We start from the raw sequence: 288,358 nt of genomic DNA, 5'->3' as shown, positions 1-288,358 counted from the left end.
CTTTTCTAAAAATGATGTAATTCTTACAAGCTGGAGAATTTGTCCTAAACAGACTTTTCAAAGTGCCTTACAGAGTGAATATTATTTATGAGTTTACTTATTTTATTAAATTCAGATATCATGTAGACCAACAGGTTAATTTAAGACTCTGTTGTTAATATAAATTAAGACAGTTTGTTCTTTTCATTTGTGAGGTGATAATTTCTGATGTATCTATTGATAGTACAAAGACTTGCATACTGGTATAATGTGTAACATACGATAATTATATACATCACATCGTTAAGTACCAGTGATACCCAGGACTTACCTTAATTCGGTATTCAGTGAGGTGTGATTATCATTAAAACAAACACATCAATACCTCTGTAGAGGAAGGCCATGTAAATCCTAGTATTACGTGTTTTATATACGACCTGCCTACATGTGGACACAGCTATGTGTAACGTCATTGAAGTCAGCCGTACAAATATATATGGTGTATCTGTGGTAGGTGGCGCCCCGATCAGATAGTAACTAACTTCTGTCAATCATATCAGATATTGTTCGTGTAGTTTACAATACAGCTATACAAGTCCCCATTATACCGTGACAGACCGCACTATACAGCCAAACACAATCATTTAATTACACAATTGAATTGTATACATATAAATCACTCCGTATATGGGCAATTGTTTATAGTTTGTGCGTATTAAATTTACTACGTGATTACGTTTTGGTGACGTCAGTAAAAGAATGCAAACCGCTTAAGACACGTGCCTTTAAAGGATAAGATAAGGAGGGATGTGACAACCCGCCCGAGGAGATTTCTGACATGGTGTTCAGAGTAAGAATGTTCTCGTCGCGCGACCTACATTTAATGGCGGGTGTCGTAAATAGAGCGTTCTGTGAAAAAAAGGGTAGGCGTGCTAACGACAGTCCAGAACTTGGTGTCAATGTTGATTCAATTATTAATTATTATATTGAGTAAATCAGGCTGACGTAAACATTTTGAGTAAACTCTTTTAGGGTGAAAACAGGGTCGGATCTTTGGGGAGGTCCCCGTGTTCCGGAACCTCCCTTCCTATTCCAAACACCTCCGTTATTTAATTTCTTTTAACGAGTAATCGTGCCTTAAGACATGTTTAATCATGGGTAAATCCAGTGAGGAAATGACGGAGTATAAATGTATGTATGCGGGTGGTATGTGTAGGTGAGCGCGTTGGTGAACAGATCAAGGAAGGGAAAGAGTTGTAATTTGTTGTTATTTTTCAGAGTTACATACGAAAAGTGGCTTTAAACACTCCATTCTAATATGTATTCATTAATGAATCAGGACTGCTAGCAACATCTTAAACGGTGACAAAAGTGCTTCATATGGTTTTATTCTTTGCGCCTGAGAAGAAATGAAAATATAAGGGGGCTCGCACTGGAAAATATATCTATAGTGTATTTTGAATTGACAGTATGTAGATGGTTTAGGGCTAGAGTGTTCTCAAATATCTTTAAGTGAGTCTCTTAATGAATTAAAAAGTGTTTTTAAGATCGCAGGACTTAACATCTATACCGATAAGAAAAATATTATATGGTTTGGTAGTAAAAGGTACGACAAGGAAACATTTTTAACCAGAATTAAACTTACATTGGGGAAGAACTAGATTCACATTTTGGGAATTTACTTTTCTGTTGACTTTACTGTAATCTCTAAATTGAATTATGATAAAAAAATAGTAAAACTGAAATCTCTAATTGATGCTTGGAAAAAGCGGAATTTTACTCCTATTGGTAAGATAAAAGTAATGAAATCTTTGTTGATATCTCAGCTCAACTACTTGTTTATTACTTTACCGAACCCTTCAGAGAGATATTTCATCTAATTATCTTATTTCTTATTTTCTTTGGAATGAAGGGTCACACGAGATAAAATGAGGTGTTGTCTCTTAAACTTGGGTCCGTAAGTTTTTTTAAGTCAGACGGAAAATGGACTGTGCTCCTGAACACTATCATAGATCAGAAGAAGTTGCAAAACTGTTGTAATTTATTCATTTATGTAGTTCCATATGTTCTAATAAATTCCGGAAAGATGTGTTTCATGGCTGGGAAAAATAACAAATCGTCACTCTTTATGAATCATTTGATAAATCATGATTCTACAGGGGTATTTTGAAAACTCCTCTCTTGTACAATAATGATATACAAGTTGGTAATAAATTAATGTTTACCAACACTGGTTTAATGCAAATATATTAACATAGAATAACTTGATTAAAGTTCCTGTAAATCTAATATTTTATACACGTCAAGAATCTCTTAATCTATATAGCGTTACCACAAACGACGGAAAGAACGTTTTTGGAGAAATTTGAATTTCTGATGATGAAAGCATCTCAAACTTTTATACCGCTTTTTTGGGATTGTTTTTTTTTCAGAAATGAAAAAAGGTTCAAAAGACTTCTACAGATATCTCATTACACCAGCACCAGCGCCTGCAGGTTTTAGCAAACGGAAAGCGTCTTTTTTCATTGATTTATTGAAATGGAATGTTGAGATTTTTGAAATTGCCTTTAAAATCTCAAAAAGTTGAAATGGCTTCAGGTAAGAATAATATACCATATTTCCTGGCTACAAACAATTTTCTTTTATTGAAATAGAAATTTCATTCAAATCACAATATATACTGTCTAATAATGAACCAGAGACATTAATTCACCGCTTATGGGAATGTAAAGAAGTACAAGGGTTTTTACAGGAATTTGACAATTTTTTGATATTCTGTTTATTACATTCTCGTTCAATAAAGTATAATTTCTATTTGGAATCATGTCAACATATGCCAGTTCAGTTAATAATGAGATCTTAATTCTAATAAAACATTACATTTATCACACTAAATGTTTCTACAAAGCTATACATCTTGATACTCTTGTTAAAGTTATTAAGGGTCATTATATTTTTCAAAAGTTTTCAAACATTAAAATGAAGAAAAGAAAAAAAAATCGACAATTTTGACATGGATAGGAGAAAATGGAAACCATTAATAGACATGTAAATCTATACATTTTTGTGTTCAATCTTTTTATATTGCAATTATATATCTTTGTGTTCTTGTATGTAAATCTTTCTACCTTTTTCAGACACAGCAGTTTTACTGTAAACCATGTCGCGAGTTTATCTTTCGGTTGTCGATAATATGTACGAAGATCGAGATATCTGGAACATATATTTAGCTTTCTTATTTCTTTACACTCAGCATTATTGTAATATATATATATATATATATATATATGTATATATTTATTTATTTAATATCCCTTTGCATCTCATTTATCAGGGTTTTTTTTCTATAGACCCGTACATTATTCACACATGTGAATGTCACATATTTGGAATATTTTTCTTTCCGGAACACCTCTAACTTTACCGCTTCGATGCTTATTGGTAACCAGACGATATGGTTCTTTGCTGGCGTGATAAAAAAACATTGCATTGATGATCTCATCAACGTACTATGATTGTACAATATCCTATTTTTATACAGTTTTCTATTTACCTTTGTTAGCCAAGTAACCAAAATGAAGAGTTCGAGTGTCTGGGCCGTCCAAGCAAAACAATCCGTCATCCGGCCTAGGACCTGTCGGGATCGGTATGAAATCTATGAAGTGCTCCCCTACAGACTGTACACGGACTGAAGCAATTGTAAGGTGTGCATCCGGACTCTGTAACACCAGATCGTATGTGGATAACGGATTTCCAAATATTGCATGTAGTTGAAATGTTTTCACACTACTTGCTGTAACATTCACTACATTTGGAATATCTGCGAGTAAGTTGACCTTGTTTGAAGTATTCTGAAATAAACGAAAGTTGAAGTCAATAAACATTATATGTTATGGAGGCAGATGTGCATTTAGGATATACAATGTAGATATTCGATAGAGGTAGATAGGTATGTTACCTACAACGTCTTCTGCTTCATCTGACGACACCCGCCATGTAAGCATTGGTCAATCCAAGTAAGTAAGTAACGTCAATTTTTTAATGACATTTGAACAACTGAACCAACAGACAAACTAATGAACATCAATCACGTTCAGCTTTATATCACACAAACAATTTGTTTTCAATGTTGATCACTTTGATCTTCAATTAACCTTAATAAACATGTCTTATAGGGGATAGGGATTGTTTCATGCACAATATATTCGTCCGAATTATTATGTTATAGGAATTGACACTCTATGGAACTCCAGATTTGTTACGATAATTCATGTCGTTGTTAAGGGCGGGATTACCTAAATAAACAACCACTACTTTTGTCTAACACACAGCAGCAACATATAAAACATAAGGTGTTATCTCGACATTTAAAGACTTACGTGAATAGTTCTTAACACAAACGTTGGTAGCAATTCCATAGTTTCGTTATCTGAGATGAAAGCTATATTGACCATGCTTGTGTCACCATCAGAGACTCCTTGTATGTCCAACATCAGATACTCTACAGCTAACTTCACTAGACAGTAGGCACATGGATTTCCAGTCTGATTAATATCGCAGTTCATGTCTCCAAATATGTACACCGCATTAGTAACAACGCGGACCAACTTAAAAAGGACAAGAAATGGATGAACGACTAACATAAGAGCAAAAAACAAGAAAATACCAACATGTCAACATAATCATAATCCAAACTCAAATTCAATAAAACTAGGGCAAACTATGAACAAAAGAATGATTTACACGGAAACTCCTGAAAAGTAGAAAGCAGTAAGCGTCTTCAGCTTCACTGACGACATCTGCCATGTAATCCTTGGTATTAAACTTACATTGAATAATCTTACTGGACAATAGTATTCTTGGTTTGGCATATAAATGTACATGTTATTGATTAGGTGAATGAGATCCAATAATGTCTAAGATGTGACGTGTCCACCTCTAATAACGATAAGTATCATGATATATGATGATGAATATCGACCCAATCTGTAGCGAGAATGATACTGAAATGTGGACACGATGATCTTGTACTTTATAATCTCAACATGAAATGTCAACAAAGGATAGATCTATCTGGATACCATTGTAAAAGTGAAAGGAAAATAAGACCAGGTGTTTCTGAACTACAGCCAAAGAATGAATTTAACTGTATCATACAGCTGTTTCGTCTTTCCGTGTCTAGTCAGTGATGTTAAGGACCTAAATCTTAAACTTAAAAACATAAACGTAGCAGCTGACAGAGGAAAATTAGAAATGACTGAAAGTCAAAATCTTGACAGGGGTTGGGGATGCGGATTGAAGAAGAGAGGTGCACTAGTCTCATGATTTAAAAAGGGGCGGGGAAGAGAAAGAGGAAATTAATCTGTTATTAAAGGGTCATCAATTTATACAGCTGTACCAAAGGGTACAAATCAAACCAGTTGTCCCGCTCAGTAATACGTAAATGTAATACTGCTGTCGTTTAGGTTAGTTTTTTTCAGACTCCATGCCCTTTCAATCGCTGTGGTCAAATGATGCCAACTTTATAGTAGTATACTGGCAACGTCCCAACCGGGGTAGTCCCGCCATTCTATGTAGCTAGACGACGTTAAGAAAGAAATACGATAGAGAATTAAACCTTCACATGGAACTAAAACTGATAACTTTAGTTCCATTTTGGTGAGAATCTTGTACTGAAAATATTATGTCATTCTGTGCTTAATATATATTTCACTGCCCTTTGAATCTGAATTATCACCTATATTAACATGAAAATGTCATTTGATATTTGTCTAACCTTGTTGTGTTTGCAATGGATTCCTACTGGCAGTAATGAGTAAAGGTTAGGATGCTGAAAGTTTTTTTTTCAAATTTCATAAATACATGGATTTTATTTTTGGGCCGAACGCTGGAAGATTATAAAAGTCTTCTCCGAAATTCTAATGGTCAAGGTAAATGGTATTTTATGATGCTTTTTGTCATGTTTTTTGTCTGTTTTCGTTCATTCCAGTCGGTCTGAAAGATTCTTTTAATATTATTTGATATTATCACCAGATACTCTATATTTCAGAATTTAAATCCGACTATTTTCCTCATTATCTTGACAAATGACTCCGATAATTTAATCAAGTGCAGAACTTGATGGTATTGTAAAATGGACCATGAATTGTCTCATATAAATGCGTTAGGATTTTCTTTACGCAAAGTACAAATATAGATATTTGAAGTCAATTTGTAGTCACAAACCGCCTAAGTGATATATTATGATTACAAAGTTCGCGAAACAGCAAAGTTTTAAATTAACGTCATTTCAACAGTATTCATAATTAGACAAAAAACAAAAAGCATATTCTGGCATTTCAATAGATCCTTGACAAAACATGCACAAAAGAAAGTTACCCCTGAAAACAACATGTGTTCCAGAAAGGTAAACATCTTTTCCTTCATTGACAACACCCTAATGTAAATCTGGGTTCTCTTTACTAGTATTATTTGGATCATAGTTACTTACCTCCCCTGAGTGTTTTTCAGGTTTATGCTTTCTTTCTGTCAAATTTAACGCGCAATCTTGGAATGTCAGGTTTGCTTTTGATATTATTACAGACAGGTCGGCCGGTACAGTGAAAGTGATTGATGCCGTCCTCGTCAGTCCCCTTGGAATGTACAACTCCTGCACCAGAGTTTTTTTTATTTCCCCTGGATAGATGTCGCTGTCTCCGTCTTCGGTACATAAAATATATCGCTGACAATTTGATACACCTTTGGTCACACATCTTTCCGAGTTGAAACCTTGAGACCCTATGAGCAAGCAGAATACATTTCATAAAACAGTGAGGATCTTCGGGTTGCGGTAAACCTTCATCTGGAATACATTATATATATATAAATATACATGTATATACATTATACATTACCGTATGTTTATAATAAACATACACGGCATTTTACCTAGTGGTTTGAATTTCTCAAGTGGAGTTTGCGGACGGTACGACCTTACTGGAGGAGAAGGTTGCTAGGCCGCCATCTTGGATTTCTGGTGATGGATTATGGAAAAAAATCCATCTTTGTCGCCAATACGAAGCACAGAAATATATGAAGGAATGAACAGCTATTGGAACTCACAATTACTTCTGTCTCACTTCAGTACGATTGCATCATACTTGACATCATTCTATTGCCAGAATGTGACCTAGTTGAATGTATAATAGATATGAAAGAATACTAGTATTAATCCTCATCAATCCTGATAAAAATATAAATTTGTAAGTGAATAGTTAAATAGTCATATTTAGTAATAAACTGTAAAAATGATGTTTTTCTTTGCAACATACTAACAATACACACGAAAACACGCCATACAAGTCATATACCGTTGTAACAAAGGATATATACACTCTACCTTAGTCAAAAGCATCATCAAAACCGAACCATCAGTCGAATTACATACTCTACCACAGCTAACAACATCAGACATCGTCAAAACCAACCCGTCAGTCGAATAACATACTCTACCAGAGCCCAAAACAATGACGTCTTCAGAACCAACCTGTCATTCAAAATAAACAAAAACGATGAAAAAATAAACAAACAAAAAAGGTGACGTGACATACTCCAATAATGACAGAACGTTACTGAAGGGTCTTTGGATGGGGCGGCTAACGCCGCCATTTCGTAGCGGAGGAAATACGGGTTTGTTTTATAGTTTTTATTAGATTTATCGTCCTCATTACAACTAGGGTCATATGATGACAGGTGTCTAGAGGGACACCACCAGCCAGGGTAAGATGAGGACAGGTATCAAGAGGGACACCAGAAGCAACGGTCATATAAGGACAGGTATCAAATGGACACAAACATCCAGGGAGAAATCAAACAGCCATATGAAGACAGATTTATTTTTCTGGTAACAAAGCGCTGTTTCATATCCTCAAATACTCGAAAGAGTAATGACAAACGAGTAATCACAAATTAGCCCGGGTGTCAAACGTGTAATCACAAATTAGCCCGGGTGTCAAACGCGTAATCACAAATTAGCCCGGGTGTCAAACGAGTTATTACAAATTAGCCCGGGTGTACAAACGAGTATTCACAAATTATGTAACAAAATGGATAGTAAAAGTACATTTTGGGTCAGGAATTAAAGTACAAATGGTATCTCAGGGAGCAATAACAACAGGTGTCATAAGTCAGGCACTGGACCAGGCTTAACGACCTGTGAGTGGCAGGTAGTGATGCACGCCTGATAACGGGAGAGGTGTGCACCTCAGTGTTGAAACACCGTGGCAGAATATCGCCGGTACGCGTGATAAGGACAGATAGATGCTCTCTTTTGTATGCCTCGCGCTGGTGAACGTATTTGTAAGTAAACAAGATAAGAACCAATGTATAAGGTAGATCAAAGATGGGAAGTTAATAACGGGTACTCTACTCGCACGTGCCTTCATAATTAGATGCTCCGTGGACTGGGTTATTGTTGTCCAATAGGGACTAGGCTGAAATTAAGTATTTGGGTATTATTTATACTAAGACAAAAGCCAGAAGAAGAGAATCTGGGATCGAGCAGCTAAAGGGAGTTGGGAGTCGGACGTGGAGACGGGCAGAGTCCTGTATGGGACCTGCTCCGCGATGGAGCGGGCCCTGGCCAAGTTGGCCCAAGGATATTTGTATGGAACTCTTTGATATGGACGGATATCCTATAGAACCTGAGGATGCTTCTGTATGTTGATTAGGAACTATCTTTTTGTAATGGATATCAACGCGAAGTACTAACTATGGAAAACCACTATACGACGAAATTAATTTAGGCCAACCCAAGTAAACACCGTGTTTAGTCATTGTGTTACAATTCATCTGATTGTCAAACGAGTAATTGGGTCAGCAAGGATTAATATCTGCTTATTAATAATTCTCACCAAGTTTAATCTATTTCCATTCGTAATACTCAAAATGTAATTTTCCTATATAAACTATAGTAACGTTTACCCCTACCAACGGGAAAATGTGAGACCCTGAGCTCACGAAATTTATAATTTACAGATAAATCTCAAATTGGCCACCATCTTTCCGACCTTCTAGAATACCGAAAAGTGTCATTCTTAGAATGCGTTAGTTCGAAATTTAAAAAAGACGAAAAAAATGTACTACCGAATTAACCACAACGAGAGAAGAAACGAAAGTTTTCACTTAACGAACAATACTTGAAATTATGACAAGAAAAGTAATATGCTTGTTATTACTTTCTCCGTCTATCAGGACTTAAAATATAGAGTAGGCGTTATTTTAATTTATAAGTGTTTTTAAAGAAAATTTCCTACCTGAAGCAACGTTAGTATAAATTGATAGTAAAATTCCAATCCATTGCCATTGCCAGTCGTACACTAGTGAAACTGTCTGTAGTGAATCCCTGCATCACATACATCGAAGAGGAAACCGATTATACGTCATATGGTGGAGTAACACTGCTGCTGGAGAATTAAAACAGTGTTAGTGAATAGGTGCATGACGTAATATTTCTTCGCATGAGTTAATGATAAACACGAGTTAATATTTTATGCTAAGTTCTGGATGTATGTGTGCCTGAGCTTTCGCTCAAGTTTATACGCGTGAGATGACAAATGTACACGTGCATGTGAAGTAGATACATATGCATTTACAGACACACGCACTAATTATTAAATGCCCAAGCGAGGAAGTAGTTCTACACGTAGTTGTATCAGAGACGTATGTGAATGGCTAAAAGCATTCTTTCACAGAGATACACGGGAGTGAGTATAAATATGCAAGCAATTCCGCATGCGCATCAATAAGTATGCACGTGAGGTATTAGATATACACCTGGGTATGGATGTAAGTTTCTCGCGTGAGGCAATGGATTTACCCGTAGGTTAAAGGATATATGATGAATACTAGATGAGGGGGGAGGGGGGATGGGGTTGCTTAGTTCCACCACCTCAGATTCAAAATGACGTCCTTAGCAACCCAAAACTGTAGTTTTTGCTACTGTTTTCCTGTTGTTTTTTGCTACTGATCGCTGCTGTAGTTTGCTGTTCTTCACTGTTGGTATGAGCATGCAAAAACTGAGTTTTTACTTACAAAATATTACTGTTTTACATTTTACACTGGCAAAAACATTTTTTTTTATTAAATTTCTGTCATCCAAAAAATTAACATCTATTTCTTTACTTTTGCTTAACTTTACTTTAAACAAAATGTTGGGCCTCAAAATGTTTCGTTTGAACTTTTCCGGTATTCGAAGACATTCTAATGATGGATACGTGTACCCCGAACTGTTAGAAAACTATAAAGATCCCTTATAAAAAGGGTATCATCGATGACCAATCGACTCATTGTTGCCCGCTGCATTTTTCTTGTCTAATTAGCGTGTTGGATTTTTCTTTTGTTTTTACAGTTATACCCCTTTACCTGGTTGACACAATTTTGAAGGAAACAATCTACATGATAACTGTTTTCTCTTCCTCTTTCTCTTGAGATGTTGTATTCGAATCGGGATATGAGTCCACGGTATAAACTGTTTTCTTCAAAATGTGAACAAAAGCGTCGTAGAATTGAGGTAATCCAAACGGATCGTAATACTCTCCACTTCTTTCTTCGTAATTGTATACGGCAATCCAGTGTTGACCTTGTTTCATGTCTGGATTTATTACATGACGAGGTTATTACACGCGGAAACCTGTTCCTGGAATAAACATATTTTAAAAATAAGTGATTTTATTCAAATATGATTTTTATGTCTTAAGTATTATTTTTTGAAACTGGAATCAAATTAGGCCTGTCGATTTCTTCGACGTTGTCGAATGCGGCATACACGATGACGTTGATGGTTTGGGTCAAGGGTTCACCGAAATGAATTTCCATAAACATGTTTCCTATCTTTATAAGGTGAAATGTGCCTTATTCGGAAAGAATGTGCAATCCATTGGCCATGACAGTACAAGAGAGCTAACTCAAAGCTGAGATTCTATGTTGTCAACATCAAAGTACCGAACGTACACGGATGTAAACTAATGAACGTATTAAGGAGAGTCAAAATGATTGATTCACAATTGACAGCAGACATACCTAAGGAATACACAGATATGTTTGAAGGGATTGGATGTCTGCCAGGAAAACACGGATCAAGATTGATACAACAGTCACATCAGTAATACACCACAAGGAAAATACCTATCGCGCTAAAAGAAAACCAAGTCAAAGCGCATGGAGAACATAGGAGTAATTGTCAAAGAGTCGGAATTTACCGAGTGGATCACCAGTATGGTTGTGGTAAGAAAACCAAAGAAAATTTGTATAGACCCTAAGGATCTACATCATGCGATCCTCAGAGAACATTTCCAAACGAAGACAATCGTGGAGGTTGTCGCGAACATGCCCGAAGCGAAAGTCTTCTCGAAGTTTGACGCTACTGCAGGATTTTGGCAGGTGTTATTAAACGAGCCGAGCTCCAAAATATTCACTTTTAATACTCCTTTTGGGAGATATCGATTCACACGTATGCCATTCGGGATAAAGTCAGCACCTGAAGTGTTTCAGAAGATTATAACACAGATGGTTCAAGAATTTTAAAGAGCTGGAGCGATTATGGATGATATTTTAGTCTGGGAAAAGGACTTGCATGAGCATGACTACATACTCAATCTAGTCATGGAAAAAGCAAGGTCATACAATCTTAAACTTAGTCCTGAAAAGTGTCAGTTCAGAAAACAGGAAGGTAACTATGTAGAACATATATTTTGAGTAAGAACGGTCTTAAACCGCATCCAGAGAAAGTTCGTGCAGTAGAAGCCATGAAACAACCACAGGACAAACAGCAACTTTTGGCATTCTTGGGATTCATTCAGTATTTAGCTCAGTTTGTAGCAAATATGTCAGATGTTAGTGCACCTTTGTGGAAACTGAACAAAAAAGATGTGGAATGAGAATGACCAGTAGAACAGGAAGAGATCTTTCCGAAACTTAAGCTCATGGCTACCGAGGCACCAATTCTCAGGTACTCTGATCCAAAACTACCATTAACACTATCAGTAGATGCTAGCTCCAGGGAGTTAGGCGCAGTAATCATTCAAGAGGAAAAGACCGTTGCTTATGCGTCCCGAGCTCTTACGTCATCGTAACAGAACTACGCACAAATCGAAAAGGAAGCGTTAGCCGTCGTAAGTTTCACCAATATCTCTATGGAAGTACTGTGGATGTTGAAAGTGATCATAAACCGTTGCAAGCGATATTTGCAAAGCCACTGCATCATGCACCAGTTCGGTTACAGAGACTTCTACTTAACGTTCACTACAAACCTGAGAAACTCATGTGGATTGCTGATCATTGGAGTAGATCATACTTACCAGAATCCATGGCACAACTCCTGTTATAAGTGGAATTGAACATGCTCAATCCAAAGGCTTATTTACCCATATCACCAGACATATATGTTCAGTTTCAGCGAGAAACTGCCCATGCAAGAACTTCAAGATTTAGTGCTAAGCGGTTGGCCGACCACAAAGGAAGGCATACCAGGGGAAGTACGAGGCTGTTGGAATTTCAAAAATGAAATTGCATGCATAGATGGTATACAAAGGACAAAAGCTGATAGTAAGCCAAACACTGAGACACGCAATGATGGACACAATTCACGAGTCGCATCTAGGTGTAGGTAAGTGCAAATACAGAGCACGAGAAGTGTTATATTTGCCAGGGATGTCTACCCAGAAAGAGGAAAGGGTTCTCAGTTGCTCAGTGTATGCAGATATTCAACAAATCAATCCAAAAGGAACCTATGATAAAGGTAGATTTGCAAGATCATTCGTGGGCAAAATTGGCTTCAGATATTTTTGAGTTAAACTCAAGCATCATCTACTCACTGTAGTTTACTATTCAAAATGACCAGAGGTTCAGCTGTTAGAGAGCCTCACAGCAAACAACTTGATCACATGGATGAAAGGATTGATCTCTAGATATGGACTTCCTGATGAAATAGTTACTGACAATGGGCCTCCGTTTTCAATAGGAGAATTTAAGGAGTTCATGAAAAACGACAGGAGAAACATAAACTGTACTTTGATCAGAAAGCCTGTGGAAAAGACCTCAAAGTCATGAGTCCAAGTGAAACTGTTATGATGCAAACTTAACACAATAAACGCTGGCTGAGATGGACAGTCGAGTCTAAAAATGATTGTCCAAAGTCTTATTTGGTTAAAACAGATAATAAGAAACGGTACTGGAGGAACCGGAAAATGTCGAAAGCTACTCGATCACCACTACAACCAACATCAGTAGCAGAGGCAGTTTTGAAATCAACACCTGCTTCAAGTTCTGGACCAGGTTGAGAACTCAATAATTCCAACCCAAAACCTCCGGTTCAAATGCCATCCACTCTAAGGACCCCAGAGACTGTAGTGAAGTCAGAAAGCATTGACGCACCATCAACCATTAAGGAACCAGTGCTGAGGGGTAGCAGTCGTGTCATCTCGAGATGTTGCTGTCTCAAAGACTATGTACCATAATTGTGTTGCGCACCAGTTAAAGTTAAACGCGTTTCATGTTAAAGACTTTCAGTTACATTTCTCTTAAGTGAAAAGAGTTCGAAACTTTGTTTAATATATATTTGCTCTAGTGACTAGTAAAAACACGAGTGAAGATGAACATTTATATTAGAATCAGAGAAACTTTTTTTTTAAAGAAGGGAGATGTCATATATGTAGTCATACGCGATGCCTAAACTGGCCTTTAGAGTTACCCATTTGTAATTACGTAATATCAGAGCCTCGTTTTGGGTATTAAATGTTGTTGGACTTCAGCCATCTTGTTTGTATTATACATACGTGACACCAATGATCCAAGATCTTTATACAGTTTTGCAGGGATTGCATACGTTCCGTATTGGTTATCCCATAGGTCATAATATAAGTTTCTTGAACTGACCACTGATGTTCACTCAATGCTTTAGTAATATGTTCTTTAAAAGTCTATAACGCAGGAAACAATGTCCTACATACAGAGCGTCATTCCTTCTGGCACTTCTATTGCATTATCATAAGAGGCGACAAATCTGTTTTCCCTTCAATGTCCGTCTTGAAGCTACCTTACTTTTAACCTTTTAGTTGACCGTCCACACAGTTCAGGCAGACAATGTAATGGTTTGGAAATATGTTCATTTAAGGCCTATAACGCAGGAAACAATGTCCTACATACAGAGCGCAATCCCATACAGGTATGGCGTAAATATTGTACATTCTAACATGATCATTAGAGGCGACTATCTTTGGAATTTTTTCCTTATCAGTGTCCATTAAGACACTATCCAACTTTTCACCTTTGCGTTAAACGTCGAGGCAATTTGAGAATCCGTCCATAGTCATCCTTGATGTGGCAATGTCATTCATTGATGCTTCGTACTCTTTTTAACATTTTGTTAACGCCCTTGGTCATTCAAGGACGACGGCCTCGCGGTCTCTGTAAGGCATGTGTGTGTTTTGGGAGGCGCTGGGCACTGTAATGTGACCAGCTGTGTCGACATTCTCCCGTGTGGAGGTTTTTGATATTTCAGTACGATGGCACTAAATAACTGTCCTTTAATGTCCACATAATCCACGCACTCTGTCGTCATATTACCATAGCTGTTGGCAGTGCGGGTGTACACCGAAATGAACGAATCAACATAGACAGCCCCGAACTGTATCAGCCATAATGATACAGATGCTGCGACTTGAAATCCTTCCTAACAAAAGATTCACTTAAACACCAAAGACTTAGTTAATGGAGATGTCGGGGAGAAAAGGAGAGACGAAGATGTCGGGGAGAAAAAAAGAGACGAAAATGTCGAGGAGAAAAAGGTGAGACGAAGATGTCGGGGAGAAAAAGAAGAGACGAAGATGTCGGGAAAAAAGGAGACGAAGATGTCGGGAAGAAAAGGGAGAGACGAAGATATCGGGGAGCAAAAGGAGAGACGATGATGGCGGGGAGAAAAAAAGAGAGACGAAGATGTCGGGGAGAAAAGGAGAGACGATGATATCGGGGAGAAGAAAAAAGAGAGACGAAGATGTCGGGGAGCAAAAGGAGAGGCGATGATGTCGGGGAGAAAAAGGAGAGACGATGATGTTGGGGAGAAAAAGGAGAGACGAACATGTCTGTTAGGAAAAGGAGAGACGAAGATTCTTAATATCTACATATTAATGCAATGTGATTCATTCACGCGGAGTGCAGAAACACGTCCTAGGGAAGATGTTGATTATTCATTTGAACAAATACAATTACATTTTAAATAGTTTACTCTGGTATATCGTACATTTAGATAAAACATCTCCGACGCACGGGGATGTATCTATGTAATGATTAATTCAAGAGTAATTACTTCTTCCACATTTTCAAATATCACGTTCAAGTATGCGTAACATGAATTAAACGCATACAAGTACACGACTATATAATATTCATGTCAATCTATTTGTGCTCTTTTAACTAGTAACCTCGAGCGTTACATTCTGCCATATAATCATCAATTTCAGCAAGATGGTCCGTGGATTGAAATCATATCATTTTTTCTTATATGTTTATTTCGATTTTTATATGACAAAAAATAGCTCAGATATATCAAAGAGAATATATGATACCGTCATATCAAACCCAAAATATTTTTTACCAAATAGTCGTTCGATTGGATTACCGCCCAATCAACAACCAGTGTTAATTGAAGCGGGTCTACATGCAGAACCTGGTGTTACACTCACTGGAGAGGTCCGTCCCATGCCAACCAATCATCTTGCTGCGATTTGTAAAATTCTATATTATCTGAAAGATGTTGGTCTGAATTATAGACTATGACTTACAATTTTAATCTTTTGTGATGATATAACCATTTAAAATTTTTAGCATTTGTATTTTACTTTTTGGTTTGTTTAATGTTATTTCCTTTTGGATCGCTGTGTGTTTTACCGTTTGGTGGCCTTAATGACCTTTTATGTGTTGACGTGCCGTTAAGAATGTCATAATAATAATAAGTTCTTTAGTGCAATAGCGACAAAACGAATTGGATTAACACAAAACATTTTAAATTAATCAACAGTTTCTAATCGCACAGGTTGATAATCATGTCACGTTTTTTAAAATTAGCTCAATCTATTACGATTCCTTACCACCAAGCGATACCATTCTGTATATCCTGTTCGGAATACTCAACAAGTCTATGTCATCAGATGTTTAAAGTGCTTTATTAGGTTCCTTTGATATGTACAATCCCGTTTGGTGTTATACAAAAATATCATGTTATCGTATAGTATGCAGTTCAAAACTCCTCTCGATATAATTATATTACATCCTCAATGGTGAGTTCACATAGCCTCCAGGGTTTAGTGTTTGCACTCTGCATGACAATATGAACATTGGAACAATTGTTACAAACACGTTCTATATCACAGTAGGTGATGGTCGCAGCAGAATTATGTGACACGATCTTTCAAAATTCTACATCTGAGTCGATGCTTTAGTGTTAAGACTCCACTCATATCTGTATTGTGATAATATTTGATATTTATTTATTTTGTTTATCTGTATTGTGATAATATCTGATGTTTATTTCGCCGGCTCAAAGTCAATACCTAGTGAGTCTGTTTTTTCACAATTTTTCAGGAGACACAGAACTAAATATGTGCTTCTTTTTTTCTCTAGCAGTATGATAACAGGTCTTGTATATGTGATTACTTATGAATTAGTGAAACAGTTATGGACTTAAGCATTTGTTTTATTTCTTTGCATCTGCTATATTTAAAGTTACGGGGTTTTACTTTGTTTTTTATTCTCTCAATTAATAACAGTTACAAGGATAGTGCTCCATTGTTACGATGCCATACATTTTCAAATAAAAAAAAAATAAGAAAAAAATAACTTCATTTTTGATGAAAACTTTGTAGATGTCAAACAATGCCAAACCCTATTGAATGCTTGCATCCATGGCTGACATTATGAAAAGGTTTATCAATGTTTTAAACCAATAGAAAATGTAGCTAGCAGCTAGAATCGTCCTGACCAAACCGAAATTTTACATTTAATTTCGAACTATCTTTAAACAAAAACAGCACAAGTTTTGACCCTGATGACATGTCTACTTAGTACATAAATTGGGTGGTTATCCATTTGAAGTTGTACAAGTAGAAGAACTGGACAAGAAACTACAAATCAGTTACGGTATATAGCGCAACGCAAGCACAATTTCCAATAGCAGACTCACAAAGATACCTTTTGGGTAAGCATCAGTTAGATACAAATGTTACACCTAAATACATTTAGGCAAGCATCACTTCAACAAAACGATATCGCACAATAGAAATGAATTGTCTTGATAAATTCTTTCAACAGTATGCCGCATAAACTAGAGCACACATCCAAATAAAGCCTAACCGACTAAATATCCATTGAATCACAACTAATTGTTGTGCGGTAACGCATCGTAAAATCCATTATAATCCTTTGGGATAACCTTTTTGAGTTCCTGTACGTGTCCGTATTTCATACCTTGATATTAAGTTGAGCAGTGTACAACTGACTGCTTGTTACATCAGGTACTTGACATTTTGAACGTCTTGGTAATTCACCAGAGTCCTCGTTGTACATCACCTTGTCCTCAATTTGTCCATCAGGCGTATACTTAAGCAATCTGATGTCTATGATGCAAGCTTCGCCTGCTTTCGTTCTGTGGCGAATGGAAGAATAACAACGAACGTTGAAGTATTTCATGAAGAAGTATTATTCAAGTATTAACCTTGTAAGGATTAGCCAAACGCGCTGACTTGACAGCATCCACATAGTTGGCAGGACTGTATATTGGTTTGCGGCGCAGACTCCTTTCGATGGTGCTATGAATGCTATTGCATCCCATTGGTGTATGCCCTTTCTGTGTTGTGGTTATTCTTTTTGTAACAGATAACTGAAACAATGCGTTACCTTTCTTGTTACATTCATCACTATAGATTGTTATGTGGTCCGTTTCTCCGAATTCATTCATAATGTAGTGGCATACACATGACGCAAAACTATTCGCTCCGATATCAACCTCGCCTTCAGGCTAAAAACAGCAAATTCCATTATGTGAAGCTAAATCATACATAGTGAAGTTGTGACATCTTTTGTAGTACATATCATTTGCTTTCAGGAATGGAGCTAACAATACAGCCTGTAAATTTACGCCGCAGTCCGATTACGGATTTAATGCAAAATCATAATATAATGTGTATGGAGGTGAAATTTATCACATAACAAACTTGTTATACCGCTAATAATGATAATTTGCGGTTTAATGTCAGTACCATCATAGCACTGGGATTTACGCAACGGAAGTATTTTAATGAATAATTGACCAATTAACTTCATTATACTACGGGAAATCATAGATATAACATTTTGGCTATTAATTTCAGTTATAACAGCATAGATATACTTACATATTACGGTCCTTCTTCACTTCTTCCACCGCTTCCTGGCGCAACACGGAACATGCCGAGCATCAAAATTCTAAAATCAAGATACAAGTTTTTGTCTCTCGAAATTTACATCAAATCAGATACGAGAAATTTGTCATGTGATGTAATTCAGTGTTCTGGTTTGTCAAGAGATAAGGGATAAAATGTAGTAGTGGGAAAATCATCATAGTACAAAAATCGGATTTTGAGGTTTTAATCTTGGCCGACAATTTATATCATTTATCTGTATAGTGACGTCATTTGGTATTTATTTATTTATTTTATTTAGTTATACTAATGTGGTAACGATACAGTGGTAACACTACATATCACATTGCAGGGACTTGCCGAAAAGGAGACGTAAGGTGATGACTTTAGGAAACTCAAACCTGTACACATCACTGCCATCATTCCACTGTATTAGCATTGGGCCCAGTGAACCTGCAGCGCTTCCCTGGTATATATATATATACTCAACAAAAAAAGAAAGGTTAACATGTTTTCCTGGCGAATACCTGTAAATGAATGAAAACAAAATGACGTTTGTGCAATATTAGAAAATGGTAATGTTTTACATTACAAAATCCAAGGGGGTTACCAAAATCATTCAAGCGTGAAAGTCTGAATTAGCGAAAGAGCTCCACGAGGTTTTCTGCGACTAACTTGTATCTTCGCTTGAATTTCATAAACATTCAAACTGACAACTGTTCCTTAGATCCTTAGGACTTAGAAATCACCGAATCTTGCTATCTATCAACTTTATCATTCTGCCCCGGCTGTCACAAGTACAGAGAGAAAGGGCTGTAGTCATGATCCAGGCTGGGGAGTCTCGCCGTCGAGTTGCACGGCATTTTGGTTGCAGTGTTAAGACAATTTGCCAGTTGGTAAGTCGTTTTAACCAAACTGGGTCAACATCCGATCGTCCCCGAAGCGGCCGACCCCGTAAAACGACCGCCAGGGATGACCGTCGTATACGATTGATACACTTGCGCAATCGATTCGTAACCGCAGTAGAGACTACAAGGACATTGTTTGGGCGTCGGTGTCTCCCCAAACAGTCCGCAACAGGTTGAGGGCCTACCAATTGAATGCGCGGCGTCCCTACACTGAACACAATTTGTTGCGACGTCACCGTAATAATCGGCGTAACTGGACCCGTGCTCACCGTCGTTGAGCCTTACGACAATGGAACAATGTTCTGTTTTCAGATGAGTCCAGGTTTTGTCTGCAACACGGTGACGGAAGACGCAGAGTGTGGAGGCGACGAGGGGAGCGTTTTGCGAACTGCTGCGTCGCAGAACGGGACCGCTTTGTTGGCGGAAGTGTAATGATTTGGGGTGCTATTTGTGGGGTGACTCGTACCAGACTTGTTGTGTTAAATGGCAATTTAACCGGCATTCGATATCGGGACGAAATTTTAAGACCAGTGGTTCTGCCATTCTTAAGACGCCATGGCGTTGGCGCCATTTTTCAACAGGATAACGCACCAGCGCACATCAATCGCGTCAGCAGAACTTTCTTGCAGCAGAATAACGTACATGTGTTAGATTGGCCATCTAAATCACCTGATTTGTCACCGATTGAGCATGTCTTGGACGTTATTGGGCGACGCGTGAGAGAACGTCAAAATTAGCCTTCAAACTTGCAGGAGCTGGCCCAAGCCTTGGTCGCTGAATGGAACAACATCTCTCCTCGAATTATCCGCCGGTTTACGAGTTCCATGTGACGACGCTGCAATGCTGCTTACTTCGCAAACGGTGGTCATACCCGTTACTAATGTTGTTACCTTTGAAATTGACCCCAACGTCCTTTACAGTCGAATAAAATCAACAGAACGCAAAGTTTTGTAATGAAGCATGACTGCAGTTTTATCAGAATTGATCAATAACTTTATTCGTACATGATTGGTAAGGATTTATGAAGGGGTTAATTAATTAATCACAGAATAAAGTAGAGTTACCTTTCTTTTTTTTGTTTAGTATATATACATCAACCAAATATCATGCCTGGCATTTTAGTTCATCAAAAGAATTCAAAGGTAATTATTTTCGCAAACTTTGTCAAGCCTCATCTTTGGAAGATACCAGCCAAATCTCATGCCCCTAGCTTAATTAGTTCATGAGAAGTGAGTTAAAGGTGTTTACAAATTTGACTCCAGTTACCTTGAATATAAGTCAACGTTATTTATTTCCGCAAACGTTGTCAAGTTTCATCTTAGGTACATACCGGACAACCATCATGCCTCTGAGCATATAAGTTGCTTCAGAAGACGTTGCTTAAATATGTTAACAAATTATACCCCTGTGACATTGAATACTGAATATCAGTCAAGGTTTTTTCTTCTTTTCGCAAACTTTGTCCGACTTCATCCTGGGAACATACCAACCAAATATTAAAACATTTGCTCCATCGACTATTGAGAAGAAGTTGTTTAAAAGAAAACGTTGACGACGGACAGACGTCCGTCCACAGGAGTAATTGGAAGGAGAAATATTTTGTTCTTTGACTTGTTGATTGCAATGCATAATATTTCGCAAACTTTGAAACGTCTTCCAATTTTCGTTCATTTTATTGCAAAAAAACAAATTCGCACTTAATTACCGTGATGGATTATGGGTAATAATAACCATGTCTGTCGCCAATAGGAAGCACACTTTTTTGAAGGAATGAAATGCTATTGCAATCCACAATTACTCCTGGGTGAGTTCTGCCGTCCGATCTCACTCCACTATGATTGCAGGATGCATTTTTCTAGAATCTCTGGTCCCTACAGACAACGCAGTCTACTTCAGGCTCGGTTTTAACGTACAATGCTTCATTTGGCCTCAGTGCGCACGTATTTCATTAACGACGGAAAGAACGAAATCGGTTTTCAGAACATTTGATGTTTGTGTAAACTGTTTTCATGGACAAAGTCCTTTATTTCTATCAGCTCCTGCATGGCATTATGAATATTTTATAATACTTGGGGCAATGCGAGGATTGTTTGGATAGAAAGTTGCGATGATTTCAGATTCCAATGATGTTATGGTGTTGAGAGTAGGACTGAATGATATATATCAACGAGCACTCCCGGGGCGGGGGAGACGGATTCGCTTGCATTGTCACTATTTACTTTTTCAAATGTCGGGAAGTACTGTACATCATTTATACTTCACGCGGGGTTTATGTCCGCATTGTATATTGTTGATACAATTTACATAATAAAAATAAAACTGTGAATTATGGAAAAGATATCTGTATATAATGAACATATTCTATGTTCCGAACGTAAGGCATTGTATAACAAGATGCCCATAGTTCACATTTATACTGTCATTCCCCCAACGACCATTTGATAAAAGTAATCGCATATTTTTTGCTTGGTATGACGGTATCATATATATCTTTGATGTATTAGAATTAATATATTTTTCTTTATAACAAGCGAAATGATATAAGCATTAAAAAATATGATAAATGATATAATTGCAAACCATCTTGCTAAAATCGATGATAATATTGCAAAGTGTAAAGGCAAGTTCATGATATAGTATTAATGTATTAATGTATTACATTCACGTGTGCTTGTGTACGTTTATTAAATGTTACGTATGATTGAACGTGATACCTAATAATGTGGCAGAAGTAAATAAATCACTTTGCATTAAAAGAATTCATCCCCATGCGTCCGAGATTCAAAATATTAATAAGTTACTCTCACTCTCAACAGTTCAGATAAATATTTGTTCCGTCAAAAGCGTTGCAAGTATATGAATATTTTAGGTGGAGTCAGAACGGCGTTACCACATCTCTTTGATACTGTTTCGTCAATTGTAACTGTGTTTGTCCAAATGAATAATCAGCCTCTCCCCTTGGACACGTGTTTCTATGGTCCACGCGTGCAAATCAGAGATATTGCGTTAATATGTAGATATTTAGAATCTTCGTCTCTCCCTTGTCTTCCCGACATATTTGTCTCTCCTTTTTCTCCCCGACATCATCGTCTCTCCTTTTGCTCCCCGACATCTTCGTCTCTGCTTTTTCTCCCCGACATCTTCGTCTCTGCTTTTTCTCCCCGACATCTTCGTCTCTCCTTTTTCTCCCAGACATCTTCGTCTCTCCTTTTCCTCCCCGACATCTTCGTATACAAGTATATGAAGCGTTTTGTCAGGAAGGCTTTTCAGTCCGTGTTCATTAGTTCATTTCGGTGTACACCAACACTGGCAACAGCTATGATAATATAACGACAGTGCACGTGCATGGCGTGGACATTAAAGGTGTCGTCACACTGAAATATCAAAATCTCCACACAGCAACATGTCGAGACAGTTGGTCACATTACAATGACATGGCCGATTTAAGAATCATGTTCCAGGCCGTTTTTTATTGTTAATCTCTCTGTGATAGAAAGTATTGTCCAGCGCCTTCCAAATATACACTTGCCTCACAGAGACTGAGAAGTCGTCCTTGAATGACCAAGGGCGTTTACAAAACATTAAAAAGTTGTACGAAGTACCAATGAATGACTTTGTTACATTAAGGGTGGATAGGAACGGATTCCATTGTCTTCCGCAATTGTCTCGACGTTCAACTCCAATGTGAAAAGAGCTGGATAGTGTCAAGACGGACACTGAAAAGGAAGAAAAATCAAATATAATCCTCCTATGATCATGCTAGCATGTACAATGTTAACGCCCTACTTGTACGGAATTGCTCTCTGCGTTATGGGCTTTTAATAAACATATTACTAAAGCATTGTGGGAAAACAAGTAGTCAGGCCAAGACACTTGTCAAAAATATTACAACGGACGGACCGTATGCAATCCCAGCACAATCTCACAGCTGTATACAGACCTCGGGTCATTGATAAAGACTTCGAAACAACCTGGGCTGCATTACTGATAAAAAAACACTGTATAACGGGTAATGTTCACACTTGTGACATTATAGACAATTTGGTTCGTGATCGTTTAGCCCTCTGACGATTATATACACGTAACAAATCTTCCATTCGCCCTCCGTGTTCATAGAGGAGAAAGGTTCAAACTAAATTCTTGCTAAAATTCCCGGTATGCACTTAGACTTGACAACATCTTCAAATTGCAAAAAAATTAATCCGCTGACGTTTTATTCACGCGCAGAATTGTGTGTATATCTGATGGAAACGGGAGGATTGGGGGAGTGGATGAGGGGGTTGCATGTATATATCTTTAAAATAACGGATAAATCCATCATCCAAGCTAAACCTACCTCTACACCTCATGTGCATAAATATTGCCAAACGTGAATATTCATGTGCATGCGAAACTACTTGTGCGTTTATATGCACTCGCGTGTATCTCTATAAATTCACGTGTTTATCCATGAACATACGTTTCTGATAAAACTACCGGCATTTATTAACTAATGCGTGTATCTATCAATGCATATGTCTTTACTTCACATGCACGTGTACATCTGTCACCTCACGTGTATAAACATGAGTGAACAGTAAGACACACATATATCCATTATTTAGCATAAAAGATTAACTTGTGTTTATCATCAACCCAGGCGAAGAAATATTAAGCAGTTCCCCAGCAGCAGTGTTACATCACGTTAGAATTGACACGTGATTGGTGGAACGGTCGGTTGAATGCATTTAACGTGTTATTGGTTACCTCTTCGATGTATGTTACACGTCAGGGAATCACTACAGACAGTTTCACCAGTGCACGACTGGGAGATGTTTTAAACCCATCATGGAATCCAAAAACACTATTGTTATATGGCTTCTCTGGATTGGAGTTTTACTGGCAATTTATACTAACATTGCTACAGGTAGGACATTTTCTATCAAAACAACTTTTAAATTAAATTATCATATTCTCTGTAATTGCAATCTTTCTAAACGGAGAAAAGAAACATTATCTATATTAACATTGGAAAATAATAATAATTATATCATATTTCTCAGCGTAATTTCAAAAAATATACTTTGTGTTCTCCGATTAGTGATTTTGTTCTGCTTTCGTATCGCATCAATCGGCAGACATCCTTTTTGGAACCAAGGCAATATATATTAAGAGAGAACAAACGAAAGGTCTTGCGTTAAAGGGGGTTTGTCTTGTGGACTTCTGGAAATCACCTGAACCAATTTCATTGAAATTTTGCAAACCACTTCCATTAGCAAAGGTGCACCAAATCGGAAATTCTATAGTCCACAACCGCAATGGCCTAAAATGGTTGATTTGATTAAAACTTCAAAATCTTCTTCTCAATACTCAGGTTTGGTAGAATCAAGTATTCTTCATGGATGAAAAGGCGTCAAGGTGCTTAACCGCAATTGCGGATTTCAGGAGCCCAGTGTCTCACATTCCTTCCTGGGGAGGGGATAAAGTTTATTACAGTTAATATATGAAAATTATTTTTGAACGCAACTTGTTTACTTCCTATTGGAAATGGATCAAATAGATGACAGTTTGATGATTTGCACATATTGACACTTGCTAACCCCTAAAAGCTGATGTGCAGGATCACAAAAATCAATGTGACTTTATTTTTTAGATGCAGAAAAGATAATAAGTAGATTTGGGTAATTAATGATTTATAGACTTGATGGGTATATTGGTATATTTCAGTTTGATATTGCTTAATATCAACAGTAAAGGTAATTTAAGGGTGTTTTCTCGGTGAATGCGAGGTTAGAACATGTGCTGTGTGTGCGTGTTTGTCAATGTGCTGTTCTCGTAAACCTAATGTATCCTTTTAAATTCGAAACTGATATCGCTTTTATAATATGCTACATCACAACCAGTCACATTATACTGACAACAGACTAACATGACACACCACCCGTTCACAGTATACTGACAACAGACTAACATGACACCCAACCCGGTCACAGTATACTGACAAAAGACTAACATGACACCCCATCCTGTCACAGTATACTGACAACAGACTAACATGACACCCCATCCGGTAACAGTATACTGACAAAAAACTAGCATGACACATCAAGCGGTCACAGTATACTGAAAACAGACTAACATGACAACCAACCCGTTCACAGTATACTGACAACGTACTAACAAGACACACCATCCGGTCACAGTATACTGACAACAGAATTCCATGACACCCAACCCGGTCACAGTATACTGACAACAGACAAACATGACACACAACCCGGTCACAGTATACCGAAAACAGACTAACATGACACCTCAACCGGTCACAGTATACTGACCACAGACTAGCATGAAACACCTGCCGGTTACGGTATATTGACAAAAAACATACTTAACACCCCACCCGGTCGTAGTAGCATACTGACAACGGACTAACACGAAACAAAACCCGTAAAAAGAATACTTACAACAGACTAACATGACACCCCAACTGGTCATAGTATACTGACAACAGATTAACATGACACCTCATCAGTTCAGAGTATACTGACAACAGATTAACATGACACAGCACCCGGTCACAGTATACTGACAACAGACTAACCTGACACCTCATCAGTTCACAGTATACTGACAACAGACTAACATGACACCTCATCAGTTCACAGTATACTGACAACAGACTAACATGACACCTCATCAGTTCACAGTATACTGACAACAGACTAACAAGACACCTCATCAGTTCACAGTATACTGACAACAGATTAACATGACACAGCACCCGGTCACAGTATACTGACAACAGACTAACATGACACCTCATCAGTTCACAGTATACTGACAACAGACTAACATGACACCTCATCAGTTCACAGTATACTGACAACAGACTAACAAGACACCTCATCAGTTCACAGTATACTGACAACAGACTAACATGACACCCACCCGGTCACAGTATACTGAAAACAGGCTAACATGACAGACTAGACAACAGACTCAAGACACCTCATCAGTTCACATATACTGACACCATGACACCCCCGGTCACAGTATACTGAGTTACATTATTACATTATACTGACAAGAAACTAAAATGACACACCAACCGGTCACATTATACTGACAACAAACTAACATCACACCTCAACCAGTCACAGTATACTGACAACAGACTAACATGACACCCCGACTGGTCACAGGTATACTGACAACATACTAATATGACACCCCATCCGGTCACATGTATACTAACAACAGACTAACATGACACCCCACTCGGTCACAGTATACTGACAATAGACTAACAAGACACCCGCGAACAGAATACATACAATATGCTAACATAACATCCAATGCGATCACAATATACTTAAAATAGACTAAAAAAATTGTGCTCATATGACACTGAATTATTGTGTCCCTCTCCACATTTGTCCTTATATAATTCTAGCTTTCCCTCTTGACAACCGTCTTCATATGATCTGGTTGTAGGATGTATCCCTTGATACTCGTCCGCATATGACCCTGGTTGTTGTGAGGATGAAAAATCTCATAAAAACAAAACATCCCCTATTAAATTGTGATATTCTCTTGAAGCTCTGAGGGAAGCAGGCTGTGCTTGAGAAATCCAGACCATTAGTCGTGTGTGTTTACTACAAAGATTCAGATGTATTCGAGATGGATGTTTACCATAACCCAATTTTTTTACTCTATTTAATGAAATGTATTCCGCTTGCACACAGGGTCTCAAGATTTCAACTCGGAAAGATGTGTGACCAAAGGTGTATCGAATTATCCGCAATATGTCTTATGTACCGAAGACGGAGACAGCGACATCTATCCAGGGGTAATAAAAACTCTGATTCAGGAGTTGTACATTCCAAATGGACTGACGAGGACGGCATCAATCAGTATCACTGCACCGGCCGACCGTTCTGTGATAATATCAAAAGCATACCTGGCATTCCAAGATGGCGTGTTAACGATGACAAAAACATCCCTGATGTACAAACCTGAAACAACATCAGGGAAGGTAAGTAACTTCAGAAAACCCAGATTTATATTGGGGTGTTGTCAATAAAGCAAAAGATGTTTACCTTTCTGGAACACGTGTTGTTTTCAGGGGTAACTTTCTTTTGTGCAGATTTTTCCCGGTTTGATTAAATTCTAGTTAGAAATTTTCTTCAGTCGTCTGCTATGCTCAAGTGTTTAAGTTTAACATTTAGGCTAGTATGTTACAGTTTAATTTATTGTTTGGCTCTAGTATATCAAACTCTAAATGTATATTAATATGTGATATTCACTTGTCTTTTGTACAGTCTTAGTAGATTGCACAGTGAAAATGTAGTCGTCAAGAGTAAGTCTTCTGGAACACCTGGTCTTATTTTCCTTTCACTTTTACAATGGTATCCAGATAGATCTATCCTTTGTTGACATTTCATGTTGAGATTACAAAGTACAAGATCATCGTGTCCATATTTCAGTATCATTCGCGATACAATTTGGGTCGATATTCATCATTATATATCATTATATTAATCATTCTCAGAAGTGGACACGTCACATCTTAGAAATTACTGGATCTCATTCACCGAATCATTAATATATACATGCCTAAGAAAGAATATGATCGTCCAATAAAAATATTCAATGTAAATGTATACCAAAGTTAACATGGCGGGTGTCGACGTTCAAGCAGAAGATGCTTACTTTTCCGGAACACGTGATGTCATTCTCGTTTTACTTTTCCATGAGTCTACGTATAAAAAATTATTTTGTTCATTTAATTGAATTTGAGTTCGGATTATGATTATGTTGACATGTTGATATTTTTTGCTGTTTTCTCTAATGCTAATCACTCATCAGTTTCTTCTCCTTTTAAAGTCAGTCAGCGTTGTTACTAATGCGGTGTACATATTTGGAGACATGAACTGCGATATTAATCCGTGTGCCTACTGTCTAGTGAAGTTAGCTGTAGAGTATCTGATGTTCGACATACAAGGAGTCTCTGATGGTGACACAAGCATGGTCAATATAGCTTTCATCTCAGATAACGAAACTATGGAAGTGCTACCAACGTTTGTGTTGAGAACTATTCACGTAAGTCTTAAACATGTCGAGATAACACCTTAAGTTGCTGCTGTGTATTAGACGAAATTAGTGGTGGCTTATTTAGGGATTTCCGCTCTAAACAACGACAGGAATTATGGTAACAAATCCGGTGTCCCAGAGAGTATATCCTGAATATAATAATAATGATAATTCAGATGAAGACATTGTGCATGAGACAATCCCTATCCATGTTAAGACATGCATATTTAGGTTATCTGAAAGTCAAAGTTACCAACATCGGAAACAAATTCTTTGTGTGATATAAAGCTGAACGTGTTTGATGCTCGTTAGTTTGCCTGTTGGGTCCACTGTTGTATACTTTATTCTCATCTGAGAACATGACATGAAGCAGAAGACGTTTTAGGTAAAGAATATTTATCTCAACAATATACCAGTCTACCTCCATTGAATATCTTTACCCTAAAATACGTTTGTAGAATTACACTATTTAATCTAGGAAATATATATCGCCAGAACATAAAATGTTTATTGACTTCAACTTTCGTCTATTTCAGAATACTACAAACAACGTCAACTTACTCACAGATATTCCAGATTTGGTGGATTTTACAGCAGGTAGTGTAAAATCATTTTCTCTAGATGCAATGTTTAGAAATCCGTTATCCACATACGATCTGGTGTTACAGAGTCCGGATGCACACCTCAGAATTGCTTCAGTTCGTGTACAGTCTGTAGGGGAGCACTTCATAGATTTCATACCGATCAAGACAGGTCCTAGTCCGGATGACGGATTGTTTTGCTTGGACGGCCCAGACACTCGAACTCTTCATTTTGGTTACTTGCCTAACAAAGGTAAATAGAAAACTGTATAAAACTAGGATACTGTACAATCATAGTACGTTGATGAGATCATCAATGCCATGTTTTTTATCACGCCAGCAAAGAACCATATCGTCTGGTTACCAATAAGCATCGAAGCGGTAAAGTTAGAGGTGTTCCGAAAATCAAAATATTCCAGATATGTAGCATGCTATACGACTTGGTATGCTTTGTCATGTGTATCCTCCTTGGTCGATAGACGGAGGGTTAACACGATGATGAATTTACCCAACTATTTACGGAGGGTTAACATGATATTGAATTTACCCAGCTATTTACGGAGGGTTAACATGATATTGAATTTACCCAGCTATTTACGGAGGGTTAACATGATATTGAATTTACCCAGCTATTTACGAAGGGTTAACATGATATTGAATTTACGCAGCTATTTACGAAGGGTTAATATGATAAGGAATTTACCCAACTATTTACGGAGGGTTACCATGATATTGAATTTACCCAGCTATTTACGGAGGGTTAACATGATATTGAATTTACCGAGCTATTTACGGAGGGTTAACATGATATTGAATTTACCCAGCTATTTACGGAGGGTTAACATGATATTGAATTTACCGAGCTATTTACGGAGGGTTAATATGATATTGAATTTACCCAACTATTTACGGAGAGTTAACATGATATTGAATTTACCCAGCTATTTACGGAGGGTTAACATGATATTGAATTTACCCAGCTATTTATGGAGGGTTAATATGATATTGAATTTACCCAGCTATTTAAGGTGGGTTAACATGATAAGGAATTTACCCAGCTGCGTACGGAGAGTTAACAAAGTAATGCATTTCAGTCCGAGTTGATTTTTTATATATAATCGTGTTGTTTAGAAATCGTGAGCTGAATTTCAGTCAAGGTTGAAACTTTGTTTCTAATCGTGATATGAATTTCATTTAGGGTTGATATTTTTATTTGTAATCGTGAGATTAATTTCAGTCAGGGTTTATATTTTTGTTTATAATTGTGAGATTAATTTCATTCATGGGTGATACTTTCGTTTCAGGAGCTTACGGACCTACTACCATATCTGCTGATACTGTAACAATGGAAGTTATCCTGGTGATGACTGATCAGGCGACTCCAGGCCAAATGTACTCTCTTGATGTAAGATTGGAAGTGGATTTTCTGGTAACAAACTTCACTACAAAATATTTCAAGGCTACCGAACTAATACCTGTAAGTATACAAGGTTTTATCTTTCGTTTTATCACATATTAATGTTAATGATTTTTAAAAAAATTATGGTAATAGTCACCTTCCTATCAAAATTTGATAGGAAGGTGACTGATAGGAAGGTGACTGATTACCATAATTCGATAAAATATAAACAATCATTTATAACGTACAAAGGTTTCACAGAAACTACGATGTCTGATGATGACAGGTGATGGAGTAACTCCAAAAATATTCTTGAATCCGGACTTGATACCTTCAAATAAACACAACTGCAAAATCGTTCCGGGTTTAACGTTCTATGTGAAATAAACAATTGAAACGCATGATAGGGACAACTGATGAACGGTAAGTATACGGAACGCAGTTTGAGTATGAATTTGGTATATTTGCTCTCTTGAGTTACCTTTATAGTCAGGGTTAACTGTACGAATAATGTTACTCTGCTTCTTTACAGACGGGTTTGAATGGTCTATAGTGACCTTTATAGACAGGTTTGACTGAATGATAACTATATATCTGATTCCTCGACTAGTCTTTGCAGACAGGTTTGACTGTATGATAACTATGTCTCTGCTTCCTCGACTGGTCTTTACAGACGGGTTTGAGTGTATTGAACCTATATCTGTGCGCTCATATAGTGACCTTTATAGACAGGTTTGACTGAATGATAACTATATATCTGATTCCTCGACTAGTCTTTGTAGACAGGTTTGACTGTATGATTACTGTTTTCAGCTTACGGATATACTCGTTAGGACGACTCAGAAGTCTCCGTCATTACCTAAAAGTGGATCAGGAAGTGTGACGTTGATTTGGGAGGTTCCGCCGTTTACATCCGGGTTATACAAACTGAACACATCAATACGGCAGTATGCTGGACCAGGAAGTGGCGGAATGATGGTCACGCAGATAGAATCTACAGTGGTGGGATCAAATCTACCATGTATTTTTCCATTTGCATGTATTAAAGGTGATCATCAATGTGGTTTCAATATCTCAAACATACCCTACACTACAGGAAAAGAAGTGGCAAACAGATTTGGTGTAACATTGGCCGTTGTTGTGCTCCCTGACATCGCGGAAGCAAATTCAATCCATGAAATGAATGTGACTTTGACCTTCCCAGGTAAAAGTTCATCACAATCATTTCAATTCTTCTTCAACGTTACGGACCAAGAAATATTCGAGGTAAGCAATATACTATTACCAAAAAGTTTTTATGGTTATTTCAAAAGCTTGAAGAAACGATACACACGATACACGATATAGATTTCATTATAATTTTCTCTAATTTCTCTAGTATTTATATCTTCAAGATTAGGAAAATTCCCACTTTCAATTAACAACTTGAGTGATAGGATTGCGCAGTCGTAGCACACTCACTTTTCACCTAGGCGACGTGAAAAGGTATGGGGTCACCCGCCTGACCACGTAGGTTTTCCCCGGGTAGTCCGGTTTCCTTCTACAGCAAAACCCCTCGTGCGCCTCCATCCGGGACACCAAGAGTGATTAACAGAAGCTTAATGCATGTTTCTTTCTTAGTTGGTGAAAAAAGTTTATATTTAAATAACAACAAAGATGCGGCAGTCAGGTTTCCAAAAGTCACGGACTACACAGAGGTAGAAGCGTACAACGTTTAACAATAAATGTGTTACTCTATAGGGCGATGGGAATATCGTTAAAAAATAACCATCGTACACCCAACAATGTGTATTATACAAAACCGTATTTACTATAGCTATATCTGTTATGAATGCAGATTTTAATGAAATGAACAAGACGGTTTGAGCCTTTGATCATCACCGACGTTACATAGTATTTTCTTGGAATAGGGCAGAGTAAATATCCAAGATGATGACAGCATGTCAACCATACTCTTAACCCCAAAGTTAATAGAACGAGGTCAAAATATGAACAACAGAAAGATTTTTTAAAAGTACATGAAGAAAAGCCATCGACGGCACCCGCCATATACATAGTTAGAAGAACTCTTTTACTCGTATGTACTTGTAACGTGTAGGGGGTGTTCGTACCGAGTTATTTCCCGGAATCACTGTATTTGAGTACACAGTATATAAACATTGTATCTATAACCTAGCATAACACCTTAAGTACAAATATATACAAATATGAGCGAGCTTATCCGAGCTCAGAGTTACGCCTAATAACCTTTAAATATACAAAGTTACCCTACAGTATATATTACCAACAAATGAGCTGCCTAGCTTACACAACAATTTAACATTACCTGTTGTAAATGTCTTGACTATTTGTCTATATATACTATGAACACAAGATTTGACATACCGGGTATAAGGAATTTAGTAACTTACATACAGAAATATACAATGAGCAGTAATCCTCACCACTCACTGCGCTATTTACAATGAGATGTACAACACGCTCAGTTGCCCACTGTACCTACCTACATACAGCCATATTTAACGTAAACAATGAGCAGGCGACTGACAACTGTACAAAGGGGCGCAACTCTAACTGTCATACCAACTCACACTACTCAACGAACCTACATTGCTATCACGCCCGCGGTGTCACTGCACAATGGACGAGCAAAATCCCAGTGATCAGGTGAGTTTCCGTGTGTATGTATATAACCAGCGTAGCAATTAGTCGTGACGCGTGTAACAGAGATACTGGCCGAGTACAAGGCACTATTTCAGCCCTATCCCTCAGCACTGCTCATCTGCACAACTATCTTCGTACACGATCTCCAAACGCTATACAAAACACACCTACCGTATCAAATACCGCTGGCTAATTAGTTCCGTCAGCTTCTACGGTCAGAACAAGAGTCAGAAATACGGTGTTTGGCCCCCTTTTATACTGTAAAATATGGCGGGAAACAACCGGAAACAAACACTTCAATTGTCTTAGTCACCTAACCGCTTTAACTATATGACCATAAACAATTCAATTATTCAAGTATCTATTTGACACCGAACACGGAAGTAAATCGTAATCGTAGGTAGCCTTTACGTTACATACTGTCATGTTTGACTGGATTATTTTCACGCATTATCTAACGCTAGTATGATGCTTCTTCACTTTATAGATACCCGATTGTATTAAACTCATGGAAGCATGTCCGTCCGTAACAGCCAGCACTAAACTATATCTAAAAATGCACACTGAGTCTGATAAATCTTACGGCCGTATGCTAGTGGAGATGCCAATGCCCACAGAATCTGCCGGGCAGGCCTTCATGTTGTGTTCCTTTGGAGAAATAATAGAGGGACGTGGTGTGTCTTCTCGAAGGAACACAATAATTACAAGGTAGGAAAAGCGTAACTAATTCAATTCCTAATTCATAAAAAACTAACTACAGAAGGATCTCTAGGGTGCGATTGTAGACACTCCTCACAACAGACCCTTTTCCAGAATTTTCAATATGCTTGTAATACCCTACAGTAAGTTATAATATCAGGTGTTGATACATGGAATGATATTCTACAGCGGTCCCATGCTATAGTATTGAGACGTAATGCAGCAGTGATTTCCGAGAAAACATTTTTTAAAAAATTTTATCCTTTCCCTTCAACTGTATTACAGGTGAGATCAAGAATTTAAAAAGAATCACTCAAAATACATTTCAGAGCATTTTACTATTCTCTTTACTATTTCAGGCGAGATGACGGAATGATCGGGAAAGTACATGACGAATTTACTACTTTGATTGACTCCTCCGTGCATAATGGAAAAGTTAATTCTCACCATGTCAAGCTGGTTATGATTGTGACTTATATTAACGACAGTTTACATATCAATAATTCTCCGCTGCATTTTGAAGCCAGTATCGTCAGTAACAACGTAACAGTATGGAGAGGGAAAATACCAATACATCGACCAGCTATCGTAAGCATGAATTGTAATATTGTCAATGTTTTTTTTTGTTCCGACACTGGATAAAAGTCGAGAGATAGTTCTATAAAGAAAAATTAATCAATGACATAGTCCAAATGATGCTTTCCGGAAAAAAAAATCTTCACAGGATTTTCGTTGTGTTCTCTGAAATGGGACCCTTTTCAGAAATGTCTTGGTCTCTCCGTAGCGGTTGAATGAACAGTAAAAAGTGCCGTCCTTTATGATTGTTATGATTAAGTATGTTTAACGTAAACTCGCTTAAAGTATTGATTAAAACCGCGACAATTGGAAAGTAATTCATTAATCGATCTGTAACACTCTATGAAAAAGTTTGAAAGTTTTTTGCTCTGGTGATGTGTTTTGAAATCTTCGAAACTTATGCAAAAGCACCAAGTTCGTTTGTTACTCTCCTTCTTTTACCGGTCCAGAATAGGGTTACAGATAGAAATCCATTTTCTCTTATCTTTAATGTGTTTGTGATGTGTAATTTGTGAATAACAGATATTTTTTATGCTTTTAAATAAATTTCCAACAAATTTCCTCTTGCATTCCGAAGTAATCGAGTGGCACTGACGTAGTAATAATGACCTAGAAAACGTGATAACGCTGTTTTTAGTGCATCACCAGATGGTTGACTGATCAATCACATTTCGTGTGTCGTCCGCCCATCTGTCCTTAAATTATTCGTATTGTCATTTTTTATGAGAAGACAAGAAAGATCATTTTCAAATTTCATATGTTGGTTCCTAGTAGTGAATTATCCCAAAATGGGACGGATACGAAAAACAAAATGGCCGATAGGTGGCCATCTTCAGTATTTTCTATGAAAATCTGTGATCTCTATTTCTTGAGAAGGACGAGACGGATATTTCCCAGAATTCCTAGATCGGTTCCCTTTGGTTCATAGTCGTGCATTGTCTCATTTCGGGACAGATCTGAAAACAAATGGACAAAGGGTGGCCACCTTTGATATTGTCAATAAAAAAATGGTATCGCTATTTCATGGGAAGTGTTGACTGGATCTTTTCAAAATTTGACATAGAGGTCCCCTTCGATCCTGAGTTATGCATGGTGTGATTAATCCTGGAATTTTTTTTCTGTAATATGAAGGTTCGTTAGTTTTGTCATTTGATTTCAGGACTAACAATAATATCAAACTGGCCGATAGGCAACCAACTTGGATTTGAAAGTATCAAATTATCATCATTTCGCTAATAGGAAAGAGCGGAAAGTTGCACAAAACAAAGATCTTTTGTGATCTCTTATTGGTTTACAAGCTCAAATTTTTATCCAATCAACAAATAAGCAATTTATTTTAAAAATTAAAATTGATACCATTCCCACTTCTTGGTCTTTTTCTCTTTATATTATCAGGGTCCCCATGATAATCGTTTTTGATATATACTGTTAGAAATCAAGAACAGAAACTGAATTTTATTAAATTAAGGGAGGACATCCACATTATACGGTGCAAAGAAACCCATAGGTACTCGGGCATTGTGGGGACGGGCGTTATGCTGCTGGTAAAACTGTAGTTGCGGCTGTTCAGCAAACAAGGGAACGACGTAAGGTTGAGAACATTATCCCTGTACACCACTCCTGTATCACGTTGACGGAAGACGTGAAGAGGTGTTCGATGGTGGTAACTGATGGCTTCCCATACCGCCACACCGCCGCCACCCTATATGTTTGCCTGTATGACGCACCAATCGGCGTAACGTTCGTTACGTCAACGCCTCACACGCAATCGGCAATCAGCATGGGAAAGATGGAATTGAGACTCGTCTGAGATGAGAAATCGTCGCCAATCAACCAGAAGTTATCATTAATGATTCATTGCCCATTAAAGACGTTGCTGTCGATGACGAGTGGTGAGAATAGGTCTTACATAAGGACGTCAGCAGTTAATGTCATGTTCACGTAGGCGACGCCAGACGGTCCCGAGAGACACTGGTCGTCTTCTACCTCTGATTGCAGTTGCTGTTCTGGTTCCGGTTACGAAGGTGAGTTTCCCGGATGTAGCGATCATCGGACTGAGTTGTCGCTCTTGGTCTCCCCGTTCGGGAACGATCAGAAACAGAACTCTATGTTGGAAGCGTCCAACAAAATAGTGCTAACATGACATTCCAAGCGCCTGTCTATAACAGTGACAGAGGTACACGCCTGCAAACTTCCAAGAGCCATTCCTCTCTGCAATTGTGTTAATCGTGGCATCATGTTTCGCTACCTTCGCTGAATGAATGTTTTTGTGACTCACCACTTTACAAAGGACACGTCTCTTTGAAAACTCACCAGTATTGGCAACACCCGTGATTGCACGTGCAGAATTCACGATTTTACTTATTGGGCATGTGTCGGTGAGAACAGTGTCGGGAGGGAACAAAAAAAAAAAAAAACGTCATTTCATCATTAGCACTCACAACTTTATATTATTGATATTAAAAATTTTCACGTGAAAATGTACGATTTCTACGGAGTCCAGTATATTTTGTCTTCGTTTCATCGATTTAGTCAGTGTAAATATTGTTGTTTTAATTTTGAGATTTTCATTTCAGGAGTATTATCCCGATTTTATAGTTCTGACAGAAATCACAAAAGCTGCTGACGTCAATCCCAGCAACCTTGCGTACCTCTACAGTCAAAATGGTTCTTACTACCATCGCGAGGCAGTAGTGGTAAGTTACTCATTCAGTTTTCAGGTACGATGTTGTACCTCTTACTATCATCTGGAGGTCTTCGTGGTAAGTTCGTAGATTTGTTGTTGCTATATCTATAATCGGACAGCTCTAATTCCTCCTTTTGGAATATGATATTGTCTATTCACGTTGACAAAGATTTACAGTAATTGGTGAAGCAGAAGACTCTAACCTTTAAAGAACACTCTTTCCTATTCACTTTCCAATTATCTCCTTTTTCATACTTTACCCTCGTTAAATCGCATTTGAGTTTTAATTCTGTTTGATTCTGGTGACTTGTCTATATTTTATTATGTAATTCTTTTGAAAATATACAAAAAGAATAGGTCTTGCGTGGGAACAATTAAAAAACAAACAAAAATATTAAAATATGAGAATACTGCCAACAAGATATGTATTAATGGGAATAATGAAAGTAAAAATATTTATGGCGCGGGAACATTGATATAAAAATATATATATGGAAACATCTTATCAATATCCTTGTTTATACAGTGGAATAAAGGCAGTGATGTGTACAGGCTTGAGTTTCCTAAAGTCATCGCCTATTTCTCCTTTTCGGCAAGTCCTTGCGATGTGATATGTGGCGTTACCGCTGTATGGTCACCACGTAAGTATAACTAGATAAAATCAATAAATACAATATGAACGTCACAATACAGAGAAGACACATAAACATCAAATAACGTCACAATACAGATAAATATCATAAATATACATAAAGTGACGTTACATTACGGATATGATTGGAGTCCAAACATTCAGCAGATAACATTATCATCCAAGGACATGGTTCAAATATGACAAACATAATTGAAAAGAAAGACATGATTTCTTTATATAGCATAGCTTAAAAGCATAAATGGTTTAAATATTCATCTAAAAAAAACAAAGATGAAAATTGAAAGACCAACATGAATTCTATATGAGTATTAAGCCTATAAAAGTTATATAAATTATGAATCAAAAAGACCATCATGATTACTCTGTAAAGGAATAAAAACATTAAAATTCTAAACATGTAATTCAACATATTTAACTAATTATTGCTATCAAGGAAAATGGATTTATTCCACGTCTGTATGAATTTCATTCTCTTGATAACGTTAACACATTACACTGAAGTATACCAAACGTTTATATGACTTCGAGTTATAGTATATTGTAAAACCACGAAATTCCATAGGATTTATTTTCGGTAATTTTCGGGGCATCTTTTATCCACGAATTCATATGACTACGAAAATTATTAGCAGATATGTTAAAATGTATTTTTCTACGAAGTCAGGAGTCCAAGGAAATAATAATTGTTTGAAGACCAAGGTAATAGATCCCATCGAAAATATATGACCATACAGTATACGTTTTAATCTAAATGGAAAAAATGAAAGCTCTGATCATAGAAGTACAGTTGAATATAGCGAACATAAAAACGAGTTAACTAGGAATTTAAATATACATAATATATATTTATGTTTCAGTGTTGGATTACGTTACCATTGTAAATGATGATAACAAGGTCATGTTGAGGATGTTACCATATGCCCTGGACCAGGACATAAACACGTGCTTTGATCTTCCCGTCCCAGGAGATTTCCCCTCAATGCTGTGGCTTAGGATTAAAAACATGAGTCTGTTCGGTGTGACGTCACAGAAATTTGTAGTTCATGCTATAGGTGAAGGCATAGAGTGTACACGTATTGGACAAAAAAGTATACAAGTAAGTTGTTGAGTTCGTTGCTATATTTACATTGAATTCATATGTTTAGGTGTCAATATCTGCATTACAATCCTGTCGTAATACATTTTTATTGTCGAAATTTACATTGAATTTACATCATAATAGTTTGTAGGTGTCAATACAATATCTGCATTAAATTCCTGTCGTAACACATTTTATTGTCGAAATTTACATTGAATTCACGTCGTTTAAGTCTCGAAAATTGCAAGGAATCACAGAGGAATGATCCTACACGAAGACATTCATTCTAATGACGAGAATGATCGGGAAAATAACAACTATAAGCTATGTGGGTGCGATAGAGGTTATTTTAAGTAATCTGTAAGGGTGTTTTTTTCAATTGTTGTTTTGGGGATTTTTTTATGAAAAGATGAAAAATGGCGTTTTAGCCATCGTGCTTCGTCTGTCGCCGTGCGTCGTACGTAAACTCTTTCTTTACATCCTTACTCCTCTTTCATACCTGGACGGATTTCAACCAAATTTGGTCTGATAATTGCATAAGGGTTATCATTTGTTAAATTCTAAAATTTGATTTGACCCCTAGGGGTCGAGGCATAGGGCCCCAAAGTGTGAGGTGCTGTAATAAGTTTTAAAACCGTACTCCTCATTTTGTCTAGGTGGATTTCAACAAGCTTTGACCTGATTAATCAGTTAGGGTAGGCAATTATTTCTTAAATCAGAAGTTTGTCTAATGGGACTAATGGCTTGGGCCCGAAAAGGAGATATTCAGTAATATTTTTGCTTCAAAACGCTACTCCTTCTTAATACCTCGGTAGATGTCAACCAAATGGACCTGAACCATTACAGCAGTTGGGTTATCATTCCTTAGAATTTGACCTTAGGGACCTGGGGTAGTTAGACAATGTTATGGTTCAAAATGTTATTCTTTCTTAATGCTAAAATGGATTTCAACCAAATTTGGTCTGAAATATTATTGGGAGTGGCAAATCATTTCTTCAATTCAGAAAGTTAATTCCTTGGGACAAATAGGAAACTTAGTCAAAGATTTTGCTTAAAAGTGCTACTCATCCTTAATGCTTAAATGGATTTGAATCTTATTTGGTCTAGAATATGAAATATCATCTTGGGAATTCATCAGATTTGTCAGACCATCATAGACAAATTCTGGGATAAGTCCATCCATTCATCGATTGTCGATCATGACCCTCTTATTCACAAATATCAACAGACAGGCTATCGTAGATCCACTAATTTTCGTGGAGATTTATTTCTGTTGAATTCATGAAAACTCCTCATTTACGATGTTTTGACATGGATTATAATACTAGCGAATAACATGAGCGATATTTCACCTCGAGTTACAAACGAAAATCTATAATTTAAAAAAACCGCGAAATTTCAGCCTCACGAAAATATGATTATACAGTATTCTATGATAATTCTGTGTACCCATTCAATATGAATTTCTTTCTCCCAAGACATCTGCAGCCTTTACAACAGAATGAATATTTCTGTTTGTTATTTCTGTTAAACTTGTATACCGTTGTCCTTCAGGTCGGAACCTCCAAACCCGCCGATAGTAACAACGGCAGCATCGACTCCTATGTAGAATTTTGTAAGATCGTGTCTCATAATTCTGCTGCAACCATCACCTACTGTGATATAGAATGTGTTTGTAACAATTGTTCCTATGTTGATATTGTCATGCAGAGTGCAAACACTAAACCCTGGAGGCTATGTGAACTCACCCCTGAGGATGTGATACAATCAAAACGACAGGAATCTTGAACTGCATACTATGCGATAACATATTTTTGTATAACACCAGACGGGATTGTACATATCAAAGGAACCTAATAAAGCACTTTAAACATCTGATAACATAGACTTGTTGAGTATCCCAAACAGGATATACACAATGGTATCGCTTGGTGGTAAGGAATCGTAATAGATTGAGCGAAATGAAAACACACAACAGGAAATATTCACATGAGGTATACAAACTATTGATTAATTTTGAAATGTTTTGTGTTTTAATTCAATTGTCGCTACATCGATGAAGAATTACTGGATGACTCATTCTCATAGTTCTAATGTTTTCCCTCTTGACCTCTAGTTGTAGTTGTGGACTCTATGTTTTGGAACTGACTGGGAAAAACATGATCGACAGGTAGTCATTTCGGGTTTCGACAATCATAGTTTATCACTGCGATTTCTGAGGAAATGTCTGATGAATCATTCTCGAATTTTTTGATAGCTTTCCCTTGGTCCCTATTTGTGTATAGTCCTTTTTAAAACTGATCGAAAGACCAAGTACCTGATAAGTGGACATATAAGTTGTTACAGCTCTAGTATACTTTCGGTAGAGGATTCTCAAATTTCATATTTCTATGTAGGTTCCCCTTAGATCCTAGAAGGGTGTTGCCAATTTTCATACTAATTGAAAAATACAAAATGTGTGACAGGCTGCCATTTTAAGTTATGACAATAAAAATTTGTAATTGTTATTTACTGAAAGGATCTCTCCTCACTCATATTTTAGTCCGGTTGCCAAACTAAAGTTTTTGAAAAAAAAAACTTGCAATGCGTTCCGTATAATTTTTTTTTGCTGTTTCTATTCCTCTGAATTGTGATCTTCAAGAATCTGTGTGATGCCACTCTATCATCCTTGAGCAATCCGAAGAATATGCAAATGAAGGCCGCCATTACTGAAAATATTGTTTTTGTCAATATCTCAATAATTGCACGTGGAATCAAAATAATTTTCATGTTCATACCTATGTTACTAGGGGTAAAGCATCGCATAAGGCCATTCCAGTATTGGTCACAACTATATTTTGTGCATAGAATGGACAATCAACTTTACTTGTGTTGGTGCATGTTGTCAGTGACCAAACAAGTCATAAACACTGTCACTGTCATCAACACGTCGGGTGTGCTCATTCTGGCAGTGTACTTCCCCGTGACATACACAAAACGTTGTGCATGGCATGTAAGCTTTGTAGCATCCACACATTGTTGTCGAACAGGGATTATCCGTATCACAACCACACCTTATCGCTTCCAGCACCTCCGGTGGAGCAAGACTGACGTCTGGTTGCATTGTTACTGGAGTGAACGGGTACGGGTACTTCCAAATGGCAGTTTGGATGTGCGCCTGCTTTATATTCTCTTTGAATGCCTCTTGGGATGGTGGGAGTGACTTACGCTCTGGGGCCTTTGTTACGTTTGTCTGCCCAACCTTCTTGACCAGAGCTCTCCCCGGGCCTCAGACATGTTCGAAGTGACCGAGCCTTTGACCCCGTAGCGCGCAGCCATGAATGTTGTTGCTTCTTGAATGATGTCACCCATGTCCTCAGATTGCACACCCAATTTCTGCAGAGCTATATCACACTTGAGAACTTTGATGACTGTGCTTTTTCCTATTCCGAAGCACTGACAGTGTCACAGTGTGAAAGGGTATGAGCGATTGGCCGTTGTGAAAGAAAGTGTCCATGTTCATTTGCAGTGGCCCCAATGTCTAAAGTAGTTCGTTCAGCGCCTGGTCCTGCCATTGTAAGACAACAAGTCAAGTTCAGCTACTAAATTCAATTTTATTCTCTTTCACAAAATAGATTGTACAGAGAAACATATTTACAATAATATTTACAAACAGAGTAGTGTTCCAAGTCAATATATGATATTTTGTTAATAATGCTGGTAATAAGACACAAGTGATGTCTATTGTCTAGTAAAGTACAATAGGTAGGCTAGTCATTAGGGAGGACAAATAGTGGTATTAATCATTCTTATAAAAGTATAGTTTCTTTAATGTTTTAACATCAGTAATGTTCATAAATCTATTAAACTTGGTAGTGTTAGGCCTGAACCAGAAGTATTTATCAATATATAAAACTCAGTTATTAAAGAAAAAAAGACATTGGAGTAAGTAATGAAATTCATCACCAATATCCCCTCGATCGCAATATGGACATTTCCTTTCTTCATACTCAATACCGTGCCATCTTCCGGTTTCAACAATATACTTTTGGTTAGTAGTACGAAATTTACAAAGAGTAATTATTTCTTTTTCATCTATATTATCCAAATATTATTCGAAATAACATTTTGTTTTTGTTTTGGAAATTCTATAACATATAGCTTTTGAGGAATTGTATACATCACTATTCCATTTTTACAAATACTGGTCAATAAGTCTTTATTTCACAGTGTTCTTTAACCACTTAGGATTAAATGTCAACGCATATTTAGAGTTCCATATATAGATATAAAAGTTTATACAGAATAAAACCCAATTTTGTTTCTTTACATTTGATTAACTATGATCAGTATGATATTAGTTTTTACTGAAAATTCTAGGAGATATGTACCTAATTCCCCGTATACCATGTAACAAGGAGTACTATTTTTCACTCCAAGCAATAGTGTACTGTGGTTAAGTCATCATTTTCATCAAAATCATCTTTAAAGTCAGCTGCATTTGAGGTTCGTGCAATACAATCGCTTAATAAACATACATATTTACAATTGGCTGCAAAATGTAGGTATTCATTTTCTAGCTCAAAATATGGGTCACCTGTAAAATATTTCGAGTTTTCAGGAGAAATATATACTATATCAAACAGGAAATCTTCGTTACAATTACATGTATTTCCGTTGATCTTAGACCAGCTTACATATTTACAGTCACTATCAGTCATATGCACATTATTTGCTAACACATATTTGTATGCTAGTGTTATTCCACCAGATTTAACTCTCCTAATATAAAAACGGTTTTTCATTTTAGTAACAAAACCAGGTAAGTCAATAACATTTAAATCGTCTGTGTTTGTCTCTCACAAACAAAGGTATCAAAACTATTTACAAACTCCAAAAATTCAGGGTATTGCATTTTTTTTCAAAATACCACAAACATTTAACACTAATATTTTTAATTTATTTACAGTACATGAGTCCAGTACAGTTAGGTTTGAACTGCTCGTACTATGCTATAACTTGCTTACTTGGAGTAGACCTGTCCGTATCGCTGTCCGAGGAGTTTATATATAATTGTCTCTAACTAGTAGGGTCTTCTTTTCAATTTCAATTTCAACAAATTTTATTGACAAATGTCAAAAGGAATTGGACATCAGGCATTGCCTATTTAAGTCCTCTCCTTCAGGTGACAACCTGTGGTAAGCAAACAAACAAACACACACACACACACACACACAAACACACACACACATATATATATATATATATTTTTTTGTTGAAAAAAAGACATGAGGGGAAGTAACTCCTTATCATAAACAAACTAATTCAGGATTATATTAGGAAGTAACCCAATGTTATGACTATTGAGTTTGAGCATTAATCAAGATGAACACGTATGAGTTAGTTTCATATTCTTAATTTTGGCTTGAGGAGTTAAAATATTTGTTGAAATTAGATTTTTCTCCCAGCAGATAAGGCCACACAAAGTCACTATGCACAACACTGGCCAACATTGTTTGGGTTTAAAACCCAATTTCAACAAATAAATGTACATAGTTTGATAGTAAGGTTACAACAAGTGTTATTCATAATATGAAAATTGCTTATTTAAATAAGGAGTTACTTCATATAGTTACATAAGTCATAGTAGCCATCTAGCTGCCCAGACTAAACTTACATTGTATCTAATTCTAGTATAGGAGGGAAAATGTAAGAGATAAGTAATACTAATACATCAAGTATGTGTAGTATTGCTATAGTAGTAGTCAACCTGGGGGTTTAATTGATAAATAGTAATTTCTAAAAGTACATATAGGATGTTTACAATACCGCATTCAATTAGAAAATTCTTCGTTGTGGAAATAAAGTCATGCATCATTAGAATGGTTGTAAATTAGGCATCGAAAAATGGGAATCTTTTAGAACGTGAAATAAAATCTGAAACATGAGATAGGATGACTTTATTTTGTATATCATTACAAAGAACACAACCATGTAATAAGACCTTTTCACATAAATGATTATGGGTGTCATGATTCAAGTTCTGCCGAAGGGTCTGTTGAATATCGGTATATCTATTGCACTCAAAGAAGAAGTGTAGGGTAGTTTCATAAGACTGAGCGCACTCACACATTGGCGATTCTATTAGATAATCTTTGAAAAGATAGTTAAGATTACTAGCGTTATTTCTTAACTGGCACAGTATAATGTTTGTATCACGATAACCTAGGAATTTAAAAGCATAATTTGTTTCAGAGTCTACATATTGATTATTGTTCAATAACCTTTTCAACTGAGATGTGGAATGGATATTACTAATATCTGGGGCAAGTCTTTTAATCTCATTAAACATGCATGGAAAGAAACTTTCATAATAATTTACTGTGAGACACAATGGGGGATCAAAAATTATATTTGTACGCAAGGGATATCTGTCTTGGGTTTCACCATATATACTAAACAAAAAAAGAAAGGTAACACTACTTTATTCTGTGATTAATTAATTAACCCCTTCATAAATCCTTACCAATCATGTACGAATAAAGTAATTGATCAATTCTGATAAAACTGCTCTCATGGTTCATTATAAAACTTTGTGTTCAGTTGATTTTATTCGACTGTAAAGGACGTTGGGGTCAATTTCAAAGGTAACAACATTAGTAACGGATATGGCCACCGTTTGCGAAGTAAACAGCATTGCAGCGTCGTCGCATAGAACTCGTAAACCGGCGGATAATTCGAGGAGAGATGTTCCATTCAGCGATCAAGGCTTGGGCCAGCTCCTGCAAGTTTGACGGCTGATTTTGACGTTCTCTCACGCGTCTCCCAAGAACGTCCCAGACATGCTCAATCGGTGACAAATCATGTGATTTAGATGGCCAATCTAACACCTGTACGTTAGTCTGCTGCAAGAAAGTTCTGCGACTGGTGTGCGCTGGTGCGTTATCCTGTTGAAGAATGGCAGAACCACTGGTCTTAAAATTTCGTCCCGATATCGAATGCCGGTTAAATTGCCATTTAACACAACAAGCCTAGTACGAGTCCCCCCACTAATACCACCTCAAACCATTACACTTCCGCCGCCAAAGCGGTCCCGTTCTGCGACACAGCAGTTCGCAAAACGCTCCAGTCGTCGCCTCCACTATCTGCGCCTTCCGTCACCGTGTTGCAGACAAAACCTGGACTCATCTGAAAACAGAACATTGTTCCATTGTCGTAAGGCTCAACGACGGTGAACACGGGTCCAGTTACGCTGATTATTACGGTGACGTTGAAACAAATTGGGTCCAGTGTAGTTACGTCGCGCTTTCAATTGGTAGGCCCTCAACTTGTTGTGGACTGTTTGGGGAGACACACGACGCCCAAACAATGTCCTTGTAGTCTCTACTGCGGTTACGAATCGATTGCGCAAGTGTATCAATCGTATACGACGGTCATCCCTGGCGGTCGTTTTACGAGGTCGGCCGCTTCGGGGACGATCCGATGTTGACCCAGTTTGGTTTAAACGACTTACCAACTGGCAAATTGTCTCAACACTGCAACCAAAATGCCATGCAACTCGACGGCGAGACTCTCCAGCCTGGATAATGCCTAAAGCCCTTTCTCTCTGTACTTGTGACAGCCGGGGCATAATGATAAAGTTGATAGATAGCAAGATTAGGTGATTTCTAAGTCCTAAGGATCTAAGGAACAGTTGCCAGTTTGAATGTTTATGAAATTCAAGCGAAGATACAAGTAAGTCGCAGAAAACCTCGTGCAGCTCTTTCGCTAATACAGACTTTCACGCTTGAATACTTTGATAACCCCCTTGGATTTTGTAATGTAAAACATTACCATTTTATAATATAGCACAAACGTCATTATGTTTTCACTCATTTACAGGTATTCGCCAACGAAACATGTTAACCTTTCTTTTTTTGTTAAGTATATATGGCTGAATTATTTCACTAAAGTAGTCTGGAGTTTCATTAGTTATTAATTTATACATTAAGATAAGTTTAATTTTATATTTTGTTACTCAAAGTTTCCCATCCTCATTCCCTATATAATTTATTATGTGATGTCCCTCTACGTAAACCTGTAATTAATCTAGCAGTCTCAAGTTGTATGGATTCCAATAATTTTTTTTGAGCCAGTGTACAGTTATCCCAAACAACATTTACGTATTCAATAATTGGCCTAATGTACGAAGTATACAAGGTAGTAAGAGATTTTTTTTATCAATTTTGTTTTTCATTCACCTTAAGATTTTCACCCTTTTAAATGTTTTTCATAGATATTAGATATGTGTTGATTCCACTTGGCATCATCACTAAGAGTAAGACATAGATGTGTATGAAGTTTGTTATCAGTAATTGGTTGATTATAAAATGTAATAATTGGGTGTTTTTGTCAGATTTTCTTGAAAATACTACAGATTCAGTTTTGGAAGGATTGAATTCAGTATCCCATTTATTGGCCCACAGCATTACGTTTGTCAAGTCATGCACCAAAGAGAGGTGTATCTTTTGCAAATAATTTTATTTTACTGGAGACGCATTCAACTTTATCATTAATATATAATAAAAATAGTAATGGCCCGAGAACCGAGCCTTGTGGCTCCCCAGCTTGGACAGGGTCAAAGGTTGATGCATAACCTTCTGTCAAAACTCTCTGTTTCCTATTAGATTGAAAATGTTCAAGCCAATTTAATAGATTATCTGTAACACCATAAGATTGCAATTTATAAAGCAGTACATTATGCCAAATCCTATCGAAAGCTTTACGTATGTCACAGAATATAAATCTGATTTCTTTGATCTAGCAATTACCAATGGTATGGTAAATAGATAATAACTGATTTACAGTAGAATCTTTGGGTGTAAAGTAGGACTGATGCTTTGTAATAATTTTATATGTAGCAAGATAATTATAGAGATATTTGAAAATAATATTTTCAAGCATTTTGCTGAAACATGAAGTAATTGATATAGGTCTGTAATTAGATGTCTGATTAGCTAATCCTTTCCCTTTATAAATAGCATTAATATTAGCCAACTTCCAACAGATGGGAATAATACCTGTTTCTAAAGATTTGTGAAACAGGAGAGTGAGAGAGGGGAGAACATATGGATGTAGTCGTTTGATTATTCTAGGAATCATGTCATCTGGTCCAGCAGGTTTATTACCATTCAAAAGAAATAATTAATCCTTAACATCTTGTTGGGTAAAAACAATATTATTTATAGAGTTGGGATAATCATTGACAGTTTCAGGTAAAGGTTCAGTATTTTTCAGAAGTAGTCGAAATAGATAGAAAGTATTTATTTAAGCATTCAGCTTTGTCAAATGAATGTTGAATAAATGAGTTATTGTGATTTAGTGGGAGATAGAAGAAGTCTTATTGGTTATATTAAGAACATTTCTTGCAATTTCCCACCATTTATTAGGAGGAATAGATCTGTCGGCTAAGGATTTTTGAAGGTGTTCCATGTAAGATTTCTTTGCATCACGTATTTTACCAACAGTTTCGTTTCTTTTGTTTCTATAGGATTGCCAATGAAGAGCAGAGTTAGTAGTTTTACCTTTCCTATGAGTCCTATTTCTTTATCTTATAAGTAGTCCAATATCATTTGTCATCCATTTCTTATCATTTGGCCTAATAGTCACATACTTAAAAGGTATACATTCATCAATTAACTGTTTTATAGTGTCACATAGAATATTGTTGAAGTCATTTGAGTCATTAGTATTGATAAGGTTTGTCCAATCTTTCCCTAAAATAGATCTGTTCATCTGATCATAATCTGCATCCTGATGAATAAATATTTTCTTCTGATATATTTGTAGCTTGTAGACAGTGTACGAAATATTGAACTGTATCAGAGAATGGTCACTACATATAGGAGGAAAAACAGATGCATATCTAATTAGATTAATGTTATTAGAAAAGACAACATCAACTGATGTTGATGAGGATGGAATGATACGGGTGGGCTCAGCGATAAAACTTAAAAGATTAAATTTTGTCATAAATCTAGCAAGATGAGAATGCGGTTGGAGATTTAGCATGTTCATGTTTATATCGCCAGTAATTACTATATCTAAGTTGGCGTTTACAGCTCTTTCAATTACTGAGTCTAAATTTTCCTAATAGCTGACTGGTGATTCAGGTCTAAAGAGACAAGCTAACAGGAACTTGTGTTACTCAACATGGATTTCCACCCATATCATTTCAACATCATCACGTTCGAGATCACATTGTCTTTTAACGAATATATTGTTTTGTAATATATAAGTATCCCACCACCAGGACCTGTTTTCCTATCTAACCTATGGAGATTTCCAAAGTAATTAGGTATTATAAGATTAGTATCAGGTATATTAGATGTGAGATGGGTTTCAGTTATCATTACCATTTAACTCCGCTTCAACAATGTCAATCTTATTTCGTAGGGATCTAATATTAAGATGAGAAATTTGTAGGTTACATAAAGGGTCTGGGATTAATCCAATATCATTACACCTTACTAACAAGGTGCTAGCAACATAAAGAGAGAAGAGTAAATTTTTGACATATAGAATATGATAGAAATTACTAATTGATATAACACAAAAGTATGCTAATAATTTACCAGTATACCCCGAGTGACAATACATGTCCCGTCATGTAATATAACTATTGTTGTTTTAGCCATAATCATATAGATATATAATTCCAAAACATTCTACTGTGACGTAATAAGGATACATAATATAGCGAGTATTGAGAAAGCAGATTAATTTAGTGTCTGGGCAAGCAAAGATGAATAAAAATACAAGAAAATACATTCTATTCACGAACTGCTCGTTTACTCCGAATTTCATATTGTTTTAGTTTATTAGCATTCTTGACATTCTGGAGATCACAGTAATGAAAAAATTTCACAATAATGGCTCTTGGTGTATCGTTTCTTCTTTCCCCCTTTCCTCCAATTCTATGAACATTTGCCTAGGGTATATTATGTACGTTCTCGATTTGTAATTTCTCTTTGATAAAATCCTTGACAGTATTTTCACAGTTTTACGGGTCATACTTATCCCAAACTTTCTCATCGATTCCAGTAAAATTCAAGTTATATTTCATGCTTCTGCACTGTGCGTCACGTGCATTTGCCTGTAATTCACTGATCTTTTTTCTCGTGTCGTCCATTTCGTCGTCGGCTATTTCTAAGTCTTTCACACTTTCGTTACATTACACCCAGTTGTGTTATTAGCTGCTTTGACCCTGTCCATTGTATTGCTGTTTCTCTGTAAATCACTTTCTATCTCCATGATTTTTTGTTAACACACTAATTCTGCCTCAGAATTGTCAACCCTTCCAGATAGGCTGTTGAGTTTCTCTTTGATTTCCTCTAAATTCATTGTATTATTTTTTTAGATTACTGTCAAACGAGTATTCACTTGTATCATATTTTCCTTCATTTCAGTAACATTCTGTTCATAAGTACTTTTGTTTTGACCTTCCTGACCATCATATAAAGTTTCTCTACAGTCAGATAAGATTTCAAACACGAGCTTACCTGTGCCTTCCGCCATCTTGAGTAAATCCATTTCGGCCACCCAATATCCAAACTCTGAAATCACCAACAACACCCCCGGTTCAACATTTTCACCATATTTTCAATCACAGAACACTTCAGTATTATGTTCACTATCATTTAGCCTGAACTTGACAGGTAAAACCTGCTCGAACCCAAAAAATCAACCAAAATTTTCTCTGTCCACCCGTAACACTGCTCGATCCGGCTGCTATAGACATTGGGGCCACTGCAAATGAACATGGACACTTGTTCTCACAACTGCAAGCCGCTAATGCCCTTTCAGGCCGTGACACTGTCAGTGCTTCGGAATAGGAAAAAGCACAGTCATCAAAGTTCTCAAGAGTGATATAGCTCTGCAGAAATTGGGTGTACTATCTGAGGACATGGTTGACTTCATTCAGGAAGGTGTGGTTGTGCTACGGATAATTCCTCTTCGCCAACAATGTGTGGATGCTACAAAGCTTAGATGCCATGCACAATGTTTTGTGTATGTCACGGGGAAGTATACTGCCAGAATGAGCACACCCGACGTGTTGATGACAGTGACAATGTTTCTGACTTGTTTGGTGACTGACAACATGCATCGACACAAGTAATTGGTATGTTCTTTGAGTATTCACATACACACTAAAGTTGATTGTCCATTCTTTGCAGTTGTGATCAATACTGGAATAGCCTTTACCCCTAGTAACATAGGTATGAACACGAAAATTATTTTGATACCACGTGTAATTATTGAGATATTGACAAAAACAAGATTTTCAGTAATGGCCGCCTCAATATGTCTATTCAGCATAAAGTTATTGGTGCATTCTTTACTGAAATGACTTATTCTGATTCTTCACCCCTCAAAACATGAGGATAGAAACCAAAATGATTTCGATGCCATAAATAGTTACTGAGAAATTGATAAAAATAAATTTTCAGTAATGGCGGCCTTCATTTGCATATTCTTCGGATTGCCCAAGGATGACAGAATGGCATCATACAGATTTTGAAAGAGCACATATTAGGGATATAGAGACAGCAATAAAACTTTGTACGGACCGCGATGCACGCCTGATGGTATCTGACACCGGACTATTTCACGTGAAGATTCATTTTGATCCCTACCTGTGCCCTTTTCATTTAAGATTTTTGTCAAAAATTAATCAAAGATAAGGCTGACAGGCAACCTTATTGGATTCTGACAAAGAAAAAAATTCTTGAAAAGCACTGGAGGGAACTTCATCAAAGTTCTTACGTAGGTACCCCTAGATATGAAAAATTAAAGACAGACGACCATCTTGGATTTGACTATTGATTTCGCTATTTTTCATAAGGAAATTTCAAATTTCATTTGATCAAGAACAACGTCAAAGGAAAGAATTTTTTAAAAAGAAAAAGATCAATCCAACTTTTAAAGAAAAAATACGAATTAAACAAAAGCGGGTACGAGGATCCAGCTTGGATCTTAAGTAGCTTACAAAAGATTTCATTAAATCCCCGTTGCTTTTTTTAAAGCAAATAAGGAGGTAGTCATCGAGATCTTCCGCTCATGTTTATTTGTAAAATATATATATTTAAAGTGAGCAACATGGAAAACTGGGAAGGATTTCAGCCAATCAGGTCACAGCAGCCTCATTAAATATGCGCAGAAATTGCCGTTAATCTAGCTTGAGTTAGGGATTAAGGGAAAAGTCTACCAAGCCACTCTCATCATAATTCATTTGTTCAAAAAATAATGTGCAGAAAAAATAATTAGTGTTCCGGAAAAAAGATATCAGCCAATTAGGTCACATCAGTCTGTCAATTAGGTCACATCAGTCTCATAAAAAAAATTAATAGAATTTGCCGGTAGTTGAACCTGAACAAGGAATTAAGGTAACAAGTCTACACAGCAAGTTTTCTAAAAATCTGTCCATTCCTCCATAAGATAATATGCAATAAGTTTTCCAGTAGAGTGATTAAAGAAATCAGTAGATCAGGTCACTGCAGTCTCATTAGATTTGTGCAATAGACTAAGACAAGAAGTGTACCAACCAAGTTTCATCCAAATCCCACCAGTCCTTCAAAAGATATCATGTGGAAAGCAGCATCCGGACGGACGGAAGGACTGAAAGACGGACGGCGGAACCCATTTGAATATCCCTTCCAACTTTGTTGGGCGGGGGATAAAAATACTTGTATGTTGGGCTTTTCTTTATTATTTTCACAACTGCTTGAAGATCCTCTTCCGTTTTAGCTAGATTTCCCTTAAATGTTTTACATGTATAACATGACAATTATGCAATAAAAAGAAAGTGGTTTTTAACTAAATTAAAAACAGGGATTTTAGTTTTCGGCAATATGGAGATATATCCATATATGTAACCTCTAAAATGTCATACTCCGTTTTTTCATAAATGAATGTTATTTTCGTTTTCAATATAACACACATTTAACCTGTTTGATGTATTTTTTTATTTATTTATTTATTTATTTATTTTTTTTTTTTTTTTTGTCGCTAAGCATTTTATTTTATTTCTTTATTTTTACTGTTGATATATTGTCCGGTACATCAACAACATAAATACGTTAGCTGGATGAAGGCGTCTGTGATGGAACATTTAAAAAATTTGTTTTCGGATGATTTCTTACATTCAAATTATCCACATATTATTATTATTATTTTATTTTGTGGAATTCAGTGTATAAAGCCATTCTATTTTGTATTTTAAAGTTTTATATCAAACTTGAAAGTGATGTGCGTATAGTATCGGGAGTTACCTCCCCTATCGCGCACACTGCTACTTGTCAAGCAGGTTGATATCCTCTCATCACATTGTACAACATTCTAGAAAATGTACAGTTTTTATTCTTTCTTTAAGGTAACAAGAAAAACTAAACTTTTTGATCGACACATGAGCTTCTTTTTTGTTCGATTATATATAAAGTATCTATATTAATGTTATACAGAATATAGAGCTACCGATGTATGTGAGCTCCGCGTAATTTTCGAGCGTTCTAATGGACGTTGTCTTACATTTCTCATGTTGAATAACACAATGTTATCCTTATAAAAAAGTAAAACGGCGGAAAATGATTGTATTGCTCTCGGTAATTGGTTATAGGGCGGTAATTACCACCGTTCGCCCCCCGTTTTAATGATTTAAACTTATCTTTATTGTCAAAAAGATTTGTTAGTAAGTATTGTTAACTTATAGGAGACCTCTCTCTAAATACAGAGAATGGCAATTATACAATAACAATAGTCACTTGATTGCACAGGAGAAATATTCTATCATGTATCATACCACACACAGTTTGACTAACTATAGACTATAACCTAACGAGAGAGAGAGAGAGAGAGAGAGAGAGAGAGAGAGAGAGAGAGAGAGAGAGAGAGAGAGAGAGAGAGAGAGAGAGAGAGAGAGAGAGAGAGAGAGAGAGAGAGAGAGAGAGAGAGAGAGAGAGAGAGAGAGAGAGAGAGAGAGAGTGAATATAGACAAAGGTGACATAAATTCCTTACAGTTGATTAAGCAAATCTCTCAGTATCGCATCAAGGTTGATACGTGAAGAAATTCAACGATATCGAACACAAACCTAAGTTCATGTTCAATACCGGTCTTTCCATGCCATACTAATCAAAGTTCATGTCTCAGTTTTAGGAAATACACATGACATTAAGCCTTCAAACAACGCGACATAATGGAAAAAAGGTATTCTCCAGAGCGCAACTGAAAATTTCAGGAGTCGGTAGTTGATGAGAAATGCTCATCACAGCCAACGCACCTAACTACTTTCACTGCACCAAGCTTACACTTAATATAGACGGCTCTGTTTAAGATAAAACGTGACTGGAGTTTCCATGTCAGTTTCGTTTTAGACCAACTACTTAATACTGGCTTTAAGAATTCTTTTTTTGTCCGAAATGTTGTGAGTTCTATTCCGGTATCAGTTTCTAATATAACTGTGGGCTGTTTTTTGTTTGCATATTAAACAAAAAGCTGTGTCTGGTTCCAATTGCCGTTAAAGGAAAAACGTAATTGGAGTTCCAATTTTTTACCAAGCGGTTGGTTCTTACGTATTTCTCAAATAGATCTAGTATTTTGATCTGAGTTCCAGTGTTGGTCGTATTTCAGTTTTCAAACGAAATAAGGGTATGTATCCCGTAGTATTGTCCTGACTGTCGATGATGGGACTTGACAACCAAACTAAGTCAGGATCCTGTAGTACTGCCCTGACTGTCGATGTTGGGACTTGACAACCAAACTAAGTCAGGACCCTGTAGTACTGCCCTGACTGTCGATGATGGGACTTGACAACCAAACTAAGTCAGGACCCTGTAGTACTGCCGTGGCTGTCGGTGATCTGACTTGACAACCAAACTAAGTCAGGACGCTATAGTACTGCCCTGACTGTCGATGTTGGGACTTGACAATCAAACTAAGTCAGGACCCTGTAGTACTGCCGTGGCTGTCGGTGATCTGACTTGACAACCAAACTAAGTCAGGACCCTGTAGTACTGCCCTGGCTGTCGATGAAGGGACTTGACAACCAAACTAAGTCAGGACCCTGTAGTACTGCCCTGGCTGTCGATGATGATCACAGACATGTCCCACAGGTACAATGTAGATCATAGACATGTCCCACAGATACAATGTAGATCACAGACATGTCCCACAGGTACAATGTAGATCACAGACATGTCCCACAGGTACAATGTGGATCACAGACATGTCCCACAGGTACAATGTAGATCACAGACATGTCCCACAGGTACAATGTAGATCACAGACATGTCCTACAGGTACAATGTAGATCACAGACATGTCCTACAGGTACAATGTAGATCACAGACATGTCCCACAGGTACAATTTAGATCACTGACTTGTACTAGAGGAACAGTTTAGATCACAGACATGTCCCACAGGTACAATGTAGATCACAGACATGTCCCACAGGTACAATGTAGATCACAGACATGTCCCACAGGTACAATGTAGATCACAGACATGTCCTACAGGTACAATGTAGATCACAGACATGTCCAACAGATACAATGTAGATCACAAACATGTCCCACAGGTACAATGTAGATCAATGACTTGTACTAGAGGAACAGTTTAGATCAAAGACATGTCCCACAGGTACAATGTAGATCACAGACATGTCCCACAGGTACAATGTAGATCACAGACATGTCCCACAGGTACAATGTAGATCACAGACATGTCCCACAGGTACAATGTAGATCACAGACATGTCCCACAGGTACAATGTAGATCACAGACATGTCCTACAGGTACAATTTAGATCACAGACATGTCCTACAGATACAATGTAGATCACAGACATGTCCCACAGGTACAATTTAGCTCACTGACTTGTACTAGAGGAACAGTTTAGATCACAGACATGTCCCACAGGTACAATGTAGATCACAGACATGTCCCACAGGTACAATGTAGATCACAGACATGTCCTACAGGTACAATTTAGATCACAGACATGTCCTACAGATACAATGTAGATCACAGACATGTCCCACAGGTACAATTTAGCTCACTGACTTGTACTAGAGGAACAGTTTAGATCACAGACATGTCCCACAGGTACAATGTAGATCATAGACATGTCCCACAGATACAATGTAGATCACAGACATGTCCCACAGGTACAATGTAGATCAAAGACATGTCCTACAGGTACAATGTAGATCACAGACATGTCCCACAGGTACAATGTAGATCACAGACATGTCCCACAGGTACAATGTAGATCACAGACATGTCCCACAGGTACAATGTAGATCAAAGACATGTCCTACAGGTACAGTTTAGAGTCGCTGACTTGTACTAGAGGAACAATGTAGATCACAGACATGTCCTACAGGTACAGTTTAGAGTCACTGACTTGTACTAGAGGAACAATTTAGATCACAGACATGTCCCACAGGTACAATGTAGATCACAGACATGTCCCACAGGTACAATGTAGATCACAGACATGTCCTAAAGGTACAATGTAGATCACAGACATGTCCCACAGGTACAGTTTAGATCACTGACTTGTATTAGAGGAACAGTTTAGATCACAGACATGTCCCACAGGTACAATGTAGATCAAAGACATGTCCTACAGGTACAATGTAGATCACAGACATGTCCCACAGGTACAATTTAGATCACTGACTTGTACTAGAGGAACAGTTTAGATCACAGACATGTCCCACAGGTACAATGTAGATCACAGACATGTCCCACAGGTACAATGTAGATCACAGACATGTCCCACAGGTACAATGTAGATCACAGACATGTCCCACAGGTACAATGTAGATCACAGACATGTCCCACAGGTACAATGTAGATCACAGACATGTCCCACAGGTACAATGTAGATCACAGACATGTCCCACAGGTACAATGTAGATCACAGACATGTCCCACAGGTACAGTTTAGAGTCACAGACATGTCCCACAGGTACAATGTAGATCACAGACATGTCCCACAGGTACAGTTTAGAGTCACAGACATGTCCCACAGGTACAATGTAGATCACAGACATGTCCCACATGTACAATGTAGATCACAGACATGTCCCACAAGTACAATGTAGATCACAGACATGTCCCACAGTTTAGAGTCACCGACTTGTACTAGAGGAACAGTTTAGATCACTGATCTGTTCTTTAAGTACAACAGGCTCTCGCTTGCACAGTGTAAAATCTTTGCAGATACCAGTAAATTAATCCCTGCATAATACACAATTGTGTGCCGTTTTGATTACTATTTCCAAAGTTTGGATTTGTCATCAACAGTATTGTGGATAGCTGTTTGGGTCAGGTGACCTGAAAACGCCGGTCTTAACATAGGAATGATAGGTCTGATATTGATACATATAATTATATTTCATAAGTTACTCCAAAAATGCATCCAATATATACTGTCCTTACTCTTTGCATGAAAGAAAATCTAAATGTAACTGGACATCTGTCTCAAAGATCCATGGTAAATGATTAGATGTAAAATTGGATATCTGTCTGATGAATCAATGATAAATGTTCTGATATTAAATTGAACATCTGTCTGACGATCCATGGTAAATGTTCTGATGTTAAATTGGACATCTGTCTGACGGATCAACGTTAAATGTTCTGATGTTAAACTGGATATCTGTCTGAAGAACCAACGTTAAATGTTCTGATGTTAAATTAGATGTCTGTCTCAAAAATAAATAGTAATTGATCAAATGTAAAATCAAACATTGCTCGCAAAGGTCTTAAGGATCAATGAGAAATTATCTGATTCAAAAAAGGACATCTGTCTCAAGGATCATTAGTAAAGTGTCTTATTCAAAAATATACATATGTCAGAATGGTCAATGGAAAATGATCAGATGTAAAATTTTACATCTTTTTTATGAATCAATGTTTAATCAGATGTAACACTGGACATCTCTCTGAAGGATCAATGGCGAAATTATCTGATGTAAAGTTAGAAACCTGATTGAAAGATTGATGGTTAATGATCAGATATAAAATTGGAAATATGTTTGGAGGATCAATGGAAAAATATCTGATATAAAATTGGACATCTGTCTAATGGATTAATGGTAAAGTGTCTGATTCAAACATGGACATCTGTCTGAATGATCCATGAAAAAATATGTGATGTAATATAGAACATCTGTCTGAAGGATCAGTGGTAAATGATCAGTTTTAAAATTGAACATCTTTCTTAAGGATCAGTCTTAATTCAGATGTAACACTGGACAGCTCACTGAAAGATAAGGGAGAAAATATTGAATGTAAGACTAGAAATTTGTTTCAATGATCTATGGTTAATGATCAGATGCTAAACTGGAAATCCGTCTGATGGATCAATGAAAGTATCTGATGTAAAATTGGGAATCTGTCTGAATGAGCAATGGAAAAGTTTCTGATGTAAGGTTGAACATCTGTCTCAAGGATCAATGGTTTAGTATCTGATGTAAAATTGGACATCTGTGTATCAAATCAATGTTTAATGATCAGATGTCTTACGGATCCATGATAATTTATCTGATGTTATATTGACATCTGTTTTTAGACTTTGGGTTTGGTAATTTATGAACAGACAAGCTATGCATTGACCAGTCTGTGCATCACCTTACCATTTCAGTAAAGAAGAAAGTTGACAAGGCCATCCATTCCAGATGTTAATGTCCATCTACATTAATTTCCCATTAAGGTGTTGCAGAAAAACTTGTCATTGGCATACCCGCCAAGTTTTCAAAATTCACAGGGGGAGAAAAGTGTGTTAACGACATTTTTGACTCTGCCACAATACCTTGTGCATTGCGACATTTGTCACAACAAAAAAATAATCAAGGTCTATTTAAACAATACATCAAGATAAGTTTATATTGATAAGGTGCAAGCTTTACTGTACTATAAAAATGAAATTGGTTACTTATAACCTACTAAGCAGGATCTCTAAAATCGGGAGAATATCCCAATTTTGATCCATACGATCGGGAGGCGGGTATGGGGAGAGAAAATCGGGAAACTCCCGACTGTATCGGGAGAGGTATGCATGGGAAGATTATTTGCCTGAAAGATGTAGGGTAAATAAAATATTTTCATCATAGGATATCCGGATTGTAATAGTAACTGTTTCGTTGCAGATTTTTTTTCTGGAACAAAAATATTGGAAAATTTAAATAAATGAATAATTCCAGAGACGTATATAACACATGTGTTATATGCGTCTCTGATAATACACATTAAATAAACCAAAATAATCTGCATCACAAAACTATACAGATACTTTCATTTTAAATTTAGTTCCAAATGATAAAGTGTTATTACTTCTTTTAATTATTCAAGCCGTAAACCAAATTAAATTATGATTTTGAGAATACATTTTAAATATACAGAAAAAATATTTGTTGTTATATTGTTATCGGAAAAAGTACATACTTTTTCTTATTTGGTAAAAAAGGACACTTCAAATAAATTCAATACATATTTTGAAACTGATCAAAGAAAAAATAATGGAATTAAAATAAGTTCAAATCTCCTGCTGAAAACTCACTTCACATTATAAAGTCCATATCATATTTCACATATTTTGTTTACACTAGGAGCGTACTTCCGGTTGTGACGTCACACGTATTCCGCCATAAAAATACGAAAACGAGGGTGTGCCAAAAAGGAGGGGAAGAGGAATTAGCTCTCTGGGGTAAGTCCTAACTTTTGATTTACCGTTAAAATAAGAGGAGAAACAAAAGTATGTATAATTTTACGGTATTGTGTGTCGAAAACAAGTGCACTGTGGCTGCAAACGCCGTGTAATCAGGCTGAAATGATGTTGTTTCAGCAGCTGCAGCAAAAGTAATTACAGCTCTGTTCCCCCTTTCCGTTCTCCCGATATGGGCATCGTGATAAAGACTATGATTGTGCTGTTAATTGTGTATTTGACCTTTATAATGTACCAATGTACTCTGTAACTGGACAGAAGACTTTGGAATGATCTTTACTACCAGCCAGTCTCGTACAAACCATTTGACAATCAACAAGTACACTTTCTGTACGTGTGTGTATTATAAGAGGCTCCAAAGGGGCGTTTGTTTATGATACATATTCTACACGTGTTTTAGCAATCTTGTGTCTAACACGTTTATTTCACCAATTAAACATTTCACAAATCCACAGTCATAGCCTTGTGATATGAATATCCTGTCCTCTCATACTATTGTTTGTTGCATACGTAACAGACACACGATACCAGATAAAAATAAAGCCAGAAAGTTTGGATTGGCTAGGTCTATACGGTGCGATTAGGAGATCATATTTATTTACTTTATTGTTTTGTAAGTACTAGGCACTTGTGGTATAATTGTGTATTTAGTATGCTGTAACAGTAATTGAAAGGTTTCTGGAATAACCGAGATCAGAAATTTATTCTTAGAATTTTTTGTCATTGACATTGACTCACTTCTCTTGAAATGATCTTAATATAGAATCATGAATAAGTAAACAAATATATCACAAATGCTTGTTGAGTTCGTTGAAATTATACTGAAAGTGATTAACAAATATGTAACTAATCAGTGTGCATATATATCGAGTTTAACTGAGTCATAACAGAGTTGATTGGACTATAGGAACAAAATGCACTATTTACATTTTGCTTTTATTATATTTAATCTGAAAACCCCCTCCGGTGAAAGACTATGTAGAAAGTAGTTCCAGAATACATGACTTTTAAGTTAAATTTTTCTGTCAGAAGGTAATACATCTTGTAAATTGTGTCTGATGTTATGTTTTGATTAGTCAATGAGTTGTATGTTTGGGTCATGATTGCTTAGAGCAAATGTAACATAAGTAAGGTGACAATGCAAATTATATGTAAACTAAAAGTCATGGAGTATGATTAAATTCAAGTTGTTTGGGTAACATAGTTGTATTGGTACTTTATAAATTGTTAAGGTTTTTCTAAAATCAGAAATTTGTGCAGGATTTTTTTAGTCAATTCCAATCCAAAATTTTTTATGATCGAGTCCTTACGCTAGATATTTTTGTGGGTTCTCAGAATTTGATTGTCTCAGGAGAATCCGAATCCCAAAAATCACTGAAAAAAAACCACTTAAATTTGAAACAATTTAGATAGCTATTATTACAATAATAAGTAATTTCATTTTCATATAATGTGTATTCAGCAAATAAAAACTTTAATAAAAACGGTGACAAAGTTAATCTACATGTCGTTCATTGTTAATTTCAATCCATTTACTATTAACACTACATCATCCTTAGCTACTGTCGTCCAAAGTTTCACAGGTTACCCATTAACATAACACACTGTATCTGGAGGTTGCTCATTCTGTCAGCCTGTCGAATGCTCCAAAGATGTGCTTACAAAAACAACTGGTGGAAAACTACAGCTGCTCGGTAAAGAAACCCAACTGTTATGGATTATATTTAAAGTTGAGCTTCTGAAAGGTTCTCTGAGGTACTCAGCATCACATTGTTTAAGGGATGCATTTGTGAAGAGTTACCTCCCCCTTTTCGTTTCATCAAAGTTTATTTCAACATTACTTGAACAACCAACATAGCTACACAGGTTCCCTCCAAAAGGTAACCTCCCTTTCACATAATGATTGATTAATTTATCTGCTATTTTGAAAATTAAAATATTAGAATTCTTCTTTTGAGGAGCCATATAAGATCAAGTCTACTGATGGTGCTGGAGGTGGAAGAGGGGTGCAGAGTAGAGGGGAAAGTGTTGTTTGAGTCTCCAGAACAAAGTATTATCACTTCTGGGCCAGTAAAATCTATGGATTGTAAAATCATCATGAGAGGTACAGGGAGTTAGATAGAAGAGTAAGTGACTTGTATTTTGTCTGTATGTCAGAACTGCCTTCAGACAGCTGACCACATGTGTACCTCTAAGTCAGGCATGCTATCGTATCAGGGGTGATTGACCAGACAGTCTCTACTGGTTCTAACCAATCAAAAACTTATTGGTATCATGTACTTTAGAAACATTAAGCTTTAAGTAATCAGTGTTTAAACCTTTGTTTAAGTTTTAAATAATTAGTGTTTGTAGAGTGAGGTAACAGCAACTTTCCATGATTCATGTTTGTAAGCTATTTGCATATTGTTTGTTAAGTAACGAAGTTGTTTCCATGGCAATCTTTTTAAAATGGGACCAGAAAGTAAAAGTATTTCTAAGCAATTTTTCCTCAATGTATAATAACAAATTTTTGGTTTCCTTCCTGAGAAATGTAATCAGTATATTTCAGATAAAGTCCCAAAGTCAGAAAAAAACCTCCATTGTTTCCTAATGTAGTCTGCAGTTCTAATTCAGGGTAGACCATGAAAGGCAGTTGACCAGTGGATCTATGTACCCAGATTGTTATTGGTTGTGACTGAGTGACAGAGGTGTGATTCTTAAGGTCACCGCCAACAGCAGCTGGGACACTGAAACCCTGGAAGACACCTTTCCTGCAATTAAGGCATTGTATGTTAGTTTCTATTTTGTCAAATTTGCAAAGGTAAGTCAGTTTAATGCTTTCATACTTCCTATTCTAGTTACAACATTCCTAATTTTAGCCCTAAAATTTTGTAGTTTTAGCCCTAATTTTTTGTAACTTTAGCCCTAATTTTTTGTCAAGAAGTGCTGGACAGCCTGCACTCAGCGTAGGGATGGATTTACTTCATTTGTTAAAGATATGGGGTGGTCTTATTACCAGACATGGGCTTATTTGTGAAGAAATACAGTAAGATTTGGTGATAAGTAGAGGTGATTTCTGTTGAGGGCATTGTCCAAACCACTTCATTATGATGTGAAGTACAACACTGTCTACTTCACCACTGGAGTGAGGAGATTAAGGTTGTGGGATTTTTCAGGAATGCGGTCATGTGATGGAAGTAAAACCTGGAAAAGATAGAGAAATGATCACTGTATTGTTTGTCACTGAGCTTTAGTATCCTTCAAAAAATGTTCATATATTGTACATTACTCTGTAGTTTTATTATTGTAAATATATAATTGTTAGAGTGAAGTACATTACGTCATTATAATTCTGATGTCATAATCATGTAGTGTCATTAATTATGATATCATAATCATGTGATGTCACAACTCTGATATCATAATCATGTGATGTCACAACTCTGATATCATAATCATGTGATGTCACAACTCTGATATCATAATCATGTGATGTCACAACTCTGATATCATAATCATGTGATGTCACAACTCTGATATCATAATCATGTGATGTCTTAACTCTGATATCATAATCATGTGATATCATAACTCTGATATCATAATCATGTGAGAGGTCTTTATAGTTCTGATGTCGAATCTGTATTTGATGTCTTTATCATTATGTTGTCATATTGTGTGTGATATTATAATTTTGACTTCATCATCCTGTGATGTTAACATGATTCTGATTTCATAATAATTTGTGATGTCCATATAAACCTGGTGTCATTATCATATTTTGATATTTGGCTTATTAAAGCATTTACAGTAACATGCAATATCAATGATAACAAAAAGTTGTATAATCTTTTATCTTTTATTAAGGGAATAGAAAAGGTTTCAAGTGATAAGTTGATAAAGCTAGAAATTAGTTTTCATTTCAAGAATGACTTGATTAAAATTTAAGCAGACTATTTTTTGTGGGATGCTTGATTTCCTGTTTGTTATACTAGTGTATAATTACCTGAATACTCAATTAATTGTTTCCTTATCTCTGTACACTTACTGTGATATTATTGTAAATACTGTAACTAAATCTAGGTCACTGGTATGACCCTTTTCCTATACAATTTTCTATACAATAAACTGTAAAATTGAGGCTTTGACATGTAGTATTTGCATACTAAAGTTATGGTAACTGTTACTGAAATGAAATTATGAATAACTAAGTAGTGAAGTGTGTGGTTTCTGATTTATGTAATAACCTGGATATAATTGTACATGTCATCTATGCAGTACACCTGGTCATGGTCTGATGACCTTGAATGAATTTGTGGAGTTGTGAAATTCCTGAATAATAAAGTAAGTTAAGTATATAAATGAAAAATTATACAGTACGGTACATACCTTCAAATTTCTGTCAGAAAATTTCTATCTTATGGCTAAACATGTGGTTAGTAATAAAGCAGTGTCTAATGAACCAATAAGCAAAAAAAATTTTTTTAGAAAGTACCTGTGCACCACAAGAGTGACCAAGATTTACAGTGGCCAACGAAAGCTCTTTGGATAAGCTTGGTAGAAAGTTCAAATCTGTCTCTTGTAATGAAACATGATTTAGATTTGTCACTCAGTTGTTGTCATGCAGGTAAGTTTTGTTTATTTGGTTTTATAAGACAATGTTCTTTATTGAGAAGCTAATAAAATATTCATGTGTACTGTTGTTCATTTTTTTTTTAATTTTTGGTTAACAATGTTTTTGGATACTTACAGTAAACAAGAAACTAGAGAAAGTGAGAATAATGTTAGGGTTGATGTGACAGGTATTTAAAAAATGTGACAAGATAGTTGGGTGTCTGATTGTGTGAGTGTATATTTAACCGAAAGGGTGCAGTCACTATCCTCAGGTCAACTTACAGCTAGTTATATATTTACCTAGTAAACAATGAACAGACAGGAAACACACAAATCTGAACATATGGATTACTTTTGATATTTTCTCTCAGAATAAGGAGCTTGCGGTGCCTTCTTTAATCCATTATTGTCAAAACTGTATTTCAAAACAAAAATCTGGACTCAAATTTGAGCTTTTAAATCATATTGATTTCAATGTAAGATATTTAAACTGAATAACCTGATGATAATTGAATGTTGTCATTACAATTTATTTCATTAAAATCAGTGTAATCTAAATTTCAACTTAGGTTATCCTAATGTAGGATCAGAACTCATTAAATTAGAAAAGAAAATTCACATGATACAAATATTCAGAAATGTTATACTTTGAAAGAATCTGACCTATTGTTAAATGTAAATATATACTTGAATTCAGGACTTAATGTATACAAAGAACGGCTAGACATGAAGGATTCTAAATAATGCCTGCACAATAGAACTATTGTTTATATATACACAATGAGGATAGGGTACTCATATAGCATGTGTATATATAGGAATCATATAAATACATATTACCGTAATTATCTACATAATCATTGTTAACCTCACCTGTATATGGTGTGGAATAGATAATCATTATTGACCTCATCTGTATAAGGCGTTGGTAGATAATCAGTATTTATCTCCCCTGTATATGATTTTCAGTATATAATCATTATTTATCTCCCCTGTATATGATTTTCAATAGATAATCATTATTATCTCCCCTGTAGAAGATATTCGATAGACATGATAAGTGATATAGTCATTACTACATTTACTGTACCAGACCACAATGGATTTTTGTCTCCTCAAATCTTATATATGAAGAACATATGTATCTGATGATTATAAACTAGAGAGATGTTTGATCCTTGATTTGAACTGAGGAGATGTAAGCTAGTAGCGTATCATACCAGGACCAGGATGGTGTGACAGTTTTAGTCTTGTATCAGAGTAAGTTACATCATAGTTATTTACAATAGAAGAAAACAATGAAACTGCTTTATAAAATGCTAAAAATGAAATTTATTTTTATTAAGAAAGGTGAAAAAAATTTAGATGTGAATCTGACTGTAAATTAGACATTCTACGTCTTGTTCAATATTGCTTATTTTGGTATTGTATTTGTATGCATGGTGTTTGACATCTTAATTTGTACTTTATGGAATAATAGTTATGATGTCATATTAATAAGCTGTATGGTTTATCTGTTATAGTGTCCAGTTACTTATAAGTTAATCACACATAGTAAAGAACATAGCATTTTAAGTGTAAACATTTTTTTTTTTAATTTCTGAAAAGAATAGGAGATATACTTATTGTTTTCAGATATTTGTTTTTGATGCATAAAATAAGCAATTAGCTTCACAAACATGTCTATTTACTACAATCAAGCTGTGAATGTTTCAGTATTTGTATGTTATTTCATCAATGTATTTGGATTGATTTAGCTAACAGGTTTTTCATGTCAGTTTTACACTTAAAAGGTTGAAATAGAATGAGGAAAGTTGACGTATTGTCATTGATTAAAATTGCCAATCTAGTCTAAAACACAGCACTTTACACAACCCGTATAATTTTAAGCTCACTGTTTTTCATGAAAAACAATTGCATATAATCTGATTTGTATATTTCTTAAACTTTGGAAATTTCACTAACTTCATTATTGTAGATATCTGTCGCTACAAGATTGTGTTTTGCAGAGTAAAATCTGATGATTTGGTCGAGCTGGTTTGGTGAAATTGTGAAGAGCATTTTCTTCACAAAAACTTATCAACAATACAAAAACTGATCAACAACACAAAAAACAACAACATTTAAAAAAATTTGAAAATTTTCAACAAAAATGGTATTTCTGCAAAAATACTATTTCTCCATAACTTAAAAGGCACATGCAAATATGATTTCAAAACATCTTAATGTGTTTCATTTATCAGACAGAATAAAATAAAATTCTTGAAGATATGTTTTTTCAGATGATTTACGGTAAAGTTATATGTCACAATATGTATAGCAGCTACATTTGGTTTAACAACACCTGGAATTAATTACTACTATCTAATCAACACCAGTGATGTTGTTTACCAGTTATAATATATATATAGACCTCAGTGTAGAATTTTATCATTGACAACAGCACTGTAGTAAAATCTGGGTAAGGAATCAAGTGTGGTCCTCTTTTTGTTTGCATCTTCGAGGCACAAATTCAATACCAACAGATTAGTCATCAGTGTTAAGGATGTACTCATCTGAGCAGTAAAAAAAAATCCAGTATTAATCTTTTTTTCTTATGATGATTTTTTGAAAGGTTTGATCTTAGAAAGTAGATTAAAAGCAAAAAATCATTATGTTGCTGTACTACTTTTTCTAGCACAGACAGAAGAATATGTATAACTGGTAATTATTCATTTTCAAATGTTGTTTTTATTTTTATCCTGAATAACAGACATTCTCTGCTATTTTGGTGGCAACCTTTGTTAAAATGAATTTTTGTCTTTCATTACAAGAAAATGGTATATTACTTGGATATTGATAAAAAATAATTAGTAAAATGTTTAGTTTTCATTTGTTTTAACGAGCTTTAAACTGCATAGCAACCAAAAAATGTGACTTGTGATAATTCACGCAAAATTTAATTGAAATTTACCCAAAATTTCCAGAGTTTTACTGGAGAGAATTACGTTAGCAACCAGAAAACGTAGAAATTGTAGACACTTTAAGTTGAATCATGGCATCAAGCATGCTGCCAAAAATAGTAGTCCACGAACAAATTTGTTTTGAAACGTCATGAAAAACACGGTTTTAGTATATAAGTACAACTATAAATAACAAGTATATAAGTACAACTCTAAATAACAAAGTGTGCAAGACCAAGATGTTATGTTGGAATTCATTTTATATTGAATTATATCTTACTTCTGGTCAAAACATCAGAGGACTTACATCCTTAAGTAATAAAAATGGCAGTTTGGAACTAATGTGTTCATTATTTACCATCAGAACATCAACGTTCATAGATATGAAAGATGTGGCCAGACTTGCATTTCAAGGGGGCGGAAAGAAGACACTTTTAAGTTCAATGATTGATTTACTTCGCCTGATAAAACAATGTTTTTAGAAATAAGTTATTTATCATAATTACTATAGAGGAGATTTCATTAATTCAATCATATAGTACAGGTATATTTCAACTGACCTTGTGTTCAGTGCTAATGGTTCTTGTATCAAGACTTATGCAGTTTCACTATTTGCTTTGAATTTAGGAACAATATTCATACTCCAAAATGTAAGTTTTCCTCTCCAACCCTGGTATATGAAATAATTCTTTAAAATTATCTAATAGTGGTGCGGCATTTGTTGCCTATAGTATTCACTGTTGATGAGTTCAGGATATTTTTATCATGTTTGATATATTTTAGTGTGATTACACATGCTCTACAGTGTGTATTACAGAAATGGTTAAGAACAGGGTGTTTATATTGTTAACTTTGGTGTAATGTTTGACAGTACCAAGGAGGTACACAGACTCCCAAGTACATTAACATCAACAAGACATATCCCATTCATTAGTCTACCCACCTGTTAATAGGGAACTCCTAGGTCCAGAACAGTCAGGGAAAGGTCAATTAGGGCACGAATGGGGTCAAAAGAGGTCATTTTAGGGTGTCATCTTACAAATGTTGGCTGTAGGCCAGAGAATACTGAATAGAGTAGCCAAGTTGACCTTTGATCTTTGGACAGGTGAGGACAGGTGACCTCTAATGACCCTGAGGTCATTTTAATAAATAAAGGTCACTTGACAATAGACAAGATGTGCCTTTTTTTGGCTGCTGTGCATTGTAGCAAACAAGCTTAACACTGAGAATACAATTTTAGAAACGAAAGGGATGTTATTTAACAAAATGTATGTAAAGAGTTTATAGACATATTTAAAAAAATGTTAGTTGCCAGGCATTGTTAACATCAATATAGCAACAGCGTTACTGAGGCCAAGCAAAAGTTTGTCTGATTCCTGTGTGAATCAAAATATGGATAAGAATGTAAATTAAATTTTCAGGATGTTGACTTGCTTCTGATCTGTCACAGTGTCTGCCAAAAACTTCTAGATTTGCACAAGGAGTATTGAGTTAGTTGAGTGAACTAAGTGCTTGCCTGGGACTTACAGGCCAAACCAAAATATATCTATGGTTCAACGTTTCTCCCCAAGTTTAGTCTACGTGTAAGTCTAACGACCTTTGAACTTTTGGCCATTTATTCAAAAGAAAACACATATCTGGACCATTTAAAAATTCTTACACAGAATTTAATTGATTTTTTCAGGAGTGAAGCATTTTATCCTGATCCAATTACATTTCATGATCTGGAAATTTTTCCTCCTGTGAATAAGAATGGGGCAGACTAGTCGTATATAACATGTGCACATGAAACCTATCATTTCTATCATCTCTTAATTATGACTAATTTATTTCTTTCATTTGGCAATTTTTTCCTGAAATAATTAGATGCCAATTACCAGAACTGCTGGTTCTGGCTTGCTTTTGTGATCTACACACTTAAAGTGACATGGGTGGTCTTTTTAAAACTCCTGTAAATTTTTCTTATCAGAAACTTGAAAATTTCCTACACATTCAATCAGATAAAACAATTTTAAAAAAGGAATACTCTCAAATTATAAAAGTGTTGCATCCGATTCTTTATTGATACTAATTATTTTCAGTAACTGTATTGGCTCTTTCATACCAGTCTGTGACTGAATGGCTCAAACAATAAACATTCTGTCAGAAAATGAAACACAAGTGTGGTTACTGGTGGTAGACATATTTATATTTAAGTTATGGAATTGAGATTCTTATAGTGTTTTTCTTGGAAATGTGAAAAATTGGAAATGAAGGGTGCTAATTAAGAACCAAGTTGGTACTTTTGATGAAAACACAACAGGGTAGGTTAACAGATAATTGTTTCTTTAAAACAGTTTAAATGTCAATGTCACAAAAATTTCTTGTCCTCAAGTGGAACAACTCATTGTAAGGATAAATCCAAATTTTTGGAACATGACTCCTTAACCAATGGGTTGGCAGACTAAATAGAAGTGATTTCAGAATGCGTGAAAAGTTTGGCACCATCACTGTTGATTATTCAGTAAGTCTGTATCACTGAAGTGTTTGAATCCTATATGAGAAAACATACTGAACTTTAAGATGCTTGAGTTACTTTTGATGGTAAAATGGCAGAAAGTTACAGTAAAAGAATACCTATACAAGTGCATGATTTTTCGGGTGTGGGTGGTGTTTCTATTTATAGATACATCTTTATTAGAATTTCATCACCCACTTACTGTTGGGTGGGAGGGGCGGGAGTTGAAGATGGTCGGTAGAAGAAAAAAATACACTTCTGGTATAGCGATAATGGCATTAATACTATTTTAATCAAGATTTCTCAAAGTCATCTATTTTCATTGCCACTGAATATCATATCTTACTATTTCCTTTGGAAGCTGTTTGTAAATTTTGATTTGACCAATCACAACATGATTGGTCAATGATTTATGTCTGTGATGGTTTTCATAGACAGTCCCTGACTTGATAATTTATTTGTTGTATTCCAGTTCATTATGATACTTAGTTTTATATTATTTTCAAATAATCATTCCATTACACAGATAATTATGTCAATTAAAAGATTATATTAAGGGGAATATAGAAGTAATTTGTGTAAGCAAGAATTGTGTCCCGAGACCCAGGAAAAACTAATGACTCCATGAAAAATGGAAGTGTTTTTGTAAGTCAACCAGAAACACAAACATATGAATAAATATTTATTTTTGCCAGAACATTTACTATAAATATTTATATTGGGTCACCAGCAACTCCATGGCTCTACAGATTATAAGCTTGGTTAACACTTAGGATACTTGAGTTTAAAAAAAAAAAAGAAATAAAAAAATTTGATATACACAATAAATGTATGATATTTGATATATAAGTGAGGAAGCTGGGTATTTTTGTGGGGTCCGGAGACTAGTGACAGGAAGCAACCCTCCCAGTGCACGCCAGTGACTCACACACCAGTTATGTTCATTTGCTTAACCAACAAACAGGCATTTTACAATCAAGATTGGGGCTCAACACAGGGTATGTATGATAGTGGTTTTATTAGGTTTTAAAAGTATTACAATACACCCTTCAAAGCTTGAAAGTAGATGTAATGTAATACTACACAAAAACCTATTATCATTAGAAATCAAAGAGGTGTCAAATCTTGATGACCAAAACTGAAACTTCTGTAGATGTTTGATGTAAAATATCTCCTATGATAAAACAACATGTGGAATGTTTTTTCTTATTTGTTTTGTCTAACAAAATTGTTAGATGATACATTTGTGTGAAATTAATTTTAATTTCAATTATCATTTTAATTGGTGATTATTTGGGCAGTGACACATTTTCCCATACCCCTGCTCAGGTGAGGAGATAGATTACCTAGAAGAATGTTTTTTTTCCATTATTAGATTTACCTTGAGCATCAGATGTGTTATTTGTCCCCCCCTCCTTTTGGATCCTCAGAGAAGGATCAGTTATGTTGGGGTAGATGATGATGATTCACCCCTGTTGGAGCCTCATTAATAACATCTGGTGACATTTTGCTATATAGAATAGGAAGGAGATGAAACACTAAGTAATTATTTCCCTGTATTGAAACTTGTGTCCTGATGAGGATATGAATATGAATTTTGTCACCTATTTTGGGCTGATAATAGGTTTCCCAATATGGAACCCAAATACCCAGGTGACAAAATAATGAGTCCCCCATATGGAGCCTCAGTACTCTGGTGAGGGAATGTGATTTGGGTACTGTGGGCAACCCTATCTGGAACTCTACTACCCTGGTGAGGGGGAATTGTTATTTGGATAGATAATGAATTTCACTAAAACCAGTCCTGGTACCCTGGGGTGGGGGATAGCCTCCAGAATATCTCAGCTATTTGGATTTTATATTGCATGCTGTTTTAAAGGTAAAGGAGACACAAACAGAAATTGTGAGGTCAAGTTACCTGATTTTCATCTATTACCTGACTATTGTGAAATAAGTCAGAATTTTATGAGCATGTTACTTCTATAATTACAATTGAAGAGTGCTTTATAGACAAGTGTTATTGATGAATGAATACAGGTTTATATATATCTATAAAAGCATTCCCTTCACCTTAATTATGTCGAATAAAAATTAATTTGTAAGAATATAATAAACAATTGATGTTATTTGGGTCAAATCAGAATCAGTACTTGTATATTTTGGATACTTAAGTTTGCAAACTAGCAAACAATTCATTTGATTATTTGAATCAATTTGTTGAAATACTTATAAAGTTTCTGTTAGATTATTTTGAAATCATCTAAGGTTTATATATCTGGAATTTAAACAGTTTGCAATGAGTACCAGGTTTCATTATGTGACTGTCGGGGCACCTGTAGATTACAAGCTGTAACTATCTGTAGTAGATCTTGGTAGATTCTTCAACTCATTGATAGTAGATGTGGAAGGGGGATCTGTGTAAGTCACTTACAGTAGGAGATAGAAGAATTATGAATGGACTATATACCTATCAGTATACATGCCACTGGCAGGATGAGACAGCGGGAGACTTGGGATAAAGTTAGTAGGTTTTTGGAGGAGGAGGAATGTTTTTATCAGATATAAAACACAGATTGGGGTTTATAATGTTAGATGGTTGATGTATCTGTTAGGTGGTTGGTACATCTGTGAATTAAAATCATTTTAGAAGTTGAACAGGTTCTCAGATAATTCAGAAATACAGAGTATACTGTACTATTTAATTGTCATTTGGTAATGTAGTTAGGGTTATATCCTTGATGGGTATCATTTGGTAATGTAGTTAGGGTTATGTCCTTGATGGGTATCATTTGGTAATGTAGTTAGGGTTATATCCTTGATGGGTATCATTTGGTAATGTAGTTAGGGTTATGTCCTTGATGGGTATCATTTGGTAATGTAGTTAGGGGTTATGTCCTTGATGGGTATCATTTGGTAATGTAGTTAGGGTTATATCCTTGATTGGTACAAAGAAACACCTTCAATCTAAGACTTCAACAAGAAATATATTATGGAGTTTATTCTGTCTGTTCATCCATCTGTCGGTCTGTCCATATTTATTGATTTTCTTAGCTGATGATTTGTGTTGAAGTTTAATGTTTTATTGAGGAGTTTTTTTTAGTCATGTTCAACAAGTGTTCTTCAGATTTTTACTTACCCTATAGATATATCCACAATAAGTAAAGAATAGGTCATTTGATGTGGTCTATGATATATTCCTTCTGACTACAATAAGTAAAGAATAGGTCATTTGATGTGGTCTATGATATATTCCTTCTGACTACAATAAGTAAAGAATAGGTCATTTGATGTGGTCTATGATATATTCCTTCTGACTACAATAAGTAAAGAATAGGTCATTTGATGTGGTCTATGATATATTCCTTCTGACTACAATAAGTAAAGAATAGGTCATTTGATGTGGTCTATGATATATTCCTTCTGATTGTAAGAATAATGAAAGCGGTGATATGTTGATGTGATGTATAATATTCCTTCCAGCCATTACAAAACAAAAATGCTGATGTGTTAAATTATATTCTTATCAACTTCAAATGAAAACAACAAATCTATAATTGAAATATTGATTGTCATGGAGGCTATACACACATGATTGAAATTAACCAAGAGAAAGAGCATGTGGTACCAGCTGGTAAAATCAATTATAGCTAATTGGAGGCCTCTAAAGTTTAAACTGTTCACAAAATGGTGTGGACGGTTTTGGTGTAAACAAATTATCAGCTTTAAACTTTTAAGCAGATATTGGCGCCATATTGTGCGACATTTTGTTTTAATTATTTGTAAAATTGATGAATCAATGTTTTATTTGGTAAAATGTTCACAAATTGAAGAAATATTAAAAAATCAAACATTTCACAATGAAATTCCATTTAGTGTTTGAATTGAAATAGTATTGAAGGGGTGAATGGTGTCTAACATTGTCTATCCAGCTATATCACAAAAACTGGGTTACAAAAACCTGGCAAATCAGGACATCTCGGGTCAGATTGTTCAATTTCTAATGATTAAAAGAGAAGTAAACAAACCTCATTTGATGTCAGTCATTAGCAATAGGTTTAAATCATTATATTTGATTAGACAGTGTGTTGGAATATTCCGGGGAGGTTAGATGGCTCAAAGGTATTACACTCCTTTTACCAAGATATTTTTGGTGTTTGATTGGAGCTGATAAGTTACATATTTTGGGTCACCTGCCCGATTTTCATGGCTTCCATGGTACTTATGCTTTCTTTTCACTGATAGTGAAACTACTAGCACCTTCAGTCTTATATCCAGGCCAACAAACAAGTGATTATAATGTAAGTTTGTACGAGTACAACTTGTTTTTGCTGTTGTTTATCGGCCTGTTAACAGCCAGGGTCATTTTGCGGCAGGGCCTCCGTGTAGAAGCTGGTAGCTGCCTCTCTGAACAACATATGGGAAGTCCAACACATGTCCTCCAGTGCACAAGTTTGGTCTGTTTCCTAGCTTTCTTAGAAACACACATTGTCACCAACAGGAAGCGACCAACTAGATATCTCAGATCTTTCTTAACCTTGGGTTAAGTAGGCCTCAAGTGGTCGACTGTTTTAAGATAAAATAAATTTTATCTTCAGATTAATATCAGTGTTCAAGTAAATCAGGAGTCAAATAAGACAGATTTCAGGGTATTTGTTGATACAGTTCTCCTGTCTGGTACCTCCCATTGGTTCTATATAGTCTGTCATCACTCTATTATCCACAACTCATGTGATGTTTGTTTACTATTTTAGGGCACTGAATCAACTGATATATACATAAACACCCTGTGGAAGGCCTCTTGGATTTATTGGATGCTCGGATTGCAGCTATTGTCTTTCATAAATGTAAATAAAGCAGTATGTTCTATATTCTCTGTCTAATTTTCAGATAAACCCCATGGTGGACCCCAGTTTGACCCCCTGTAGCCCACATCTTTCATCACTACTGAGCAGACAGACTTTGTCATACACGCTCAGATGAATGGAGTGGAAATAGATAGACCTGACTATTTATAGTAACGATTCGTTTATCTGTAGTTACATGTGGTAAGATTATTGTAGGAAACTTGTAAAAAAACTTATACAGACCTACCCCCATTTACCCCAACCCCTCTATCCCATTCCTTGTTGTACTCTTACAATTCTGCTTACTCAGCAGATTTTGTATTTTATTGAAACATGGGACTGATCATGTAAAGGAGCTTCTCTTTATTGGTTAGAACTAATAACTGTTGTTTTCAATTACTTTGATGGAGGACAGGATTATAAGACTTGATCAGAACAGTAAGGTCACGTGGAGATGTATTCAGTTTTCTTTGGTAAAGTTTGGAAACCTTTGTATTTTCTAATTTTTCTTGAGTATCCAATATCTTCAGTTTTCTATATATACCAAGTCTTTGATGATTCATTTCTTGAATATTTTATTTGAAATTGACTTCAAATGTTCCACAACAACAACAAATGCTGGGATCTGAAATATCAGCTCCTGGTGGCTGTAGAGAAAGATAGATTGTTACTCATTCCTTGGCAAAGTTAGGATTTGTTTTTGTCTGCAGATTTTAACACGACTACTCTTTCATTGGGCAAAATTTAGACTACTTATTCATCATAGAAATCCAAATTGGCAGACCTCTATGACACAAGAAGATGTGGACATGGTGCTATGTTAATCAACCGTATGACAAAATTACTTAGGCTACGTGATAAGCTCCTGTGTTATTTTTAGACGATGAGGAGGAGGAGGAGGAGACTGACAAAGAAGATGAGGTGACTAATGTTACATTACAAGAAAGTTGTAATGAATAATAGGTAATAAACAATCTAATAATAGATGGCTCTACACAGATTCACTGCTGTAAGCCATGTGGTATTGTACAGAAGGGAAGTAATTCACTGGAATTATACAATCAGGATTGGTAAGTGCCAGAGACCTTTTAATTGTTCTATCTTATGGGCTCATTTTAAAATAGATGTTGTGATGGGAAATGATAAGAATGGTGTAAGCAGGTGTTCTGTTTTATAATTAAAAGAAAAAGAATTACGAAATGATTTATTTTGTTAAAGTATGATAGTATATTACCATCATACTTGTAACTGTAAAAAATGATAATGTTTTGAATTCAAAAAAAAAGGGGGAAAAATCTGATGGGTTTATTCCAGCAGACAATGCTGCTGTAATAGATGAGGATTCCTGTGAAAAATACCTGTCATTTAAGATATTAATATATATAAATATAATAATCCTTTATTTTTTGTAATGTGTTTCAAAAACGTAAAATAGCAATATCCAACTTTTTTGGCTTGGGAGCCTCAAAAGGTTGTCCACACACAGAAATAGGGCCTGACGTTACCTACAGCTTACTTAACAATATCTCTGTTGGTGTCTTTACTGTTAAATATAAGTGAAGGACCTTGCATACTGACAAAATTCTTCATGACGACAATTGTACCATAAACATTGTTATTCATTTTAAAATGTATGATTAATTAATCTGGGAGAATTTTAGTTTTATTTTAGTCTTCAAATCATCCTGTATACAATGGCAAATAACAGTTCTAGACAGTTTGTTTCAATCACAAATACGTGATGTACACAGGTACCGTCTCCTACTGGTATGCTCCATTTTTGATTCATTCTGCAGATTTTTTTTCGTCCACATATAAACGGCACTGGTATATAGTTCACGTGTCAAGGAAAAAACTTATAATCCAGAAAATACGGTACACAGATTTATAGATTTCTTAAGTCAGCGTTTGGTTGATAATAAGTATATGGTAAAAATTAGACATACTGAATCGGATGGTCATGTGACGACAGCCTCTTTCTGACAGAGCTTTCAAATCAAGCTTTATCTGTCTGTACCATAAAAAAACAGCCAGTAAGGAAAGATGTAAAGAAGATACAGTAATACCTGAGATGTTTGCTTTTGTTTGGGGAATATCACACTGTTTTTCTTGGGGAAACAGAGTTTGGCATCAAAACAGTGCTCAAAAGTAACTGCTAATAATTATGAACAGTATATATGTCATACTTACATTCTAGGAAGAGATGACACAGTGTTTTAGGGATGGAAGTATTTGGTTCACTTTTGTTTCTGATATTTCTCTGTACTGTTTTGAGATACAGAAGAGATGACAATAAAAGTCTGTGGTTTAAGGATGGAAACATGCCTGTATCTTGATTCGCCTCTTCCAAACATACTTCATCACCTGATGATGAATAAGTGTGTACAGGATGGTACCAGGATCTGTGTAGATTTCCTGTTAAAATTTACGTCCCACTCCTCACAGGAATGGTTACCATGTGGAATTTCAGATATAAATTAAGTGTATACTTGTTTTCCAACTAACGTCCTTGAAAGAAAACAGGAGCGGGTCCAGTGTCTGATTTAAAAAGTGAATCCGGGTCTTTTTCATTGATACATTAGACAGAAATGAGCACACAAATGTCTAATATATGTATAGATGCTTTCAGTGATTGTGATAGCTTTCAGGTTCTAGGAATTGAAAAATATCCGCTGGTAGGTGTATTCTGGTTTGTATCTTGTAAATATTATAGAGAAATTACAGAGAATAGATAGAGTAAAGATATAGTGTTTTGGGATGTTTACTGTGACCTAGATTTTAAATCTAAATTGAAGACATTTTAAGTCTAATTGAATTAACTATTTTTGCTGCTGTTATCACAGACATCTACGGCAGGTTTGTAAGTGTGGGATAGATACACATGTTACTTACGTGTACCTATGTTTACGTTACCAAGTCAGCATCGACATCTCACAATTTCTTTGTATATATATCCTCATAGATGCCAAACATCTTGATAATGTAGATGACCTTGATGTACCGAACTCTCTGAAGATGGAGGAACATTTAGTGTGAGATATTTTGTAGTTGTATTTAAAAAAATTGTTGTGGGTTTTGACTGGCAGTCTGTCTACCATTTTGTGTATGGTTACCTGTGTTTGGACAGTAGATGGATTTTCTAGTGGCTACAGAGATAGTAATGGAGACTTAATAAGGTTTGTGGTAATTTTATGTACCCTTGATGATATATGTATGATCCCTGACATCAGATGCTGTCTTTAACAGAGAATTGCCGCCCATTAGGTAAAGCAGTGCTGATATATATTAACATTGGTGTGGGAACGGCAGTCCATTATTCTTCAGACAAAGACATTATCTGTTGTTTCTGCCTGCAGCTGCAGGACCATGTCATTTTGTTTAGAAACGGTAATTAGATTTTTTTTTGCAGTTTTGTTTGTTTGTTTTCTGTGTTTTATAGCTGTGCACAGCCAGGGTCACACAGACTCTGGAAATTGTTTGAAATATAAAGAAAGTTATTGGAAAAGAGTAAGGATGTTAGCAGAAAGCTAGTCTCTATAACCATCCTCAAACACACCAATTAATTAGCTGTTTGTCTTGTTACAAAACATAATACATATAGAACAAAAATAGATTTTTATGTCACCTGAGATAAAGTCTCATGCTGTCCTTGTAATGTGATTGATCCCCTTTTGTCTGTGTGTCCATAAATTTGTTAGTTTTTTTTTACTGGAATACCCCTGAACTGATGTATGAAATTCGGCAGAAACCTTCAAAAATTGAAAATTAGATGGTCCCACTACCGGGGACCAGAAAATAGGGGCAAAAAGGGTCAGATTGACTGAAATTTTGAAGAACTTCTTAATACCCAAATATGGTAGAATCAAATGATCTTCATGAAAGGAAGGGTCTTAGGTGCTTTCAGAAAATTATAAATTTCAGGACCACAGGGTCTCAGATTTTCCCAGTGGAGGGGAAAATGTTTACTATAGTTTATAAAAGATCACTACATTTTTGAGTATGTTTATTTTCTATTGGAAATATTTCAGACTTGGTTAGAATTACTAGTAAGAGACGATGTTTTGATGTTATGGACATATTGATCTTGTCTGACCCCTGAGGGCTGAGGGACAGGGCCAAAAAGGGTCAAATGAACTGAATTGTTAAAAATCATCTTTTCGATAACCAAATATGGTAGAATCAAATACTTATCATGAATGGAAGTCTATATATAGGGGCTTTACCAAAATTGTAAATTTCATTACTTAATAGCAAATTAAGCAATACATTCAGATTTGGGTGACTGTTTAGACACCATGGCCTCATGTAGTGTGGAGCCTTGATATATAGATATAAACATCATTTTCGTTCCTCTGGAAGTGGAAGATGACACTGATGTAGGAGGAATGGTGAAGGTTTTAAAAAGAAAGTAAACTAATATAATTTTGGTTATGGTGTTATTGAGGTTAAAATTGGAAAGGAAACACAGCTTTAATTTGATGTGACTTGAAATTTTAAAGTAAGCTTGAGTGGAAACAAAACTACAGTTTGATTTCCTTTCACACTTGGCTTTAATGGAGACAAATGCAACACAATTCCTGGTAGATTTGGTTTGAAGTTAAAAATAGAAAGAGAAATGTCAAACTTTCAGCGATGTACAGAGATAATGTAATAGATCCCTTTGGTATGTACTTTAAAGAAGATCTGAGCAGATCTGATAATGACAAACATTATCTGTATAGGGTTACTTGTGATCAACAGGTTATTATGTTTGGAAAGGAAGGAGGAAAAATGCAAAATGATCCATTAAATTTTGAATTATTGCATTGAATTTTTTTGATGTTTGATCTAGAGGTTTTTGAATTTTTGAAAATTTTATGGAAATGTTTATGCTATTTGCCAGATGATAATGTTTTTTTAGCTAACCTGGCCTGAAGGGCCAAGTGAGCTTATGCTGTGGCGCAGGGTCCAGCATCAACTTTTTTCCTTTAAACAACTTATTCTCAATAGCCAATGAACCAAATGTTTTGATATTTGGCTGTTGTTTTCCTAGGACGAAGGCTGACACAGTTTGTAAAAAAGAAATGACCTTGACCTATATTCAAGGTCACGGGTCAAATTTGTTCAAACCTTTAATGAACTTCTTGTCATGAACTAAAAGGCCTAGAGGCATGATATTTGGTTGGTATGTTCCGTAGACAAAGCTTGACAAAGTTGCTAAAATGACCTTGTCCAATGTTTAAGGTGACCGGGATCAATTTTTTTTTTTTTAAACCTTTAAACGACTTCTTCTCATGAAGGAGAAGGTCAAGAGGCATGATATTTGGCTGGTACGTTCCTAGGATGAAGCGCGACAAAGTTTGTGAATAGAAATTACTTTGACTAATAATCAAGGTCACAGGGATCAAATTTGTTAAAACCTTTTAACGGCTTCTTTTTATAAACTAATAGGTGTAAAGGCATATTTGACTGGTATGTATATATATATACCAGATGAGTACTGCAGGCTCATTGGGCCTCTTGTTTTAATATATAGTTTGATACTGGAGAATTTGTTATGTAGGTGTATTTTGGGAGAGGGGGTGAGGGTAGAGATGGGGGAATTGCAGGTTTTTGTTTCTTTAATTTGAGGTACCAAAATTATGATCATTAGGTCAGATGATATATGGAATTAAGAATGTCATTAGTCTGCCCCAGAAAATGACCAAATATTACAATCTGAGAGTAATAGAATCTTACACGACAAGCCGTACAATACAAGCCTTCTGCTGACCAGCCAAACCCTTACAAGGCAAGCCTCTTGCTGACCAGCCAAACCCTTACATGACAAGCCTCCTGCTGACCAGCCAAACCCTTAAAATACAAGCCTTCTGCTGACCAGCTAGGCCCTTACAAGGCAAGCCTCCTGCTGACCTGCCAAACCCTTACATGACAAGCCTCCTGCTGACCAGCCAAACCCATACATGACAAGCTTCCTGCTGACTAGCCAAACTCTTACTTGCCAGCTGTCTTGCTCAGAACTCAGTATAAGATAGAGTTTTCCACCCTGACAAACCCCTTGAATCACCCTACAGCATTAGAAATTGTCATTTTCTGAATACTGTGGAGGGATCGTCGTGTGAAGGAAGAAGTAAAACTTTATCCTGAAGTGAAGGATAATATGACAGAAGTGGGAAGAGTCAAACAGGACGTCCTTAAAGTGATAGAATGTAAAGGATTTAGAACAGGAAACACTACAGCTGGGAGGCGGAAGGGACTTCACAGAGCAGTTGTAACCTCAGAATTTAGTCAATTTTAAGGATATGTACCGTATATATACATAAAATCTATCATATCAAACATTTTTGAACAAAAATGTTTTAAAAATGTGAAAATTACTGAATTGAATTACATCTTAACATTGATAAAAGAAATTGTGTTTATTTAACCCTGATACTCTATGTACACTTTTTTGAGACACTATGAAAGTCCAGTTTAAGCAGAGCTCACTGTAGGAGTATTTGGATACCAAATTTTGAGACACCATGGAAGTCCAGTTTAGACAGAGCTCACTGTATGAGTATTCGGACACCAAATTTTGAGATGCCGAAAAAACAAATCAAACATATACAGCTTACTCGGAAAGCTCACCAAGAAATTATAATAACTTTGATTATGAAATTACTTTTAATCGATATTGATGCCGAGATTTTACACCCAATTGAAATTTTTTATGCCAGTGTTTTCCAAATTAGACTATACTGATGTTGAAGATTTTACAGATGAGGGTCAGTGTTAAGGTCACAAGGATGATGTGTTGTTTAAAGTGCTTTAAGTATGTATCTCTTGTGACTGTGTAGAAGAGTCCTTGCTTTCAATGACTCTTAAAGCAGTGATATGTAATTTTGTAATGTTTTGACTGCATTTGTAACCGGGAACCGATTATCAAACAAATGAAGATTCTCTCTTTAATGTCCAAGTAAACAATTCTTCAAAATTGACACACAATATATACTACAAATATCAATTTTTTAATGGGGCTCAATATTATTTTATACCCCCCAACAAAAATATTTGTTAATACAGTATATAAGGTAATTGATTGCCAGTTTACTCACTCTGAAAGGGAAAATTTATAGCAAAAAATACAATAACGAAATTGGGATTATTTTCCAGGTGGTGGTATGAGTCTGAAGTCAGATTTGTAGAGAGTAGTAACCAATTTGATGAAGCCATTAGACTCTATAATGTATCTGCAGTAGAGGTATGTACATCTGCACTACATTTCTGTGATATTATTACTCAAAGCCATTTGCAATCCAATGGCCTTGGTCTACATTATCTTCACGGAAGGAAGAAAACCAGGGACATATTTCACTGCATGTTAATAAATTCCTTAAAGTGCAACTGGTAACATTATGTTGAGCGATATAGCTGATCCTTATAGTGCTGAAACATTGTGTGCAGACAAGGAAGTGCTGTGTATAATTACCATGTGATGTAGCTAATGAATACATGTGTCTGGGTAGGCAGATTTGTAGACTGATCACAGTCTGTTACTGTTAAACATATCAATTAATTGTGTTGTCCAATATTGGCATTTTATTCTGAATTCTCATATTGATAAATCGACTATATTCTTTTTATTATCACTTGAAATTATATGCCCAAAATATTCAATATTTATTTAAATTGATTCAGTCCTATTCTGTTTAAGTACAAAGGTTTAAAAATTTATCAGTCTAGACATTATCAGTGTATCGCTGTACTCCATTAGAGATGGAAAAGTCAACTTCACTGTGATGCTTCAGACGTCATGGTTACTCTGTTAGTGATAGAAAGATCAACTCCACTGTGATGCTTCAGACATCATGGTTACTCTGTAAGTGATAGAAAGATCAACTTCACTGTGATGCTTCAGACATCATGGTTACTCTGTTAGTGATAGAAAGATCAACTTCACTGTGATGCTTTAGACATCATGGTTACTCTGTTATAGATAGAAAGATCAACTTCACTGTGATGCTTCAGACATCATGGTTACTCTGTTATAGATAGAAAGATCAACTTCACTGTGATGCTTCAGACATCATGGTTACTCTGTTATAGATAGAAAGATCAACTTCACGGTGATGCTTCAGACATCATGGTTACTCTGTTATAGATAGAAAGATCAACTTCACTGTGATGCTTCAGACATCATGGTTACTCTGTTATAGATAGAAAGATCAACTTCACTGTGATGCTTCAGACATCATGGTTACTCTGTTATAGATAGAAAGATCAACTTCACTGTGATGCTTCAGACATCATGGTCACTCTGTTTGCAAAATTCCAAGAAAATTTTCCCAATTTTGGAAGGCACTGGCTGCTGTATAATGAAGAAATACCACTGATTGTATGAAATTTTGTACTGTATTAAATATTGATAAAGAAATTTTACGTCCATTAAACATGATATCACTTTATCAATTAACTAATAAAATATTTCCTTACCTACTGTAATTTTAAAAGCGCAAGATCATTTTCATTCAAAACGATAATGTTAATGGTAGCCACTATTAAGTTTGTGTTATCAAATATTTTGTTTGAGATTTATATACACACATTTAAGAATAGCTTCAAACATTATGATGACAATTTTGGCTTATTTACCACGACTGGTTGGTTTGATATTGATTCTGTTAGTGCTGTATTCTCCTTGCGATCTTATATAATTCGCTCTTTATTCAGAAATAGATATCTTGAATATCGCAAAATTACACTGCCTTTCGCACGCACAACAATATTTCCAGAACTAAATCGTTTTACAGTAGTGTAATTATATAAAAGTTTTTGGTAGAACTGGCTGACTTGGCAGAATGCACTCTTTTTAAACCATGGAAATGACAATGGTATCTTTAGTGATCCCTATCAGGGAATGGTTTGTGATCTGAAGTAGAAAATCCAGCCATGGCATTGTTTCCGACAATGTAGACTTTGGTCTCAACAAGACGTTTTCTCTTTCTATACGTAGAGCTATTCTTGATCTATGTCTCAGCAAAGTTTGTGTGACAGTTTTTTAGAGATGAGATGGTAGGTTATTCAAATCTCCCTGTATCCGTGTGGCCTGATGTTCATCTGTCTGTCATTCATCCTCCCTTAATCTACTCTTCTTATAACTATCTATTGAAAGCACTGGATGCTGTTTTCCCTAAATGGTCTCTAGTTGTTGTGCCATTTTTATTTTTGGACTGATCAGTAAAAAACAGAATGGCTTAAAGGCAGCCATCTTGGGTTCGACAGTTAAACAATATTACTGCTGCTACTTAAGAATAATTTTCAAATTCCATAAAATGAAGGTCAAAATTAGCGTAAAGAGGAGAAAGAAAAGATCCAACATTTAAAGAACAATTAATATTATAATTATTATTATTATTACAGTCTTAACGGCCCGTCAACATATAAAATGCCATCAGGATCATCAACTGGTAAAATCCGATCCAATAGGAGATGACATCAGATGAACTAAAAAGTAAAAGACAAATGCTAAAAATCTTAAATGGTTATATTATCACAAAAGATTAAAATGGAAAGTCATTTAAAGAACAAATAAAGACCAAAGAATGGTGGGCACCAAGATCCTACTATTGTATAATGTCCCATACTAATGTCTTCTATTAGAATATATAGAAGATGTTCCATCTTTGACCTTAGTGCAAATAATGTTTGTAGGTGCAAGTAGCAGATGTACCTTTTTATTGGAGTGATCTATGATCTGAGTCATAACACAGTTAGTAGTTTTTCAGGATTATAATCATGTTTCAGAACTGCTATTACACAGTAGTTGTGTCTGTTCTGTTCTTCATGTCGTCAGAACCAACAAATACTGTATTTCACCGCAAATAAGCCCCCCCCCCACTATTTCCAATATGCCAGGAATAGGGGGGTATTCGCAATTAAGCCCCCCCCCCCTAAAAACCAACTCGTTCCACGATAAAGCAGTACTTACATTTAATCGCCAGGTGTAATTAAGAAGGGTTTGATTTTGTAGTGTTCACAGGTGACCACTTTTTTGTTATTTAAACTGGTGATAATTAGCTAACAATCACAGCAACTGAGCTAGAGGGCCTCGCTCAAAACACGCTAAAACAACACAGTGTCACTTTGACGTGTTGAGAAGACTTTGACACGTTGAGTCCCAAGCCATATCAGTGTCATTAAATAGGGAGTAAAAATCCAACCAAGACACAAATCATCATGCCTGCTGCACGAAGACATTACACAGTAAAGGAGAAGTTGGACATTGTCAACTGGTTCCAGGACAATGGCTGAAATCTCCATCAGACAAAACGAGAATTCTCCGTCGACAGGAAACTCGTCAGACAGTGGGACAGAGACTTCGAGAAACTCCTTGGCCATGGAAAAGGAACAGACACCAAGAAGAAGAAGCTTGGAACTAACCCAGCACCCAGGTACATGAAGCTTGATGACGCCGTGTTTGACTGGTTCGTCGAGGAACGCGCTGAGAGTCAAGGCGTCTCCGGTTATCAACTGCAATCCAAAGGGAAGAGAAGTCGCCAGGGTGATGTGTGTGTGGGGACCAAACACAGATGATGTGCGTTGTTTTCTGAGCAGGTGTGTGGCCTGTAACTGTCTAGGATGTTGCGCCGTTTTCGTGAGGATGTCGGCATGGACGGCTGCGAAATCGATGAGATCCTACAGCAGGAACTTGATGCGACACGGGCCCACGGCATCTTATTTGATTCAGATGAGTCCGATGACGAGACTCTCCTATTCGGAGGATTCGGGCCGGAGGATTAGCTATTTAGTATATTTCGTTATATTGTTAATAAGATTATTGATCCTATTTTTGTCTTTGGGCTATTTTTGATGACAGATAGGCCAATTTATTGTTCCTTATGACGAAAAATCCAAGATGGCGGACATACGTATATCTCGTGAACAAGGGGGGGGGGGGGGGGGGTTGCCCGCAAATAAGTCCCCTCCCCTCTTTTGACAGTCTCTTTTGAACTGGGTGTGGGGGTTATTTGTGGTAAAATACGGTACTACATAAAAATCAGAATGGTCACTGGGGTTCACACATCCTCAACAAGGGGTTTTGAAATGATATATTTTTAGTAGATATAACTAAAAAAAAAACAAATATAACATCAAATAAATTTATTTCTCATGAAATTCACTTTCATTTGCTACTTTAAAAACTTGATTTACAAACTTTTGATAAGAAATGCAGAAAAAATGTATTGGTTGGTCTTATTGATAGACATGTATATTAAATGTATCTGTTGAAATTTTATAATATTCTAAATGAAAAGGCTGTATTTATAACTTTTGTAGTAGTCGGATACACAAGTAAGGATCACTTTGTGTCTTATGGTACAAAGTTATCATCTACTTGTGATCAAAGTGATTATGTCTATTTTGAGTGTGGTATGGTCCTTTTTATCTCTGCTAGTTTTCCTGTAGCAATTTATACTTATTGTAAAACTGCCATGTTAAAGATCAATGTAGAATTGATAAACTTTGTCACTTTTAGAAATGTTTCTGTTATAAATAAAACAGGGAGAGGAATTCGATATTTTGGATGGGATGGGCAGCATGTACAGAATAAAACGGAACAGAAAATTTTACTATAGATGAGATACAGTATTTAACAGAGTCAGCTGTACATAAATTTTGATTCCCTTTAGTAATATATCTCTCAAAAAGTTAACAATATTATACCTTCCAGTTTGGTATAGTCAGCATTTCTTTTTCTTTCTTTTTTTCCGCAATAACATTGGGGCCACAGTAGCAGAATTGTTAGAACAATGACCTACAATATTTTCCAAGTTATAAGCTGCACCAGTGTATAAACAGCATGCCTGACTCATGAGGAAAAATGATGTGACTTATAACTGGAAAATGTGGTATGTAAAAACTGAGGTGAAGATCTGAGGTGCATAGTTCGAAACTTTCCGGTGAAAAAGTAAGGAACCAAATCACAGGTCATGGAGTGTGTACTGTTTACTATATGCTCCACAGAAAAAAAAACAACACAAAAGATAAGAAGTGAAGATATCAAAGAATGAGCTAATTGCCCAACATGAATATTCCAGGTAAATGGGAAAGGCCACTCTGATTTAGATAAACTACAGATAATGATATAGAAATATGGGTTAGATTTGTGAAAGACCTGGTGTCATTTGTGACAGAATATGATAAACATATCATGTGGATATTTTAGTCTGAGTCAGTCTTTATTGATTGTATAATGACTTTGATTTTCAATATAAGATATGAAATGGTGGTTCTATTATATAATCAATATAGTGTTATAATTCTGAGTTGTCCTCTTGGTACCTCACTTATATGTAAATTTTAGCCACATTTCAGATGTGTTTTTGACAAGACTCCCCTAAAGGTCCCCCATTTTATGTAAATGTTTTTAGATGCTTCGAGAAATCCCCTCCTGAATGCCCCGTGTTGTGAATGGCCTCATATGAGTTCCACGTCAAATGTCACTAGGAAATGCCATTTCTTCTAATTGGCTAATGGTCCCATGCATAGTTTATATGACAGGGAAAAATTGGTATAAAATGTCAGTTTATAATGGTGAGTTGTTGTTGTATGTTTTCTACCATATACAATGTAATTTTACCAATTGTTCATCATCGTGGTCGGGTAGTGTTACGTAGATTTTTGTCCATTTTGAAAAAGTCAATTTAGATCAGATTCCACACATGTTTATGATATTGACACAGGAAAATTGATTACATGTAAAAAGCAGGATAAATAACATGGAAAAATTGATTGAAAAAGAAGAGAAAAAGCAAAGCAATAGTGGTGTAACTGTTGAGAAACCTGATAATGTTAATGTGATCAAAAAAGAAGTTTATTGTTTCTGTATAATCAGATGGTTCAGTGATAATTAAAGTTAGAGCTCATTATTCAAAATACGTTTGTTATTCTAGAAATTGAGTACAAATTAATTAAGTTTTAATACTTCTAAAACATTTCCACTTTATTCAAGATTTCTATGTTTTTAAGTTATCAAACATGGAATATCCATAACACTGACCTGGTTGTTTTTCTGAGTTTGAAATTTTTGTTTACTTTCCATAAATGGATTTTCCATTTTCCAAGAACAGAAATTAATCATTTGTGCAGATCATGATTTATGATGAACAAATCTAAAGTAACTTTGCCTGAGATTTCTTCAGTCACAGTGATCTGTTGTCTAGCAGTGTAGGGGACATAACTCTAACATCACTATAACACAAGACCCAGTGATCATGCTGGAGGGAAAAAAAAGAAACAAAAATTCACAGCATTTAACTTATGTCATGACATTTATATCTGAATGATTTTAACAGCAGATTCCTACTGTAACATTGACATAACACATCAGTTATCATGTAGCAAAGCCTGTTGTTGAAAATAGAAAAGATCTTAAATTTTCATGAATAGGGTAACTTGATACAGCAGTTAATTTATGTCTATATATGGAATTGTGATGGAAACACATCAATGGTGTTCACGTTTTGTGGTTTCTGAATTAAGATTTAATTATTTCATGTAAATTTGTTACATATATGCATTATTATTGTGGATAGAGTGAAAATTGATTGAAATCAGAATAAACATGCCAACCATTCTTGTGAGTAGAGATATGAGCTGTCTCCATTAGATGGCCATGTGTCAGGGAATTATCTTTATCTAAGTGATTTACACCCTAATTATACTATTATCATATCCTATGCCAGATGTTTGTATGATCAGCTGATGGAAATCAACAACTGGGATACAGATGCTGGCAAGGATCTCTTATTTGTCTGATCCCAGTACAGAAAAATTCTATACAGAGACTGGCAATGATCTCTTATTTGTCTGATCCCAGTACAGAAAAATTCTATACAGAGGCTGGCAATGATCTCTTATTTGTCTGATCCCAGTACAGAAAGGAAACCATACAGAGGCTGGCAATGATCTGTTATTTGTCAGATCCCAGTACAGAAAGGAAACCATACAGAGGCTGGCAATGATCTCTTATTTGTCTGATCCCAGTACAGAAAGGAAACCATACAGAGGCTGGCAATGATCTGTTATTTGTCTGATCCCAGTACAGAAAAATTCTATACAGAGGCTGGCAATGATCTCTTATTTGTCTGATCACAGTACAGAAAAATTCTATACAGACGCTGGCAAGGATCTCTTATTTGTCTGATACCAGTTCAGAAAGGAAACCATACAGAGGCTGGCAATGATCTCTTATTTGTCTGATCCCAGTACAGAAAATTCTATACAGAGGCTGGCAATGATCTCTTATTTGTCTGATCCCAGTACAGAAAATTCTATACAGAGGCTGGCAATGATCTCTTATTTGTCTGATCCAAGTACAGAAAATTCTATACAGAGGCTGGCAATGATCTGTTATTTGTCAGATCCCAGTACAGAAAATTATTGCCTGGATTCTCTGACATTAGTAACTATCTGATTTTATGATTTTGTATTGATATTTTGGTATTATCTGTGGTCTTCAGATGACGATATGAATTAAAAGAACACATACACATGAACACTTTTGTATTTTTTTTATTGAAAAAAAAAGACAAGAAAAACCAAAACAATCAATGATGCAATTAAAAAAAGGAAATGAAATAAGACAAAGATATTGAAAAATCAATTTTAGTGAAAACAAAATAATGTACATGTAATTCTTTCGATTCTATCTTTGTGTCTTTATTTATCATGAGCAGATGTTTCTGACAAAATGTCTACAGCTTCATATACGGCAGCAGTGTTCTATATTGAGGTCATTACATTGTGTCGTGAATGGAGAGGAGCTTGTCCTTTGACAATAACGCATCACTACTTTGATTAAGAATTTGTCTGGTAATAAGCCCACCTTCTTACTTTGAGCTACAATTTGTCTGGTATTAAGGTTGCCTCCCTACTCTGAGCTACAATTTGTTTGGTAATAAGCCCAACTCCTGACTTTGTGTCAAAATTTTTGTTTTTATGAGTCTGCCTCCCTACTTCGATTAAGAATTTGTCGGGTAATAAGCCCACCTTCCTAATTTAGGTCAGAATTTGTCTGGTAATAAGATTGCCTACCTACTTTGAGTTACAATTTGTCTAGTGATAAGCCTGCCTCCCTAATTTGAGTCAGAATTTGTATGGTAATAAGCCTGCCTCTCTAATTTGAGTCAGAATTTGTCTGTTAATAAACCTTCCTCTCTAATTTGAGTCAGAATTTGTCTGGTAATAAACCTTCCTCTCTAATTTGAGTCAGAATTTGTCTGGTAATAAACCTGCCTCTATAATTTGAGTCAGAATTTGTCTGTTAATAAACCTTCCTCTATAATTTGAGTCAGAATTTGTCTGGTAATAAACCTACCTCTCTAATTTGAGTCAGAATTTGTCTGGTAATAAACCTACCTCTCTAATTTGAGTCAGAATTTGTCTGTTAATAAACCTGCCTCTCTAATTTGTCTGGTAATAAACCTGCCTCTCTAATTTGAGTCAGAATTTGTCTGTTAATAAACCTTCCTCTATAATTTGAGTCAGAATTTGTCTGGTAATAAACCTTCCTCTCTAATTTGAGTCAGAATTTGTCTGGTAATAAACCTGCCTCTATAATTTGAGTCAGAATTTGTCTGGTAATTAACCTACCTCTCTAATTTGAGTCAGAATTTGTGTGGTAGTAAACCTGCCTCTCTAATTTGAGTCAGAATTTGTCTGTTAATAAACCTTCCTCTATAATTTGAGTCAGAATTTGTCTGGTAATAAACCTGCCTCTCTAATTTGAGTCAGAATTTGTCTGGTAGTAAACCTTTCTCCCTTGGGTGAGACTTGAGATATGAAAATTGGATATATGCAACAGGATAATACCTGGTACAAAGTATGAATGACTCTGGCTAGCTTGGATAAAAATATAAAGATTTTTTTCAATGGAGTAAATTGAACCATGGCTGAGGAGACCTACATGGTTAGGGAAGGTTACTCTGTAACTTTTCTATCATCCTGTTTTTAAACAAGTGCAGTGTATACTGCACCAGCCAAGGTTTTTTCTTATACCTGAATGGATATATCTGCCTATGCCTTCATAATATTGGCAAAGATAGTGGTTTTCTTAGAAATTGGGTAGATTATACAGAGTAATCCTCAATTTAGGGAAAAAAGCACCCTTTACCAAGAGGAACAACCTTCTTTTTGGTGTACAATTTCTAGTGGGTCACAGAAATCATTTCCTGATACAGTTTGCGACCATGTTTTCTAGCATTTTGATTGGTGTAAGTAAGGAATGATTATTGATAACTCTGATGTTGTCCGAGGTATAATGTCTATAATTTCCTTCCCTCAGTGTCCCCTAATCACTTCCTGTAATTACGAGTCAACGGAAATGTGTAATATAAGAGCCACTCACACTCCTCCTTACATCAATAGAATGACCCAAATCACTCGAGGAAGAGGCCAATATTTCAGATTAGGGGAGAAACATGAATTATTCAAATTTCGTTTTTTATTTCCCATGTTACTGAATTCCTATGATTTTCTTCTTGCAGTATATTGATATAAATTAACCCTTTATTCTTATAATGGTCATTTCAAAGAGATTTCAGATTATAATAGAAGGGGACATAGGCTAGAAATATTGAGCTTTTGCAAGCATTTCAAATAAAGTTGATGAGTTTTTCACATAAATCTAATTTTTGATAAATTTTTCAAAAAGTAGGTAATGAATCAGGGTTTTACACTGGGTATGTTATAGAGGATTTCTTCTCAGATTCAATAAGGTCCTTATGTATTGTTTGAATAGTTAAAAACCCTATGGGTACAGCTTAGGCTGTATATACAATTCATTTTGGAAAATACATATTTTTGCCATCAGTTTTTGTACAAAAAAGGGGCAACCACTTTTTAAGTATAATAAAATTGCCCCATGTAGACCCCTCTTAGTGACTCTTATAAGCTATCCTATGGTGAGCCCCTGTTTAAAAAACACTTGTTGCACTATGGAGGTTTTGGCAGAATTTGATGGGTATTTTCCTGTAACAGAATTCTACTATAGTGACTAGTATACTGCACACTATCAGTTGATTCTTGGCCTCAGCTTTAGCCGCTATCTCTATTTTAGATCTCTTCACCCTAGGTTTTAGATAGGGCCACAGGAGGGGTGGTCTCTCAAGTACAGGGGCACAAAAGGGGAAATTCATAAACAATTTGTATTGCAGCTGTATATGTCAAAATATTTGTAGATATATTCAGTTGATGGTAATTCTTATCTTTATAAATCTTATCTGCTATCCCCAGGAGGGAAACAGAGGTCACAAAGGTCAAATAACATAACAATGATTCCTTGTAGTTATATAGTTATAGTAATGCATAAGATGGGCAAAAGGGTTTGTGTTACAAATAGACATATAAACATTTTGACCTGAATCAGGCAGATTTGCAAAACAGAGGCAGAGAAGAAATGAATGAAAATTGTCGAAAAAGGCAGAATGAAAACAATTAAAATATATATTTCAAACCTTAAAATATAAATGTCAGTATATTTATTGATTTTGTGGAGCATTAATGAGTGTAAAATCCCCCTGGAACCTGTGCAGGGCTATTTTCCTGTAGTGTCCCACACTTTGGAATGTTCTCTCTCTCCTTCTCACACTTTCATTTTGAACATTTTAATAATGTGACATACTTGCATGCTTGCAATATTCATAATATGACACTCAGAATCTTATTTCATAGACATTTCCTAACTGTGTCTCTTGCCTGATCTGCTTAAGAACATTTTAAATCTCTCTTACATAAGTCATTTTGAGCATTTTATGTGTCTCTTACACATATGCATTGTGGAAACGTTGTACTATTGAATTTAGGATGTCCTCTTGGTAGGATTTTCCCACACTTGCATTGTTGCAGTCCTGGTCAGTGATCAGAGTTATATATATGCCAGCTTTCTCTACTGAGGGTTTTATCCGGAGATCAGCTATTAGCTGAGCTAATAGTGGCCTATTAGGCTTGTGTCTCATTACCATACCACAGAAAGTTCAGTTCTGTGTAATTGCATATGCATTGTATGGGATGGAGTCCCTAGCCCTTTTAGCTCAAATATCTACAGTTGTCACTGGGAACAATGAAACGTGCATACAATTTGCCGCATATAGAGAAATGTCACTCACTGTAATATAAGGCTTGCAAATTTGACAACCACCCTGCTGTTGGAAAAGTACCTATTGAAATATCATGTTATGAAATATTGGGTTGATTGCTTCTTTAGATGAAAAGAATCACTGTTTGATTTGAAATATGAAAGTTCTATTTGAAATGTCATATCTTTTAAGTGAATGAATCCTAAAAGAATTCTATCATACTGATACTTTGATGGAGGAGGGAAAGAGAGACTGATTTAAGCTAGAAAATTTCTTGTCTGTGCTTTGTAAACATTTTCATTATCTGCAAATGAAATATAGCAAAGCTGACATAATTTTATAAAAACAGTTGTACACCCAGCTGTTTCAGCAAATTTCAAAATAGCACAAGAGTAGCTGTGTGGGATTGTTAGAAAATACATATTTTGGATTTGTTTAATCTTTGTCCTTGTGTTTATATAAATAAAAAAAAAATAATAGGATATATAGAGTAATTTGTACTCTTTGTTCTATAATTAGTTTGTTAAACACTTGATCTTTCCTGCCAGATTATGAGCTCATACCAGTGTTACATATTATGCTATTTAGCATCCTTTTCATAAACACTTCAACAGATATGGATTTTTATGGCATATGGACATCGTCAGAAGTTGGCTGGAGTTACGTTAGAGCTAGAACTCAAACCATTGATTTTTATACTGGCAAACATATACCACATGTAGCTTCAATCTTCACATTTAGTGCAGGCTATTTTTGTCTGTTGCTGGATTGTCTTAATTTTATGCAATTAAGAATTATTGGACTGTTCAGTTGATGACCCAACATTTGCTATCTTCAACATTATATATCATGTTAGGTGTTAGATTTATACATTCATTAAAACTTCAATATGTGTAAATTTTAGATTTTAGTCAGATTTATCAAATTCAAAAGAAAGATATCCTGTTTAAGTGAAATAATTGTTATATGTAACTGTATATATTTTAACAGTAACCTTATTTGAACTTGTTTTTGCTGAAGATATTGTTCTGTAATATGAAAGGCTTCAGTGCTTGTGTGTCCTTTAATGTAGTAATTAATGCGATTGTTCAAAACTAATTTTGAGGTATTATTCAATTGCACAAGGTTCACAGTGTAAACAATTCTACTCAGATATTTTAGTAAAATGTTAATTAATCATTAAAAACAACAGATAACACCAGGTAGCTAAACTAATTGCCATAAAAACTATTTTAATTTTGTTTATTTTCTGTATTTGAGTATACATCTCTTCTTACACTTACATTTGTACCATTGTGTGCTACACACTCCTACCATTGTGTGCTACACGCTCATGCCGTTGTGTGCTACACACTCCAACCATTGTATGCTACACGCTCGTACCATTGTGTGCTACACACTTGTGCCATTGTGTGCCCCACACTCGAGCCATTGTGTGCTTCACACTCGTGCCATTGTGTACTCCACACTCGTGCCATTGTGTGCTCCACAATCGTGCCATTGTGTGCTACACACTCGTGCCGTTGTGTGCTCTACAGTGCCCCACACTCGTGCCGTTGTGTGCTTCACACTCGTACCATTGTATGCTACACACTCGTACCATTGTGTGCTACACACTTTCTACCATTGTATGCTACACACTCATGCCGTTGTATGCTACACACTTGTACCGTTGTGTGCTACACACTCGTGCCGTTGTGTACTCCACACTCGTGCCATTGTGTGCTACACACTCGTACCATTGTGTGCTTCACACTCCTACTATTGTGTGCTCCACACTCGTGCCATTGTGTGCTCCACACTCCTACCATTGTGTGCTACACACTCCTACCATTGTGTGCTACACACTCCTACTGTTTTGTGCTCCAAACTCCTACCATTGTATGCTACACACTTGTATCATTGTGTGCTACACACTCGTACCATTGTGTGCTACACACTTGTACCATTGTGTGCGACACACTCCAACCATTGTGTGCTCCACACTCGTACTATTGTGTGCAACACTCTCGTACCATTGTGTGCTCCACACTCGTGCCATTGTGTGCTCCACACTCGTGCCGTTGTGTGCTCCACACTCGTGCTGTTGTGTGCCCCACACTCGTGCCGTTGTGTGCTTCACACTCGTGCCGTTGTGTGCTACACACTCGTACCATTGTGTGCTACACACTTGTACCATTGTGTGCTTCACACTTCTACTATTGTGTGCTCCACACTTGTACCATTGTGTGCTCCACACTCGTACCTTTGTGTGCTACACACTCGTACCATTGTGTGCTCCACACTCCTACCATTGTGTGCTACACACTCCTACTGTTTTGTGCTCCACACTCCTACCATTGTATGCTACACACTTGTATCATTGTGTGCTACACACTCCTACCATTGTGTGCTACACACTCGTACCATTGTGTGCTCCACACTCCTACCATTGTGTGCTACACACTCCTACTGTTTTGTGCTCCACACTCCTACCATTGTATGCAACACACTTGTATCATTGTATGCTACACACTCCTACCATTGTGTGCTACACACTCGTACCATTGTGTGCTCCACACTCCTACTATTGTGTGCTACACACTCCTACCATTGTGTGCTACACACTCGTACCATTTTGTGCTACACACTTGTACCATTGTGTGCTACACACGTTTACCATTGTGTGCTCCACACTCCTACCATTGTGTGCTACACACTCGTACCATTGTATGCTCCACACTCCTACCATTGTGTGCTCCACACTCGTACCATTGTGTGCTCCACACTCGTACCATTGTGTGCTACACACTCGTACCATTGTGTGCTACACACTCGTACCACTGTGTGCTACACACTCGTACCATTGTGTGCTACAAACTCGTACCAATGTGTGCTTCACACTTGAACCATTGTGTGCTACACACTCGTACCATTGTGTGCTATACACTCCTATCATTATGTGTCATGCACTCGTACCGTTGTGTGCTACACACTTATACCATTGTGTGCTACACACTCATATCATTGTGTGCCTTGACCTCTACACTTGGTACATGTATTGGATCATACGCTACATGCAGAAAGTGCTGTGTCAGCAAAATAAAGCACTGTCCAGACCAGTACTAAAACAATAGTCTGTACATGTCAGAATGTGTATCAATAAAAAAAATATAGTTGTGTAAAGGGAAAGAATATGAGTGGGACAAGATACAGAAGATTTGAAAAGGGGAGGGAGAATGAGTGGGGCAGGATACAGGAGGTTGTGTAAAGGGGAGGGAGAATGAGGGGGCAGGATACAGGAGGTTGTGTAAAGGGGAGGGAGAATGAATGGGGCAGGATACAGGAGGTTGTGTAAAGGGGAGGGAGAATGAGGGGGCAGGATACAGGAGGTTGTGTAAAGGGGAGGGAGAATGAATGGGGCAGGATACAGGAGGTTGTGTAAAGGGGAGGGAGAATGGGGGGGGGGGGGCAGGATACAGGAGGTTGTGTAAAGAAGAAGGAATATGGATAGGGTAGGATACAGGAGGTTGTGTAAAGGAGAGGGAGAATGAGGGGGGCAGGATACAGGAGGTTGTGTAAAGGGGAGGGAGAATGAGGGGGGCAGGATACAGGAGGTTGTGTAAAGGGGAGGGAGAATGAGGGGGGGGGGGGCAGGATACAGGAGGTTGTGTAAAGGGGAGGGAGAATGAGGGGGGGGGCAGGATACAGGAGGTTGTGTAAAGAAGAAGGAATATGGATAGGGTAGGATACAGGAGGTTGTGTAAAGGGGAAGGAATATGGATAGGGTAGGATACAGGAAGTTGTGTAAAGGGGACAAAGGTTTTAAGGGAAATTCAGTATAGTTTACTTGATGCTATATCTAGTATATAACCTTTGACCTCATTCAATATAGGCTTGAAATTTTCACCAGGAAGGAGAACTAAAAAATTTTGGAGGGTCCATATATGCATCACTTGTAAAATGTACTGGCAATCTCATTAAGTGATAAAGTGGTAAGTGTATAGCTATCTACAAGAGAATTAGGATTATAATTGAATGGAGAGGAAGTGAGGTCATGTTAGAGTCATTCACTACATATGAACTTTGTGGTGTGTGGACAGATTATGTGGACTCCACACTACAATACCAAAGTCTAAAGTCACCTATTGAGTAACCACTGATTGAACTCAAAGAAATTGTTTTCAGATTTTTTCATATAGCCACAAATTATTTCCTTATCTGTCACCAAAGATCCTTATATTGGTGTTCAGTTTGACATTTACTTTCTTGACAGTAAATCCGATAAAATTATTTTCAAAATCATTCAGAATATAAATCTTAAAATACTGAAAATTTTCAAAAGTCTGTTGAAATTTGTATATGACACTTCTGTTTATTTGTTTTTGAATATAAGAAACGGAAATATAAAAATGTGTGTATTCTATATCAGGGACTCCCTCCCAGGGACCCCCACAGGGTTGATATAGGGGCCATACACTAATAGCTCATCAAAACACATGTAAAGCAAGTGTACAATTTACATGTGTGTGTGAGGGGGCGTATATATTGACTATCTTTCTCTCCTAGGAGAATGTATTACGATGAAGGATCATCAAAGCCTGGTTGTCAGAACAAACTATTAGATATTTGGCAAGGCTGTTGGTAATTATACATATATATCTGAAAGTGTTAAAAACCTGAAAGATGTGCACTAACGTTACATATCTCTAGTGACACACCCAAATATAGTGGCTAACTCAGGGTCTGGCTAGTTAGCCTAGAAATATTAACCCTTATGGAACTATGTAGGAGGGTAGGCCATTACAACCAGAAACAATAGAGGATCCTTAAGGTTCATTATGTTAGCTGGATTACAGCAGCAGGTGGTCGTTTGACCTTAATCCCAGAATATAGATGGACATGTTAAATGTATGAGTGTCCTCAAGTGTGAAGAATTCAAGCTGGACCCTGATGTAGTGAGAAGGATATAAAGATACTAAGTTTGCAGCCACTGTGTTTCCACATATGTATCAAAAATGGAGACTTTACATACTGGCTTTGTGGAAAAAGTCTGGGTCATTTACATGTGAGGACGCTACAGTTATACAGCCTATTGCTAACAAGAGTAGAGGGGCTCTAGCACTTGATGGCATTTAGGGACACAGACTAAATTGGAGTGTTTTTCAGTTTCGATAGGTCAGTAATTACACTGGTTGACAACTAGGGGCGGTTTCCTGTTAAAGTCACATTCACTAGGAAGGATTACAAGGACTCCCTTGGGACCAGACCTATGTAGCAATGTAAGGGTCCCCTAAGGACTATTGTTTTAGGGCAAAATTCTGTTGTGTGGTTCTCTGACCTTTATAGAACACACAGGCTGATAATTGATAAATCCAGGCAAATTAGTACTCGGGGAGACATTTAGGCTTTTCTGATCTCTCATGCAGACAGTTAGTGAAATCATTCAGGCATGTTGATGCTCACCACTCCAGTCGTCCAACCACCAGAGCAGTCGGAACTGGAACTCGGTGCCAATGTTATAGAGAATTTTGGACCAGAGTCATTCTGTGTAGAAATCCTGACAAAAGTGGCCGCAGATATGCAGTTCATTTCAGGGACATTTCCGTTGAAATTATCTTAATTGTGTTTGCTGACGCTGGCAATAACCACGGGTGGTATATTGTACTAGTATGTGGGACTGCGGTTAATTCAGCCAGGATACAGTTTATAAAAAATAGGATATGATCTTATTTGTGGTACTGATTGAACACTTTCTATGTGTAAATATTTTTACATCCTATTCACATTGACAAAATGATTTTTAGTCTGAACTGTTTTGAAAGCTACAGATTGTTTTCACTTTGTATTGGTTTAGAGAACATATTGATGATGACAATCGTTCCGACAAGTAAGATGATGACATTTCCTGGGAAGTCTGTAATTGATATGTTCGTATTTCTAACATTGATGAGTGAAGGTTTGACATTTTCTCTCATAGAGGGATCAGTTTCATCATTTGTTTCATCATATTGCTCGTCATCACTTCATCAGGAAGAAAGGAAGTTGTTTGAGGTATCAAATATGGGCGTCGTCAATTTCCAAATATCACCAGCTCCAGATTTGAATGAGGAAGACTTTCAAGTGACATTTACTACAAAATTGAAAGGGTTAGAAACATTGCTATCAGTACAAAGCAATATAGGAAGTGGGTGTTTGAGGGAAGCTGAGGTCTGCCATCTTGGGTCCAGTGCTTCCTTCAGAATGAGTTGTTCCTGTTATTCTGGTGAGTTAAATCCTTAGTTAAGCATGAATGGTTTTTTTTTTTTTTTTTTTGGATAAACACTTGAAAGATTTTTTTTAATTGAGTTTGATTTGAAATATGTCAATCAAATTTTCAAAACCACAGTTTGAAAACCATGAATATTTTAAGTTAAAAGATTTGCTTGGACAGTTCGGGACTGAGGGGAGGGGTGTGGCTCAGTAGAAAAATATTTGATGTAAGTGGGAAGGATCCCTTCTGAATTTGTTTGGGATGGGTGGGGCTCTTCTGAAACAGATTTGTTGGAGGGTTGGGGCTCTACTGAAATAGATTTGTTGGAGAGGGGTGGGGCTCTACTGAAATAGATTTGTTGGAGAGGGGTGGGGCTCTACTGAAATAGATTTGTTGGAAAGGGTTGGGGCTCTACTGAAATAGATTTGTTGGAGAGGGGTGGGGCTCTACTGAAATAGATTTGTTGGAGAGGGGTGGGGCTCTACTGAAATAGATTTGTTGGAGAGGGGTGGGGCTCTACTAATTATTTGTTTGGGAGGGGTGGGGCTCTTCTGAAATAGATTTGTTGGAGAGGGGTGGAGCTCTTCTGAAATATATTTGTTAGGAAGGGATTGGGCTGTTCTACTGAAATAGATTTGTTTGGGAGAGTCTCTACTGAAATAGATTTGTTTGGGAGGATCTCTACTGAAATAGATTTGTTTGGGAGAGTCTCTACTGAAATAGATTTGTTTGGGAGGGTCTCTACTGAAATAGATTTGTTTTGGAGGGTCTCTACTGAAATAGATTTGTTTGAGAGGGTCTCTACTGAAATAGATTTGTTTGGGAGGATCTCTACTGAAATAGATTTGTTTGGGAGAGTCTCTACTGAAATAGATTTGTTTTGGAGGGTCTCTACTGAAATAGATTTGTTTGAGAGGGTCTCTACTGAAATAGATTTGTTTGGGAGGATCTCTACTGAAATAGATTTGTTTGGGAGAGTCTCTACTGAAATAGATTTATTTGGGAGGGTCTCTACTGAAATAGGTTTGTTTGGGAGGGTCTCTACTGAAATAGATTTGTTTGGGAGAGTCTCTACTGAAATAGATTTGTTTTTGAGGGTCTCTACTGAAATAGATTTGTTTTTGAGGGTCTCTACTGAAATAGATTTGTTTGGGAGGGTCTCTACTGAAATAGATTTGTTTGGGAGGGTCTCTACTGAAAAAGATTTGTTTGGGAGAGTCTCTACTGAAACAGATTTGTTTGGGGGGGGGGGGGTCTCTACTGAAATAGATTTGTTTGGGAGGGTCTCTACTGAAATAGGTTTGTTTGGGAGGGTCTCTACTGAAATAGGTTTGTTTGGGAGGGTCTCTACTGAAATAGATTTGTTTGGGAGAGTCTCTGCTGAAATAGATTTGTTTTTGAGGGTCTCTACTGAAATAGATTTGTTTTTGAGGGTCTCTACTGAAATAGATTTGTTTGGGAGGGTCTCTACTGAAATAGATTTGTTTGGGAGGGTCTCTACTGAAAAAGATTTGTTTGGGAGAGTCTCTACTGAAACAGATTTGTTTGGGGGGGGGGGTCTCTACTGAAATAGATTTGTTTGGGAGGGTCTCTACTGAAATAGGTTTGTTTGGGAGGGTCTCTACTGAAATAGGTTTGTTTGGGAGGGTCTCTACTGAAATAGATTTGTTTGGGAGAGTCTCTGCTGAAATAGATTTGTTTGGGAGGGTCTCTACTGAAATAGATTTGTTTGGGAGGATCTCTACTGAAATAGATTTGTTTGGGAGGATCTCTACTGAAATAGATTTGTTTGGGAGAGTCTCTACTGAAATAGATTTGTTTGGGAGGATCTCTACTGAAATAGATTTGTTTGGGAGGATCTCTACTGAAATAGATTTGTTTGGGAGGGTCTCTACTGAAATAGATTTGTTTGGGAAGGGTGGGACTCTTCTTAAGGATTTGTTAGAGAGTGGAGGATAAAGTTCTAATGAAATTTGGTAGGGGTAATAGTGTTAATTGTTGGAGAGGGTAGGGCTTGACTGAAGTAAGTTTGTTAGGGAAAGGATGGGGCTTTGTTGAAGTAGATGTGTCCATTTCCTTAACAGATCTTCTTCAGGACAGTTGCATTCCACTCCTAAAAAGGATCAGGTGTGTCCTGTTTATATGTGATCTGTGTAACCCACTAAATCTTTTTCAGAAAAAAAGTAATAATATTATTCAATATTGAAATGTATTTACATGACTGTAAGTCCATGTCTAATGATAAGCCCTCTCATATGTGTTACATTTTGGTAGTAATGCCAAAAAATATATGTTTTATTGAGTTTAAGTTTGCTTTTCGACAGCTTAGGCATATCATGGTATAAATACGAGTCTACAGTTTATTTGCAGGCAAGTAGGGCAGATCTTGGATAGATATGAGTTAGCATTTATGTGCAGGCAGGTAGGGCAGTTCTTGGGATAAATATGACTCAGCATTTATTTGCAGGCAGGTAGGGCAGATCTTTGGATAGATATGAGTTAGCATTTATTTGCAAGCAGGTAGGGCAGTTCTTGGGATAAATGTAAGTCAGCATTATTTGCAGGCAGGTAGGGCAGATCTTTGGATAGATATGAGTTAGCATTTATTTGCAAGCAGGTAGGGCAGTTCTTGGGATAAATGTAAGTCAGCATTTATTTGCAGGCAGGTAGGGCAGATCTTTGGATAGATATGAGTTAGCATTTATTTGCAAGCAGGTAGGGCAGTTCTTGGGATAAATGTAAGTCAGCATTATTTGCAGGCAGAGAGCATATCTTGGGATAAATATGAGTCAGTGTTTATTCACAGGCTGACAGGGCAGGCCATATATTGTGATAAATATGAGTTAGCATTTATTTGCAGGCAGGTAGAACATATTATAGGATGAATCTGGTACAAAACCAGAACATTTTTAGCAAAGTTCATGAGAGCTGTTATATAAAAACATTTTTGAAATTCCTAACCTTTAATGTAAGCTGGTAAAACACCACCTGTTTCCTATCAACTCCAGGGAGTATTTCTCTTCTAACCTCAAATAGGGAGACCATCTGTCTAGTAAGTCTGAGGTTCTGGGTTCGACTCCAACGTCTTAAAAAACACAAATGCTTTACAGTTGTTACAATATTCTCAGACCAATTCAACTTTACTGGGAAGAATTAAATAAGGAATGCTATTGAATGTGCCATGATATGGAAATTAGGATTCTGGAAAATATATATTGTGAATTTGAAATAAAGATAGAATATAGATGATAATTCAGCCATATTACTTTGTGACTTGGTGTCTTAGAGATAATTATGTGTACATTAAAGAACTCCTGAACTCTGTTATTTTTTAAAATTTATTTACATATATAAGTGTGTTTGTTGACCAGCTAGACATTAAATTGATCCAATCAAACTGAATCAGGAAACATCCAACTTCAGTAAAAGTATAGAGCATGTTTTCTGCATTGAAAAGAAAACAAACAGGTCAGGATATGGAAAAAAAACCAGTAGGATATGAAGAAAACAAACAGGTCAGGATATGAAGAAAACAGGTCCGGATATGAAGAAAACAAACAGGTCAGGATATGAAGAAAACAAACAGGTCAGGATATGCAGTAAACAGGTCAGGATATGCAGTAAACAGGTCAGGATATGAAGAAAACAAAAAGGTCAGGATATGCAGTAAACAGGTCCGGATATGAAGAAAACAAAAAGGTCAGGATATGAAGAAAACAGGTCCGGATATGAAGAAAACAAACAGGTCAGGATATGAAGAAAACAGGTCCGGATATGAAGAAAACAAACAGGTCAGGATATGAAGAAAACAAACAGGTCAGGATATGAAGAAAATAAACAGGTCAGGATATGAGTACATCATTATGTAATGGCTGCCTATGTCTTACGTTTGTTTTTGAAGTGCCACGCATATACCTGTATTACAAACTCTGATATGGTTACTTGTACAAAATAGAAAGTCGAAGCTGTTTTCTGGTCGTAAAAATATGTTGTAAAACAATGTTATATGTTATGCTATCAATAATTCAAGTAGTGTTGCTGACTCCTCCCTGGACAATCTGTGTTAAAAACATTCTAACTCAATTTACAAATTCTGCCTGAGAGCAAAAGACACCAAACCTCCCAGCACATGTGACGCATTGCATTAAATTCGTCCGATTCCATTTGGTGGAAAGCCTTTGTGGGAGAGTAACAGTTTTGTACTGTTTGTAACCACTATGACAATTTGCCTTAAAATCTTTTAATGCATTTAGGGAATTTGCTTTACTAGATATGGTCTGTTTCGTTGGCTTTACTAGATATGGTCTGTTTCGTTGGCTGTGTATTTGACTACAATACTTGTGATGCTTTGTGTTATCATGCCTAGGTACCTACTTATCATAAGGCTTGGCCACTGACCTGTTTGTTTGTGGTCTAATTGATGGCAACATCACCCACAAAGTATATTGTTTTAAGGTGTTTTTTTTTTCTTTTTAGTTATTGACTTGTTTTTATTGGTTGTACAGAGTTATGCCCCTTTTATTATTTGATATATAAAACATTATTTTCTGTTTATGAAACAGTTATTTAAAAAAAAGAACAAAACATCTGTTATAGATTTTACAATTTGTCATCTGATACGATAGTTAAACAGGGTTAAAAGCCTGCATAAATACAAATATCTGTGTAACTGATGAGCCACCAAATGATAGGGGTTGGTTGTGTGGTAGCCAGATGGTCCAAAGACCAGTTGACTCAATTTAGGCCTTCAGGGAGTTGAGAATAATTGGAGAAAAATGAGGCACTTATTCTTGTAATGACCAAATCCCTTTGTTACATTTCAGTAAAGGTCTGTAGAGGAGGTTAATACTAAATCAATACTTGGACAGTAAAGTTCTGTAGAGAAGTTAAATACTTTATCAATACTCAGTAAAGGTCTAGAGGAGGTTAATACTTTATCAATACTCAGTAAAGGTCTGTAGAGGAGGTTAATACTTTATCAATACTCAGTAAAGGTCTGTAGAGGAGGTTAATACTTTATTAATACTCAGTAAAGGTCTGTAGAGAAGGTTAATACTTTATCAATACTCAGTAAAGGTCTGTAGAGAAGGTTAATACTTTATCAATACTCAGTAAAGGTCTGTAGAGGAGGTTAATACTTTATCAATACTCAGTAAAGGTCTGTAGAGGAGGTTAATACTTTATCAATACTCAGTAAAGGTCTGTAGAGGAGGTTAATACTTTATCAATACTCAGTAAAGGTCTGTAGAGAAGGTTAATACTTTATCAATACTCAGTAAAGGTCTGTAGAGGAGGTTAATACTTTATCAATACTCAGTAAAGGTCTGTAGAGGAGGTTAATACTTTATCAATACTCAGTAAAGGTCTGTAGAGAAGTTAATACTTTATCAATACTTAAAGGTCTGTAGAGAAGGTTAATACTTTATCAATACTCAGTAAAGGTCTGTAGAGGAGGTTAATACTTTATCAATACTCAGTAAAGGTCTGTAGAGAAGGTTAATACTTTATCAATACTCAGTAAAGGTCTGTAGAGAAGGTTAATACTTTATCAATACTCAGTAAAGGTCTGTAGAGGAGGTTAATACTTTATCAATACTCAGTAAAGGTCTGTAGAGGAGGTTAATACTTTATCAATACTCAGTAAAGGTCTGTAGAGGAGGTTAATACTTTATCAATACTCAGTAAAGGCCTGAAGAGGAGGTTAATACTTTATTAATACTCAGTAAAGGTCTGTAGAGAAGGTTAATACTTTATCAATACTCAGTAAAGGTCTGTAGAGGAGGTTAATACTTTATCAATACTCAGTAAAGGTCTAGAGAAGGTTAATACTTTATCAATACTCAGTAAAGGTCTGTAGAGGAGGTTAATACTTTATCAATACTAACTCACTAAAGGTCTGTAGAGGAGGTTAATACTTTATCAATACTCAGTAAAGGTCTGTAGAGAAGGTTAATACTTTATCAATACTCAGTAAAGGTCTAGAGGAGGTTAATACTTTATCAATACTCAGTAAAGGTCTGTAGAGAAGGTTAATACTTTATCAATACTCACTAAAGGTCTGTAGAGGAGGTTAATACTTTATCAATACTCAGTAAAGGTCGATAGAGAAGGTTAATACTTTATTAATACTCAGTAAAGGTCTGTAGAGGAGGTTAATACTTTATCAATACTCTCACTAAAGTAAAGGTCTTTATCAATACTCAGTAGAAGGTTAATACTTTATCAATACTCAGTAAAGGTCTGTAGAGGAGGTTAATACTTTATCAATACTAACTCACTAAAGGTCTGTAGAGGAGGTTAATACTTTATCAATACTCAGTAAAGGTCTGTAGAGGAGGTTAATACTTTATCAATACTAACTCACTAAAGGTCTGTAGAGGAGGTTAATACTTTATCAATACTAACTCACTAAAGGTCTGTAGAAATGTTTAATACTTTATCAATACTTAAGGAGTAAAGGCATTAAGTTTGATCATTTTACAGAGTTTTTTTGCTTTTGTCATTTTAAATCATGCCATCACATTATTATCTGATATTTTGACCAGAAGTCAGGTTTTTCGAGACATTGCTGATATATTCTCACCTCTAACCATTAATAAAGATATCTAGGTTAGTTCAGTGTACACATGTAAATTGTAAATGTCACATTCCTGTTTATATCACATGTTCTTATAACAAATGAAACATTATGTTAAGCAGTTTTCGTAGTATAAAGATGATGTTTCTTAAAAAGGATTAGATAATTGAAAGTTTATATATGGAAGTTTGATCAGATGTATAACTTACTGAACAGGTCTGACAGAAAAAGTACAATTTAGAAGTGATATTTTTGTAAAATATTTTCATACATAATCAATGGTAGTGCGTAAGATATATGATGGTTTATGTAATATTAAGAGAAAATACAGGGGAAACATCCTACACCTTTACAACAGGGCCTAGTTACCATAGTAAACATCCTACACCTTTACAACAGGGCCTAGTTACCATAGTAAACATCCTACACTTTACAACAGGGCCTAGTTACTATAGTTAACATCCTACACCTTTACAACAGGGTCTAGTTACTAAAGTAAACATCCTTCACCTTTACAACAGGGCCTAGTCACCATAGTAAACATCATACACTTTTACAACAGGGCCTAGTTACCATAGTAAACATCATACACTTTTACAACAGGGCCTAGTTACCATAGTAAACATCCTACACCTTTACAACAGGGCCTAGTTACCATAGTAAACATCCTACACTTTACAACAGGGCCTAGTTACTATTGTTAACATCCTACACCTTTACAACAGGGTCTAGTTACTAAAGTAAACATCCTTCACCTTTACAACAGGGCCTAGTTACCATAGTAAACATCATATACTTTTACAACAGGGCCTAGTTACCATAGTAAACATCATACACTTTTACAACAGGGCCTAGTTACCATAGTAAACATCCTTCACCTTTACAACAGGGCCTAGTTACTATAGTTAACATCCTACACCTTTACAACAGGGCCTAGTTACTATAGTAAACATCCTTCACCTTTACAACAGGGCCTAGTTACTATAGTTAACATCCTACACCTTTACAACAGGGCCTAGTTACCATAGTAAACATCATACACTTTTACAACAGGGCCTAGTTACCATAGTAAACATCCTACACCTTTACAACAGGGCCTAGTTACTATAGTAAACATCCTTCACCTTTACAACAGGGCCTAGTTACTATAGTTAACATCCTTCACTTTTACAACAGGGCCTAGTTACTATAGTAAACATCCTACACCTTTACAACAGGGCCTAGTTACCATAGTAAACATCCTACACTTTACAACAGGGCCTAGTTACTATTGTTAACATCCTACACCTTTACAACAGGGTCTAGTTACTAAAGTAAACATCCTTCACCTTTACAACAGGGCCTAGTTACCATAGTAAACATCATATACTTTTACAACAGGGCCTAGTTACCATAGTAAACATCATACACTTTTACAACAGGGCCTAGTTACCATAGTAAACATCCTTCACCTTTACAACAGGGCCTAGTTACTATAGTTAACATCCTACACCTTTACAACAGGGCCTAGTTACTATAGTAAACATCCTTCACCTTTACAACAGGGCCTAGTTACTATAGTAAACATCCTTCACCTTTACAACAGGGCCTAATTACTATAGTTAACATCCTACACCTTTACAACAGGGCCTAGTTACTATAGTAAACATCCTTCACCTTTACAACAGGGCCTAGTTACTATAGTTAACATCCTACACCTTTACAACAGGGCCTAGTTACCATAGTAAACATCATACACTTTTACAACAGGGCCTAGTTACCATAGTAAACATCCTACACCTTTACAACAGGGCCTAGTTACTATAGTAAACATCCTTCACCTTTACAACAGGGCCTAGTTACTATAGTTAACATCCTTCACTTTTACAACAGGGCCTAGTTACTATAGTAAACATCCTTCACCGTTACAACAGGGCCTAGTTACTATAGTAAACATCCTACACCTTTACAACAGGGCCTAGTTACTATAGTAAACATCCTTCACCGTTACAACAGGGCCTAGTTACCATAGTTAACATCCTACCCATAAATAACAAGGTTTTATTGCCATAATATTTCTAATATTTCATTATATTGTCACATGTTTGACGTGTTTGATGCTTACTACTGCAATAGATAACGATATCATATATGTGCAATTTAAGAGGATTTTTTTATCCATTGCAACGAAATCTTGCTTTTTTCTTCCTTTTACAAAATTGATTTCTGGGGAGTATATATGAGATGTTATTATTTAGATTGTTGGGATTTAGATTTCATACTTTAGAATGTACAAAATATCCTTACAATATTGTACATGTTTTACAATCATTTTTTATGTGACTTTTTTTATATTATTCCACTTATTATAACATCTCTCTCAGAAACCAAAGATTGTTAGATTTTTGTGACATGACCTATCACAATCTGTAAAGCTTCCTTAAAGGAAACACAGTCATTTCCATAAGTGGGAGAGTGTGAAACTGAAAAAAGATTGAGGCAGTGAGGAAATTTTTTTTATAATTTTCTTAAAAAGTATACTTACAAATGTATTAAAATTTCTCATTGTAACGGACATTGAAAGCAAATGATTGAAAATATCAAATATAATTAAAGGGTTGTAATATATTCTTATGGCTATGAATTCATTTCAGTTTTTTTTATTTATATTTTACTTTTTTTTAACAATTGGAACTAAAAGGGTGAAATTTAATAAAGAGTGAAAAATGTGAAAAAGTTTATTAGAAATGGTCATGACAGAGAAGAGACCAAGTAACTTGACTTCCAGACGTCTCTCGTCGTTGTAAAAATGTCAGAACTGTATAGAGACATGACATTGAAGCAATGAATTTTGATTACCAAATCATAATGATGGATGCTGTCCTCTTCTACAAGTATAATACCAGTAAATTAGGCAAAGCACAGCGGAAAGAGAAATAGCCTCACACCCCTGAATACCATAATGGAGTGGCTGAGATCAATGAAAGATAGTGCCAATTCTAATTATATAGGGGTGGGAACTGAGTTGAATGTCAGTATGGAAGAAAAATGCTGGTGATTCTCACGGGATACGAATGTTTGTATCCATGTCCCGGGATCAACGAACATTTCTTAATCGGGTCCATTTTGCCACCGATTTATGATAGAGCAATCAAAAATGATTTTCTCCTTCACTGCGGAGCCGCTCTGTGCCATTCAGCTTGGACAGCGTTGCTCAATTTCTTGGTATCATGATAAACTCCACAAGAAATGTGGATATTGGATTTTTTTCAGCAGAAAAGACATCTACGTGCCAGGCCATTTCAAAAACATTTAGGATTCGTGAACACTACCATCTCACGAGACGAGGCCGTAGAATTTCTATCATTGATTCAGTAAAGATGATTTCTATCAAATTTCATTATACATATAATGTATATTCTCCTGACTTCCCTGTCAGTAGATCATACAAATACACTGCCAGGACAAGTGTACTAATGTAGTAATCTTGAGGTTTTAAAAACCTTGCATGTAAAAAAAAACATACCCTTAACATGGATTGAAAGTCTATGAATTATGCAGTATTTAACAGTCATATTTTTCCTGTTCAGTTCATATATCAGTGTGTACATTTAATCTTTCTTACGTATGGTATATGTAGCTGTTCAACAAACCAATTTTTTCCTGCTGACTTGCAATTTCAAACCTGAAGCATCAAGATTTACAGTTCTGTGTAGTTTTCCATTGTTTTAAGTCCTATTAACAGCCAGTGTCATGGAAGGACATGGCAGGTTTGGGTGGTGGAGGAATGCCAGAGATGTGTTGTGTGTTCAATCCCCAAGAAAAACCATTAACCCACTGCCAATACCTGGCGACTGTCCCATTAAGGCCTCGAACCCACGACGCAGAGGTGGAGGGCTAGTGATAGAGCTGGTCAGACCCCTTAAGCACTCGGTCACCATGGGGCCTCACAGATCTGAAATAATCATCATATTGATCATTAATGTAACATAAAAACATTTCCTTGCATATTCAGAATTTTTCTCCAATAAAATATTATATGTAGGGGATATCTTTGAATCTTGGCCATGTACCTGTCCAAGTCAGTTGGAAGCTTTTTCAGTTGATGTTTTTTTTTTAAATTTTAGAAATATATTTCATATTCAATGAAATAATGTGATTACTTTTAGGATTTTTGTGTCAAATGCAGCATGAATATTACTTGTCATCAGTAATTCTTGTGTCAGTGTATGGAGACTTTGATGAAGATCCTGTCTGCAAAATTTGTAAATTTAGTGATCTGTTTTCTCTCGATGTATAAATCAGGTAAACAATCTCTATAAAATTTAATACACAAAGTTATACAATATTTGTAAATTGCATATTTGCTTGAAAATTCAAAACCACAGAAATTTTCCTGATATGGACTTAAAATAGCTAAAGCACAAAAAATGCATATCAAAATTAGTAAAACTTTTTTGAAATAATTTTCAGTTAAGTAAACCATTAAAAGTTTTGAAAATTGATTCTTCTGTAAAATTGTGTATGAATATGCAATATTTAGCTAAGGGAAAAAGACTTGTAAAGACTGTAAATAAAACATAATTGAGTATGTTCCTGAGCATTGACACCAATGTAAGTTTGTAGGTATTTTTTTTTTTTTTTTAGGATATTTACGTTAGAAGATAATTTCATTGTAGCAAAGAAGCAAGTTTGATATGTTATGTGTATCTTGTGCTCGGATTGATGGTGTGAAGACCATTATGTTGAATATTTTCTAATTATGTGTATAGAAATATTGTGTATGGTAGAGTGATGTCCAGCAGAGTATTTACTACAGAATCGCATGTACTCGGACATAATGTTCCCAACCATTATTGATTCATATAATGTTTATACAGGAAAAACAGACGAGTAGGAAATCGATGATGTTCTTAACAAATTTTGTTTTACATACAATAAAGATTTTGTATAAAGAGATATTCAGAAAGGATTTGTTATTGAAGATTTTGATCATGCAATTTTAGCATTATTGGAGCCGATCAGTTTTTTTTCTCCTTAACGAGTAGAAGTGAGCTACGGTGTTGCTTTCCCATTGCTGTTGGAGTGTCTGGGTTGAAATGTGCTTAACTGAAGGTGTCAGAATTTCTGGGTAAAATGTGCGTAAGTTCTCTGTCAGTTCTAGGTATGTTATTCTCTTAGTCAATTAATTTTTTCCAACAAATTTAGTGTGCATTTAATGATTTCAAAAAGGGTATGATTGTATATTAGAAAACTTAATTACTTTTCACTAAAGGGATTTTTTTTCTCAATTCATTGTGGTTCGTGGCTAAATAAGTTAAGAAGTTTAAAAGAAAAATCTCCATTTCTGTCGCCTGACTTAATTGTTCATTTTCCAATTAGTCCTTTTAGTAAAAGTGCCAGTAACATTTGACCTCGTGTTATCTGAAGACTCTTGGGAAATCACATCAGAAAACATGGCCTTATATGGAAGATTAACATTGGGCTTTAAAAGAAAGTCTCTAGGGACAGTTGTCTAGCTTCTGTGTTTTGTGTGACATATATTACATATATCGCAATATATACCATCATAGGAAATATCCCATAATACCATGTTGTGAAAATATCTTATAATACCATATTAGGAATATATCACATAATACCATATTTGGTAACTATCACAGAAAACCATCACATAACGCTTTAATAAAAAAATATCACATGATACTATATTAGGTAAATTTTAGGTAATATATCATGGGCAAGTATCACATTATACCATATTTGGAAATATCACACAATACCATATTAGGAAATATCATACAATATGCATTGAGGACACAATACTGATCACAACATACTTTATTATGTTAATGTGCTCTTTTAGCTACATCAATAATAACTTAGATTATGCTGGATCATATCGTTGTAGAAAACTATTACACATTAATGAAGTGTTAAATTGATAGTAAAATCCTAGTGTTTGAAATTCAGTACAAATGCCAACTGGATAAGTTCACCAGTATAACTAGAGACGATTGACACACTATATACGGAAAACAAGGGTACAATACTTCTGTGATGTAAATGCCAGCAGTATGAGTCTCATGCATAAATAAAAAGTGGGAGGGTTGGTTTGGAGATGGAAGACTGTATCGAAGGGCTGCTGGCTGCCACTAGAGTCCTCTTCACGGATGATGGATCACAATATGCTTGGAAGGGGAATTATTTCATTACTACATCAAGGCCTGTCCTAAATGCCACTAATTTACCAGTATTTATTTCAATAACTCGAGCTAAATTGATCACGATTAGGCTTATGATCTGTAATTTCACTCTCATTGTTTTCAAAGCATTTATAAAATGGCTAGAGGACTGCCATTAAATAGCAGTGATATTGGTACTTGCCATATGAAGCTGAAACTAGAGATCAAACATTCAATGTTTAGGATCAGATGAGGGAGAAACACTCTGTATTTCATGTTTATATAAGTAGATTTTTATTTTTTTAAATATATATGATTTTTGGTGGTAGAATATTTTGTAGTTATTAAGGTACGATTTTTTGTATTATTCAACATTTACACAAATTTTGCGATTAATTTTATTTTCAATGGTTTACATTTTCATGGTGTTTTTCCAAATTTTGATATATTTAAAGTTGTTGAACCATACGTCCATGAATTATTCTAAAGACATTCAATGTTGAAATATTGTTGAAAATGAATGTTTCTTTTGAAAACAAGTTGAAATTTATTGAAAATATTGTTGATTTTTATGTTTTATGTTTAAACATTCAATTTTATGGAGGATATTTCCTATTTATTTAGCAAAGACTTTCATCAAATTTTCCTCAACTATATGTGGAAATCATGATTGATATGTAAATATTTATTCGTAAATTGAAATAATTTGAAAAAAAAGAAAGAAAGAAAACACTGAAACATGACGCAAGGCCATATTTATTTGGAAAAACTAATTGAAACAACTGTACAGTATGTTAGCATGAGAAAAGTTTATTTGTTAATATATATGTTGAGAGACTTGGAAATAAAACATCTATTAAACCTGTAGACAGATTTAATGGCGGAATGGTTTAATGTAGACCACAGGAAGTTCTGTATTATCACCATCAAATATCACAGCTAATAGTCTAACAGTATTTTTATGACAATTTAAAAATCACAACTCACTATAGCAAGACTTCCACTGAAGCAGACAGTGTTAAAATGATGCAATGCAATTGTTTGGAATATTCTGCCTATAACTATCTCTATTTGTAATTCTCTGTAAGGTCCACGATCATAATCTTCCTAGCTGAGTAGCCTAGTCTCATTTCCTTCGTCATCAAATGGTATGGAGACCACTTTACCATTCAGAAAAAGGCCGCACATCAAAAGACGGAATGGAGAAATATGACAATAATCAAATGAAAGAAAACCCATGGGGACTATGTTGAACGATGCATCATAAGGGACTGCTTTGTCGCAGCAGTAGGATTATAGTTATGGAAATTAGACGTTTACTATGATCGGAAATCTGGGAATTTCGAGTTTTGGTCTTCCTTCACATTCAGTGAAACTGGAAGTCTTCTCCCCATGGGATTTGTGTGTTGTCCATTGTTTCGTCCGATCACCAACCTACAATGAAAGATTCTGTTGGCGTGGCAACCATACAGTGTCCCAGTTCCAAATCTTAACAATAATGTGGCTGATATTTTTTTTTTTCTCAATACATTTTTCCTTTCTTTTTTCTTTTTAGTAAGTTGCTTGCATGCCCTGGTAAAATTTTCAAGGTTTTGTATACGTAAATTTTGATTTTGAATAAAATTGATCTTGATTTGCTGTCCAGATATTGTGACATCGTTTACTTGTTACCTTGTAAAAAATGATTATGAAATTATGCAACCAAATTAAAGAAGATCTACAAGTCATTCAATCCATACTTAATTTTACAATCAAACGAAGTCATATTTAATATACAATCTAGCATTCTTATGCTGTGTTAGAACCACAATAACCAATTGGACTTTTCACTTTGTCAATTTCATACGCATTCCATGTCCGACTCTAAGTCCACAACATCCATATTCATACATTCATATAAAAAAAGTCTAGGATTTGGCCATCGACAATCAGATAAAACCGACTCTGGTTTTTGTTGGAATGGCGGACAGGATTTATCGGGATTGTGAAATGGCCGACATGGATAGTATTTCATGAATAATTTCGTAAAAGAATCTGATGAATTTCTTGTTTGGGATGATTTTTTGTAGAGCTCTGTAAACATGACTCTGGATGTACAGTAAATTGATGGTATCTTGGCTTATTTGACAAATGTTAATTTTTTCTAACTTGGTTCGAACAAAATTATTCTTGTTTTCTCACAAATGATAAGAATAAGCAAACAGGCTTTAAAGGTTAAACATTACATAAAAAAATATCAAAATTGTTGATAAGTCAGATAGACAGTGCTAATCTTTACTGCAATTTTTTACTGTTTTCTTTAAAACTTTTAAGAAAAATGATGTTAAGGTTTGGATGAAACAGAAATCTTTGGAAGGCTTTACCACAGAATTTCAGAAATTTTTTACTTTTACTACAAAAACCCAGATATCTTTTACTGTTTACAACAGAAATTTGAAAATCTTGTAAACCATTTAACACATAAATTAACATGCAAATTCTTTAAACCTGATTTAACGCAGAAATCAAGAAATCTTACAACAGAAACCCGGAAATATTTTCAACCATTTATCATAGGAATTCATCAATAAATTGAAGCAATTTGCCTAAAACACAATGGCACATAATAGATGTTATATGTCTGTACTACATAGCTGGTATGACAGATGGCTAGCTGTTGGTAATGAGATGCAGTTTCGATCTTTTCCTGAAAGTCTAAATGCCTACAGAACATGAAACATTTGTTGAAAGCTGAAATTGCAGGGTGTCTGTGGGTTCTTTTTGTGGCCTTATTTGTATTTAATTTCATGTGTGATTTTCTGGATTGTGTGTCCTGCTAAGGACAGTTGACAATGAATGGTCCTGTACCCTACTTATCGTTCCTTAAGTCTTTTAGAGAACTCAAAGCTTGGTGTTTTCTGTCCATTTGCAGCAAAAATATAACTATTATCATTATTCTTTCAAAGTTGGATTTGCAAAGTTAAACTGCAATTGATTTGTTAGGTTGAGATGAAGAGGAATATATATGGTAATACCTTTTAATTGATTCCCTCCTGAACATTATGATGGATTCGATGTAGAATCATGTATTTATATAATATATATGTAAATAAACTCATTCATAAACAGGACAAATAAGGTCAGGTCTGGTTTTCAGGACAGGCAGTTTCAGCGTAGTGTATACATGTTTCGGGATTTCAAAGGGCTTAGACACAATTTGATTGGATGGAATATTCAGGCAAACTCCAGGAATGAGGGTGGAAACTTCAGTTTGTAAAGGGGACAAGTCAATGTTGCAAGTCTTTGTTAGCATGGTTGCTATAGTTACAAACAAATCTTTAGTAGTGATTATTTTTTGAAATATATATATTCTAAGAATTGGTGGAAAAGTCAGAGGTACAGTTGCCTTTGTGTATAGTACATCAGTCCTGAGTCTAGTCTGAGTTTAGTCTATACATAAATGTATGACCTTTGGGTGCTAGGCGATTCTCAAAAGTAGAGACTACAAATAGTGGATTGGTGAGTTTGATTGGATGGCTGATAGTACATATGTTCTGAAAGCAGTTTGATGATCACATGTGAAATGCTCATAAATATTCACATTTTGGGAATTGTAGAAAAGCTTTAGATATTGCCATCAACAACGGAAATATTTTTTAGTGGTTGGAAAATTACTGAAAAATATCAGATAAACTTTTTGTAAATAACTGATTTTGCTCTGAAAACTCTTGACCTTTAAGTACTGAAAATAAACGTAATTATGTGAATATTTATATGTATGGGTTAATACATTTCCTTATGACATCTGTTACACAAGTTTTCTATGTGAACTTCAAAGCTAACCAATCAGGACTGTACAGATTTTAACTCTCTGTTTGGACGGATGCAGTTTCACGCATTTAACTGGATAAAATGTCACTTTTCTTAAATATCTACTGAATACTGCTGTTTTTCTGCTTGACATTTTTAACATGTCTGAAAAATCAAGATGCTATTTTTTTGTGACTTTTAGTAAAAACTGAAAAATCAACCTACCTTTTTTAGATGTGGCTATTATAGCATATCTTAAATTTCTCTGCCATTTTTCTGCACTACTGAAGTAATTTCAACATTTTATCAGTTTAATATGACAGTGGATCAAACATCACTTTTTTTGTGACCAAAGTTGATATATGACATATAAAATGAATGGAGCAGAATTCTGAAGTACAAGAATGCTAATTATCTCAGCCCTAGTGCTTTTTTTGCTGTGCTCCAAAGCTACAGAACAGTACTTGGTAACATATCCAGTGGTTGATGGTGAGAACACGATAGCCAGAGCATTGATTGTCACTGTGTAGTGAAGCTAATGGTGACACTAGTGCGGGACACTGGGAATAATAGGCCAGCATGTGTTCTCCGCCCCAACACCGCTATGTGCCGAGGTAAATATTTCTGGAATTGTGTACATTTTTTTTGTGTGTGATTTAATGTAGTGTATTTTTTGTGTGGGACAGAATGCCTGTATTCATGTTTTAACTATATGTTATGTAGTTTGTTATGGTAGGAAATAATGGTGTTTCATGTGGAGATGGGATGTTTATAAACAAAATTTATTGACTGGTTAGGATGGGGATGTTGTGTAGAGTCTGGAATTTTCACATTTTCAGGGACATGTTCTTAAAAGCATTTTTGTATAATGTATAAACTCTTTCTAAATTTTCCATTAGGTGTCTTTCTTTTTAGCACAGTTATGATTCATAAAGGAGTTTTCAGGTTTGATTATAAGTTGATATCATTTAAAAAATCACAGTTGCCAGTTTGTCTTAAAATTTTCATTCTTGTTGGATTCTCCAGGTTTGTGTAATATTAGCCAGAGTCATAAAATGTGTTCAGTGTTACACTGTTTAAGTTATGTATGCACATCATTTTATACCTCTTTAAGTCTGCAATTCACCGTATGGTCCCATACCTCTTTAATTTTCAGTGTTCTGTAAAATGGTTTACAATCTTAAGTCTCCACGTCACAGTAAGGTAGAATACATCTGCAAGTCCTTAATGTGTCATGGTAAGGTAGCATACATCCTTAAGTCCTTGATGTGTCTCAGTAAGGTAGCATACATCCTTAAGTCCTTGATGTGTCACAGTAAGGTAGCATACATCCTTAAGTCCTTGATGTGTCTTAGTAAGATAGCATACAGGTAGCATACTATTGAATTATAGGATTGGATCTGTTGATGAGGGTTCCAACAGGTTAGATGCAGGTTTGAAGCATTTTTTCAGTTTAATTTATTGGAGTGAAAAAAAAACGATACAACAATCTGTTGTCAAATTGTCCATAAGTGTGACTGATAAGGGAAATTAATATGAAAAGTCGAGGATATCATAATTAGGGTGTATTCAATTGGTAGATTTGTAAAACCTGAATATCTAGACCTTGTTACAAGTGCGAAAGAACAATTATTTAAAATTAGCTTTCTAATTTTGAATAAACATTTAATTTCGTAATTTCATATTTTCCTGTTTAGATGATCAATATAAGTCTGAATGCCACTGGAAAAAATGAGAGAGGAAGAAGGCGAGTTTGTTTTTAGGATTTAAGGACAGATTGTATCTTATTGTCTTAAATCTACAACTCTTCATTGATATCGTAGAGAAATACTTGCACGTGTTATGGGGTGGTGTACTAAAACAACCTCTCAGGTCGTAATGTTGTGTTACTCAACCAATCATTAGCTGGCATTCTATGGCCACTAAAAACAAACCTTACATCTAACTGGATTATCGTTGTTTCTACAAACGTAATTATGACGGAAAATCTAGCTGTAACATCTTCAGCTAAATATATTTGTATTGATTTTCACATGTGTGTCCTTTGCATTCAGAGGCACTCAATTTTCGAGTGCATTTCACGATCTTTTAAGTGTGCATGTGTCGCGACAGAGAAACAATTCATCAACGCCTGGCGTTTCATTTGTCAGTCTTTGAAAACATGTTTGAGAGAAAATTAGAAATTAGTGAAAAAAACATTGAAAAAAGTGTTTGATATTGACAGGAGATTTTCATTAAATAATGGAAATTTCATTGTCATTTGAGAGAAATTGAAAAAGAAAAAATAAGATATATCTCTGTTCTGAGATAATTCCAATCTAAAAAGACTAAGGACGTTTAAAAAAGTCCTCTATGTATAGAGTAAAAAAGAAATAGTTAATAAGTGTGATAAATATAGAATAATTATGATATATTTTTGAAAGATATGATAAATATTGAATTAATAAAATAAACAGGGAATGAATAAGATAAAAAATGATAAATAGTGAATAAATACCATGAATAGTTAATAAGTATGATAAATAGTGAAAAAATAAGAGAAATAGTGAATGAATATGATAAATTGTAAATAAGTATGATAAATATGATAAATAGTGAATAAATATGATAGATTGTAAATAAGTATGATAAATATGATAAATAGTGAATAAATATGATAAATTGTAAATAAGTATGATAAATATGATAAATATGATAAATATAAATTGTAAATAAGTATGATAAATATGATAAATAGTGAATAAATATGATTGATAAATAGTGAATAAATATGATAAATTATAAATGAATATGATAAATATGATAAATAGTGAATAAATATGATAAATTGTAAATGAATATGATAAATAGTGAATATATATGATGAATTGTAAATGAATATGATAAATTATAAATGAATATGATAAATACTTAAATAAATATGATAAATTGTAAATGAATATGATAAATAGTGAATATATATGATAAATTGTAAATGAATATGATAAATACTTAATAGACATGATAAATTGTAAATAGGTATGATGAATAATGAATAAGTAAAGCAAACAAAAAAAGTTTAAAAACTATACTTTAACTTTAACTTTTGAAACTTTAACTTTATATAGAAATGCTGTGATATTATGTCTGAAAAGATGCTTTTCTAGTCTATTAATATAAACAAATGATAATTAATCATTTTCTGATAATTTATAAAGAGGTCAGTCACAAATAGAGGTCACTACCAGGAACCAAATTCTGACATCCCCTCAGAGTTATATTTTTAAGTATATTTTCAGGCATGAAGTTGACAAGGCAACATTATCATTAGACAGTAATTACCAGGAAAGCACAGCATTGATTGACTGAAAATGACATCAGTTAAAGATAAACAGTCCTTGCTGTTATGAGACGATAACAAATTAAACATGCCCTGAAAAACCTGCCCAATCTGTTCATCACTTTAAAAGCCATCACACTAAAATGGAGCTTTAGTCTCTGTGGATATTTGGTGAGGGCTGAGCAAAATTTCCTAAAGGAAAAATGCTTTTCAAGATTACTTCAACTCTGTCACCTTTAAATTCACTGAATTCATTTCTATTGTTCATGTTTTAAACAAAGATAGCTAGTTAAAATCAATCACTCATTTTCAAATGGAAAAAAAAAAACATTGATGCTATGTGATAATTTTGGTTTTTTTTTCCTTTGTGATGTTAGCAATATTTTCATAACCAAAATGATTATAGTTAATGCTGATTAAAATGATATCAAAAAGATAAAAAATAAGATCTGACAAGAGAATTTGGGAGAAGAATGACCTTTTGGCCGTGAATGACTTTGTGTTATGAAATAATTATTGGGTATTTCTTTCGCTTAATTACCCCTATTTTCCCCACTTTTTTCTCCTCTTTTCCCGTGTGAGCACCACAGAACATCAGACATGGTATATCTCTTCATTTGGGAAAGAGATTCTTTCCCCATGTATGTGAGAAAGAGAATCTTTTTCTGTGTAAGCCCCTCAGGTTATGTGACATTATATATCTGTTGATGTGGGAAAGAGAATATTTTCCTATATAAGCCACAGCCCACATAGCTTTGGACATAGTACATCTGTTTGTGTGGAGAAGATAATCTTTTTCAGTATAAGCCCCACAGACTATGGGACATTGTACATCTGTTGGTTTGGAGAAGATAATCTTTTTCAGTGTAAGCCCAACAGACTATGGGACATTGTACATCTGTTGGTTTGGAGAAGATAATCTTTTTCAGTGTAAGCCCAACAGACTATGGGACATTGTACATCTGTTGGTGTGAGGAAGATAATCTTTTTCAGTGTAAGCCCCACAGACTATGGGACATTGTACATCTGTTGGTGTGAGGAAGATAATCTTTTTCAGTGTAAGCCCCACAGACTATGGGACATTGTACATCTGTTGGTTTGGAGAAGATAATCTTTTTCAGTGTAAGCCCCACAGACTATGGGACATTGTACATCTGTTGGTTTGGAGAAGATAATCTTTTTCAGTGTAAGCCCCACAGACTATGGGACATTGTACATCTGTTGGTGTAGGAAAGAGAGTAGAAGGATCAATTGAAACTGTTGTCACTAAATACTGATATTATTTAGTGACAGGATTTTGATAGCCATATTCCTGATTGAATTACCAGTACTATCTTGGTCAATAAAGTCAATTATTATGTACACTATAATTATAAGGATTGGTTTTAATTCAGCAAATATGAAAGAAGAGCTGGAGAAATCTTGACTAGGCATACAGTACTATAAAGTTGATGTAGAAATCTCGACACAGACAGAACTAGGTATACAGTACTACAGAGTTGATGTAGAAATCTCGACACAGACAGAACTAGGTATACAGTACTACAGAGCTGATGTAGAAATCTCGACACAGACAGAACTAGGTATACAGTACTACAGAGCTGATGTAGAAATCTCGACACGGACAGAACTAGGTATACTGTACTATAGAGCTGATGTAAAAATCTCGACACAGACAGAACTAGGTATACAGTACTACAGAGTTGATGTAGAAATCTCGACACGGACAGAACTAGGTATACAGTACTACAGAGCTGATGTAGAAATTTCGACACGGAGAGAACTAGGTATACTGTACTATAGAGCTGATGTAGAAATCTCGACACGAACAGAACTAGGTATACAGTACTACAGAGCTGATGTAGAAATCTCGACACGGACAGAACTAGGTATACAGTACTACAGAGCTGATGTAGAAATCTCGACACGGACAGAACTAGGTATACAGTACTACAGAGCTGATGTAGAAATCTCGACACGGACAGAACTAGGTATACAGTACTACAGAGCTGATGTAGAAATCTCGACACGGACAGAACTAGGTATACTGTACTGCACAGCTGATGTAGAAATCAACAGTACTTCAGAGGTGATGAAAAATGTTCAAAAAACAATTACAGGGCAAGTCCTGTTTCTGTCCTGAAGCTGAAAGCTGTACACTAAAAGTACACTGATTATCTTGTATTGCCTCGAGCGTATTGAGTTCAGTTCAAAGGATTGTAGAAAAGACTTGTAAATAAAACCACTTTCTATATGAATTTACTTACCGTAATAATAATAGTAAATTCGAAAGAAATGTCCAAATTCCATCAGCATGGCTGTGTCAAACTTTACATGGTGGATGTCATCAACAAAGCAAGAGACACCATGGAATTATTGCCCTTGTACTTTTTCTGGTCTACATTTAAATCTTTCTGTTGGTCATATTTTCACCCAAGTTTCATCAAATTTGAGTTTTAATTAAGATTCTGTTGATAAGTCAGTATTGTCTTTCCTCTAGTATTTAGGTTTGCTAAGCAAGGGCTGCTGGCAGATAAAAGTGTTGATTTATTAAGAAGGGACTTTGTTAGGTTAATTAAATAGTGACCACAATCAATGTCAACATGTGGAGGATTAGCACTAAAACATACCAGTTTGATACTCCTCAGGTTTGATATCAAACACAGCATTAGTGCAGTAGTTAATGATAGTTTTTAGAAATTCTATCCTGATGGATCACAGTCAGTCCAGTGTTATTGATGACAACATCCCTTGATTACATTCTTTTCCTTCTCCAGTTCTGATGGATGTCCAAGTTTCAAATTGATTTCCTCAAAGCAACGGCTGAAGTTAGTGGTCAGTTGTGACATAATCGACGGAGATAATGTGATTCTGCATACAGAAGACATCATATACATAGAATGATAAAATAATTCTGATGAAAATGGAACCTTAGGTCTTGTTGTAAATATTGCTATAAATAACCACATCACAGACATTGCTAGGAATACAACAAATGGTAGTGCTACTGTTCAGCTTGTGTTTTACAATGGTTCATTATTTCAGCAATTTTTCAAAAATATTGATGCGAAAAAGATTATTTTTGGGTGAAGTTGCAGAACGAAAATTGTTTTTTTGTTTTTTACAAATTTTTATTTAAAATATATCACTTTTCACAATTTTTATTTATCCTCAAAGGCAGTGAAAATGAAAATCCCTCAAAAATAGCCACATGTATAGCCAAATATGGGATGGTTACATTCTCTGGATGAATTCAAGTGTGGATTTGATATCATGGCCTCAATTAGAATGGATACAGTGTTTGGATTTAAAATTAATTTTTTTATTTATTTAAACGAAATACTCCCATTTTCATTACATTGTTTCCCTGTCTCCTGAAAACATTGCAGCATATTAGTTCAATGAAAACTTAAAACTTAAATTTTATTTTCAAATTGCAATCTCAGCAAAACTCAAATTTCTATTTCTTCTGAAACGACAAAAAATGTTTCAGTAGCAGAATTGATATTTGTAGTGATTTGATTTTCTCTGTGTGGTGTCTATAAACAAAATCTTTATTACAGGAAAAAAAGAGATTTCTAATATTTGTTTTGTATGTGGGAAGAATTTCTGATCTGTATTGTTATCAATAACAAACATTGATTTTCTTATTTAGACTACAGGGAAAAATTCAATGATTTTATATTTCAATAATATTCAGTCGTTTTGGTGTGGAGTATTCTTAATGGTTTATTGGGTGGAAAAAAGGGGTGAGATATGATCTCCTCGTAGTTTGGTAGGTAACAACCAACTAGTGAGGGGCTGCCAACTTGTTTGGTGATGGGATCTCACCCTGGGTAGATACGTGAGGGACTGGCACCTTTCAGTGGTTAGGGTATCTCACCCTGGGTAGACACATATGGGGCTGTCACCTTTCTGTGGTTAGGGTATCTCACCCTGGGTAGACACGTGTGGGACTGGCACCTTGCTTATTGAGGAGATCTCACCCTGGTTAGAAAATCAGAGGCATGCATAGTCTATAATAAGATTTCATCCAGAACGGAAAAGTAAATGGCTGGCACCCGTCCTGGTTAGGGGATCATGACCTCATTAAAAGGTGTCGGTGAGGGCCTGAAAAGTAGTGAACTCTCAAAAATTGTCTCCCAAAGTATGGTAAGTTGAAGATATCATGTAAAAAGTGTGGTTTCCCATTTATTTTTTTTTATAAAACCTTTAGCTCCTGATAATAGTGTCATTCCTAGGACAGATCCTTAGTGCCTCTAAATTACAGAGTATATATATGTTTAGAAATGTCATCTTGGAAAATCATGTTTTTTTTAATTATATTTTGTAGGCGTGCCACCAACAGAGACAAGAGCAGGAGAGAAAAACAGAAATCTACGATCAAGAGAACAACAAAACAAAGGAAGAGGAAAGAGATTACAAACAGACACGACATTTAAAACAGAACAAGGCGGGTCAATCAATCAGAAATGGCTACCCTATCGCTGAAGATCAGCGTGGTGGGCAACGATGTCGTCAAGACGATGCAGTTTGAACCCTCAACTCTTGTATACGACGCCTGTAAGATCATTCGAGATAAACTCGTGGAAATACAACAAGGAAACAGTAAGTCGTACATTTCATGATACATTAACGTGACAAATGATTTGGTAGAGGTGTAATGCATGTTAATCAGGAATTTTGTGTCAGTAATGGAGCGTTCACACATAGCAACACCTGAATGAAAAAGATGCATAAAGTGTCTTTAAACTTTCAGAAAAAATTAATGAACTAATGGTTATTAGTTGTTTACAGTATCTTAAGGGGAGGTAACTCTAAAGCAACAGAAAAGTATTCTTATATCATGCAGGTACATTAGCTAAGTAGCATGTACCTTTAATTACTACATGCTTGTAGTATGTAACATTTTACTGTACTGCATTCGGTTGGCATTCTTCTTGTCAATATTTAAATTAGCTCCAGACTTATAGGTTTGTTTTATAAATTGGAAAACACTCCAATATAATTGAATTCATTGGGTATTTATGATGTTTGAGATGTCACAAATGTGTGCTTCCATATCCTTCTTAACCTCTTGAGACGCCACAATAAACATGCCTCCTTGGCTGCAGATGAAATGTTTATCTAACAGAAAATAAGTATCAAACATTGATTAATGATGATAATCTTCACAAGTTCCAAGCATATTCATTTATTAGAGTGAAAAATTACTCAGAAATCGACTGTTATGCCAGGTTGTTTACCCAGACAACTGTCAGTCTACCAAACGATTGCGTCATATCTCGATGAAGATATTCATCAAAATGAAAAAAAATCAAATTATTACATACAATAAATCTCCGCAAATTGATATCAACATACCGACATTAAGCACCACTCTGGTCATCCTTTTATCGAAAAGAGCACTACAAACTTGTACATGGATGTAGGCATCATGTGTAAAGGACCAACCCAGAAGTCACTCATGTGCCGACTGAGAAACAATATAAAACTATAAAAAGTCATTGGTTTGTAAATTAAAGCTGTCATCTTCCTGGAATGTTCCAAGGTATCAAAGTTAATGGTTATGATGTCATGAAAAAATTATGACTTAGCAGTTGAGATATTTCACTTTATAGTGGTATGAATACCACCTTCTCATATTAGGGTTACAAAGTATAAATGGCACTACAATGTTCAATATTACACACTGTGAGTGTAAGTCCTTACCACATTCCCAAGTGTAACAAATGATGTAATATTTACCATATTCCCAATAGGTCTATCATGGATCTGATGAAAATTAACTATCACTTTTATGTTTGTACACACTTCCAATTGTCTCATAGGGACTGAAAATTTTGAATGGAAACAAGAAATGAATACAATTAGCCCCTATATAAGAGATCATTTTGTTGGTATGGAGAACTAATTTGACCCCTGATAGCAATAGATTTTGGATCCATTGTTTGCGCCAGAGGTACCTAGGTCCTTAAAGTTCAGGGACTGACACTCGGTGTCAGTTACACGGATTTCTGTTGGTAGGGATGGATATGAGATGTATCAGCTAGTGACAAGATAGTCAATATATCAATATTTTACACTTCTCACTCTGACTGGACTCAAGTGTTTAATTTGTCCTTCTGTCCATCTCTTCATCCCCCTGTCAATTAATTCTACCCTGTAGTAACCATGTGCATTTTCGTGTTGTAAACATGCTGCAGATATATGACACAATTTTGTGTTGTAAACGTGCTGAAGATATATGGCACAATTTTGTGTTGTAAGCATGCTGCAGATATATGGCACAATTTTGTGTTGTAAACGTGCTGAAGATATATGGCACAATTTTGTGTTGTAAGCATGCTGCAGATATATGGCACAATTTTGTGTTGTAAGCATGCTGCAGATATATGGCACAATTTTGTGTTGTAAGCATGCTGCAGATATATGGCACAATTTTGTGTTGTAAGATATATGGCATGCTGCAGATATATGGCACAATTTTGTGTTGTAAGCATGCTGCAGATATATGACACAATTTTGTGTTTTAAGCATGCTGCAGATATATGACACAATTTTGTGTTGTAAGCATGCTGCAGATATATGACACAATTTTGTGTTGTAAGCATGCTGCAGATATATGGCGCAATTTTGTGTTCTAAGCATGCTGCAGATATATGGCACAATTTTGTGTTGTAAATGTGCTGAAGATATATGGCACAATTTTGTGTTGTAAACGTGCTGAAGATATATGGCACAATTTTGTGTTGTAAACATGCTGAAGATATATGGCACAATTTTGTGTTGTAAGCATGCTGCAGATATATGGCACAATTTTGTGTTGTAAGCATGCTGCAGATATATGACACAATTTTGTGTTTTAAGCATGCTGCAGATATATGACACAATTTTGTGTTGTAAGCATGCTGCAGATATATGGCGCAATTTTGTGTTTTAAGCATGCTGCAGATATATGGCACAATTTTGTGTTGTAAATGTGCTGAAGATATATGGCACAATTTTGTGTTGTAAACGTGCTGAAGATATATGGCACAATTTTGTGTTGTAAACATGCTGCAGATATATGGCACAATTTTGTGTTGTAAACGTGCTGAAGATATATGGCACAATTTTGTGTTGTAAGCATGCTGCAGATATATGGCACAATTTTGTGTTGTAAACGTGCTAAAGATATATGGCACAATTTTGTGTTGTAAGCATGCTGCAGATATATGGCACAATTTTGTGTTGTAAACGTGCTGAAGATATATGGCACAATTTTGTGTTGTAAGCGTGCTGCAGATATATGGCACAATTTTGTGTTGTAAACGTGCTGCAGATATATGGCACAATTTTGTGTTGTAAACGTGCTGCAGATATATGGCACAATTTTGTGTTGTAAACATGCTGCAGATATATGGCACAATTTTGTGTTGTAAACATGCTGCAGATATATGGCACAGTTTTGTGTTGTAAACATGCTGCAGATATATGGCACAATTTTGTGTTGTAAGCATGCTGCAGATATATGGCACAATTTTGTGTTGTAAGCATGCTGCAGATATATGGCACAATTTTGTGTTGTAAACGTGCTGAAGATATATGGCACAATTTTGTGTTGTAAGCGTGCTGCAGATATATGGCACAATTTTGTGTTGTAAACGTGCTGCAGATATATGGCACAATTTTGTGTTGTAAACGTGCTGCAGATATATGGCACAATTTTGTGTTGTAAACGTGCTGCAGATATATGGCACAATTTTGTGTTGTAAACATGCTGCAGATATATGGCACAATTTTGTGTTGTAAACATGCTGCAGATTCATACGGGATGTGTTTCTGTCATGGGTATGAAATCCTATTATAGAGTGCTGTAACATACAATGATGGGTTTGAAAGTCGTCTCTGGTAAATCCCCTTTAATTTGTCAACCCTTTGATTTCAGAGAGAGGCTCCATATTGTAATGCACTGATTTCAAATGAGTAAATTATCAGTCAAACTTCTGTTGTATTTTTAAATAAAAATATAAAATAGCATGATGAGGTTTTAAGGTAAAAATTTGTGAGAGACGGTTTCAACCTTCAGTAAATCACCATTCACAAGTTAATGTGACTTTCATATTTGAGTGCAAAGTGTGATTTAAAAACATTTCATTTATATCATCTTTGATCACCATCGTAAAGTAACCGGAATTTATAGAATGAATATACTGCTGAGGTATCAGAGACGTCCATATTTTGCTCCTTTGTGGGTGTGTCTGAGAGTGTCAGAAGGGCCTGCTTTGTTCCAGGCAAGTTTAGTGTAGTCATATTGTCCAAAGGAGTACCAGAAAGGCAGTGATATTCAGAGCTCAAAAATTCATAGGTTCTCTGTGTTATAAATCACTTTGAACTTTCATGTCAATGAGAGTCTTTGCTTTCCCGTTTCTGTTTTCCATTTTACTGTTCAGTTTACCGCAAATGTCACATAGCCGACTTCTATCGGTCGTCATCGATTTGACATTATCAAAACTATGAGAAAATAGTTTTATAATTGACTAAATGGTTGTAATATGACAAATCTCTAATGGGACAGATATCAGCCAATCAAACACTAGATCTACTGATGCAGAAGGGCGGGCTTAGTGGCCTATACTGGCCGATCTGGTATGCAGACGGGTTTTCTGTTTCGTTTTGACATTTTTGTGTAAAGGTCACAATAGCTTGACAACCAATTTAGGAAATTATGATTGTTTATCTCGAGACCAGTAGCAATGGCCGCCATATTTTGCTGGTTATAATTTCTTTTTCCCTTTTTTAGAATTTTTTTTTTCAGCCATTTATGACTGACTTGACAATGACTTGACATGTTTTAAATTTTAACTTAATTTCATTTATTCCTATTTCCGAAATTTTATGCAAATTTTGTCCAAAACAGAAATCTATAACAAGTGCTAATGACACAAAGCTGAAAAGTGTTGGTTTGTTGATAACAAGTTTAACTTTCACTTCAGTATGTCATCATTGTTTAGCAGCCACCAGGGGATGGCCATTATCCCCATCTATGTCTTGGTCTCTGTGCAGCATAACTCAGGGGTGGAGGGTGGGGAGAGGGGGGACCTTCGGGTCAGGGAAGGCAGTCATCATTGTCACAATGCACTCTGCTAAGACAGATATGCCACTCTGGATAAATATCAGCAACTTTCAACTGACTAGGTATGGAAGAATTTCTTTCATATTTCTGCACGCAAAAAATCAGACTGGAAACCAAGAGGTTCACACCCAAGTGGAATGTCAAACAGAAAATCTAGAGATTCAGACCCATGCAGACCGTCAGACAGGACACCGTGAGTTTTCTGGTTCAGACCCATGCAGACCATCAGATAGGCCACCTAGAGTTTGCTGGTTCAGACCCATGCAGACCGTCAGACAGGCCACCTAGAGTTTTCTGGTTCAGACCCATGCAGACCATCAGATAGGCCACCTAGAGTTTTCTGGTTCAGACCCATGCAGACCATCAGATAGGCCACCTAGAGTTTTCTGGTTCAGACCCTTGCAGACCATCAGACAGGATACCTAGAGTTTTCTGCTTCAGACCCTTGCAGACCATCAGATAGGCCACCTAGGGTTTTCTGGTTCAGACCCTTGCAGACCATCAGATAGGCCACCTAGGGTTTTCTGGTTCAGACCCTTGCAGACCGTCAGACAGGATACCTAGAGTTTTCTGGTTCAGACCCTTGCAGACCATCAGATAGGCCACCTAGAGTTTTCTGGTTCAGACCCATGCAGACCGTCAGATAGGCCATCTAGAGTTTTCTGGTTCAGACCCATGCAGACCATCAGATAGGCCACCTAGAGTTTTGGTTCAGACCCATGCAGACCATCAGATAGGCCACCTAGAGTTTTCTGGTTCAGACCCTTGCAGACCATCAGATAGGCCACCTAGGGTTTTCTGGTTCAGACCCTTGCAGACCATCAGATAGGCCACCTAGGGTTTTCTGGTTCAGACCCTTGCAGACCATCCGATAGGCCACCTAAGGTTTTCTGGTTCAGACCCTTGCAGACCGTCAGACAGGATACCTAGAGTTTTCTGGTTCAGACCCTTGCAGAGTGTTGAACAGAAAATCTAGAAAATCTGGTTCAGACTCCTGCAGAAGTATTGAAAAAATAGTTAAGTGTGTTACAGTTCTTGATTTTAGAAAGTCAGGAGAATTAATGTTTCTGTGTCTGATCAGCTGTCTAGTGAATGAAACAATAAAATTTAGTGTTGATCTGATACAGAAATGTAATTGTACCTCAACTATATTCACTGTTTCTCTTAACATGGCTTTATGTATTTTGTTTTCATCTGTCTGTCATCCTGTCTGAAGTAACATATAAAAATAGTTCTATTTGTCTCACTTCATTTCTGTATGAACCTCACAACTGTTTTCTGTTTTGTTTTCATCATAAAAATTTAAGGAAATGGATGGAAATGGATCATTCTTTATGTGTATGTTGGTATTTGTCTTTCAATGCAAACTTGGAAGAGAATCTATTTATAGACCTGAAGAAAATGGATGAATCTGATTTATCAGTGCCGAAATGAGAACCTTTGTTGTAGCCACTTCTAGTGAGTTAGGTAACCAAATGATGATCATAATGAAAATATAGCAATTGGTTTTTGTGGTAATTTGTTCAGAATTAATAGAAAACAGCAAAATCTAACTGAAACAATCCATAAATATTTAATGCTAAAATGACAACAATTTAATTTCGTCTGTGAATTTTAATCAATCTTAAAAAAAACTTCCCTCTGGTAATTTCCCTGGCTTCCAAACAACTCTGATTTATTACTGACATGTCTTTCGTAGAAATCAATGTTTGTTTATTTAGAAATATGACATGAATATTAAACTTTTTATGGAGTTATGAGTTTGTATTTACATTGATAGAGTTAAAGTCCCTTTAGTGACCAGTTCTCATCATCACTGGCTAGGACAGGGTACTCTCTCCTTTCTATAATGCAGAGTTAATTTGTGATGGTGAACAGATCTCATCATCACTGACCTGGAAGGGGTACACTGATTTTGTTACAATGTAGAGTAGATGTGTGGTGGTAAACAGATCTTTCCATTACTGGCTTAGATGGGATTAGCTGACTATAAATGTAGAGTAAATGTACAGTGGTGAACATGAGATCTTACCATCGCTGACAGGGTCAGATTATGCTAAATTTAGTCTTAGAGTAAATTTGGAATGAAGATGAGAACTCATTACCACTGGCTGGGATGGGTACTCTGACTTTGTTATAGGGTAGGTTTGTAATGGAGGATAGGTCTCATTACCACTGGCTGGGATGGGTACTCTGACTTTGTTATAGGGTAGGTTTGTAATGGAGGATAGGTCTCATTATCACTGGCTGGGAGGGGTACTCTGACTTTGTTATAGGGTAGGTTTGTAATGGAGGATAGGTCTCATTACCACTGGATGGGATGGGTACTCTGACTTTGTTGTAGAGTAGATTTATTCAGACACATGGCTAACATGAACAGTCAACCCTCAGCAGTTTTAATTTGTGAATGATTTCTTGACTTCATTTATTGTTTTAGGCGTTTTACCACACAACCAGTAAAATCTGTTACACACAGTAAATGTTTTACCACAGAACCAGTAAAATCTGTTACACACAGCAAATGTTTTACCACACAACCAGTAAAATCTGTTACACACAGTAAATGTTTTACTACAGAACCAGTAAAATCTGTTACACACAGTAAATGTTTTACTACAGAACCAGTAAAATCTGTTACACACAGTAAATGTTTTACCACACAACCAGTAAATCTGTTACACACAGCAAATGTTTTACCACACAACCAGTAAAATCTGTTACACACAGCAAATGTTTTACCACACAACCAGTAAAATCTGTTACACACAGTAAATGTTTTACCACACAACCAGTAAAATCTGTTACACACAGCAAATGTTTTACCACACAACCAGTAAAATCTGTTACACACAGCAAATGTTTTACCACACAACCAGTAAAATCTGTTACACACAGTAAATGTTTTACCACAGAACCAGTAAAATCTGTTACACACAGCAAATGTTTTACCACACAACCAGTAAAATCTGTTACACACAGTAAATGTTTTACCACAGAACCAGTAAAATCTGTTACACACAGCAAATGTTTTACTACAGAACCAGTAAAATCTGTTACACACTGCAAATGTTTTACCACACAACCAGTAAAATCTGTTACACACTGCAAATGTTTTACCACACAACCAGTAAAATCTGGCATACAGCAAATTATCTGGATGGCCACAAGTCAACTGTGTCTAACATTACAAATCCTGGCTCTTTTTAAAATCTGACACAACAAGATTGAGTCAATATTTTTGATGACGTTGCAGATTTTTTAACCATGAATAATTTGTGTAATGGCCAGGCATAAGTTTAAGACCATGATGTGATTTATCCTCTGATATTGACATGTTAACCAGCAGCTAAGATGTAGACTCAGAATTTTTGTTTGGGAGATGTATAATTACTTTAAATCATGAATATTCATGAGTGGTCATGCATAATTTGTACAGCTTACCAACAATGTTTCCTGACTGATGGGTAATGGAGACATGAAAACTTTGTCGTTTTGTTGGAAAATCAACGTAATGATAAACAGGATGAAAATAGAGTTGCTGTGACGACGGATTTGAGGATCATCATGTTGATTCTAAATAATGTGAAGGATTGTCTTTTATTGGGGTTTAAATATTCAATTTTTACTAAAATTCTGAAGCAAAAGTGCCTAGTTTTTGCTGAAGTCATGAAAGGATATTTTAATATTTTTTTATAGTATAGTCTAGTTAACAATTTCAATGATTTTACCCTCAAAAATCACAAAAGTTCAAACATTGTCATTGATGAACATCAGTGAAACAAAATCTAGTGATAAGAGGTCACAGAGATGAAATACCAGTACACACCTTAATGATAGATAAATGAGAGTAATAATATTGTTAACGTGACAAAAGTAAAGAAAACAGATGATTGTCTATGAGACTCCATGTAATGATAGAAAGACAATCATGGGGACAGAAAACCTGTATACACCTTTGCAGTAGATAAAAATGGAAATCATAGTAATAATTACTGCTCACATGAAGAAAAAGTCATCTATCTGAACACTGTTGTTGTGAGGGAGGCAGCACCTAGTGATAGGAAAAGTCAGGGAGACGGAAAACCTGTAACCGACCACAACAGAACTGTTGACTGCAAAGCTTGATTAGTGTTGTAGTGTAAGGCAGCGACACCTGTAGCTGTAACAGCTTATTACCTGTTATTAATGATATAAGGGACAAACGGCTTATTACCTGTTATTAATGATATAAGGGACAAACAGCTTACTACCTGTTCTCAATGATATAAGGGACAAACAGCTTATAACCGGTTATTAATGACATAAGGGACAAACAGCTTACTACCGGTTCTTAATGATATAAGGGACAAACAGCTTACTACCTGTTCTTAATAATATAAGGGACAAACAGCTTACTACCTGTTATTAAGGATATAAGGGACAAACAGCTTACTACCTGTTCTTAATGATATAAGGGACAAACAGCTTACTACCTATTCTTAATGATATAAGTGACAAACAGCTTATTACCTGTTATTAATGATATAAGGGACAAACAGCTTACTACCTGTTATTAATGATATAAGGGACAAACAGCTTACTACCTGTTATTAATGATATAAGGGACAAACAGTTTACTACCTGTTATTAATGATATAAGGGACAAACAGTTTACTACCTGTTCTTAATGATATAAGGGACAAACAGCTTATTACCTGTTATTAATGATATAAGGGACAAACAGCTTACTACCTGTTATTAAGGATATAAGGGACATCTTTTACTGCTAAAAATCATATTGATGACATAAATGTATTACCTAAAAAAACAGGTTAATTATGTGATAAAAAAACTATTCCCCAAATCTGAAAAAGTATGGGGATCATCCGCCCTCTTACAGAGGTTTTTATCGGGTACTCGCATTCCGCCCAAAATATTACTTCCTTCACCAACATCCATCCTGGCCAAAAAGAGTGATTATTTTAAGTTTGAATAACTTGCTTTACAATTTGTAGTAAAATTAATTTAATTGGAATTAACAGATTATTTAAGTAATAATTATTGATGGTGGTGGCATTAAGAGATCAGATGAGATAAAAAGAACGGACATTTTTAGACATTTTCACAGTCATGTAGTCTCAGATTTTAATGCAAGTCTCTCTCTATCTTAAAGAAATTTCAAACTTAAAAAAAAAAAGAGTTGCATCATCTCTATGATTGACAAAAGTTTACTGCCGTTGGACAGTGTAGAACTGAGAGGAACATACCCCAAGTGACTACACCATTACATGTATAAAGGTAAAAGTTTGATAATTTCAACACATGGTATCAAATACATATGAATTATGGATGAGACAGCAGAGTAAGAGGACCAAAACCATTGTACATTAAAGTGCTTTACTGGAAAAAATAAATATTGAATGAATTCTGGTAGCGAGGAAGTACGCTGAGAAATATTGTACACATTGGTATTACAAAGTCTGGAAACTGTGTTAGTATTGATGTGAACAATAAACTATATTCTACCCTGTATTGATGGGCCTTTAGTCACTTCGTATTGTGTAATAAGACCATCCCATGAGACGGCCATCTTGGAAGTGTTTAACTTCAGGGGAGATGCATGAAGGAAATGTTGATTATAGGAGAGTGTGTCTGTAATAGCGTTTGGAATGTCAGGTTTTTGCTTGTCATTAAGTTGGTCCATTTTATAACAAAGATAATCCAGGGACAAAAATCATCCTTCCTGTTCCGTTCCTTATTTAATGTTTAACCCTAAATCACAGTGGTAGAGCTATCAAAAACTTGTAGGATGAGATTAACACATAGATACTACAACCAAATATTTGTTGTGAATTTGAACCTGGATTAAGGGTTAAGCATCGAAAGGTTTTACAACAGCAGCTACTCATTTGACTGGCCCACAGTACCTGTAAAACACATGATCTGTTAATCTTAGTTATAATTAACCATTATCACTTCAGTTCAGTTCTTTGATGTAATATCAGTTATTACTTCATTTCAGTTATCACTTCAGTTCAGTTCCTTGATGTAATATCAGTTATCACTTCATTTCAGTTATCACTTCAATTCAGTTCCTTGATGTAATGTCAGTAATCACTTCAGTTCAGTTCCTTGATGTAAAGTCAATTATCACTTCAGTTCAGTTCCTTGATGTAATGTCAATTATCACTTCAGTTCAGTTCCTTGATGTAATGTCAATTTTTGTGATTACGATGACAAAGTTGTTGATTTTTAAATATAATGTTTATCTTTTACAGCTGGAGACTATGGATTGTTCCTTAAGGATGACGACCCCAAGAAAGGGGTGTGGCTAGAGTCAGGACGAGCATTAGATTACTACTTACTGAGAAATGGGGTAGGTTATCTCCCTTTTTATACTGCACTTTATGGTTCATTTGCAGGAAGATTTATTAGTTACCTCCCTCAAAATAATGATCCAGTATTTATAAAGCTAATTATATTGAGAAACTTGAGAAGAAAAAAATAATTTCAATTACTTATCTCCCTTTCACAGAACTTCCTTACCACGATATTACTTCAACATTGATCGTTTCGAATACATTTGTGATGTAATCAATAATACGTTAGGTTTCCTCCCTTGGAAAAGAGTTCCTGAGGTTAAAATTTTATATACTGAGGTTGTCTCCCTTGTTATAATGTTCCTGAGGTTTAGATTTCCTTGTAGTATTGTTTCTGAGGATAAGATTTGATATAACGAGGTTGTTTCCCTTGTTATAATGTTCCTGAGTTTTACAAGGAAAATATTTCGACCTCCTAAATTTGTAACTAATTAACAACTAAGTAACAGTTCCATTTTCTTGTACCTGTTGAATTACAATATGTAACAAGGTCTCTTTGTTTTATTTCTAATTAAAAATTTCATTCTAAACTGATAAAGCAATTAAAGGTATTGTTATTAATTGGATTTTTCAATATTTCAAAATTTAAAAATGATTTTTCTTAGAGTATGCACATAGTTCTTGTCCTAATGTGTCCTGATAAACGTCTAGCACTGTACAGGCTTTGTCGCCTGACAATGCATTAATACTGAAATAAGATATCCAATGGCTTGATAGAGACATATGATCTCGACAAGAAGAATGTGTTTAAGGTTTTAAGAGGGTTAGTGTTATCAGGTTTTCTTGATATAGAAACTGACACCGCTGTATCCTTACGTCTTGCAGGGCTAGGAAAAGGACACCGTTAATGTTGGTGTCTGACCATGTCACTGCTACAAGTGGTGTTAGAGTGGCAGTTAAATACATCAGTCTAAGGGTTACCATGTCATATACCAATGGCTACATAGAGCATTTTTCTTAAAAAAAATCCTTAAGATAGAAGAGACTTCAGCTCTATCATTGCTAAGTGCTCTATAAGCTTATTAAGTGCAAAGAATGAAAATTCAAAACTAGTTTCCCACTCATGAAAATATGTATGTTAAATATGATTTTTTCTGATAATTTCACTGAATTTCATGATTTCCCCTGTGAATGGTACTGACTAGATCATCACTGTTAACTTGTATGTTATCAGATATTGAGTTTGTTTTATAAAAAAAAACTTCCTTGAACATACTTGAACATAGAGGAAGTATATTCACTACAAAATCCTGAATCGTATGCAGAAGGAGACCTTTAATCCAAAGAATCATAGACCTTTGTTTCATGTGACCTTTTGACCTTTGACACTAGGAAATGGAGATCTTGTAATAAGATCATGCAGCTGGAGTGCATTTTTGATGAGACACTTTCTGATCATTCCTCAGAGTCCTTACACTGAAGTGTCTAGGGACTGGCTCAACCTGATCTTATTTTACTTTCTTCATCTTTCCTTCTTCCTTCTTTAGTGTGGATATTTTAGACCCTATTTTCCTTGCTGTCCTTGATTCTCGTAAAATAAATGTATTTCCCCGCTATCTATGTTAGTGGTGTAGGTTTCAGAAAGACAAGGGTGTGGGCAATGCTAAACCAGTATGTGTTCACTTCCTGTGAATCAGAAAAAGCTCTTCACATGAAGGAGGTACAAATAGTCCTTTTAATGAGAAGCACTTTGAATATAAACATTTTTTTTAAATTGACGCTTAAGAAACATTTTGAAACAGAATTTTTAAAAACATGAATAAATGTTAAGAATTTTAACTTGATGTTAGCTATGTGGGATCACGTAAGTGTTGCAGAAGTGAGATTCCTACAGGATGGTCTTGTGATTCTAATAAAAATTCTCAAATCCAGACCTGAATACATTGCCAGTCTTTTAGTTCATTTGAAGTATAAACATCGCCTGAAACTGATTGATATTTGATCATTGTAGTAGTGTAAAGAGGTCTAACAGTAAATTTACTATTATATAGAATATAATACTAAGGTATCAATATATGGAATGTCAAATTGATGTACTGTAATACAGTGCTTCAACAGTCCTTCATTGACCTGTTCATGTTCAGAATAAAGTCCTTCATTGACCTGTTCAGGGTCAGAATAAAGTCCTTCATTGACTTGTTCAAGTTCAGGGTACAATCTTCCATTGACCTGTCATTTGTTGACCTGTCCTTTATTGACCTGTCCTTTATTGACCTGCCCTTTATTGACCAGTCCTGACCTGTCCTTTGTTGAACTGTCCTTTGTTGGCATTCCCTTTGTTGAATTGTCCTTTGTTGACCTGTCCTTTGTTAACCTGCCCTTTATTGACCTGTCCTTTGTTGACCTGCCCTTTGTTGACCTGTCCTTTGTTGACCTGCCCTTTATTGACCTGTCCTTTGGTGGCTTTCCCTTTGTTGACCTGCCCTTTATTGACCTGTCCTTTGTTGGCATTCCCTTTGTTGACTGCCCTTTGTTGACCTGCCATTTGTTGACCTGTCCTTTGCTGACCTGTCCTTTGTTGACCTGCCCTTTGTTGACCTGTCCTTTGTTGACTTGCCCTTTGTCGACCTGTCCTTTGTTGACCTGTGCTTTAATGACCTGCCCTTTGTTAACATGTCCTTTATTGACCTGTCCTTTGTTGGACCTGTTTTTAGGCCAGTATGAACCTGCTCTGTGGTTATTCTTGTTACATTCTGTTGATTTTAGTCTTTTTTTAATGAAGTTATATTTTGTTCATTGACCATTCACAGCACCTGATATAGTTTTACAACAGAAATTGACCTCTATATTTACACATGTGGTGAGATGTATCTACATGTAGTAATTCCTCATTTCAGGATTTACTAGAATACAGAAAGAAAATGAGGATATTACAGATCAAAACTCTGGAAGGCAACGCTAAAAAGCTACAGGTGGATGACAGCCATACTGTCGGTCAGCTCATGGTTACCATCTGTACGAGGATCGGTCAGTAACAGTTCTAGAATCTGTTATTATCATAGTAAATTATGTTTTTTAGTACTTGTCTTAACATAGGCTATCAAAAATGGTCTTAAATGTCAAATATTTGATTGGTCAGTTCTTTTAACAATCAAAATTTGCATAGGCCAAATGCAACATCAGTTCGTCACCATAAAGTGACCACTTCTATTTATCTCAAACTCCAGGAATTGCCAACCATGAAGAATACTCACTTGTGCGTGACCTTGCTGATGATGAGAAAGAAAAGACTATGACAATCAAGCGTGACAAATCCATTGCTAAAGACCAGAAAAAATTGGAAGAAATGAGGAAAAAACTACACACAGATGATGAATGTGAGAGGGCTTAGAACATCACAAATTCTTAACTGTTTTTGAATATCATCGTAAATAAACTAATGCAGAAATTATTAGAAAAACTTTTTTGGGATGATTGGTAAAGTGTCGGCTAAATTTGAAATTTTAATGTTGAATGTAGAATTCTAAAATTCATTTTGATTTAGTCAGAGGAAATATTACTGATAGGGAAAAAGGTTATGGTTTTTTATCATTATAGTGTTTTTATCTCCACAGTAGTGAATATATTATTATCACAATTATCACTTTGTTATTAGTTTGATTTTAATACCAAATTACTTGTTCTCTTCAGTGGAATGGTTAGATCATTCAAAGACGTTGAGAGAACAGGGAGTTAATGATGAAGACACACTCTTATTACGACGGAAATATTTCTATTCTGATCAGAATGTTGACCAGAGAGACCCTATACAGCTGAATTTACTTTTTGTCCAGGTAAAACAGTCAATATAAGGGGAGACAATTTGATTATCTCCCCTTGAGAGATTCTCTGTCTGTCAAGGCTGTATATAATTTCCATTGTTCTTGGTCACATTATAAAATTTATCAATTTACCATTTTATTTCATAATTTACACTTTTTTGTTTTCTGTTTTCCAACCTTTTTCATAATGAATTTCACATAATCAAATTTATCACTTACAAATCACCTGTCAACCCACATGTCGGATATCTGAGTAATAGTTAGAAATTCATAGTAAAAACATATTATTTAAGGTAATTTAACAAAAGAACTATATTAAATACAGTATATATTTAGTCTCTAATCCATCTGCTTCCTTTTGTTTTTTTTATTTAATGTGTTTAGTCTGATAGAGAGAGACTGATTCTGGTTTATGTATCCTATTTCAGTCTCGGGATGCCATATTGGATGGTACCCATCCAGTCGCTCAGGAAGAGGCAATACAGTTTGCTGGCTTACAGTGTCAGATCCAGTTTGGAAACCATATAGAAAACAAACACAAATCAGGCTTCTTTGAGTAAGTACAGCAGTATCAAGTTCGGTATCTAAGTTTTATATTCTGTTTGTGTACATGGGATATAATTACTAGTCAGGTTTCTTTAAGTATACTGGCTAAATCATACTGGTGAGACTAGATACGTTTCTCAACTTCTGAAATAAACTAATAAGATATAATATTTCTATAAAAATAGAATAAAATGAAAAGTCTGATTTCCTTCAATACATACTAGGGTACATGGTTCCGGTTCAATGAGTTGATATTCAGTTTCTCAAAATGGAGATAGCAAAATCTGGCTTCCAATGGTTAACACTGACATAACAAAGCCATAATAGATGGAAGACTGAAAACCAAAATTAAAAAAAATTCCTTGATAATGAAATGTTGTTTTATGTCAAACTCATGTGTTATATTATACTTCTATGTATGTATTCAAACATTCACATGATTAAGACAAGGAGACAGTATTGAGAGAGCAAATCAATTTATCAATATGCATTTGATAAAACAAAACATTATAAAAAAAAGAAAATGAAAAACCAAAAAAGGGCATTGAAATTGTGCTGTTCACTACAATATATTTGGCAAAGTGCCTGTAAGAACTTATTTTCTAGTTGCCATAGCGACTAAGCGGTTTTCAAATCTAATGTAAATGTGTTGTTTTGACCTTTTAAACATGAATAGTAAACTGATTTCTGCCTTCTTTCTTAATTTGCAGATTGAGAGAATTTCTACCAAAGGAGTATTGTAAATTGAAAGGTGTAGAGAAAAAGATTTTCGCAGTAAGTATGATGTATTGAGTAACATAAAATGATCAGCATTTGTAGGGAGTGATGGGATGAAATATCATCTCTCGAAACTGTAAAAGATGTAAAAAAAATTGTGGAAGCTCCAGATTAAGTTTCATTTTATTAATAATTATCAGATCTTTCATGATGGACTGCAGATGTATTTCCGTTTGTTTCAACTCGAAAATAATTAAAAATTAGACGATAATGCCAATGATGACCTACGTGTCTGATGAAAACTTTGTCAGTTAACCTGTGTTAACCTGAGACATTTGACCTTCAGGAACACAAGAAGTGGACTGGTCTGTCAGAATATGAAGCTAAAGCCAAATATACTCAACAGTGTCGTGCCCTTAAGACCTACGGTATCACATTCTTCCTTGTTAAGGTAATTACAAATTTGTGTGACACTGTCTTGTCCTACAGAAACTGGCTTACTGAATAGAAAAAGAAACCATTTTTTTAATATTTAATTGTCATTGATATCCCAATTTTTCTGGCTTTCTGGCTTTAAATATCCATAGGTGTTATGTGAAAGTAAAATTGACTTTATCTTGATAATGTAGGTCAGTTATTGACTTTGTGTCTTTATTTGTATTTAACAGGAAAAGATGCAGGGAAAGAATAAACTAACACCACGTTTGTTGGGGATCACCAAGGAGAGCGTCGTCAGGATGGACGAAAAAACCAAAGAGGTAAGCGTTGGACTATCTTCGAGATATATGCAGGATTCTGAGAAAAATAAGTAGCCTGGTGTCGTGTTGTTACGTTCAAGAGAAATAATGGTTAAATTTGGGTAATTTTCATGGTTTTGTCTTTTTTCAGATCATGAAGACTTGGCCCCTGACAACAGTGAGGCGTTGGGCTGCATCTCCAAACAGTTTTACGCTGGTGTGTACCTCTTGTCTTTCTACAGAATAACATGTAGTGTTATCATTTATATCTAGTTTGAGAACTTAGGAGACATTAGAGATTTTCACTACTTTAGTAACACCACCAGTCCTTTTGTAAACTCAGGTGTTTAATTCATACATATTTACAAGTTTGAACCTTTAATTAAAAAAAAACCACCTATGATTTGAAATTCACAATAAAAAAGAAAGTTATAAATCATTTCAGAAGGATTCACTTTATTTTCATACACTTGCTTCATTTTTAAAGATTTCGTGATGTTTTCCATACATAAGTATTTAAACTATTGATATTCAAAACGTATATAAATCATATGAAAATTCTGACAAAAGTTGTCTCCCTTTATTACAGGATTTCGGTGATTATTCAGATGCCTACTACTCTGTACAAACACAGGAAGGAGAACAAATTTCGCGACTCATTGCTGGTTACATTGATATTATACTGAAGCGAGTAAGTAGCTACTTATGTTAACAAACACCCAACAAAACAAATTTGACAAGGGGTCAGAATAAACAGATACTGACTGGTTTTGTTGAGTAAAAGTTATAGTATAATCAGTTTGAGAGGTTTTGAGAATGTCCTGGAGTTTGATTTCTAGTTATGATCTGTACAAAACGTTTAGCTGAATGAAGTGGGTCATGCTGTCTTACAGATATTCTATATGATATAGGACTTAAACATCTAAATCCATCTGAATCTTCTACTTGTCTATCAACTTTCTTGCAGAAAAAAGCCAAAGAACACCTTGGTATTGATGGGACAGATGAAGCTCCTATGTATGAGGATAATGTTGCACCTGGACAGTAAGTTGAGAAGAGAAAAAAAAAGTAATGTTGATTTTCACATGCTGTACATGAGTTGTAATTTTTTCTCTCCAAGCGGTAACCTTGGAATTACTGTTTGGGTTGACTTTACTAGACAGGGTTAAAGTAATGTTTTAGGTACAAGGAATGACTGTTTGGGTTGACTTTACTAGACAGGGTTACAGTAACGTTTTAGGTACAAGGAAGGACTGTTTGGGTTGACTTTACTAGACAGGGTTACAGTAACGTTTTAGGTACAAGGAAGGACTGTTTGGGTTGACTTTACTAGACAGGGTTACAGTAACGTTTTAGGTACAAGGAAGGACTGTTTGGGTAAACTTTACTGGACAGGGTTACAGTAACGTTTTAGGTACAAGGAATAACTGTTTGGGTAAACTTTACTGGACAGGGTTACAGTAATGTTTTAGGTACAAGGAATAACTGTTTGGGTAAACTTTACTGGACAGGGTTACAGTAACGTTTTAGGTACAAGGAATAACTGTTTGGGTAACGTTTTAGGTACTTTACTTTACTGGACAGGGTTACAGTAACGTTTTAGGTACAAGGAATAACTGTTTGGGTAAACTTTACTGGACAGGGTTACAGTAACGTTTTAGGTACAAGGAATAACTGTTTGGGTAAACTTTACTGGACAGGGTTACAGTAACGTTTTAGGTACAAGGAATAACTGTTTGGGTAAACTTTACTGGACAGGGTTACAGTAACGTTTTAGGTACAAGGAATAACTGTTTGGGTAAACTTTACTGGACAGGGTTACAGTAACGTTTTAGGTACAAGGAATAACTGTTTTGGTAAACTTTACTGGACAGGGTTACAGTAACGTTTTAGGTACAAGGAATAACTGTTTGGGTAAACTTTACTGGACAGGGTTACAGTAATGTTTTAGGTACAAGGAATAACTGTTTGGGTAAACTTTACTGGACAGGGTTACACTAACCTTTTAAGTTGGGGTTGATTTTCCTACAATATTTCCTGCCTTTTGCTGTAAAGAGAAAACATCATTTTGTAAACAGCTTGTTAAGTCTATTTTTTGTTTTATAGGGCGACAATAATCAAACAAAACCAAGCGAAGGTCAGCCATGCAGATCACATGTCCGTTGCCATGCCAGGGGTTATGAGGTCAGGAGTCGGTCCCTCCAATTTTTCTTCAGGATCTATGGACTCAATGCAGTCGAGTCAGGTGTCAAACTCAATGCATGTGAGGCATGAGCACAACCAGGTGTGACTGAGTTTGTATTCCTTACTAAACATGTAGAGTGGAGATAAGGCTGAGCTCTTGGGCTCTTTGGAAGGAGGCTGAGCTTTTGTGGAGGGGAAGGATCAGACCTTTAGGGAGAGAGTTGAGCTTTTGTGGAGGGGAAGGATCAGACCTTTAGGGAGAGAGTTGAGCTTTTGGGGAGGGGAGTGATCTGACCTTTAGGAAGAGAGTTGAGCTTTTGGGAAGGGGAAAGATCTGACCTTTAGGGAGAGAGTTGAGCTTTTGGGGAGGGGAAAGATCTGACCTTTAGGGAGAGAGTTGAGCTTTTGGGGAGGGGATAGATCTGACCTTTAGGGAGAGAGTTGAGCATTTGTGGAGGGGAAGGATCAGACCTTTAGGGAGAGAGTTGAGCTTTTGTGGAGGGGAAAGATCTGACCTTTAGGGAGAGAGTTGAGCTTTTGGGGAGGGGAAAGATCTGACCTTTAGGGAGAGAGTTGAGCTTTTGGGGAGGGGAAGGATCAGACCTTTGAAGAGAGTTGAGCTTTTGGGGAGGAGAAGGATCAGAGGTTTGAAGAGGGAGCTGAGCTTTCATGGTGGAGAAGAAAGGGCCGAAATTTCAAAGAGTAGCTAAGCTATGGGAGTGGGGAAAGTGATAGCTAGTATAGCTTTTGGCAAGATTACGACTAGGCATGGTGGAGGAATTAAAGCCTTTTAGGAGGGGATGAGGCTGTGCAGATGAGGAAAGGGAACCCATATATATACATTTGGTGGACATGTATATGTGGAAAAAGGCTGTAGAAAATTAACTAAGTAATTCTGAGCGGAAGTAAAGCTTTTGAATTATCAATGGGAAGAGTATGGGTTCTATGGGGAAAATGTTTAAAGAATTTTGATGAACAATTGGAGAACTTATCAGAAGAAGTTTAAGCAAATTAAGAATAAATGAAGAAAGTTAAATGGGTTTTAAGAATAATGAAAGTTGAGATTGGAAAACACAGATTGAGCTAGGTCCTGTGTAATGAGAAAAATAAAAGAATAAGAGAGTCTACTAGTTTTAGAAGTTTTAGTACTGTACAGCAATATGTACATACTGTGTGATGATTTGTATCCGAGTTAGAGTGACAGACACAGCTAGGTAGGTAATTCCTGCTTAACTTCCCATACCTACCACTACTAATCCTGTAATAGTGATACTTAATCTAATGAGTCATATTATATAGAATTTATTTATGGCAATTTTTATTTTGTTTGCAGCATAATTAGGTATTAACCTATAAAATTAAGTTGAAATATTTGTATTGGTATGCATTTTGTATGTTTTTGTGTTTGATTTCATTGTCAGGTGTGTGATTAAATAATTTAGTGAATGCATTAAGGCTATAATGAAATCAGAATGGTAATTAGGCTATGATGAAATCAGAATGGTAATTAGACTATGATGAAATCAGAATGGTAATTAGGCTATGATGAAATCAGAATGGTAATAGACTATGATGAAATCAGAATGGTAATTAGGCTATGATGAAATCAGAATGGTAATTAGGCTATGATGAAATCAGAATGGTAATTAGGCTATGATGAAATCAGAATGGTAATTAGACTATGATGAATCAGAACGGTAATTAGGCTATGATGAAATCAGAATGGTAATTAGGCTATGATGAAATCAGAATGGTAATTAGGCTATGATGAAATCAGAATGGTAATTAGGCTATGATGAAATCAGAATGGTAATTAGGCAATGATGAAATCAGAATGGTAATTAGGCTATGATGAAATCAGAATGGTAATTAGGCTATGATGAAATCAGAATGGTAATTAGGCAATGATGAAATCAGAATGGTAATTAGGCTATGATGAAATCAGAATGGTAATTAGGCAATGATGAAATCAGAATGGTAATTAGGCTATGATGAAATCAGAATGGTAATTAGGCTATGATGAAATCAGAATGGTAATTAAGCTATGATGAAATCAGAATGGTAATTAGACTATGATGAAATCAGAATGGTAATTAGGCTATGATGAAATCAGAATAGTATTAAGGCTTTGATAAAATCTGAGTGGTATTTGGGCTATGGAATTGGAATATGGGAAAAAAGCAAGCCAGTTTATCCTGAAATATTAATTGGGTAAAATGTCATTGTACTGTATGTAATACAGAACTGATTAGAGAATGCATACTAATTAATTTTAGTACCCTATTTTGATTTCAGTAAGATTAGTGGTTTGTCTGTGTACCTGCATGCTGGAGTTCATGCTTGTATGAAGATGGCTATTAGACAGTATAGATGATATGATGATATTGATAATAATTATAAACTAATTGAAATTTATTTTTGTATTTTCACATCAATGTGGAAAATCGTTCCCTTTACTTTCAAAAATAATAACTCTATAATCGTTGTGGTTATCATTGTGGATCTTGTATATAATCAATAACATGCTTGGTAGAAATTCAAATTATTCTGTTTTTTCTTCTAGTTTTTTATGAAACTTGTTATCTTTCGAAAGTCCTATTTTAGTGATTAAAAGTCAACATAAAATAACTAATGATTTTCTGGATGTTTATTTTCTTGGTTTTAATATTTTTTCTCGGTATACACAGAGTCAAGGGGTACATGAGTTCTCACTCACCTCCTCACAGCGTGCTCTGATATCCTCTATTGATGAAGGAGTGTTGTCCATCAGACGTGATGAGTCGACACTTGACAACGGTATGACTCTCCCTCACCTAGGAGATGATGCTGTAAGTATACATCATGTTGTATTTTATCATTTAAAAACAAAGGGCAGTGAAGCCTTGAATAACATAGAAAATTCTTATTTTTTAAAAAAAGTTAATAAGGTTGATTAAAGTAATAAGTTTGAATAACTTTGCATGTTTCAGGCATCTAAGAAATGGCGACAGAACCAGTTGGACCTGTCACGACAAAAGGTGAGCGCCCAGCTGGCCGCCATGAACGCAGCCACTGCCCAACTTGTGACACTTTCGGCCGGAGATGACGAACCAGATACTGACAATGTCAGTGCAGCTGTCGCTCAGATGTAAGTCAGCAAATTTCATTAGTTATGATTTCAGTTAATGTTAAGTTAAAGATTTGAAAGTGATTCAATATTCCAAACATCATTTTAGTTGAATCAAGACTTTAAGGTGTTTTTAAGACATATATAAAGAAGCTGAAACATTCATGGATTTGCTTTTTTCGTACAGTACATCCAACATGGGAGATTTCAGCCATGATGTTCGCATGGTTGCTGCTCTCCAGGATGATGATGATTCTAGGAACAGACTCCTTAATGCTGCTAAACAACTGGCAGGGGCCTTCACTGATTTACTAAACGCTGCACAACCTGGACCAAACTCTAAGGATGTAAGGGTTTCATTTCTCTACACAACACACAAAATACAGATCCTCAGTCTTAGTGTAGTCTTACAACAAGAAAAACGATTATGATTTAGAACAAGAAAAAATGAATTTACCTTTTGTTTATAGCATATAATTTGAATATTGTGGTCAAGTTACTTAAAGATCATCTTGTTGAATTTAATGACAATAACTCAGATGAGTTTATGTATCAAGTTCATTGTGTCTATTTATAGAAGTTTGTCAAACAATGATGTTTATATGCATGAGAATAAGGACATTAATTTCATACCTATATTTTCTAATTTTTAAAGATTTGACTTCACCAGAAAATCCACCTAACATGTTTTTAATTTATTTTGATTATTGTTTCTAGTCGAGACAGAACTTGATCACGGCAGCCAAGACCGTGGGAGAAGCCAGTCAGGAGGTGATGCAAGGTGTTGGAGAGACAGCCCTGGACATGGACAGACACTATCAGGTAACATTGATACTTACACAAGCAGCCAGTTGTTTAAAATAATTATTACAAGAAATATTGAGTGAAATTTGGAAAGTAACGTAACTTTTTGGTAACTTCAAAAATATAAAAACCCCGTTTGGTCCAGAGTTGAAATTTAATCCATATTATCAATGAATGTAAAGTCTTTAGCCAGAATTGACTTTGTTACTAGACTGTGTTTTACCTACTTTCCTGTTTCTCAGTCGTGAACCGTGCCTGGTAATAAGACCACCCATATATATTTCTATTCAGACCACAAATCCATGTTATTGTCCTGCAATAAGCCCACCCCATGACTTTGATTTCCTAGTTGACTTCTTGGCCTATTATAGGATAACTACAGTAAGTGATTGTCAGCTTAACTTGTGACAATGTTTGTTGCTAGGAAACCCTTTTGGCCTTGGCCAAGGCTGTTGCCAATGCTACTGCCCAGCTTGTACTAAAGGCCAAGAATGTGGCAAGTACAACAGAGGACCAGGCTCAGAGGGACAAGGTGATCAGCTCTGCCACAAGCTGTGCCCTGGCCACATCTCAACTTGTGTCGTGTACCAAGGTAAGGTCAATGGTGTCCACAGGAATTAATACTAAATCAATCAAATGACACAAGTTTCTCATTGTTCTAACTATTTCACCCTTTAATAGTATGTTAGTCCTATTTTTCTCTCATTGGCTCAAAGGCAGGATATCAGAAGTTCCACGATTTGTTGTCTTAGAAGATTAATGTTGGAAACCAGAAACTGATTTGTAGGGATGATAGGAACAGACTCTGTAAAGGATATTTAGAAATAGAAAAAGTGTTAATTACTGATAGTAAAAGTTTCAAAAGTCAACCCATCGTTAAGGTTTAAAATCTGCAACACTTACTTAACTGTTTCTTGCAGGTGGTGGCCCCTACAATCAGCAGTCCGGCTTGTCAGGAGCAACTCATAGATGCTGCCAAACAGGTGGCTCGTTCTGTGGAGGGGATCGTGGAGGCTGCTCAGCAGGCCTGTAAAGAGGACAAGCTGTTACAAGACCTGGGAGGTGCGGCTACAGCCGTCACTCAGGCGCTTACTGACATGTTAGAACACATCAAAAAAGGAGCAGGTCCAGCACAGGTAATCAGTGGGCGGGACTACTCAGCTTGGCTGAAAAAGCCTCCTGAATTTCTTGCTCTTGAACTTATTTATATAGGACTGTAAATCCTCACACTGTGGGAGAAAATCTGGACTTCTGTAATTCTTGGTTGTTAGACATCAACACATCAGACATAAGGAAAGAGGGTCAAATCTGAATCATGTTCTCACATACATTTTAGCTGTTTTCTCTTACATCTCTATCAAATCTGTTTGTTATTCATCAACACCAATTCTGTCTTGGTTGTTTCAGGCATCAGATTCCCATGAGGTTGCCGTGGATACTATTCTGACCGTAACTGACCGCCTCTTTAGTTCAGTTGGAGATGCCCATGAAATGGTGAAACAAGCACGACAGCTAGCCCAGGTAAGTCCTGCAGTTTCTATACTGTAACATAGGCCAGTACTAAAATTACTGACAGTAAATCACACTGGTTTACAGCATGTTAGTAATATCAGGACTTTGGCAGCATAGTTTTGATGATTGATCATTAAAAGTTGAAGTGATTATCAACACTAGATTTTGATACCTGTGATTATGCATATGCATCTCCATATTTGACCTCTGACCCAGGTCTATGACTCTCTACATTGCCCTCTGACAAAGGGCTATGACTGTCAATATTGATCTCTGACCCAGGTCTTTGACTCTCCATATTGACCTCTGACCCAGGTCTATGAATCTCCACATTAACCTCTGACCTAGGTCTTTGACTCTCCATGTTGACCTCTAACCCAGGTCTATGACTCTCAATATTGATCTCTGACCCAGGTCTTTGACTCTCCATGTTGACCTCTGACCCAGGTCTATGACTCTCCACATTAACCTCTGACCTAGGTCTATGACTCTGCATTGCCCCTGGTATATTCTATCAAAAAATTTTATAACACAACATCGTACTTTTACAGGCTACTTCTAATCTGGTGAACGCTATACGAGAACAAGCTGAAGGACATTCGGATACTGATACACAGAAACGACTCCTGGCCGCAGCAAAAGCATTGGCCGATGCTACAGCTAAGATGGTAGAGGCTGCCAAGGTATAGAATAACAAAACATTGATAGGTCATAGATATTTTCAACATTTTCATATATTAGATGGAAATCAAGGATTACACAAACAGAATTCTTGTCTGTCATTTCTGAAAATTCTTCAAAAACAAGAAATTTTTAAATCAGATTTCTTTTTGAAATTAAGAAAATTCATTGATTAACGAAAAAGGAAATATTTAATACTAAAACTATAAAAAAATATTAATACTTAAATGATTTCATGACAAGAATTTAAGTATAAATTTATTCATGACAGGGATGTGCCACGAACCCTAATGATGCTATGCAACAGCACGGTCTGAAGACGGCCGCTGAGGATTTACGGTCTGCCACCAATGTAGCTGCTAGCAATGCACTGAAGAAAAGAATTGTTATGAAACTTGAGGTAGGCACTACATTCTCATTTTCTTAATCATTGTCTTACCAAATAAGGAAAAACAGAAAACCTTTAAGTCCAGTTTAATTGATTGATATGGACATAATCACATTGATATATATTTCAGTACTTATCTTCACTGGTGATTCATAGATAAATCAGAAATGTTGAAATATTCCTGTTTTCAGCATGCTGCCAGGCAAGCTGCTACAGCTGCGACACAGCTGATCAACGCATCAACATCCGCAAACAAGTCAAACACCAATACCGTCTCGGAGCAACAGCTCACACAGTCCTGTAAGGTAAGGTCAAAGGTCAAAATGTAGATTATCAGAGTCAGTACTATTGTACAAAATTGACATTAATTTGAATATACTCACTTTTAATTTAAAATCATGTTTTAAGCCCTTAGTTCATCATTGAAACCACAGTCAGGGGATAACCCTATGAGATGTGCGAAATAGAGTTATCCCAGCCCTGGTAACTGAAGGATCGCTCTGTGAAGTATGTTAGAGAATGCTATCACTCTTTATTTCATTCATTGTAAATAAAGAATTATTTTACTATTTAGATACTCACTCTTTACTGATATTTCATGTCTGCAGGAGGTCAATGAACAGCTGCCCAGACTTGTTCAGGGATTTCAAGGCTCCGTAAAAAATACTGACAGTGCCTCCGCCCAACTTAACCTTATCAACGCTAGTCAGGATTTCATACAGGTAAAATTAACAGTGCTTGGCAGGATTAAGAAGAAACCAATAAGTTTAACATAGAATTTGATCATAGAAATCAAAGTTCTATAACTGTAGTACATACGCTGGACATATGAAATGATCCAATGATGGAAAATTCATACTGAAATATGATAAATAATCTTATAACGTAATTAAAAACTGTACAGTTTGATAGTAATTTCTCCTTACATAACAGCCTGCCAGTGGTCTGGTCTCCTCAGCCAATGCAGCGGCACCCACTGTCAGTGACCAGGCTTCAGCTCGTAATATGAACCAGAGCTGTAAGGCTATGTCCACAGCTTTGGCTGAGCTTCGGACAGCTGCAGCCAGGGCACAGGAAGCCTATGGCTCACTGGAGGTGGACAGTGCTCTTGACCATCTGGCCACACTGGACAAGGAACTAGAGGAGTATCGAAAGGCTGCTGAATCTGGTGGGCTTGTTCCTCTACCCGGGGAGACTGCAGAAACATCGGCACAAAAACTTGGAACAACGTCCAAGTCTGTCGGATCAGCCATGGCACAGCTTTTGACAGCCGCCTCACAGGTATGACTTCCGGGAAGACATTTTATACTGTTGTTGTGTAATAAGAAGTGAGATTTATAATGAAAAGCCAAACTACAAAATAATACATGGTACTTAATGGAATATGTCCTCAGTTAGTTTCACAAATTGATAGAAAAAACTGAAATTGATTGACCTTCATCCATTCTTTGCTATATAGTCTACGTCATTAAACTCTGATAAGTATATATGACCCATTTTTGAAATCTATTTTGAACAAGTCATCACTACCCAGATCAAACTTCCTACTAAAAGGAAAGTCGTCTTTCCTTGAAAAGACACTGTAGATAATGACCTAGCATTTTATCTTCCCATCAAGACTGACTGAATTGTTTTCAAAAAATTTTGAATGTGTTTCCTCCTGTACAGGGTAATGACAATTACGTTGGAATAGCGGCAAGAGACACGGCTAATGTGATGCGTGTGTTGACTGATGCCACGCGAGGTGTGGCTGCCACCACAGAGGACCGACAAGTACAGTTACTAGTCATTGACAGTGCACGGGGCGTGATAGATAAGTCAACACGATTACTGGAAGAAGCCAAAGTAGCTCTTAATAATCCTGACAACCCTGACAACCAAACTAGACTCAACCAGGTACGTTGGATAACTATCCAGTAAGCCCACCTCATGTATGAGTTTAATGCATAGTTATTTAATTTTGTTGGTCTAATATTTTACAGATTATCAGGGTTTGAAATTTTCACAGGTATAAAATTAAGCACGTTGTTCATTGTTTCCATTGCAAGGACATTCTCTTAGATTCTGTTCACTTTAAAGATATTTGCTGGATATTTAATTTCGTGCTGTTTTAAATGACAGCATATATAGCAAAATATAAAAACCTCATGAATATCACAATTTGTTTTTGATTAAGCCTGTAAAGGGTGAAACTGGTAGATGGTACTAAGTGAATAAAAAAGTCTACACTGATGCTGTTGTGATTGATATTAGGAAAGTGTTTAGTTATTACAGACCTAGGGTTGGTGTTTCTACTGAATCTCTTATAGAATGTGGCTTACTCACAGGCAAAGATATCACAGATAAAACAAAGGTTTTCAGTAATGATAAGGATACCATGTATTTAAACAACAAATTTTTCAGATTTATTTGAATGAAGAGCCATTAATTTTACAATGCTCTAAAAATGTTTCTGGGTTTGTTCTAAAGTGTTCTTATTTTAAAGCAGTACATAATTTCCCATTTTTCAGGAAAGAAGGTTTTCTTTTTTAAAGACCAATTTCTGATCCCAAATATTTTTTTAGCTTTCTAAGAATCTCAACTTCGGGATTATCTGTCTCTTTTAAAAAAAAGATTTATTTTCCGCAATTGTTTATTCTGATAAATGTTTTTTTGAAGGTCGCAAAGGCAGTATCAAATGCTCTCAATAATTGTGTAAGTTGTCTCCCTGGACAACGCGATGTCGACAATGCAGTCCGACACATCATGGAGTCGAGTCAAGCCTTGTCAACATCAGAGGTAGGTCAAGATTAAACACTTTCTGATTATAGAACAAATGGATATGACATGGGTAGTTTCAGTCCTTAATTTGCACTTGAATTCTAAAAAGTTTATTAAAAAATTCTGTAGATTTTTTCACCACAAGCCACTAATAATGTCTAATGTGTGCTCTAATTTTTAATTTGTTGCCTAATTTCATTTCATTGAAATTAAATGTCTTACTTAACCAGTTTCACATGCGTTGTGAGAAAAAGTAAATTTAAGTAATAGTTATGTTACTAAACATCTTTCAAAAATAAAAAAAAAAGAGATTCAAACTAAACACAAATGTAAAACTTTATCAGTTCATGGACTAAGTAGCTGTCACATACTCTAGATTTAAGGATCAATATCAGATTTTATATAAGAACTAGAACAATAGCTGGAAATGATTTTATGTCATAATGTTCCTAGGTCAAGGTCATGTTTACTCTGTATAGATTTGTCAAACATTGATTCTAATTACACACCTTGGAGAGACATTCAGACTTTTCTGGTTTTGTGTCAGCATTTCAATAGATATAAGGAGAACTCTATATGTTCTCCAACTCCTAATACAGAAGTTCTTACTACAATCATGTTCACGACTTTGGATGTTTCAGTACCCTACTACAACTAAGACTTTCCAAGAAGTTCAGTGTGATATGAACGATTCAGCTGTGAACCTGAACCAAGCTGCAAGCGACATTGTCACAGCGTCCCGTGATACAGCTCAGGAACTGGCCTCTTCTTCTAACAGATACAGTAGCACCTACCACACCTTTGTGCAGACAGGTAAGGTCGTCTTCAAGGTCAGGTTACACTTTCTCTGTCATTAAGTATTACTTCCTATAGATCACCAAACTTTACAGTCCTTGTTCATCATTTCCCAATAAAATGTATTTAATTCCATTAAAATTAAACGCAGTGTATTTATCTGATAGACTATTGTAGTTTACTGTAGACTACCAGTAGACTTTTGTAGTTTACTGTAGACTTATAGTAGACTATTGTAGTTTACTGTAGACTACTAGTAGACTTTTGTAGTTTACTGTAGACTTCTAGTAGACTATTGTAGTTTACTGTAGACTACTAGTAGACTTTTGTAGTTTACTGTAGACTACTAGTAGACTATTGTAGTTTACTGTAGACTACTAGTAGACTTTTGTAGTTTACTGTAGACTTCTAGTAGACTTTTGTAGTTTACTGTAGACTACTAGTAGACTTTTGTAGTTTACTGTAGACTTCTAGTAGACTATTATAGTTTACTGTAGACTTCTAGTAGACTTTTGTAGTTTACTGTAGACTACTAGTAGACTTTTGTAGTTTACTGTAGACTTCTAGTTAAGTGATTTAACTGCTGCAGTGAGTTAAGGGAAATATTTGTATACTTGCAGGACTAACAATGGCTGGCAAATCCAAGGACACAGAAACACAGTCACAGATTGTCGGAGGTTTGAAGAGTGTTTCCATGGTTTCAAGTAAACTTTTACTTGCTGCCAAATCTGTGCTCGCTGATCCTAATGCACCTAATGCCAAGAATCTGCTTCAGCAGGCTGCCAGGTAAATTAGAAGTTTGTAAAATTGTTCTTCAGCAGGCAGCTAGGTTAACAGGAAGTTTGTAAAATTGTTCTTCAGCAGGCTGCTAGGTTAACAGGAAGTTTGTAAAATTGTTCTGCAGTAGGCTTCTAGGTTAACAGGAAGTTTGTAAAATTGTTCTTCAGTAGGCTGCTAGGTTAACAGGAAGTTTGTAAAATTTTTCTTCAGCAGGCAGCTAGGTTAACAGGAAGTTTGTAAAATTGTTCTTCAGCAGGCAACTAGGTTAACAGGAAGTTTGTAAAATTGTTCCTCAGTAGGCTGCTAGGTTAACAGGAAGTTTGTAAAATTGTTCTTCAGCAGGCAACTAGGTTAACAGGAAGTTTGTAAAATTGTTCTTCAGCAGGCAACTAGGTTAACAGGAAGTTTGTAAAATTGTTCCTCAGTAGGCTGCTAGGTTAACAGGAAGTTTGTAAAATTGTTCTTCAGCAGGCTGCTAGGTTAACAGGAAGTTTGTAAAATTGTTCTGCAGTAGGCTTCTAGGTTAACAGGAAGTTTGTAAAATTGTTCTTCAGTAGGCTGCTAGGTTAACAGGAAGTTTGTAAAATTTTTCTTCAGCAGGCAGCTAGGTTAACAGGAAGTTTGTAAAATTGTTCTTCAGCAGGCAACTAGGTTAACAGGAAGTTTGTAAAATTGTTCCTCAGTAGGCTGCTAGGTTAACAGGAAGTTTGTAAAATTGTTCTTCAGCAGGCAACTAGGTTAACAGGAAGTTTGTAAAATTGTTCTTCAGCAGGCAACTAGGTTAACAGGAAGTTTGTAAAATTGTTCCTCAGTAGGCTGCTAGGTTAACAGGAAGTTTGTAAAATTGTTCCTCAGTAGGCTGCTAGGTTAACAGGAAGTTTGTAAAATTGTTCTGCAGTAGGCTTCTAGGTTAACAGGAAGTTTGTAAAATTGTTCTTCAGTAGGCTGCTAGGTTAACAGGAAGTTTGTAAAATTTTTCTTCAGCAGGCAGCTAGGTTAACAGGAAGTTTGTAAAATTGTTCTTCAGCAGGCAACTAGGTTAACAGGAAGTTTGTAAAATTGTTCCTCAGTAGGCTGCTAGGTTAACAGGAAGTTTGTAAAATTGTTCTTCAGCAGGCAACTAGGTTAACAGGAAGTTTGTAAAATTGTTCTTCAGCAGGCAACTAGGTTAACAGGAAGTTTGTAAAATTGTTCCTCAGTAGGCTGCTAGGTTAACAGGAAGTTTGTAAAATTGTTCCTCAGTAGGCTGCTAGGTTAACAGGAAGTTTGTAAAATTGTTCTTCAGCAGGCAACTAGGTTAACAGGAAGTTTGTAAAATTGTTCTTCAGCAGGCAACTAGGTTAACAGGAAGTTTGTAAAATTGTTCCTCAGTAGGCTGCTAGGTTAACAGGAAGTTTGTAAAATTGTTCCTCAGTAGGCTGCTAGGTTAACAGGAAGTTTGTAAAATTGTTCTGCAGTAGGCTTCTAGGTTAACAGGAAGTTTGTAAAATTGTTCTTCAGTAGGCTGCTAGGTTAACAGGAAGTTTGTAAAATTTTTCTTCAGCAGGCAGCTAGGTTAACAGGAAGTTTGTAAAATTGTTCTTCAGCAGGCAACTAGGTTAACAGGAAGTTTGTAAAATTGTTCCTCAGTAGGCTGCTAGGTTAACAGGAAGTTTGTAAAATTGTTCTTCAGCAGGCAACTAGGTTAACAGGAAGTTTGTAAAATTGTTCTTCAGCAGGCAACTAGGTTAACAGGAAGTTTGTAAAATTGTTCCTCAGTAGGCTGCTAGGTTAACAGGAAGTTTGTAAAATTGTTCCTCAGTAGGCTGCTAGGTTAACAGGAAGTTTGTAAAATTGTTCTTCAGCAGGCAACTAGGTTAACAGGAAGTTTGTAAAATTGTTCTTCAGCAGGCAACTAGGTTAACAGGAAGTTTGTAAAATTGTTCCTCAGTAGGCTGCTAGGTTAACAGGAAGTTTGTAAAATTTTTCCTCAGTAGGCTGCTAGGTTAACAGGAAGTTTGTAAAATTGTTCCTCAGTAGGCTGCTAGGTTAACAGGAAGTTTGTAAAATTGTTCCTCAGTAGGCTGCTAGGTTAACAGGAAGTTTGTAAAATTGTTCCTCAGTAGGCTGCTAGGTTAACAGGAAGTTTGTAAAATTGTTACCAAAACTTTTAAGAATCACAGATTGTATTCCTTTTGTTTGTGAAGAATTATGAAGGAATATTGAGATGTTATTTTCTGTTGACAGGTCAGTGACTGAGAGCATCAATCAACTCATTACCATTTGTACAGTATCTGCCCCAGGACAGAAGGAGTGTGACAATGCACTACGTCAGATCGAGGTACGCAAAACATTAATTATAAGGAAATCATGAGACAAGTTAAAGTGAATTCAATCTTTGATATAACTGCAGCCAAAACTTCAATTTTTTTTCTTCATCTTTCCAGTGATTTGAGTGTGGAATTAAAATAATACTGGATGGTTTGCCAACAACCTTATATTAGAGCTGTGTAATTTTCCACACTTGTACATTGTTACTCATACCTCCCAATTGTCTGTAATATACTTTATGATTCTGACCTCTGCCAGGTAATGAGGAGTCTGCTCGACAGTGCAAACGAACCAGTTTCTGATATGACCTATTTTGAGTGTCTAGAATCTGTCATGGAGAAGTCAAAGGTAAGAAGATCACTATGACCTAATTTGAGTGTACTGGCTAGTGCTTGACCTAGTTTTTCTTGTCACAGAAATCAGATACTGTATGTTGGAATATCTGTATAGCAGTGAAACTATTCATCCACCAACACCTCATAGTCGTAGCCAGAAATGGGTTTTTTAGAAAAAAAAAACCATGAACTTTTCAATTTAATCAAAACTTAATTTTAAATTCAAGTAAAACATGAGACAGAGGTAAGATGGACCAAGTAAAGTCTGTTAAACCACCAACATCTTCATAAGGTCTCAGTGTAGTGTATCTCAATGTGGTGTATCTCAATGTAGTGTTTCTCACCATCAATTTTCCCTATACAGGAAAATCTCAATAAAAAAGGAGGAAGATAAAATAGAATAGAATATAAAAGACGTGTGGTTTTATATATCAGTAATCAAATTTTTTTAAATAGTTTTATGAAAAAGTTCGGTTTTAAAGTTATACTAAAGTTGATGAATTTTTTGCAAAATTTTAGATTATTAAGAATTACACTTTATGAGGTATTTCAAGGTTCAATTTGTGTGTGACAGGAAACATTTAAAAGCATGTTTGATATTACTGTCAGATATCTATTTATATGATGACTGTGTGCCTGCTAGGTTATACCTAGAGACTTCTGGCTGTATTTGGGACATTGTAGCATGGTTATAAAAGGCACCGTTTCTTCTTTTTATAATGAGCTTGGGCAAATCTTCACATTTTACTAAATGCATTATTTATGGGATTAATCACTAAAAATTCCAAAATTTATTATTAATAAAAAATATTTATTTGTACAATGTAAACAAAGCTACACAAATATTTTTGTTTTGTTTATTCCTATGTAAAAATAAATTCATATTTGCTTTACACTCAACTATCAGCAACTAATACACAAATACAGATATACGAAGAGAGATGATGTATTCTATAGTATACAAATCACAGATGGAGAAATGATTGCTACCGAATTCTGTCTGTCAGCAGTACAAAATCTAAATTGGAGGCTTTTAATTATGAAGACATATCTATTCAAGTTAAGATAATATTTTATATACAAGACTTATTTGAAATTTATTAATATAGAAAACCAAATGACAGTCTATATATACATCTTTTTGTAAAGATTATCTTTCAGACATTCAAAATTAAAATCAGTGATCTGATGAGGTGTTTATATCAAATGTTGCCAGAAGACGTGGCATTCATAGGATTGTGAACATACTGTATATCTGAAATTAGTTGACATGAAGTATGAATTTGAAATTGAAAATATATATATATTTAAGAGAATTTGTAAACATTTCCACCAGTCTGAAGAACTGTCAAATTTGCCTGTGGGATTTATGTAAATGTATTGAACTTGCATTCAAAACAGCATGAATATTTAATAAAATCTGTTCAGTCACTGTTAGTGACATTCATAACAGCATGAATGTTAAAGAGCTCTGTTTATTCCCAGTAAGTGGCATTCAAAATAGCATGAATATTTAATAAAGTCTGTTCAATCCCTGTTAGTGGCATTCATAACAGTATGAATGTTAAAGAGCTCTGTTCATTTCCTGTGAGTGAAAAATAAACCAATTTCTGAAACTGCTGTATATCTGGCCTTGTTGAATCTTGCCATGTCTTGGATCTTTAGCAATGAAAACAAATATTTTTTGAATTTTTTTTAAAATCCTTATTTTAGCTGTTTTAAAATTTCTGATTTAGTTTTTTTGATAATTTTCAATTTTGTGATTTATTTTTATCTTATCTTACCATGAAGAACAAGGTAAACTATTTGCACCTGTTAAAAGTTGTATAACAGTAATTTATGTGTGTCTTGTTTCCCAGTACTTACCACAATATTTAAATTAATATACTTTTGAATATTCAAATTAATCTACTTTTAGATATTCATATTAATCTACTTTTAGATATTCAAATGATATTCGTAATCAGTAAGAGCTCAAGTCAAAATATTCCAGATTTTTACTTACATACCTATACAACCCAATCAATACATCAAGAAAAACAAATATGTCTATCATTATGATGTCTTCAATGACTTATGACTGGAAGCTATTAAAAGAGAACAGACGAAAATTGGGTTAAAAAATAAGCTGGAATAATGTATGAATTGAATTGTGTTTAAAGCCCATAAATGAGAATGTGTTACTATGTAGGTATTTTGACTTATGTTTGTAACTTTTCCTCTGAACTGCTTGAATGTAATACCTAACTTTTGTCTTGTGTGTGCATATTTGATTGGCTAATATTGTGTTCTGCTTTTTCATTTGCTAACACTCATTGTTGTACTCGAGCCTTCATCTGTGATGTGTATAGCATTTGAAGACTTTTCCAGGGGCATATATGGGTAACACTTTTAATTTTGTTTATCTCTTTTTGTTTGTTGTTTTTCTCTTTCGTTTTACACAAACATAAACTTTACATTGCAATTCCACTGTCCCCTACCAAAACCTCAAGATAATTGTAGCACAAATCACAAAACAGAATTTTAAATTACAAAACACTGAGTGAACTTTCAGCAATATTGTACTTATGAGCTTAGTAAAGTTTACACTTACAAATGAAGATCAATTAGTAATTTGCTTACTTTTGTTTAATTAGAAACAAAATATAAAAGAATCTTGAATTACTACATACTTTGAAGAAAACACTAGATGACACTATTTCTGTAATGACAATAAGGTACTACTATCACAGAGAGAAAATACTTACTCAGGAGTCAAGTTTGTAATCTTACAATCCGTTTACATGTGGAAATATTTTCTATTCCTACCCCTTGTCAGGCACCTACTTGTTTATCCCTTCATGTCCTCCTGGACCTACATTCCGTTATAGATCCCAAACAGATCCAGGTCCACTCCTTGATTCCTTATTTGGACTTGGGCTCCTTGCTGTCATTCTTGTTCTTGGTTCCGTTTTACGGGGTCATCCAGCTACCTCACATACGCGGACACACATAACTGCACACTTACATACACGGACACACATAACTGCACACTAACATACATGGACACACTTAACTGGACACTCGCATACACGGACACACATAACTGCACACCCTCATACATGGACACACTTAACTGCACACTCACATACACGGACACACTTAACTGGACACTCACATACACGGACACACTTAACTGCACACCCTCCTACACGGACACACTTAACTGCACACTCACATACACGGACACACTTAACTGCACACTCACATACATGAACACACTTAACTGCACACTCACATACATGGACACACTTAACTGCACCCTCACATACATGAACACACTTAACTGCACACTCACATACATGGACACACTTAACTGCACCCTCACATACACGGACACACTTAACTGCACACAGAACACTCAGTTCCTATCTAACCCCAGCATGAAAAAACTGAACTATTTCTTGTCTTGCATGAATTGTTTTTAAATATAAATTCTGTTTGATAACTTGAGGACAGATTTAAACAAGAATTTAACCCTTTTGTTGTGTTTATTTCTATCCATTTAAGTATTCCTGTAAATCTAACTACGAGAGGGCATACAGCCATTGTTTCAGTAACTTGGCTCTAATTTGGTAATGGTGAACTACAAACAATTTCAACTTCACTCATAATTATCTGATGAGTGATGTGATCATCATTTCTACAAACAAGTGTTTTGTTATTCCTTTGTTGATATCCTCAGTTATAATCTTTATCACTTAATTTGTCAGGCAACATGATATCTGCATGGACATTTTTATAGTAGTTCAAGAAAATTATTTTCTGTGTGAAGTGAAAGACTTATAGTGGTAGTCGTTTGACAAGCTTCTATAGTCCCTGTTAAACTTACTAATGTTCAATTTCTTTTTATTGTGTTAATTTCAAAAAAATTCCTGATTTGAAAATTATTTCACATTCATAGAATTTTGAAAATAATGTATTTAACTGTGTTTCTGTGATGTAACAGGCTCTCGGGGAAGCTATGACAGGAATTACAAACCATGCCAAGCAAGGTGAACTGGATGACTTCTGTGTAGCAGTGCATAACTTTGCTGGATCAGTGTGCGGCTTGACTGAGGCTTCATCTCAGGTAAAGGATATCAAAATCTTCCACCAGAAATCTGAGCTTTTTGTCTTAAGAAACAAACTATTTAACAAGAAATCTGGACCATAGATAAGATAATTATAGAATGAAGGGACAGAACTTTTAACAAGTATAAATGCTTTAGATAAGATTAGAGAAATAGAATTCGTAATTTGGCATATTGGAGATATGAAAGGTAAAGCAATTTATTGAATGGAAACACATTATGTAATTTTAATGCTGAGAGATGCTTTTATGGTGATATTCTGATTTCTTTTGATACAAGGATAAAATTTCTGTGAAAGAAAGAGACTTGCTGAACACTCTCTTTATTAATCTTCCTATTTTCTCTTTTAGGCTGCGTATCTGGTAGGAGTTTCTGATCCAAATTCAGAACCAGGACGACCTGGATTAGTTGATCAATCGCAGTTTGCTAGAGCTAATCAAGCCATTCAGTCTGCATGTTCAAATCTTGCCAATCCAGCTAGTTCGCAACAGCAGGTAACTATGACCTTTGACCTATGTGTTTTCTGTTAGGGAATGCTACAGCAGTTTAACACATGATTACTAAGCTTGGCTGCTGTTATTCTGTATTCTGCCAAACTGTTACATCAGCTTCAACTAGTGAATGTCACATTACACACCCAAATAGTTACCTCCCTTGGCAGGCTTACCTCCCTTGTATACATGTTGATAGATTTCACATGTGGTAGTTTTTGGGTTTCTTATGTAGCTAATGTTAGAAATGAGATATAAATGATTAGATAACAACACTCAGTCCATCAGATAAGGTATATTACATAGTGGCAGCCCAGTTATATGTCACTAAAATCTGTGGGGTGAAGGTGTTTGTAATGTACCATACCCTTTCACCTGTTATAGATTTCTGTGGTAACTTATGTATCATTTTAAGTTAAGTATAAGAAACTTTATTTGATCACAAGTAGATCAATCATCTTCATATTACTCTGATTTATGATGTCACTTTTTGCTGAATATAGATAAAAATAATGATGATAGATGCAATTCAAGTTTAATATCCATGTTTTTTATATTTTGAAAACAAATTTTTCATGAACTGAATCTTTTGTCTTTCTTCTTTTTTTCACCAAAGTACTATGCCCAATGGAATTGTAGGTCTTTGGTAGGTTACACTTTGACCTTCGACCTTTGACCTTATGCATTTGAATGTAACTATGGAGACTGTTGCCTTAGTTACCTGCCCATATTTAGATATGTATATATATATCTCTGTAGCCTCTGTGTCCGTTAGGCCGTGTGTCCAGTTGGTTTGATTTATTTGTGAAATTGACTTTAGTTACAAGTTTCTTGATGTGTTTGTAGCTTATTACTTCCACACTGTTACTATAGATATCTGTTTAGTTGGTTTAGTTGCCTTTTCACTTAAGTCTGTTTAGTTTAAATCCCTAACTCAATACATCACCACGTCCTACGCTTCAGTCACGAGGTTGATTTGTTCCTTAATTACTTCTTACAAAAAAACAGAAGATGAAATGTATATTCATTAAATTTTACAACCTAATGTAACAAAGTGTCTGAACTTTCAAGAAAAAGAAGATAAATAAATAGCGATTATAGCATACAGTGTGTTAACTGAAACATTTTTCTTATTTTGTGTTTTGATATCCGATATTTTCATTTTATTATTTCAATAGAAGATGTTACATACTTTCCTTCAGATTAAGGATAAAAAGACTTATTTCACCGTTGTAGGTTTTTATCTTACTTATAACTTCTATGGGTCTAGCTAGCTCAACAGTCTCCAGGATTTGCTTCAAAAGATGCTTCAGTTTTAATTAAAAAAACGGAATTATTACAGACTAATTAAAAACTGTTTTGATAATTCTGTGTGAAATCAAATACAAACAGCATGTATTTGCCAATCTGTGATGATCTCACATTTTTTTCTGAAATAATAGAATTAACAACTTGTTAACTTTTAAGGGTTAATTTTTTTGTTCCTAAGAAGCTGCATGGTTTTGGGTACATTGATAATATTGTGATTATAACAAATGAAAATTTCATCAGTGATGTTTAAATAATTTGTCTATTGGTGCTGTTTATCAGAAACAAGATATCACCAAATGCTTTGCCTGTGAGGAATATATGAGTGTATACTTCATACACGTATCTACTCGGGAATAACAGGCGTTACAGGCACACTTCTTATTGTGTGATATTTAGATCATTGTATGGCATAAACAGCTTAGATATTCTCATGAATTGAATCTGATGACAACACTGGACAAGTCAACCTCACTTCAATCACCCTTGTTTGTACCACTGAGAATGTCTTGGCAAATATTTCATAAAACTCAAGGAATTTTTTTAATCATATCAGAAAATTTGCTAAGAAGTATTCGCCATATATGCTCTTTTAAGCTGACTCACCTTATCTGTATATATGCTTGACCTACTGACTCAAAGTGGATTTGTCCATTTTGACTAGTAGGGGTGTTTTTTTTTTCTCAGTCAAGTGTTTTTCCATGTTTTTATTTATTATAGAGAATTTCACACGTCTTCCCTATTTTGTGTCACAACCTAAACTCCCAGGCACTTCCTAAGTGTTAAGATTTTATTTTTTTACACAATTTTAATATTTTCATTTTCTCGTGTTTTCCCTCTTCAAGCAACAATGGGAGACAGTTGTGAAATTCTATTTTGATTATTATTCATTATCAAATGACAAGTCTGTATCATTGGTTGAATGGATATTGACCAATGACAAGTCTTGTATCAAAGGTTAGATATGTATTGACCAATGGCAGGTCTTGTATCAATGATTGAATATAAATTGACCAATGACATGTCTTGTATCAAAGGTTGAATATATAATGACTAATGACAAGTCTTGTACTGTAATGAGGTAGATCAGTGGTCTTGTTTGATAAGCAGTACAGGAATTGACCAATCACATATACTCTATCATGTATTTCACCAGTGAAAAGTCATGTTACATTTGATTCTAGCTTCCAGCATGCCACGGAGAGGAAATAGAGGATATGAGTAGAAAGTCAAAATCACATTCAATGTGCTGCAATACTCATGGTGTAAGACCAAGCATTTATATAACATTGTATCTGATTGGTTGATTTCTCTTATCTATTAATCAGTTATCCCTTCAAATTTCTATCAATTTTTTAAACATAATTCAAAACAAAAAGAAAAACAAAAAAATGTAGGTGTGATTTTTTTTTCTATTTTTTGGGTTTTTTTTTCACATTTATTGAATTTGTTTTTGAAAAATTGACAAAAATAATATATGTAACTGTTATTTTGAATATTCTAGAGACTGTTTCCACAATAAAGATGTCTAAAATTAGATTTCTGTTGTTATGACAATGACCTGGGTTTTACAGCACAATGAATTGACATGTATAACAATCAAATATACTGTTCCCACCCTCTATATTATATCTGTGTACAAATCTATTGTTCATTTTAAAGTGTAGAGTATGGAATCATTAGGAAATTTGTATTAAGGTCATTTACAATAAATAAATAAATAAATAAATAAATAGATAAATATACAGTAGAGGAAATAAACTAATATTGATCTTCAAAGTTACGATAAAATGTACGGAACAGTGTTGGAAATCTGTTCCACGGCTATTTATTTTGTAACATTTGATCTCATTTTTGGTATTCTATAAAAAAGATTTTAAGTGAATATGGACAATAAAAATTCTTGTAAAGAATGTTATAATCCAGGAAGTTCATTGATCAACGGGCTTTAGTTCCTTTTGATGGAAGAAGTTTTAAATCAAACTTATCAAGAGTTATTCAAAACCTTTCATCTCTCAAATGATAAAAAACCAGTGTAAGTGAATAAGGCAGTACCAGTATGCCAGGTTTTACTAAATTATATATCTGTGTTTATACTGAGCAGAACCTGAACATGAAGAGTATGGTATTGTGATAGTGAGTTTATAACATGTTAATCACTGATATCACAAAGCATACACAGGTGTATATGGAAAGTGTAGAAAATTTAGTAAACCTGTATCTATGTATGGACCCATATCTGGAAATATACTACAGGTATTCACCATGTATTATGATTATGCATGAACCAGGGACACATGCCTGACACTTCATTTGTATGGCTGAAACAGTTTTTAATTACTTTGATCTTTTCATCAAATTTCAAATTTTCAATCACAGATGATTGTTTTGGGTTGAAAAAAAAATTGAGGCCATAAAGGGATGAGATAGAGTGGGATGGTTAAGGGGATGTAACATACTTGTAAAATGGGAGAAAATTATGTTCCAGCCAAACAAAGGAAGGTGACTTGTATCAGTCAGGTATTTAGTTAAGTATTTTTTACAACACATATGTAATGGTAAAGAGTCATCAATGTTGAGTGATTTTAACAAAAGTTTTAAGTTTTATTTTCATTGACTATAAAACTCTCATGTGTATATTGAGTAATACATGATTTTTATTATCTTGCGTGGATAAACATTGATAAAATTTCAAACTGGATTGAAATGATTATACATAACTTATATTTCATTTATAAAAAGCACATATTTAACACTTTATTTTTTTCAAGTTTCTAAAGGTTAAGATAAACGCACTCTTTCACACGACATCTTTCCTTTGTATGACACAAATCTGACATATTTGATTTTATTTTCAGAAAGAAACTTTTATTTCATGTACTTATTTACATTTTTTTTCTTCTTATACTAGTATTTAAAAAACAAGTATTTTGAAAATTAAACACCTGTTTAGAAAGTCTACAGCTTTATTGATGATTGTAACTAAGTTATTTTATATGTGATGACCTGGAATGTGATATTTCAGTGAAATTTCTAGATTTCATAATATCAGCAATTTAAAAGGAATTGAGACAGAAAAAAACTTTTTATTGTGTTTGACAAATGCATTAAAAAAATTACATGTTTTTTTAATGATAAGGTTTTAAGGTAAAGTAAATTATATAATTGTTTCTTGTAATTATAAAAAAAATGGAAAAAGTAAGATAAATACAACTGATTCAGTGATTATTTTCTAATTCGGACAGTACTGTAAAGAAGTTGATCTAGTCATCTTGTATGGTGAAGGTATCAGACTGCTGGGAAAACATGTTGGGATATTGGTTAAAAAAACCCTTATTTGATAGAGCATCAGATCTAAACTCTGATATGACAAAAGACAATATTAGTAATTTGACAGAAAATATTCAATTTTCTTCCTGACATAGGTTCTCTCTGCTGCTACTATTGTCGCCAAACACACCTCAGCTCTGTGTAACGCCTGTCGCCTGGCATCATCAAAAACGTCCAATCCTGTTGCTAAGCGACATTTCGTGCAGAGTGCCAAGGATGTAGCCAACAGCACGGCCAATCTTGTAAAAGCCATCAAGGTAAGATCACTTTGTATTTGACATTTTTACTGCTTTCTTTTGAATATGGTCTAATTTTTGAGAAAGTCACGAATACATTGGATATCTGGCAATAAGCCATTTTGTGTGAATAAGCCCATCCCTTTATTTACACAGTAGCTCAGTTGGTTACAGCGTTGTCTTACATCATCTGAAGTGAAGGTCCAAGGTGTGTAATTCAACGCTCCGTACCCACAGAGATGTGTGTTTCTCTGGCAGCTGTGAAACAGACCAGTCACAGTTGTGAACTTGGACACTTTACCACCATTGCTCTGAATGCATAACACAGGCTTCTTATATGTTGTTCAGTGAGGTCGCCACCAGACATACAAGGAATGCCTCAAAAAAACTTTGGCTGTTCACAGAGTGTTAAACTCACCCAATAAACATTAACTAGACCAATGCTATATTATGTTGCTGTAATAAGCCCACCCCCTGACCTGTCAGCCTCCTTCTGACATGTAACAAATTAATTACCATGATCACGTCCAATTAAAACAGGTAATTACAAGGTAGCAGTTATAAAAAGTCTTTCTTAGTAAACATAACAAGAACTGGCCGCTATTTCACTGTCTTTCTAATTTCAGGCTTTAGATTCAGAATTCACAGAGGAAAACAGGGAAAGATGTGCTGAAGCTGCCAAACCTCTCATTGAAGCAGTCGATGAACTCACGAAATTTGCCTCATCCCCTGAATTTGCCAGTGTGCCAGCAAAGATCAGTCCACAGGTAGGTATCAAGCTTTCAACCCTACAAAAATCTATAGACTTGCCAGGATTACAAGATGGAAGAGTCCACAAGGGTGATTTAGGGACAGATGTCAACCATCAGATTCATAATTATTGATAAGGATTGAAGTTAATTTAATAATTGATCCTGGCTGTTGATAGAATTTGACATAACAGATTTAATGTTTTCAAATTTATTATACTGTATAATTTGTTATATACTCGGGCGATTCAATTTTTTCTATATTCACAGTTGTTGAAGATAATGCAAAATCAAATACACAGCAGATATCTGAAACCGTGATATGATAATAATTATGTAAAAGTAACAATCTGAAATGTTTGATGACAGAACTCATTTCACTGCAGGCACCATACTGTGTTCTGTTATTGTTAGAAGTATGAATATAAAAATATCCAACTCAAAAGTAGGGTGTTTCATTAAAGTTTCTAGGAAATCTCACAAATCTCTGATATTTACAGGCTAAGAAGGCACAAGAGCCAATCACATCAGCAGGCAAGGCAATGATTTCTGGGGCATGCAGTATGGTACAAGCTGCCAAGCAGCTGGCTGTCAACCCGAAGGACCCGCCCACATACCAACTCTACTCCAACTACTCCAAGAGTGTATCAGATGCCATCAAAAAACTTGTGGCCTCCATCAGGTGAGTGGGTCTTAATGTCACAACAAATATATTAAACGAAAAAGAAAGAACAGTAAAATTGAACCTCAGGGAGAAAAATTTTCAACTTTAGTGGAACAATCTCAATTTTAAATCAGACTTCAAATAGAAAACACTGAATTTGAATTTTAGGGAGAAGGTACAGTTTGAAATTCATTTGAAATAAAAAATCAGATGTCTAACAAAGGTTTATATGCAAGCTACAGTGACATTGTTTGTGTACAGGGATAGTGCCCCAGGACAACGCGAGTGTGATGATTCTGCAGAGAAACTTAGCCACTCTATCCGCACACTGGACCAGGCCGCCTTATCTGCAATTAATCAGAGTCTCCAGCAACGCCATGATAAATCTCTCAAGGTCAGTATCCCGGGGTCATAAATTAGAGTCTACCATGGCCATCTCTCAAGGTCAGTATACCGGGGTCATAAATTAGAGTCTACAATGGCCATCTCTCAAGGTCAGTATCCCGGGGTCATAAATTAGAGTCTACCATGGCCATCTCTCACGGTCAGTATCCAGGGGTCATAAATTAGAGTCTACAATGGCCATCTCTCAAGGTCATTGCCCAAATATCATACTTAATATTATCTGGCAAAATATGCTACTTACAGTACATTGAAAAAATCTTAAAAATGACTTATTTTCCTATTGTGAAACAATGATAAAAGTGATATTGCTGGATGGTATTCTGTGGTATTCATGACACAATGGTAAGTGATGTGAAGGATTGAGAATGTTAATGTACCCCGTCTAGATGATAAGGTAGATGAGGTTTGGGTGGAGAGTTTATACAGATTGATCATATTTACAGGCGTTCCAGGAACAGATGATCAGTAGTGCCCGACAAATACAGGAACAGATTGACCAAGTTCGGGTCTCCGCCAAGGAGGAGCCAGAAAACCTCGGACACAGGGTAAGTTAATGCTACAGGACAAATATTTCTGAAGAAGTTGGAGGAATTAGAAAAAGAGAAGAGAGGGAAAAATTGAAGATAAATAGATATAGAATTTCATAAATTCCTAGGATTTTTATCACAATATGTCTCTGTTCCTTAGACCTATTGGTCAATATAGAATAATTTAATAGATAACTCTGTTTAGAAGATTATGATAAAGAGAATTTGAAAATGATGAAGTCTTCCCCTGTTAATCTCGGGGTTAGAGATGTGATGTATAATATATCTGTACACAGGTAACAGTGATGGCCAGCTATTTTGATCCACTTGCTGATGGAGCAGTAGGTGTGGCATCTCTGGTAACCAACTCTAAACAACAGACCCAAATTATTGACTTAACTAAAACAGTGGCCGAGTCAACACTTCAATTTGTCTTTTCCTGTAAAGAAGGGGGAGGCAACCCAAAGGTAAAAATATGTCTAGCTTTGAAAATTTACTACAAATCTTAATTTGATCAGAGATATAAAATAGGAAAAAAGCTCATTGGAAATCATTTTATTTTTGACAATTTCAAGGTAATGGTTAATATTATTCCTTCCAAACTTTATTACATTAACGAGGATTGGAAGTCAACATTAAATTTCTGTTTCTCCCAGGCCGTCCACACACATCAGAATATTGACACTGCTGCTGAGAACACCAAGGACGTCCTCCAGGACCTGCTACAGTCCCTAGAGGAGGCTGCCTCACAGGCAGGCATGGTCAACAGTATGATTGAGAAAATCAACAAGTCTATCTCACGGGTAGGAATAACTGCTTTTATGGAGTTGTCTCCCTTTAGGAATTTCTGCCAATTTTTGTAGTTTTAATCAATTTTATGTAAATGCATAGTCAGGAAAAAATAGAATCCATCTTCTAGGTAGGAGAAGCCAGCCTTGATATGGAGTTGTCCCCCTTGGTGTAGGGCTCTCTAACCCTTACTGTAGTTTTTATCCATTTAGTGTAAAAACTTATGAAAGGAAAAACAAACTGTGCCACACAGAATGAGAGAGAACTATCTAGAGATTGTCAGAGGGATACTACATTATATGAAAATATAGTTTTAAGGATGTTGTAGACAATTTCATCTTTAAAAATGGACAAAGATCCTTTGTTAACACATTCTTAATATATCATATGATATCACCTTAATGTAACCATCAGTACACTTTGTAGAAAGGTTTTTTATCTGGAACAAAGTAACTGTTGGTATACATTGTAGAAAGATGTGTTATCTGGAACAAAGTAACTGTTGGTATACATTGTAGAAAGATGTATTATCTGGAACAAAGTAACTGTTGGTATACATTGTAGAAAGATGTGTTATCTGGAGATTTGATTTCCTTTGAATGTTTTAGACTGACGAAAGAGTGAGCACTCAAGAAGACCGAAGTTATGTAGATTATCAAACCAACATGGTACGCCTGGCCAAAAATATTGCCATGACAACCCAGGACATGGTTGCCAAATCAACTACAAGTGTGTCAGAGCTAGGAGGATTAGCCAATCAGCTGACTCGAGACTACGATCTTCTCGCCAACGACTCCCGAGGAGCTGCAGCATCAACAGCCAGTAGTGATGTAAGATATATTAGGTCACAGTGATTCTAACTTTAACAGTGGAAATTCTTGTCTGTGATCAAAGTTTGTGATTCCCTCGCGTTATTTGTGAGCTCAGGTTGTAGCACTTGTATTATTTGTGAGCTCAGGTTGTAGCACTCGCGTTATTTGTGAGCTCAGGTTGTAGCATTCGTGTCATTTGTGAGCTCAGGTTGTAGCACTCGTGTTATTTGTGAGCTCAGGTTGTAGCACTCACGTTATTTTTGAGCTCGGGTTGTAGCACTCGCGTTATTTTTGAGCTCGGGTTGTAGCGCTCATGTTATTTGTGAGCTCGGGTTGTAGCGCTCGCGTTATTTGTGAGCTCAGGTTGTAGCACTCGCGTTATTTGTGAGCTCAGGTTGTAGCACTCGTGTCATTTGTGAGCTCAGGTTGTAGCACTCGCGTTATTTGTGAGCTAAGGTTGTAGCACTCGCGTTATTTGTGAGCTCGGGTTGTAGCACTCGCGTTATTTGTGAGCTCGGGTTGTAGCACTCGCGTTATTTGTGAGCTCGGGTTGTAGCGCTCGCGTTATTTGTGAGCTCGGGTTGTAGCGCTCGCGTTATTTGTGAGCTCGGGTTGTAGCGCTCGCGTTATTTGTGAGCTCGGGTTGTAGCACTCGTGTTATTTGTGAGCTCAGGTTGTAGCACTCACGTTATTTGTGAGCTCAGGTTGTAGCACTCGTGTTATTTGTGAGCTCAGGTTGTAGCACTCGTGTTATTTGTGAGCTCAGGTTGTAGCACTCGCGTTATTTGTGAGCTCAGGTTGTAGCACTCGCGTTATTTGTGAGCTCAGGTTGTAGCCCTCATGCCTCATCATGCCATGATGTATCTGATTATTTGATGGTAATTCTGGAAGTAAAAGTATAAACTACAGATAAAATTACTGATTTTGTGCCTGTTATTTTAGTGAGGTTTCCTGATCTCTTCAGAAATAATATTATATCTTGAGAACCTCTCAAACGATTTGTTCATATTTATCTCAAGATATCATAACATCATGTTCTACACCTGATCAGATTCTGGTTCACACTTACCCTATAGCACCATAACATCATGTTCTACATCTGATCAGATTCTGGATCACACTTACCCTATAGTATCATAACATCATGTTATACACCTGATCAGATTCTGGTTCATACTTACCCTATAGTATCATAACATCATGTTCTACACCTGATCAGATTCTGGTTCACACTTACCCTATAGTATCATAACATCATGTTCTACACCTGATCAGATTCTGGTTCACACTTACCCTATAGTATCATAACATCATGTTCTACACCTGATCAGATTCTGGTTCACACTTACCCTATAGTATCATAACATCATGTTCTACACCTGATCAGATTCTGGTTCACACTTACCCTATAGTATCATAACATCATGTTCTACACCTGATCAGATTCTGGTTCACACTTACCCTATAGTATCATAACATCATGTTCTACACCTGATCAGATTCTGGTTCACACTTACCCTATAGCACCATAACATCATGTTCTACATCTGACATTTGATCAGATTCTTGTAGTAGTAGTAGTAGTAGGGCATTCTTGTTGTACAGAAATATTTGTCTTATGTTTCCAAAATTAATGTTTATTAATGATAAAGCACTCCTAACGGAATAGCAATATCATAGGAGCCATGATTTCTGTCCAACAGAAACCTCCTCACTGTTTGGAAAACTCCACTTGCGTAACCAGAAACATATCATCACTCTTTGTTAAGTGGTATATTAGTCTGAATACTAAAAATCATTTTGGATACTTCAGTTATGAGAATGATTAAGTCTTTAATGTTATTATCTTAAATGTGAATTTTGTTACAGGTTGCCAATAGAATTAGGACAACAGTACAGGACCTTGGTAAATGTTGTATAGAGTTAGTACAAGACGCAGGTAACTTACAGAGTAATCCCTCGGACACCTTCGCACGACGTGACCTTGCTGACCACGCTAGAAGTGTTAATGAAAAGGTAAAACTTATTTGAAATAATAAAATGATCACCATTTGTCCTAAGGTTTCATATTAAAGCAGGATTTGTCAATCAAATGATATATAAAGGATGTTCAGTTCTATTGGACTGGAGACACCTTGTTAGATTTCCATTTAGGCTTTGCAATTTTTTTGGTAGCCAACAATAGAGTATGTAATTTTTACCCAATTCCTAGTTGTACTTCCTGTTTGATATTCCCCATGATTCCAGGTATCCTTCCTATTAGCTTCCTTCCCATTCAGATCACATGGCACAAAGTCCTTTTAACCTTATTCCCAGGTGTACTTGCTGTTTGATATTTACTAAAATAACTCCCTATGATTTTAGGTATCCTTCCTATTAGCCTCCCTCCAAGCTGGATCTCGCGGTACACAGGCCTGTATTAATGCTGCCAGCACTGTGAGTGGTATCATTGCTGACCTTGATACGACAATTATGTTCGCCACAGCTGGAACATTAAACTCTGACAGCGCCGATTCCTTTGCAGATCACAGGTAGATAAAGAGAAATATTGAATATAAAATTTGTAAACCTCTTTCTTTAGTTTCAGACAGAACATTGATAGGGTGTTTTTAACATCTTCAACATGACATCTTCATCACAAAAGATCTTATTCTGTCCATGTGTTCAAACATTTTTGTGATTATGGCTTTGGAATTTGAAATCAGGTTTCAGCTTACATATTGTATAGTTTTGTTTAAAATAAAAACCACTTGAATGCTTGTAGGGAAAACATCCTAAAGACCGCCAAGGCTTTAGTAGAAGATACCAAAACGCTTGTTGCTGGCGCTGCCTCAAATCAAGAACAATTGGCTGGTGCCGCTCAGATGGCAGTGAAAACAATCACACGATTGGCTGATGTTGTCAAGTTTGGTGCGGCCTCTTTAGGATCTGACCAACCTGATGCCCAGGTAGTACTTACAGAGATTGATGAAGTTACATGAGGTGTTAGAAATAATTCAGAATATTTAACTTATAGTGGCAGCAAATGTTAGCGACGTTGAATGAAAATTCTTTTTATTTTTCATAAAACTTTCAGTAGCAAAGATAAAAGGCAAATGTATAGAAACTTGGTGTGAAGGTTTATCATGATAGAAGATTTTGTCTTTATAGATAAGAATGAATATTTCTGTTTGATTGAAAAGCAATAGGATTGTATGTCTATAGATGTACCCTACATAAATTCTCAATACCTTTCATGTACCTGTAAATCATAGGTCCTTTATGTACCTGTAAATCATAGGTCCTTTATGTACCTGTCAATCCTTCATGTACCTGTAAATCATAGGTCCTTTTTGTACCTGTAAATCATAGGTCCTTTATGTACCTGTAAATCATAGGTCTTTTATGTACCTGTAAATCATAGGTCCTTTATGTACCTGTAAATCATAGGTCTTTTATGTACCTGTCAATCCTTCATGTACCTGTAAATCATAGGTCCTTTTTGTACCTGTAAATCATAGGTCCTTTATGTACCTGTACCTGTAAATCATAGGTCTTTTATGTACCTGTAAATCATAGGTCTTTTATGTACCTGTAAATCATAGGTCCTTTTTGTACCTGTAAATCATAGGTCCTTTATGTACCTCTCAATCATAAATCCTAGTTCACCGAGTTGTTTAAGAATTATTTACATACAATTAAATATTGTTTCTAGGTGATGATTATTAATGCTGTGAAGGACGTAGCGTCAGCCCTATCAGAACTGATCAGTGCGACAAAGAACGCGTCTGGTAAATCAGTCCAGGACCCTGCCATGTTTCACCTGAAAGAGTCTGCTAAGGTGTGTATCTATTTTTAGTCGCTGTTTTATCTATAAGCATGTCCAGCTGATTATTGAACTCTGTCTATCTATCTTTTCATTTTCTCATTGTCAAAAACTATCTTTCATTTTCTCATCTTTTTGTTTTTCCTTCGTTTTTTTTACCAGCTGCATTATAACCTAACTCTACGAACTCTGCATATTCATCAAGATTAATTATAGATGAAAAGTAAAATCTAAGAAATCAATTTTCGTATCAAATTTCTCCTGTAAAATCTTATTTTGAGAGTCAGGCTGTATTAAGTTATGATTAATTTTTGAGCATGTTGCCATGGAAACGCTGTCATGAAATCCATTTCCATGGAATCTCCTTTTTTTCAGGCTGGTATCATTTTAAATCCTATAAGTGATTACAGTTGGTTGTTTTGTAATCATACAATTATACACTATGTGCTGTGTTGCCTTTAAATTATATAGTGTATATTAATAATATAGATAATTTACATTTGACCTGATAAGGGCACCTTTGTTCTTGTAATTTGAACTGATAATAGACCTATTTTTGAAAGATGAATTTATATCCTTGAAATAACGAGATTTAGAATGAAAAAAATACATTAACTTGCATTCAGGAGGTAATTCAGAAGTCCATGGGAGATATTGGAACATGTGCCCTGATTAGGTACATAACTGTAGGTAGCTGTATACCATAGGAGTGATCATATATTTTATATACACAGGAAAATCACAGTGTGTTTAGAGAAACAAACGTGCATTGTAGTTTTACATTTCAGTGGAAAGTTCATTTTTGTAAAGTATCAATAGTTTTGTGCAGATTCCAGATTGACCAATAATAATAGACTTGACCTTGAAAGAAAATGTTAAGATTTCTTTCACTTTTTAAATCAATTAGAAAAAGGCAACGAATTATATTGTATCAATGACAGCAATTTAAACTTATTCTTTATGTATCACATAAGACCAGTGTTATTGACGATGGAAACATATTCCGAAGTGATGACTTTTTTATTTGTATATTTTTCAAGATGTCGTACAATTCTGATGTGTCGTGTTGCGAATTTTCTTGATTTTCAGAATGCAGATGATATCATTTCGTCTATTGCCGGCGGGTATCATGTTTACGTTTCTAGCATGCTCTGAGTGAGCCTGTAGAGCACCCAATGGCTGGAAACCTTTCGATTGGACGAAAATTTCATGCATCATCGTTGTCATAGTAACATTGCAACATCATCAATGTTGGAATCAAATTAATATTTTGTTTTTTTCTACATTGTGTACCTTATCATCCTTGTAATGTTTTCGGACAAAAACCATAACCATGGAAACGAGGTCTATTGACATGGTTGAATGACATGTTTCCATAGCAACCAAGTCACATGAGTTGACACAGTTTTCCTTTAGGGAAACGAATTGTGGCATATTTCTCATATATACCCAGTGTTTTTTTCTCGATATTTTGTGCCAATGTTTTTAATGGAATTGACATATCATACTGAAACAAAGGTCCCTGTTCAAGAGTGATGTCCTCTTGAAAACGTATCAAAATTATCATATTCTTTGTGTTAAGAGTTATATCCCCTTGAAAATGTATCCAAATTATGTTCTTTGCTTTAAGAGTTATGTCCCCCTTAAAATGTATCCAAAATTATATTCTGCGTGTTCAAGAGTTATGTTCCCTTGAAAATGTATCGAAATTATCATATTCTGTGTGTGAAAAAAAACAATTTTATATTATTTCTGAAGTTTTATTGTTTTTGATAAATAACAAAATAATTCAGTTCAGAACAAAAGTTCGGTGTTTGAATTTGATTATTTTCTGCATAGATTAAGAATGAAAAGATGTAGGAATGATTGTACAGGAGAACTGATGTTATTTATAAGGTTTATCATCATCGCTACTTTAGGAAAGTAATTTGGAAATTTGTGATAATACTTAGTTAATAAATATAAATAATGTTTCTCCATCTTTATAAGCATTATTTAAAATGTTGAGAGTTTCAAAAATGTTTGTATGGAAATTTCTCTCTTTATCAATAACTGGACAGGGACCTTTGTTTTTCTGCTACATGTTTTGTGATGTGAATCGCATGTGATCGGATGAGTATAAAGTTAGTCTATATATCAAATTAACATCATCTTATATATCAGTCATACAATGACATATTGCTTTACGCAACTTCTAAATACTACTTTTAACATTAGATTTACAAAAAGTAGTGATTTTTTTTCTATGAATGAAAAAAATTGAAATTCATTCTTTGAAAAATAATTTTACATAGGAAAAATATATTTTCCAAATTTGCACACACAGTAGTAGTAATCTTAGGCTAAATAGATACTGCTTTCTCAAATATGAATTATATATCTATCAAATATCTGATTTTAAAATTGTGATATTTTTACACATAATTTATTATCAAATAGAGATAGTGATATTCATAAAATCCAACCCAATTTTATACAGCCATCCTTTCAGTTGCTATTCGCAATGTTGTCTTATAATGTATTGATGTAGTACAACAATTGTTACTATGTGTGGACTTGTAATATATTTGGTGCAAACTTAGAAACTTGGGAATATAAAATCTGCGGATTGAAGAAAAAATACACTTGAGCTATTTCAGAATTTGTCATTATTTTACATCAAGTTCTAATTTGATACAATATCTACTAAAAAAAAATAGTCTTTTTAATTTTGCCCCCAAAAAATAACTGATAACTGAAATTTTTATTTTGAAAATTAAATTTAGATGGCACAATATTTATTTATATGTGCTGTTCATTAAAAATGGTCCCGTTCTTAAAATGCTTTGCAAGAGCATTTCTAGAAAATGATAAATTTATCAAAACCTGATTGAAAACTCAAATGCAAGATATATTCTTTGCCTCGTTATGTTTTTAATTATTGATGAATCTGTTACATTAGTTTGAGTATTTTATTTGTCAGTGCATATTCACATTAGATTCCTTAAAGATTATCTTGTTATAAAAAACTTCTCATACAAAGCTTTACTTCTTGAATTATAATCAAGCTTGTAATTAACAGAGTTCCTTCCCCTTTTTGTAAATCTTTGGTGTTGTTCAGTGTCATGAATTCCTTGCTTATGTTTCCTCTGTTTTGCCTCTGCATGGATTTTGATGTTCTATCATCATCTTCATTTGGTTTCTGTTGGCAACAGCTGGTAATTAATGGCTTCTGTTTTGGACTTAATAACTTCAGTATCACAGACAACAGTAATAGTAATACTACTTTTCAATTTGTCACCTTTGTCACGCCAAACAATAAATGGCAAAGCAGACAATCTGCATGATCTTTATCAAATATACATACCTGCCATTTAGGTAGAAATACTATTTATTTCTTTAGAGGGAATGGATATTCCTCCAGTAACTGTGTTTAAATCTTTACAGTGGTTTTATAAAGCAGACGAATATTACTGGATGTCCCTACATGTGGACATGGTTGTTCTCTTTGACAGCTCGTCTGTTGTAATAGTATAGGTGCAGTATGTGACAAGTTGTTTATTGTTTGACATAGGTCAAAGGTCACTGGAATTCTAATATTCATACATACAGTTCATTGTGATACTAGATAATTGTTTGTTCTTCTGTCTTCCTCTTGTGAGTGAAGTTTGTTTGTAGTAGTTACAAGATATCGTCTACAATATAGGCACAATAAAGATCATTTCTGATTTCTTGATAAAAATTAAGAATATTGTTTCTTTGTGTGATGATTTTTTAATATTTTATCTTTTTATTTGTCAAAACATTTTTATCCCTTCTTTTGTTTTTACATTCTGTATTTACATCCTTTAAAAAAAGAATTAATCTGTAGAAAATTGACCATTTATTATTCCTGATATCAGTATTCAAAGGAATTTTAAGATAAAACCAAACTTTTTAAAACAAGCCTGTAACAAACTAATTTTCAAAATATTTTAAGAACTATGTTGAATTGCACTGTGAGAAATAGAATACTAAACTAAGCAGAGACCTTTGGTGTATTCTGTAATGTTAATCCAGTAAGTATTGTTACCATTTTCTTTGTCTCCGTATTTTCATTGGTGAAATATTTCAATGTTTACTCTTCTACAAGTGTATTTTGAAGCTTTTGTCATTGACTGGTTAATTCAAGAACCCAGAATCAGATTTTATCCATTGGGAGGAATTCTGGATTTCAGAGTTTGTTAAAAGGTTAAGGTGATTTCAAGGTTAAGAGAGACTGATTTGAGAGAATTCTGGATGAGAGGAGGGCAGGGTTGAGAGAATTCTAGATAAGATATGGACTGGTTTAGGGTAATTTCTGGGTCAGAGAGAGACTGGTTTAGGGAGTATTCTTGAGAGGGCTGGTTTATATAGTTTTCACTATACAAATTTCTTTTTTTTTTATATGTACTTTCTAAAATGTATAGTAATTTCTAACTATAATATATATAACCTGGTTGTTCTCTGGACAATGAACCTGGCAAACAAACAATTATACACCCTGATAATACAAGAGGCATATTGTGTATCAATGTTTGTGTTTCTCTTTTAAGTTTTGTTTTATACCTTTTGTTATGGAATAGTTCTCAGAATGTTCCTTACAGAATAGTTATCGGAATATTCCTTATGGAATAGTTATCAGAATATTCCTTACAGAATAGTTATCAGAATATTCCTTATGGAATAGTTATCAGAATATTCCTTACAGAATAGTTATCAGAATATTCCTTACGGAATAGTTCTCAGAATATTCCTTACAGAATAGTTATCAGAATATTCCTTACAGAATAGTTATCAGAATATTCCTTACAGAATAGTTCTCAGAATATTCCTTTTGGAATAGTTATCAGAATATTCCTTTTGGAATAGTTCTCAGAATATTCCTTACAGGAATAGTTATCAGAATATTCCTCATGGAATAGTTATCAGAATATTCCTTATGGAATATTTATCAGAATATTCCTTACAGAATAGTTCTCAGAATATTCCTTATGGAATAGTTCTCAGAATATTCCTTATGGAATAGTTCTCAGAATATTCCTTACAGAATAGTTCTCAGAATATTCCTTATGGAATAGTTCTCAGAATATTCCTTATGGAATAGTTCTCAGAATATTCCCTACAGAATAGTCTTCTGAATATTTCTTACAGAATAGTTTGTCTGAATATTTGTTAGGGACACTCCATCAGAATATTTCCAATGGAATGGAAAAGTTTCTCAGAATATTCCAAGTAGGTGTAATGCATAATCATATTAAATCCCAAAAATCACTTTTTTTTAGATGTAATGTGTTGGTTCATTAGTACATTCAAGTATAATATGAACTAGGTGTTAGAGGTTAAGATGTAAGTGTATATTGTGTATATCAGTGTATATTATGTTGTCAAATAAATAGTTCTGTTGTTGTTGATGGGTCTCTTTGTTTATCTGGTCCTCGAGTTTCACAAACATTTCTAAAGGTCGACGGATTACATGTATCATTTTATAAGCCCACTCATATTTATAACTGTTCAGTAGAATTACAGATACTATTTCATTGTCCTGTAATAAGCCCACCTATATTTATAACTGTTCAGTAGAATTACAGATAGACATTATGTAATTATCCTGTAATAAGCCCACCCCTGACTTAGTTGGAGTTGAAGGGAAAATCTTAGGTAAGTTGGTAACATTTTTCTTGAGAAATTAGCGATTAATAAACAAGTAGAGGAATGTTTGTGAAATTGAGGCTTGTTGTAATGTAATACATATGTTTAATTTCTTAATGTAACAGAAAATATTACAGAGATGTGTTGGGTTTTTGTTTCTTTATCATTTAACATCCTTGATGTTATGATATGATAATGTATATGTAAGCTAGATATCTATATTACACATGACAATTGTGGAATCTCTCAACAGATTATTGTGGCCTGATTTCCTTACGTCAGCCATCACACCGGGCCTTATGTATCCTGCAGTAATTCCTTGCCTAGTACAGCTGTTCACACACCCTGCAATAAACCCACCCTTATCATTCAGTACAGGTTTCTTTGTGGGTCTCCTGGGTGTATTACAGGGAAAGTACAGTTTACACATGTAATGTAAATGATAGTAAATATAAATGACAGTAAAATTTTCACTGTAGAATATCTCCTTGAGAAAAGATTGTAGACTTCTTACCCTGGAGTAACATGGAAAAAGAAGTATTCTTAATATCAGGACTTTCTTTTTACCAACACAGCAACAAGGAGGAAGATTGATGGTTTTGAAGAGCTGCCGAAGAAAAGCAATTTACCTCATTATTGTATGATCTTTAATCTGTCTTGTCATTCTGTTTCCTATTTAAAATTTTAAATTATTATCATAAGATGTTACCATCATTAAGATTTATATGACAACAATTTTGTTGTTTCCTAAAAGGAATCTGTGACATTGCGAATTACACGGTCCATTGTTTTGTTGTCTAGGTGATGGTAACCAATGTGACATCACTCCTGAAGACGGTGAAGACAGTGGAAGATGAGGCTGCCAGAGGTACCCGTGCGCTGGAATCCACAATTGAAGCAATCGGACAAGAAATAAAGGTATGATGTTATATAGTACTGACCTCTGGTAGGAAATTTTTAACCAAATTAATATGAATGTTCAGAATTATTGGCTATAAATCATAGCATTATCTGGTCCATAGAACTTTACTTTGGTTCTAGTTTTCTTTGTTTTTCCATTGTTCTTTCACATGCGCATCCTCTATACATTAAGTTAGTTATCCCTATAAGCCCTCCTGTAAGTCCCCTAGTTATCCCTATAAGCCCTCCTGTAAGTCCCCTAGTTATCCCTATAAGCCCTCTTGTAAGTTCCCTAGTTATCCCTATAAGCCCTCCTGTAAGTCCCCTAGTTATCCCTATAAGCCCTCCTGTAAGTCCCCTAGTTATCCCTATAAGCCCTCCTGTAAGTCCCCTAGTTATCCCTATAAGCCCTCCTGTAAGTCCTCTAGTTATTTCTATAAGCCCTCCTGTAATTCCCTAGTTATCCCTATAAACCCCCCTGTAAGTCCCCTAGTTATCCCTATAAGCCCTCTTGTAAGTTCCCTAGTTATTCCTATAAGCCCTCCTGTAATTCCCTAGTTATCCCTATAAGCCCTCCTGTAAGTCCTCTAGTTATCCCTATAAGCCCTCCTGTAAGTCCTCTAGTTATCCCTATAAGCCCTCCTGTAATTCCCTAGTTATCCCTATAAGCCCTCCTGTAAGTCCCCTAGTTATCCCTATAAGCCCTCCTGTAAGTCCCCTAGTTATCCCAATAAGCCCTCCTGTAATTCCCTAGTTATCCCTATAAGCCCTCCTGTAAGTCCCCTAGTTATCCCTATAAGCCCTCCTGTAAGTCCCCTAGTTATCCCAATAAGCCCTCCTGTAAGTCCCTAGTTATCCCTATAAGCCCTCCTGTAAGTCCCCTAGTTATCCCTATAAGCCCTCCTGTAAGTCCCCTAGTTATCCCTATAAGCCCTCCTGTAATTCCCTAGTTATCCCTATAAGCCCTCCTGTAAGTCCCCTAGTTATCCCTATAAGCCCTCCTGTAATTCCCAGTTATTCCTATAAGCCCTCCTGTAATTCCCTAGTTATCCCTATAAGCCCTCCTGTAAGTCCCCTAGTTATCCCTATAAGCCCTCCTGTAAGTCCCCTAGTTATCCCTATAAGCCCTCCTGTAAGTCCCCTAGTTATCCCTATAAGCCCTCCTGTAATTCCCTAGTCCCTATAAGCTAGTTATCCCTATAAGCCCTCCTGTAATTCCCAGTTATTCCTATAAGCCCTCCTGTAAGTCCTCTAGTTATTTCTATAAGCCCTCCTGTAATTCCCTAGTTATCCCTATAAGCCCTCCTGTAAGTTCCCTAGTTATTCCTATAAGCCCTCCTGTAAGTCCTCTAGTTATTTCTATAAGCCCTCCTGTAATTCCCTAGTTATCCCTATAAGTCCTCTAGTTATCCCTATAAACCCTCCTGTAAGTCCTCTAGTTATTTCTATAAGCCCTCCTGTAAGTCCCCTAGTTATCCCTATAAGTCCTTCTGTAATTCCCTAGTTATCCCTATAAGCCCTCCTGTAATTCCCTAGTTATCCCTATAAGCCCTCCTGTAATTCCCTAGTTATCCCTATAAGCCCTCCTGTAAGTCCCTAGTTATTTCTATAAGCCCTCCTGTAATTCCCTAGTTATCCCTATAAGCCCTCCTGTAAGTCCCCTAGTTATTCCTATAAGTCCTCTAGTTATTCCTATAAGCCCTCCTGTAAGTCCTCTAGTTATTTCTATAAGCCCTCCTGTAATTCCCTAGTTATCCCTATAAGCCCACCTGTAATTCCCTAGTTATCCCTATAAGCCCTCCTGTAATTCCCTAGTTATCCCTATAAGCCCTCCTGTAAGTCCCCTAGTTATCCCTATAAGCCCTCCTGTAATTCCCTAGTTATCCCTAGTTATTTCTATAAGCCCTCCTGTAATTCCCTAGTTATCCCTATAAGCCCTCCTGTAAGTCCCCTAGTTATACCTATAAGTCCTCTAGTTATTCCTATAAGCCCTCCTGTAAGTCCTCTAGTTATTTCTATAAGCCCTCCTGTAATTCCCTAGTTATCCCTATAAGCCCACCTGTAATTCCCTAGTTATCCCTGTAATTCCCTAGTTATCCCTATAAGCCCTCCTGTAATTCCCTAGTTATCCCTATAAGCCCTCCTGTAAGTCCCTAGTTATCCCTATAAGCCCTCCTGTAAGTCCCCTAGTTATTCCTATAAGCCCTCCTGTAAGTCCCCTAGTTATTCCTATAAGTCCTCTAGTTATTCCTATAAGCCCTCCTGTAAGTCCTCTAGTTATCCCTATAAGCCCTCCTGTAAGTCCCCTAGTTATTCCTATAAGTCCTCTAGTTATTCCTATAAGCCCTCCTGTAAGTCCTCTAGTTATCCCTATAAGCCCTCCTGTAAGTCCCCTAGTTATCCCTATAAGCCCTCCTGTAAGTCCTCTAGTTATCCCTATAAGCCCTCCTGTAAGTTCCCTAGTTATTCCTATAAGCCCTCCTGTAAGTCCCCTAGTTATTCCTATAAGCCCTCCTGTAAGTCCCCTAGTTATTCCTATAAGTCCTCTAGTTATTCCTATAAGCCCTCCTGTAAGTCCTCTAGTTATTTCTATAAGCCCTCCTGTAAGTCCCCTAGTTATTCCTATAAGTCCTCTAAGTCCCTAGTTATCCCTATAAGCCCTCCTGTAAGTCCCCTAGTTATCCCTATAAGCCCTCCTGTAAGTCCCCTAGTTATCCCTATAAGCCCTCCTGTAAGTCCTCTAGTTATCCCTATAAGCCCTCCTGTAAGTCCCTAGTTATCCCTATAAGCCCTCCTGTAAGTCCCCTAGTTATTCCTATAAGCCCTCCTGTAAGTCCCCTAGTTATCCCTATAAGCCCTCCTGTAAGTCCCCTAGTTATCCCAATAAGCCCTCCTGTAATTCCCTAGTTATCCCTATAAGCCCTCCTGTAAGTCCCCTAGTTATCCCTATAAGCCCTCCTGTAAGTCCTCTAGTTATTTCTATAAGCCCTCCTGTAAGTCCCCTAGTTATCCCTATAAGCCCTCTTGTAAGTTCCCTAGTTATTCCTATAAGCCCTCCTGTAAATCCCCTAGTTATTCCTATAAGTCCTCTAGTTATTTCTATAAGCCCTCCTGTAAGTCCACTAGTTATTTCTATAAGCCCTCTTGTAAGTCCTCTAGTTATTTTCTTGAGCCCCCTATAAGTTGCTTTAACACTCATGATTAATCATTCCTGAGTATAGTAAACACAACAATTTCCATCATTAAACTATAGTTTGAGTGTTAAGAAATTAAATTTGCATCAGAACTTTGGTGCCACACAATGGAATTTCAACTTACTCTAAGTAATTATAACAATTTTTCACCTCTGATCTTCTTTCTAATTTAGACATATGATACAACAAATGAGCCAATGAAAAAAGCCACAGCAGAGGACCTTATAAGGATAACCAAACCAATCACCATGGCAACAGCCAAGGCTGTAGCAGCTGGTAACTCCTGTCGTCAAGAGGATGTTATACAGGCAGCAAACATTGGTCGGAGAGCTATCTTTGATCTTCTGGCCACTTGTAAGGTAAAACACAATCTAATTTATCTCCAGAGATTCATTATAAACACATGTATCCTGTGTGAAAAAATAATTAGAATTCCCTAATGTACAACCCCAGAATGGTGTACTGTAAGTGAATTAATTTTTGACATTGTGTGATAAGTTAGGGGAGGAATATATTCTATCTCCCCATAAAACCAGCACTATCTATATTTATTTCTCTCACATTATGAAAGTTTGAAGTATGCCTCTTGATTCATACATAAAATAAACGATATTAGATAATCATCATCTACTGCTTAACAATAACCTTGACCTTTAACAAATCTAAAGACCTTGACCTTTTTGTACATGTTTCTATTTCTTTAGGGAGCTGCTACTACAGCAGAGACAGCAGATATCCGTCACAGAACAATCATGACTGGGCGAAATGCAGCTTCATCTTACAACCAGCTTCTGGAGCAAGTCAATGTAGTACGTTGTTAGGCTGTAAAACCTACATTACTTTATCCTGGCCTAATTATTCTCCTCATATAAAGAGAATTAGTTGACCACAACAAGATGAAATGATTGTTTGATGTGTATTATGTAGACAAATTCTGTGTTGTGTTGTCATAGGTCCATGATCATTACATTCATGTTTAACTGGCCTGTTTGACACCACTATCTTTTCAGCCAACCATCATCAAACAGTCATCAAATTGCCCTTTATCTGTCAGTCAAATATCATCAGACAGTTATCAAATTGCCCTTTATCTGTCAGCCAGCCATGATAGTTATCAAATTGCCCTTTATCTGTCAGCCAGCCATCATTAGACAGGTATCAAATTGCCCTTTATCTGTCAGCCAACCATCATCAAACAGTCATCAAATTGCCCTTTATCTGTCAGTCAAATATCATCAGACAGTTATCAAATTGCCCTTTATCTGTCAGCCAGCCATGATAGTTATCAAATTGCCCTTTATCTGTCAGCCAACCATCATCAGACAGTTATCAAATTGCCCTTTATCTGTCAGCCAGCCATGACAGTTATCAAATTGCCCTTTATCTGTCAGCCAACCATCATCAGACAGTTATCAAATTGCCCTTTATCTGTCAGCCAGCCATGACAGTTATCAAATTGCCCTTTATCTGTCAGCCAACCATCATCAGACAGTTATCAAATTGCCCTTTATCTGTCAGCCAGCCATGATAGTTATCAAATTGCCCTTTATCTGTCAGCCAACCATCATCAGACAGTTATCAAATTGCCCTTTATCTGTCAGCCAGCCATGACAGTTATCAAATTGCCCTTTATCTGTCAGCCAGCCATCATCAAACAGTTATCAAATTGCCCTTTATCTGTCAGCCAGCCATGACAGTTATCAAATTGCCCTTTATCTGCCAGCCGTCCATTGTCTCGAAGTCCTTCAGAGGGATTTTCAAATTTCATATGCTTAAGAACAAAAACAAAGAAAATGAGAGAAAAGAGGGAAAAAGATCCAACTTTTAAAAAACAAATAAAGATCAAACAATCCTGGGTACTAAGATCTCTCTGGGATCTCATTTTCTGATGACTTTAGTAGGAATACGAATAAATGATAAATTATTTACACTAACCTCTAATAAGCCCATCCCTCTACACTTTTTTGTATCATTTGTAATCAAATGCTTCCATTTTGTTCTGTCAGATAATACAGAGGCCAACACCAGAGGGCAGGCAGTGCCTAGTGGAACTCTCAAGACAAGTGGCTAACTCCGTGTCAGAAATAGTCCAGACCGCTGAGGCAATCAAAGGTAGTAAAAATGTTCTTTTGACTGAAGGTCTCTCACAAAGTACACATTTTAAGATTAATTCAACTTTTCTCTTCATAAGTGAAGTGTTTAAATAAATTTTGAAATCTGAGAATTTGGAATATTGAAAAATTGAATAATCCCTTCAGCATGGTTACACCTAGAAGTTCTCTTCACCAGCCATCTGTGCCATGTACCTACACTTAAAGCCCTTGCCTTTTCATTTCTGATCTTGCCAAAATGATTCTGTCAACCCTGCACACTTGTCATTCTGACACCAATCTGAGATAAGTTACGTGTAATCAGTATTTTTGTTTGTAAATGTTCCTGTCTTTCATTATCTTTGTTTATCAAAACTGAATTTGTTATTTCCAAATATTGGGAGTACCCCTCTAGTATTGACCACTTGTATAAATATGCTACCAAACTATATAAATTCCCTCTCATTTGGAGGCCCTATCTAAAGAATGTAAATAATTTTACCAAACATGGTGATAATTTTATCTTTTGTCAATTAAACAGATTCAATAATTTCCAAATATGGTCATTTCTGTTTGTATTACCATATTTGGGTTGTTTTTCCTCCTCAGCATCACATGAAATCAGATGGTCGTATATCGTGCCAGGTAACTAAGGAATGTGTATAACCATTGTAGGCTATAGCAACCAATTTTTGCAAAGATTTTTTTATTTATTTATGTTGATTTTCTTTTGTTTTTCAGATTTATTGATATATACGTTTTACCTAACTGATGTCAGTTGATATGAAACTAACATGATTGTAACTCTAGACAAGAGCAGCCACTGTGTTTTCCTTACCTTTACCCTAATGTTTAGTTCCTGTCCTGGTCCTTTTTGACTTTATAGATATTAAGCACTATTGAAATCTCTGTCACTGTGGTATATAAACCAGCACTCCAGTAGTCTAATATACTGACTTGAATATTTATTTGATATTATACAAAGTCAGATTTTCCAGCCAGGCCAAGCAGAAACAACACATCATCATTTCATCTTAATTTTCTACAAAAAATTCAAGGTTTACACATGATTTTTCACTGTTTTTTGTCCTGATGTGATATTAAGAATATTGATGGTAATGCCCTAAGTCAGCATTACATTTATTACTGAACAATAAAACCAAAAACCTGATGTGTTCATTTCAGTAAAATCTTTTCTGTAAATATCAGGATAACTGAAAGCAATAGAATACGGACTGTGGATGATTAAGTTTTTTTGTCAAAAGAAAATATTTTTACAATCAATGAAGATATTTCTTGTTGGTAGTGTTGGGTAGATATGTCAGTTGCTGTTCAGATATAAAGTCAAAATAAACAATAATAAATAGTAAAATTATGTAAGAAAATAATAGTATTTGTCCAAGATATATAATAAGTGGTGTTAAGGCTGACTGATTTACAATGGTAAATAAAGATATATAATCACTAGGACTGGTGTTAAGGCTGACTGATTTACAATGGTAAATAAAGATATATAATAACTAGGACTGGTGTTAAGGCTGACTGATTTACAATGGTAAATAAAGATATATAATAACTAGGACTGGTGGTAAGGCTGACTGATTTACAATGGTAAATAAAGATATATAATAACTGGTAGTAAGGCTGACTAATTTACAATGGTAAGTGCATGTTTTGGAGACATTAAGATTGTAAGAATCCAGTGTTGGACTCTGTTGTATGAATATGTATGACTGTCCCATTTTTCTCTAGAGGATAACTGCTTCATTCAAATCTTACCTGAGAATTGAAGTTTAACATGATGTACTTCAGTATGTTTTGGTATTAAATATTTTACAATAATTTTTGTGGTGAAAATTTTGGTAAACTGTATTTTGTGCAGTTTTGAGATTTGAATGAAAGCAGAGATTCAGAACTTTCTCTTGGCACTCATTTCTCATGTTGGGTTTGTGCGCACTACAGCAGGTAGAAAGTTACGAAGGAATGATGTGTTAAGTCCCTGAGATTTATGTTGATAACTTCCTAAAAACACTAACAGCATGACGCAGGTAAACCATGATGTCGGTAGAAAACCCGAGAATGACATGATTCAGAATCATTTCCTTATCCTTGGAGGAAATCGCATTCATTTCCTTATCCCCAAAGGAGAAACTGAATCACTTGCTATAAAACATTTACAGCAAAAAAAAAGAAATATCTGATACCTAGAGTCTGTTAGCATGTAAGGTATGATCCCCTGTGTTCATGTTATCTGTGTCATTAAAAAGCTTGATTTTTTCATTTATCATCAGGATCACTACAAGACTTTCTATTATCCATATGATCACAATGCTTGAGTCTGAATCACTACAAAGCTTTATTATACCATATTTATCATCACAAAGCTTGGCCATATACATAATTGCAATTAAATTATCAAACACATTGGTGACCTTGATATAAAGTGATATTAATACTTTTATAATATATCAAAAACAAGGATGATCATCTGCCTGTTGATGATGTGACTGTATATACTGGGATTGTTTTGCAGATATCTTTTCAGCCATTTTAGCCATTTATCATTGTCACAAAAAAATTATGATACATTAATCTATTCAACGAACGACATGAAACACTCTGATGCTTAAAATGAATTTTGATGTTAAGAGCAGATAAAGATTTGTGCAAACCACCCAGTAAAGAGTATACTCAGAAACCATGCTGTATTTGAATCTAAACACCAGTTTTATACTTCTAGGCTCTGACTGGGTGGATCCACAGGACCCCACAGTTATTGCTGAAAATGAGCTCCTTGGGGCTGCCAACTCCATTGAGGCAGCAGCAAAGAAGTTAGCCATGCTGAAACCTCGTCCTAAGGTTCAGGTACAGAGGCATATTTATATAAATATTCTGTGTTATATACATCTATATATAGCTCTTAACCACTTCCTCATTAAATGTAGTGACTTCTTGGGTTTGTCATTTTGTAACTTCTGGGCTTTTGTCTTTTAGGTACTTATGGGCTTTGTCATTCCGTGACTTCAGGTCTTTGTCTTTTAGTGACTAATGGGCTTGGTCTTTAAGTGATTTCAAGGCCTTGGCTTTTGTCATTCTGTGACGTCAGGTCTTTTTCTTTTAGTGACTAATGGGCTTTTTCTTTAAGTGATTTCAAGGCCTTGGCATTTGTCCTTCCGTGACTTCAGGTCTTTGTATTTTAGTGACTAATGGGCTTTTTCTTATAGTGACTTCTGGGATTTTTAGTGACTTTTGGTGCCCTCTTTCAGTGACCTCAATGTTCTGTCTTTCATTGACTCCTGGAATTTTATCTTTAGTGACTTCTTGGCTTTGGCTGTTGGTCTCTTATGGGCAGCTAACTTTGTAGCGGAAAGGATAGATTTTATACTATGCCTGTTTGTATTGTTTAGGTCAAGTTGATATTTGAAAATTGATTTGTGAGTTGTAATGTCAGAGATTGAAGAATTTTTAGGAGTAAGATAGGTTTATAATATCAAATCAATGTTGAAACGGAAAAAAGCTGTTCTTTGTAAGGTGTTCTTTGATTGGTCTAGTGGTTACTCACAACACTTGCTAACCTTTCCTAACAAGGCTTTTCATTGGTGGAGGATAACACTGCTAGCTTCTGTGAGATATGTTTGATATATTTGGTGGTGACCTTTGACTTTTCCACCGATTATCAAACATGTCAGCACAGAGGCAGGCTCTAACAACAGCTCTCTAACTATGACAAAATGTCAGCAAAGCCGTTCATCCTAACAACACAGATGTTACCATGGCAACAGAATGTCCACAGGAGTGCAGACTAATGATGCCATTTCTGCAAAACGTTTTCCAGAATCAGTTGGAATATTGATATGGCTGCCAGAGTTTTGATTAATTTTTGTAAATTTAAAGTGGGGTTTGAATTTAACAAATTGAATTTTGATCCCCTGTGTATTTGTGGATTTGTCTTCAAGATAGATAATTAGTTACATTTGTACTGATGATGGCACAATTTAAAATTATAACATCATTGCAGGTCTGTATATAGATACTTGTATATTTAATCTGGGTGTTGGTTTTATCAGACAGATTTGGTAAGTGTCTGTCTTATCACTAATTTTGAAATTCTGTGTTAATAGACCACAATAAGTCATTATATGTTGCATCTTTCCCTTCATTTCTTCACCAACAGACCCAGTGGATACCATTATGTGTAAAAATATATTTTTCCAAAACAGAAAACCGTATCATAAAAGTTTATATCACAAACATTATTTTTAAAAAGTATAAAAGTTGTGAAGAGAAATTGTTTCTGGTATGTGTAACAAATGATTGACAGTTTTAATGTGTTGTTCCTAGATATGACTGATTTATTAAATGGTTTCATGATATGATGTATATATTTTCTAGGAAGCTGATATGAGTTTGGAGTTTGAAGAACAGATCTTAGATGCTGCCAAGTCTATTGCCGCGGCAACAGCAGCTCTAGTGAAATCAGCATCAGCAGCACAGCGGGAACTAGTGGCACAAGGAAAAGTAAGATTGACAACTCTGTTTAAACAATTTACTTCAAGTTTTTACAACTTTTAACATAATGTGTGATCTAAGATGAGATCAAGATCTTACCTTTTTTTTAATCGAAAAAGAAAACAGATTATGTGAATGTGTTAGTCTCCATGCAGGAGAGTTCCGTAGTTGCATGATAGAAGCTATTTCAGTGTCTAGGTATGATATGACTTTTTTTTTTTAGATACTTTAAAACATGATATAAAATATTTAGTGTGTAGTATATCTAACAATTATTTTTTTATTAGTTGCTTATTTATAGAACGTAAATTTGTTTGCTTTGATTTTTGAGTGAATCAGAAATGCTTTATTAAAATGTAAAACTTGCATATTAAATGTTGCATCAGAAAAAATATACTAATTATTAATGTCAAATACAAAAACAGACTGTTTGGTGCTTAAAAATGGCATAAAGGGAGCACCCTATCAGGTGTAAATGTATAGGGAATTCTGGGAGATAATAAATTTAATGCTCGTTAATACTTATAATGTTTGGTTTCTTGAGATTGCATTTTAGATAGAAATGTTAAAGGTCAAATTTCTTTAGAAAAGAGAAATTACAGCTGGTATAGCTTCATCAGGATTTATATTCTGTGTAAATTTGTGTTTGAAAAGCAGTAAATGGTTCATTTCTCATAAATTGTCTACAGTCATCATGATTGGTACCTGAAACTAGAAGTCCTTCCTCAACAGTACAAGGCTACTAGAGGATAAGGCTTCATTCTACTCTTTGCTACCAGAAAGATAACATGGAACTACAAGATTTACACCCTGAACATATCATTATAACTATAGTGTGTCTGTGTTAGAGACAAAGCTTGTTATTTTGCTTTAAAACTAATTATCTCTTTCTATTGTTTCTTTCAATTAATTATGAAAGCAATTGATAAAAGCATTGCTTTGTCATTAACTAGTGCATGTGGCTGTATCTATTTTACATACTGAATCATAAACTCAATGATATTTTAAGTACACTGTACAATGAATATTTTATATTGAAAATTTTTGTAATAGAAAGAAATCACTTAGTAATGTTTCATTATTCCATTAAGAAATAAATATCAGACTTGTATATATGATATATGATATATATATATATATATATATAAATATATTGTATATGGTAAAAGTCATCATACTGTGTAGATTATAACCGACTACAATAAATCATGTACAGTGTACATTCTAAATCTTTCAAAGGAATTAAAATTTTAAAATTTGAATATTTTTTACTTCAAAGATTTATAGCAGAAAAATGAAAAAACAAATTAATATCTGACGATTGTTGACTGAGAATTCTGGATTCAGGATCCTCCTGATATATAAAAGAAAGAAATACAATGTACAATACCATTAATGTATCTAGATACTTACCTGACTATCAGATGATGAATTAAGCTGAACAGGTAAAGGAATTAAATTATTAAAAACATTAAAATGACTGTCATGGCTTTGCTGATGAGCATGCACCATTAAGACAGTAGAAACAAGATACAGAAATGATGCGCTTCGCCTAAATTTCCAGGTTCGACCACGAATAGAGGTAACACCAGTGCTAGTTGCTTGTTCACCCTTTTTCTTACAATGCTTGTTGGTTTCTATGCAGTTATTGAACTTTTGAAAGCTTGGAAACAGTTGCCATGCCTATAGAGTTTGATAAAATAGATAAATATACTAATATAGAAAAACATCTCTACAATTTAAAAGATTTAGGAATGAAGAAAAGAAAAATAAATTGTTGCTAAAATTTAGAAATTTAGTAAACAACTTGACAGGTGAACTTTGCTTATTTAAATGAAAACTGTCAAAACAGAATGCTTCTGTGTATGTTTTAATTGCTATCATGAAAAAGACTTTTTGGAAATATATTTTTAAAAGTTATGAAATGGCGTGGCAACTGGGTTTGGTTTTGGTGACAGATATTTAAAACCAGAATGTAAACAGTGCTACATTTGTACATTTATTCAGTAAAGACTTTGATATTTAATGATTTGGGTGATTTGTTTTGTCATCGTTCTCTTTACAGCATTTCTTTATATCCCTGAAGGACGTAGATTTACACTGTTATAGAAACTGTTGTTAATTCATTGTCAAATGTGATAAAGATTATTGTACAAATGCAAATTACATTTACGGCGTGAAATGGGTATTTATTTAATTCAGAACTTTTGTGTTGATAAGTGCCCTAGAATTACATTTCTCTATTCAGTCCTATCTGTCCGTGGTCTATACGATAATATTTCCAGCTTGGTGTGACTTTTTATCCTTAGTGTGAGGAGACTGGTATTTCACCTGTTTTTAGTGGGCTGCTTTGTTGGAGTGATATATAGACCCTTAAAAAATATTCCACGTTTTGCTTTGTGATTTTTACCTCCAGTATTGATTTCACCTAGTGCTTGATCAGTATATAAATAAACATAAGACGTTGGACCAGGAATTTACCATGTATACAGATATGATCATTGATGATAGAAGAGAAAATTTTAATGATTTCAGAAAATTATTTTTCATTACATTCATTACACAAACCATTCAAAAGAATTACATCATTTCCAGTACCTCCATTTGATCACCTCACAACCTTGGAGAACACATACATGATGTCTGTGATTGTACTGAAAGTGAAATAATGTGTGATTTACCAAATATGGCTTTATAATGAGGTTAGGATTAGATAACACTTGACCAATTAAAGGGACATCTGGCAAAGTTCAAAGGTCAATAACAACATATGTCCAGTCTCTGAGAGCAGGTGTTCACTTTTTTATCTCTATTTACTGTATCATAGATGGATGGAGTGTGTTTTCTATGTTTAAATAAGAGAGATTTGATCTTGTTTGACCCCTCACAGATGGATGGAGTGTGTTTTCTATGTTTAAATAAGATAGATTTGATCTTGTTTGACCTCTGAACCAAGCAATTGTATTTTGAATTTGATCATTATAATGAGTTTTTGAACTAAACATGCTTCTATGTATATAAGTTATATACATAGGTATTGGGCACAAGTTTTCTTAGTTATATCAAGCCCTTATCTAAATATGAAATTACAGGATTGAACAGTCTGGAGGGAAAAAATACCATTTCAAGGTCTATAAGTTATTGAAGTATGCAGAGGTGGAGATTTAATAAATAACTTATTATTATTATTAAATATTTGGTTTGTAACCACACAAAAATCTGGGTCATTTTTAGTCTGGGTCCCCAAGTAATAGCTGGTGGCTACCCTACTAAACAACATGCAGAAGGCCAACCACTTACTATTCAGTGTACTTAGGGTTAAGTGTCTTCTCTGAAGACACACAACACCAGGTGGAGGCCAACCACTTACTATTCAGTGTACTTAGGGTTAAGTGTCTTCTCTGAAGACACACAACACCAGGTGGAGGCCAACCACATACTATTCAGTGTACTTAGGGTTATGCGTCTTCTCTAAAGACACACAACACCAGGTGGAGGCCAACCACTTACTATTCAGTGTACTTAGGGCTAAGTGTCTTCCCTAAAGACACAACACCAGGTGGCAGCCAACCACTTACTATCCAGTGTACTTAGGGTCAAGCGTCTTCTCTAAAGACACACAACACTATATGATCTGTTTCTGAAACTCCCAGTATGGAAGCATCTAACCACAAACCTCAGAACTTTACCTACTGTTGTAAAGTATAATGCTCTTCTGAAGGAAATATTGTGGCCTGTGAATGAGAATATCTATACTTATATCCTATTCAATATTCAGTGTATGCTTGAATTATGATTATCTGACTGAATGGTGATGAATGTAAAGTATTGGTTCCATATATTGAATAGCAAGAAGATCATTCTATTGACAGTGCAGTTTCACTCACTTTCTATAAAAAATATGAAAAATTACATAAATCAATGAATACTCCACAACTTAAATCTTTTGATTCCTAATTGATTCTTAATTAATTCCTAATTCCTAATTGATTCATAATTGATTGTTTTCTGTGATAAATAATTAAAAATTAAAGTGAACTTCAGGACCACGAGAGCTGGACGTTCTGTCATTACTAAATAGTTCTTTACACCAAGCCACTAGTCAAGGCAATATTATCTAAAATGTGCCATGTTTTAAACATGTTTCATAAGGAGGAAGTTAAACACATAATAAGGTTTCTAGCGCGATTAAGTTTTTGTCAAGAAGAGTTAAACTGTACTGTCAGTAAGATAAGTTTGATCATATTTTGACTTTATATTGTATAGTGTTTGAGTTTACAGTGAAACTTGTCTTCCTTCATCTCTTCTTGTATGAACCCAGAGTTCTACAAATGTCTTATCACACTCCTGAATATTATGGTATTATGTACATTCTCACCCCTGGGTTTTCTGACACCCTGTCTTATCTGAGCCCTTACCATTATGACATCCTGTCTAATTTGACCCCTGAGTTTAATGATATCCTGTCTAATCTGACACACACATATTCTGACATCCCGTCTAATCTAACCCCTGAGCATTCTGACATCCTGTCTAATCTGATCCAGTAGCACTCTGAAGTCCTGTCTAATCTTGTCTCAAGTATTCCAAAGTCATGTCTGTTCTGACACCTTACTATCCTGACATCCTGTCTAATCTGACCCCTTAGTTTTCTGACATCCTGTCCAATGTGGCACCTTAATATTTTGACATCCTGTCTAATCTGACCCCGTCGTATTCTGACATCCTGTCCAATGTGGCACCTTAATATTCTGACATCCTGTCAGCTTTTTTTATGTCATAGACAGGTTTCACTGGTGACACTTTGAATACTTCATAAAATATTTACATTATCAATCACTTGAAGACATTGTAGACCAGTTATCATCAAAGTATAAAACATGGAGTAATCTGTCAATAAAATATTTTCTTTAATGTCATTAATATCTGCTATAAATGATCTGTGTTTTGTGTAATTCAAAATGACTGGTCATCAATGGCTTTATTATACCATAGGTTGTGGTGCTGCTCCATATTACAGTACAAATCTAGATCATTATATTACAGTATTTTATACACAGTCTGAAAACTATCTCTGATTCTTACAGATAGCTAGAAAGTATGCTGGTGATTTATAACTGTGCTACATTGACAGCTGTTGTCTGATGAATATACACTTCTTATATTAAAATAAAAATATAAATGATTATTGTATTTTAAAAAAAATACCAGGACAGATGATCATATTTGATAAATAGACACATTTTTTTAAATGTTGTTTAAACTGTATAGATACATTTTACTGACAGTAGTGGAGAAAAACAATGTTAAAATCTTGGTTGACTTGATTTCAAAATCCTGAGCCTAATTATAATGGTCAGTGTAATCAAATTTGTGTATGATCAAAAAGTTTTAAAATCAGATTTTAGTATGACTTTCTGTTGTGTACATTTGCTTTGTGAGAGAAAGACTGAGTGAACAATAAGTATCAATTATTATAAATTTTCCAATCTAACAAGAGTTATTTCCCTTTATTTCTCTTGCCACTCATACTTTCTGCCTAGGGTAAACACAGACTAAAAATATCCCTACTAGACCATTCTGGGTCACATGACTTTCTCTAATCGACAAGTCTCTCAAATTCTAAAGATATATTAATATGCACACATAGTGATATCTAGTTTGACACAGCTGCACTGACAGGAAACTGTCACCATGTGTATTACATGTAGAATCTGCCCTTACACCTGGAAGGTACGATTAAGTGCTCACTATCAGAGAACTTTGCACTCTCTGTGGTGTTAAGATTTTAGCTTCTTAACACAGGGAATATAAAATCTTCTCTCACACATTAAATTAGTCTAGTAAAAAGACAAACAGTAATGGTTCTGCTATGAAATCATATTCAAATTAAGTTTGTAACATTACATTTAACAGTTCTCACATTGAATCTGTAGCTGTTCAATTTGAGAGATAAATTTGAAAGGGGAGACAACTTTGTTTAGGGACTGTGAATATGAACATTTTATACATATATTCAAAATGTCATAATAGAAATACTGTTTAGAATTATGAAAAATATGAAAGATAGTTGGTAGTTTTTATGTCATGTATAAAGAACAGTTATAATTACCTTCCCATTTCTTAATATTTCTTTGATGTAATTTATTAACTTTTTTTTTGTATATAAGTATATATTATAAGACACAGCAATGTTTATGTTGATTTTATAGAAGATCCAAAATGAAATGAAAAAATGAACCTAATTTGTTACAGGTGGGAGCTACCTACAGTCGGATGGACACAGATGAGGATGGACAGTGGTCACAGGGACTGATATCAGCTGTAAGTATTGATACCAGACTCTAATCCAGGATTCCAGAAGAAAGTGTTCGATCTTTTTTGTATGGTGATGTTGATATAACCATTCCTTCCATGTGTAGGGAACAAATGTCTTCGATATCTCGTATGTGACATTAATGAACACAGATAAAACTTCAGCCAGGAATTGTTGTCTTTGTATACTACTAAGGGGAAAAGATAAACAGGATTGTTGTCTTTGTATACTACTAAGGGGGAAAAGATAAACAGGATTGTTGTCTTTGTATACTACTAAGGGGGAAAGATAAACAGGATTGTTGTCTTTGTATACTACTAGGGGGAAAAGATAAACAGGATTGTTGTCTTTGTATACTACTAAGGGGGAAAAGATAAACAGGATTGCTGTCTTTGTATACTACTAGGGGGAAAAGATAAATAGGATTGTTGTCTTTGTATACTACTAGGGGGAGAAGATAAACAGGATTGTTGTCTTTGTATACTACTAAGGGGGAAAAGATAAACAGGATTGCTGTCTTTGTATACTACTAGGGGGAAAAGATAAACAGGATTGTTGTCTTTGTATACTACTAAGGGGGAAAAGATAAACAGGATTGTTGCCTTTGTATACTACTAAGGGGGAAAAGATAAACAGGATTGTTGCCTTTGTATACTACTAGGGGGAAAAATAAACAGGATTGTTGTCTTTGTATACTACTAGGGGGAAAAGATAAACAGGATTGTTGCCTTTGTATACTACTAGGGGGAAAAGATAAACAGGATTGTTGCCTTTGTATACTACTAAGGGGAAAAGATAAACAGGATTGTTGCCTTAATCTCCAGACTTGCAATATTATCCTTAGAATTAGTTGTCTGAAAATCTGAGATTTTGTATGTAAGATAGATTCTTATTGAAATATATCCATTAGGCATTCAGGCAATCGATTAATAACTTAGTAAAAGTTCAGTTTAATGAAAATTGTAATCTTATTTCCCTTAAAGTTTAAACAGTTTTTAAATTCTTCAATCTCATTATGTATTTCAGGCCCGACTTGTTGCTACGGCAACCCACAGTTTGTGTGAATCAGCCAATGCCATGGTTCAGGGAAATGCCACAGAAGAGAGACTCATCGCATCATCCAAGGAGGTCGCAGGGTCAACAGCAGCACTACTGGTGGCCTGTAAGGTCAAGGCTGATCCTGGCTCTGTTGCCATGCAACGGTTACAGGTAAGAGAGATGTACCTGGAGTTACAGGAATGAAGTGTTTGTTTCATCCCTTTGAGCAGGTTCGGTTCCTCTCTAACCTAAATTTTTTCAATCAGATGATATTTCAACTGACATATATACAAATCATTCATTAGGAAATTTTATTAACCTAACCACCTCGCATAACAGTTTAGCTCATTTCGTGAAATAAAGATTTCTTTTCTGTACAAACAACATGAAAACATCTATACCTATGTCATGCACACATACTCCCAACTTCAAACTACGTTTTGTGGACACAAAATAAAGTGCAAATTACACAAGTTCTTAAGGTCCCAAACAGCCTCCCTGTAGTATTTTAGAATGATTGAACAACAACGACCCAAAGTATAATCAGTTTCATTGTTTCAGGCGGCTGGTAATGCAGTGAAACGGGCCACAGATGCATTAGTCAAGCAGGCCCAACAGTCGAAGGATGCAGAGGAAGGAACCCAGCTGACTATTAACAAGAGAATGGTGGGGGGTATCGCACAGGTGAGTAAAGCTCAGTGATCAGTGGGGAAACGTATAGAAAATTGATTGAATAAAGCAAACAATTCAGATGGATAATAGGACAGGTAAATTCAGTCGTCATGGAAACCAAAATTTCCTCTGTAAATTAAATGAAAAAAAAAATCACTCGTAATACTTACGGAAGTAGAAAGTTGTAAAGAAATTTAACTATTGACACGTAGAAGTTATCACTGATTTATAGCTTCAAGTAATTTGTCATTTCAAAAGTAATTTGTCATTCCAAAAACCAATTGTTATGATGTAAATTCTGGACTTTCTGTCAAAGATAAATTTTCATCAAATCATTATTTATGTTTCTTGGTGAAAAAGATTGGTAAATTAATCTTTTGTGTCAATAATTTCTAATTTCAGGAACTTCAAGCTCAAGAAGAGATTCTCAGAAAAGAAAAAGAATTACAAATGGCCAGGCAGAAGCTAGCTGGTATAAGGAAAGCCAAGTACAAAGACAGACCAGACGAATACGACTCGTCGTCTTCATTTTAACACATTAGATAGGACAATCTTTACATGTATTGGAATTTGTATCGGAAAGGAATTACGCAACAGAAAAAAACTGAGTGATTCAAACTGTTGAAAAGATGTTTGAATATTTAATATATACCAACAGGTAAACATGTGATAAGGATGAGGAAGGATATAAAAACCGGAGAGAAGAAATCTTAGGGTCAGAGACATTATATCAGGATATAGTGTAAAAAGGAAGAAAGATGGAAAAATTCTTTTGACAAAGAATCTGGATGATTTGAACGAACATATTTTTGCAAGTTAAAAGTTTTTATGGGAAAACATAACAATGTCACCAACGTTTGTAATACTAATTTGTGAAACTATGGCTTAATCTTTTATAGTGTAATTTTAGTGTTTTTCACTTGATTTTGGTTTTTCTCACAAAATAGTGCTGCAAAAAATAAAAGGCTTATTATAATATTATAATTATAATAAGTCGACGTGTGGTAAGATGTGTTATTGTGATATTCAATCATTAGATATATATGGCACTTCACAGATATCATTATAGACTAAAAGATATTAAGAAAAGAATCCCTGTGTTTACTTCAGTTTAATAATATGGTATTTATCTTGGATAAATATATTGGACAAAGTCATGATAAAGTTACACAATGGATAAGACACACGAGGAGGATAATTCTTCTGAATAAATCCTTGATAACAGTTTACATTTTTTATGAATAAATTTAGTTGGAATTTTGTATGCATCTGAGACTGTGCTTAACAAAGAACTGCTGGAGGAATGCAAATATACTGAATGTGCCTAAAAAGTCTTGTGATGTTTTTTTTATATCCAATGTGACTGAAGTGTTTTTGTTTGATGTTGCTGGCCCAAGTTATCTTTTTGTATAGAGGACTTCAGTATCGAAGGAAAAGCAAGAAGAAGACTGCTTGGATATGTCACAACAATTTTGATTGGTTTAGAAGACCTATTGTGGTGTATTTAACCAATCAAAAGACTCCATAGGAAATTTTTGTAGAAAGTCATTTTTATTCCGTCATACTTAATAGATCAGAAATGTTTAAAGAAAATGGAGTATTAATTTTACTATATCACATAGTCATATTATTCCAATATAAATCAGTACCAAAATGTAATCAAAACACGTATATACAATATTCTTTTCCAGTTTTATTCAGGAAGACATGTACTACCTGTCATTTTATTTTTGATTCTATTTAGATTGAGACCAATAATGATCATACTATTTGATAAATTAAACAAACTGTTATGCTACATTATATGCTGTATTTTGATCTCTAAACAACATTTAGGATTATTTCCCTTTGTTTCATATGAATTACTTATTCATTACATTTTTATAACATTTTTATTTCTGAAAACTTATGTAGAAAGGCTAAGTACTAAAACAGTTGTAGAAAGGCTAAGTATTAAAACAGTTGACCTTAAAACTTGACAACATCTGGAGAAGAAAGTTACTGGTAGAAGTAAAATTTTGTGAGAAAACAAAACCTGGGTTTATATTGTTTCACAAAATTGAAACTGTTTGTTCGTTATGAGGAAGTGATTGTATTAAAACACTTGATCTATTATGTTATATAGACAGTTTGTTGTATATGTAGTTCTGAATTTTTATTTTATCATTTTTTATGAAAGTTCTTTTCTGTTTCCAGAGTAAAAACAAAATAATGTTATATTGTAGTGACTAACACAATGTGTTGACACTGGTCCATATTTTTATGACAAATTTTCTTGAACATGTAATTGATATACCTGTGTGTAGAAACTTTCAAACAATGTATTGATGTTTTCCTGTCGCAATTGATAACGTTTTATAGAAAGATTTCTCAATGTTGCTTTGTTGGCTTCACATTTGAATTGAAAAAAAAATAAAAAGCAAGCCTTGCTTGTATTAGAATCAGTGAACACTGTTACACCAAGGAGAAACTCATTTGTCCTATTTATCCTAAAATAAAACCTACACACCTGTTGTTCCATAAATAGAGATACTGGAAATGATTTGCTGTGAGATATATCTCACCTTGACTAACGAGTTTCGTGTGTTGTAAATACAGGTATGTATAGATGTGTATACATATGTATTTGTATATATGAGGACTGTTTTACTTGAGGCTTATTCTGTATAAATACATTGTGATAGGAAACCAAGTATTGGCCATATGTGTGGTATTTTTGTACTTGTTAACGAGCTTTAAATTACACTATGGAACTGTGCAGCTTCATGTATTTGTTACCGTGTTCTGGGCAACCATCACCATGAGTTATCTTTCACCCTTCTGTCATTAGGGTAAAAATATGAGGTGGACTTCAGCTTATAAGTCAAGTAGTTTAGGGCTAGTTTAAATCTAAAAGGGTGACAAAAAACAGGATTGGGCAAATGATTACCCTCATTTTTTCTTCAAGAATGTACTAAATCCTTTGGGGTTGGATTGTTTTAAAATTCAAATTTCTTTGCTATTCTTTACCGTTTTTTTTTTTCAGTTACATCATTGGAAATGTAATTGATTTATTCTTGGACAAGAATACATGCTTGAATAAAGAGTGTATTTTTTTCATGACCAACTTTTTTTTCAGTTCAAATTAATTTAAGATATTTTAACTGAAGACATTCTGATTGAGGGAGTCTGTAGCTTTCATTAGTGTGTAGTTCATTGTTAATTTCTTAACAAAATCCTGAAAACCTTTTTTTCTTTAAATAGATAGGCTATCTGTAGTTAATACAATTGTTTATAGAGACCGTGATTTGGTGTTACTGAAAAGTCCTGTATGATTTCTGTATTCTTGAAAGTTATATACAAACACTGTACATGTTTGTTACTATTACAACAGCTCTGTATGTATTTGTGAACTATTCTATACTGGAAGTATTTTTTTCACTCTTAGACACCTGCTGAAGGTTCAGAATTTCTCTCTGTTTTTCCCTGGACATTGTTACACTATCAATTTTAAAATCTACGAGAATGAATGAATCACCATAGACATATTCTTTAAGATTTGTGTTGGATAAAATAAAATTTCAGAATCTATTTACAAATTATTAAAACTCACAGTAAAAGTTGACTAATTGTAAAGTTTATTGTTTTGCCATGGAATTCTATGTGGAATATATAAATGAACACATTTATATTTTATAATTTGAAAGTCATCCGCGGTACCTTGGATATTTCTTCAAATGATTTCATGGAGAAAACTGTCTAGGTTTTCTGGCTGGTGTTTAAATCATGTTTATCAATAACTTTGGAATTATCCTAAGGGAGATAACTAAATTGTAAGTCACTTTGTTCATCAGATCACGAGAGAATCAGAATCATACGCAGAAGCTATTTGTATGTCATTCTACAAACATCAGATGTTGAATTGGAAGTGCTTTTTGTGGTTTTTCTTGTTGAAATATTTTCAAGTGATTTCAAGTGTATTTTTTGTACTTGATTTAGACTTATATAGCTAAGTATTTATCTTTTTATTTATATACAGATAATGAAAATATGTATATCCTCCCAGATAATGCCCCATCAGATCTGTTGTATATATAACATTTTTACCCTCATTTCCCGTTTGTCTTGTGTAAGGAGTTTTGATTGGTCTAGTAATGATTTCTCAACCAATAAAACATTTTGTTACAAGCTCATGGAGTTGAATTCCTTGGAATTTGAAACAGAACATTTGATTGGTTGATAACTTTTATTTCTACCAACCAGACATTTTGTAATAGATTAATGATAGGAAGATGGGCTTTATTGAAGATTAGTATACTATGATTGTCCATTGTACAATCGTGACAGTTAAGTCTGTACGAATAATTTGCATATCATGAATATTAAATTTGCTTCAAATATTATCTAAAAGATATTATGTTGAAAAAATGATTAAGTAAATTAATCTATTTAAACAAAGTTGTTTTGTTGTCTTTTGAACCTAATCTGTACATTACATTACATCCTTTGATGTGTTATTTCAATGTGCTACATTATATATGATTACCGGTATTATAAAACCATGACATGTTAAGTTTTATGTCTCTTGAGACAAAGGAAAAGTCTACCTTGTAACGGTTTCTCTACCTACAGAAAGTAAAGGGTGTTATTTATGTCCTTGTCATCCCGTTCATAACTAGGGACATTTAGATACAGGGTCTCCTTATAGCTGATGGCTACCTCAGATATCGTGGAGATGTTGATTGTGAAGATGAAAGTGATACAAGACATGGCTGTACAGACGGATGGAAGATGAAAGTGATATAAGACATAGCTGTACAGACAGATGGAAGATGAAAGTGATATAAGACATGGCTGTACAGACAGATGGAAGGTGAAAGTGATACAAGACATGGCTGTACAGACGGATGGAAGATGAAAGTGATATAAGACAGGGCTGTACAGACAGATGGAAGATGAAAATGATATAAAACATTGTTGTACAGACAGACAGAAGCAACTCCTCCGATCTCCTATCAGTGTCATTATTAATAAACACAGTTTTAATGTTACAGATAAAAAGAAACTTAAGCCTATCAAGAACTTCACAGAGGGCTGTGGTGTGTAGCTTGTTGGATAAAACTTGGGATGTTAAGCTTTGAAGAGTTAACAAGATCCTACAAAAGGATTTTGGTACACAGGCACATTCACATGTATGTATATACAGTGTATATATTTCAAGCAGAAAATCATTAAATTCATATCATGTTTATGAAAGAATATAAAGGTAGTAAATATTCAATGTAAATGACACCAGGTAATTCCTGACAGTAACTTTAGATTTCTTCAAAGTAACTGGCAAATTAGCAAAGGGCCATAACTCTTTATATGGAGGTCTCAAGACCAAATTTCTGTAAGTGGTACTGAGCAGTGGTAACCAGTTAAAATTACTGCTACTTTCATAGATTAACAGACCAGTTGAGTAACATTGACCTACTTTCATTGACATTGATCCACTTTAGTAATGACTGCTATTGACTAAATCTATTTTCAGTAATATTGGCCTACTTTAAGTGACATTTACCTACTTATATTACAATGACCTACTCAAGTGTTAATGACCTAAATAAGGAAACAATGAGGCAGAAACTTTGCCCTTCTGTACAGGCTTAAACAAGGAACAAAAAGCTTGGAAGGAATTCCTGTATCAAGTGACATTTTTACCTTTCAGTATGGCCAGCAACTGCGAGAAGATACTTCGGCATCAAGTAAACAAGAAACCTTGAACTAAACAATCCAAACATTAAAAACACCTATCACTACCATGTGAACTGATTCCTAACACATATTCATATATCACATTAACTGTTTTGTGACATAAATAAATGATTTGATAAACATCGAGTGAGATTGAAACAAAAAATTAATTGTGAACTAGAAAAAAAATTTTCTATGAAACTGTTCAGATCAGAGAAAAGATAAATAATTTTTTCTAAGAATCAGTTTCAGGTCAGAGAGTAAACAGATTATGTAAGAAATGTTCATGTTACCGATATTGTCATAATGATAATGTTCATATCACACTGGGTTGCTGTTAATATTGTCAAGTATGAATTTCAAACAATTCTTCTAATTATTGCAAGCAGTCATATTTATACACTTCAACTTTTAGATGAAGTTCACAAAGATACACTTGTGGCAAATTTCTGGCAACAATTATCACAAATACAGAGGAATCCACTTCATATCATGTTCCATTTGTCAGAGGAAAACGTGATAATAAGTGGAACATGACATTAATGGTCGACACATTTTTTTTTCTAACCCTGAAATTGATAATCTGAACCTCCAAACTGACCTGTTTCTTACAGAAATTGTTTGAGGAACTAAATACGTAGTTATTTTCCATAACTTTTTTTGGTTCATTCACTAACCTGCTATCTTACATCACAGTGAAAGATCATGTCATATTTACTGTTTACATGTCTTCAAATTTGTTTGCAACACTACAATGTCATCATCTGCTGTAATATAAAAGTTATTTTTAAAACCTTAAATACAAAGACCTCTACGTAATAACAACTTTTGGAAAGATTCATAAAATCATATGAAACATTCATGATAATTTTGAAATTTCTCTCTTTGGGTTTCCACAAATAAAATGCCAATTAGAAGTGTTGATTTTTCTGAAACACTATACTGGGTATATACATCACAATATTTCAATACATGACAAATAGTTCATGTAATTCTGTGCAGTTTATAGGAAAATCAGTTGTGAAAAAGAAAGCTTCACAATACAACCTTATAAAATTCCTTTCTAATGACCTGGAAATGGTAAGACATGAATGTCTTATCTCCCATACATATGTGTTGACCCCAGAGGTCCTGTAATCAGTCAATCCCCTGACCTGGGGTATTAAGTAATGTGTTGACTGCGAGGTCCTGTATTCAGCCTATCCCCTGACCTTGGGTATTAAGTAATGTGTTGACCACGAGGTCCTGTATTCAGCCTATCCCCTGACCTTGGGTATTAAGTAATGTGTTGACCGCGAGGTCCTGTATTCAGCCTATCCCCTGACCTTGGTTATTAAGTAATGTGTTGACCGCGAGGTCCTGTATCCAGCCTATCCCCTGACCTTGGGTATTAAGTAATGTGTTGACCACGAGATCCTGCATCCAGCCTATCCCCTGACCTTGGGTATTAAGTAATGTGTTGACCGCGAGGTGCTGTATTCAGCCTATCCCCTGACCTTGGTTATTAAGTAATGTGTTGACCGCGAGGTCCTGTATCCAGCCTATCCCCTGACCTTGGGTATTAAGTAATGTGTTGACCCCAGGTGTCCTGTATTCTGCCTATCCCCTGACCTTTTGTTTTAAGTAATGTGTTGACTGCGAGGTCCTGTATCCAGCCTATCCCCTGACCTTGGGTATTAAGTAATGTGTTGACTGCGAGGTCCTGTATTCAGCCTATCCCCTGACCTTGGGTATTAAGTAATGTGTTGACCCCAGGTGTCCTGTATCCAGCCTATCCCCTGACCTTGGGTATTAAGTAATGTGTTGACCCACTGTGTCCTGTATCCAGCCTATCCCCTGACCTTGGGTATTAAGTAAGTTATCCACATAAGCTTTTGTAGGATAAATGCATATAATGGTTCTTGCATCATAAAGACTAGAATAGTTCATTCCTTCTGTTCAATTCAATTTAAGGCAAAAAACAAAAATCTTTTCTACATTATTATTCTATAATGAAGAGTTCTTTCAGGTAAAAACATATTAAAAGTTCCAATAATGTACACAATGCAGAAAATACACTAAAATATGAAATACATATCCAGCTTGGATAATGAACTTTTCAACATTTTTAACAGTTATACAAATATCCAATGCAAACATACATCTTACTTAATTGTACTTCACAGAACAAAGAAAAACAATTAAAAAAAATTCAAATATGAGCTGGTTTCCCATACCATTCCTGATTTTAAATCTATAGTCACCAAAGGGAGATAACTTTAAAAAAAAGCATGGCACTTCGCTCATGTAAATAAACAGATGAAAATATCTCATTTTCTTTATAAATTTATGGAACACAAACACTGCTTGTACATTGACACCAAAAGGGAATAATCATTAAGTTGGTATGACATTCTACAATGCTCAGTAGTAAAGTGTATTTTACTCAAACACTTGTAGGGTTTGTTTCAACACTCTAATAGGATCTTAGCGGCTGTAGTGTGATCCTAAATTTCACATTTTGTGATGGCAATTGAACTTTTTCTGACTTTTGTGGTCTGACAAATATTTGAGGGTTAATCCCAACTGATGTCTTTTGATTTTCACTATTTGCCTTGCCTCTGTCAAACATTTTCTCTAAGCTAGAACTTTTGGACTTGTTTCCGTCTAACAATTTCTCCACGCTTGAACTTCTAGACTTGCTTCTGTCCGATAATTTCTCCACACTTAAATTCTTGAACTTGTCACACAGTGCTCTGCTCTGCTGATGCCACCAGACTTTTGGGTTTACTCTTGGCTGTTGTCTTCTCAAAACCTGCTCCCTTAAACTTGCTTTGAGTTGCTGATTTCCCTCAACCTATACATTTCCTTTGATCTACTGATTCCAGTCCTCTTGCAGTTTTGCTCTTGGCTACAAGCTCACTCAGGTTTTTACATTTTCCCTTCGTCTCAGATTTCTTTGATGCAGCATGCCATGATTCATCAGTACAGAATTCTTTCTTTCTTTGTCCATCAAAATCTTTGTGAGATTCAGCTTTTCCAAAAGTAGGATCAACTTGATGGTTACCATGCTCCATTGGTGTGAAGTAATTTTACCCTACCACAGCAGAATGGAGTGGAGTTTTCCTGACATCCATTTTATGTGCATCTCTCTACTGTTGATCTCCCAGTCCTTGACCCTGAAACTGCATGTTTGGAACTAAAAACAACTTTTCACCATCAAATGGCTGAAAATAATCTTTGCTGGAGGGCTCTTTTTTGGAGGTGAAACTTGAGTCCTTTACTGATGGTTTTGTTTGTTGATCTTTTTTACCAAAATGTCCGAACTCTTTTCTGCAATCATCTGTGGCAATCGTATAGCTTCTGTCTACCACTGCTGATGTAGACTTTGATGAAAATTTCTTTGCAAATTTTTCAGTGTATAAACTAACATTCTTCTTGGTGGCCTTAGAGTGACCTTTACATGGTTCTCTCGTGTCAATAACAGACACACTTTTATCTTCTTTTTCTGGTTCCATAGTCTCAATATTCTCTAGTTCCTCAGCATATACTCCATTCTTTAACTTGCCTTTTTTTGTTGTTTTCATTCTTTTTTCCTGTAGCTGTTTGTAGGTTCGTTGTGCCTTGAGTAGTGACTCCAGTACAGCTGATCTCTTCACTACAGAAAGTGAACGCTTACTATCAGTTTCTTGTAGATTTACAAGTGACTTTTGTGACGTGTTCGAATTTTCCATCAATGTTTTTGCATCATCCTGAGGTTTTGTCCCCAAAATTGATGTTTTCCTGTCTGAGGCATTCTGATTCCATTTAGAGACAAAGTAAGGATAACGTCTAATTGATCCGTTTGCTGAAGGATCTTTTGATACCATTTTCTCATGTCTCGTCTTGGATGTCAGTTTGTCACAGAGTTGACGGTATGTGTCCTGTTTTGTGTGTTTTTGTAAATCTATCTTAATTACATTATCAATCTGATCTAAAACCTGACAGTGATTTTCAGACCTAGATATAGATGTATCCTGCAGTGTTTTGTTTTCACCAGACTCTAAGTCTACCTGTAGTAATTCCTGACTGCCTTTTATAGAAAAATGTTTTCCTTCCCTCTCATGTGTCTCATTTACTGAATTTTCATACGGTTGAATTATCTCCCCTTTTTGTTGACCATTCTTGCTATGATCAGAGTATGTCTTGTCGCGAGTATTTTTGGAGGTTGAACGGTTGAGGCCTGTAATACCTTGTGTATAACTATGGTAAACTCTCCCTCCTCGTACAGTGTTTTCAGTCTTCATCAAGTCATCCCACTGGCTTTCGTTGTCAATCAACTCAGATGCTGCAGTTACTATGGGCATTTTAATCACTTCTTCAGACATAAAGTTAGAGCTAGTGTTATTATCACCAGATACAAAACCAGACACAGACTTTTGTACATAATCTCCCCTACTCAAACAACTTGTCATTGGCTGAAAATTTGCATATTTTGGTTCAAATTTGTTATTAGTGTGTGTTTGTGGTCTGATGGAAAAGTTTTTTTCTTGGTTTAAAATAGACCTGCAGTTTTCTTTTCCCAAAGAATGCATTAGGTCTGCTTCCAAAGCCTGGCGACGTGCATCACTGCAGAGGAGACGTGGTGTTCCAATAACAGGTGTTTTTCTACATTCTTTTTCATATTGGAAGGAAGACAGATTTTCAATCCTTTTACAACTGTCCTCTTCAGTGGTATTGAATTTTAAAATCTCTAAGGGAGATAAATGTGGTTTCAAGGGAGGAAAGTTTGAACTTTGTCTCAAGGGAGAGAAATCTGAAAATCCTTTCAAGGAAAGAAACTTGGAAGTTTCTTTTAAGTTCTCCTCACTTCTAACATTTATCACTTGTTCATTAGATAGTAAGGGACCATTTTGCAGATCAGGTAGATTGTGTTCCCCTAGCTGCACCAGCTCCCCTAACTCCTTAGAATGACAACTACGCCGGTTCTTCCTCAGCACCTGAAGTTCTTTCATATAACGCATTTCTGCTAACAATGCATTTCTCTTGTCTGCCATTTTGTCACTAAGGTAAGTCTTTGACACCTTCACTGATGAATCTCCATGTTCCAATGCAGTTGCTATAGCAACATCTACAGCAAGGGCAGATAACTCCTTCATCAATGTGTCAGTATAGCTGCAACCATACATGAGGGCATTTGCATAGCAGTATGATAGTTGGTTTAAGCGTCCAATTGGATAGTTACCCTGATGTACCTCAAGGAATTGTCGACGACGTTGCCATGATGCTTCATTTTCCTGTTGACCTCTGAGATCATCAATGTCTGGCTCAAGGATCATGTAAAGGTCATCTGTAGGTTGATAGGATTGCTCCATGTTGTCTCTCTACCTGATGGTTGTATAAAGAATCTGTAAATAAAATGAAAACTATGTTGTACATTTTGTATACATAATAACTGATTTGTGGAAACTGATGCAACATTACATGATTTCAACGTTTTGTTCAAGATAAATAAAAGGCCTAAAGGACCTGTATTGCTGTTCTGCAGTTTATTTTTTGTTATTGAAAAGTGGATAAAAGATGGACAAATGTGACCTTGAAAGTGGGTTAAGGTCATTAATTTGAATAAACCAGGTAATTTCTATCATTAATTTGAATAAACCAGGTAATTTCTATCTCAGAATACCACAGGTTCAATGTCATGACACTTTGCTTTATGGTTACTCAAAAGTTATTTAAAAGTATAGATAGGACAGACAACCTTAAGGCGGGTGACAAGACTCAAACCTTTCACATCAATGGTATCCAAACTCTTGATTTATGAGGTCATTTGAAGATTTTAGCAAACCTAACATTTGTGACCTGGAATATGGTTTTATTTCTTTTTTGGAAAATCTCAATGAAATTAATCAAGTAAATATCGTTGTTTTAGATATTTTACTAGATAATGTTGATTGGAGGTTTGTTAATAAATCTAAATACCGTGGCCTTCGCTGAGCTTCATTCCAGGAATCTACCGACCTAGTGTCAGAATTCCAGGCCTTTTGCTTAATCAGAATGAAGTTGTTTGAAGGTTTTTAACAAATTCATCCCTGTGACCTTGTATTGAAATCAAAATCCAAAACAGCTAGTCGGTTATCGTGTATAACATGACAAGGAAGCATCTGTTCTTAAGTCTGCTGATGGTGAGTTATGTCATAGACACTCGAGGTGTCTCTGTGTCTGTTATTGATAAATTGTGCAGCCCTTTTTTGCATTTTTTCTTTCAATTTAATAGATAATAGATCTAGCTAAGATATGGATCCCTGTCTGCACATGCGTATCGTAATGTTGATATAACAGGGAATTTGTATGCCTTTTTTTCCGAGGATGTCAATCTGTTACAATTCTTGCCAAGGAATATCAGTGTACCATCACCTTTATTTCATATGCTATTTGAACCTACACTTTAGATCCACCATACGGATGAATATTTCACCATTAATATGTAATCATGATTAATGGATGTTTTAAAAGTGTTTAACTTCATTATGGTAATTGGACATTATTTGAAACAGACTATAACCAATTTCATTGGTTATGATAAGAGATTTGTTTCCCTTTATGGTGAACTTGGGGGAGTATTAAAAGTCTTATGCTTGCATTGCAAGAAATGAAGATGTCTTTAATTGGTTAATTTATCTTGATTAATTAACATATTTAACAATTGGATTGATCAATTAAAGTCCTCCATCTTTCATCATCTTGATAGACCTACATTTTGTTTCACAGGTGTTTGAAATTCTGACTGTAAATATATATGTGTTTACATATATGTCAAGAGCTACCACAGGCTTAGTTAAAAACCAAGAAATATTGATAAGTGTCATTTCAAGATACCTTTCCAAATATTTGCAGGAAGAGTTTCAATCGTCTGAAATGTCTTGGTATAAATTGAGAGTTTATGTTAAGGTGGAAGTGAGTTGTCATCTGATATGTCAATGATGTAAGAAAAATAAAAAAAAAAGAATTATCTAAATTTGCAGGCGACAACAGGCTCGTTGGGGTTTGTTCCGATTTGTGTTGACTTAATTACTCGTCCGCAAACCACCCTGGCTGTCGCAAGAACGTTAAAATAAAAAGTCAAAAGGAAGGCAGTGTTAACACATATAAACAATATCTTGCGACTGAACTAAATATTAATCTCCACTACGGTCCAAACGGGTATGTTCACATGAGTTATGCTTGTATATAGGGTGCCTCATTATAGAATTTCCCAGCAAATAAAAGTTTGTTGTGGATGCCAACCTTATAAGGCTGGGTTTTAGTTTTTTTTTAAATTCCTCATATCACTACTAGTTGCATTACCATTTCCTCGCCCTGACAGTCAGCTAACAACCTCCGGGCGCCACTTCTTTGGCGAATTCGTCTGCAAGTCGTCTGTCACAACACACGTGGGTAATATGTTATCGGAACTCCTTTAATGTATGGTCTTGATCATAGCCAATTTACTGATGGACTCCGAATGAATAACAACATGGCGATATTGATGAACCGCGAAATGTGTGAAACACGTGAGGTCCCAGCTTCGTTTCAATATCCTCTATTTTACAAATTGTACTAAGGTTTAAGATAGCGGGAATAAAATGCAGTAAATACCGGAGAATCCTGTGTTATTGGTAACACAAACAATTCAAAACCTCAATTGTTACATTTCGGGTCAACCATCACACCCGCTCTAGCATCCACATGCCCGGCATAAATGCTAACTCAGCTAAATTTGCACCAAAACCGTCAAGAAAATACCAACATGTCAACATAATCACAATTCAAACTCAAATTCCTTAAATCTAGGGCAAAATATGGACAAAAGAAAGTTCCACACGGAGACACCTGAAAAAGCACACGGAGAAAAAGACCAGGTGTTCCGGAAGATTTATGTATATACAAGATATAAATAAATTCAAAGCCAATACCTTTATCACGCATGGTTTGTGGACAGAAATTAAAAATAAATTTGAGGGAACGTATATGAAGTAATTCAAGATTTACAAACTCCTCCGTTCTGAAAACATAAGTATTATTTTATTGTTGGTCATATTAAAGTAAAATACATGGACATGTTATCAACTTTAATATTTAAAAAAGGACTTGTCTTTATGTCCACTAAGCTATGTATACGTCGCTTCAAAGTAATGAGTTTTCACTGTCTTAATGTACTGGTACAAGACAAGCCCCTACACTATGTGAATACATCGCTTCAAAGAAATGAGTTTTCACTGTCTTAATGTACTGGTACAAGACACGCCCCTACACTATGTGAATACATCGCTTCAAAGAAATGAGTTTTCACTGTCTTAATGTACTGGTACAAGACAAGCCCCTACACTATGTGAATACATCGCTTCAAAGTGATGAATTTTCACTGTCTTAATTTAATGATACATGACAAGCTCCTAAACAGACACGTTATCTGTTTATACAGATACGGAATAATAGATTCATACTCATAGTAACAGTCCCAAATTATTCTGAATGGGTTGTTAAAAAATCATTGAACATATAATAATATTTCAAATGTCAATTTAGTTCATTTCATAAACCATAAGATGATGTAACAGACAAATGGATTTTGGAACAACCCGAAAATGAACAACATTTAGTTAGCACCATGTCAGGATATTTTTTTTCAAGATGGCGGCCATACTGGATCCCTGGACTGGACATTCTCAAGACCATTTAACACCAATCAGCTCAATCCGAAACTTGAAAATATGTTTAAATTAGTTTAAATTAAATTGATGTCCTGGGAAACTAATTATTGCGTAATCATGTTACAATATAGCCGCCATCTTGGAGAAAAAACGTACTTTGAATTTTTTTTTCTCAAACTCCACCAGTTGGATTCAACACTTTTCAACACCATTTCTGGGTTGTTTCAGACAAGTTTCAGCTCCAACTACCTGGTAGAACAGAAGATTACGGACAGAACATGACAGCTAAAGGTCAGACACTCCAATAAAACTAGGACAAAATATCAAAAAAAAAGAAAGATTTACACGGAGATTCCCTAACAAGTACAATGAAAATAAGACCAGGTGTTCTGGAAGAATAAGAGTCTTCTGCTTCATCGATGACACCCGCCATGTAAACATCGGTCATGCCTAGTAAGTAATGCTACGTTCTCAAATGAGAACAAGGTATACAACAACGGAGCCAACAGGCAAACTAACGTGCAATACATACAGTTTCATATGCACAAAGAAATAGAACAAATTTCAATGAGATTAGTATGACGGCCGAAAAAAATTCGATCTGCATCGTTCGAAACCACGTGTGACATTGGTCCATCAGTTGACGACTTCCTGCATGGAAAGCGTGATTTTGGGAACATGCCATCCAGATATAGAATATTTATAAAAGGGAAATTGAAATCATCACACTTATTAGGAGACGAAATGAAAATATCATTGAATAGTTAATTTAGAGACGTACTGAAAATTTGTGAACAATTAATTTGGAGAGGTCATGAAAACTTCAATAAACAATTAATTTGAAGACGTCATGAACATGTAAGCGATCAGCAAATTTGGAGACGTTATGAAATAGTTAATTTGAAGAATATGATGATGAACACGAAATTAGGAGTCGTCCTAAAAATGTCTGTGGACGATTAATTGAGGACAGCCTGAAATTGTCAATATAAACGTGTAGCATTCATAGGAACAATTTGTTAGCAGACAGTGTTAACACCTAAGATAGACACAATGAACATTTATTTACCTGTCTGTTTAACAATGAGGTCATAAAATCGAATATGTTTGTTATTATAAATTATTAATGATACTTTGTTAAATTATTTATGTCATAATTAAGCCCTCCATAATATTATGTCACTGATACAGAAAACACACTTCTGACAGGTGTGATAGATCATGATCACTTGAGATCTTTGAAGGGTACCGTAAAGAGTTCAGTACATTGAAAGTTGTCGGTGAATCAGTAGTTCTAATCATATATCTATTATCACAGCAGAGAGGCTTCACATATATAGATGTCCCCAAATAACACAGAAGACAATATGTCACTGTTAACACTGTTGGGTTTCTTTTTCACCATTCAATTTTGTACTGTATTTAAAACATCATTGCTCCTTAGAAGTGAAATTTGAGGTGACTATCATGGAGGGAGATATATTGACTGTACCAAGTAATTCCATGATTTTTATCAAGTCAACGCTCCTTCACATGGTTTGTGTGGATACTCCAAGCTCCTTCATATGGTTTGTGTAGATACTCCAAGCTCCTTCACATGGTTTGTGTGGATACCCCAAGCTCCTTCATATGGTTTGTGTGGATACGCCAAGCTCCTTCATATGGTTTGTGTGGATACTCCAAGCTCCTTCATATGGTTTGTGTAGATATGCCAAGCTCCTTCACATGGTTTGTGTAGATATGCCAAGCTCCTTCACATGGTTTGTGTAGATACGCCAAGCTCCTTCATATGGTTTGTGTAGATACTCCAAGCTCCTTCACATGGTTTGTGTGGATACTCCAAGCTCCTTCACAAGGTTTGTGTGAATATTCCAAGCTCCTTCATATGGTTTGTGTGGATACTCCAAGCTCCTTCATATGGTTTGTGTAGATACTCCAAGCTCCTTCATATGGTTTGTGTAGATACTCCAAGCTCCTTCATATGGTTTGTGTAGATACTCCAAGCTCCTTCATATGGTTTGTGTAGATACTCCAAGCTCCTCCATATGGTTTGTGTGGATACTCCAAGCTCCTTCATATGGTTTGTGTAGATACTCCAAGCGCCTTCATATGGTTTGTGTGGATACGCCAAGCTCCTTCACATGGTTTGTGTAGATACGCCAAGTTCCTTCACATGGTTTGTGTGGATACTCCAAGCTCCTTCATATGGTTTGTGTAGATACTCCAAGCTCCTGGTTTGTGTAGATACTCCAAGCTCCTTCACATGGTTTTTGTAGATACTCCAAGTTCCTTCACATGGTTTGTGTAGATACTCCAAGCGCCTTCATATGGTTTGTGTAGATACTCCAAGCTCCTTCACATGGTTTGTGTAGATACTCCAAGCTCCTTCACATGGTTTGTGTAGATACTCCAAGCTCCTTCACATGGTTTGTGTGGATACTCCATGCTCCTTCATATGGTTTGTGTAGATATGCCAAGCTCCTTCACATGGTTTGTGTAGATACTCCAAGCTCCTTCACATGGTTTGTATAGATATGCCAAACTCCTTCATATGGTTTGTGTAGATACTCCAAGCTCCTTCACATGGTTTGTATAGATGCGCCAAACTCCTTCATATGGTTTGTGTAAATACTCCAAGCTCCTTCATATGGTTTGTGTAGATATGCCAAGCTCCTTCACATGGTTTGTGTAAATACTCCAAGCTCCTTCACATGGTTTGTGTGGATACACCAAGCTCCTTCACATGGTTTGTGTAGATACTCCAAGCTCCTTCATATGGTTTGTGTGAATATTCCAAGCTCCTTCATATGGTTTGTGTGGATACTCCAAGCTCCTTCATATGGTTTGTGTCGATATTCCAAGCTCCTTCATATGGTTTGTGTAGATACTCCAAGCTCCTTCATATGGTTTGTGTAGATACGCCAAGCTCCTTCATATGGTTTGTGTAGATACGCCAAGCTCCTTCATATGGTTTGTGTAGATACTCCAAGCTCCTTCACATGGTTTGTGTAGATACGCCAAGCTCCTTCATATGGTTTGTGTAGATACTCCAAGCTCCTTCACATGGTTTGTGTAGGTTTGTGTATACTCCAAGCTCCTTCATATGGTTTGTGTAGATACTCCAAGCTCCTTCATATGGTTTGTGTAGATACACCAAGCTCCTTCATATGGTTTGTGTAGATACTCTAAGCTCCTTCATATGGTATGTGTAGATACTCCAAGCTCCTTCATATGGTTTGTGTAGATACTCCAAGCTCCTTCACATGGTTTGTGGAGATACTCCAAGCTCCTTCATATGGTTTGTGTGGATACTATGAGGGATGTCCTCATTAGGCACTGATAATCAATTTATATTGTTCAGAAGATATTGACCAGTGGTGATTCTTTTGTACTCATGACATGCTTCTCCTTGGATGGCTGAATGAGAACACTTAAGTTCAAAATTGATAATTTACCAGCTGGCATGTCTATATCAATGATCTCTTAAGGAAAAGAGGAAAAAATTCATACGTTTTCAATCACAATAGCCACAGTTATACATTTGGTCAGTAATTGGTGTTTGTAACTTAAAAAAGATTGAGTGACTCATCATTTGTTGCATCCATTGGTATTTCTGGTCTGTGTGATATTTAATCTCAACATATTGACGGTCTGAAGGAAAATAACTCTATTTCAGATAAATTGACTGATAACTGTTTTTGTAATTGGAATGAGAGAGAAAAGAGAACATGGATGACTTTGGACTGTATTCATTTATACAACTTTTGTATCTGAAATATTTTATGCATGAGGTAACACTTTGGCACAAATATAGCAAAATACAAGATAAAGTTATTCATCTTAATTGATTTATCAATTCAGGATAAAGTATTCAGTGTAATTGATTTATCAATACATGAATTCACCATAATTGATTTATCAATTCAGGATAAAGTATTCAGTGTAATTGATTTATCAATTCAGGATAAAGTATTCACCATAATTGATTTATCAATACAGGAAAAAGTATTCACCTTAATTGATTTATCAATACACGATAAAGTATTCACCTTAAAATTGATTTATTTATCAATACAGGATAAAGTATTTACCATAATTGATTTATCAATACAGGATAAAGTATTCAGTGTAATTGATTTATCAATACATGATGAAATATTCACCATAATTGATTTATCAATTCAGGATAAAGTATTAAGTGTAATTGATTTATCAATACAGGATAAAGTATTAAGTGTAATTGATTTATCAATACATGATAAAATATTCACCTTAATTGATTTATCAATACAGGATAAAGTATTAAGTGTAATTGATTTATCAATACATGATAAAATATTCACCTTAATTGATTTATCAATTCAGGATAAAGTATTAAGTGTAATTGATTTATCAATACATAACAAAGCTATTCATGTGAGTTGTTTTACATCTTTATTTCATCCATTAATACTTGAAATGAAAGTGAACAAAAAATAGCACAACATTGTAAACAAACATTAACAGATCCAGTGTGAGATACTGTATAGCATTAGAATAAAAAACCAAGGAAAAAAGAAATCATGGAAAAATAGAATCCAACATAAGTTACCCTGCAGAAAATAATCAAATGCTCGCTTCGCCCTGCAAAAGTGAAAAAAGTGCCCTGCTTTGAAAAATTTCTAAACACTGTCATGTTGTAAAACACTCGCTTCTCTTACATAAATAAAGATATGTGAATGATGACTACAACAATGTATCCCCACAAGACAACATAATACACTGAGTGTGATTGTGTATATATCTTTCTTGTTTAAAGAGTAGATACCTAATTTCTAGGTAAACGTTGTCATGGATACAATATAACTGCACACCAATCTTTAATTTGAAATTTTATTCTGTGCACATTATTTTTGTGGTTTGCCTTCAGCCACAAAAATATTTACAATTTCTAATCCAGGAACTTTCCGTGTTATAGAGAAAAGTCACTCTGCAATTCTATTTACCTTCATTGTACCTCCGGAAAAAAACCAAAACAAAATAAAACTTTTTTTCTTGGCCACATAGAGGATAGACAGAAGTTTGAATTTCATCACAACCTTTTCAACTAACAAAAAGGTAAAAAAGACCTGTATAGATCGTGTTAGTTGGACGGAATGTTTCAATAAAATATTTATGTGGTGGGGTGTTAAAATGATTCAAGTAGCATTAATGGGTTGTTTTCCCCACAGTATCATAACATCCCTATCCTGTTATCAGTGTCATAACACAAACTATTTATAGATTCTGTTTTTGTTTGATTTTGTTCGGGTTTATTACCCCATGAACAGACAGGGTCATTTTCAGTCTCCTTGTAGTCACTACATCATCAAGCAACACCAGGAGATTAATCACATGTCTGCTGCAGTAATTAGGATGAAATACCTCGCCTAAGAATATACAACCTGATGATGTCAGCACAGGTAGATCTGTTTCTCAGTTTCCTGAAAAACACAACCCGCCACAAGTAGGGAGCGTCTAGTCATGCATGCACCTAAGATCTTTAACTGATTTGGTTATTGTGGCCCCCAGTGATATCTATGTATCTGGAAGTCCAAGGAATTTTACTGTTAACACTGTAATGAAACTATACAGATGTGTTAACATGTTCTGGATTTCATTAAAAACATAAAATAAAATATTTACAAAAAGTGATTAAAGTCATGGACATACAAAGGTGTATCAGTATATTTCCCTCTTAAAATCCATAGCGTTATAAAAACTTCTTAAAGTTTAACAATATTATAAAAAATATGTATCACCATTTCACATCACTTTACAGTTGTCATCAGAGAGTTCAGTCTAACACACCAGATACAGACTCAGTCACTTAACAGTTGTCATCAGAAAGTTCAGTCTAACACACTAGATACAGACTCGGTCACTTCACAGTTGTCATCAGCGAGTTCAGTCTAACACACCAGATACAGACTCAGTCACTTAACAGTTGTAGACAAAGAGTTCAGTCTAACACACCAGATACAGACTCAGTCACTTTACAGTTGTCATCAGACAGTTCAGTCTAACACTCCAGATACAGACTCAGTCACTTCACAGTTGTCATCAGCGAGTTTAGTCTAACACACCAGTCACATAACAGTTGTCATCAGAGAGTTCAGTCTAACACACTAGATACAGACTCAGTCACTTCACAGTTGTCATCAGCGAGTTCAGTCTAACACACCAGATACAGACTCAGTCACTTAACAGTTGTAGACAAAGAGTTCAGTCTAACACACCAGATACAGATCAGTCACTTTAACACACCAACACCAGATACAGACTCAGTCACTTCACAGTTGTCATCAGCACACCAGATACAGACTCAGTCACTTAACAGTTGTAGACAAAGAGTTCAGTCTAACACACCAGATACAGACTCAGTCACTTTACAGTTGTCATCAGACAGTTCAGTCTAACACTCCAGATACAGACTCAGTCACTTCACAGTTGTCATCAGCGAGTTTAGTCTAACACACCAGATACAGACTCAGTCACTTAACAGTTGTAGACAAAGAGTTCAGTCTAACACACTAGATACAGACTCAGTCACTTTACAGTTATCATCAGACAGTTCAGTCTAACACACCAGATACAGACTCAGTTAGCATCCCTCTCCATACAAAACTACAGCATACACTTCAAGCCTCACAATTTCAGGTAATACGATCACTAATAATATCTTTATTGTTCAGAAGTGATCATAATCCCTGAAGTTTTGAGGAGATTTCACACCCCTCTTCAAACACCCATCAACAGATTTTTTGTCTATAACATACTCTATATAAAGGGAAATTATCATTGGCAATTTCATAACAAGTATGAGTTACATGTAGGTTACGAAATGAGTGTAGGAATCTAGTAAGCACTATGCTACCTAAAATGAAAAATGAAAAATGCATTTCATAAATCAAATATCAAATGGAAATAAATCTAAAATCCTTTTTACCACATGACCTTTTATTCAGGTCCATAGAAGACTGACATTTTTACAGAAAAACAAAATCATTCTGGTTCTATAACTATGATGGACGTTTTCACGTGACAATGAAATCTGTGTGTGATGTCATTTTCTAAACTGATGAAACTGTAGGTTTTATTAACAAGATGTAAAATGTAATTATATTACATATGTATATTTACTGACAATCATGTTATAAGAATTCAATCCTATTTTTGTAGTCATAATGTATCAAATTTTATCAGACATTACCAATCATTTGATATAAATTAAGCCATTAAACACATGTCAAAATGATTGTGAAATAAACTTTGACATGGTAACTTCCATAAGATCCTTCATCTAATTAATTAGAATTATTATGCGTTAAAACAGAGATATAAAACAGGGTTCAAATTCACCACAAACACCCAGTCCTGGTATACAATGATAAGGAGTGACCTTTCACCTTTACATCATGAGCACTTGTACACAATGATAGGTTTCACCTTCATGTCACAAATACTAAATCTTGCCACTAGTATACACTGGTAGATAGTGACCTTTCACCTTCATGTCATGAATATCAAATCTCACAAATGGTATACAAAGGTAGTCAGTGACCTTTCACCTTCTTGTCACAAATATCAAATCTCACAACTGGTATACAAAGGTAGGTTATTGACCTTTCACCTTCTTAACACCATTATCAAATCTCAACACTGGTATACAAAGGTAGGTTATTGACCTTTCATCTTTACATCTGAGCACTGGATAAAACAATAGGCAGTGACCTTTCACCTTTGTATTACAAAATGCAATGATTTATCAACTACTGAAATTTGACTGTAAATAACATTCATCTTTCAGGCTGATATCAGGATTTTTATAAATGAATTAATCACAGGAATCAATGACTCACCAGTTTTTATTATAGCTGAAATAAACTATTCAGAAGTCATATTTAAAGACCAACTTAACCTTTTTCCTGTCATATTTCTGCAGAAGATTATAAACCTGCCAATATATCACAAATTGAATGCTTTGCATTATGTAGAGGTTATGACCTTCACTCACATAAACTTTGACCTTTATGAGGTCATTTTTCTGGGCTGAACTGTAACCTCCAGCCAATAAATTAGAAATGCTTTGCATACTGTAGAGGATATGACCTTCATTCCCATGAAGTTTAACTTTAGGTAATCATATTTCTGAAGAGAAACTTCTTTCATCAAATTTTACATGCTTTGCATGATCTAAAAGTTGTGTCCATCCTTCATTTAAACTTTCAACTAGATCACTGAACCGTACACACTCTACTGTCCTTTCCACCTGACTGACTTCTGGATGATTGCCCCGATCCCGACTCTGTCTTGACCTTGGTAAGCTCCTCCTGCAAAATAAAATTTGTACCAAGATTTATTTCCTTCCCACCAACCCAAAACACAGAGTAAAATTGTTTTTACTTAAGGATGTCAAAACAATATGAGCAGCGGCTTACACAACCCCATCCTCATCTTTTTCTAAATCTAATGAGGAGTTGATCTATTGAGGCTTTATGAGATACCTAGTACCTTGCATTTTATTTGAAAAGACCTTTAACCTTGAATGATGACCATCAAAATCTGAGCTGGTGTAGAACTTGGTATTGTAATGCTAAGGTGTAAATATGAATTAAAACTGTTAAGAAGTTCAAGAAATAACCTGTAGAAGTTTCTTATTCAAAAATGGTAAAGAGTGAACTTTGACCTTTAATATTAAGCTATGACCACTAATCTAGTATAGACAATGGTGGGATGATGCTATGTTGCGAATATGAATAAATTATGTTCTGGAGTTCATTGCATATCTCGTACACAAGGCTTTTGGTAAAGTGATCAGTTGTCAAGGGTGAACTTTGACCTTTAACCCTGATTTATGATCACCATGATCTAATCGGGTGTACACCTTGGTAGAGAAAAGCTTTGTTGTGAATATGAACTAAATCTGGTCATAGGTTCATGTGATATCTTGTTCCAAAAGTTACTACAAATGCACATACTTTCATGTACAAACAGACAAAGTGATTTCTTCATAACAATTTACCTAACTAGGGAGTGTAAATGGTGTAGTCATCAGTGTAGTTATAAGTAAGTGTAAAAAAACCCATCATAAAATCTCAAAGTATAAGTTGAATGCATTAAAGGTCAAGCTGGAGTGTATATCTCTTAAGATGAGAAAATAGTGAAACCATTAAAATATGCTTCTGAATCCTATCCTTATTATCCTGATTATACAACCAATAAAGTCAATTAATCTTTTCTACAGGATATTGACAATTCAACTTTTAACATCAGTTGTAGATGGCATATCATCGAATAAGGAGCTGTAACATGTGACTGTTTTATATCAGTGGAGCTATAACATGTGACAGGTTTATATCAGTGGAGCTGTAACATGTGACTGTTTTATATCAGTGGAGCTATAACATGTGACAGGTTTATATCAGTGGAGCTATAACATGTGACAGGTTTATATCAGTGGAGCTATAACATGTGACAGGTTTATATCAGTGGAGCTGTAACATGTGACAGGTTTATATCAGTGGAGCTATAACATGTGACAGGTTTATATCAGTGGAGCTATAACATGTGACAGGTTTATATCAGTGGAGCTATAACATGTGACAGGTTTATATCAGTGGAGCTATAACATGTGACAGGTTTATATCAGTGGAGCTATAACATGTGACAGGTTTATATCAGTGGAGCTACAGGTTTATATCAGTAACATGTGACAGGTTTATATCAGTGGAGCTATAACATGTGACAGGTTTATATCAGTGGAGCTATAACATGTGACAGGTTTATATCAGTGGAGCTATAACATGTGACAGGTTTATATCAGTGGAGCTATAACATGTGACTGTTTTATATCAGTGGAGCTATAACATGTGACTGTTTTATATCAGTGGAGCTGTAACATGTGACTGTTTTATATCAGTGGAGCTGTAACATGTGACAGTTTTATATCAGTGGAGCTATAACATGTGACAGGTTTATATCAGTGGAGCTATAACATGTGACAGGTTTATATCAGTGGAGCTATAACATGTGACAGTTTTATATCAGTTTATATTTATATCAGTGGAGCTATAACATGTGACATATCAGTTTTATATCAGTGGAGCTATAACATGTGACAGGTTTATATCAGTGGAGCTATAACATGTGACTGTTTTATATCAGTGGAGCTATAACATGTGACAGGTTTATATCAGTGGAGCTATAACATGTGACTGTTTTATATCAGTGGAGCTATAACATGTGACAGGTTTATATCAGTGGAGCTATAACATGTGACAGGTTTATATCAGTGGAGCTATAACATGTGACAGTTTTATATCAGTGGAGCTATAACATGTGACAGGTTTATATCAGTGGAGCTATAACATGTGACAGGTTTATATCAGTGGAGCTATAACATGTGACAGGTTTATATCAGTGGAGCTATAACATGTGACTGTTTTATATCAGTGGAGCTATAACATGTGACAGGTTTATATCAGTGGAGCTATAACATGTGACAGGTTTATATCAGTGGAGCTATAACATGTGACAGGTTTATATCAGTGGAGCTATAACATGTGACTGTTTTATATCAGTGGAGCTATAACATGTGACAGGTTTATATCATTGGAGCTATAACATGTGACAGTTTTATATCAGTGGAGCTATAACATGTGACAGGTTTATATCAGTGGAGCTATAACATGTGACAGGTTTATATCAGTGGAGCTATAACATGTGACAGGTTTATATCAGTGGAGCTATAACATGTGACAGGTTTATATCAGTGGAGCTATAACATGTGACAGTTTTATATCAGTGGAGCTATAACATGTGACAGGTTTATATCAGTGGAGCTATAACATGTGACAGTTTTATATCAGTGGAGCTATAACATGTGACTGTTTTATATCAGTGGAGCTATAACATGTGACAGGTTTATATCAGTGGAGCTGTTTTATATCAGTGGAGCTATAACATGTGACAGTTTTATATCAGTGGAGCTGTAACATGTGACAGGTTTATATCAGTGGAGCTGTAACATGTGACAGGTTTATATCAGTGGAGCTATAACATGTGACTGTTTTATATCAGTGGAGCTATAACATGTGACAGGTTTATATCAGTGGAGCTATAACATGTGACAGGTTTATATCAGTGGAGCTATAACATGTGACTGTTTTATATCAGTGGAGCTATAACATGTGACAGTTTTATATCAGTGGAGCTGTAACATGTGACAGGTTTATATCAGTGGAGCTTTTACATTTATATCAGTGGAGCTTTAACATGTGACAGTTTTATATCAGTGGAGCTATAACATGTGACAGGTTTATATCAGTGGAGCTATAACATGTGACAGGTTTATATCAGTGGAGCTATAACATGTGACAGTTTTATATCAGTGGAGCTATAACATGTGACTGTTTTATATCAGTGGAGCTATAACATGTGACAGTTTTATATCAGTGGAGCTATAACATGTGACAGCAGTGGAGCTAAACATGTGACAGTTTTATATCAGTGGAGCTATAACATGTGACAGGTTTATATCAGTGTTTGACTGTTTTATATCAGTGGAGCTATAACATGTGACAGGTTTATATCAGTGGAGCTGTGACTGTTTTATATCAGTGGAGCTGTAACATGTGACAGGTTTATATCAGTGGAGCTATAACATGTGACTTTTATATCAGTGGAGCTATAACATGTGACAGGTTTATATCAGTGGAGCTATAACATGTGACAGGTTTATATCAGTGGAGCTATAACATGTGACAGTTTTATATCAGTGGAGCTGTAACATGTGACAGTTTTATATCAGTGGAGCTATAACATGTGACTGTTTTATATCAGTGGAGCTGTAACATGTGACAGTTTTATATCAGTGGAGCTATAACATGTGACAGGTTTATATCAGTGGAGCTATAACATGTGACAGGTTTATATCAGTGGAGCTATAACATGTGGAGCTATAACATGTGACAGTTTTATATCAGTGGAGCTATAACATGTGACTTTATATCAGTTTTATATCAGTGGAGCTATAACATGTGACAGGTTTATATCAGTGGAGCTATAACATGTGACAGTTTTATATCAGTGGAGCTATAACATGTGACTGTTTTATATCAGTGGAGCTATAACATGTGACAGGTTTATATCAGTGGAGCTATAACATGTGACAGGTTTATATCAGTGGAGCTATAACATGTGACAGGTTTATATCAGTGGAGCTATAACATGTGACAGGTTTATATCAGTGGAGCTATAACATGTGACAGGTTTATATCAGTGGAGCTATAACATGTGACAGGTTTATATCAGTGGAGCTATAACATGTGACAGGTTTATATCAGTGGAGCTATAACATGTGACTGTTTTATATCAGTGGAGCTGTAACATGTGACTGTTTTATATCAGTGGAGCTATAACATGTGACTGTTTTATATCAGTGGAGCTATAACATGTGACTGTTTGATATTTACCCGTAATGATAGCACCATTCTCTGATTGTCCTTTAGCTGTGAGTTTTGATTTTGAAGTTCCGTCTTCAATAACTCTATTTGTTCTTCTAGATTTTTTTCTCTCCTCTGCAAAAATGGAAAGAAAATACACATACTAAGAAATATATAAATCAAAGTACTTAAACAGAAATTCTGATTTAATGCCACTGGTGATTAGAAATACAATGCTTCATTAGGATGATAACATCGCTGGTTTTATACCATAATATATCCCTGCGTATGTGAATTCATAATCATCTGTTGAAATTTGCTGTTGCATGAAATTTCATTTGTTTTTGCCTAAATATGTAGGCTGAAAGAATTAATAGATCCAAACCAACTATTGTGAGCTGACTTCTGCCTGTACAGGGGTCTTCCTAACATACATTTGTTTCCTCTTTAATGATGAAGCAAACACATTACATTGTGTTAGACAAGTTATGACTGTAGACTGAAATACAGAAGATTTTTTCGTAATTTGATTAATTAAGTAAATGTAATCAAACTGTCTATGATGAATTCCTGTCTTATTTAAATTTTTTACTGATTACAAATCATTTTTTTTCTAAAAGGCTCCCATTCATTCATACATACATACAATTGACTAATTTGATTGGTTACCATAACTTGAAACTCTGCCTCCTGTCTCAACAGCTCCTCTTTGTGTCTATATTCCATCTCCAGCTTCCGAATCTTTTCCTCGGCTCTCTGTTTTTCCTCACGTGTAATCTCAAGCTCATTCTGTCGTAACATCATAAATGTGAAGTTTCATTTATAAAGAAGTTGAAAACCTCTAACAGGAAGATAAACTTTTATACAAAAAAGTAGCATACACCCTTAATAAGATACCTTACAATAGTGTAACATATAGAATAGTAGTTCTGATAACATAAAAACCAATACATCTGACGGTAACAATGTACTGAGGTGAATTTGACTACGCTTTGTCTAACACTTGGTCAAAGTGACTTAAGTACACTGTTACCATCTTGTTTATATATTTTGTCTAAATTGTGTTTACAATTTCATTACATTATTTTTTATCTTAGTGTACGGAAGTTTATAGAGCAGCCGAAAAAAGTTGGTAGATTTCGCACCATTTCATACAATATGTATATCAGTGCTAGTACGCTCTGCACTGGTCATTTGTCTAATGAAGTCATTGAAACATCACACTCTAATCTTCTACAGGTTGTGGTATAAGATGAAGGAGACGATGTAGTCATCAAAACATCACACTCTAATCTTCTACAGGTTGTGTTATCAGATGAAGGTGACCGTGTATTCATCGTCACACACTAATCCTCTATTGGTTGTGTTATAAGAACTTCTATTCTATTGACATTACCAAGCTGAAGAAAATGTTGCAAAAGAAAGAAAAATATAACATATACCCTTCCTATGATACTTAACAATAATATAACATACATCCTTTATGAAATGCTTCATAAAAACATCACACACACCCTTAATAACAATAACATACTTCATATATATACAAATTTCATGTGTACAGCAGTAGCTTGCCTGTAACAGTATACCTGTAATGCCTCCTGGCGACGACGGACAGTAACATCAGACACAAACCCTCGTGCCGCCAGTTGGTCCTTCATGGTGGAGTCCTGCCTGTGTTAATTAGTGTGGTTAATAATTAAATAATTTGAAATTATACCTTATATCAAATATTTCAAATTAATTCAAATTCATTATTTTTGTGAAATATGTATCATTGTTGTGTGTTTTGTTCTTGAAATATCATTAAAAAGTCCTAACATTTCCAAAATTTACCCCTGACTCCGTGGCTGGCCCCTCAGTCGACTTGAGGGTTTCTGGGGTCCTGCAGGTAGGCCGTTCCGTTTCCCTGCTGGAGCCGATGTTTTACGGCTAGTTATCTGGATATTCTTCTTTATAAAGTTACTGGAGTCACTTAGCTTACGCCTGTAACGTAAATCACTTAATTTCTAAAAAATTTAAAGCGTTTTTGTATCTTTTATATACTTTCAGGGGTTTTTACAATGCGTTTTTACAATTTTTGCGTAATTAATTTTCTGCTATTTTGAAGACTTTGAATGCTTCAGAATGGACATACTTATATACTAGTGTGGATATCAACTGGAAACCAGTCATCATAGATCAGAAATTTACATGGTGAAAAGTATTTAATTTATTATAGATGTATATCATGACTAGAGAGTCCTCAGGTACATGTAGGTACATCAGCTCTATAGATGTATAACACAGCTAGAGAGTCCTCAGGTACATGTAGGTACATCAGTTCTATAGATGTATAACACAGCTAGAGAGTCCTCAGGTACATGTAGGTACATCAGCTCTATAGATGTATAACACAGCTAGAGAGTCCTCAGGTACATGTAGGTACATCAGCTCTATAGATGTATAACAAAGCTGGAGAGTCCTCAGGTACATGTAGGTACATCAGCTCTATAGATGTATTACACGACTAGAGAGTCCTCAGGTACATGTAGGTACATAAGCTCTATAGATGTATTACACGACAAGGGAGTCCTCAGGTACATGTAGGTACATCAGCTCTATAGATGTATTACACGACAATGGAGTCTTCAGGTACATATGTAGGTACATCAGCTCTATAGATGTATTACTCAAGCGGTTACAATGAAAAGAAATCATTTGCAATTTTGAAAGAATCACTAAATTTGCAAAAAATTAGATACATTCAAGAAAGTTTCAATATACTTTATAGTTATAGTAATGTTGTTCCTTATAACATCTTTTAATAGTGATCTTTTAATTTTTTTTTCGAAAAATAAAATTGAAATGATTTTTACAGAATCATATATTTTTATCCCATTTTAAATTAATCATGATTCAAAGTTCAAATACACAAATCAAAAAAAAATTATTTTATGAAATGATAAAAATCCTGTATTACCGATGACCAGGCACATGTAAGTTTTCCTTGGAGCTGTCTGAATGTATGCTACCAGAAGGAAAGTCCACTTCACTCTCTGTACTGTTGGCAGACATTGATCGGTCCCGACTTCGTGTCTCTGTCTGTGTAATGATTATATTACAATTAGAAAATATCTGTAAGACATGAATGTCCATACTTCCATGCATTTAAGTATCATTGTTTGATAAATTTACAGAAGTTATTAAATGTGACCTTTGACCCTTTAACCTTAATCTTTGGGCACTTTATAATGGTTGATGCTATGACACTGTGGGATTAATATGAACCAAGTCTGTTGAGAGGTTCTCAAGATGACATCGATTCTAAATTGACTGCACAGGAATGATATCTGAAGAAGTAATGTTGGTGACACTATATGCTACCACCCCTCTCCTCCAACAAGACGATGACAAGATTAAAATCAACCTTATCTCTCCTACAAGTTGTAACTTGAACATGCACAACTACTGACAAACTGATTAAACATGGCATTTGAGAAAGTTCCTGTAGGAATTTTAAAAAAATAATAGCAACAAACTCCTATTGTCAAAATCCAAGCTGGCTGTCTTCCAGCCATTTTGATTTTACATCATTATCAGAACTAAATGTATAAAACTTGTTACCCAAGGAATCCTACGTTGGAAATTTTAGAAAGATTTATTCTGAGAAATATTTATAACATTCTACGCCTTTTGAATTCTTAGATGGCCACCAGCCATCCACTTAGTACAATCTATGGTTAGACAATCTTTAGTTACCATTGTTTTTCTGGTATCTTCTGTATTAGGTCTTTTCTGTTTGGCTCGAGGGCTCAATACTTCCAGGTTCTTCGCTGCAAAGCAAACAAAAGTTTAAAAACCAAATATAAACAAGAGATCCCAGACGGATCTGGGCGCCCACCATTTGAGGATCTGTTTTCAGTTCTTGAAGATTTGTTTATTTTTTTTTGTTTGTTACAGGTGTTGTAAATGTTCATGAACTGGTCTTCATTGAATGTACTCAATGATGGCACCTATTAGCAAATATCATTTGAAAAAGATCCCAAAGTATTATTAGACAGCAGTCAGTTACAGGTGGATAATGGACAATATGCTTGTGCTGTTTTACTGTCGACATCCAAGATGGCTGCCTGTGGGCCACCTTGATTTCAAATCAGTCCAAAAAAGGTACAATGTACAACTAGGGACCAAGGGAAACCAATATTTATGAAATATCAGAAGGATCCATCCAGTACTTTCCAAGAAATAGCAGTAACAAACTTTTACTTCCAAAATCCAAGATGGCCACCTGTCGGCCATCTTGAATTCGAATCAGTCCAAAAAAGGTACAATGCACAACTAGGGACCAAAGGGAAACTGCATATGGAATTTGAGAAAGATCCATCCAGTACTTTCCATGAAATACCAGTAACAAACTTTTACATCCAAAATCCAAGATGGCCACCTGTCGGCCATCTTGAATGCGAATCAGTCCAAAAAAGGTACAATGCACAACTAGGAACTAATGGTAAACTGCATATGAAGTTTGAGAAAGATCCATCCAGTACTTTCCAAGAAATAGCAGTAACAAACTTTTACTTCCAAAATCCAAGATGGCTGCCTGTCGGCCATCTTGAATGTGAATCAATGTTGCAAAAAAGGTACAAAATAGCACAAACTTTTACTTCCAAAATCCAAGATGGCCACCTGTCGGCCATCTTGAGGGGAACCTGCAAACCTATATGAAATTTGAGAATATCCATCCAGTACTTTTCCAGAAATAGCGGTAACAAACTTTTACTTCCAAAATCCAAGATGGCCACCTGTCGGCCATCTTGAATGCAAATCAGTTCAAGAAAGGTACAATGCACAACTAGGGACCAAGGGGAACCTGCATATGAAATTTGAAAAAGATCCATCCAGTACTTTTCCAGAAATAGCGGTAACAAGAATTGTTTACGGACTGACGGACGGACGGACGACGGACCACGGATGCAGGGCGATTTGAATAACCCACCATCTATTAGATGGTGGGCTAAAAATACATGAAGCTCCTAAACACTGGTTCATATAAATGTTCATACACATCATATATCCCCTGTATATAATTTTTCTCTGTTGTAAACGGACACAAAAATGCAAACAAATTGATGCTAATCCTCATTATTGGAGATTTAACAAAAAAAGTGTTTAATCTCTCTACCTTAAGAGATGTACACAGCTTGACCTACCAGGGGTGAGATCTTTGTTTATCTGTATACTGGACATCGAGCTATCCACCATTCTCCGTGACAATTCATCCTCTGATTGGTCACTAGTGTCATCAGCCTCATTTCCATCATTAATCTCGCGTTCGGTGCTAGCTAACTCTTCCTTAAGCCAACGAGGTACCTGTTATAAACAGAGTTAGTTCCCTTTGTATTGACTGCTTGCAAACGAGGTGAAGAAAAACATTTCAGTCTACAAAAGAATTTGCTACACAAAGAGAGGGCAATATGTGTTCTAAACTAGCTAATAACTGGATACACAAAGAAAGGCCAATAAACTAGCTACCCATAGAAATTAAGGATACTGTAAACATTCTTATTTTGGCATGATCAACTTTTGGCACAATAATGTTTAAACAGATAAGTCAAATGTCAAATTCTGACATTGGCAATAATTACTACCTTAACAACATACAGAAGTGTCATTTAGTAAAATAAAATTAATGTGCAATATCTTCAATTTGAAAATTCTATTTTTAAAGTATGTCACTCACAATCGAATTGATGTATATTTACATTGTACAGTATTCTAAAATGAAACTTCTAAAAATTACGTATTTCAAACTGAACAAAATTTTCCAGGATTTTTTTAGAAATTTTAAGTCATAATCAAGTATTGACAAATTTATTGAATGCAAATTAATACATATTATGAATCAAAACACTGATAACATCAACTCAATAACCAGACAAGAGGCCAAAGGGCCCTTAACGGTCACCTGAGGAATATATGTCAATAATCTGGGGATTTTAAAATGTTGCAAAAATGTAACAACACTTGTGCAGGACCATGTGTAAAACATCTGTACCAAGTTTGAACATGACCCACCCAATGGTTCTTGAGAGGAAGTCCATAATGTCTTAGCCAAACAGAGGCCAGGGTGGCCATCTTGGATTTTGAATCGCCCCAAAAAGTTAAAACACTTGCCAGGACCTTGTGTAGAACATTCTTATCAAGTTTTCCCTTTTTCCCCCTCCTGGGGCCCCTATTGGTGCCACGCCCTTTTTCTTTGCAAACTTGAAGCGGCTTCCCATGGGGATGCTTTGTGCCATGTTTGGTCAAAATCCATCTACTGGTTCTTAAGATGCCACCTCGTGGGGCCGTTTTTGACCCGGTTTTTTTTTTCATTCGCAAACTTTGTAGACCATGCCATAAGGACCCTAAATATCAAATATGAATCTAATCTGACGGTTGGTTCATAAGAAGAAGATTTTTTAAAGATTTACCTAATTTTACCCCCTTTTTCCCCCTCCTGCGGCCCCTATTGGGGCAACACCCTTTTTCTTTGCAAACTTGAAGCAGCTTCCATTGGGGATGCTTTGTACCAAGTTTGGTCAATATCCATCTAATGGTTCTTGAGAAGAAATCATTTAAAGAAGGTTTTTACATATAGCCCCTTTTACACCCCTTATGGGCCCCAAAGGGGACATAATCACTTTTTTCAACATAATTTCATATGTACATCACTAAAGGATGCTTTCTACCAAATTTGGTTGAAATTGGTCAAAGTTGAATTTTTGACCCTTTTTAGCGCCCCCTAGTGGGGCCGTTTTTGACCCAATTTTTTTTCATATCTAAATTTTGTAGACCATGCCATAAGGACACTAAATATCAAATATGAACTTAATCTGACAGTTGGTTCATGAGAAGAAGATTTTTAAAGATTTACCTAATTTTACCCCCTTTTTCCTCCTCCTGCCGCCCCTATTGGGGCAACACCCTTTTTCTTCGCAAACTTGAAGTGGATTCCCATGGGGATGCTTTGTGCCAAATTTGGTTGAAATTGGTCAAAGCTGATTTTTTGACCCTTTTGAGTGCCCCCTAGTGGGGGCTCACTTTTTGACCCAATTTTTTTTCATTCGCAAACTTTGTAGACCTGGCCATAAGGACCCTAAATATCAAATATGAATTTAATCTGACTGTTGGTTCATAAGAAGAAGATTTTTAAAGATTTACCTAATTTTACCCCCTTTTTCCTCCTCCTGCGGCCCCTATTGGGGCAACACCCTTTTTCTTTGCAAACTTGAAGCGGCTTCCCGTGGGAATGCTTTGTGCCAAGTTTGGTCAAAATCTATTCAGTGGTTCTTGAGAAGAAGTCGAATATGTGAAAAGTTAATGACGCACTCAGGTGACCTAAAAATCCTGTTATACTAATTTAAAATTGAAGTTGCGGGGTGGGGCTTATTACTGGACAAGGAAACAGCATTGGTGGGCAATCTAGGTACTGAGAAGCTGTAGATATGAATGGGCTTACTGCCTTATAAATATACTGTAAAAGGACATATTTTAGCAATAAACTTATTTTATTGTTTTTTATGCTAGAATACGATTTCACTAAAATTTTGTACAATGATTACAGAGCAAATTTTATGGACATGATAATTCATCATTGTGCTAATTTACCAAAAAAATAATAATGCACTAAAATTTGATTATGCCAAATTAATTACGTTTTCAGTACAGGATGAGTTATCCAGACAAAATTCTAGAAACTATGATGACTTTATAATGTTATCTAGTTAAAGGGAGGTAATCCTCTTACTGTTCCCTGTGTGTCCATCTCCGAGGTCTCCGACGAGTATTCGTCCCCGCCCTCCCGACTTGATGCCGAGTAGAGAAGGGCTGTATCTTTTGGCACAGTGAGGGTATTTCCACTAAATCGCTTCCTGTTGATGGTCAAGTAAAAACTTTGTTTACTATTTTGATTTTCTAAATTTGCTTCAATTTGTTATGGACTCCAAGATTACAGTAATTTGGGAGTTTTTACTTTCCTTGGTGGACTAAGTCATCTAATAGTATTGTGAAATACTAAGCTGAAAAAAGGAAACATGATTAGATCTACAAGAAACATGGAAAGATGAATCATCCATCAACAGCCTCATTGTTTATAGACACAATACCTACAGTTAACAGGTAAATACAACTACTGAATCAGCAGTAAGATGTCATGAGTCTACAATCATCAGATTGTAAGGTAATCCCTGCAGGTTCTCTCACCTGATTCCTCTCTTCTTGCGACTTTTTCGTCGAGGAGGTGGGGCTGATGTCTCCAGCTGGACAAACAGATTCTCACCATGACAGAAGAAACTGCTAATTGTTAGAGACTCATCTCCAGATTTACTGATCCTGGGGAGAAAATTAAATTTGTAAATAGTTTTCTCTAACATTACTACAGCTGTGATAAGGTAAATCATTGATATGTTCTCTAAATATAAACAAGTATTTTGAAAATACTAATCACTTAGTTTTACTGCAGAATCCAAAACAACTATACCAAACCATGGTTTAATATTGTTCGACTATTCGCATTTAATAAATTTTTGGCAAGTAAATGCATTAATGCATTACACTGTTCACAGGTCAAATTGAAAATACAGCATGCCATATTAAATTTGAACTTTGAATTTTTAAAAAAAATTATAAAAAATATATATCAATTACCTGGTTGCTTTGGTATTGGGGAAAAATAGCATGCTGACACTTGTTACAATGAAAATTCACAGAATAGAATGGTTAATTCCTTTAATATCACATTTCATTTAATGTCACATAGCATTCAAATGTGACAATAAAAGAAATGTACGATAGATTATCTATGTACTCACTTCATAAGATGCATCGGAGGGTAGATGATCTCTGACTCGTCTTTGTTGATTTCCGTTTCCTTGTCTTTGTCCTTATCTTTATCTTTACTGTTCTCGCGACTACTACTGGCACTGGAGGTCCGACGTGGCACGCTACCTACAGGGGAGATAACTCTCTTATATAATAACTGCTCTATTGATTTTCAAACTTCATTTAAATTATAGTAAATCATGTACATAAACACAAACTTCTGTAACTTTACACGGACATCTTTAGATATATCTGTCTACATCACAAAGAGGTGACCGGGTATTTTTTTCTGACACAATATTTTCATGCATTGTTTTATCTCTATAGTCACAATTGAATGTGTATCAATACTGATCATGCATCCCAATGTGACATGATTTTGCAACAAAAAATTATGACCCATTTCTCATTTTCTCTTACAAAAGCTTTAATATGTCTGTGAAGTGTGAGAGAAACAGATACAATGCACACACATGCCCCTAAGAGTACCTACTTAAGGGTCTAAATCCACTTGGTCTGGTCAGACTACTTGTGTCTGATGGAGTGTTTGGCTGGGAGCTCGGAATTCCACTGTCTGTCAAACCTTGGGAAAACATACTGTCAACACTTTCCTGACGTTTATGGGTGGAGCGGGCTTTAACATTGTCCAGGCTGCCATCCAACTTTGATTTGTCCTGATTTTCGATGTCATGGTTACTGTCGTCTGCTACATTGGATTCCAAGGTACCTATAAAGACAACAGTTAGAAAACACTGAATATAAAACAGCAGGGAAATGCTGAAATTTTATGTTACTGATTTTCAAAAAAAAATTTAAGTTTTGAATCAAACATTGACGCAACAAGCTGAAACCTAAGCCCGTATTCATGAAACTGTTCTCATACTCAAGCATGAATTTTGTGCCCAAGCCTTTTGTCTTGTTTAAGTTAAAAATTAATAAATAAGGCTGATTTTGCCAAAGATTTAAAAATAATTTGAAAGGACTTCAAGTCAAAGTTATATTCAAGGTTTATATCTGACATTTGTATTATTTATATGATTTAGGAGAATTATAAAAAAAAAAAAGTTTGCTTGAGCACAAAATCCATGATTGAGCATGAGAATGGTTTCATGAATACTAGCCCTGGTATTTGAATTTCCAACTTTTAGGTCTATTGACAGGATACGCAGATAACACTTTTAGGTCTATTGACAGGATATGAAGATAACACTGTAAGGTCTATTGACAGGATATGTAGATAAAACAGTAAGGTCTATTGACAGGATACGCAGATAATACTTTTTGGTCTATTGACAGGATATGTAGATAACACTGTAAGGTCTATTGACAGGATATGTAGATAACACTTTTAGGTCTATTAACAGTATATGTAGATCACGTTTAGGTCTATTAACAGTATATGTAGATCACTTTTAGGTCTATTAACAGGATATGTAGATAACACTTTTAGGTCTATTAACAGGATACGTAGATAACACTTTTAGGTCTATTGACAGGATATGTAAATAACACTTTTAGGTCTATTAACAGGATATGTAGATAACATTTTTAGGTCTATTGACAGGATATATAGATAACACTTTAAGGTCTATTGACAGGATACGCAGATAACACTTTTAGGTCTATTAACAGGATATGTAGATAACATTTTTAGGTCTATTGACAGGATATATAGATAACACTTTTAGGTCTATTGACAGGATACGCAGATAACACTTTAAGGTCTATTGACAGGATACATAGATAACACTTTTAGGTCTATTGACAGGATATGTAGATAACACTTTTAGGTCTATTGACAGGATACGTAGATAACACTTTTAGGTCTATTGACAGGATACGTAGATAACACTTTTAGGTCTATTGACAGGATACGTAGATAACACTTTTAGGTCTATTGACAGGATATGTAGATAACACTTTTAGGTCTATTGACAGGATACGCAGATAACACTTTTAGGTCTATTGACAGGATACGTAGATAACACTTTTAGGTCTATTGACAGGATACGTAGATAACACTTTAAGGTCTATTGACAGGATATGTAGATAACACTTTTAGGTCTATTGACAGGATATGTAGATAACACTTTTAGGTCTATTGACAGGATACATAGATAACACTTTAAGGTCTATTGACAGGATACGTAGATAACACTTTTAGGTCTACTGACAGGATATGTAGATAACACTTTTAGGTCTATTGACAGGATACGCAGATAACACTTTTAGGTCTATTGACAGGATATGTAGTATGTGATTTTCAATAAATAAAAATTATATCAATAAAGAATAACGCTTCATTCTATGTTTCCCAAAGATGAATTTATCAGCTACTCATGTATCTATTCTCTATGTTGATCAATAAGCTGACAAGATCTAAATGGTCTTTTTTAAAATTTTCCATGGAAATTATCACTTTGATATAACACCAAATTATGTAATAAAATGCAGATTTATAGGAAATGAAATATAAATAAATGAATAAAATCGTTTTTTTTTCTCATAAGGGAGACAACTGTGTTTATAACTTTGGTGTTATACATTTTTAATGTACAATTGTGATAACTTACCATCATGACTGGACAGTTGTCCGGACTCCCTTGTACTGGCTAGACTAGATATACTGGTCAAACTGGCTTGTCGTGAGTGCGACGTTGACCCTTTCCTGGGCGTAACACTTTCCAATGGGACATCATCCCTAGTAGCCTCCCTTGGAGTGACACTCTCTAGGCGAATATCATCCTTGTTGATAACACTACCATTAATACTGGAACAACTATCATTGTCCTTATTGACATATGACTGGGACGAGGGTACCTTCAAAATTGATCAAAGAGAAAATTAATTTTTGTTTCAAAAACTGTTCATTGCGACATCTCTCTGATTTTTCCACCACCTGACACCCTCCCTCCTCTTCATCATCCAACCCCTTTCCATCACCCTTCCCATGAGGGACAACAGAGGATAGCATTATATCTTTCTTTACTTCAATTTTGAGAGAGTTTACTTACCTTGAAGCGAAGTCCCCAGTAGTACAGTTCATTGTTAACTGTACTGGCTGCTGTGTAATGGTCTCCACACTGGACTCTCTGTGATATAAAGACATTGTCAATTAACTGTCATATATCTGATGTTTATAACAGTAAGCCATAGACCTACATTTATCTATTGTTTGGTATATATACTTGCTGTTCGTTACTGTTATCATTCCCAACTCTACGTGAAATAGTAACAGAATTGTAATACTATGACAAGTGTTTTATTCTTAGCAGTGATGGTTTTCATAAGTGTATGTTTGAAATGTCACATGTGTTCTAACACGGGTAACATTTACATACTGTAACCACCTGTACAACAATAGTATGACCAGCACCTGGTATTCAGAAGGTCTTTGGTGATACCAATTGTTCTAAATTGTGCAGTAATTGTAGGTATACAACTGACAACATTTCTTTCCTGAGGGAGCCTGGTAAATACCATCAAAAGAGTGTGCCATCTCACACTTTGACAGACTCAAAATACAATATGGTAATCCCAAGGTGATGTGCCTTTACATATAACAGTAATTATTCCTCCTAAGAATATGACTTGTTTCTGTGTCTAGCTACAAATTTTGACCTTGACCTACATTTACCATAATGTCAACAATAGGTTTGACCTTGACCTACATTTATTACACAGTCAGCCATCGACTTGACCTCGACTGGAGCACTACAGTCTTTGGTGTTGCTGATCCCCAGTTGACCTTCAGTGTTACGTCCAAATGTGAACACATGGCCAGGTTCTACGATGACTGCTGAGTGATGCAGACCCATAGTGATGTCCAGTACTTTGTGTCGGGCTAAAGCTCTGACGGGTGTTGGTTCCTTCTGTCCCTCCACCTCGGTCTGGAAAATTTAAAACAATACCTTAAAGCGATGCACAAAACCAGCTCAAGTCTAAAAAAAAAAGTAAATAAAAAAATCACTGTAAGGCTGAACTTATCATTGTTACAGAGAAAACACTGATTTCTTTAGGAAACCACTTGAAACAGAGATAAAAAAATCATGATAAATTGATACACTGATACCAAGATATTTTTCTATCTCTTCAACACAATTTTAGCAATAAAGAAAGACAATAGCCCAAGCAATACATTTAATAGTTTAGGTTTAAAAAAGAATCTGTTTCATTCTAGAGGAATCATGACAGAAGTAACAAAAACAGTTTGTGAGTAAAAATGACAATCTAATCCAACAATCTTCTCATATGCTTATCTTACCCAGATGACAACTGTAGTTAACATAAACATGACCTTAAGAGCACTGGTGTGACTCTGGAAGGTCAGCTATTGGAACTATGAATCCTGAATCAGATAACCCAGGTTTATGTTTAATTATGTACAAAACATCAATAATTGTCTTGTTTTCGCTCGTTAAATCTACATGAGTTAGAATGGAGACACCCTAACTGTGTTTTGTGATAGTGTTTCATGATTATACTGTCACAAATCTCTATTTTATAGACACAGCTACATGCCTCCACATATACCTGCGACGAGACCATATATGGTTATAATTACTGTACGTCCATATACATATTGAAACTATAAATAAATGTTATCAAATGTGAATTATCGTGTCTTAAGCCCATTCCAAGACTGTGAATTAGAAGTCAGGATGGTATGTTGACAGACTGTGGCTTATCATAGGAATAATACTGTATCTCCGAAACGTTAGTATATTGTTTAAACTGATACGGCTGTCAGCTGTCTTGTCAGCAATCTAACCAATCTTACCTTGATAAAGAGATTTTTCATGGCCATGATAAAACCCTGTCTATGATTGAGGCCAAGTTTGTTGTCAAGATTACTACCACAGGCGAACACGCCCCCAACATCTGTACGGAACATGGTACCGTCAACACCACATCTCACATCGCGTACAACAACCGGCTCTGTGATGTTCACCTCCGTAGGCTGACACCTGATGAAAGTCAATAATAAAAAACTAAATTTTCTCATAATGTTTGAGTTAACGTTGCACAATAGTAAATTTTTAATTAAATATGTCATGGCTGCTTACATCAGACTCTATCAATCAAATTGTACTCATTAGAAAGTAAAATGGAAAGTTCCAATTAACTGCCATATAAGTTAGGCTAATTTCACACTGGACTTGGTTTCACAGCTAAAACAATAGCAGATAATTGCTTATTACAATATTGTGTTATACATGTGTATAATATTACATAATATACGACATCAGGGCATATCATTTGTCAGCTAACCCATAAACGTACATACTAATAGCCATACTTCCAACTCATCTGCTGAAGCCAGGAAGGTTATAATAGCAGACTGAAGACCAGTTAGACAAATACTCACTGATCATCCTCGTTGCCCAGCCCCAATCTTCCATCACCTCCACAGCCCCAGGAAAATATTTCACCGTCGCTTCCAACAACCACAACATGTTTGGGTCCACAAGACACGGAAATCACATCAACACTGTAACAAGAACCCACAGATATAGTGTAAATGATCAAGAATGAGAAGGGTGTACTAAAAACGTCCTGCCTAACTGACTATCTCTCATGGTAGATGCCTTAATTATATACTAAAGGAGACTCTCTAAAGACAAGAGAAGGGAGTACTAAAAATGTCCCACCAAACTGAGTATCTCTCTCATGGTCAACACTTTAATTATATACTAAAGGGAGACTCTCTAAAGACAAGAGAAGGGCGTACTACAAATGTCCCACCAAACTGAGTATCTCTCTCATGGTCGACACCCTAATTATAGGCTAAAGGAAGACAAGAGAAGGGCGTACTAAAAACGTCCTGCCTAACTGAGTATCTCTCATGGTAGATGCCTTAATTATATACTAAAGGGAGACTCTCTAAAGACAAGAGAAGGGCGTACTAAAAATGTCCCACCAAACTGAGTATCTCTCATGGTAGACACCTTAACAAAAGGCTAAAGGGAGATGTTCTACAGACAAGACAAGGAAGATGTATGTAATTTTATCTATATTTGACAAATACTAAAGATTGCTATACTTTATATAATATTGTAATGAATGCATCCTCAGGATCCAAAGGTCCATGACATTCAGCTTACAGATAAGAGTGCTTCAGGATCATTCAAATCTATGATCTTTTGAATAGAAATTATAAAGTTGCATCAAAATGAAAAACTGGCCAACTCTGCTTTAGAGTGTTTTACTTTACAATCTTAAAATGATGGATATAGGACTTGTAACTCCTTTGACTGAAGACCACAAGCCTTCAATGTTACTACAACACAGTCCAAAATCCCAAATAAAGATATATAGAGAATAGATTGTTAGATTCTGTTATGTTCTGTTTATAAAGGAATTAGATGAAATATTTTGCCAGTATTTGTAAGGCTTCAAAATTTATTAAAATCGTTTCTAGTTGTAAAACTGCCTTATGTTGTGATCTATATGGTTTGATAATAATTGATAGTTTGTCAGCATGTAAAGTCACACGTACACGAAAGAAATGAAACTAAATAGATTTTCTTGGTATATTGAATTGTATCCAGTAAAACAGATGACCTACCTGAGTAGAGACTCAATGAGGCGGGGTCTGTAGGTGGACGACCAGTCCCCGTGTCCCAAACATCCTTTTGTCCCGTCACCACATGTCAAAATAATCCCGTTGTCACTTGCGAATATACTGAACCCTGCTCCACAACACCCTCTGTCATCAAGATACACTTCATTCATTGAAAATTTTTAACTAACATCACTTCTAACATTTCCTATCAAATCGGCATACCAGAACGAGCATCAACAGGTTCGTTTGTTTAAGCGCCATCTTTCATTTTTTGATTCCCTATGTGACCCTAATGAAATTTAACAAATATCGAAGACTTCCACTACAATTTCTAAGAGCCACATTTCGTTTGACCATGATTTTTAAAAGTTAACCATCATTTCCTTAATCACAATAATTCTTTTCCTATCAAAATAAAACGGCATGTAGGATTATCTAATTTTTTGACATCAGTAAGTGTTTAACCAATAACAGCTGAATATTTGAGCATGGGATTACTTACTCTTTACAGTACAATCTATTCCCAATTGCACCTCATTACTGTAATATTAGTTTATTGGCGATGGTTCAAAATTGTGCAGTTTCACTAAAATGTTGAAATAAAACAAATGTACTTTTCATGGAAGTCAACAACCAGGACAATGGATTTCCTTTGTTTATTTGTTTGTAAGGTACATATTCTTTGCAATTATTTACAGTACCTCAAAACTTCCACCAAACAAGGTTTAGTTTCAGACCAATGATTAATTACCTAACTAGGTCCCCTCTTGTACCCCATTACGTTGAGATTAACTTCCCCCTCAGAGCCTCCACCATACAAGGTTTAGTTTTGGACCAATAATTAACTACCTAACTAGGCCCCAAATGTACCCCATTACCTTGAGATTGACTTCCCCGTCAGAGCCTCCACCAGTGTCGGTTTTGTTTTCGAGTCAGTGTTGCCATGTCCAAGTTGACCTTTGCCCCCTTCTCCCCAGGTAAACACCTGTCTCTCAGTGGTAACGACAATCACATGATCTTCACCAGCAGCGGCCTGGAATTACAGTGTATCTACTAATGCCAATCTATTAACCAAATCTTGCTTAATACTTTTTACAACCATATCTTTACAATAACTGCTTGCTTAACATCACACAAAATCAGCAATACATGTAAGAATATTTGCAGAATATTTTAAGTAAGAAAGGCGATGAAATAAGATTACTAAAATTTTAATATGAATTAAAACTCTATCAATATTCATTTTAACTCCAATCAGGACAAGAGATTAAATTCAGCTGTTAAAGAACAATCGACTGATTTCTATGTATCATTACTACATCTTTTTCAATTTTAAACCAACTGGGTTACACAATAAAAATTTTTGAAATGTTAAATTTCTGTACAAAATACTGTACAGATTATCAATTCAGTTGCGATAATGCTCTTTGGCAGATTAATGACAATAGTTAAAAGTTATTATAAAAATCTGATTTTAAAGGTCGAAGGTCATACTTACATGTCTAATTTTGATTTTAGGAGGAAGCTCTATTGGGGTGATGGAAGCTGTGGAGCTCTCAAAGTAAAAAAACAATGATCTGAAATTAAAACGAAGACATGGAATGTAGAATGAAGTTTAAGAGTTCATTATAACTCTGCAGTTATCTGGAAATTAAATATTAAGAAAAGGGATTTATGATATATTTGAGTATGTGTGTAAAATAGCACAGTTTTCATCCCACATGGTGAAGTTAACTGTTATATATCACGAAACGCAACTCTTTATACAAATACAGTATACATTGTGGTGGAATTTCATTCTAACGAGCTATAATGAGTCATAATGAATTATAATGAGTCATAATGAATTATAATGAGTCATAATGAGTAATAATGAGTTAATCATCACAAATTGGGCTTGTATAGGCATTGCCTGTTGCCTTATTTCCATTAAAACTTTCTGATTTCATAAAACATTTTGAAATGAAATAAAATCATCACAAATGTCACACAAAAAAATCATCTTATAGTAGAACAATACCAAGGCCAAACAACAAGAGGTCCAAATGGCCTGCATTACTCTCCTGGTATTGAATGCTTTTTACAAATTCTGTACATTTACATCTGACATCACTGACATCACTGACATTTCATGTGGGTCTAAATCTCATATACTTAAAGCAACAATAAAAATGAGCATTCTTACACGCAAAGCATGACACGATTTATCTACGATTGATGAACCCTATACTGCCTCATGATATATTTTTAAAAATTTTTGGTTAAAAAATGTGATGCCCGTGACATTGAAAATGTTTTTTTTTCATAGGCCTCATAGACATTCATATGAATAACATTTTTTTGTCAAATGACATGACTAGATGACGTTTGATTTATAAGATGAAGTCTTGGGAATGATTGTTGTTACAAATTTGACCTCAGTGACCTTGAATATGGATTATGCCCATTTCTTTTCTCAGGTTTTCTTTGTTTTTTTTTGTCCAGTAACATTTTGACCAAATGTCACTATCCTAGGCCTTTAAGTTAATCTTAAAATGTTTGAGTGTTTTAACCTATTTGAACCGATGAATCTCGGCCAAGGTAATTTTTTCAAAGATTGTCAGGCTTCATCTGAGAATCATATTAACTAAACATTATGACCGTTCACCAGCTGCCTTTTTTGCCTGAAATTTGAATTATCCCGTCGCGCCCTTTATACCAGGTAAGCTATAAATAAAATCAAATGAATCACACTTAGGCTGCTGTTCACTGACTGGTTGTATAACAGATTCTATCATTCATTCATGCTGCAATCATTGAAAGGAAATCACAGAGCATTCTTCAAGTGCAGTGATTATAAGGGAATTCTGGGAAGATTTGTGTTTATGAGGGAATTCTGGGAAAATTTGTATTAGTGCAATGGGAAGGTACACAAATATTCAGGTTGTTTATGATGTGTTTCTGTTGAGGAAGAGTGTATATTCCAAAGCAGACAACATCAAACATAAAATATGAAACATACTTCTGTGTCAAAATACGAAATGATAATTTAAAACATTATGTAGGATTTGTAAGGTGATGTACCCATAAATAATCATAATGGTATTGATCTAAAACAAAAACAAATAAAAACAACTATACATCACGAAACATCAGTGTTTTAAATCTCACTAACGAAGTAGACATGTTGAACCAGTATACAAACGGTTAAAATGTATTTGTATTTCTACTTTAATATGATTTTGAAAAGATAAGATATTAGAATAATTCTATAAAATAAATCATCATCATTTTTATAATTTTAAATAAGTAATGAGTGCCAAAATAAATAAAAAAGACAATATCTATTTAGATATATACTGATGTGCAATCACTGTACCTTTTCTCCACTGTAGAACTGTAACCAAGTGCGTTTTGTTATAATTTTAAACATATTGTCTATTTGATATCCCCACCCAATCAAATCACTTTTAATATGTTCAATATTGTTCCAAAAAACACACCTAGAAATGATTAATTTGTTTCATTTGCTGGGTTTATTTTCCAATGGACAGCCAGGATTATTTTTGAGATTGGGTCCATGAACTCAAGATGGCGGCTACCTAACTGAACAACATAGTGGAGAACCAGCACATGCCATTCAGACCAATTAGGGTAAAATGTCATAAGCACAACAGTGCAGTCTTGTCCGTTTCTCAGCTGCTGAAGGCAGGGAGCATCACACCACGCACCTCAGTTCTTGAACTTCGGTTATGTTGGTGAAAACTCTACCAACTTTGCTAATGTGGCCTCTTCTGAACTTTGATTTACAGCTTATACTACATGTAGAGTGTCTTACGATATGGAAGGAAACTTGGGTCCTGGAAAAAGTCATATGGTAGGGCAGATGACAGTATATAATTTTACATCTGATCTAGTAATTGAACCCTGGTCACTAACGTGGAAGTGTGATTCCACTGCATCACCCAGCCACCTTGTTATAATGAATGCAAGAGACCACAATGATACATGATCAATAATATTACATCTGTCATCACTTCTGATAATATCATTTCTGAAAATTGTGAAAAAAAAAAAATTTGGGTATCATTAAGTCAGACTGTTTTATTTTACTGTATAACTCTACCTGGTTTTCTTTTTATTTTTAGCGTGGTCATGGTTACAGTCATGGGGCTGCAGCATATCGTCATCACAGTCTGTTGTGGGGTCCTCAAAGGAATTCATCAACTGCAATAATTTCAACACAATATTAAAGGATGTCTGCTACCTTCAAATACTGTGCTACCTAATTGTGACAAGGAAACTTAAGGATGTATGCTGCCTGACTTTGACATGGAAACAACTTAAAGGTGTATGCTTCCTAATTGTGACATGGAGACGCAAAGATGCATGTTACCTACCTATGACATGGAGAATTTGAAGTATATGCTTCATGTACCTTACTATAAAATGGAAACACCTTAAGGATATATGTCACCTAAATGTGACATGTTGACTTAAGGATGCATGCTACCTAATTATGACAAGGAGACTTAAAGGCATATACTACCTTGCTATGACAAGGAGACTTAAGGGTGTAAGCTACCTGACTGTGACATGCATTATTTGAAAGATTCGTAAGTAATCCATTCCCTTTATGCTACATTAATGTTCATATTTACACATAAGAGCAAAATATTTATTACAATTCATCAATATGATCAGAATTCAGCACTCATACCTGTGGCAGTCTTGTGTACATGAGTTCGTGAGCTGATGGGCGGTGTTCTGGATCCTGTCGTAGCATATCCATGATAACTTCTTTGAATCCTGAGCTATAGTTATCTTTGACAGGAGCAAACTGACCCTGTCAATGTTACATATAAAATCCTGTATTAAAACTTAAGAACTCTTAAGTAGGCTACAAAATAGATAAATCTAACACAGCTAAACCTGCCGAGACAGTGGAAAAACTTTGAGTATCCAAGTATTTGAAGTTCAGATGATTAGTGTGAACTTCTGCCAGAACCAACAAAATACTTTGAATTAAATGAGGTCTTCGGGTTATAATTGTTTGAAATATTAAACTTTGACTGTACTTAAATCAAGAGAGAAAATTATCTACTTGAAAATATTAACATCAGTGTGGTCCTATTTTCAAACAGGCCACTGACACAAACCTTCATGATTTTGTTGACCAGAGCAGGTAAGTTGGAGCCTTCAAATGTTTTCTGCAGACATGCCATCTCATACAGGATACAGCCAAGGGCCCAAATATCTGACTTATCATTGTACGGCTTCCCTTCACACTGAAAGATCAAAGTTCAACTAATGAAAGGCAGGTCAGGTCAAAAGTTCATAAAACGAAAAGAATGGTCAAGCGAGGAAAGGTCACAGTTCATCAAATAAAACAAAGTTTAAGTTTGGTTGAGCTTGGTCAGGGTAAATGTTCATCAAATAAAACATGTAAAAGGTTAGGTAAAGTTAAGCAGAAAACAAGGGCCAGGTTGAGAAAAGTTAAGATAAAGTTTTTGAGAAGAAGGGCAGCTCATGTAGGGGTGACAAAATAAAGTCACAGGTTTTAATTACAAAATTCAAGTGTTATAGTACATTCCTATTCTCTACTGTAAAGTGCGCATTCAGTGATGTATACTCTATCAGTAATTCATCTTTTGTATACAAAGAATGTACATAGATAAGCAAAATAACATCTCATATTAAAATTCTCAATTATTACATATAAAAGTCAGGCTTCATATCTCACAAACGTTAAACACAAAATATTTTGTTTGTTCCCTGGGTTTATGGCCCCATGAACAGCCAGGGTCAATTTGAAGTAAGGTCTCATTGTAGGAGCTGAGGGATACCTCACTGAACAACATACTGGAGGCCAGTCACTTGCCTCCAGAGCAGTTAGGGTAAAGTGCCCAAGGATGCAACTTCAATAAAAGGTCTGTTTCTCAGCTTCCTGTGAAACACCAACCACTGTATATAGGGAGTTTAAAACCACACATTTTAGATCTTTATCTGAGCTTACAAAGCTCTGACTGACTGAGCTATACATGATGAAATGGTAGCAGAAACTCAATGTTTTAGGCTCAATGAGTAAAGTAGATTATGGATAAAAACAAATGGAGGAAATCTTGATATAAAAGTAAAAAGCTGTACCATCTCTGGACTGATGTAGTAAGGTGTCCCCAGAACTGTATTAGCTCCCTTGTTAGCGGAACTCATCATTTTGGAGATACCAAAGTCGCCTACTTTGACCACACCTTCCTTGGTGAGAAAGATGTTTGCAGTCTTTAAGTCACGGTGTAGAACATTGTGTTCATGGATGTGTCTAATGGCTGCCACAATCTGCTGGAACATGGTCAGGATAGTTTTTTCCTCAAGAGGTTTCTCTTGCTGTGACAGGAACTGGGCAAGTGTCCTGTGAATATTCACCACAAGTTAACTCACTTATCATTTGATTGACTCACTAGTTCTTTGACTCATTTATCAGCTGATTGACTCGCTAATTATTTGACTCTTTTATCAAGTGGTTGACACTAATTATTTGACTCATTTCTCAGTTGATAGACTAACTAAATATCTGATGCACTTATCAGTTGATTGACTCACTAATTATTTGACTCACTTTTCATTTGACTGACTCACTGCTTAACTGATTCTGTTTAACTGACAAGCTGAGAATTTCTTATTAAATGACCAAGTCCATGATCCAATAACTGGTTCCTTGACTAAATGTAGGACTCCGTAAGAAAATGACAGACTCTCTGACAAAATGGCTGACTCTATGACAAAAGGACAAACTTTCTAACAAAATGAGACTCCTAGAATAAATGTTTACATTCAGTGAAAATCTTGTCTTGTTGCCACTACTTACCCGCCATCTGCATACTCTATCTCTATCATAAGAACGCCGTCCTCCTCAAAACTGTCATAGTAGCTGATAATGTTTGGGTGGTCCAAGAAAGCAAGGATATTCACCTACAATTATACACATAATGATAGTACCAAAATGCTGTATACTGAGTAGTCATGTTTCCTATCAAAGCTATTACACTTAGTTAATTTCGTAGGTTTTTCTCAGAAATTTTTTATCAACAAGATGCAAATTCACTTGTGATTATTATTCATAGAAGTTTTCATTTTATGAATCAGAGGTCACATTACCTTATTGTGAAAATTTATCATTTCTTGTGCAAACAACAACAAATCTTGTTACAGTGATGAAACCTGACACAATTGCAGTATATCAACTGTCTTTTGCATGTGTTCTACATTCATGATCGAAACAACTAGACAAGAGATAATCAGAGTGAAAAAAGACAGACAGGGATAATAAATATTAGTGAAAATACAAATAGTTTGTTTCAAAAAAGTCAATTGTTGTGAAAGTTGCTTCAACTTCCAGAAAGCTGAAACTCAAGACACAAAAACTAATAATGTATATCATGTTAATCGTAGTAAGTAAAACATTTTAGCCTTTAATCTGAGAAATACACAGATCTTAACATTTGGTCTGCTGTGTTTACTGATATTAATCCTTAAACAAAATCAGTGATTTGAGGTCACTGATATTATAAGCTGAAAGTGTAACACACAACAGTACCTCATTGAGGGCAAGTTGTCGTTCTGCAGCATTAAGGTCGTGCATATTAATCTCCTTCAGGATAACCAGGGACTCATCATCTTTCTTCTTATACAAGACTGCTGCACCGTAGGCTCCTAACAAGGGAGATAAGCAGGTATAGACAAAGCTACAGACAAAACCTTGTTTAGATATATATGTAGAATGTAGACAACCAGATGATGAACACAATTAAGTGGAGATAATCAGGTATAGACACAACTAGACAAAACCTTGTTCAGATATAAATATAGGCAACCAGATGATGAGGACAATTAAGGGGAGATAATCAGGTATAGACACAACTAGACAAAACCTTGTTCAGATATAAATATAGGCAACCAGATGATGAGGACAATTAAGGGGAGATAATCAGATATAGACACAACTAGACAAAACCTTGTTCAGATATAAATATAGGCAACCAGATGATGAGGACAATTAAGGGGAGATAATCAGGTATAGACACAACTAGACAAAACCTTGTTCAGATATAAATATAGGCAACCAGATGATGAGGACAATTAAGGTGAGATAATCAGGTATAGACACAACTAGACAAAACCTTGTTCAGATATAAATATAGGCAACCAGATGATGAAGACAATTAAGGGGAGATAATCAGGTATAGACACAACTAGATAAAACCTTGTTCAGACGTATATGTAGAAAATCAGATGATGAAGACAATAAGGGGAGATAATCAGGTATAGACAATGACTGAGCTTGATTCTGACTGCTGATTCATTTCTTTCCAGAGGCAAGGTTTCAGTCATCCAGGATGTCCTCTCTCCTGTCTTACCGAACTATCATACTTTCCCCTTATCCAGCAATTGCTTTTACTGCACATGTACAATAGCATAAAATGAAGTCACAGTGTCATCTTGTTATCAGTAAATGTAAACAAGATGCCCATGGGCCTTAACGGTCATCTGACATAAAAGATTTCAAATTTTGAACTTGAGAAGAAGTCGCAAATGTGTTTTCAAGATGGTGGCCATGTTGGATTTCAGACCAACGTGAAATTAACAAACTTTGGTTAGGATCATGTCACGATCATTTCAGGTAAGTTTCAGCTCAATGAGACCTGTAGAACTTGAGAAGAAGTTGAAAATGTTTACGACGGACAACGTATGACAGACGACACCAGACAAAAGGCGATCGCAATAGGTCATCAGACCCTTCGGTCAGATGACATAAAAACTGTATAGATTAACTTCCATCCATAATGAAAACTGAATTAAATATCAAACCTTTGCTGACTGTTTCTTCACTTTACTTTTGATGACCATTTGTATTGTACAACGTACCTTTACCAACCGTTTGTATTTTCTCAAACCCAGCTAGAGACTGTTGTTGTTGACCACTCCAGCCACGCAGTTTCTCCACCTTAAAGTAAAGCTCTCCTACACAACTGCAATAAAGAAATCTGACATCTTACAAACAAAACAGGTAATCCTTCTCTTTAATCAGAGTCACTCACAAGTAATTAATACTTCTCTGTCACCTAAATTTCTAAACTGATTATCAAACTGGGTTCTGATAAATTTTATGATAATAGCTGTAATAACTCTAAATATAGTATCAGCATATAATAACATATAACATATTAGGGTTGATGAAACAACATAGCACTTTCAGGACTGAATACCATATGAAAATCACAAGCAGCTTGTTATCAGGTACTTAAAACTGTTTTAATGGCTGGTGTTTGACTGGACTGGAGTTACCACAGGGAAAATTACTGGAAAATATATTAATCACTCTTGTTGGCCCAGAAGGAAGCACGTGAGGGGTCTTACTGTGTGAAGAAACCGCAGTACCCCAAGAAAAACCCACGTAGTTGGGCATTTCACATCCATTCCGGGAACAGAACCAGATAGCTAGGTGAAAGGCAAGTGTGTTCCCATGGCGCCACCTGACTGTACATGTTGTACATAATAAGTGGTCTTATGTTGTACATAAATGTTTTCAAGAATGCTAAAACTTACGTGACTTTGACATCTCCAGTTTTAGCCAGGGTCACTTTGTGGTCTGCTCCAACTAAATCCCTGGACATTGTCACAGGATGCTGGAAAAACACAAAATTGACTAGGAATTTTTATTTATATTTACAATGTAGTACTGATAAATCCAGTTTTCTCTTTTTTCTGTCTGATATATGAAATATTTGGGACACAAGATGGCTTCCCTATAAGACATCAAAAGACAAACCAATTGCTACGTAATTACACTTCAGCTTGTATATCTAGGCTTATATACTTTACACAACTGGAAAATCCTACTGCTTTATTCCTCCTGTTACTAAGCTCCTTATCAACAACAGGTTTAAGTCTCATACCTGAATCAGTGTTTCAATCTCCTTGGTGATGGTTGTCGAGTCGCCATGTTGGACAGCATTACAAGCCAGGAGGTCCAATTGCAGCTCTTCACTTGTTTTGTCTAAATGTTCATTGACTAGGTTTGTAAAGAAGTCCCTGATTGGCTGAGATTCTGATATGGTTTCCTTGGTAATTACCTGTTGAAGATATAAAGAATTGAACTTGATAATTTTAAAAAATTTAGCAATATATTAAGATGGCATCATTGACATGAAAATATATTTCTTACAAACCCATTCAAAACAGAAAAAATTCTTCAAGAATTTTGGACTAATAACATGAAAGGCTGATGCTGTCAATACCCATCTATTTTACATGAATCCAGAAGACAAAAAATAATAAAGCAATGCTCACAGTACCAACTCCACCCCCTTCTTCACTTTTAGAGTGACATGAATTAGCAAAGTCTGTTAAAAGACTCATTAAGAAATACACTTTCAACTTAATTATGGAAAGGAAACTAAAATAATCCATTCACAAATTTTATTTATTTTTTACTTAAGTTTAATTTTATGATAATGATACATAGCCAATATCAAACTACATTTCTTATCTGAGAATTTAGATATGAAGAAACTTACTTTCTCGTCTTTACCAGACAAATGTATGGAAGATCCAACACAGCTCAGTATCAGTGCTATACTATTGACCTTCCTCGAGTTCAAAGTTGTTGTCACTAGACCTGACAAGTAGAAAATATAGGTCACAGTGACCAAATTCTCATAACAGTCACTTTATGTGTTTCAACATAGAAGTTTAATGACACTGGCAGCTAATTCAAAAATGAATCAAACACTTTTACACAGACAGCAGACAAGTAGAAATTGAAAACCTGAGATTGAGTCCATGAACTATTAGTGGCATAAAAGGAAAGAAGTGACTTTTGTTTTACATTTCACTCAGATACAAACTGCTATCACTTTTTAAATTAAATAACTTACTAAGAATCCCTTCCAAGGACGTAGAATCACACTTGTATTGCACGAAAATCACATTTGGAAGAATAGCATGCCGTAGAGCCATACTGTTACGTATCTTGCTAGAAACTATCATCAGTCTAGGAGGTGCCTCTGTCTTGGCAGAGTTACCTGCCCCTGTCTCTCCAACTGTCACAGCCTCATCTTGGTAGCAGATCACCACCTCTTCCTCTGTGCTCTCTAAATCACGACTACCTCCTTTTATACTCTGTAAACCAAAGCATGAATAAATATATAAAACAAGTGACTAACTGAGCTTTCATCATTTATCTAGTTATTACCTTGGTTAAAGATGACAGTAATAATTTTTTTATTTTGAGAAATATTTCAGACTACCTCACTGATCCAGACTTAGGTATTAGGTTGATAAAACTTTTATATACTATTTGAATCCCTGATCTCAAGACTGTTTAAACAATATAACTTAAATAAGATGGAGTTACTGTCTATAATATCTAGACCATAAGATAGTCTCCCTAGATAAAACAATTCACTTACCTAATATCTAATCTGATTAATTTTCTCTCAAGAAATTGATCCATAAAATAAAAAGTAGATCCAAAATTATCGAATCAATACAGCAACTACATGTACAGAAAAAATAGTACTTTAAATGTTCTTCATGATCAGCAGCACAGATGAATAGACAGTTGAAAGGTTATGGGCCCTGAGCCAATATACTCTAGATAGGTATTGTCAAGATGGAGATTATACAGCATACCTTTCCTGAGCCTGAGCCATCCTTGCTCCACTTTACAGAGACACCACCTGGTCCTAAAGTTGTTACCCCTGTTTTTTCTGCTTGACTGGTACCACCAGGTGGCAGCGGTGGTCGTTTTTCATCAATCCGACTGGTTTTCTCTTCCACAGTCCCCACTCGAACATCATGGAGTGACTTGCTCATTCGTTTGTCTGGAACATTGATGAATGTCGAAGAAACAGGAGCAACATTCCCAACAGAGAGGTCGTCGCTGCTTGTAAAATGGGATTTTGTTGTCCCCTTAGATAAGTTCATCCTGATATTTCACTGGATCCATCAGCATTCTTACCCGTGTCATCCCAACAGGCTTATGTCAAACTGAAGAAATCCTACCAAGGTCCTCAGATTCTTCATCATTTAACAGCAAATCTGGTTTTGAATATGGCATTTGAAGTCTGTGTCACTCTCAAAATATAATATATTGCTGTGCTATGGCTAAATATGATTGAATCTTTCACAAACCTTCAACATTTAAATCTGCCATGAGAATGTGTCCAAATACAATCACCATGTATTATTCTAGATTTTCCCTTTCATGTTAACATTTGGCGAATCCTATGTGTTATCTGTTGTCATGTTAAAATTGCCCCATAGTCTGCCTAATACTGCTCCATGGCAAATGGATTGTCTCCCCTGACTTAGGACACCATTGTTGTTTTATATTGTCTGGCTCTGTGCTTTACATTATTCCTTTCCAATGGTATCATACTGAAATACAACAAACCAATGGTTATTGTGAACGATAGCCATTAATGATGACTCAACATGATTTTGTATTTACACATTGCAAGTTATACATATCCTCCTCGTCTCTTCTCCACGTTTTATAACCTAAAAGTCGCATGAAAGTACAAAATATGTCATTTCATGTTGTTATATTACCTTTATGTCAATGACATGTCTGAATTGAAAGAGATATTATCAGAGGAGTGAATTTGTTTTGGTGCATGCAGGGAAACCAGTGTCGGAGTGAGTGCATGCTCTCATTTGCTAGTACTTGCTGAAAGCAGGTGTACACGTTTCCGTTTACTTCTAATTTACGAGGTGATTTTGGATCGAAATAAACAAATTATTTGGACCATTGGTAGACCTACATAATGTCTTGATTATATCAGTATGTGATTGTGTTCTGGGTGTCTTTTTCACTCCAGATTTACTTACCTGAACAGAACTTTACAGGTGAGAGTATCCGGGACCGAAGAACACCTCAATCATTTAATGCGCTACATAAAGTAGTTCTAATTCACCGCACATAATGTTGTCTATGTGTACTACTTAACTCTTCAAAAAATAACCCATTGACATAATACAAGATATATTGATGTTCCTTGATTAATATGTTTCAAATTTATATTGCGTTGATGTGGATCCTGTTTTATATATCACTACGCTCCAAAACCAAAATAAACAACGGGGACACTTCATTATTGATGAATTTCATGACATTAATTCTACCCAATTTACCCTCAACCTTTTTAAGCCCCGTCCATAATAATGATAAATAATTTATTTTGTAGTCACTTTTATCCAAATTGACGGATCACTTCGAATGCACAGGCCTTGAATTCTTTTGGCATAATAACCACTCCCTATTCTAAGTCCTGTCGCCAGCTTGACGCAAAATACAAGATGCAAGAAATTTCATTTTCTGTTGTATACAATAAAACAAGTAACATTAGCTGAGAAGATATATTATTACGAAAAAACATAAAAAAAATTTAACACAAAGAACAACATCACAGAAGAAAAATTGAATAACATTAAAAAAAACATGTATAATGTAATAGGAATGGCATCACCGCCTGACAACAATTCTAATTATCCCTTTTCCTCGTTCAAAGCATAAAAGTGACAAAAAAAAGACAACAACAAAGGAATTATGAAACAACGGTAATAGGAGCTAAACAATTCAGTTCATTCAAAAGTATGTACCAGCAAATCTCACTAATATAAGGTACCTGATCACTTTTGTTCTCCATTCCCATACGCGTAAGGATCAAAGGAAACTTGCGAAATCCTATATATATGAAAATTGACAGAAACAATCATAAAATTAATCTTAAATTAAATATGTGAAAATTCATTAATTAGATTAATAAAACTAGCTTAAACAAATATTTTTGAAAAGCCATGGTCACTTAACAGTCTAGAAGTCAGTGTACCGGAACACCATTTTAAAATTTATTCATGAATTACTGTTACAATTAAAAAGACTTTCGCAATTTAAAAGGCTGAAACATCCACCATGAAATCAGTATTAATTCCCAAATGCAGCTATTTTGACAGGGTATCATGGGTTACGTCCCCTTAGCGTCTATCGAGTCGTAGGCATGAGAGCCCACGGGTAGAATGGGGCCAGTCATGGATGAGTGATTTTATAAAAAAAAAAATTACTCGGAGACCAGTACAGACTTGGTTATATAGGTATCTATTGTAGCCGACGAAGACGTTATACATCTGAACATGTCGGACTTATTTCGAATTTGAATCCGTAAATATCCATGTTCAAAATCACAAACAAACAAATATGACCACCTTCGGTGATTATTATAAAAATCAGTGTTATAATTCAGTTCAACAATATATGTTGAATATCCCTGGATTTGGTTAAACAAATGAAACAGCGAGAATATCCAGAAATTGAAAATACATTTGAATAGAACAATTGATTACGATTGTAATAATTAAAGAACTGTACTGTATTACTGTAATAATTAAAGAACTGTACTGTATTACTGTAATAATTAAAGAACTGTACTGTATTACTGTAATAATTGAAGAATTGTACTGTATTACTGTAATAATAAAAGAACTGTACTGTATTACTGTAATGATTAAAGAACTGTACTGTATTACTGTAATAAAGACCTGTACTGTATTACTGTAATAATTAAATAACTGTACTGTATTACTGTAATAAAGACCTGTACTCTATTACTGTAATAATTAAATAATTGTACTGTATTACTGTAATAAATAAAGAACTGTACTGTATCACTGTAATGATTAAAGAATTGTACTGTATTACTGTAATAAAGAACTGTACTGTATTACTGTAATAAAGAACTGTACTGTATTACTGTAATAAAGAACTGTACTGTATTACTGTAATAATTAAATAACTGTACTGTATTACTGTAATAATTAAAGAATTGTACTGTATCACTGTAATAATTAAACAACTGTACTGTATTACTGTAATAATTAAACAACTGTACTGTATTACTGTAATAATTAAACAACTGTACTGTATTACTGTAATAATTAAACAACTGTACTGTATTACTGTAATAAAGAACTGTACTGTATTACTGTAATAATTAAAGAACTGTACTGTATTACTGTAATAAAGAACTGTACTGTATTACTGTAATAATTAAAGAACTGTACTGTATCACTGTAATAAAGAATTGTACTGTATTACTGTAATAAAGAATTGTACTGTATTACTGTAATAAAGAACTGTACTGTATTACTGTAATAAAGAATTGTACTGTATTACTGTAATAAAGAACTGTACTGTATTACTGTAATAAAGAACTGTACTGTATCACTGTAATAATTAAAGAATTGTTCTGTATTACTGTAATAATTAAATAACTGTACTGTATTACTGTAATAATTAAAGAACTGTACTGTATCACTGTAATAAAGAATTGTACTGTATTACTGTAATAAAGAATTGTACTGTATTACTGTAATAAAGAACTGTACTGTATTACTGTAATAAAGAACTGTACTGTATCACTGTAATAATTAAAGAATTGTTCTGTATTACTGTAATAATTAAATAACTGTACTGTATTACTGTAATAATTAAAGAACTGTACTGTATTACTGTAATAAAGAATTGTACTGTATTACTGTAATAATTAAATAACTGTACTGTATTACTGTAATAATTAAAGAATTGTACTGTATTACTGTAATAATTAAACAACTGTACTGTATTACTGTAATAATTAAACAACTGTACTGTATTACTGTAATAAAGAACTGTACTGTATTACTGTAATAATTAAAGAACTGTACTGTATTACTGTAATAAAGAACTGTACTGTATTACTGTAATAATTAAAGAACTGTACTGTATCACTGTAATAAAGAACTGTACTGTATTACTGTTATGATTAAAGAACTGTACTGTATTACTGTAATAATTAAAGAACTGTACTGTATCACTGTAATGATTAAAGAACTGTACTGTATTACTGTAATAAAGAACTGTACTGTATTACTGTAATAATTAAATAACTGTACTGTATTACTGTAATAATTAAAGACCTGTACTGTATTACTGTAATAATTAAATAACTGTACTGTATTACTGTAATAAAGAACTGTACTGTATTACTGTAATAATTAAAGAACTGTACTGTATTACTGTAATGATTAAAGACCTGTACTGTATTACTGTAATAATTAAAGAACTGTACTGTATTACTGTAATAAAGAATTGTACTGTATTACTGTAATAAAGAACTGTACTGTATTACTGTAATAAAGAATTGTACTGTATCACTGTAATAATTAAAGAACTGTACTGTATTACTGTAATAAAGAACTGTACTGTATTACTGTAATAAAGAACTGTACTGTATTACTGTAATAATTAAAGACCTGTACTGTATTACTGTAATAATTAAATAACTGTACTGTATTACTGTACTAAAGAACTGTACTGTATTACTGTAATGATTAAAGACCTGTACTGTATTACTGTAATAATTAAAGACCTGTACTGTATTACTGTAATAATTAAAGAACTGTACTGTATTACTGTAATAATTAAAGAACTGTACTGTATCACTGTAATAAAGAACTGTACTGTATTACTGTAATAATTAAAGAACTGTACTGTATTACTGTAATAAAGAACTGTACTGTATTACTGTAATAATTAAAGAACTGTACTGTATTACTGTAATGATTAAAGAACTGTACTGTATTACTGTAATGATTAAAGACCTGTACTGTATTACTGTAATGATTAAAGACCTGTACTGTATTACTGTAATGATTAAAGAACTGTACTGTATTACTGTAATGATTAAAGACCTGTACTGTATTACTGTAATGATTAAAGAACTGTACTGTATTACTGTAATGATTAAAGAACTGTACTGTATTACTGTAATGATTAAAGAACTGTACTGTATTACTGTAATAATTAAAGAACTGTATGTATTACTGTAATAAAGAACTGTACTGTATTACTGTAATGATTAAAGAACTGTACTGTATTACTGTAATGATTAAAGAACTGTACTGTATTACTGTAATGATTAAAGAACTGTACTGTATTACTGTAATGATTAAAGAATTGTATGTATTACTGTAATGATTAAAGAATTGTACTGTATTACTGTAATAAAGAACTGTACTGTATTACTGTAATAAAGAACTGTACTGTATTACTGTAATAATTAAAGACCTGTACTGTATCACTGTAATGATTAAAGACCTGTACTGTATTACTGTAATAATTAAATAACTGTACTGTATTACTGTAATGATTAAAGAATTGTACTGTATCACTGTAATAATTAAAGAACTGTACTGTATTACTGTAATAATTAAAGACCTGTACTGTATCACTGTAATGATTAAAGACCTGTAATTACTGTAATAATTAAATAACTGTACTGTATTACTGTAATAATTAAAGACCTGTACTGTATCACTGTAATGATTAAAGACCTGTACTGTATTACTGTAATAATTAAATAACTGTACTGTATTACTGTAATGATTAAAGAATTGTACTGTATTACTGTAATGATTAAAGAATTGTACTGTATTACTGTAATAAAGAACTGTAATTACTGTAATAAAGAACTGTACTGTATTACTGTAATAATTAAAGACCTGTACTGTATTACTGTAATAATTAAATAACTGTACTGTATTACTGTAATGATTAAAGAATTGTACTGTATCACTGTAATAATTAAAGAACTGTACTGTATTACTGTAATGATTAAAGAATTGTACTGTATTACTGTAATGATTAAAGAATTGTACTGTATTACTGTAATAAAGAACTGTACTGTATTACTGTAATAAAGAACTGTACTGTATTACTGTAATAAAGAACTGTACTGTATTACTGTAATAATTAAATAACTGTACTGTATTACTGTAATAAAGAACTGTACTGTATTACTGTAATAATTAAAGAACTGTACTGTATTACTGTAATGATTAAAGAACTGTACTGTATTACTGTAATAACTAAAGAACTGTACTGTATTACTGTAATAACTAAAGAACTGTACTGTATTACTGTAATAATTAAAGAACTGTACTGTATTACTGTAATAACTAAAGAACTGTACTGTATTACTGTAATAATTAAAGACCTGTACTGTATTACTGTAATAAAGAACTGTAATTAGAATAAAGAACTGTTCTGTATTACTGTAATAATTAAAGAACTGTAATTACTGTAATTAAAGAACTGTACTGTATTACTGTAATAATTAAAGACCTGTACTGTATTACTGTAATAAAGAATTGTACTGTATTACTGTCATAATTAAAGAACTGTACTGTATCACTAATGATTAAAGAATTGTACTGTATTACTGTAATAAAGAACTGTACTGTATTACTGTAATAAAGAACTGTACTGTATTACTGTAATAAATAAAGAACTGTACTGTATTACTGTAATAATTAAAGTAACATAGATGTTGACTGAGAAACAATTGAAAAACAAACCAAGCAACAAGCTGTTAATTGTACGTAATCGCGTTCGTACACCTTTTGTTCTGAAAATGTATTCGAATAAATAAGAAAATAACTGAGACATTAAAATAAACTCCTGTAATTGTTGATAATCACATAGTGTATTATGTTTTGGTTAAAGCTTTGTCTCTATTTGAAGATGTCGCTTATATCTTATTATTTATTTATCTATTATTTATTCGTATGAAATCTTTTATTTCGAAGATATCAAATGTACTTTGATCAGGAAACAATATAACCATTTGCTACATATACAACAATCCGTCTTAATGACTCAACGATGCACATACATAGATGCCGTGTTTACCGGTACAGCGATGGGACTTTTTGAAAATTTCCGTGAACTGAAATTTTGTGCCATTTTCACCTAAAAAAAAGGACACAAATAATCTTTAATTAAAGTTTGTCAAAGTGATATCATTGTGTTGGATAGTTACTAGTGTTGATAGTTAGAGGTATATCTTTGGAGCTTTGTTCCTAATATTGCTTTTATTTCATAATACTTTAATCTTCATTAATCCTAACTCTTCACATTTGGCTTTCAGTATGATCTGCTTCTCTGGGTTCTTTCTTAAATTCTACTCTTATCTGTAACCGTTCCTTAATCTTTATTAATCTTAACTGTTCACACTTGGCTTTCGGTATGTAGGACAAGGAAATGGAAAATCATACCATGATATCTTCTACTTCGCATGAAAACCATACAAAAGCTAACTTTCAAATTTCTGAGTGTAAGAAAAAAGGAAAAAAAGAAAGATAACTTCAAAATAATATATATATTTAAACTTTCATAATCATCTTTCAGAATATGAAATCAAATTTGAGACTTTTGAGTTTGTCAAAATAACCGATTTGTTAAAATTGAGGTAAGACTATGAAGGAGATTCATATGTAAGTTTCAACTAAATTTCATCTAAAAATTTAAATGATCAATTTGTAACGAAGAAATGTTAAATTTACAGATCACAGGCATACATTTTGGAATTTTTATCTACAAAATGATATTTGTTTTTTCTTAAATGCCGCTTTATAATTTATGGTAAAAAAATTCGTTCACCTGGACCGCGAAATCCGCGCATGCACGACGCAATCTGTTCTCAATAGCTGCATATGATTAGCGTTTATGAAGGTTGTGTACATTACCAATATTTGATAACATAAGAATGACCAGCACTATAAAACGACTAAGAGGTAGACTTTGGTATCAGACCATTACGGTTTGAGTATCAAAACGATGTCCACATAACTGAAAAAAGGTATGCTAGGTATCAGAAGAATATGTTCGAAATATCTTCAAGAATTATACAAGAGATTCCATAACATTCGTGAAATACTGTCCCTCAAAGGTCACCCGCAATAAAAATGAAATGTTAATGTTTCATAAAAAAACCCATTAGATAATGTCTAAAGAGAGTGATCGATGTGTTTCACAAGGTACAGGAAGCACAACAATGTAGATCTAAAAAAAACACGGAACATTAGTCAATCATTTGTGATGTCGATTTTGCCACTAAACATATAGTAGTAGTAGTAATATTGGAGGCTATGTACATTACGTGCCTATAAGGTGTTTCCAGCGCCATAAAACGACAAAGTAGCTAAACGATGGCCAGAAACGGTGATTAAAGCGATGAATCGTATTGTGGCTTGGTCGACGCCGGCAAAGATAATATGCATACAGTAGTTTGATGAATGGTGAGGCGAATTTAAGTTAACTTATCTTAGGGCACATCTATATGTACATAACTTAAGACAATATCACTATACATAATTTCATAAGCAATAACTTTTATAACTTTTTTCAGATTTTGATTTAGAAACAAAATCGTTTTAATCTAAACATAAAGTATTTGGTAAATGTAATATTCATCAAATGATTCCTATCTGTTAAGTCCTCAATGCCCCGGGCCAACTAATTCACACCTGTGTCAATAAAAAATTCATGAATATTCTTGTCCTAAATTCACAATGCACTTTAGAATCAACTTAGAGAACCTGGAGGCAGAGACCCAGATTACGGACAATGTTCTTTTCAAGGATGATTTACTAAGTTCACTTAGTATCACTGCTTTGTACAATATACCAGATAAGATGATTTGGAACAATATTCATTAAGGCCCGGTCCCACTTGTCGATGGACACAAAACGTATGCATAAAGGACAGAATTAAATGATGACGAATTTGTAGCACAGTTTAATGTCTTTCGCGAACACATGTACACCGGGCCGATATCGTTGGCCCATGGGTTTACGGATTACTTATTGGTTATGCTATTGTTTGGAAAGTCAAGCATATAAACTGAAAAGCATTATGGATATTCTTTATTTGGAGTTTAGATCTCAACACTCACTATCATAGGGCTACTAAAATCCATTTCTCGTAACAACGAAAACAAAGAATACACGGTGTCGCGACACCACAGCTGATGGTACATCAAAGACGATAACTCTGTTATTGAGGTGTCAAGGGCGCTGAATTTGGCGCACTGCACATTTTATTAGTATGGTCAAGATACGGGTAGCATACAACCATTTCCGACAGTGTTTATTTCAATTTCAGCCACAACAATTCATGACATATCAATGGATAAAACCATATGCCATAAGCTGACTCTCTCAAGATATTATGAATGATTGTCCAAATGGATTACACATCGGCAATGTTTGAACAGTTTACAGAATTCGGGTGTACAGTAAATCACAAAATGTTCTGTACACACCAAAACTTCCAATACTTTTTGGAATCATATTAGATTCAAGTACGGAAAATAAATTATGGCTAAGTTTTGTTGATCTAGGTCTCAAATTTCTGTCAGAGAAGCAATTTAGGGATGACGAAATTGTTGAATTGATCGAATGTTTCCTTGACAAGATTTTTGTCTAGATTTGGTGGCATCTACTGTGCTGATGCATTTTCATAGAGTTCCAGACATGTCTCTCTCTCGGAAAGCATTTCGTGGAATAAAGTTTCTTCACAGCTTTAAGACCACGCATGAAAAAACTAAATAGAAATTATCTACTGAAAACAATGAAACTTACAATCAACCTTTCTCAATGTTAGAACTTCGAGAATCGTTGAAAAAAAGATCACATTATAAATCTGCAACATGACCTGATGATATTCACTATCAGTTCCTAAAACATCTGCCAGAGTCATCATTAGAAAAAACTTCTTGATATTTTTAATTATATATTTCGATCGGGAAATGTTCCAAAGTCATGGAAAATGGCAACTGTGATTCCTATACCCAAACAGGGTAGAGATACGACAGATCCCTTCAGTTACCGCCCTATATCACTCACGAGTTGAAACTCTAGAGCGGATGATAAATTCAAGATTAATTTGGTATCTGGAATGCAATCGCATAATATCACCCCAACAAAGCGGTTTTAGATCTAAGCGAGGTACCAACGATCATTTGGTTATACTTGAAACCTTTGTGCGTGAGGCTTTTCTAAAGAAGGATAACTTGGTTGCTTTTTCCTTCGTTTTGGAAAAGCTTACGACGCAACGTGGAAATACGGCATAATGAAAGATCTGCTCGATATAGGTATTATAGGTTATCTACCAATTTTTAGTTAAGGTTTTCTATCAGATAGAGTATTTCGATGTTCATCAGCAGGAAATGGGTGGTCTTCAAGGCAGCATTCTTTCGGTTACACTTTTTGGACTTTAAATAAACAGTATTGTTGACGCGCCTTTAAGAATGTTCTAATAACAATAATTCTTAATAATAACTGATGCATAATCATTAACGACCTTTATACATTTTATGATGATATTTAATTTCTGAGCTATGTCTATATATATAGTTAGTAATATTGCTGGTATTTTCTAATATTGGTACTGGATCTAAACAAACAAATTGTTCGTTGGATGCATATCATTTCAATAGATATATGATCAATGACGTAATATTGACAGTACGGACAAGATATTTTTTTATCAAAAATATTAAAGAATATAGAAAATATTAGAAAATATTATTGTAAAAAAAATAATGGATGTTTGTGTAGTTACAATGAATTAAATTGATAAAATCACCAGTTAAATGCACAAATATATATATTTAAAAGTATTATTTTGAACATGGTGAAATAGGCCCCAGATTCCTCAACATGCCCAATTAAAAGTCACCCCATAAAATAAAAAAAATCTACTTCCAGACTAGAGGTAATGAAGTCCCAAATCTTAATAGGAAGGAAAGCAGAAGTATTGACTAATAAACCAATCCTCACTTAGAATCTGGCCGAGATGTACCGGTAGACTACTTTCCTTGGGACGTCACATGCAATTGTTTTCGTTGCGATCACAGTGTCTAGAGTTCAAAACATACCGAGATCGATATAAAACATTTCTGATATTTCTGTTCTATGTTTAAGATGCAATTTATGTAATATTTGTATCTTGATAAAGGGGCAGGTTGCCTTGAAAACTTGACAATTCGCTTGTCCATGCTGTCGCTATTGCGTCATTGATCATATATATAACGTATTTATTTATATTTAAAAAGTTTTAGGTACAATTTGTATCAACCTGTTTAAGTTGAAATTGACACAATCCTAAAACTTATTGGATACAACAGCAGCACTACTGACCTATCCGCACTCTGTATCCTGACTGACTACAGAACTAAAATCTCGTCTTACGATTTGTAAACGAATACCGCTTTTCTGGCATGCCATATATATTCGAGAGACAATGTAAGACAGTACCCGTCCTATCGCGAATATTACTTAACCTTTTCTGCTGAGGATATTTCATGATGTGAATCAATTTCGATAAGTACCAAACGGGTTACATTTCTTGACTTATCTACCTGATAATGGCAGTATGTTGCCCTCTTGACATTATACGATTTTATGTGTCACGCTAACCTACATAGCTATTTAAATGTTCAGTATGTCGGACACCTGTACCAAAATTATCAAGGGTATCTATATCAACTTGTTGGTGGTATACTTTAAATGATGAATGAAAATTCAGCGAATGAAGAACAAGTTTACTATTAAAATCAATATATACATAGATAAGAAATAAATAAATAAAAATCCCTTGTGATGTTAATATAATTTAATAACACTAGAGTTCTTTACTGCAAAGTTCCTGCTCTATAAGAGCAAACACATGAAATATACTAACGCAGATGAGATAACATTCAGTAACTACTTCAATGAGTTTGGTGTTATGTGTGCCGGGTGATATATTTTTATTTCTGATTGTTTTGAGTGGTGACTTTATGAGTATAGCGCACGCACGATCACCTAATAATGACAGAGCTTAATACATGGATGAACATGAATGTTGTTAATAAAACAGAGTAATTTGAGAAATTTCAATGATACAAATTGAGAGATTTTTGACATTGAGCAAGGAATTAATTGATACAGATGACAAAAAGAACGAAAAACTGTAATAGTATGATTTCAGCTATCGAACCTGGAAATGGTTCATCTAAATATATCTCCTTGGTATGAAATCTACCACAGCTGATTTAATCATAACAAAAATCTGTACATACAACGAGAAAATCTTTCCCGTGGGAGAGTAATGTTACGACAAATCTATATACTATATATCTATCAATATATCTAAACATCGATTCAAACGCAGTGGCGATTTCCACGACACTTTATCTGTATCCCTCGTTATCAGATCATACATAACGTTCCCTTCTCCGACATGAACGTGATTTCTGCAACAACTGTATTTCACTTTCTTCATCAAATTTTAAATATTTGGATCACTGATAACAAATGAAATCATCCGTTTGAAAAGCTAAAATTCCCCTCGTTCAAGAATTTTCAAAAAGTAATAAAATTATAAAAGAGTGATGGATCACTCCTGTTGTAGAGTGTGACCACTGTAACAAACATATCCCCCCGTTGTAGAGTGTGATCTCTATATCAAATAAATCCTTCCCGTTGTAGGGTTTGACTTGCATAACGAATAGGCATCTCCCCTTGTAGAGTGTGACCACTCTAACAGATATATCATATATATCATCGATTGATTTGTGTTAAAAGCTTTGTGAAGTCACATGAAAGGGACTTTGAGGGTATGTATGATCTGGAAATGCTTTTGGCCATTTTCGTCTATCGTAACCATAAAAATATGATGGAAATATGCTTCGGATACGCTGAAGCCAATGATTTAAAGTATTTGTTTTCATGGTAACGATGAAAATATTGAAACTAAAAATCACTTCGTAGCAAAACGTACTACTATACCACTTGATAGATTGATGTTTATAGAACGTTTTGTGGAGTTATCTTGTAGGCTTTTGGAGATACTCAAGGTCACAGAAGTCAGGTATTTGAGAATTTGTATTCATTTTCAGCTGGAATTACAAAACAGGTTCGAATTTCTTTGTCAAGGAGGTTTAATGTTTTGAAAACTTCAGTGCAGGGCCCTAAGAGTATTTGTTCATTTTTCTACAATTTCTACAACGGTCACCTGAGATGACTGATTTGAACTTTTGTTTTTTGACAAGCAAAATTTTAACAAAATTGCCTTTTCCAATATCTAGCATACAGATTAAAGCATGTTTTGTTTGTAGCAAGTGTGGACTTTTTTCTCTATTGTGAACTTTCCTTTTCTCTAGACAGCAGCAGCCTTGTATCCCCAACAATTGGTGTTAATATGTCGCAATTGATTCGATATTAAAAGACCTGTTCCAATTATCACGATTTCCTTGCAGGAAGTCTTGAAATGATGGACTAATTGGTAATGCATGGTTTCAAACATTGCAGGTTGACGACATTTATGGGGATGTGATACAGTCTTACAGTTTTTTCTCCTTGTAGTTTTTTAGCAGTTTTGAACACCTGGTTATAAACGTATAATCTCCTTGTAGTTTCCGTGTAAATGTTTCTTTTACACGAGATTTATCAATTTGAGTTTGGATTTGGTTTTCGTGACTCATGTAGTCCTTGTGTCCTATTTCAATGATTATTCTTTCTGTTTCATAAATATCCATTCCGATTCAGTATTTTCCTTGAATAGTTGACAGCTAATAGTGAGGTTAACAACTAATTATGACAACGGCTTTGAAAAGTGTTGTAATTTTCAAGTGGCAATATCACGTCACTTACAAATTATAAATATTGGTAATTTGAAGATAAACATGTAGATTTAGTTATTTCAGTGACACACATAACATCATAGTTTACACTTGTCCTGTTATACTGATAGTTCATATTCTAATACAGATTGTCATCACATCATAAAAATATTTTGATATATTCTTTGACTGTTTGTACGTGAAAAATTTAAATCCATATTAGAAATAGATGGTTGAAATCTATTTACGATGAACTAAAAGAGCTGCTAATACTTTCCAATTATCGATAGTAATTGTCTGTTTATATGTTTCTAATGTGCCTATTTCACAACACCGTTCTTACTTTTCAATAAAGTTTTTTTCTACCGATGGCACGTTCGATGACGCAAAAGGCACTTTGATATACCTGACTATGTCAAATTTAAACAAGATACGTTCCAGGTACAAACACGTAATGCTAAGTTTTTAACCAAACGCACAAACGTATCATATTCATCCTTGTCTTTAAGGAGTCCTCAGATATTACTCAGGTCGTGTTCTTGAAGATACGAAAGTAAAAAGATTGTATCCTGCGTTCAATGTTTCCATTTAAATTATATTTGTATTGTCCCCAATCGCGCCTAATAATGACGGGCACACTAAAATACGCCAAAGGGTAATTCACGTCACAGCTACGCCAGTTGATTGTTTGCACGCCATAGCAAATTGTTATTGATTTATTGACAAAATAATTCGGTTTTTTTATTTGTACTTTCAATCTTTCATCAATGGAAAAAAATACGAATGCAATTTCATCGTTTATTTTCGCACATACACCTCCTACATATCAGTTTCTAAATAAATCCAAATATGATGTTAAATATTTTGAGTCGAACAGCAATTTTGATTAAGTGAGAGATATGATAATATTGTTATATGATTAATAGATTATACAAAGTTAAGTACGGTGGAAGTAGTTAGTCACAGTTATGTCCAAATTCCTAGTATGGGCAAATAATGTAAGAAAATGCTAGAAAAGTTTGTCTGAAAATACCCTTATGATTTAGTAAAAGACATTTTGTTTCTCCTGTCCTATCTATATGAAGACAATGGTTCGTTTTGTCCATTTGAAGCAGGTAGATATTTATACAATTCATTTTCATAATATTAGGACTACCGATTAACCCATCTATTCCCTTTGCAAGAAGCAATGGTTTATATCTTGTCAAAAGAAGCAGAAATTTTAATTATGATCAGATTCACTTTCATTGTGGAAATATGGAATATTAATCAAAATCAAGTAAGAAAAATGAGACTATGTGCCTACATCAACCTCCGTGTTCAGCTGATATACCCATGGAAGATTGATCGTATGTCTTTACAAACAATGGTTAACTAACCCGCCAATACCTATATATAGAACAGCTGAGATCTTTCGCTAGCAACTTTACATTATACAATTATATTCATTCAAAAGATTTAGATACTTTTCACATTATGTTTGAGGTAGCCTTACTGTTTTATTTCCATATCGGTTTCCCCTTTTCAAACTCTGTTTGAAATAGACAATATCACAACCTTAAATGTTTGTACATTTTAGCCGGAAGACCTTAAGATGCAAAACATATTTTGACGACGGAAGATTGAACATGATATTGTGAAAGGTGAAGTTTACGATGGCTATATCGTCGGGGAGTATACGTTGCTATAAAAACGGTGAGAAATTACATATTAGTTTAAGAGCTACTCCTTGATATTTTTGTCAAATCATTTTCGAGCACCGACTTTCTTTGATAATCTGTCCATAGTAAATCCGCAGTTCAATGCACCAATATGATCTTTGTTCCTTTGAAGTCATTGTTTTTCTTTGTTTCCTTACAAAGGTACATACATTATTCTGCATAATGAATATCATCAAAGCCGAGTTACGCATGTACTGATTATTCACTTTTAGTGGCTTTATTGTTGTATTCCTCTGGTATACCGTTTAGTTTTCTGCCTTTCTTTAGCACAAATGTTTCTTGAGGAAGTTTACTGATCGCTGCCACGCATCCTTTTGTGCTGCTGCATGTTCCTTGGGATATCCTCCATTAATGATGAGGTTATCTACACACAGTTAGAAGGAAATGCATAAGTTAAGAGACCTTAAACGAGTTTAAGAATTGATGTTGTTACTAATACAATGTAACAGGCATACACAATGTGTTTTTAAACACATTGTTTACCATGCCATTCTTCAACTGACAACAAAATCTTAGATGCGTTCGCACACTTTCAGGATAGATTGTCAAAAGTTGCCCAAGGATATAATTGTCTGTATAAAAGAAGTAGTCTCTTGCGGAAACAAACTGCTACTCGATTTTTTATTTTTGGAAGTTATAAGTTTTTTTATGAAGAGGAATTCACTTAATACTTACTGCGTTTGCAAACCGGAGTTGTCACCGGAATTGTTTGCAGAAAACGATCAAATCCGTTTAATATTCGGCATACAGGTGTGTATGGTGGGTCTATGATATGCCCCGCCCCCGGATATGTCACAAGCTCGGCCTTCTCTTTGCGGTAGTCCTGGGGCATGAGGTCATCATATAGATGGAAAGTATGTTCTAAACTATTCAGGAGATCATCCAAACCCAAGATTGTCAAGAGATGAGCGCCATGTGTCCACGGCTACAATATAGATAACATTTCTTTTTGTTCTTTCTTATTTTCGCTTTTACTCCTCTTATTTGATAAATTATTGCATTTTCATTCTTATACACTTTTGCATTTAACAACCAGGAAATAATTATTTAAAAGTTCCGACCCTTTCATCATATTCTCATGGTGGTTTAACTTAATGAACTCAAACATTAAACAATATTTCTTTCTCATCAGTAACAGTATTTAAGTCTGTATATCAGCCGTTACCTTTAGATAGCTGTCGTCAGGTACCACAAATAAGTCACGTAACAGGAAACCCTCCTGATTGAACTGGACACGTGCCAGTTCGATCCTTCAAATGAAATTCAAAATGCTCTTCAATATCTCTATAGACAGGAAATTATCAGAGATATATTACAGTTTAGGTAAGGAAAACAGATTAAAAGGCCACAGTCAAATGACATCGAAACTGCCATTTTGCTTGTAAATGTTGTAAAATGTTTTAAAACTTATTTTTACAGAACTACAATTTCATCTGGCACCTGTGTCAAAAATTATACAAGACAAACAAGTGAATAACACCTTTTCATACAAACTTAGAGTTAGATACGGTAGAGAAAACAAACTCATTTAACTACATCAAACAGCTTTGTCGTCCTTCTAGGACTCGTCAGTAAGGGAGTAAATGCTGAAGCCTATGAGGCGACTGAGGAAAATCAAATGTGAATGAAAGAAAATTAAAAATCTATGCGAGGAGGTGAGCTAGCCCAGTTATTAAATACATTTTGTAATTTCAATACATCAAATGATTTTAGCACAACGTCAAGTATATCGTGCACCGTGTCGCTATTCGACTAGATACAAGTGTCCAACTATAGATGAAATCAATTGATTCCGGCAACCACTTCAAACACACGTGGAAACTGGAATGTACAAGAAGTAGTTCCCGTTTGTTTTTGGAATCCTTTTATTATTCTTTTATGATAATTTCTATATTGAATTACTATGATGATCATTAACCCGCTAATTACTTTTATTCAAATTAATTTAATTACAGGGCTGTTGCGCCTTCCCGTCTTGATTTTTAATTTTTCCTTCGATTATTTTCTATTTTCCTCAGCCGCCTCCTAGACTTCAAGATTAACACCCTTAATTCGCAGTTTATTTTTTGAGTTGGTTACCATGGCAATCACATGTCAGACATCAGAGGAATTTGTTTTTTATTTTTTTCACAATTTTTATTTCTCTATTGTTAATGTAATTGTTATATAGTATATAAATATATACACAAGTAAGACTGTGTTTTTTAAAGCCAATCTGCTATATGTATATCTCAAACATGACTAATACTTTCAGGAAAAATGCAAATGAACTGTTTTCTGCTACCTTAGCATCACTGACGAGTCTTAGAAGGACGAAACAGTTGTATGATGTAGTTAAATTCACTGTAAGGCTCTCTTGTATCTAACTGTAGATTATTTAAAGGTGCTTCTGTGTCTTTTGTATAGACCACAAGCACGGAGGCACAGAAAAAGATTGGAATGAATTTCACGCAATCTCGTGGTTGTCGTGTATGATATGTCTTCCACTCTCGTTCATTATTTTCAAAATGTAGTAAGACGTTCGGTAAAGCTCGTGGTTTTGAAGTTTTGAAAGATAACTTACGAAAATAAAAAGTGAAATATGCACCAAAACCTTGTGTAACTTAAATCATCTACTCTGACAATTAGATTGGATTATCGTTTATTTTCATTTACCTAGGAATTTCTTCCCCTTGGTCATTAGCATCACTACTAGAAAGAAACAGCTTCATGATGCATTTTCAATAAGTGATTGTTTGGCTCTATTGTATCTTTTTAGTTCTATATTAGTATTGAAAGCTTCAATTGTACAATCCTTTGAATAAATGTTCGTTGTGAGGAATGTTATGTTGTTTTATGGATATAGAAAACAACGGAAACAATATGCAAGTAATACAAACTGAGAGGAAAATCGCGAAAACGTACATGCACTATAGCAAACTTTGCCTCCCGCTAAATGGAAATACAAGATCTTAAAGAAAAATCACAATTTTGGTAATGCCCTTCTGACTCTAAATCCATGTAGAGTAAATTGATTCGACAGCATGTGCATCTAAAGAAGATTTTTAAAATGTACAAATTTGGCCCCACTCATATGGCTCCATGAGATCAACCATAGTTAATATCAATGTTATCTAATTCCTATCCTATATTAATAATTCTAACCAATTGTAAATCATTTCCAGTTAATATCAAACAAACCGTGTCCCATCAATATTTGTTTCTCCCAAGGATTATCTATGTTTTGGTAATGTTTAAGCCTTTTTATCCAACTCCTCGGTCCCATGGAAATGACCACTGTATTCATAACTGGGTTAACCTTTGGGCCTGGAATAGGAAGCATTAACATTGCACTTCCTAGCAGCTTCTTTTTTTAAAAATGATTCTGAATTTGACTTATTCTCGCGGAATTTTGTTGTGCCTGTTGTTTACTGTGGATTTAAAAAAATAAACGTGACATTGCTTGAATTGACCATGGTTTTCACGACGGATGTACAATATACATACATATTTGTACTTTAGGTCACTGCGTTTCCGAGTAAATCTTCCTTTTGTTCGTATTTTGCTCTTGTATGATTGGATTTTAGTTTGGAATATGATTCTGTTGAGATATTGGTGTTTTTTTGCCCCTTTTTGTTGTTGTTTTTGTATCAAAAGTCTTTAATATTTGCTTTATCACGTGATTGGTGAATGGCGCAGAACATAGATTCTGTCTGTTACCTTGTATTTGACGCTATATTAACACCTTTGTGCGTCCAATAAGGGAACGCGCATGGAATACCGTTAATGCCGACGATTGCTCGGACCTGAAACGGAAACGATCTAAATGAAAATATGCTACTCCGGTAATACGGCTAAATAAAAAACCCAAAGATTTTAAGAAACTTCGCATTGCATCATATATGTAGGTACGCAGAAATTGGCTCAGAATGCGTTAAAGAATGGTTTTGTTGAAATGATGTCCCTATTTGTCAAATGATTGATGCGAGAACGGGGGACTTCACTAATGCTAGTTGGTTAGCTTCTTGTATCTCCTTAAGCTTTAGTCAGTTTTTTTCTACAAAGGACATCGGAGAGGCTATATCGGGACTGTCACAAAGACTTCGCTACAGAATGTAGCTTTTGAAAATGTTTGTTTCAAATTGATGTCCCTTTATATGTCAAACAGAACCGCGGCATCAATCTTCGCGCCGTTCTGAAGAGTTTAAGTGATTCGATAAACTTAATGCAGATCATACATACGTTCGGAATGTGCTGTGCCATCCAAAATGCCAACGATCCCCCAAGGCACAAAGACATTATACCAATGCCGTCTGAACGTACCTCTGGTAAACTAGCAAACCATTCCGCCGCTTCCTATTTATAAAACGCAGTAACAACATTGCTTATTTTACTAGCAATATATCACATTGGCATCAAAACTTTGGCAAATTGTTCATCGATTACCGCTTAATTTAAAGTGTATTATGTATAACTATAATATTTCCTTTCCGTATTATTCGTGTCATTTTTTTCTATTTTATACACATTGATCAGCTGTCCTCGTTATAATCACCTCAAAGTAGTCGAGGTCAATTTCCGGCAGTGTTTGTGGCAGGCTCAAGGATAGAGTTGCGAAGCCCCGGGACGACAATAGAGCCGCTCGTTCCTCCACGATCAACACAAAAGCTCCGTACATATCGATGACCCCCGGGAACGGACCGTGCCCTGTATTTAGCATGTGATATAAGATAATAACATATAGTATTAGAAATCAAGATGTGTGTTAAGATATTTGAATTGTTTTGTCATTAATATCAATATTACTAACATTACATAACTCCAAATGTAATTACTTTGAGGAGCAATATTCATACAATATAGTCATTATAATTTATTATGACAAAACGTCAATACTTAAAGATAAAATATTTTTTATTTAAAAAAATCGGTTTTTATGACTTCAGTGCGTATAGAAAGAAAACAACAAGATAAGTGTTGTATTTGTTAAAGTGTTTCATAAATATGCTTGTTATTTTTCTTCTGATTATTCGTATTTTGGCCACAGTTCACCGATTTAAATTTTGCTTCAAGATTTAAACGTGCCAGTATTTGCTAGTTGTATGGTATGAGAGTTGCCATTTCTGCGCCGCATTGATTCGGTTTGTTGGAACTTTGTTGCCATTTAACAATGATGTAAACAATAAATATCGATTACAACATCATAAGATTTTCAAATATCTTGCGATGTACAAATACAAAAAGAAATCGTAATATAGTATTGAAACATGCTCGTATAAATGAAAGCTATAAAATTATCTTTTCGCAAATTTCTAACAGATTGCTTTGCATTTTTTACATTTTGATTCGACGGGAAATCTAGTATTTATTCAGTGGTGAATATATTTTAAAAAAAAACACACACACACACACACACACAATGAACCCATGAGAGCCATACTGATAGCTCCTGTTGTTTATGAAGGGATATCGACATAATGAAATTGTAATACACGAGACAATGAAATGTCAGGCACTACCCAATACTAGACATGTGCTGCATTTAAGATAAGGTAGCATCAAGATTGTCCGGACATTCCTTTAAGGAGTTATTTTGTGCTTAAAATAAGTCGTAGTGTTCATGTGCTGTATCGTATCTTAAATGCCAATTCGTTTTGGATAGTTATATCGATGTCTTTTCATGCAAAACGTTTATTTATATACATTTCCGGTTTAAACGACATCACATACTTCAGGAGCCATATACGTTTTAAGTAAAAATACTAAATTAACGGATCAAATTAATCTACATTAAATCGACTATGAGTTGGCTACATACCTTCTGGTAGGAATAAAGTGCCTTTAAGTTTTGGATGGTCAATGGGTATTCGCCTTGTACTGGTATTTGTGTACCATCGTCGGTTTTCAGCTGTTGCGAGTACTTTTGTTTTATCTCTAAGGTACTCACTTGGATCGTTTGATTCTGGGAATACACTAAAGTTTATTGTTCTTGGTTTTATAGCTGTGGCTTGGAACATGCGCGTGTATGCTGGTAGCCATGGTGCTGCAACCATACTCCAAAGTAAGCCTGCGGGGTCTGCATCTGTTTATCAAAGCAATAACTCAAAGATGTAAAATCTACCGATGAAATTCGAAAAAGCTTGACATAAATATTCATTTTTGGATCCGGGCATTAAATTGCAGCAACGTGATAATAAAATGACGAACATTTGGACAGGCATCCTTATCATGAAAATTACACTTCACAAACGAATTCTTTATCTTAACGCGTTCATTGCAAACAACAACATCTTTTCCACAACACATCGTTTTTTTCAAAACTTTATTCGGTGTTGCATCTTAAAGTCATTTCCACAAGAGAAGTTACAAGTAGAAAACAAAACTGTTTTAAATCCTTGAGAGGATCCAATGTTCGTGTACAAAGTATTTCAAAAAGTGCAATTTTAATATAGAAAGGTATACAAATAGAAATTGATTACCAGGTGAGCTAAGTATCCTACGCTTTCGGAGAATATAACAAATGTTTGCTTCTAGTATGCAGCATATACTAAGCACTATGTGGCAGCATAATACACTACCTGTTTAATGTCAAAAAGATTCTTTTCTTTTATCATATGGAAATGAAGCAACTATAGTCTAATCGAAATACCACTGAGAAAGCACAATTTCATGTAATGGAAAATAACTTGGGATTGTGGACAGTTCTATAGATTTTCATGATAAAGAGTACCATATTTCAAGAGATTGTTGGAATGAATCGGGAGTTAAGGGATCTCCAGATCAATGAAAAATTGCATTGACCCATTTGAAAAAAGACTGGCATATAAAAATTTTAACAACTCTAGATGGAGTGATGGATATCTACACCAACCAACCAAAAATATCGGCACAGCAATGTTTTTGTCTCATTATCTCACTACTGCAATACTACTGACAAATGAGACAAACCAGCTAACAAGATTACAGTCTCCTGTTGGCCTCCATATTGCTTTTATTTACAGCATTTTGCCCTTGGTGACGGCACTTTGTCAACATAGCATCTATGACTAAAGGTACATAATGCGTGTCTATATGGAAATGGTAGCATATATTAACAATAATACATTAAAAAAATATATAACTTAGGGATCACCACCAACCGGTAACATGGTTTGCCACGGTTGCTTCAACGCCAAGAACTAAGAAAGTAAATGCTATTGAAATTCATAGTGTATTGCAATAGATTTTTGCGCAGTTCAAAGTTCAAGAATAATTCATTGTTTACTTTGTAATGTTAATTTACAGTAGTAAAATGAGACACTAATTAATTTACCCTTTTTAACGACAACTACCATGTAAACCTTGATCAAACTAAGTAAGTTACGCCATGTTCTTAAATGAGAACAATGTATACACCAATGGAACTAACAGGCAAACTAATCAGCATCACACTCATTCAGTTTCATATCGCAACAAGAAATAGTTTCTCAAACTTCCCGATAATTCACAATAGAGTACATAACCATGCTTGTCATATAACTGTCAGTGTTGACTTCGTTGTAGAAAAGATAAATGGCTAGGGTAGAAGAGCCTGTAGTGTCCTCGATTTCCTATCCAGGTAGTTGTATTCAATGGCAGTGGTCAACAATTTTCTTATTGTTTAAAAAACATACCGTCATTAATGAATTTAAAAGTGAAAATTACGACTTTGCAAAGTCTTCGTGGCATATTTTGATAAATTCAGCGAGGTATGAAAACAAAAACAAGTCAACCAACAGAGGGGCAGTTAGTTCCCATAGGAACTAGTTAATCCCTTTAATCGGACATAAAGGAAAAGGTATCTGTTGGAAAGCATTAAAGGGAGTTCAGATCGAACTAATGCGATCCATCCCTTGGGTAAGTTTGGGAATGACGTCCCTTCGTGATCAACACCGTGGTGCTAACTTTCTCAACCAATTATAGCCGTGTGAATTCAATAGATAATCAAACAGGAGTTTAATTTTAATTTTTCTCATGTTTTGTATTTATTCACAAATTGACAATCTCTTTTTTAAATAAAATGTGATTTTGTGATATTCACTTGCTATCTTTCTTTGACACATTCTAATTATGAAATTATTAATTTTAATGAAACAGTGAGAATCTTTAGCAAATTTGCTGGATATCATTACCCCAGTGGTGATAATGAAATTAATATGCTGTTTGCAAATATACTGCTACGCAGTATTTGTGTGATACATGAAGTTATTTACCGTGAGCCGATCAACAGACAATGATTTTTTTAATTCTTTCTAATTTAATGTTTCATACCACTATAACTGCCGCTGATTGGTGCGTCCTTCCTCAGATCCACATCACCACTGCTATTGGCCCGAAATAGACCATGTGACCAGAACAAGTTTTCTTTTAACTCCGTTGTTGCCAAGATGATAACTTTGTCGTTTGGAGACAGTCCTGTAACCTTGACCGTAACTTCTTCGTCCATTAAACAATCGGGCTTATCAACGGTAAGTACAACATCCGCACTAGGTGAGGTGTTCAATCCCGTATTTAGCATGGAGAGAAATCGATATGTTTTTGATAATCTTGGAGGCTGTGCATTTCCGCGAGCCAATGTAGACGTTCGATTCTGCAAACCACGGCAAGACTGATATTGTTTAATAATAGCATAATCATCCCATTCATGTGCATATATTTATAAACCTTAGCACCGTGATAAAGAAAGAATATACTCATATTTCTGACATTTGAAAATCATGATTAGCTCATCAAAACCTAAAATACATAAACAATAAATTGTCTTAAAAAACGCTAAAAATACCTACGTCTCAATAAAAGTTAAATTTAAATGCAAAATCAATTAAACGAAAGCAAACCAAAAGCGAGCATGACTGGTTGGTAGACACCTAAGTTAGAACAACAATAAGATAAAGTTTTCCGAAAGGGTAAGCGACTTCATTAGTTATTTTTTCTTCCTTCATGAGAAAAGGGCCAACAATTTTCTCCAATGCGATCATTATGAAGACCATTCCATAACAGGTGACATCATCTCATGTTATTTGTAGCACTCACTATTTTAAACCGGTTACATAAGTGACGAAAGTTGCAATACTTACCATATGTTTAAGCCACATACACGATATAAGGTAAGATAATTGATTATAGATATGTCCATAGCATTCCAGTTTTGGGTTACAATAGTGGGTGTTGAAATCAAAATAGTTTCCACAACAATGGTCAGTGTGCGTTTGAGTTGCATAAACAAATCTTACTAACATTGCCGCTTTTAATTGAAGAAATATAACTAGATAACATCTTTCAACAAAAGTAATAAGATACACTATACACAAAATGTGTCAGTGTTATAGAACCTTTCAATGATGATAAAGAATTAATAATGAAGACTAGGCATATAAATCTAAACAGATGAAAAAGTTAAAATATAGATTAAAATTTTTAAAAAAAAACCGTCGAAAAATAAGTTACGATATCGATTGAGATATGTTTGTATTCTTATTTCTCTCTCCTTTTACTTGATTGCATTTATTGTCATATTCTAATCAGATACTTCAGAGAGTATGACAGACAATACAATATAGTTTTACTGAATTATGAAGTACAGGATCAAAATAGATGATAATGGATATATTAAAAAAGTATACCTAGTGTGGGATGTTTCATCCAAGTTATAAAATACCTTCAAGAATCATAAAGGGGTTGCAATAAAACAATACTCCTCCTTAAAGTTCAAATGCAATAAAAATGAAATAATTATTCGTGAAAAACATTGATAATCTCTTATGAAGTCATCAGTGTGTTACAAGATGTACAGGTATCACTTATTTTTATTATTTTGATTTTGACAACCACGGATTCTCATTGGTCGATCATTTGTAATGTTAATTCTGACACAAGCCACATATTCATTCATATGCAACTATTTCGACGGGATACCATGGGTTACCCTTAGCGTTTATCAAGTCATAGGCACGAGAGCCTACAGGTAGAATGGAGTCAGTCGTGGATGAGTGATTTTATCGAATTGTTACTCGGAGACACGTATAACATGGTTATATAGGTATCTGTTGCAGCCTATATAGGGGTTACACATCATAACATTTCGAGCTTATTTCGAATTTGAACCCGTGATAGCATAAATATCCATGTTGAAAATCACAAACAAAAAAATAACCACCTTCAGCGATTATTGTTAAAATCAGAGCACTACAAATCAGTTCAACAATATCTATTGAATTAAAAACATAACAGCTTATTATATGAGTGCATATGGTCAGTTATTTCGAAAGACGCGACAGTAAAACCCCAATTGAGAACCCCTGTGGCTATGTGCTTTATGATTTCAAAAATGACTTGAGTCAATATACTCGTCTGATTTGGTCAGGGGTGTATGATAAAGACACCTGGATTTGGTTAAACAAATATAACTGCAAGATCTAGAATATGAAAATACATTTGAAAAGAACAATTGATTACTACTGTAACAATTTAAAATTTGAAGATTAACAACTGAAAACTCTTGATAAAGAATTAGGATCGGAAAAGATCTACAACATCTACCGTTAACCATATCTTAAAGTAACCCATTACACTTAGGAAATGAAGGACAGTGATTAGAAATTGATTAACCGCAACATTTTTAAAAAAGACATTTTTCGCAACTTTGGCTATGCTTCTATCCACTTCAAATACATAGTACAGAGCGAATCTGGAATTCATTGAACTCTTACATTTTATTTCCCTTTAAGAAGTTTGACTTACATTTATAAATAGCAGTTAATAAGTCAATTTTTTTTGTAATCCATTTGCTTGGTTTTTGCAACATCAAACCGTGTTCTTAATTTCCAAGCAACAAGTCCGTGATCACTGTTATGATAAGCAATGTACTAAATACGATACTAGCATGCCAACATTATGAAAACGTCTTTTAAGAAAATCTTGAAAACCAACTATGTCAGGTAAGATCAGAAACGTATAACAGTGCGAATTTGAGACAGTTTTGTTACTTTTCCTAGCTGTTTCAAATACTCGAAAATGCATAATTGTAACTATTTTTATATCTGATTATTATGATTAACACGAAACGTATAAATGCATGGAATGTATTGAATTTGCATTATAGATATATATATACGAACGGAATTTATAGTCATAAGCTTATAGATAAATAAATGAAATAAAAAATAACCGAGACATTAAAATAAACAGCAGTAATTGTTGATATTCACATACTGTTAAGTAAGTTTCGGCTATAGCTTTGCCGTTATGTGGAAATATCGTTTATATCTTATGAATTTCCTTAATTACGTGTGAGTTTCATCATTTCGAAGATATCCAATGTACTTTGATCAGAAAACAATATAGCTATTTATTACATATAAACAGCAGTCCATCTTAATGACTCATCGATGTACGTATATTGATTTGATGCCATGTTTACATGTACAGCGATGGGACTTTATGAAAATTATGTGCCATTTTCATCTTCAAAATGGCGATTTTTTCCTAATATTGCTTTTATTTCATACTGAGTTTGTTAAAATGATTGTTTTGTTAAAAAATTGGTGAGACTATGAAGGGGATTCATATGTAAGTTTCAACTAAACTTCATCTATTTTTTGTAGATTTTATGTTTGTAATGACGAAATGGCAAATTCACAGATCAGAGGCATACATTTTGAAATCTTTATCTACAAAACCGATATTTTTTTCTGAAATGCTGCTTTAAAATTGATAGTAAAAAATCGTTCAACTGGAGCGAGAAATCCGCGCGTGCGCGACGCGGTATGTCCTCAATAGCTGCATATGATAAACATTTTATGAAGGTTGTGTACATTAAATAGCCTATATCTGATTACATAACGATGACCAGCACTATAAAACGACAAAGAGGTAGACTTTGGTATCAGACCATAACGGTTTGAGTATCAAAACGATGTCCACATAATTGAAAAAAGGTATGCTAGGTATCATAAGAATATGTTCGAAATATCTTCAAGAATTATACAAGAGATTCCATAACATTCGTGAAATACTGTCCCTCAAAGGTCATCCGCAATAAAAATGAAATGTTAATGTTTCACAAAAAAACCAATTAGATAATGTCTAAAGAGAGTGATCGATGTGTTTCACAAGGTACAGGAAGCACAACAATGTAGATCTAAAAAAAAACAAGGAACATTAGTCAATCATTTGTGATGTCGATTTTGCTACTAAACATATAGTAGTAGTAGTAATATTGGAGGCTATGTACATTACGTCGCCTATATCTGATCGAGTAAGTGTTTCCAGCACCTTAAAACGACACAGACGTGGAGCCACAAAGTAGCTAAACGATGTCCAGAATTGGTGATTAAAGCAATGAATCGTATCGTGGCTTGGCCAATATGCATACAGTAGTTTGATGAATGGTGAGGCGAATTTAAGTTATTTTATCTTAGGGCACCTCTAAATGTACATAACTTATACCCCTGTCACACCTAGACGAATATCTCGACGATTCTCGACGAATAGCAAAAAATGCTAAAACGTCGACGTTCGTTGGATTCGTTATGAGTACGCTATACATACCTTAGGAGATCGCCGAGATACGCTGACGTAAGTTGTAGTTCGTCGAGGTTTTCGAAAATTTTGTGCATGCACAAAATTTCTCGACGAATGACTGATTCGTTCCGTGTTCGCTGAAGTACGTTGGGGTTACGTTATGTGATCGTTCACAAACGTTATATGGTCGTTACACATACGTCGAGATAAAACATACCGTATTGAAAACGAATGTTTAACGAATGCAAAACGTATCGGCAGCGTTCGCAACGTATGTTTGACGATAGTTTGGCGTATGCATAACGCACTGCAGCGTTTTATAAATTATCACGTGATTTTGACTATAAAAAAGGCTCTCGCCTGCCGTTTCAAATCAATCAAAAACACAACATGCCAAAGAAGAACGCCGCAAAAACATGTACTGGTCGTGGACGTGGGCGTGGTGGAAGACGGGATAATCCAGAATCCCCATTGCCATCATCAACGTCTCAGAAAGACGCGGAAGGTGAAGCCGCCAGGATGTCCTTCCCGTCACCAACTCGCTCCGTTGCAGGTTCTGACGTTTCTCGGGAATCATCAGTAGCCTCTACATCCTCAACTCGGTCAACCCTTGTCAAGAAAAAGAGGTCAAAAAGGTCGCAGTTTTCTCTCCCAGCTGAAGAGGAGCAGCTCATGTGCGATTTTATACGTGAGAATGCAATGCTTTGGGACGTTAAGTTGACTGACTACCGTAGGGTAGACAAAAAGACCAAAATCTGGGATGACCAAGCTAAAATTATGAACAGGTCAGTCCAGTATATCCAAGGGTGGTTCAAATCACTGCGAGACACGCACACTCGTCTGAACAAGAAAAAGAGCGGCGACGGCGCAGTAGAGCTCACAGAGAGAGAAATCTGGATAAAGAACAATTTCGATTTCCTTAGATCAACATTTCGCTATCGCCCTGAACCTGTTCGTAGTGTGAGTATAAACAAGTGTTATATTTATGAACATATGCTCTTTGTGTATACCCATTAAAGATTTTTAAAACCGAAGGAATGGAATCGTAGAGTTTTGTTATAAGTGCAGCTCATGATGCACCTACGGCCTTGTTTGAACCACCTGACAGAAGTAACTGGTAGTTTTCTGATTCAAGGGCGGAAAATCAACTTAATTTTAAATCATTGTATGCTTCTTATGCTTTTGTTTGTTTACATAATAGTATTGTTTTATCGACACCTTTATTTTATGTGCTTATATATTACAGGTGAAGGCAAAAATGGCAAAACATTGTGGAGACGACGTCAACCTTGAGGATGCGGAGGCTACGAGTGCAAACATCATCATTGATGATAAAACGCAGTCATCTCGGAGGAAAAACAAGCGTGACCAAGAAGATGAGTTGCTGCTTAACTCACTCCAGCAGAGGGTCCATGAGTCTGGCGAACTCCTCAAAAGTCTTACACAGCCTCAGCCTGTCACAGCCAGTTCAACATTTGCCAACTACGTGCGTGACAGTCTGGTTACTATGTCGAAACTCAAGTTTCGAAAGGCAAGGACCCGTATCAACACCATCCTCAGCGAACTGATGGACGAGGATAGTGATGAAGAAGAACCTCCCCAAATCTCAAACACCGTTACTCAAGCAAATGTTGGACTCACTTCGGCATCAGCGACCTTCACCCCCATAGTATCAGAGATAAATCAGAATCAGCCACCACCGTACATTTGGACAATTTGATACAAAGTTAAGTTCATTAAATCATGTTGATGTTGGAGAACAGCTAGTAGGTAATTGTGATCTTCCATCCTTAAATGTTATGTCTTCTTGTCTGAATCTCGTATTTATATACCAATGCCCTTAAACGCTACCCACACGCCATTGTAAATTATGAACACGTTATGCATACGTTAAGGTCGTTCTGTATTCGCCCGTAACATGTTCTGTGGTCGTCGAGAACACGTCGAAAGAATTTGTATAAATACGTAAAGCGTTGATATTCGTTATCCGTTCGTTCCGGTTACGTTATGCATTCGTTTTTAATACGGTACATATACGCCAAGAATGTCAAAAATACATCGTTCGTTCAGCGTTCGTCGACGAATTTACAAATTTGGCATTCGTCGACAAACGTCGAGTAATTCGTCCAGGTGTGACAGGGCCTTTAAGACAATATCACTATACATAATTTCATAAGCGGTAACTTTTATAACTTTTTTTTTCAGATTTTTATTAGGTAACAAAATCGTTTAATCTAAACATATAATGTTTGGTAAATATAATATTCAACAAATTATTCCTCTCTGTTATGTCCTAAATGTCCCGGTAGTTTTACCAGTACTACATGAAGGAATGAGCTTTCGGCTCATACGTTAATGAAATTTATCCAAATACTCAGTGATGTATTTTGTTGACAAAATATCACCCAAATCACTGTTTTATCGCCAGTTTTATTTTCCTTTCAAATTGCGATGATATGTGCTATTTTACTACATATTCCAGTTTCCTTATGCTTGCTGACAAATAATGTGTTACATAGGTATATTGCTAATTCAGCTTACGGGTTGCTTTTTATATTCTGATATGCGTAGTTAACATCAGGCTTTACAATAATTGTACAATATCCATTCTCAAAGTCTGCTTAGCCCTTACAGGTAAATAACACATCTTGAGACAAAGTGTCGACCATGGACACAGGCGTGACTCTTGACAAACACCAGGTGTGACAAGGTGTTCACCTGCTGAACTTGATATATGTCTTCCACAGAACATGTTCGGCAGATATTGAGGAGTGCACCCGATTGATTCGTTTTTTTTTTTTTTTTTTGTGTTTCGTCCCATCTATGTTAGGTTTCACATTTTTTGCATATCATTTTTTGATTTAAGAGGCATATACATTTTTTCGCTCTTGTTTTGTAATTCACCAACACAACAAATGTACAATCATTGCTGAAATAAGACCGATGATAAAACTACCATATTATACATTGTGAGACTTCCACTCTGTGCGTTTACACAGGTCACTACTGCCTGGCGGAATTGACGTAACAGATGAAGATTCCCGAAACTTACCGGGAAAAGCCGAAGGGCGGACAGGTAATCAAAACTCACGTGTAGCCGAACGCACTCGGCTACAACTGTATCGAGAGGTACTACCCAGGTGATGATCATTTCAAAATATAGAGACATGCAAAATAGTTTTGCCTTTAAATAAATGCTTTCACTTAGCGTTCTTATCAGGAACAAACAACGTGATGATTTAAGCGTGTATCTTTATGAAATAGTTGTTTCTTTTTTATTTTTGAACAATCTTTTTATCTTTTGATGAAACGTTACCCTTCCGAAACAGTACAAAATGCTACCCATGGATAATTTCAGACCATTTTTTTTTCGTTAAATAAAATTAAATCATGTATTTACAAAACACTTACTTGAGAATAACACCATATCCGACGGAAACTCCAGGCAAACATTGTTTTACACTTTCGATTTCGGCTTGAAAGGGTATGAATCAGCTAATCCTTCAGTGTAAATCGTACACACAAAAACAAGCACTCACTTTACCAGTAAAAGCCTAAACAGGTCAATATCAAATTCACGAGTATACTTGTTCTAAATTCACAATGCATTTTTAGACTCAACTTAGAGAACCTGGAGGCAGTGACCCATATGACGGACAATGCTCGTTTCATGGATGATTTACTAAGTTCACTTAGTATCGCTGCTTTGTACAATATACCAGATAAGATGATTTGGAACAATATTCATTAAGGCCCGGTCCCACTGGCCGATGGACGCATGCATAAAGGACAAAATGTCGGGGGTGGCTCCATCCGTTTTCATCCGCTCTAGAAACGGATGATAACGGACATAGAACGTTCTTTGGTCGTATACAGAATACACCGGAAATTGGATAAATATACTGACCAGCTCATCGAAATTGATTTTTGTAAAAACCAGCTTGGAATTTAGGGAAACCTAAACATTATCCTCGGATTTCTTATCATGTAGAAGTAGTACCTGTTTGAATGATACTAGGTTGTGCTCTTGTAAAATCAGTCGTGGTCACCAGAAACCATATTCAACTCTAAAAGTTCGCTTCCTAAGATTTACATAAACGAGGCGCAAACCAAAGCTAGAATGCTGTTTTCGCATGAGCACGTTTTCATGCCTGGACGATTGAAATGCGACGAGTCATTGTAATCATAACGATGATGAACAACATGTCACTTTGCTTATTGAATTTCTGATTAACCCCCTCCAAAGTGACACTGACGGAGAAACCTAGCTTGTAACCCCTAAGTATCCCTTCCTTTGAAAACGCAATTAGTATGTCAATATCACGTAGCAGATCATAGAAATTGATTTTATTGAAAGTGTCCGATACAAATTTACTTTCAGTTAACCAACCATTGTGTCAGTATTTGATGGATGGCTGTATTCATTGTTTCGTTGTAGGAAAAGTTTGTGATCTGTTTTGATATATTCTTCTATAAATTCGCCACGGTATGAACATAAAAACGATTCAGACCACACTTAATATGCCATTAGACTTTCGGAGGATATATTAAACCACAGATTTTTCAATTTTATTATTCATCTTTAGTATCTTTTTTCTTTGATTTGGACTATTTTTCATGAAATTTAATTAATTACAGTTCACAACCATATATTGATACCGCCTTAACTTTAAGAAAAAAGTATCAAGAAAAAGAAGGATTTTCTTCAGTTAAGAATACGGTGTGTCATTGTAAAATTCGATATGTTGTAACTCCTCCTCTGTCAGAGACATTAGTTTACAATATTATTCAAGATATTCAATATAGGTCTGAATTAAATGTTTCTTTCACGAGCACATGCACACCGGACCGATATTTTTGGTTCATGCTTTTACGGATGACATATTGGCTATGTTATTGTTTGGAAAGACAAATATATAATCTGAAAAAAAAAACATTATGGATATTCTTTATTTGGAGCTTAAATCACATCATTCACTATCATAGGGCTACAAAAATCCATTTCTCGTAACTATGAAAACAAAGAAAAACAAAGTGTCGCGACACCACAGCTTATAGCATATTTGTAAGGGAGTGGTCAATTGCATGTGCGAAATATGTCCTCAATAGATACATATGTTTAGGTGTATAGCTATATTGTTTAAACGAATCAAATAATGTCTGAATTAGCTAAACTGACTCTCTCAAGATATTATGAATGATTGTCCAACTGAACTATACATCGGCAATGTTTGAACAGTTTACAGAATTCAGGTATACAGTAAATCACCAAATGTTCTGTAAACACCAAAACTTCCAATACTTTTTGGAATCATATTAGATTCAGGTAAGGAAATAAATTATGGCTAAGTTTTGTTGATGTAGGTCTCAAATGTCTGTCAGAGAAGCAATTTACTGACGACGAAAATGTGGAATTGATTGAATGTTTGCTTGACAATATTCTTGTCGAGATTTACATCTACAGTGATGATGTATTTTCACAGGGTTCCAGACATGGTCTCTATCTCGGAAAGCATTTCGAAGAATAAATATTATTCACAGATACATCATCATTAATTACATTTAAACATTTTTATGAAAATATTGAATTTCATAGCTATATATATATAGTAAGTAATATTGCTGGTATTGTCCAACATTAGTACTGGATCCAAACAAATAAATGTTCGTTGGATGCGTATTACTTGAATAGACATATGATCAATGACGTAACAACGACAGTAAGGACAAGCGAATATTTTTTTTATCAAAAAAAAATATATCGTAAAAAAATAATGGATGTATGCGTAGTTACAAAGAAAAACACTTTCATAAAATCACCAGTTAAATGCACAAATATATATATCTAAAAGTATTATTTTGAATACGATCAAATAGGCCCCAGATTCCCCAACTCTCCCAACTAAAAGTAACCCCATTAAATAAAAAAATGTCTACTTCCAGACTAGAGTTAATACACGTTCCCAACCTTAAATAGGAAGGAAAGCAGAAGTATCGACTAATGAAAAAATCCTCCTTAAAATGTAGCCGGTAAAATACATTCCAATTGTTTTCGTTGCGATCACAGTGCAAAACATAACGAGATCGATATAAAACTTTTCTGATATTTAATCGCCATCTTCCATACAACAACGTTTTATCCGTTACAAAGGGCGTCCATCGGCCAAAGGGATTATCTATACACCTAAATTTATACCACAGCTCTCGATTTAGATTTATAACTTTGTATTTGTTTTATTTTCAATGTATGTGATGTAATGTATGTAATATTTGTGTCTTGATAAAGGGACAGGTTGCCTCCTCGAAAACCTGACAATTCGCTTGTCTGTGTTGTCGCTATTGCGTCATTGATCATATATATACATATTTGCTAAAGAATCGTGTATGCATTTTGAAACAAATATTATATATTTTTCTAATAAGTTTTAGGAACAATTTGTATCAACCTATTGAAGTTGAAATTGACACAATCCTAAAACTTATTGGATACATCAGCAGGACTACTGACCTATCCGCACTCTGTATCCTGACTGACTACAGAACTGAAATCTCGGCTTACGATTTGTTAACGAATACCACTTTTCTGACTATAAAGGCATGCCATATATACTCCTGGGACAAAGTAAGACAGTATCCGTCCCATCGGTAACATTACATATCCTTTCTTACTAAGGATATTTCATGATGTGAATCAATTTCGATAAGTACCAAACGGGTTACATTTCTTGACTTATCTACCTGATAATGGCAGTATGTTGCCCTCTTGACATTATACGATTTTATGTGTCACGCTAACCTACATAGCTATTTAAATGTTCAGTATGTCGGATACCTGTACCAAAATTATCAAGGGTATCTATATCAGCTTGTTTGTGGTATACTTTAAATGATGAATGAAATTCAGCGAATTAAGAATAAGTTTACTATTAAAATCAATATATACATAGATAAGAAATAAATAAATAAAAATCCCTTGTGATGTTAATATAACTTAATAACACTAGAGTTCTTAACTGCAAAGTTCCTGCTTTATAATAGCAAACACGTGAAATATACTAACGCAGATGAAATAACATTCAGTAACTACTTCAATGAGTTTGGTGTTATGTGTGCCGGGTGATATATTTTTATTTCTGATCGTTTTCAGTTGTGACTTTCTGAGTATAGCGTACTCATGCTCACCCAATAATGACAGAGATTAATACATGGATGAACATGAATGTTGTTAATAAAACAGAGTAATTTGAGAAATTTCAATGATACAAATTGAGAGATTTTTGACATTGAGCAAGAAATTAATTGATACAGATGACAAAAAGAACGAAAAACTGTAATAGTATGATTTCAGCTATCGAACCTGGAAATGGTTCATCTAAATATATCTCCTTGGTATGAAATCTACCACAGCTGATTTAATCATAATTAAATCTGTACATACAACGAGAAAATCTTTCCCATGGGGGAGTAATTTTACGACAAAATCTATATACTATATATCTATCAATATATCTAAACATCGATTCAAACGCAGTGGAGATTTCCACGACACTTTATCTGTGTCCCTCGTTATCTGATTCTCTTAGGCAGAGAGTTCATGAGTGAGGTTATCCTTCTTATTGGGATGCTACCCCATTCTTCCAAGAGGGCTGCTCTCAGTTGAGCCAGAGTAACAGAGAGAGGCTGACGTCGTCGAACCTATCTATCCAGCTGGTCCCACAAGTGCTCAATAGTGGATAGGTCGGGGTTGTATGGCGGCTAGTCCAATGGGTGGGCAGACTTACAAACGGGTGAGGTGCCCGCAGGCCAACTTCCCGCAATCGTTTTGCGCAAATGCTTTATCATTATTAAATTATTAAATCCTTTTTTGAAACTGTTGAGATTTGTAAAATTCTAGGTAATCTAAAAGATGTTGGTTCACATAATAGAATATGACTTAGCATTTTTGTGATAAAGATTTTAAGCATTTGCCTTTTACCTTTTAGTTTGTTGTTATTTCAATTTCGGATCGCTGCGTGTTTTACCGAAGAATTATCTATTTGTGATAGAGGTCATTTTTTAAAACGGGAAGGATCTTTTTTTCATAGAAGCCACACTTTACAACGGGAGTAATCTATTTGTTAGATATTTCAAACTTTATATCTGTGAAATCAATTTGTTCCAGAGATCACACAGCGAGAGTGATCTATTTGTGAAAGAGGTTACCTATTACAACGGGAGTGGTCTTTTTGTTATATAGGTCACACTTTACAACGGGATCAGTTTGTTGTAGAAGTCACATTCAACAACGAAAGGAATATATTTTTGATAGAGGTAACACTCTACAACGGGAGAAGTTTAATCGTTATAGAGGTCACACCCTACGAAGGAAGGGTCCTATCTGTTTTACAGGTCATACTCTACAATGGAGGCGTATATTGATTATTACAGAAACGCTCTACAATGTGAGGAGTCTATTTCTTATAGAGGTTACCCTGTTCCATGGGAGTGATCTATTTGTGATAGAGATGATCACGTTTTACAACGGGAAGGATATATATGTTAGAGATTTCACACTCTACAATAGCAGCAATCTTTTGTGAAAGATGTCACGATATCTATTATAGAGATCACAATCTACATCGGTATGAATTCATTCCTTCCACAGGTTACGATCAAATTTGTTATAGAAGTGACACTCTAAAACGTAAAGGAGAAATGTTTTGTCGGGACTGAACAAAAAGCACACCAGTTCATTTGCACCCTAAACGTTCCATTATTGATATTAGCAGTAGCTTACAAAAGGTCACAACAAAAACTTTTCACGTGAAAATATACTCGTGTTCATCCAAATAGGCTGAATAGTGAGATAAACATTATGATGCAACAAAGTGTTTTTGACATGATATATATATATGATTCTCGTATTTCCTACAACGACAGAGATCCAATTCATGAGGCACTCGCCCATGTCACGTCTTATATATAATGTGATTCTCAAATCTCGTCCGAATGTTTGCCAGGGTCCCACACATAAAGTGAAGCTGTCAACTAACGTGGGAGAAGACTACGGACCGTGAGGACAGTTACAGAAATCGCCGTCGTCTTCATTGTAAGTTTAACAATAACAATTTTGTCGATTTATCGTTCTCCTTATTTGCCAATTTGTTTTGCGTTATAGGGTTGAAGTATAATGAAAACGTTGGTTTTAGCAACAAAACTCGGTGCTATTTTCAGTAACTCCCCCAGGTATATTTGTTATAGAGACCACCGGGAGGGAGTTTTTGTTTGTAGAGGCCAGTCTACAAATGAAGGGATAAATTTGTTACAGAGAGCGCCCTCTAAAACGGGAGGGATCTG

At 35.2% G+C, this 288,358-nt stretch overlaps 4 protein-coding genes across 9 annotated transcripts; 2 read left to right on the top strand and 2 right to left on the bottom strand.

The window, feature by feature from the left end:
- The first annotated feature begins 31,524 nt into the window (after positions 1 to 31,524).
- On the top strand, positions 31,525 to 40,609 carry LOC132551513 (uncharacterized). Its single transcript, XM_060215701.1, has 7 exons — positions 31,525 to 31,636; positions 33,522 to 33,742; positions 34,093 to 34,321; positions 36,886 to 37,005; positions 37,522 to 37,636; positions 38,508 to 38,746; positions 40,283 to 40,609. Exons 1-7 carry the CDS (start codon positions 31,550 to 31,552, stop codon positions 40,514 to 40,516), a joined length of 1,245 nt encoding a protein of 414 aa, XP_060071684.1. The 5' UTR covers positions 31,525 to 31,549; the 3' UTR covers positions 40,517 to 40,609.
- A 40,877-nt stretch (positions 40,610 to 81,486) lies between these two features.
- On the top strand, positions 81,487 to 201,457 carry LOC132553731 (talin-1-like). 6 transcript variants are annotated; one of them, XM_060218257.1, is made up of 58 exons: positions 81,487 to 81,574; positions 122,865 to 123,139; positions 133,907 to 134,004; positions 136,846 to 136,975; positions 137,176 to 137,325; positions 137,639 to 137,781; positions 138,198 to 138,325; positions 139,026 to 139,089; positions 139,379 to 139,483; positions 139,701 to 139,790; positions 139,921 to 139,986; positions 140,359 to 140,460; positions 140,737 to 140,813; positions 141,876 to 142,014; positions 144,641 to 144,781; positions 144,923 to 145,080; positions 145,247 to 145,406; positions 145,777 to 145,881; positions 146,288 to 146,455; positions 146,784 to 146,999; positions 147,271 to 147,384; positions 147,927 to 148,058; positions 148,328 to 148,456; positions 148,636 to 148,749; positions 149,053 to 149,166; positions 149,378 to 149,725; positions 150,113 to 150,340; positions 151,103 to 151,222; positions 151,846 to 152,017; positions 152,620 to 152,785; positions 155,006 to 155,099; positions 155,348 to 155,437; positions 159,413 to 159,535; positions 159,887 to 160,030; positions 160,644 to 160,673; positions 164,761 to 164,922; positions 165,528 to 165,668; positions 166,151 to 166,332; positions 166,576 to 166,708; positions 167,163 to 167,264; positions 167,543 to 167,713; positions 167,903 to 168,049; positions 168,644 to 168,865; positions 170,717 to 170,863; positions 171,212 to 171,378; positions 171,612 to 171,795; positions 172,542 to 172,667; positions 179,103 to 179,219; positions 182,569 to 182,754; positions 183,100 to 183,204; positions 184,402 to 184,507; positions 187,226 to 187,350; positions 188,878 to 189,003; positions 190,559 to 190,576; positions 195,250 to 195,318; positions 196,337 to 196,519; positions 196,910 to 197,032; positions 197,423 to 201,457. In XM_060218257.1, the coding sequence occupies exons 2-58, from the start codon at positions 123,004 to 123,006 to the stop codon at positions 197,552 to 197,554; spliced, it is 7,668 nt and encodes a 2,555-aa protein (XP_060074240.1). In that variant the 5' UTR covers positions 81,487 to 81,574; positions 122,865 to 123,003; the 3' UTR covers positions 197,555 to 201,457. The 6 variants fall into 6 exon arrangements, with proteins under 6 accessions (XP_060074240.1, XP_060074020.1, XP_060074164.1 ...); XM_060218037.1 differs by having other exon boundaries at positions 141,876 to 142,053; XM_060218181.1 differs by lacking the exon at positions 160,644 to 160,673 and having other exon boundaries at positions 141,876 to 142,053.
- An 18,118-nt stretch (positions 201,458 to 219,575) lies between these two features.
- Positions 219,576 to 251,223, bottom strand: LOC132553034 (uncharacterized). The gene is made up of 33 exons (XM_060217276.1): positions 250,930 to 251,223; positions 250,173 to 250,416; positions 249,813 to 249,913; positions 249,192 to 249,368; positions 248,842 to 248,921; positions 248,161 to 248,264; positions 246,833 to 246,948; positions 246,104 to 246,207; positions 245,386 to 245,647; positions 244,398 to 244,526; positions 243,959 to 244,084; positions 243,365 to 243,465; positions 242,618 to 242,635; positions 240,758 to 240,836; positions 240,138 to 240,292; positions 239,263 to 239,403; positions 238,063 to 238,185; positions 237,475 to 237,661; positions 236,366 to 236,584; positions 235,709 to 235,786; positions 235,268 to 235,514; positions 233,188 to 233,421; positions 232,685 to 232,820; positions 232,077 to 232,205; positions 231,622 to 231,745; positions 229,043 to 229,202; positions 227,592 to 227,665; positions 226,813 to 226,934; positions 225,687 to 225,836; positions 225,440 to 225,524; positions 224,520 to 224,639; positions 223,881 to 223,985; positions 219,576 to 219,737 (listed from the first exon to the last, which is right to left on the bottom strand). The coding sequence occupies exons 1-33, from the start codon at positions 251,221 to 251,223 to the stop codon at positions 219,642 to 219,644; spliced, it is 4,620 nt and encodes a 1,539-aa protein (XP_060073259.1). The 3' UTR covers positions 219,576 to 219,641.
- Positions 251,224 to 266,766: 15,543 nt separating this feature from the next.
- Positions 266,767 to 275,018, bottom strand: LOC132552930 (bile acid-CoA:amino acid N-acyltransferase-like). The gene is made up of 8 exons (XM_060217165.1): positions 274,772 to 275,018; positions 272,301 to 272,564; positions 271,038 to 271,189; positions 270,725 to 270,838; positions 270,203 to 270,288; positions 267,669 to 267,753; positions 267,179 to 267,428; positions 266,767 to 266,867 (listed from the first exon to the last, which is right to left on the bottom strand). The coding sequence occupies exons 1-8, from the start codon at positions 275,016 to 275,018 to the stop codon at positions 266,767 to 266,769; spliced, it is 1,299 nt and encodes a 432-aa protein (XP_060073148.1).
- Positions 275,019 to 288,358: the final 13,340 nt, after the last annotated feature.

The sequence above is a fragment of the Ylistrum balloti genome, unplaced genomic scaffold (assembly GCF_031769215.1).
Source record: "Ylistrum balloti isolate Yb309-2 unplaced genomic scaffold, AGI_CSIRO_Ybal_v1 Utg369564, whole genome shotgun sequence".
NCBI classification, from domain to species: Eukaryota; Metazoa; Mollusca; class Bivalvia; order Pectinida; family Pectinidae; genus Ylistrum; species Ylistrum balloti.
Note: the sequence above shows the minus strand (reverse complement) of the source record. Positions and strands in the feature narration are given on the sequence as shown.

Bases quoted from the DNA above. Each gene is read 5' to 3' on its own strand.
- LOC132551513 (XM_060215701.1), top strand. From the start codon at position 31,550: ATGAATGTGACTTTGACCTTCCCAGGTAAAAGTTCATCACAATCATTT. The intron at 37,006-37,521 runs GTAAGTTACTCA...TTGTTTATACAG, and splicing joins ACCATCGCGAGGCAGTAGTG to TGGAATAAAGGCAGTGATGT. The intron at 37,637-38,507 runs GTAAGTATAACT...TTTATGTTTCAG, and splicing joins TACCGCTGTATGGTCACCAC to TGTTGGATTACGTTACCATT.
- LOC132553731 (XM_060218037.1), top strand. From the start codon at position 123,004: ATGGCTACCCTATCGCTGAAGATCAGCGTGGTGGGCAACGATGTCGTC. The intron at 167,714-167,902 runs GTAAAAATATGT...TGTTTCTCCCAG, and splicing joins AAGGGGGAGGCAACCCAAAG to GCCGTCCACACACATCAGAA. The intron at 196,520-196,909 runs GTAAGAGAGATG...TCATTGTTTCAG, and splicing joins TTGCCATGCAACGGTTACAG to GCGGCTGGTAATGCAGTGAA.
- LOC132553034 (XM_060217276.1), bottom strand. From the start codon at position 251,223: ATGAACTTATCTAAGGGGACAACAAAATCCCATTTTACAAGCAGCGAC. The intron at 245,648-246,103 runs GTAAGTAGTGGC...GAATATTCACAG, and splicing joins ATAGAGTATGCAGATGGCGG to GACACTTGCCCAGTTCCTGT. The intron at 223,986-224,519 runs GTAACCAATCAA...CCATTTTTGCAG, and splicing joins AGGCAGAGTTTCAAGTTATG to AGGAGAGAAAAAAATCTAGA.
- LOC132552930 (XM_060217165.1), bottom strand. From the start codon at position 275,018: ATGCTAAATACGGGATTGAACACCTCACCTAGTGCGGATGTTGTACTT. The intron at 270,289-270,724 runs GTATGTATGATC...TTTCCGTTTCAG, and splicing joins TGGCACAGCACATTCCGAAC to GTCCGAGCAATCGTCGGCAT. The intron at 267,754-270,202 runs GTAACAGACAGA...TTTCATTTGAAG, and splicing joins AATATAGCGTCAAATACAAG to GATCGAACTGGCACGTGTCC.